The sequence below is a fragment of the Pan troglodytes genome, chromosome 15, assembly GCF_028858775.2.
Source record: "Pan troglodytes isolate AG18354 chromosome 15, NHGRI_mPanTro3-v2.0_pri, whole genome shotgun sequence".
NCBI lineage: Eukaryota > Metazoa > Chordata > Mammalia > Primates > Hominidae > Pan > Pan troglodytes.
The window spans coordinates 57,909,087-58,197,444 of NC_072413.2; the positions used below are offsets into that span (position 1 = coordinate 57,909,087).

The 288,358-nt window shown below is 37.2% G+C and overlaps 3 protein-coding genes and 3 pseudogenes across 16 annotated transcripts; 5 read left to right on the plus strand and 1 right to left on the minus strand.

Moving 5' to 3' along the window:
- The first annotated feature begins 4,686 nt into the window (after positions 1-4,686).
- LRRC9 (leucine rich repeat containing 9) lies at positions 4,687-150,038 on the plus strand. Of its 10 annotated transcripts, XM_063793484.1 has the most exons (34): positions 4,738-4,857; positions 10,275-10,371; positions 12,891-12,971; positions 13,248-13,466; positions 15,899-16,039; positions 16,599-16,662; positions 16,947-17,017; positions 23,395-23,577; positions 29,521-29,676; positions 38,709-38,905; positions 39,806-39,937; positions 45,450-45,626; positions 45,957-46,074; positions 53,504-53,636; positions 56,108-56,230; positions 56,886-57,001; positions 64,186-64,398; positions 67,434-67,553; positions 80,005-80,196; positions 81,448-81,573; positions 84,336-84,470; positions 85,994-86,171; positions 88,767-88,987; positions 90,458-90,580; positions 99,024-99,154; positions 100,736-100,844; positions 101,483-101,622; positions 105,097-105,233; positions 110,239-110,456; positions 114,351-114,419; positions 139,537-139,677; positions 144,354-144,498; positions 148,492-148,660; positions 149,803-150,038. In XM_063793484.1, exons 3-34 carry the CDS (start codon positions 12,924-12,926, stop codon positions 149,840-149,842), a joined length of 4,485 nt encoding a protein of 1,494 aa, XP_063649554.1. In that variant the 5' UTR covers positions 4,738-4,857; positions 10,275-10,371; positions 12,891-12,923; the 3' UTR covers positions 149,843-150,038. The 10 variants fall into 10 exon arrangements, 9 of the variants coding, with proteins under 9 accessions (XP_016782421.1, XP_054522592.1, XP_054522594.1 ...); XM_016926932.4 differs by lacking the exon at positions 10,275-10,371 and having other exon boundaries at positions 4,687-4,857; XM_016926931.4 differs by lacking the exons at positions 4,738-4,857; positions 10,275-10,371 and adding an exon at positions 4,996-5,247.
- A 28,250-nt stretch (positions 150,039-178,288) lies between these two features.
- PCNX4 (pecanex 4) lies at positions 178,289-221,483 on the plus strand. Of its 4 annotated transcripts, none has more exons than XM_054666621.2 (12): positions 178,403-178,881; positions 188,278-188,471; positions 194,046-194,787; positions 201,370-201,549; positions 201,643-202,130; positions 202,388-202,488; positions 202,610-202,729; positions 205,001-205,364; positions 207,869-207,972; positions 210,905-211,938; positions 212,324-212,510; positions 220,641-221,483. In XM_054666621.2, exons 3-12 carry the CDS (start codon positions 194,099-194,101, stop codon positions 220,890-220,892), a joined length of 3,519 nt encoding a protein of 1,172 aa, XP_054522596.2. In that variant the 5' UTR covers positions 178,403-178,881; positions 188,278-188,471; positions 194,046-194,098; the 3' UTR covers positions 220,893-221,483. The 4 variants fall into 4 exon arrangements, with proteins under 4 accessions (XP_009426168.5, XP_016782427.3, XP_054522596.2 ...); XM_054666622.2 differs by lacking the exon at positions 188,278-188,471 and adding an exon at positions 191,257-191,409 and having other exon boundaries at positions 178,466-178,881; XM_009427893.5 differs by lacking the exon at positions 188,278-188,471 and having other exon boundaries at positions 178,289-178,881.
- A 9,976-nt stretch (positions 221,484-231,459) lies between these two features.
- DHRS7 (dehydrogenase/reductase 7) lies at positions 231,460-252,246 on the minus strand. Of its 2 annotated transcripts, XM_009427894.5 has the most exons (7): positions 251,858-252,246; positions 242,696-242,848; positions 240,655-240,761; positions 239,639-239,878; positions 236,763-236,885; positions 236,048-236,263; positions 231,460-231,695 (listed from the first exon to the last, which is right to left on the minus strand). In XM_009427894.5, exons 1-7 carry the CDS (start codon positions 251,988-251,990, stop codon positions 231,648-231,650), a joined length of 1,020 nt encoding a protein of 339 aa, XP_009426169.1. In that variant the 5' UTR covers positions 251,991-252,246; the 3' UTR covers positions 231,460-231,647. The 2 variants fall into 2 exon arrangements, with proteins under 2 accessions (XP_009426169.1, XP_016782428.1); XM_016926939.4 differs by lacking the exon at positions 239,639-239,878 and having other exon boundaries at positions 251,858-252,097.
- On the plus strand, positions 243,090-249,051 carry LOC129137025 (short coiled-coil protein-like; annotated as a pseudogene).
- Positions 252,247-261,121: 8,875 nt separating the features above from the next.
- Positions 261,122-266,784, plus strand: LOC100610741 (proteasome subunit alpha type-3-like; annotated as a pseudogene).
- A 14,273-nt stretch (positions 266,785-281,057) lies between these two features.
- LOC453970 (lysine-rich nucleolar protein 1-like) lies at positions 281,058-282,616 on the plus strand (annotated as a pseudogene).
- Positions 282,617-288,358: the final 5,742 nt, after the last annotated feature.

Sequence of the window (288,358 nt, forward strand, 5' to 3'; positions counted from 1 at the left end):
AAGGTGATTAGGAGGTGGGGTGTTTGGGGAGGTAATTAGATCATGAGGGTAGAACCCTCCACAGGGATTAGTGCCCTCATAAAAGAGGCCCAAAGAAGCACATTTACCCTTTCTCCTAGGTGAGAACACAGTAAGAAGTCAGCAGTCTGCAACTCAGGAGAGGGCCCTCACAAGAATCTGTGACCATGCTGGCACTCTGATTTTGGACTTCCCAGCCTCCAGAAGTGTTAGAAAATGTCTGTTGTTTATAAGCTACCCACTCCATGATATTTTGTTATAGCAACTCAAATGGAATAAAACATACTCCTTCTCAACTCCCAAATGCTCCTTTAAGATGATTATTGTTTTGTTTGTTTGTTTTTTAGAAACAGGGTATTGCTTTGTTACTCAGGCTGAAGTGCAGTGGCATAATCATAGCTCACTGTAAACTCAAACTCCTGGGCTCAAGTGATCCACCCGCCTCAGCCTTCCTGAGTAGCTGGGACTACAGGCATGTGCAAACATACCTGGCTAATTTTTGTATTTCATTTTGTTAGAGGTAGGATATCACTATGTTGCCCAGGCTTAAAATGATCATTATTAATTGTATAATGCTCCTAGTCCCTTCCCAAGATGCCAATATGTTGTTAAACTGTTTGATTCCCTCACAGGATAGTGCATTTTATTACTTACACCAAACTTCATCTATCCCAATTGTTGCCTGTCTTAAAAATGTATTCTTCCTCTATAAGTTACACTTTATTTCTAATTATGGCCTTCAATTTTTTTTATTTTAAGAAGCACTTGTTCAAACCTTTCTATATTTGTAATGACCTGTTTGCTGCTCATCATCCACAGGTCAATTGTCAGACAGAATATACTAACCTGGATGCATATTTTGCTACATTTCCTAATGACAATCTACTAACCCATCTACCTCATCATAACAATTCACTAATTCCTTCCCCTAAAACAAAGCACTGCACAGAAAACAGAAAATATAGCCTCCACGTATATTGCTCCTGTGAATCAAAAGGCAAACTCTTTGCTTTGGTGTGTACAGGGAAGATCTCTGGGACAGCTTCCAATGTGTCAGGGAGCAGAGCAAAGCATTCAGTGACTGACAATGGACACTAGGGAAACACAATACAAGTTAGATGCAGAACTCCTCCAACAGGTGACTTTGGCTCAAGGGCTCCCCACCAACCTGGCAGAACATTTCTTTGAACTGTACCATAGTCTGAGGTTCTCTCTATCCAATCCTTCCTTCTTTCTCTCCTTCCTCAGGTATCAGGTCTGCACTGTGGTCTGATGACTCTTCCTACCTTCTCCTGCTCCTCTGCCCATTATATCTTTTGCCAGTCAAATCCTATCTACTTCTCAGGAGACCCTAACTAATGATTCGACAACCTGTCAACATACACACAATCCTTGCACTGCTAAAAAAACAAACAACAACAACAAAACAAAAACAAAAACACCCTGAAGATCACTTTCTAGAGCCATCTAGAGGTAATCAGTCCTGCGGCATTCTGCTTCCATTTATTCCCTCCATTTAGCTCTACCCTTCACCTCCAGCAGCAGAGACAGGGACCTAGAGTACACAATGGAAAATGTGCTATATTCCTACTGGCACCCCAGCTAGCTCTCATAGCTGACAATAGGAATCTATGAACTAGATGGACATATAAAAATGTGGATAGATCTTAAAATAGCATGGAATAAAAAAGGATCAGAATAACATTTATAGCGTGATACCACTTATGAAAATTAAAAATAGACACACAAATAACACTGCCTGTTTTTCAAAGATAAATACATAACTAAAAGTATGTAAGAAACATTAAATATGGTTGGGATAAGGGTGGGAGCTGGATAAAAAAAAACTGGAGAAAAAATAAGAGAAGGCTTTTGTATAGACCAATGATGATGATGTGCTTCAACCTGAGAAATATAATCAACGTTATAAGCCTAAGGTCTAAAGGACAGAAAATAAAAGAGGAAGAGAGGAAAGACTTCCCCGACACAAAGAACTGGTGAGCTCTCCAAGGAATTAAGACTACTACCCCCGCTTAAATTCACTATCCTCAATTTGTTGCCTTAGAGCTAAGTACAAATATATCTGAAACAGAGGAAATGTCTTCTTAAAATTCCATTCTGGCTGCCTTTTAAGAAAAGCTTGTCCATTAATTATATATCAACAAATCATGAACAAAGGCTATTTAGCATTTTTAGGTAGACCCATTAGAAATAGCGTTCTGTTGGTCTAATTAAAACTTTACTTCAGAATAATCCCTAACTTTTAAATGGATCTTAATACACATGCGTTGCTAGGCATCAATAACAAGAGAGCCTCTGTTGATGACTTTATAAGCACCACATAATTATATCTTCCAGTGACAAAGTAAACCCTAAGTAGTGATGCATTTGTGATTTTTATGATATATCAAATTTAAATGTGAAACAGTAAATTTTTACAGATAAAATCATTAGCTGGAAAGGACTCATTTACATAAGGATCAAATGTCTACACAAATATAAAAATCGAATTAGCATTTAAAACCTCCAGACTTGGTTCTCTGGAAGTAAAGGCACTATTAAAAGGGAGAATTGAAATTAGATGTCTCCACAGTTCTCTACCAATAAGGATAGGGCTGTTTTGAAAAATAAATTTAACAATCTATTTAAAAGGTTCTAATTAACAAATAACTCTGTAATTCAAGATTTTCTTATTTGGGTCTGCAAAGTCACCTCTATTTTGTTAAAATAAGTGATTCTTTAATTCAGGATATGATATAGCAAATTTGCTATAATTAGTGGTAATATCTCTTTCCAGTTGTTTTCAGATTCAAGATGCCTTTACCCATAAATAAACAGATTTAAATTAATATGGCTTGGCCTTTGTCTAGGAGTATGATCAGAGGTGAATGAAATGAAGTCTTATTTCAATTAGATGATTACTTAATTTGCTTGACTCTTCAGTAGTTTCAATTTCCAGCGTTTTTTGTTCAGACATAAAACCTTATAATAAAGCTACTTTAAAGTGAGAAAAGGAGATTAACAAAAATGATCACTCTTTTTGCATTGCTTCTATGGCTTTTAACTGTAAGCATCTTTTGCTTCAAACAACATTTCGAATATGTGAACAAAAGGCGATTCTTTTAAGACTTACCCTGTGGACAAAGGCTTTATTTTGGCAAGTCACCAATAGTTCTTAAGTCTACAGCTATGCAAGAACTCAGACTCAGTTGCTGACCGGCCAGATCCTTGAGCTTTACCTAGAATAATAACAATCTTAAAATTATTTGTTTATATCATGTAAAGAAAACTGTTAGCTCTCTCCTAGTCTTTCACTGGTCAGGAAAATCCCAATAGATTTCTAAAAATATACTTTGATAATGTTTATACTTTCATCCCAGAGCTGGACCCCTCAAATTAAGAAACTTAGTGTAGATAATTCGCTGAACTAGTTTCTGTTCAAATTTCTATGTCTAAAAGTGTAGAAATCTCAACTATTATGTTCTAATTCGTCTTTATACTCTATGAAGAAAACTTCCCCAAAGACAGGTCACCTTGTTCAACTACATTTCAGAGAAGATAATAGTAAAAGTAAAAACTATGAATCTGACTTTTCTGGCATTAGTTTGAAACCCCTAAGCCACAAATAACTTTAATTAGCTTATTTCTAATTATCTATTAATGACAGATAGAAACAATTTTCTGTGAAATAAGAATGTAGAGGGAAAACCAGTTAATTTTTCTGTTTATGTATCTTTACAAACGGTCTATATTACAGACAAAGTTAATTGAATAAAGGCAAATATGCTGAAATTGTTGACAATTGTTAAATGAGAATATTCCTAAAATCTGAACTTTTTCTTGGGAAAGCAGTTCAAAACTATAGTCTATTTAATGAGGTGGCCATCTGGTGACAGAAAGGAGCACTACAGACAATATTTTGCATTAACATCACAACTATTCTACACAAACCGACTGAACCACATAAAAGAGAGCACAGTCCAAAAGAAACATAATTCAAGTCATACATGCAATTTAAAATTTTTCTAACAGCCGCATTTTCAAAATAGAAACAATAATTTTAACAATATTTTTTATTTAACCCAATGTATCAAAAATATTATTTCAACATTTAATATGAAGATTAATAACGAAAGAGTTTATTTTTTCATACTAAGCCTTCAAAATACAATGCGTACCTTACAGCACATGTCAATTTGGACAAGCCACATTTCAAGCGATCATGGGCCCTGCGAGTCTGTGGGTAGCGGCTCACCCTGCTGGACCGCGCAGATCCAGAGAACGACACGAGACCTGCGGTTGCTTTGGTTTGCCTTTTACTAAGTTCATTTCTCAGCCTCTCTGCCCACTCTGAAAAGTCTCCCCTTTCCCCCCTTTTAATTCTACTCTATTTTGTAAATTACTGTTGTCTCCTGAACATTTTGGAATGCTTAAAAGGCACTCAAAAGCCTGTCCGAGATCGACTAGAAGACCCTCGGAAGGTCCCTCTCTTCTCTGGGCCTCACTGGGCGTTCGTTTGCCCGCGCCGTCCTTCCATTCGGCTTGCCGGGCGCGCAGCGGCTTGCGGCTGTGGTCAGCCACCTTCCCGGGAGGCGGTGGTCGCTGGCCGCGGGAAGGATGCCGCGCTGGGGGTCGGGGTTCGTCCTGGCTGTCACGCCACCTTGTGACATCACAGGGCCATGCCCTCGGGGCTCAAGGCCACAGAGGCTCCGCGCTTCCAGGACCCGAGAGCTAAAGATAATCAATGGGAGAGAGCGAGACTGGAGGAGGCAACGAATAAGTCCCCACCACCTTGCCCATAACGTGTTGCTTTCGGTCACGTTCCGCGAACTGGTGAAGGTAAGTGAAAAGATAAGCGCAGGTACAGAAAAACCTGCCAGGGAGAAGCTCCCGCCGTTTCCCAGGAGCCCCAGCGGGGGTCTTCCGGTTGGACCCCTGCTTCCGCTGATTGGTTGGAGGTCGCCACCACGTGATGCAATCCCGGGTCGGCCTCCGCTTCCCCCCCACCCTTTTATCCCCCTCCCCGCCCCTTTTCTCCCCCTCCCCACCCGGAGGTCGCCGGAGGCGGAGATCAGGTTACCTAGGCAACCGCCACAGGCAGTCTGTACACACCAGGCCTGGGGCGGGAAAGGGTTTCCTACCTGCTGCTGCAAGACAGGGATTGGGAAATCGGAGTGGACTCGGACTTGAATCGGATTGCCCCGGAATCCATCCTCTCTCTGTGATAAGGTCAGAATCCGTCACCTGGTGGCCTTCGGGCGTACATCACCGGGAGTCTTTGATCCCCTCTTTTTCCTTCCAAGCCATACCAAGGGGAAGACGCCAGTGAAGCAAAGTTGAGGTCAAGGGAACTCCGTAATGGTGCAATGGTGATGATAATGATGAAAGACAGTGAGGTGGCTTTACTGAGGCCGTCAGGGTACCAGAACAAAGTTCAAGAGAAGGAAAGGGAGGGTGGCCTACAGCCAACTATGCAGACTTTACTGCACCAATTAAGATTCTGGGCTGGAAAAACCAAGTGCTCCCTAACCAAACCTGACACTGCTCATCTAGAGAGTGTAGGGGTTTTATTTGGACCATCAGTGGTAACTGATGGATTCTGATCCTTTTATACCCAAACGAGGAAATAATTTGACCCATACAGGACTTCTACTGGGCAGAAAAAAAAAAGTTTTCTCAGAATGACATCCTAACCAACTCTCACGGCAGACAGAAACCATGGTCCTTTTTACTCTATCATTATACTCTGGTCATGGAGAACGATTATATCTTTAAATTATACCATATGCCTGTGGCATGACAATTAACCCATTAAACAGTTTTTTTAACAACTAGCATGTGCCAGACAGTGAACCTCTGATAGGTTCACAGTTTCTGCCCTCAATGAACATGTAACCTAGTAGGGAAGAAAGGCCCGTAAACATTGTTTTACAGTGTGACAAGTGCTATACAAAGAGTATGTGCAAGCCTTAACCAGAATCACAAGAAAGAGAATGCTTATAATACTACCAGAGAGAATGAAAGTCTTCAAAGAGAAGATCTTTGATTTAAATCTTTAGGGAAGTATGGAGTATGCCATACAGCCAAGGGAAAAGGACATTTTAGGGAGAGGAAACAGCCCATGCCAAAGTACAGAAACATCCCATTCAGTTCCAGAGAACTATAGTTGTGGCCTGAACCTAGGGTCCTCTGTAGAGGTTGTGGTTGATGAGCATGTGAGGTAGGCAGGAGTCAGAGCATGGAAACCATTAATACCTTCCAAAGGGGTAAAGCATGAGCAGATTTACCTTTCAGGAGGCTGTCACAGTAGTGTAGAGGATGAACTTGAGGGAAGACGGACTACAGGGAGGACATCCAGTTAAGGGGAGGTGATGAGGGCCTGAACCAACGCAGAGGCAATTGGAATGAGGAGGAGGAAAAAAAATGTGGTAAGACCTTTAAGAGGTATATGCAGAAGGATTTAATGAGTGAATGAAAATAGGGGGATAGAGTCAAAGATTGGTTGAGGATAATAGCTCAACCAATAGAAGAATGGTGGTGTTACTTTTCAAGAGAAGGCATACATTAGGAGAAGGAGGCTGGTTGGAAAATATAATGAGTTCAATTTTGAACACACTGAATTTGAGATGCCTGTGGCACATTCAGATGGAGCTTTTTCATGTGGGCAGTCGGATTTTTTTTTTTTTTTTTTTTTTTTGCACAGAAAAGAAGATAAGGATTTTTCACCATGAAGAAAACAATTGGTTTGAAAAGCACAAAGTAGGCCAGGCGCGGTGGCTCATGCCTGTAATCCCAGCATTTTGGGAAGCCGAGGCGGGTGGATCACAAGGTCAGGAGTTCGAGATTAGCCTGGCCAATATGGTGAAACCCTGTCTCTACTAAAAATACAAAAATTAGCCGGGTGTGGTGGCACGCGCCTGTAGTGCCAGCTACTTGGGAGGCTGAGGCAGAAGAATCACTTGAACCTGGGAGGCAGAGGTTGGAGTGAGCCCAGATTGTGCCACTGCAGTCCAGCCTGGGCGACATAGTGAGATTCTGTCTCAAAAATAAATAAATAAATAAATAAGAAAGAAAAAAGAAAAGAAGAAAAGCACAAAGTAAGTTTGAAATAACAAGTAGAGAGAAGCCAAGGAGAAAAGTTGAACCAAAGAAGAAAACGTGAAGAAGAGAGTTGTCAGCATTGTCAAATGCCATGTCAAGGTCAAGTTGAGAACCGAAACATGTCCGCTGTCTTTGGCCATTAGAAGGTTATTGTTGACCTTGTAGTGGCTTGAGGTGTTCTCAGTCCAGATGGCAGTGAATCCAGGACTGAATGCAGGTAGTGATGTGTTGCTAATGATTATCTAAAAGGTTTACCATAAAGGTATCTAAAAACAGCTATTTATAGAAGAATATAGGAGAGACTTTTTAAGATATGAAAGACTTAATATTTATATACAGAAATTAAAGAACCGTTGACAAGGAAATTTGGCAATAAATGAAAGAGGAAAATTTGACAGCAGTATTCTGAAAGAGACAGATAAGGATAGGATCAATACATAGGAAAAGGGATTTGTTTTGGACAAAAGGAAGAACACCTACTAAGACAGGAGTCAGAAGGGAAAGAAAAATACGTCTTTGAGAGGAGGGAAATAAGAAACATACATTTGATGGCACCACTGTTCTCTGTGAAAATGGGGTCAAGATCATCTACTGAGAGAGAGACCTTGAAAAGAGTGGTGAAAGTTTAGAACAGTAATGTCATGAATCTCGAGTCTCTAGTCCCACTCTCCTAGGAGAGGAAATTGAGGAAAATATAAAACATTTGTTGCTGAAGATCTAACTGAAGTTAGAGGCAATGCATTTGTAGTGACTTCAGCTCCATGCTGGTTAGGTGAAATTTTCCAGTAGCAATCCAAAGTGGAAAGATTAATCCAAGATATGCAGTTTGAGGTGTAAAAGCTATAGAAGTTCCTGGTGGCTTCTGGTTTTGTGGGGGAACTAGAGATGACCTTTAGCCTCTTAAATGGGCCAGCCCTGAAAGAGCTTCGAAGAGCAGGAGAGTAGTTACAAGCTGGCCAACAGGACATTCACCTCTTGATGAATTCAGTAACTTCATCTGGAACCCTTGAGTCCATTTGTAACTGGAGAAAACATACAAGACTTGTAAGTACCAGGAAGGCCTAGCATCCTTGTGATTCAGAAATAGTTATACAACTTATAGAATTTGGGGTTTTTTAATTAAATTGTATTTTTCTAATTAGCTGTTGAATTAGAATAAGATTTTCTGCTAAATAAGTGCATTTATGAAGAGAAAATAAGTTGAAGTGAGAGGTAAGATTTGTATCCCAAATAGGCATATTTTTCTTCCAAGGAAAAGTAGTCTCAAGTAAATGGAGAGCTATCCCTTGTTCTTGAGGATGACTCAAAACTGTAATATGGAAGTTCTCCCTAAATTAATCTTTACAATGCAACCTCAGTCAAAATCCCAACTGAATTTTTTTAAACTAAATACAAAATAATCATAAATTTTATTTGGAAAAATAAATATGGAAGAATATCCAGGAAACTGCCAAAAAAGAACATGAGGTGGGAATTTAAAATATAAATCACAGTAATTAAAACAGATACAGCCAGGCGAGGTGGCTCACGCCTGTAGGCTCACGCCTCCCAGCACTCTGGGAAGCCGAGGTGGGTGGATCACGAGGTCTGGAGATCAAGACCATCCTGGCTAACACGGTGAAACCCCGTCTCTACTAAAAATACAAAAAAATTAGCCGGGCATGGTGGCAGGCGCCTATAGTTCCAGCGACTCTGAAGGCTGAGGCAGGAGTATGGCGTGAACCCGGGAGGTGGAGCTTGCAGTGAGCTGAGATCGCGCCACTGCACTGTACTCCAGCCTGGGCGACAGAGCAAGACTCCGTCTTAAAACAACAATAACAACAACAAAAAACAGACACTCGTGCAGGAATAGTCAGAGCTAATGAAAAACACAGATTAGAAAGTCCAAAATTAGGCCCCAGTGTATGTGATCATTAGAATATAACAAAGAGAATGATTTAATTCCTTCTACAATAGTTATCTTGGACAAAGGCAAGATAACTTAGAACACCATTTGGTGAATTTGGAGCTTTGAAGGGAAGCGTTTGTCCTTTGTGTGGTGGTGGCCAGCTAGGCTATCCTTTGGTAATCACAGACTTTAATCCAGTATATAAGGGTTTCTCTTTCCACGAGTAGAGGTGCTGCAAAACACTTTTTAAGCTTGGTGCACTATTCAAATAAATCTGGAGAGGTAAGACTATGGCCTGCATCTATGTATGGGCCTTTGATGGAGCTTCCAAATTCTTTCAGGTTGCTTTCTTGACTGGCTTCTCTTGCAGCCTATGCTGTAATATCCTGAGGTTGTCCAAGAATGGAGTAAAGATGAAATTGCCAATGGGAAGCAGGGAAGGAATGCACGGCATTTCCTTCAATATAGACCCATCATCTAACCACTGTCACCACTGCCTCTACCACCACCCTACTCCAATCACCATCCTCTCCCACTTACATTATTACAACTGCCCATTAACTAGTCTCCCTGCTTTCGCTCCAAACCCTACAATCCATTTTAAATACAGTAACCAGAGTGATCTTTTTCAATACTTATGACAGTTCTTGTTACTCTTCAACTCAAATCCTCATATAGCTTTTCATCTTACCATAATAAAATACAAAATCCTCACAGAGTTCTACAAGATAGCACATGATTTGGCCCTGAAATACCTCTCTGACCTCACATCCTACCATTATTTATTTCTCTCAGTGTACTCCAGGCACATAATTTTCCTTGCTATTCTGCAAATATGCCAAGTATACTCTCACTGCCCCCCATCCCAGCTTTTTTTTTTTTTTTTCCATTTGCTGTTTCCTTTGCCTGTATGCATTTTCTCCAGATTCCCGCATGGCTCACACTCACACTCCCTTATATCCTTCATTTCTTTGCCCAGATTCCACCTTATCATCTGATAAGGTCCTGATCTTCTTTTTCCTCCCACCCCTGTCATTCTCTGTCTGGGGTTCTGTCTTATGCCTTCAATATGAATATTAACAATGAGTCAATGAATGAACAAAGAGTCCAATGTATTAGGATAATTTGCTGGCTGTATTTTTCTTTGTGGTGCTAGCTTGGGTCCCATCCCTCCTTCTTGACTCAGTGTCTTCGTCCATTTTGTGCTGCTATAATAAAATGCCTGAAACTGGACAATTTAAAAACAACAGAAATGTATTTCTCACAGGTCTAGAGGCTAGGAAGTCTGAGATCAAGGCATCAGCATCTGGTGTCTGCTTCCACGATGATGCCTTGAAGTCTGCCTCCTCTGGAGAGAAGGAACAGTATGTACTCACATGGCCAAGTCAGAAGGGCAAAAAAGGGATGAACTTTCTCCATCAAGCCCTTTAAATGCACAGCTAATGGGCAGCTAATGCCATTTGGAAGGGGAGGAGCCCTCATAACCAAATTACCTCTTAAAGGCCCACCTCTTAATACTATCATATTGGCAACACCTGAAGTTTGAAGGGGACACATTCAAACCATAGCATTCAGCATGGTAGGGCAATGTCCTCAATTTACAAAGCATGAGTACAAATACAGACTGTGTGCAATTTTCTGGTGCATTTCTCAAACTCCTTTGATTTGGTCCCTTATATACAATACACAGCTACCCCTTCCCAACCACTGCTTCTCTCAATTTGAAGATTTTTTAGAATTGTTTGGTGAAACTTCTTTCCCTGGTACCTTGAATTTTGGTCTGTAATATGGTTTGGCTGTGCCCCCACCCAAAATTTCATCTTGAATTGTAATAATCCCCACATTTCAAGGGCGAGACTAGGTGGACATAATTGAATCATGGGGGCAGTTTCCCCCGTGTGTTCTTGTGATAGTGAATTCTCACAAGATCTGATGATTCTACAAGGGGCTTCCCCCTTCACTCAGCTCTCATTCTGTCTCTTGCTGCCATGTGAAGAAGGTTGGTTGGCTTCCCCTTCTGCTGTAATTATAAGTTTCCTGAGGCCTTCCCAGCCATGTGAAACTGTGAGTCAATTAAACCTCTTTCCTTTATAAATTACCCAGTCTCGGGCATGTGTTTATTAGCAATGTGAGAACAGACTCTGGTTTGTGTTAATGGGCTTTTTTCTCAATCTGATGTTGTCTGTGTCATATTTAAACACTTTTCTCAATATTTCTGGCAATCATTGCTCTTTTTGTAGCACTGCTATATTCTTTTCTTGTTTTCATATTTCTGTAGTCATTCTAGTGGGATTTGGGGAGGGAAGATAGGTAAATACATGGACTCAAATCATCATCTTTTTTCTTAACATTTTAATTTATGTATATACCAGCACATGTACATAATTTTGCATAAATGAATAAAAATGAGCATATAAATGCCTTTAAAATAAAAATTTAAGTAGAATTTCATTGAAGTATAGCATACATCCAGAAATCACACACATCATAGGTATCTAATTTTATTTTCAAATTGAACATAACCAGCACCTAGATCAAAAAATACATTGTTATGAACACTCTATAAGCCCCTCTTTTTGCCTCCTCTTAGTTGCTCTTCCCTGAAAGGTAACCAATATCCTAACTTCTAATACTACAGTTTGTTTTAAAATCTTACATGAATTGAGTCATACTCATTATGAGTATTACTCATTGTGTGTCTCTTCTTTTGTTCAACATTTGTTTACGTGAAACTCACTTATGTTGCAAATAACAGTAGTTGTTTCTTTCTCATTCCACTTTTAGGTAGAAACCCCAAAGAAATTTGTAGCTATGACCTGTATGACAAAATGTTCAGAGAAGCACTATTTAACCCCCAACTGGAAACAGTCAAAATGTGTACCCATAGTAGAAATAATAAATAAATGTCTATACATTCATACTAGGCAATTCTAAACATGCTTTTTTAAAAGTATCATTTTTTCTTTTCCATTTTTGCCTAGATCTCTCCCATCCAGCTTTACATTTGTGTTCTGGCCACAAAGGCTTTCACCTGCCTCTAAGGAAACTCATATTAACAACTTAGTATATATCTTTCCATATTTTCTCCTGACAATAATTATACCTATACATGCATTTACATATATACACATGTATACACACATGCCTATGGGGGAGTTGTTATTGTAAAGAAAGGGATTATACTGTATACCATTTTCTAAATCTCGCTTTGTCAGTTCATTATATTAAAGGCAGGATTCTTATATTTTTTAGATAGTATGTATCTGGAATAATATACAGAAAATATTACAAATTATGAAAGTTGGATTAAGTTTCATCCAACTGAAGTATTAGTTGGTTCATATTCTCTAGAATGAAGGAGAAGTTGGAGTATTTATTTTAATAAACACTTATTACTATGCCAAAAATGTTGCTAAGCCCTAAGGATTCTTCTCTTTGCAGTCTAAGTATACTTAGAGAACTGTGTTCACGTTTAGACACCGCAGTGTAATACAAAGGACAACCAGAGCCTGTTCAAAGGAGAGAAACATGAGTATATAGTGAGAGAACTAACAACTTGAACTGGGAGTAAGATAAGAGTGTAGATGAGAGATGACCATTTTCTTCAAGTATTGAAGGCTCATCGTGTGGAAAAAAAGTTATACCCAGGAGGTATACTGACAACAAAAGGGAAGGAATTATGGAGAGAGAGATTTAAAATTAAAATAAAAAATAACCTCCTAACAGAAAACTCCCTCAGAGTTTATACAGATACTTGGTAATATACTATGTGAAGATTTCAAACTACAGTTGGGTGGTTCAACCTCAGTAGCTTTAAGGTCTATTTCAACTTGGAATGACAATGACTTTAATATTTATTTCATTTTTTCATTTTCCTTAACAGTTATAATATTATTATCACTGTTTTTAATGGAAGATGATTGAAAGTGAAAACCTAAACCAAGAAGAAATAATTAAAGAACTGGTGAGTCAAAGTCAAATTTCTTTTAAATAACATTTGCAGTAATATAAAATGGAAAGTTTTTATGCTCCTTTCTAGAGCTGGAAGGGTTACTTAGTCATTTCCTCTACCTAGTGACTTTTGGAAGCAGAGAATAATCATATATGTGATATAACTTTCTCTCTTGTGAGATTACAAAAATGGCATCAGTGCAGTTAACAATTTATAATTTCTAATGGTAAAAGTCATCTTTTAATTATTTAAAATAGGTAATGACCAAATTTCTTTCCTTTAAAACAGTGTTTGTGCAATGGCTTATCTTATGAGATGGTTGGACAAGAAGGATCAGATACATCAAAGTTGGAGATGTTTTTCTTAGGGTATCCTCGTATAGTTGGATTATCATTATTTCCTAATTTAACGAGTCTTACCATTGTTGCTCAAGATATAAAAGAAATTTCAGGGTTAGAGCCTTGTTTACAACTTAAAGAACTTTGGATTGCTGAGTGCTGCATAGAGGTAAGTGTAAACATAAAACCTCACATGGAGTATTTTATTCTGAATTATTTGGCTTTAGAAAAATAATTCATTGAAATATATGCATAAGGCATGGGTTAAGACAGATAAATGAACAAAGGCTAGAAATTGATTTGTACAAAGGAAAAAATAAAAATAAGGAATTAGAACATAAACATATTCTACTTTTTAGTAATCAAAGCAAATCAAATCAAAACAGCATGTTACTGTTACAAAACAGACACACAGACCAATGGAACAGAATAAAGAACCCAGAAATAAGGCCACACACCTACAACTATCTGATCTTCGACAAAGATGACAAAAACAAGCAATGGGGAAAGGACCATCTATTCAATATATGGTGCTGGGATAACTGGATAGCCATATACAGAAGATTGAAACTGTACCTCTTCCTTATACCATATACAAAATTAAACTCAAGATGAATTAAGGACTTAAATGTAAAACCCAATATAAAAACCCTGGAACACCACCTAGGCAATATCATTCTGGACATAAGAACAGGCAAAGATTTCATGACGAAGACACCAAAAGCAATTGCAACAAAAGCAAAAATGGACAAATGGGATCTAATTAAACTAAAGAGCTTCTGCAGAGCAAAAGAAACTATCAACAGGGTAAACAGACAATCTACAGAATGGGAGAAAATTTTTGCAAACTATGCTCTGACAAAGGTCTAATACCCAGCATCTATAAGGAACCTAAACAAATTTACAAGGAAAAAACAAACAACCCCATTAAAAAGTGGGCAAAGGACATGAACAGACACTTTGCAAAAGAAGACATACATGTGGCTAACAAGCATAAGAAAAAAGTTTAAAATAACTGATCATTAGAGAAATGCAAATCAAAATCACAGTGAGATACTATCTCACACTAAGACAGAATGGCTACTATTAAAAAGTCAAAAAAAAAAACAGATGCTGGCAAAGTTGTGGAGAAAAAGGAATGTTTATACACTGTTGGTGGAAGTGTGAATTAGTTCAACATTGTGGAGAACAGTGTGATGATTCCTCAAAGACCTAAAAACAGAAATACCATTCAACCCAGCAATTCCATTACTGGGTATATACCCAAAGTAATATAAACCATTCTATCATAAACACACATGCACGTGTATGTTCATTACAGCAGTATTCACTAGCAAAGACATGGAATCAACCTAAATGCCCATCAGTAGTAGACTGGATAAAGAAACTGTGGTACATATACACCATGGAATACCATGCAGCCATAAAAAAGAACAAGATAATGTCCTTTGCAGGAACATGGATGGAGCTGGAGGCCATTGTCCTTAGCAAACTAACCCAGGAACAGAAAAGCAAATACCACCTGTTCTCATTTAGAAGTGGGAGCTAAATGATGATAACACATGGACACACAGAGGGGAACGACAGACTCTGGGGCCTACTGAAGGTGGAGGGTGGGAGAAGGATCAGGAAAAATAACTAATGGGTACTATGCTTAATACGTGGGTGATAAAGTAATCTGTACAACAAACCCCCATGACAGAAATTTACCTAAATAACAAACCTGCACATGCACCCCTGAACTTAAAATAAAAGTTCAATAAATAAATAAATAAATTGATTTGTGCAAAGGAAAAACAGAAATAAGGGATTAAAACATAAACATATTCTACTTTTTAGTAATCAAATCATAACCAGTACTACGTAGTAATAAAATTGGTCCACTTAGACACTATTGGCTGTGTTGAAATTATGACATCTATTTTGAAAAGAAATATTGCAAAACATCAAGAGCCATCACAGAAATGCACAGGGCGTACGTTTTGTCTTAGAAGTCCCTACACTAAGATTTTATCCTAGAAAAGTTAACTCAATAGCAGAAAACAACCATATGCACGAAGCTACTTGTTGCAGCATTATTTATAACTAAAAATTTGAAACATAAATATGCCATACATCAGGTAATTTTTCAGAAAATTATTATAAACTTGAAATATTTCATAATTATTAAATATAATTTGAAGGATTATGAAAACATTTTAGTCTTAATTTAAAGAGTCCCACAAAATTGTGTGTGCATTAGGATTATAAAGTGCTTACATGGTTATAATCATAACCACGTGATCATAATCATTTCTATATGATTATAATCATAACCATATAGAAATATGATATGTGATATATATGATTACAATTATAACCACATATAAATAGATATAGGGTTGATCAAAATTTAAAGAGAACATGCAAAATTGAAAATAGTTGTATTTAAGTGGAAAACATGGAATATATTTTTTTCTTTTAAAACAGTTCATTTTGCTGGATATTGATTTTGCAATAAAATATGATATTTAAAAGAAAATATACTTAGAAACCTACTTCATTGGAAGGATTAATAGCAAAACGTAAACTAACATTATTCAGTCTCCTTTTCTTTTACAGAAAATTGAAGGTCTTCAAGAATGTAGAAATTTGGAAAAACTATATTTATATTTTAATAACATTTCCAAAATAGAAAATTTAGACAAATTAATCAAATTGAAGGTTCTTTGGCTGAACCACAATACAATTAAAAATATTGAGGTAAGATAATAATTTCAATTATCTATATGTAAAGCCAGTTACTACTGAGAGTTTAAACCACAATGTTCAAGATCATATTGTGGTTAAAGGCCAAACTATTCATGACTAGTACAATTATTGTTGTCAAAAAGAACTAACATGTATATAGCATTTTATAAGGTACAGAGGGCATTGTGTACATTACTTTCTTTACTCTTTACAAGGCTAAGAGGTAGGGCATTGTTATTCTTTCTTTGAAGGTTTAAAAATAAAAAGAGGTTTAGATAAGTTACATAACTTGCCTACGATTATAAATATACTCTGTGTGATGTATTCTTTTTCCTCCTACTCCTCCTTTTTTCCTCTCTACTCCGCTTCCTGTTCCCTCCTCCAATAATTCTGAGTTCCAGTATAGAGAACAAAGGTGGCTTCTTGGAGGCACTCATTTCCTTCTGTGCTTGTGGAGTACAAAGTACCCTGTGCTCAGAGCACCTGCAGAACTAACCAGATTAATCAGAGATGATTTGTAAATGTTAATTTTAATTATCTGTTCTAAATTATATGTTGTCTAAATTTTTAGGGTTTGCAAACTTTGAAGAATTTAAAAGATCTCAACCTTGCTGGAAATCTAATAAATAGCATTGGTATGTACTATTTCATTTGGAATCTGAGATAATGCTATAATCATTTTTTATCAATATAAAAAGCACATGCTTAGATTTTTTTTCTTTTAGGCTTTTTTCTGTGACATTTGCAAAGCATATTGAAACCTGTGAAAATATTACTCATTAATCAGTGGTTACTAATTATACAATGGTACCATTAGTCTATTTATATGCAAGAAACGATGGCTACATACAACTCAGAAGTATGACAGAATATGAACAGAAGGTAAAATAATTGAATTCTTTTCATCTATTTTTTAAAGGTCGATGTCTTGACTCCAATGAACAACTGGAAAGATTAAACCTTTCTGGTAACCAAATATGTTCTTTCAAGGTATGTTTAAGTGGAATAATTAATTTTTATTTATCATCCTGAATCATGAACCATTGTGTTGCAGAAACTGTACTAAAAAGTCCCCCATTAAGGAATAAGTTCATTATTTTGGACTGATGCTCCAGGAAATTTGAAAGTCATCTGACTACATTGGCCTTAATGATCTGACACTACTAAAACCAAACAAATAACTATTTACCTGGCTCTTAGGATACCATTTTCTCTTAGTTTTCTTCCAATCTTTCTGGCTACATCTCTTCAGTTTCTGTTCTTTCATCCTCTCCTAGCATCTAAGATATGGACTGCCCTTGGTCAGTACTGACATCTTTTCTCATTTCTGTCTGCATTCATTCTCTAAATAATCTCATCATGCCTTAAGACTTTAAATACCCTTTATCTACCCTTTAAACACCCTTTATCTACCCTTTAAACTAGTACCTTTACTTTCCTTAACAACTCTCCAGAACTGTACACATATCTTAATGCAAACTAATTTTTCCTCTACCAGACCTTCTCCTGCAGTCTTCCTCACCTCTCTAAATGGAGACTCCATTCTTCCAGTAACTTAAGCCAAAATCCTTACAGTCATTTGTGACTCTTCTTATTCCTTCATACCCTCATCCAATCCATCAGCAAGTACAACTGGGTGCACCTTCAGAATATGTCCAGAGTCTGATCACTTCTTACCACCTGCATCACTACCAAGCTGATTCAAGACACTATCATCTCTAACCGGCATTAATGAAAAAAATCTTCCTAACAATTTTTCCTGTGTTTGTCCTTTCCCTACTATAGATCTGTTCTCCACACAGAAGCCTGATGGAACCTTTAAAAATCTGTCAGATAAAAATCACCCTTCTGCTTAAAACCCTCCGTCGCCTTCTCATCTATTTCAGAGTAGAAGACATTTCATATAATGGGGCCATAAGACTACCTAATCTAGCCACCCCACCACCCCTACCTATCTCTTTGACTACAGTTTCTACCACTCTCTCCCTTGTCCAGTTTCAGCCAAACTGGTCTGAATATACCTAGCACACAGTAATCTTACGGCCTTTGCACTTGCTGGAATTTTCTTTCCTCATATACCTGCATGGCTCATTTCATCGTTTATTTCAAGTCTTTTTCAAAATATTGTGTTCTAAGTGACACCTTTCCCTCCAAATTTAGGTGTAATAGGAAAACCGTCACAACCTCCCCAACCTGCAGCACTCCCTATCACAGTGCCACTGTTTCATTTTTCCTTTTGGCACATCCCTTACTAGAATACCAGCTCTCTGAGTACAGGAACTTTGCCTGTTCTCTTCATTGCTGTATCCACAATCCTTAACACAGTGTTGGACATGTAGTAAATCTCAATAAACATTTTTCAAGAACATGAATGAAAGAGAAACAACCAAATAAAGGGACTTAATGTTTATCACATATAATGTTGGTTAAAAGGTGGCATTTATAATTTTGACAGTGTAAGATTGAAGGTGCATATTCAAACACATCCTCTAGAAAATACTGAAGAAAGATAGGTAAATTTACTATAGAAATAATTTTGAGTTCATAAGTATTAAAGTAGGCATTCTTTTACTCAGGCAAAAATATAAAAATACCAAAAAGCTATAGAATGAGGCAGATTAAGTCCCTTAAAAAGAAATGTAAACAAAATTGTATTAGTCAAATTCAAGAGGAAATATTTGATAAGAACTTTGAAGTGTCAACAGAATTTGAACAAGCATTGGTGGGAGGATCTTCTGGGTAGCAGGGCGTGGGCATTCTAAGAAGGGGAAAACAATATGTACAAAGGCAGGTAAGTGAGAAATCAAGGGGTATATTTGAATAACACCAGCATTGTCATTTGACTGGAGTATAGAGTATATATAGCAATATTGGAAGTTAACACTAGAAAGGTCAATTGGGTCTCGAATATAGACTGTATTTTATAGACAACAGAGAGCTGTAAAATTTTTGAGCAAGAAAGTGATATGATCAGAAATGTTCTTTAGGGATAGTGATCTGGAGTTAGTGTTTATTGATTTGGAACAGCTAGAAGAAGAAAACCCAGTCAGGAGATTCCAGGAATAATCTAAATGAGAAATTATGAGACTATGAATTGGAGTGTTAACAGAAAAAAAAAAGAAAAAAAGAAGAGGAGGAGGAGGAAAGATGAGGAAGAAATAGATGCAAGAGACATTATGGTTGTTGAATTTGCAGAATTTCACAGCTAGTAGAATGTGAAGAACTAGAGAGTCCAAAATGAATCTGTGATTACAGTTCTTAGAGCTCAAAAAATACACAAATCAGAAAAAAAATAGCTAGTTTGGTGGGGGTGAGGGGAAGATAATGTATCTGGTTCTGGATATGTTGAGTTTAGAATACCAGTGGGGCCATCCAGGTGAAGATCTGTACACACAACACTGAGAAATGGGTAAAGAGCAGTCATACCTTACAATCTTGGCATAACAAGCAAGAGTGTGAAGCGATGCTTAGGGCCATGGCAAATTGTCTCTACCAACATTGAGACCATCAGATAAGGGATCAGATTAAACATGTGGAAAAGAAGCCATGATAGAAACCAGAGACACTGAGAGGATGGTAACAGTTGTGACAGGGACAGGCAGTAAGATAGATAACAAGATTGTGTGTGTGCACGCATGCACGTGCACACATGTGTATCTTTCCCCTTCTAGTTCTGCCAGCTTAAGATACTACACTAAATCTTTAAATCATACTTACTATATGGAAATTCTAATTATCAGGCTGGTAAACACATCATAAAATTAAAACAAACCAACAAAAAACCTTTGAAATAATTCTTACTTTTAAAAGAGCTCTTTTAAATCAATTAGAAACAAATAATCTAAAATACCCAGTAGAATAAAGGATAAGTGAGCAGATAATTCATAGAATTGAACTCCACATGACTAGTAGATTCATAAAATAATTTTCAATCCTACTAAGAATGAACAAAATGAAAAATAAAACATGATATAAGGCCGGGCATGGTGGCTCACGCCTATAATCCTGTCACTTTGGGAGGCCAAGGCGGGTGGATCACTTGAGATCAGGAGTTTGAGACCAGCCTGGCCAACATGGTGAAACCTTGTTTCTACTAAAAAAAAAAAAAAAAAAAAAATAGCCAGGCATGGTGGTGGGCGCCTGTAATCCCAGCCTACTCAGGAGGCTGAAGCAGGAGAATCGCTTGAACCTGAGAGGTGGAGGTTGCAGTGAGCTGAGATTGCACCACTGCACTACAGCCTGGGTAACAGAGTGAGACTAGGTCTCAAAAAAAAAAAAAAGATATAATTGTAATTGATAATAAATTGATAATATTTTATATAGTCAACATTTTATAAACATGTTACTCTGTGCTAGAAAGATTAGGATAAGATGGGCATTTATATGACATTGGTAATCATTAAAATGATAGAACTTTTCTAGAAAGCATTTAGATAATGTGTACCAAGTCCTTTAAAAAGGCTTCTATCCTTTGACCTATCAATCCCTCTTTTAGTAATCTATTCCAAGAAAATAATGTGAAATGTGCATAAAGCTTTATACTTAAAATAGGCTAAAATTGCAAAAGAGATCAGAGAGAGCTATGAACATTAAATTCAGAGTGCTGTGGGAACATATAAAAGGGAGACCTAGCCTTGTTTGGGATGTCAGGACAAGACATCCTTGAGGAGCTAATGTTGCAGCTAATGATATCAGACGTGAGTAGGAGTTGCCCAGGCAAAGACCCTTCCAGGCAAAAGTTAGAGCATGTGTGGAGGCTCAAGGTGGTTGAAAGGGGTATGGCAGATTCTAGGAACTAGAAATACTGTGTGACTTGATCACAGCAAGGGAAGCAATTATGACATAAGGCTGAAGAAGATTAGTTCAAGATTCTGGGAAAATAAGGCATTGCCCTGCCAAGAAACTATATGGAAGTTTATCTTACTCTGGCTAGCCATGGCACCCTTATGGTGGTTATAAGCCATGGCTGCATAGACAGAAAGACCTCTCAGGTCTTGCTCTGCCTCATACTAGAGGCAGCATAATACGGTGGAACATGAAGTTTTGGTGAAATAACAATGTAAAGTACCTAAATAGTGACCAGCACATAGTAAGGACTCAACAGATCCATTGTTTTTATTATTTTATTACCATTACTTTAATTACATTGAACTGCTGTATTTCAGTATCTTCATTTTAAAAATGATGATAGCAGGATTATTATAAAAATTCATTGTGTGGCATAATATTTAAAAAGGCTTTTTATGGCATTATGACTATCATAAAAACATTGAACGTGATTCACAGGAAGTTTTACTATCTTCATATTAAAAATATTCCTGGAACACTATTATCTTAGATTTTTATCTCTAACCTTTCCTCCTACCCTAAGTAGATAACTATCTTATCATGGTGGTGATTGAATCAATTCTGTGCCCACCTTCCAACCATACCAGGCACCAGAGCACTAATTTTCAGTGAGATTTTGTGCCTTTGTAAACTCCAGTGTCACCTGAATTTGGAATGTAGTTGGGGGATTTCTGTGTAGGACTTCAGAGTTTATACCCACCATCTGCTAGCTCAGACTAACGGTCAAAGGAAACATAGCAACCCAGTAATCAAGTGGTTTACCTTCTTGCCCCTGCAGAATTTGACCAAATAATTCTCTGCACAGCTCTGTCCATAAATCTTCCTTTTAGAGCAACTCTGCTTAGTCCTCCTCCCCGCATAGGCTCAGCCCAAGCCTCAGGTCAGACCAGTGAGCCACATTCTCACTTGTCCAGAGAGAGTTTGGAAATACATTAATTGCCTCAACCTGTATTACTCTTGCTTCCAGCAACCTGACTTCACTATTCTCTTTTCCATTCCATTTTTACTATAGCTTTAGACCTAATGCTTCCTAGTTCTTCCTTTGGATTTCCCTTAACTCTGATTCTGATTTTTCTAGCTAGCATTGCATCCTTTCAAGTTTGACCCCACCACAGTACCCTCTTACCTCAGGCACCATCCTGGTAATGAGAAAGGTATGAGGATATCCTCGAAGTTGGTTGAAAGTAATAATTAATTTACTTTACATATTTATTTAGTGCCTGCTGTGTTCTAAGTGCTGAGTGTTGAGAATACAATGTTAAACAAGACACAAACCTTGTTCTTCACAAGTTTATCACAGGGTTAGCAAATGTTTTCTGTAAAAAAAAAAAAAAAAAAAAAAAGCCAAATAGAAAATATTTCAGGCTTTGTGGGCCACATGTAGCCTCTACTGCATATTCTTCTTTGTTTTTTTTTGAATACTTAAAAAATGTAAATAACATTCTTTGTTTGTAGACTGGAGACCAAAGCCCATATAGACCCTTGGCTTATAGACACAAGCATTTGGCAATAGGGTATAATAAAATCCATACCAAAACTAAGCTCAGTGGCTAAAAGAGCTCATAGGAGGAACATCTATCCTAACGCTGGGGGATGAAACAAGGCTCCCAGGGAATATGACACTGGGTTGGGCTCTGACAGATTAAAAGGTGAAATTGGGGTGAAGTTCAGGCCACTCAAAAGGAGCAGCATGAGTAAAGGTCTAAGGACAAGATAGGGCTTGGCACATTCCAAAACTTCAATTGGTTCAATATGGCTAAATCATAAAATATTAGGGTTTAAACAGGAAGAGGCAAGACTGAAGAGTTAATCAAGAGCCAGATGACAAATAAAGGAAAGTATAAACAATGACTTAAACATCAGGAAAAAATATGTTAAGGAGAAACATTGGACTGAGAGTGCATATCAATCCCTCCTCATCCATAGGTCGTGAGAAAACTGAGGCCCTCAAAAGAAAGTTAGGCTTTAGTTGACCATAATAGGTAAAACAGGTGTTTATGGAAAAAACAAAACAAACAAAAAAACCAAAAATCAGGAATTCCATGGTGACTGTAATGAACAGGGGATCCCATAGCCTTTAATGAGTAGAGCAGATCTGGAGGCAGCGAGGATGAAGAGGAGTGTTTCTAGGTGATAAGTACAGGAAATAGGGGTGAAGAAAGCAGAGACCTACAGGTATCCTGGGGGCAATTAGCAAGAGGGGCTGTGTAGGGGAAGCAACGTATTAATGAATAAATGTGCTCACATCACTGGCTTCAAGGTTCCAGCTGGAATACATGATTTAGTAAATATTTAAAAGGCATAGTGGTGTAGCATGTTGTTTAATTATTGTTGATATTTTCTTCAGGAATTTAGCTTGTTTTTCAATAGAGAGAAACATTTTAGGCATCTAAATCACTTTAATGTATTTAAGCGCATAATTAGAATGCATTAGACTATGGCTGATCTTAGGTGTTCAAATACTGCCTTTAGAAATGACAGTCACAATTAACTGAACATTATCTTTGCTGGCATTTTAGGAACTCACGAACTTAACCAGGCTGCCTTGCTTAAAGGATTTATGTCTGAATGACCCTCAATATAAAACCAATCCAGTTTGTCTTCTGTGTAATTATTCCACACATGTATTATATCATTTGCCTTGCCTTCAAAGATTTGACACATTGGATGTGTCAGCAAAGCAAATCAAGGAACTGGCAGATGTAAGTACATCCCTAATCAGGCATCTGTGATTTCAGTTTTATTAGTTAACGGCTTCTTTCTGGCCATGTCCACATACGGTAGGTAGGATTATCAGTTCAGTTCTTGTTGCCAAGTCTGCTTTTGCCCTAGTGAACTGGATATTACACTTAAAAGTATATAAATAATAATATTAATACTAGAATCTTAATTTTGATGACAGTACTGGAAGGTGAAATAATAGAATAATAATGTTTCTAATCTATACAAAACAAGAAGGAAATTGAAAAAAATCAGTGTTAAAAATAATTAGACTAGTGCCATATATATATACATATATATACATATATACATATATACACACATATATGCGTGTATATATACATATATACATATATACGTATATACATATATACACATATATACATATATACACACATATATACATATATACACACATATATATACATATATACATACATATATATATAAATTAAAGCTTAAATAACAGAAATGTAACAACCACTTCTCCTTTGGAATATTACATATCAAAATTAGAAAATATCTATGGTTTATGGTAGTCTACCAAGGATTAGGTAGATTTTAATCTAATTAAAGATGGTTTGTGATTCTCTGAAAGTTTAAGTAGCTGAGGACATCAGGGGAAGAGAAGTAACAGATGAAGACAGGAGTGGTAGAGGCCAGATTATGTGAGACTGTAGACTGTTGTAAGGACTTTGGTCTTTACTTTGAGGAAGATGGGGTCCACTGGAAAATTCTGATCAGAGGAGGCGGGACTAAGATGACTTATGTTTTAAAAGGATCCTTTTGAATAATGGATTAAGAATAGAGAGTTAGAGGGGGAAAGTTGAAAGCAGAGAGACCAGTTAGGAGATTATTCCAGTAACTTAGACGAGCAATGTGGATGGTTCGATGCATGTTCATAGAGAAAGTGGTAAGAAGTCAGATTCTGGTAGCAGTTACAAGATGGAACCTATATGGGTTTACTGATGGATTGAATATTAAGTACAGAGGAAAGAAGTAGAGAATAATTCCAAGATATTGGCAGGAGCAATTCAAAGAGTAAGTTGCTATTTGACGACATGAGGAAGAGTATGGGAGGTGTAGGTTTAGGAGGAAGAATCATGATAACTTTAGGCATGTAAAGTTTGAACAATTTTTTGAATATCCTAGGGGACATGCTCAGTAAGTAGTTGGATATATGAGTCTACTATGTAGGAGAGTTTCCTAGATTGGGGGTATAAATTAAAATATGATAATTGAAAGCAGAAAGTTGGTACTTAAAGCTGTGGACTGGATGAGTCACCGAGGGAATGGTATAGAAGAGAAAGTGTGTCACTTGGGTGTTAAATGTTGGGTAGAAGAGAAGGAGCCTGCAGAGGAGACTGAAAAGGAGAACTAAGAGAGGCAGGTTCATTCTGACTGAGATTCTCATACATTTGGTTCAGTCTTGTAAACGTCAGGAGTAGCATAAAGAACAAAAAAAGGAATTGTTAGACAGTTTCTGACATCTTAAATTAAGTCATTATATTTCATTTTCTTATCATAAAATATTTATCCTCCCTTTACCTTTTAAGGCACAAATAGGATATATACTATAGTCCAACTTTTGATTCAGACCAAAATGATTTTCAAATTCAAAGTATTTTTAATTTATGGATTGATATAGATTTATAAAATGCTTTCTTCCCTACTATGCATGAGACAAATTGTGGCAGTTCTTTGTGATAAACTCTTGAACAGAGTGCTATTGATTCTTCAGATTTTCACCTATGACTGTGAACTAGTTTGTGTAAACTACAAGTGGCAGGTAAAGTCAGAACCTACCAGGAGGACCACCAAAGAGTTAGTGCAAGACAGAGGGAAGAACATATGGATTCAAATCAGAAGACTTGGATTCAAGCCCCCAACTGAATGTGCCACTACTGAAGAGCTCAGTTTTCTGAACTGAAACAAAGATGATGAAAATAGTATCTGCTTTTCAGTACAGGGTTGTTTTGGGGAGCCAGTGAGTTAATGTACATAAAAGCCCATTTTAATTGTTAAGTAGTATAAAAATAAGTGCTATGAAACTATAGTTGAATATAATTCTGTTTATGACTTTGAATTCTTTTTTGGCCACCTAAGATGCAAAGGGATCAAATTTTGTCTTAGTACAAACATGCAACTGAATTTAGCATTATAATTAGTCTAATTTCTTTTTCTTAAAAGTTTGTTTTAACAGGTGTGGAATTCTACCAAAGTCTTTGAACGTGACTTTGACATTAGTTTTTTAAAGTCCAAATACAAAAAGCAAGTTGCATGTGGTCAGCCTACAAAGTAGATTTGCTATATAGTTACAGTTTATAAAATAGTCTTCCCTCTTTCCCCAAAATCTTACTATATACTCTCAAACAAGGACAAAAAAAAACCCTTATTGATAACTCTTATTTATTTTTATGACATAAGTGATTTTGAAAAAGTTTAGAAATAGTAAAATATCATAATTTTTGTTTCTATATGAAGATACAGGTACATTCTTAATAAATTAGAAAAAGTTGAAACTATGGTAAGATATAGTAGACACTAAAATCATTTGTTTTTTGTGGAAGATGGGGCAACTGAGAAGATGGGAAACATAAGTGGGAAGTACACTTTTCATTGTATAAATCAAATTTTTTGGTTTTTGAAATGTGAATATATTGCTTATTCAAAAAAATTAAAATAAAACTAGTATGTTTTAATCTTTTTTTTTATCCCACCTAGGGGGATTCCAAGTTAAATTTAAATTTTAGATAACCTATTAATAGATATTTAATAATAAAATATCTATTAAATTTTAGATAATAAAGATGTTTTGGGATAATTAAATAAGTATAAGTAAGTTTAGTAAGTATTATGTATATTAAAACATTATTTGTTGTTTATCTGAAATTCAAATTTAATTTGGCATCCTGTATTTTATCTGACCAAATTAACTCCATCCCAAGTTCTCTTGTTGTGTTATTTTTTCCCTTTTATTTACAGTTGATGCACAATAATTCTATGTATTCTATGGGATACCCAATGGTGTTCCAATACACATTTACAATGTATAGTGATCAAATAAGGGTAATTACCATATTCATCTCCTCAAACATTTATTCTTTCTGTCATGAACATCCAAAATCCCTTCTTCCAGATTTTTGAAAATATACACATTATAGTTAACCATATTCACCCTGCAGTGCTACAGAACACCAGAATTTATTCTTCCTATCTAGCTGTAATTTTGTACCCTTAACCAACCTTTCTCCCCATTCTTTCCTCCCCACTACCTTGCCTACAGCCTCCAATAGCTACAATTCTACTCTCTACTTCCATGAGCTCAAAAAATGTTTTTAGTTCTCATACGTGAGTGATAACATGCAGTCTTTATTTTTCTGTGCTTGACTTATTTCGCTTAACATAATGTCCTCCAGGCTCAACCATGTTGCCACAAATGACAGGATTTAATTCTTTTTTATGGTTAAACAGTATTCCATCATGTGTATACACATATGTGTGTGTGTAATGTGATATATATATATTACATTTTCTTTATCCATTCACCTGTTGATGGCATTTAGGTTAATTCTAAATCTTAGCTATTGTGAATAGTGCTGCAGTAAACGTGGGGGTCCAGGTATCCCTTTGATACACTGATTTCCTTTGTTTTGGATAAATACCCAGGAGTGAGATTGCTGAATCCTATGGAAGTTCTACTTTTAATTTTTTGAGAAAACGCCATCCTGTTTTTCATAGTGGCTGTACTAATTTACATTTCTACTACCAGCATATGAGAGTTCCGTTTTCTGGGCCCAGGTGGGCGGATCACTTGAGGTCAGCAGTTTGTAACCAGCCTGGCCAACATGGTGAAACCCCATCTCTACTAAAAATACAATAAAAATTAGCCAGGCGTGGTGGCAGGTGCCTGTAATACCAGCTACTCAGGAGGCTGAGGCAGGAGAATCACTTGAACCCAGAAGGCAGAAGTTGCAGTGAGCCGATATCACACCACTGCACTTCAGCCTGGGTGACAGAGTGAGACTCCGTCTCAAAAAAAAGAGTTCTCTTTGCTCTGCATCCTCGCCAGCATCTCTCTCTCTTTTTTTTTTCTGTCTTTTTGATAATAGCCATTCTAACTAGGTGAGATTATATTGTGATTTTTATTTGCATTTCCATGATGGTTAGTTAGTGATGTTGAGCATTTTTTCATATACCCATTGGCCATTTGTATGGTATCATTTGAGAAATGTCTATGCAGTTCCTTTGCCCACCTTTTGGTTGGATTATTTGTGTGTGTGTGTTTCATTTGTGTGTGCGTATGTGTTGGTGTTTTTGTATTTTGTTTTTTTGCTGTTGAGTTGTTTGAGTTCGTTGTATATTCTGGATATGAGACCCTTATTGGATGAGTAGTTTGCAAATATTTTCTCCCTTCCATAGGTTGTCTCTTCACTCTGTTGATTGTTTCCTTTTGCTGTGCAGAAGCTTTTCAGTTTAATATAGTCCCATTTGTCTATTTATGTTTTTGTTGCCCATGCTTTTGAAGTATTAGTCATAAAATATTTGCCTAGATCAACGTCCTGAAGCATTTTCTCTCTTTTCTTCTAGTAGTTTTATGGTTTCAAGTTTTACATTTAAGTCCATTTTTTGAGTTGATTTTTGTATATGTTGAGAGACAGGGGTCTAGTTTCATTCTTCTGTATGTGGATATCCTGTTGTTTTAGTTTTCAAAATTTATTAGAATTATTTTTAGCTGTCACTGACCCACAGAATTTTGTATTGGATTTCCTATTGTCTCCAAATAGGCAAAAAAAAAAAAAAAAAAAAATCAAGAAACACCATTTCCCATTTCTTAAGTTACGGTTTTTTCTTTTAACTCAGTTGCACTTCAGAAATTAAGCTTTTCTTTATCAGATATACTTAATCAGTTTATCATGATCCTAAAACAAATTTTTTTCTTAACTGTTCTTTGTTATAATTGTTTTATTTCTGGCAGGGGAATTTGGTGATTTCAGTTGCAGTACTTCATAATATGCATGGGGAAAGAGGATTATTTTGGCCTCTCATCATACTATGTATTTGTTCCTATTCTGTCTTTTATGCCAGATAATTATATTAGGATCTTGATTATCCACTCCATACTAAGTAAATTTCATAAGAAAAGACTGCATCTGTAGAAAATATATGTGTAAGAGTGTAAAAGCCTTCCAACTTATTCGCTTTCATTATTTCAGGTAAACAAAACCATGTCAGATTTTTTATAATGCCTCAAATTTGTTTATGGTCTCCTCCGATAGTTCTTTTTAACTAACATAACTCTCAAACACCATTTAGCTGGTGCATTTCTTAATTATGGAATTAATCAATTTATCATGATAAATTTATTAATAACTGAATGATGCATTGTTATTAAGGAACGCAAGATAAATGGATTTGATAGACATTTAGTAATTTGCTCAGCCTAACAAACATTCTTTTATACATTTGAAAAAAAATTATATTCCTTAGCCATGCTTTTAAAAAACGAATTGAGTAATGTTATATTTGCTTTTAATTCTTATTAATTTCTTTTATTCCCTGAGTTAATCAAATAGGAATAATGAGTTATATGTTTGCTCTAATTGTACTACCTCATTACCTACACTAGTTTATACGTTCAATTTTATCTGTAGTCTCTTTTTGTTGTTATCCTGGAAATAAATGTGAATACGCCTCACACTTTATGCCTCACAAAGGAAATCTTTGGAATTTTATATTTTGTATTAAGTTTAAATATAGAACTCTGTGTAGCCATTGTCACTCCAGCTATCATCATTATTAGTAACTAAGCATGCAAATCATCTAAATTGTTATATAGATCATACTGTATTTATATAATACCACTAACAATTGCCTATAATTTGTTTTAGCTAATTTTTTGTTGTTTTCTTTCTTACTTTTAGACCACAGCAATGAAAAAAATAATGTATTATAATATGCGTATAAAAACTCTTCAGAGGCATCTTAAAGAAGACCTTGAAAAACTGAATGATCGAAAATGCAAATTACAAAAGTTGCCAGAAGAACGAGTAAAATTATTCAGCTTTGTGAAGAAAACTGTAAGATTTAATAATGTAAAATTCCAGTGGCCATACCTTAAGAAAACCGTTAGATAAGATAGCAAGCAATATCTTTTAAATTATGTATATACACACATATATAATATACACACACACACACTCACACACACACACATATGTAATTACTACTGAATTTCAAGTTAAGCTTGCCCCCAAAAAAGTTTTGATTCCAGGTACTTAACTAAGCTACATTCTGTGCTTAGAAATCTGCAATTCAAAAAAGGTATAGGCTTATTAAATTATGAATTTTGTTAAAAAAACTGAGTATTTCAATATGATTTAGAGTGTTACAAAAATTATTAGACTTATTCAGCTGTGTTTTTATTAGATGCCAGTAGGCTGTGCTCAAAATTCATTTTCTTGTTTAAAGTGCTAAAAAAAAAAAAAAACCCTTTCCTAATAACATTAAGGTATACAACAAAGTGGGAACTTTAAATCAAGCTATATGTTAGTAGTATATATGCATTTTTATTTAGAATAAATTGGATTTCTTTTACTAAAAGTAGACCCTGAAAAAGTAAGCATTATTTAACTCAAAACGGAATCTTGTATATATAGTAATTCCTGCATTTTTTTCAGTATGAGGAAATAATGGATTATTCAACAAATGGTGTTACAAAAATAGTCAAACTATTTGGGAGCTGGAGAGTTGGCTCCTTCATTTGCACTTTACCAAATGTAAATACCAGTAGGAAAAAAAAGGATTAAATGTAAAAATGAAAATATGAAAAATTGAAGAATAAATATATAGATGGATATATTTATCTGATCTCAGCCTGCTAAATGAAAGAAATACTAGGAATCACAAAGGAATAAAATGTAGATTTGATTTTTTAAAAACCAGTGAAATGCTTTTGTATTTAAAATAATAAATGTAAACAACAAATGAAAATCTGAAAAAATGTCTTCAACAAACATGATGGACAAAGAGTCAATATCCTTAGTATAAAAAGGTGCTCATATGTAAAATAAAATAAAAGGTAAATGTCTAAATAGAAAAATTGAGCAAAGTACATAAACTAGAATTTTACAAGAGTAGAAATAAAAATGACTAATAAGCATTTGAAAGAACTCAATTTGATGATTAATTTCCAAATGTTAATTAAGATAACAAGAAACTGTTTCACCTATAAACTGTCAAAGTATGACACATGACAGTACTCAGGCTGGTGAAGATGGATGTGACACACTAGATACCACTTATGGAAGTGTAACTTTGGTCATATGTATAACAGCCTAAAAATGCTGAGTTTTTGACCCAGTAAATCTACTTCTAGCACTCTATTGTAAATATGTATATAAAAGGATATATATAAATATTTATATATATCATTGCACTATTAATAATTTAAAAATTGGAAACTATCTAAATGTTTAATAAGAGAAGAGTTATATACTCAAGACAGAATAGTGTGTAGCTATTAATATTAAAAACCGAGGTTTTGAAATATATTTAATGCTTTTTTAAAGTGAGCAGTTCTTATTATAATTAGAAAAATATTCTTAAAGTAAAACATTAATAAAATTTAATTAAAATTAAAATTAATAATAAAAAAGATTATTTCCATAAAAATCACAAGAGATCAATATATGGATATCATTTTATATCCGCTATTTTCATGTGCAAATGCATGTATTAAGTAAAATCTGCAAATGAGAAAAATAATGGCTATAGATATATACAAATATATATATTTTAATGAATATGCTTAATCTATTTTCTAACAGCTGGATATATCTATTATAGAGGAGTACAGATAACTAGTAAATTTCCACTTATATATATTTTCCCTTATAGAGTACAATTTATCTGTTGTTGTTGTTGTTGTTGTTGTTGTTGCTTTTATTTTCCTTTAAATTCTGGGATACATGTGCAAACATGCAGGTTTGTTACATAGGTATACATTTGACATGATGGTTTGCTGCACCTATCAACCTGTCATCTAGGTTTTAAGCCCCGCATGCATTAGGTATTTGTCCTAATGCTCTCCCTCCCCTTGCCCCCCACCTCACAACAGGACCTGGTGTGTGATGTTCCCCTCCCTGTGTCCAAGTGTTTTCATTGTTCAACTCCCACTTGTGAGTGAGAAAATGTGGTGTTTGGTTTTCTGTTCCTGTGTTAGTTTGCTGAGAATGATGGCTTCCAGCTTCATCCATGTCCCTGCAAAGGACATGAGCTCATTCTCTTTAATGGCTGCATAATACTCCATGGTGTATATGTGCCACATTTTCTTTATCCAGTCTATCACTGATGGGCATTTGTGTTGGTTCCAAGCCTTTGCTATTGTAAATAGTGCTGCAATAAACATACATGTGCATGTGTCTTTATAGGAGAATGATTTCTAATCCTTTGGGTGTATACCCAGTAATGGGATTGCTGGGTCAAATGGTATTTCTGGTTCTAGATGTTTGAGGAAATGTCACACTGTCTTCCACAATGGTTGAACTAATTTACACTCCTACCAACAGTGTAAAAGTGTTCTTATTTCTCCACATCCTCTCCAGCATCTGTTGTTTCCTGACTTTTTAATAATCACCACTCTAACAGGCATGAGATGGTATCTCATTGTGGTTTTGATTTGCATTTCTCTAATGACCAGTGATGATGAGCTTTTTTTCATATGTTTGTTGGCAGCATAAATGTCTTCTTTTGAGAAGTGTCTGTTCGTATCCTTCTGGTAAATTTGTTTGCAAATTTGTAAATTTTTTCTTGTAAATTTGTTTAAATTCCTTTAAGATTCTAGGTATTAGACCTCTGTCAGATGGGTATCTTGCAAAAATTTTCTCCCATTCTGTAGGTGGCCTGTTCAATCTGATGATAGTTCCTTTTGCTGTGCAGAAGCTCTTTAGTTTTATTAGATCCCATTTGTCAATTTTGACTTTTGTTGATGTTGCTTTTGGTGTTTTAGTCATGAAGTCTTTGCCCATGCTTATGTCCTGCATGGTATTGCCTAGGTTTTCTTCTAGGTTTTTTATGGTTTTGGGTTTTACATTTAAGTCTTTGATTCATCTTGAGTTACATTTTGTATAAGGCTTAAGGAAGGGGTCCAGTTTCTGTTTTCTGCATATGGCTAGCCAGTTTTCTCAGCACCATTTATTAAATAGGGAATCCCTTCCCCATTGCTTGTTTTTGTCAGGTTAGTCAAAGATCAGATGATTGAAGATATGTGGTGCTATTTCTGAGGTCTCTCTTCTGTTCCATTGGTCTATATATCCGTTTTGGTACCAGTACCATGCTGTTCTGGTTACTGTAGCCTTGTAGTATAGTTTGAAGTCAGGTAGCATGATGCCTTCAGCTTTATTCTTCTTCTTTAGAATTGTTTTGGCTATACAGGCTCCTTTTTGGTTCCATATGAAATTTAAAGTAGTTTGTTTCTAATTCTGTGAAGAAAGCCAATGGTAGCTTGATGGGAATAGCATTGAATCTATAAATTTCTTTCGGGAGTATGACCATTTTCACGATATTGATTCTTCCTATCCATGAGCATGGAATGTTTTTCCATTTTTTTGTGTCCTCTCTTATTTCCTTGAGCAGTGGTTTGTAGTTCTTCTTGAAGAGGTCCTTCATGTCTCTTATAAGTTGTATTCCTAGGTATTTTATTCTCTTTCTAGCAATTGTGAATGGGAGTTCACTCATGATTTGGCTCTCTGCTTATCTATTATTGGTGTATAGGAATGCTTGTGATTTTTGTACATTGATTTTATATCCTGAGACTTTGCTGAAGTTGCTTATCAGCTTAAGGAGTTTTGGGCTGAGAGTATGGGATTTTCTAAATATACAATCATGTCATCTGCAAACAGAGACAATTTGACTTCCTGTCTTCCTATTTGAATACACTTTATTTTTTTCTCTTGCCTGATTTCCCTGAACAGAACTTCCAATACTATGTTGAATAGGAGTGGTGAGAGGGGGCATCCTTGTCTTCTACAACACTTCCAGCTTTTGCCCATTCAGTATGATATTGGCTATGGGTTTGTCATAAATAGCTCTTATTATTTTGAGATATGTTCCAGCAATACCTAGTTTATTGAGAGTTTTTAACATGGAGGGCTGTTGAATTTTATCAAAGACCTTTTCTGCATCTATTGAGATAATCATGGTTTTTGTCATTGGTTGTGTTTATGTGATGGATTATGTGTATTGATTTGCTTATGTTGAACCAGCCTTGCATCCCAGGGATGAGCTGACTTGATCGTGGTGGATAAACTTTTTGATGTGCTGCTGGATTTGGTTTGCCAGTATTTTATTGAGGATTTTTGCATCAATGTTCATCAGGGTTATTGGCCTGATATTTTCTTTTTTTGTTGTGTCTCTGCCAGGTTTTGGTATCAGGATGATGCTGGCCTCATAAAATGAGTTAGGGAGGAGTCCCTCTTTTTCTATTGTTTGGAATAGTTTCAGAAGGAATGGTACCAGTTCCTCTTTGTACCTCTGATAGAATGTGGCTGTCAATCCATCAGGTCCTGGACTTCTTTTGATTGGTAGGATATTAATGACTGCCTCAATTTCAGAACTTGTTATTGGTCTTTTCATGGATTCAACTTCTTTCTGGTTTAGTCTTGGGAGGGTGTATGTGTCCAGGAATTTATCCATTTCTTCTAGATTTTCTAGTTTAGTTGTGTAAAGGTGTTTGTAGTATTCTCTGATGGTAGTTTGTATTTCTGTGGGATCAATGGTGATATCCCCTTTATCATTTTTATTGTGTCTATTTGATTCTTCTCTGTTTTCATCTTTATTAGTCTAGCTAGTGGTCCGTCTATGTTGTTGATCTTTTCAAAAAACCAGCTCTGGGATTCATTGATTTTTTTGAAGGGTTTTTCATGTCTCTACCTCCTTCAGTTCTGCTCTGATCTTAGTTATTTGCCTTCTGCTAGCTTTTGAATTTGTTTGCTCTTATTTCTATAGTTCTCTTAATTGTGATGTTAGGGTGTCGATTTTAGATCTTTCTAGCTTTCTGTTGTGAACATTTAGTGCTATAAATTTCCCTCTTAACACTGCTGTAGCTGTGTCCCAGAGATTCTGGTACGTTGTCTCTTTGTTCTCATTGGTTTCAAAGAACTTCTTTATTTCTGTCTTAATTTTGTTATTTTCCCAGTATTATTCAGGAGCAGGTTGTCAATTTCCATATTTTTGTGTGGGTTTTAAGTGAGTTACTTAATCCTGAGTTCTATTTTAATTGCACTGTGGTCTGAGGAACTGTTTGTTATGATTTCCATTCATTTGCATTTGCTCAGGAGTATTTTACTTCCAATTATGTGGTCGATTTTAGAATATGTGCTGTGTGTTGCTGACAAGAATATATATTCTTGATTTGGGGTGGAGAGTTCTGTAAATGCCTATTATGTCTGCTTGGTACAGAGCTAAGTTCAAGTCCTGAATATCCTTGTTAACTTCCTGTCTTGTTGATCTGTCTAATGTGACAGTGGGGTGTTAAGGTCTCCCACTATTATTGTGTGAGTGTCTAAGTCTCTTTGTAGATCTCTAAGATCTTATTTTATGAATCTGGGTGCTCCTGTATTGGATGCATATATATTTAGGACAGTTCGCTCTTCTTGTTGCATTGATCCCTTTACCATTATGTAATACCCTTCTTTGTCTTTTTTGATCTTTGTTGGTGTAAAGCCTCTTTTATCAGAGACTAGGATTGCAACTCCTGCTTCTTTTTCACTTTCCATTTGCTTGGTAAATATTCCTCCATCCCTTTATTTTGAGCCTATGTGTGTCTTTGCACGTGAGAGGGGTCTCCTGAATACAGCACAGCAATGGGTCTTTACTCTTTATCCAATTTGCCAGTCTGTGCCTTTTAATTGGGGCATTTAGCCCATTTACATTTAAGGTTAATATTGTTATGTGTGAATTTGATCCTGTCATCATGATGCTAGCTGGTTATTTTGCACATTAATTTATGCAGTTTCTTCATGGTGTCATTGGTCTTTATATTTTGTTATGTTTTTGCTGTGGATGGTACTGGTTTTTCCTTTCTCTATTTAGTGCTTCCTCTTGTAAGGCAGGCCTGGTGGTGACAAAATCCCTCAACGTTTGCTTGTCTGTAAAGGATTTTATTTCTCCTTCGCTTATGAAGCTTAGTTTGGCTGGATACAAAATTCTGAGTTGAAAATTATTTTCTTTAAGAATGTTGAATATTGGCCCTCACTCTCTTCTGGCTTGTAGGGTTTCTGCAGAGAGACCAGCTGTTAGTCTGATGGGCTTCCCTTTGTAGGTAACCTGACCTTTCTCTCTGGCTGCCCTTAACATTTTTTCCTTTGTTTCAACCTTGGAGAATCTCACGATGTGTCTTGGGGTTGCTCTTCTCGAGGAGTATCTTAATGGTGTTCTCTGTATTTCCTGAATGTGAATATTGGCCTGTCTTGCTAGGGTGAGGAAGTTCTCCTGGATAATATCCTGAAGTGTGTTTTCCAACTTGGTTGCATTCTCCCCATCACTTTCAGGGACCCCAATCAACCAGAGATTTGGTATTTTCACATAGTCCCATATTTCTTGGAGGCTTTGTTCATTCCTTTTCATTCTTCTTGCTCTAATCTTGTCTTCACGCCTTATTTCAGTAAGTTGATATTCAATCTCTGATATTCTTTCTTCTGCTTGATAGATTTCAGCTCTGGATACTTGTGTATGCTTCATGAAGTTCTTATGCTGTGTTTTTCAGCTCCATCAGGTCATTTATGTTCTTCTCTAAACTGGTTATTCTAGTTAGCAGTTCCTGTAACCTTTTATCAATGTTCTTAGCTTCCTTGCTTTGGGTTAGAACTTGCTCCTTTAGCTCTGAGGAGTTTGTTATTACCCACCTTCTGAAGCCTACTTCTATTAATTCATCAGTCTCATTCTCTGTTCAGTTTTGTGCCGTTGCTGGAGAGGAGTTGCGATCATTTGGAGGAGAAGAGGCATTCTGGTTTTTGGAATTTTCAGCGTTTTTGTGCTGGTTTTTCCTCATCTTCATGGATTTATTTACCTTTGATCTTTGAGGCTGATGACCTTTGGATGGGGTTTTGTGTGGGGGTCCTTTATGTTTGTCCTGATTTTGTTGCTTTCTGTTTGTTAGTTTTTCTTCTAACAGGCCCCTCTTCTGCAGGTCTGCTGCAGTTTGCTGGAGGTCAACTCCAGACCCTGTTCACTTGGGTATCAGCATTGGAGGCTGCAGAATAGCAAAGATTGCTGCCTGCTCCTTCCTCTGGAAGCTTCATCCTGAAGGAGCACTGGCCTGATGCCAACCAGAGCTCTCCTGTATGAGGTGTCTGTCGACCCCTGTTGGGGTGTGTCTCCCAGTCAGGAGGCACGGGGGTCAGGAACCCACTTGAGCAGGCAGTCTGTCCCTTAGCAGAGCTGGTGCACTGTGCTGGGCGAATCCCTCTTGTCAGGATTAGCTGCTCTCTTCAGAGCTGGCAGGCAGGAACGATTAAATCTGCTGCAGCTGTGCCCACAGCTACCCCTTCCACCGGGTGCTCTGTCCCAGGGAAGTGGGGGTTTTGTGTGTAAACCCCTTACTGGGGCTGTTACCTTTCCTTCAGAGATGCCCTGCCCAGTGAGGAGGAATCTAGAGAAGCAGTCTGACCACAGCCGCTTTGCCACCCAGCCCAGACCTCCCAACCTCCTTAGCACTGTCAGGGAAAAACCACCTACTAAAGCCTCAGTAATGGTGGACACCCCTGCCCCAACCAAGCTCAATCGACCCAGGTCGACTTCAGACTGCTGTGCTGGCAGCGAGAATTTCAAGCTGGTGGTTCTTAGCTTGCTGGGCTCTGTGGGAGTGGGACCCGCTGAGCAAGACCACTTGGCTCCCTGGCTTCAGTCCGCTTTGCAGGGGAGTGAAAGGTTCTCTCTCGCTGGGGTTCCAGGTTACCCTGGGGTACGAAAAAATACTCCTGCAGCTAGCTCAGTGTCTGCCCAAACAGCCGCCCAGTTTTGTGCTTGAAACACAGAGCCCTGGTGGTATAGGCACACAAGGGAATCTCCTGATCTGCAGATTGCAAAAACGGTGGGAAAAGCATAGTAACCCGGCTGGGTAGCACAGTCCCTCACAGCTTACCTTGGCTGGGGGAGGGAGGTCCCTGCTCCTTGCACTTCCTGGGTGATGTGACACCCCACCCTGCTTCTGCTCACCCTCTGTGGGTTGGACCCACTGTCTAACCAGTCTCACTGAGACGAACAGGGTACCTCAGTTGGAAATGCAGTAATCACCCACCTTCTGCATTGGTCTCACTGGAAGCTTAAGACCAGAGATGTTTCTATTCAGCCATCTTGGCCCCTCCTCAGTACAATTTATCTTTAAATTACGTAAGGCTGAGATTAGAGTTAGACAAAAGAGGTTCTTGCTGTGGGCCCAGAATTTAAGGGAGTACCCAAAAACCTTAAGTAATCAAGATAAATAATATTCAATGCAACATTTTTTAAATATCCAAATTAATGCAAAAAGTTCATTATGATAAATTTAAAAACCCCAAAATAACAAAATCTTAAGACCAGTGCTGTGCTGAGTCATGTAAGAGACTAAGACAAAAGGAAAAATGTGCACCCCTATATATATGCTTTTGTGTAATTTTAATAGTTATTTTTTTCCAGAACACCAAAGTGGTGAAAAATACTGAAAAATTGAAAAGTATGTGTGTTAAAAATTACATTATTTGAATTTTAAATATTTGTACTAAAATCAGTATTTATTTTAATTTTACTTTGGCTTTAATAGAGGCGAACTTATTAAAAATATTTGAAAATCTGTTGCTTTGCTTATTTTCAACTGGGAGACTGCCCTGTATGAAGTGGTTAAGGTCGGCACTTGGTCAAGAAAAACTGGCTGACTGAATTTGCACCCAGCTTGAAATCACATGTTTGGCATGTTTTTATGACATCTGGCCTGTTTATTACCTAGATTTCCACTTTGTTCATTTAAATTAGACATTTGTTTAATAGATCCCATTAAAACTTAACATCTGAATTCCGACTTTGCCTAGACCATGTTTTATTTTTATTTTGCTCTCTGACACATTGTTTTCCACAGTTGGAACGAGAACTGGCTGAACTCAAGGGCTCGGGCAAAGGGCACAGTGATGGATCCAATAACAGTAAAGTAACTGATCCTGAAACACTGAAGAGTTGTGAAACTGTCACTGAAGAACCAAGTCTTCAACAGAAGATATTGACCAAACTAAATGCCTTGAATGAAAGGGTAACATTCTGGAACAAAAAACTAGATGAGTATGTTTAATTAATTATCTAGTTGTTCTGATCTGAAACGGAGAGAATCAGAATGTTTTGGGCCATCAGTTGACCCTAGTTCCCTTCTTCAGGAGTATGAACAATTACAGTATGAAGTAAAGCATGAAATATATTCTTAGTACTAGTTCCTAGTACATATAAGCATCATGGGATAAAAGCTGGCTTACAGTTTTTTGCAGAGGCAGTTCTTAATTAGGAACAGTAAGCTTCCCCCCAGTGGCTTCCTGTCCTATCACTGCTCTAGTGTCTGCAAACTAAAAACAATGGAGCCTCTGCTGGTGGATAAACTCACCAAATAGATGAGACCTGGCAAAGCCCAAACACAGTAGAAACAAGTTCAGGCTCAGTTATCAATTAGAAATGTAAAGCAAGAAGGCTTAGCAAGGACTGTGAATTTTTTTATTTACTAAGGCACTAAGTGGATAAATTAGTGTGCCCTGTGATAATGCTAACAATAATAGTAACATATATTGGGTTTTTACTTTGTGCCAGACTCTTTGCTAAGATCTGTACATGTATTTTGTATGTAACTCTCAAAACAACCATTTTAGGAATAAGGACTATGAATATTGCCATTTTACTGAGAAAACTGAGGCATAAAAAGTCCAAGTGACATGTCTGAGATCTGAAAGCTGTAAGTGGTAGAGCAAGGATAGTCTTCTAGCCTTCACATATTCTGAGAGCAGCAAAATTAAAGGTGATTTTAATTGCCAAAAATAGAATGTCTTTGACATGGTTTAACTGTTAACACCAAGCTTTCTTTATCCATTGAAAGGAAGCCTTGTGTTTTAACATCAGTTAAAAAAAAATCTATCATAAGTTTTAATGTTGTGATTTTTAGATCATTCTAATAGCTGTATGTATTTTTCTCTCCAATAGAATTGAAGCAATTTATCATATTGAAGTAAAACAAAAGAAGAAAAGTCATGGCTTATTGATCCCACTTTTGTTAATTGAGTTAGAGACTGTGGGAAATTTCCATTTTGAAGAAGGCACTCGATCTGATGACTGGTAAATCTGTTAGAAATTTAGTATAGCTTTAAAAATAACTTAAGTACTTAGGATCATCAACCAGAATATCAACTTATAAAATCTTAAAATGTCCCATTTTTGAAACATTTCTCATGCAGAATATTCATCTATTGAAAATTGGCAGGCATCTATTGAAAACTGAAAATTACCTACTTTCCACCTATACATTTCTGTTTATGCCATTACCGTGAGCCAACCTTGAAGACATCCTAATGGTTTATCATTGCTCTTTACCCAATTTTTCTTAGCCCAAGAGCAGAATATAATTTAGAAAAAAAAGTTTATAATCAAGTTTTAATTTTTTAAATATGTTTATACTGTTTGTTTCCTGACTGGATATAGTGCATGATTCTGAATATTGGTTGAGAAACTGGAACAGAGCAAGAATGCCAAAGCAGGATTGGCAACAGCAGGTTGCCAACATGGGAGGAGACTGTCTAGCAAATCTTCTGTAGGTCTGTGGTCAGAGTGGAACCCACTGTTTAGAGATAGCTACAGTCAGGGTGCACACGAACACTACATGTTAGCATAAAGTATATGCTTATACCAGGAATTCAGGTCAAAAGCTTGTATCAACAAAAATGGAGAGACACCAGAATCAAGCAGAAAGCAGACAGCCAGGCTTTAGAACCAAGGCCTACTAGTAGATACTAGGAAGTGGTTGTGTTGCTTCAATTAGAGGGGCACAATTTCAAATTACCCTTAAAAAAAGTCTTGAAGAAAAAGATTGTTAAGTATCACTTTCACATTTCTGAGTCATTTTTTCAGAACTGAAGAGCCTGTGAAACAGAGAAAGATTGCTCTAGAGCCACACAATAGGAACTGGGTACATGGAAATACACCAGGAGACATGTCAAACTATAGAATGGACTTGGCACATAACCCTGGAGCATGATTTTACTTGAAGTCAATGTCAAAATAAATACTAATTTTTATAGTGTAGAATGTAAAACTTACACTAACTTTTTAGAAAAAAAAAACTGTTATTGTTATGGGTTACTTTAAACCAAGTCCCCTGATTTCTATTAGACATGGCTTTTTTCTCACCTCTGTGAGTAAAAGCTTCTCAAAGGTCTTGGGAGAACTCTGATGGAAAAGTGTAAGAAGCTCTTCGCAAGGGAAAAAGAGGCCTTTGAAAATACTTTCCTTTGTATTAGTACATCCATTTGCCCAGCAGTTACTACTGTTTGCTTAACCACATTTTTTGATTTTTATATACAAAGATATAAAAGGTGTTCATCCAGCTCCCATGTAAACAAGTAAAGGCCTTGATTTTTGAAGTGCAAAAACTGAATGGTGTGTCTCTACTGGGTGCACATTTATATTCACTCAACCTAAACAGGATTTTTTTTTTTTGAGATAGAGTCTCACTGTGTCCCCGAGACTGGAGTGCAGTGGCCCGATCTCAGCTCACTGCAACCTCTGCCTCCCAGGTTCAAGCGATTCTCCTGCCTCAGACTCCCGAGTAGCTGAGATTATAGGTGCATGCCACCACACCCACTAATTTTTGTATTTCTAGTGGAGACGGGGTTTTGCCATGTTGGCCAGGCTGGTCTCAAACTCCTAGCCTCAAGTGATCTTCCCACCTCGGCCTCCCAAAGTGCTGAGATCACAGGCATGAGCCACTGTGCCCAGCTCCAAACAGGATTTTTAAAAATTATTTGTTTCTTTTTAAATTATTGCAGAGGAAACTCTTTGCAACAAGTGGATTAGTGAAAAAAAAATGTAAAAGCAAAATGACCAAAAAGCCATTTAGATAACTATGTCAGCCTGATAGTAAATTAGATAGCTTTGATGGATTTTGATTAGCATTAACCTGTTTACTTGGTTTTAATAAGAGTAACCTTGATTTGTTTTAAGGAATATATCAAATATATGTTAGCAGAATTTAAAGTACTGTTTTTTAGTTTTAGCATACTGCAAGCTTGGCTACTTTTCCTCTGATCTTTTATGTATGTTAAGAAATAACTACTAAGTGCTTTAAATTGCTATGCTACATTTCTAGTTGTTTTATTTAAACACTGATTTCTCCTATTAATATTTTTAAGGCTAAGGATTCAGTATTTAAATAAAAAGTATTTCAGTAGAACTAGGACTGAAAGATTTTTGTTAAAATTATCTTTATGTCTTTAACAACAACAAAACACTGCATGTTTCTAATTGTATGTCATTATCTCTTAGCTTCATTTCTTTTATGAAATAAAATTATTATATTTTCCAGTTTAAAAAAATCTTATTTTATAGAGACATGCTAGTTGAGTGGATTGTTGCTACTATACCTTTATTATTATAGATTTGTATTATTTACCGATGTGTTGCCAATTGAGTTACCCATTGACATCATACAACATTTATCAAGTAGGGACTCCAAAGCATAAAAGATGCTGTCCTTGTGCCTGAGAAGCTGTCAACCTGGTCATAGATACAGTGTATTTACAACTAAAAAAAAAAAAACACCTTTAAGATACCACAAAACAATATATAAGTGACTCTGTAAGTTCCTTTGGGGAAGATATGATGTTTTGTGTCTTATAAGACATAACATCTAGCATGGGACTGGATTAATAGCCCAGTACATATTTACTAGTTGAAGCTTCCATATCACTTTATAGATACACAACAGTTTTGCTTTGGTGTATATAATGACTTTCAGTAATTAATCTGCCTCTTTATAAAGATTTCATGCTATACTATCTCAAGGAGCTACATAAGCAGAAACTTTCTGTTTTACAGGGCTTTGAAACTGTCGATTTAAGTCAGTAAGCCTGTAAAAGTATTTATTAAACCTTTATATAGGATTATAAAGTATATTTTAATAGATTACATTAAGCTTCAAACATTTAAAAACGTGTGTAGCCTACATTTGCTAAATGAGCACATTATTGTATATTAACAAAATGTGTAGGCATCTTTCTGTGTAACTGAATATATTAGTCATTGATATATATCATTGTGAATGTTTATACCTTCAAGTACCACTGAATGAATGAGGGTAAGGTACACAGTTCAGCTGACTCTAAAGGATTTGAACAGGAGTTATGATTAGTTTAGAGACCATACAGTGGAGAATATTGAATCCTCTACTGTAGGTGAAGAGTCTGAATGTAATTTGGAAGGTAACAAATGGCTGCAAAGGCTTTTATTTTGTTTTATTGACAAACTCTTCACCTACAGCAAAGGATCAGTGTTCTCCACTGTATAGTTTTAGACTATCATAACTTCTGTTCAACTCTTTTAAAGTCAGCTGAACTGTGTACCGCACTGCTCTTGAAGCAAACACAGTACTCCACCACATAAGTGGTTTTGTTTGTTCTGCTTCCTTCACCCAGAATGCTTTCACATACCTCACACTTACTTCATCATTGCTCAGCTGCTGAATTCCTGGGCAACATAAAATCTCCATGAAAAAATCACACTTCATAGCTCCTGCCTTCCTGGGGGACCAGCCTAGGAGCTAGGTATTGTTTATTCATTCCTTCCACCCATTCATGAGATGCCTCAAGCCCAATATCCACTATATAGCAAAAACTTTATCTAAAACGCCTACAGCCCTAGTTTTATCAGAGTGCAGAAAGCTTCCAGGACATGTTACTTAGGGGAAATTTGACAGATTTAGGCCCAGCAAATGATCCCTCTATAGGAGGGGCAGTAGCTTCCCCACCTCAGATGCTAATGTGGCTGTTTTGTAGGTACTCTAAACTGGTTAGCAGGCATCATGCTTGATTGCAACACTATTCATATCTGTCTCCTCTACCAGACTGCGAGCTCCTCTGGGATTAGTTTGGTTTAGGCAGCTCTCCTTTCAACTCTAAGGGAGAAGTAATTTATAAGATCCTGGCTGCATTGATTAAGTATTTGCTTGTGAGAAATATAGATGCCCTAAGTTAGGAGCTCAGCTATTAGGCTCAAGGAGAGACTACCCATCAGGAAGCTCACACCCATTTCAGACCCTGGTTGATTATGTAGGTGAGGACCTAGATCTTTCATTAAAGGCAAATGTATTCCTTATAAGACCATTTACTTCCTTCTCAAAATGATCCGTTTTTCAATCTCATCTTAATCTAGGTTCTGTGCTAGACAGGACCGGAATTTTACGCGTATGGCCAGGCGAGGGCCGCAGAGAGCAAACAAGCACTTCAGTGTTATTTTCACACAGCTGGCCCCTGCTCCTCCTCCTCCAATTTTCAGATCAAATATCTTAACGTCTCTGAAAGGTCGTCCCCAAGGCCCTATCTTAAGTAGGTCCCCTTTGCATTCCTTACCCCAAGCTTCTCTTCAGAGCCTTTTTCAGTTTAGAAATTTTATTTCTGGCTTTACTTGTTTAGGCTTCATTAGAGCAGACAATGCCTCTTTCACATCCGTATTCATTGTCAGGAAGTTATTTCAGTAGTCCAATGAGAGATCGTGGTGATTTGGATTAGGATGGTAACAGTGGTGATGATGAAACATGATCACATTCAGGATGGATTTTAGATGTAGAGCCAGGCGGACTTGCTAAAGAATTAGATACTGGGGCCGGGCGCGGTGGCTCACGCCTGTAATCCCAGCACTTTGGGAGGCCGAGGTGGGCGGATCACGAGGTCAGGAGATTGAGACCATCCTGGCTAACACGGTGAAACCCCGTCTGTATTAAAAACACAAAAAATTAGCCGGGCGTGATGGCGGGCGCCTGTAGTCCCAGCTACTCGGGAAGCTGAGGCAGGAGAATGGCGTGAACCCGGGAGGCGGAGGTTGCAGTGAGTGGAGATGGCGCCCCTGCACTCTAGCCTGAGCGACAGAGCGAGACTCCGTCTCAAAAAAAAAAAAAAAAAAAAAAAAAAGATACTGGTGAGGAAGAAAGGAGAGGATTATTCCTACGGTTTTGACTTAAGCTATCAGTTAAATGGTGGTGCCATATACTGAGATGGAAAATACTCAGAGGAGCAGGTTTGGGGTGCAGTGTTAGTTATGTTAGGTTGGAGTCACCTGTTTAACATGCAGATGGACATACCAAGTAGGTAGTTGGATATTCAAGTCTGGGTATAACCAGCTAAGTTGAGTAGAGATCAAGACTAGAAATAAAATGTTGTAATTTATCAGGATGTATATAAAGCCAAGGAACCACGTGAAATCATCTAGGGAGAGTGTTCATGGAAGCAAGAGGAAGGCCAAAGGCTGATCCCTGGGCAGTTCAACATCTAAAAGTCTGTCTGAGAAGACCCAGCAAAGAAAACTATGAAAGAGCAGCCAATAAGAGGAAGGCATATGAAGTTTCCCTGAAGCTAAGCAAGTGTTTCAGAAAGTGAAGATTGCTCAACCAACCTGTCTTCCAGGCAGAACAAATGTGCAATAAATGAATAAATAAACGGAGCCACTGTATGATTACTGTATCTTTAGCAAAAAACACAAAATATGAGCTATAACTTTTATCACATGTAGTTTTCTGTTCTTAAACATTTTAAGGAAAATCTATTATTTTCTTCAAGTATATTCTGTATGTATTCCCACATAGGTTTAATTTCTGCTATGAATTAATTCTGTCACGTTTTTGTGCCTGGGACTTCAGAACATACGGTATTACAGGAATAAAAGTAAAACGCATCATTAAAGTTAACAACCGTATTCTGAGACTAAAATTCGAAAAGAAATTTCAAAAGTTTTTGGAGAATGAAGATATGCATGATTCAGAGTAAGAAGCTGAATTCTTTATGGAACAACTTTACAAAAGTGTGACTGTATTTGTAAAATTTCTATTTTAAAAGTTTACAGCATTAAAAATATACATATACCTTGTTAGTAAATGTTTCCTTTTTATGCATCTCCCATGGCCAGGATGACCTCATAATTTATCCACATTGAGCCTGTTTTTGAGGTTGAAGGCAGGGGAGCTATTAATAATGACACTAGAACATTGCATGTCAATGACAAATATCCCTGGCAGGAAATATGGTTATCTTATCTATGGCTAAGCTTTTGTGAAATCAATCCTCAAACTTTTTCTGTTTCAATTATTCTTAAGGAGCTACCGAAGGATGCTGGAATGCCTTTTTTATGTTTTTGATCCTGAAGTTTCAGTGAAGAAAAAGCATCTTCTACAAATACTTGAAAAAGGATTCAAAGACAGTGAAACAAGCAAGGTAGCATAAAATGTCATTTAGAATAATGCTTTCTTCCTAGCAAGTGGAGCTCTGCCACTGGTTAAGCATGATTTCCCAATCCTTTTATCCATATTTATAGTAAACTTCTACTACTGTTTCACAAAAAGCTTAGTGTTATCATGGAAAGTATAGCATCTTTCCTCTTTGGATTATACCAAAGTAAGCCCATTAATTACTACTGCCTGACCCTACTTAATCCTTCTAGGCATCTTATTTTTATGTTGTGTTCCTTTTGTTGATGGTTTTGAAATCTGCTTTTTAAATTGGTTATAAATCTTTAATCTGTTGTAAACTCTCCAGAGTCTTCACCTTGAAGCAGTTGAGTCACTTAACTCCACTGTACTTTCTAGCTATTGCTTTCCTTTTACTGCTACCACTTCTTTATTCTCTACTTCACTATCCCCATCTTGCTGCTGATCTTGCTTTATCATTGGTCACTTCTGATGCCCCAAGTATCCAACCAATCTTTCTCAGACCTCCACCATCTTGACAAGGCAGCTGTAGCATACTGGTGTAGAGCAGCGCTTCCCAACCTTTTTCACATCATGACACATATAAAATGATAATATTCCTGCATTTGGATCCCGATTTCACTCCTCACCAGCTACGTGACTTCACCTCTCTGTTAATCTGTTTCTTCCTATCTGTAAAATGAAGATAATAATAATATCTATTTTGCAGAGTTGTTGTTAGGATTTAGTGAGATAATGCATTAAAAATTTCTTGGATATTGGTACACCAGTGTTCATGACATCACTATTCAAATAGCCAAAAAAACTAGAAACAATGCAAATATGCATCAACAGATGAATGGATAAACAAAAGTGGAATATACATACAATGGAATGCTATTCAGCCATAAAAAGAAATGAAATTCTGAAACTTCCTATAACATGGAAGAACCTTGGAAACATTATGCTAGAGAAATAATAAGCCAGACAAAAATGGAAAAATATTGTATGATTCCATGTATGTGAAGTACCTAGAATAGGAAAATTCAGAGAGAAAGTAGAATAGAGGTTACCAAAGGCTCTGGGAGAGGAGGAGGTAGGGAGTTACTGTTTAATGGGTACAGAGTTTCAGTTTGGAATAATGAAAAAGTTCTGGAAATGGATGGTGGCGATGGTTGCACAACAACGTGAATGTACCTAATGCCACTGAATTGTATGCTGGAAAATGGCTAAAATGGTACATTCTATCTTATGTATATTTTGCCACAATAAAAATATCACCTCCCCAAAAAAGCATTCCATCCACTCAATGGAGAATGGGTTGGTGGGAGTAGAAGCAGATGACAAGGCACTATGTGGGGGAGCTATTGCAGCAGCTCAGGCCATAGAGGTTGGTACTGTCACTGCAGGGTGGTGGTGAGAGTGCCCTCATTGTACTTTATGGAGAAGTAAGAAGGAGGTGAGGAATTCAGGGTTTTACAAGGCAGAGTGAATTGCTCACATTCGGCCCAGAGAACTATGAACCATTATCGGGAGAGGGTAAGGGAAGGATGAGGCTAACACTTCTGTGTTTTCCACCTACCAGCCCCTGTGCTGAGTACTTTATCTTCTGCATCTCCTAAAAGAGATGAACCATCTCCTTTAATTCTCCAACAGCTCTCTGTGCTGAGTACTTTATCTTCTGCATCTCCTAAAAGAGATGAACCATCTCCTTTAATTCTCCCACAGCTCTCTGTGCTGCTCTGTCCAAAAGAGTAGCCACCACCCACATGTAACTATTAAGCATTTGAAATGCGGCTAGTCCAAATTGAGTATGCTGAAAGTTTAAAACAAGCACCAGTTTTTAAAGACTGAGTATGGAAAAAAAACACTATAATTTTTATATTAGGTACATGTTGACATGATAGTATTTTGGACGTATTAGATTAAATAAGATATTTTATTAAGATTTGCCAAAAAAAAATCTCTTGGACCAATGCCTGGCACCAAGAAAGTTTTTGATATTTTATTTTGATATTTTGATATTTTATTTTGAAAGTTTTAAATATTTTTATTTTTGAATTTTTACAAAATTCAAAACATTTGACACTATTGATTGCCTTCTCCTTTTTGAAACTCTCCTTTGGCATCCATGATATTACCCTATTGTTATCCTCCTATTTTTCTGATTGTTATTCGCTTCCTTTTTGTTCCCCATTTTGCTTCTAAACATGAGAATACCACAGGTTAAAGCCTCCTGATCTTCCCTTTTTTCTTCACACACCATCAATTACTGTCATTGTTAAGATCCTAGAAATGGGAGAAACATCAGTGTGTAGCATGTAAAAGATCAGATGAGCTACATTTCTGTGCTATGATGTGTACATAATGGGTCAGGATAAATATTTATGTTCCGCATTGTTTAAGAGATGGACTCTGATTTAAAAGACAGCTGTGTAAACAGTTTAGAAGAGAGGTTTGGCTAAGGTTGGCAGTATCTACAGGCAGAGGGCTGGCCGTAGTGGGGAAGAAGAAACTATTTGACTAGCAAACATATCTAAGGTTAAGTCCACTTTCTAGTTGGAAGAGGAAGGATCTCTTTCTATCACTTCAGGATGAAGTGTTCAGTAGTAAGGGTGGGAGAGTATGTGAGTAAATCTGTTCACATAGCTTGAGTTCATTCCCTATCGAATATTGTTTGTAATCAAGGACTTGGTCAATAAACGCAAAGAGTATCACGTATTCACTTATGGTTTCTCCAAAATGTACATCTTCAGTTAGGCTATCTCTTCCTCTCTGCTCTGCCACCTACAGCTGCCATTCCTGCACAGTTAATATACTTTATTCTCTTATATAGTGTGTCTAAAACCAGCCTTTTAAAACTGTAAGTTCAGGGTTACATGTGTAGGTTTGTTATTAGGTAAACTTGTGTCATGGGTGTATGTTGTACAGATTATTTTGTCACCCAGGTATTAAGCCTAGTACCCATTAGTTATTTTTGCAGCTCCTCTCCTTCTTCCCACCCCCTCCCTCCAGTAGGCCCCAATATGTGTTGTTCCTCTTTATGTGTTCATGTGTTCTCATCATTTAGCTCCCACTTATTAGTGAGAAAATGTAGTATTTTGGGTTTCTGTTCCTGTGTTAGTTTGCTAAGGACAATGGCTTCCAGCTCCATCCATGTTCCTGGAAAGGCTGCATAGTATTCCATGGTGTATATGTACCACATTTTCTTTATCCAGTCTGAGCATGTAGGTTGATTCTATGTCTTTGCTGTTGTGAATAGTTTGCAATGAACCTATGTATGCACGTGTCTTTATGATAGAACGATTTATATTCCTTTAGGTATATACCCAGTAATGGGATTGCTGGGTCAAATGGTAGTTCTGTTTTTAGGTCTTTGAGGAATCATCACACTGTTCTTCACAATGGTTGAACCAATTTACACTTCCATCAACAATGTATAAGCATTCCTTTTTCTCCACAACCTTGTCAGCCTCTGTTATTTTTTGACTTTTTAATAATAGCCATTCTGACTGGTATAAGATGGTGTCTCATTGTGGTTTTGATTTGCATTTCTCTAATGATCAGTGATGATGAGCTTTTTTTCTTATGCTTATCGGCCACATGTATGTCTTCTTTTGCAAAGTGTCTGTTCATATCCTTTGCCCACTTTTTAATGGGGTGATTTTTTTTTGTAAATGTGTTTAATTTCCTTATAGATCTGGATATTAGACCTTTGTTGGATGCACAGTTTGCAGAATTTTTCTCCCATTCTGTAGATTGTCTGTTTACTCTGTTGTTTCTTTTGCTATGCAGAAGCTCTTAAATTTACTTAGATCCCATTTGTCAATTTTTGCTTTTGTTGCAATTGCTTTCAACATCTTCATCATGTAGTATTTGCCCATTCCTACGTCCAGAATGGTATTGCCTATGTTGTGTTAGGGTTTCGATAGTTTTGGGTTTTACATTTAAGTCCTTACATTTAACTCCACCTTGAGTTGATTTTTCATATATGGTATAAGAAAGGGGCCCAGTTTCAATCTTCTGCATATGGCTAGTCAGTTATCCCAGCACCATTTATTGAATAGGTGTTCCTGTCCCCATTGCTTGTTTTTGTCAGCTTTGTTGAAAATGAAATGGTTGTAGGTGTGCAACCTTATTTCCAGGCTCTCTATTCTCTGTTCCATTGGTCTATGTGTCTGTTTTTGTGCCAGTACCATGCCGTTTTCTTACTGTAGACCTGTAGTGTAGTTTGAAGTTGGATAGTTTGATGCCTCCAGCATTATTCTTTTCGCTTAGGATTGGCTTGGCTATTTGGGCTCTCTTTTGGTTCCATTTGAGTTGTAAAATAGTTTTTTCTAGTTCCGTGAAGAATGTCACTGGTAGTTTGATAGGAATAGCATTGACTTTATAAATTGCTTTGGGCAGTATGGCCATTTTAACAATATTGATTCTTCCTGTCCATGAGCATGGAATGTTTTTCCATTTGTTTGTGTCATCTCTTATTTTAAAACCAGGCTTTAATCTTTTGCTCATAAGCAGCTCTCTCCTGGTCTTCTTTCCTGATTTCCATAACAATACTGTCATTTCCTTCACTGAACATGTTCAAAGCCTTGGAATTATGTTCAACCCTCCCTTTTCCATTATCCCCACATCTAATCATTTTCCAGTGGCTCTTCATTTCTCTCCCTAATCCCATTGCCTGCCACCACTTTCAACCGTTAGAACTTTCCTTCTAATCTCTGCCATTGTTTCCCAATAGGCAACACTGCCCTTGGTCATGCCCTCTAGTTCTTCCATTTTTCACAGTACAAATTAATCTTTCTTAAAACATTATTTTCATAGTGCACATTGCACTGTGTCCATGATGAGAAACTTTCAGTAGCTTCGCATTACATATAATGATGATCCACATTCCTCTGCCTGGCATTGAAGGCCTCTGACAACCCTCACAATCTATCTTCAACCTAACTCCCTATTACCAAATATGCCAAGTGCCCCTAATGAAATATGTAGTCTACTTGTGATTCTCCTAAGTACAGCTCATACCTCCCTTTGATGAAATGCTGTTTTCCATTTTTTCCCTGTAACAGACTTACTGATCCTTTAAGTCCCAACTCAAGGGTTTCTTCCTTTGTGTGGCTTTTCCTGAATTTTCGAACAGTAGGTGCCCTTTTACCTAGTTTGCAGGTTAATCCAAAAAGTCAGTTAAAATGGAGAACTGTAAACAAATGATTTACTTAACAAATCCTTTAATATAACTTAAAATACAAATTTACATTCATGTGTCAATCTTCTGTGTAGGGCCAAAGCCTTTGACTATGAAATTGGAACTCTAAGTAGTCTTTCTTGTATCAGCCATAACCATGTTTCATATTAGTTTTGTTTTCCTTAAAGTTGAGCATGCACTTAAAGATTCTTGCAAAGTAACTCGAATGTAAAAATCCTTCTAGTTTGTCTGATTCCCCCCACCACCCCAAACTTTTGCATTTGCTTTATCTACACATGCCTTGCCAGAAGTTTTTAATGATTATCTTCTATTGAGTTTTACTAAATTTTCCAAAATTGTTCAAAGAAACAACTCCTCTTCTATTTTATAGCTTTAAATAATATGCATAATTTCATACAACTACAACTGGCATAAACAAGCTTGGGAAAAAAATTAACTGACTCTTGGTAAGCATACAACACAACTGGATACAGTAGAAGTACATCCATTTTTTAAAAGTTCCATTTTATCCCTGAACTGCCATCATAGTATGAGTTATATAGAAAACAGAAAATACTGGTTAATCCTGCAAATTGGTTAAGTGTTAGTTAAGTGGTGATCAACTGAAAATTTTTATTATAACACATTTGTTTTACTGAAATGTAACCATTTGTGTGCGTTTTTCTACTAGTTCTTAAGAGCAGGATCTGTATTTATAGAGTAGATTCTTAGTAGAAATCTAGTGAAGGAATTGATGTCAGATGGATGGATAGCAATCACACCTATTTGTATACCTTCATGTTTTCCTCCTCTTAAAATATAATTTCCTTTTAAATTTCTGATTATTTGAATTATGTCCAATCTTCAAAGCCTACCCATGATTTCATTGCCTCTATAAACTCCTTCCTAATCCCTTCAGTTAAAAAGTATATCTTATTTGACACATCTTGTGGTGCCTTGTATTTTTTAAATTATCATGTATAGTTTCTATATTTGCCTTTCTTAACTGAGGACCACGACTACACTGTAGCCTTACAATGCCCTGCACGTGGGTTATATCGAATGGATATTTAGTGATGTTCATTGAAAGTCTAAAAAGGTTACTTACTGGGGTGTGGAATTTGTGGTCAGATAAGCCCTATTAGAGTATACTCACCCATCAGTATCTCTGGGGGATTGGTTCCAGGACTCACGCAGATACCAAAATCTGTGAATACACAAGTCCATTATATAAAATGGTGCAGTATTTGCATATAACCTACACATATCCTCTTGTGTACTCTAAAACTCCTCTAGACTACTTACAATGCAATGTAAATACTATTTAAATAGTTGTTATACTGCATTGTTTGCTATTTGTATTATTTTGTATTGCATTTTTTTCCTGAATATTTTCAATCCATGGTTGGTTGAATCCTCAGATGTGGGAACTGTGGATGTGGAGGGCTGACTGTATTTATTTTTTCAGAATGTCTTTGGATTGCAGATTTCAATTAAAAAAATAAGTAATTTGGCATTTACAGATAAGACATAATTCTAAATAATTTGGCTATTAATGTTAAACAAATAGTAATTTCAAACCTTTGAGATTGTGACAAGGACAAATACACCTGAGTTCAAATCATGACTTTGCCAATTACTAGTTCTGTCCTTGGACAGATCGTATAATCTCTTTTAGCTCTAGTTTTCTTACTACTGAAATCTAAAAATAGAGATTTTTGGTTTTTAGAGCTGTTTTCACAGCAAGCAAGTAATGTGAACATTACTGATAGAATACTTTCAAGAAATAAAGTTAGTCACAATACAAACTAGGATTTCCATAGGTTAGCACATGAAAAGTGTTTTGTTTCTAGAAAACAATGTAGATTATTAGCCCCAAAAATTATAGTATAAACAAGAATCTTCACTGATATAATACCTCTTTCCATTAGATTTTCTTTTTGGAGTTAGCAAGATTACTAGTGGAGTACTCATTGAAAGCTATTGCTCCTGCTCCACATAGTTTTATCAGTCTTGACTGTGGCTGCTTTTCCAGGAACAATTTTTGTTCTGCATCACCTTTTATTAACCTATTTGCATATAAATTTAAGATAAATAAACGGTTTTGCCAAATGTAGTTGCACCTGAAGGTTAGCTACTTATTTTCAGTGAGTCTGGCCTGCAGATTTCTTTGACCAGACACATAAAAATAAAATAATAAACCCTCTGTATTGAAGTCGAAGTATTGTCAATTTTATAAAAATACTCAGACTTTGTTTTTTCTTTGCAGCTGCCTCTCAAAAAAGAAGCCATCATTCTTTCTAACAGTCTAAGTATAAGTGAGTGTCCCAGAATTGAATTTTTACAGCAAAAGCACAAAGATGAGAAGAAAAACTCTCTTAAGCATGAGCTCTTCAGACATGGTAAATACAAATATGCCATGTTTCTGAACTTTTAAGTTCTGTCTTCAAATTCATTAATTATTTTCATATCATTTCTGATACTTGGTTTTATCAACCAAGGAGATGTTCTTCAAACCATTTTATTTCATATTTACCAATGTAGTAATACATGACTTTCTCATCATTAATTTAGCCACACTTTGAACAGATACTTACTGAGTGATTATTATGTCAGCATTAAGAGGAACATTTGTTACTCAGATATTTAATTCAACTTTTCAGGGACATTTTTCACAGTCTGCTTTTGTTCATTATGTTGTGTCACATATATATATATGTGTCACAGCATATATATATATGCTGAACTAAACTATGTGTGTGTATGTTGTATATATATATATACACACATATATATGTGTGTGTGTATATATATATATATATACTACCTACACACACACCAAATTCACAGGAAATAGAAAAGAATTTGGCCCATATATGTGATAATTATATAATAATTATATAAAGTACTCCGGAAGATAGGCCTTGTTTGTCCTGAATCATCATAATTTAAGATGATAAGAAAACCTGGGTTTAAGTTAAAATTAGCTAAAGACAAATTGGAAAGTGTATGGATTGCTTTATAACTTGTCTTATATAAGATAATTTTTTGATAATTCATTCATAGTTACCAGTACTTCATTTGCAGCTTGAATATGTAGAAATATAAGTACACAAACCAATTTATAGGACACTTCTGGGAGAGACTCCCTGGTACCCATGGACTGGGGAAAAAGACTATAGCTCATCATGTCCTTCTTGCCTCACCCTCTTCCACTATACATTCTTTAGTTCCACAAGTATTTTTTGAATGCTTATGTGTGTTAGGCACTGGAAGGGGTACAGTCTATGCAAACTAGACAGTTTCATCTTTATGGTGCTTATAAATATTAATAATCACATAAATAAATATAAAATCATAGTTATCATATAGGAGCTATAAACATGAAGTATTAATGCGTAGTACCAAAGAATGTATAATATGGAGAATAGATCAGGTCAGGGAGTAAGGAACACCTATTCTTTAGTCTCAACCATCCGACCTACCAAAGCAGGGTCTCCAACCCCTGCCCACAGACTGGTTGCAGTTTGTGGCCTGTTAGGAACCTGGCCACACAGCAGGAGGTGAGCAGGGGGCAAGTGAGCAAAGCTTCATCTGTATTTGCAGCCACTCCCCATCATTTGCATTACCGCATGAGCTCCGCCTCCTGTCACATCAGTGGCAGCATTCGATTCTTATAGGGGCGCAAACCCTATTGTGAACCGCACATGCGAGGGATCTGGGTTGTGCGCTCCTTATGAGAACCTAATGCCTGATGATATGTCACTTGTCTCCCAACACCCCCAGATGGGACCATCTAGATGCAGGAAAACACGCTTAGGGCTCCCACTGATTCTACATTATGGTGAGTTATATAATAATTTCATTGTATGTTATAATGTAATAATAATAGAAATAAAGTACACAATAAATATAATACACTTGAATCATCCTGAAACCATCCTCCCATCCCCAGTCTGGGGGAAAATTGTCTTCCATGAAACCAGTCCCTGGTGCCAAAAAGGTTGGAGACTACTGTACTAAAGATTGGGTAGTCAGAAATTGGGTTAACTTAATTCTATAAGAATGACATTCTAGGTTCCAGATTGCTAAGATGAATCATTCTGAACTAAACGATACGTGTTTTGCAGTTTTTTATCCAGTTAATAATAATTATAAAATTAAGCAGGTTATTGAGTCTAGAAAGAACTCCTTAACTCCTTACTTGAAAAAAACCTTTTATTCTTTATCATTCTTCTCCATTTTCATATTAAGAAATGCCTCACAATGTTCTGCTCGATCCTTCTGGAATGTTTTCGAAAACAATTAGGTTCTCCTAATTTACATTTTATATCTCGTACACAGTAAAAACAAACAAAATTCATTTGAACATTTTATGTATTATGATTATAAATTACGTTTTTAGTTTCTTGACTTTAGGATTTAATGAATCCCAAGGATCCTTAAGAATCTAAAGGAAAATGAAATGTCTATTCATTAAGTAGACATATATTGAGTGCCTCCTACCATCTAAGCTATGTGCTAGGTGCTACTGAACTTTTACCCAGTTAACAACAACCAAAATTTATTTTTAACTACTTAAAAAACCTTGCCGAATTGATGTGTTCTTTCCTTCTCCCTCTTCTGTAAAGCTTTGCTTGATATAATCACACAACACCTCTTTTATAATTATTTCATGTATTCAACAAATATTTGTTGAGCATCTATTTTGGATTGAGCAATGTGCTATGCGCTGTACAGTAGCAAACAAGAGAGCCAGCATCTCTGCCTTTACAGAACATACAGTTTAGTCTTGGGCCAATAAAGAAGGTTATGTTGGAAAATTATTAAAGTTAATTAGTCTTAAGAATTACTTCTGTTTTTTTATATTTAGGCATCCTCCTCATTACAAAAGTTTTCCTTGGCCAGAGTGTCCAGGCCCATGAAAAAGAATCCATCAGTCAATCCAACTATCCAATGGTTAATTCAGTGTTCATTCCTCGGAAATATTTACTAAGTATGTCTGTCATAAAGATTAATGTGGTTTTATCTCTCTGAATGAAAAATGTTTGTGTTTAATACGGATACTCACAATTTTATTTCTACTTAACAAAGTGTGTAGAATTTTCTACAAAAATCTGTTACTAGCCACTAATAATTTTTATATTCCCTACCTCAAAGACATTTATATATGGGTGTGGGTAGATAATCTGGCAAATTTTAATGTAATTATGTATTTGTGTGTGTGTGTGTGTGTGTTCATTTGCAAAGAATTAAAAAACCACCCAACTTTTAACAAGAGTTTTAGAGAAATACGTTTGTCAAAATTGCATGGCCACACATTGAATAGAAAAGTGAAAAAGAATGAAAAGGAAAAGGATATGAATAAAATTAAGCACTACTAGTCTATGTAGTGAAAGGATTTATATAATTAAAAAGTATTTATATAATTAAAAAGCTGGAGTGGAAAGGATGAGAGAAAAAATCCTCAATAATATAACTGTTGCAACTTACTGAGTTTGTTATTTATTAAAAAATGAAAGAAAAAATCTTCAATAATATAACTGTTGCAACTTATCAAGTTTGTTATTTATTAAACTATGTAAGAATGAAAAAGTATGTTTCAATTTGAGGAAATGTGTTTGCTTTGCTTGTTTTTGTTTTTACTCTAGATTCTGTCATGGGACAAAGAAACTGTGATTGCAGTGTTCGGCAGTGCAAGTGGTTTGTCTTTGATCATGACCTTGTTTTGCCGGAATATGTTGTTGAATTTGAGTATATTACAATGGTATGAATTGTTACATATTCTTTTTTTTCTTTTTTTTTTTTATTATACTTTAAGTTTTAGGGTACATGTGCACATTGTGCAGGTTAGTTACATATGTATACATGTGCCATGCTGGTGCGCTGCACCCACTAACTCGTCATCTAGCATTAGGTATATCTCCCAATGCTATCCCTCCCCCCTCCCCCCTCCCCACCACAGTCCCCAGAGTATGATATTCCCCTTCCTGTGTCCATGTGATCTCATTGTTCAATTCCCACCTATGAGTGAGAATATGCGGTGTTTGGTTTTTTGTTCTTGCGATAGTTTACTGAGAATGATGGTTTCCAATTTCATCCATGTCCCTACAAAGGATATGAACTCATCATTTTTTATGGCTGCATAGTATTCCATGGTGTATATGTGCCACATTTTCTTAATCCAGTCTATCATTGTTGGACATTTGGGTTGGTTCCAAGTCTTTGCTATTGTGAATAATGCCGCAATAAACATACGTGTGCATGTGTCTTTATAGCAGCATGATTTATAGTCATTTGGGTATATACCCAGTAATGGGATGGCTGGGTCAAATGGTATTTCTAGTTCTAGATCCCTGAGGAATCGCCACACTGACTTCCACAATGGTTGAACTAGTTTACAGTCCCACCAACAGTGTAAAAGTGTTCCTATTTCTCCACATCCTCTCCAGCACCTGTTGTTTCCTGACTTTTGAATGATTGCCATTCTAACTGGTGTGAGATGATATCTCATAGTGGTTTTGATTTGCATTTCTCTGATGGCCAGTGATGATGAGCATTTTTTCATGTGTTTTTTGGCTGCATAAATGTCTTCTTTTGAGAAGTGCCTGTTCATGCCCTTCGCCCACTTTTTGATGGGGTTGTTTGTTTTTTTCTTGTAAATTTGTTTGAGTTCACTGTAGATTCTGGATATTAGCCCTTTGTCAGATGAGTAGGTTGCGAAAATTTTCTCCCATGTTGTAGGTTGCCTATTCACTCTGATGGTAGTTTCTTTTGCTGTGCAGAAGCTCTTTAGTTTAATTAGATCCCATTTGTCAATTTTGGCTTTTGTTGCCATTGCTTTTGGTGTTTTGGACATGAAGTCCTTGCCCACGCCTATGTCCTGAATGGTAATGCCTAGGTTTTCTTCTAGGGTTTTTATGGTTTTAGGTCTAATGTTTAAATCTTTAATCCATCTTGAATTGATTTTTGTATAAGGTGTAAGGAAGGGATCCAGTTTCAGCTTTCTACATATGGCTAGCCAGTTTTCCCAGCACCATTTATTAAATAGGGAATCCTTTCCCCATTGCTTGTTTTTCTCAGGTTTGTCAAAGATCAGATAGTTGTAGGTAAGCGGCGTTATTTCTGAGGGCTCTGTTCTGTTCCATTGATCTATATTTCTGTTTTGGTACCAGTACCATGCTGTTTTGGTTACTGTAGCCTTGTAGTATAGTTTGAAGTCAGGTAGTGTGATGCCTCCAGCTTTGTTCTTTTGGCTTAGGATTGACTTGGCGATGCGGGCTCTCTTTTGGTTCCATATGAACTTTAAAGTAGTTTTTTCCAATTCTGTGAAGAAAGTCATTGGTAGCTTGATGGGGATGGCATTAAATCTGTAAATTACCTTGGGCAGTATGGCCATTTTCACGATATTGATTCTTCCTACCCATGAGCAAGGAATGTCCTTCCATTTGTTTGTATCCTCTTTTATTTCCTTGAGCAGTGGTTTGTAGTTCTCCTTGAAGAGGTGCTTCACATCCCTTGTAAGTTGGATTCCTAGGTATTTTATTCTCTTTGAAGCGATTGTGAATGGGAGTTCACTCATGATTTGGCTCTCTGTTTGTCTGTTGTTGGTGTATAAGAATGCTTGTGATTTTTGTACATTGATTTTGTATCCTGAGACTTTGCTGAAGTTGCTTATCAGCTTAAGGAGATTTTGGGCTGAGACGATGGGGTTTTCTAGATAAACAATCATGTCGTCTGCAAACAGGGACAATTTGACTTCCTCTTTTCCTAATTGAATACCCTTTATTTCCTTCTCCTGCCTGATTGCCCTGGCCAGAACTTCCAACACTATGTTGAATAGGAGCGGTGAGAGAGGGCATCCCTGTCTTGTGCCAGTTTTCAAAGGGAATGCTTCCAGTTTTTGCCCATTCAGTATGATATTGGCTGTGGGTTTGTCATAGATAGCTCTTATTATTTTGAAATATGTCCCATCAATACCTAATTTATTGAGAGTTTTTAGCATGAAGGGTTGTTGAATTTTGTCAAAGGCTTTTTCTGCATCTATTGAGATAATCATGTGGTTTTTGTCTTTGGCTCTGTTTATATGCTGGATTACATTTATTGATTTGCGTATGTTGAACCAGCCTTGCATCCCAGGGATGAAGCCCACTTGATCATGGTGCATAAGCTTTTTGATGTGCTGCTGGATTCGGTTTGCCAGTATTTTATTGAGGATTTTTGCATCAATGTTCATCAAGGATATTGGTCTAAAATTCTCTTTTTTGGTTGTGTCTCTGCCAGGCTTTGGTATCAGAATGATGCTGGCCTCATAAAATGAGTTAGGGAGGATTCCCTCTTTTTCTATTGATTGGAATAGTTTCAGAAGGAATGCTACCAGTTCCTCCTTGTACCTCTGGTAGAATTCGGCTGTGAATCCATCTGGTCCTGGACTCTTTTTGGTTGGTAAACTATTGATTATTGCCACAATTTCAGCTCCTGTTATTGGTCTATTCAGAGATTCAACTTCTTCCTGGTTTAGTCTTGGGAGAGTGTATGTGTCGAGGAATGTATCCATTTCTTCTAGATTTTGTAGTTTATTTGCGTAGAGGTGTTTGTAGTATTCTCTGATGGTAGTTTGTATTTCTGTGGGATCGGTGGTGATATCCCCTTTATCATTTTTTATTGCGTCTATTTGATTCTTCTCTCTTTTTTTCTTTATTAGTCTTGCTAGCGGTCTATCAATTTTGTTGATCCTTTCAAAAAACCAGCTCCTGGATTCATTAATTTTTTGAAGGGTTTTTTGTGTCTCTATTTCCTTCAGTTCTGCTCTGATTTTAGTTATTTCTTGCCTTCTGCTAGCTTTTGAATGTGTTTGCTCTTGCTTTTCTAGTTCTTTTAATTGTGATGTTAGGGTGTCAATTTTGGATCTTTCCTGCTTTCTCTTGTGGGCATTTAGTGCTATAAATTTCCCTCTGCACACTGCTTTGAATGCGTCCCAGAGATTCTGGTATGTTGTGTCTTTGTTCTCGTTGGTTTCAAAGAACATCTTTATTTCTGCCTTCATTTCGTTATGTACCCAGCAGTCATTCAGGAGCAGGTTGTTCAGTTTCCATGTAGTTGAGCGGCTTTGAGTGAGATTCTTAATCCTGAGTTCTAGTTTGATTGCACTGTGGTCTGAGAGATAGTTTGTTATAATTTCTGTTCTTTTACATTTGCTGAGGAGAGCTTTACTTCCAAGTATGTGGTCAATTTTGGAATTGTTACATATTCTTAAAGACTAATTCTAATTCCTTAAATGGGAACAAAGTAGTAATTTGAAGTCGAATAATGCTATGTCAAGTTTATATTATGTGCATGTGTGTATAATTGTTATTTTGTGAATAACTTAATTTTCAAAACAAGTCAACTAATATGTTTTAGGCAAATAATCAAATGATTAATATATGGCTGTACTCCCACTGGAAAAGATTCAGTCTACTTTGAAGATTCAAAATATATTGAAACTACATTGAAGAATAAACATGAAAATGTGCCCTCACTTTAACCTCACTGCCATTCTCTTTCACCAGGGAATCCACTGTTAACAATTTTATGGGTTTGCTTTCAATCCTTTTTCTACGCATTTACATATATAACAGATACCATTTGACATAGTAGAAACAAGGTCTAAGTATTCTGTGATTTTTTTGCCTTTAACAATATGTTTTGAACATATTTCACTTTAGTACATATAGATGGGTATTTCATTATTTTGGTGGCTGCATATTATTCAGTAATACTAATTTATTCAACTATTCTCCTGTTGATATACTGTGTCCATATTTATTATTTAAAATAATATTTCAGTGAACATCATTGTAGATGTATCTTATACAAATATGGAAGTTTCTCTACAGGATAGATTTGTAGAAAACTTGGGAGTCAAAGGATATATGCATCTTAAATTTTGTTAGATTTTGCCAAATTCTCTCCACAAAGACTTGACTGTTTTACAAATTTCCAAGTGTGTGTGACAGTGCATGTCTCATTACATTTGCCAACACAAGATGTTATCAGTCTCTTTTGGCCACTATGGTGGGCAAAAAACAATATATTTTATTCTTTCATATGCTTAAAATTATTTAGAGTTGTATGAACCAACTGTTATATCTTTTGACCATTTTCTATTAAACTCTGTCTTTCTTGTATTAATTGGGAAAATCCTTACATACATTCTGGATTTTAGTACTTTATCTTAGCCCAGGCATGGTGGCTCATGCCTGTAATCCCAGGAGTTCAAGGTGAGAGGATTGCTTGAGCCCAGGAGTTTGAGACCAGCCTGGGCAACATAGTGAGATCTTGTCTCTACAAAAAATTTTAAAAATTAAAAAAATTAAAAATCATTTATCTTATATATGTTGCAAATATTTTCTGTCACTTGCCTTTTAATTTTAATTGTAAGAAAAACTCGGCCAGGCGCGGTGGCTCACGCCTGTAATCCCAGCACTTTGGGAGGCCAAGGCGGGCGGATCATGAGGTCAGGGGATCGAGACCATCCTGGCTAACCATCCCCGTCTCTACTAAAAATACAAAAGATTAGCCGGCCGTGGTGGCGGGCGCCTGTAGTCCCAGCTACTCGGGAGGCTGAGGCAAGAGAATGGCGTGAACCCGGGACGCAGAGCTTGCAGTGAGTAGAGATCACGCCACGGCATTCCAGCCTGGGCGACAGAGCGAGACTCCGTCTCAAAAAAAAAAAAAAGAAAAGAAAAGAAAAGAAAAACTCATCATTTTGTTCATGTCCTTTGTAGGGACATGGATGAAATTGGAAATCATCATTCTCAGTAAACTATCGCAAGGACAAAAAACCAAACACCGCATGTTCTCACTCATAGGTGGGAATTGAACAATGAGAACACATGGACACAGGAAGGGGAACATCACACTCTGGGGACTGTTGTGGGGTGGGGGGAGGGGGAAGGGATAGCATTAGGAGATATACCTAATGCTAAATGACGAGTTAATGGGTGCAGCACACCAGCATGGCACATGTATACATATGTAACTAACCTGCACATTGTGCACATGTACCCTAATACTTAAAGTATAATAATAATAAAATTAAAAAAAAGAAAAACTCATCATTTTAATTTGTAATTCACAAGTTAATTTTTAAGAGGTCAGCTCTCTCAATCTTATCCTGTATGGATTCTGAATTTTATGTCTTATGTCAAAAAGCCTGTAATAAATATTCTTTATTTTCTTACAATACTTATATAACTTGTTTTAAAGCCTTTAGCTTTTTTAATCCATCTAGAAATTGTTTTATGGTGTGTGAGGTAGAAAGGTGGTCAATTTTTTTAAATGAATAAATACTTACTTAGGCATTATCTTTTCTGCTCTATTTCAAAATACAACCTTTATTGTTAAAATTATTTGCATATATGAGGAATCTGTCTATATGAATCTATTCTGTTCCATTGAACTCTTTCATCTAATTTTGGATCACTATCATATTTGTTTTGGTTATTACAAACTTCATATATCTTGATGTGTGATAGGGCAAATCCCCTTCCTCTGTCCCCACTCATCTTTTAAACTTTTTTTTGACTATTCTTAAACAGTATCTTTTTCCAAATAAAATTTAGAATAGCTTGTCAAGCTCTATTTTAAAATCCTATTAAAATATGATTGAAATTATATTGAATTTAAAACTTAATTTGGTGTGAACTGACTACTTTGCTGTATTGAACTTCTTGTTCTAGGAACATGATAATCTGTCTACTCCATTTACTCAGGTCCTCTCTTACAGTTTTCTTTATATAGGTCTCCAACATTTCTTGTTAAGCTTAGTTCTGGACATTTATATTTCATATTGCTATAATGAATGGGATTATATTAGTCAAGTATGCCTTTAGCAAAAGATACAGAAACCCAGACAAACAGTAAACAGATAGAAGTTCATTTAACTCACATAACAACTCAAGAGATGGGCAATACCTGGCAGTTGTGACCATTCAATGATGTCAGCAAAGACCTTGGTTCCATCATCCTCCTGCTTGCTGCTTTATGAGCTCTTTTGATGTGATGATTCAATTCTTTCTTTTCTGGAAAGTTTGCTTCTCCTAGTTTCTTGGTTATTTCTTCTCTTCCATTCTCTATTAGGCCCTCTGGAATACCCCTATTAGTTAAATATTGGGTGTTCCAAATTGATCCTTCATGCCTTTTAATTTTTTCTCTTCTATTTTATACTCTATTTTTAAATTATTTGTTTTGAAATATTTTCTCAATCTTAGCTTCCACATTGCTAATTTGATCTGCTACCATATCCACTTGGTTCTCACGGTATTTACTAAATTTTTATTTTAATAATTGTTTTTATTTTAGCTTTGAACTGTGTGTCCTTTTCTTTTCCATAGCAGCTTATTCTTTTATCATAGATACTTTATTGTCCTAGATTTTTAAAAATTCTCTGATGAAGCATTCTGGTTTTTTCTAGAGCCAGTTCTGTTTGTTTATGTGGCTCTTGCTCATTCATCCACAATTCTTACCATAATTACTGAATTACCTGATAATTAAGGTAACTAATTGCTCTTTTTTCAAGTTTCTCTGGATCTGATTTTAAAAGTGTTTATCTCCTGCATATTTTTTAGCCAGAGGTTACATTTCTGATCCTATTTACCTGTCAGTTCAGTCCTTTCTGATTTATGTGTCACAATTTCTAGGCTTTTGTAGGTACCCTCTTCACTGTTATGAAATATTTTAAAATTATTTTCTGCCAGTTTTAAGAAATGTTCAGTGGGTGGGAATAGATACACCATGCATAGCCTACAATTTTAATCTGCTCTCATAGATGTCCTAATGTGATTCTGATAATCACAGATATGACTGTATAACTAAAAATGTCAACTAATCTTTTCTACATAGCTTGTTTGTTTTTCAAAATGATAAATACAGCAACTGATTTTGCAATGTTTTTAATACATTTTTTAGGTCAAGGCACCCTCTTTATTTTCTGTATTCAACAATGTTATTCTAGAAGAAAGCAAAAAAAACCCAGAAGTATCAGTATTTTCCAAGGATTTGAAATTTGATGATGAAGTTATAAAAATGGAGCCCAGAATCAAGGCCCGACCAAAACTGATTAGTTTGGATGATAAAACAATACTTTCCCTTGCAAAGACTAGCGTTTACAGTCATATTGTGGTGAGTATTGTGAGGAATACAGCTTTGAGACAGGAATCTTGAATTTGGAATCAGAATCTAGCATATGAAGTCAAAAGATACTAAACTGCCTGTCTGATGATGCCAGGTACAATGCTACCTAAAGCGTCCATTTCTCTTTTTCTACATGGATTAAATCAGTGCTCCCTAGTAGTAATATAATGTGAACCACATATGTAATTTTTACTTCTCTAGTAGCTATGTTTTTAAAAGCTTTTTTAAAAAGTAAAATTAATTTTAATAATACATTTTAACTGAAATATCTTAGTTTGTTTTCTATTTCTATAACAAAATACCACAGACTGAGTAATTTATAAAGAGAATACGTTTATTTAGCTCATCGTTCTGGAGGCTGGGACATCCAAGAGCATGGTGCCTGCATCTGGTGAGGGCCTCTTGCAGTGTCATAAAATGGCAGTGGGCATCACATGGCAAGAAGGCAAGAGCAAGAGAGCCAGAGAGAGCTGATTTTATAACAAATTTACTCCCGAGATAATAGACCCACTCCTCTGAAAGTGACATTAATCCATTCATGAAGGCAGAGGGAGTAAGTTTCCAACACATGAACTTTTGGGGGACACATTGAAACTATAGCACCTGCATATCTAAACTATTATCATGTTAACATGGAACCAGTATGAATATTCATTAATAAGGTAATTTCATCCTGACTCTTAATTCTGAAGTATATTTTACACTCTGAGGACATTAAGACTAGTCACATTTCAAGTGCTCAATAGCCATTTGAGGTGGCCTTCCAATTAGCAAGGGATTTTATTCCTGAATAACCAATCAGCTCTCTTTAATAAGATAAAGGCAGATAAGTTTTAAATAAGCTTCTAGAATTAATCAACATAGAATATGGGATCTTTACAAAATTAATCAACGGAAATCAGGTTACTTATTAAAGTGACTTACTTTATGCCGAGACAATTCTACTGTAGGCCTACTTCTATGTCTGACTTTTAGATGTGTTCATTTCAGATCTGCTGCTACCACTCTATCCAAACTACTATAGTTTCTGACCTAGACTATTACCCCAGCCTTCCAACCAGATTCTCTGTACTCTACTATTGCAATATTGCACAACTCCAGAAGGCAAAATTCACATTATATTCTCTTTAGTGTGCCCTCTGGGTGTCATTCATTATATAACTGAATAGAACTCAATACAAGATAAGGGGAGTAGGATGCCTCTAGAGTTATGCAACAGAGGCCCTGTCCTGTGTCTGTAAATGTGCAGCATAATAAGAGCAATCTTCTGGCTGACAGTACTGAGAAATTATTATTTCTGCACTATAATATCTAGATTTACTATTTTAGTAAGAAATTAGTTTACCTGAGTCAAAAGCATCAATTTAGTGGAGGAAATAGATATGTGAACACATGTAGGAAGCTCAGAGTTACTGGGAGAGATTTATAGAAAGAGGTGAGCTTTGAGTGGATTTTGAAGGACATGAGAAATTTAGTTGTTTACATCTTCCAGAGAGAGAAAATATTCTTACTGTAGAAACATGGTTTTGAAAGATCCAGATGTCTTCAGGGAACACTGAAAAATTTAGTATGCCTAGAATATAGTGTTACAATGGTGGAGGGTAAAGATGTAGGTTGGAATTCAAGAAAGACACAGGAAGCCAGGGCTGGAAGAGTATGAGGTTGTAGCCAAATTAGGATGGATTTTGGAAGCCAAAATTTAAAAGTTTATATTCTTCTGTTTAAGGAACAGACTCCCTTTAAAGACCCTAACTTTGACAGCTTGTGCATGGAATTAATTGAAATCAGACTGGTGGTATGGAAATTCAGTAGAAAACTATTGCACTATCCAAAGGAAAAATCCATTCATTTCTTCACTGGATAACCAGAAAACCAGCTGCACCGTTACATCACCACTACCACTGCCTAAGTCTGCTAAGGCACTGATAGTGGTGATATAATGGTGTGGCCTGTTTGAGAAACAGTTCTACAATCAAATGTATAAAGAAAAGAGGGAAAGCAGGTGATCAACAGTATGTTAGATAGTGAAGCTCTTTATCAGACACATAGGGAAGATGAAATCAGTTGTGGACATGTTAAATGTGAGGTTTCTGTAGAATATATCATGGATGATACCCATATGTGACTTGTAAAATCACTAGTCTGCATAAATTGGCCCTTAACAATTTTAGCTAATTTTGACAGCTATTAGAAATTTAATTGTTTCTCCCTTCTAGGAATTTTGTTATGTCCACAATATAAAGCATAAGATGGTGGTGGTGAATGAAGATAGCTGGGAGATAGATACTTGATACTGTAGTCAGTTGCATTAATACATTGTCTTGTGCCCTTGTTTATTTTGCAAGCTATACATAAATACAGTCTTTACTTGATACCACTCATAATGGTATAAAGACAGAAAAACATATAGGCATCAGGATCTCTCCTTTAGTATAAATGTGTAATAATATTTGTTTTTATATAGCCCAGAATGAAATGGACAAGAAAAGTCTGGGCCAAATTCTGATGTAGGTGTTGTCTTAAACAATCTCCCACCTCCTCCTTTGACCTTCTGTCCTCCTACTTCAGCACCCTCAGCTTTTCTTCTTTGGTTCGGTGCCCTCATACATTTTCCTGCCATCTCTCTTGTGTGAGGTACCCTACCTGATACCCCAAATCTTTAGGGTCTCCATTGTTCACTGGTTAGCCTTAGAAACAGATCTACCCTAATAAGTATCTTAACACATGTATTTATTTTCTAAAAAGAATTTCACTCCAATTGCTGACAAACTTAGACCAAGTGAGAAATCATATTAATCAAGAACCAGGTCTACTGATACTATTACAAATTATTTATCTTTTAACATCATAGATTAGATTTTTTTCTTATTGACTGTTTCTTAATGCTATTTAAAATAACTGCTTTCTTATTTTGTAGTATATTGGCTCAAATAATTGTTCTAAAAATTTTACATATCCACACTTCAGTTTGATGTAGAATGTAACCTGTATTATTTTTTAATGTATATTTTATTTTACTTCAGAGTCTGAATCTACATGGAAACAGCTTGAGTAAATTGAGAGATCTCTCCAAGTTAACAGGACTTCGAAAACTAAACATTAGCTTTAATGAATTTACCTGTTTAGATGATGTATACCACTTGGTAAGAATTGTTCCTTTGAATCTAAAAAAGTGAAACTCATAGAAGCAGAAAGTAGAATGGTGGTTATCAGGGCCTAAGGGCTAGGGGAAATGGGGAGATATTGGTCAAAGGGTATAAACTTTCAGTTATAAATTAGACAAGTTCTAGGTATCTGATGCACAGCAAGTGTGGTGATGGATGTGTTAATTTGATTGTGGTAATCATTACACAGTTATATCAAATCATTACATTGTACACCTTGAACATATTCAAATTTATTCTGCCAATTTAATATTTTTTAAAAACTGTGCTGACTCTGGGCACACTGCCCAGGAGTTAGGCCTGCTCTCAAAGGAACAGCTATAAAATAAAAAGAAAAAACTTTGGTGCAGAAAAAAGATCATGAAGTCAGAGGACAAATGATAAATTGGAATAAGCATTTGAAAAAAGAGCTGTCCTTTTGAAAACATTAATGTAAAATAAAATAATTAATGGATAAATTATTTTTGTAATTATGGCTTCATATCTACCATTTAAAAGATTATACAGCCTAAATCAGCCTAAATACATATACTGTATTATGTTACTTTCTCTAAAACAGGTCTTAGGTTGAACTTTTGTTAGCAGACCAAATCCGTACCAGTGGTCATATCTCATTTCTATCTACTTTAAAATGAATATATTAAAATAACTTCTCAAATTTGCTTTTAAAATGTACTTTGGTGTAATTTCCATTTTTTTCTACTCTTGTTTTCCCACTCTTCTTTCTCTCTTTCTCATGAATCCCTATTTCTTTTTCATTTTGTAGTTCACCACTTCACATCTTAAGATGGTCAGTTCCTCCCATCTGTTCATCCAGGTTATTATTTCTTTCTTTCTGTCTTGTCCTTTGACCTGAATATCACATGCATAGATCTTGTTGAATTTGTGTTTGCCTTCTTGTATATCATAGGACAATACAGGAATGCACATGTACACATAGGCATGGATATTGTCTGGCTTTTATTTTGTTATATATCATATAACAAAAATAATTACATATGTGGTTCCAGAACTGCAACCCAGCATCTCCTGTTTACATGGGTTCCAGGTCACTCACTTATCTCTTCAGAATATGTCATCATTTTCAGCTCTTATTCATTCTTTATTCCAGCTCCTTGCTACTATATCAAAGCCTTTACATTATTTCTTCTACCATTGTAATGGGAGCTGTTTCTTTTACTTATTGGCATTAGGTTTAGATTTAGTGTTAAACTCACTTCCTTTTTCTTTTGGTAGGCCCAAGCCCTTTTAAGTAAGTAGAATCCCTGAGAGTCTGGATTCAGTATGCAACTACGGGAAAAAGGTATTTTAAAAGAGGTCTCAGGACTGTATGTAGATTGTTGGTATTTTTATTTTTTTCTATTTATTTGCCAGCACTTCCAAAATTACGACAGTCATTATAATTTTGCTTAGGAACAGATTTAAAGAGTAAACTCATTCAAGACACTTAGATAGAGAGTGAGCTTAGCCAGCTGCCCAGCATTTATTTTGCCATGTGGTGGTGGTGTTCAACTTTAATACAAAAATTATTTTCATTATCATAGCCTCACAGTCTACTTGTTAAATGACTATTACCTTAGTCATTTTACAGATAAGGGAACTGGGTAAGTTTTATGCCAAAGTGGTATTTTCAAATTTTAGGATGAGTAAAGGTGGCTAGCTATAGACCTTTCAAATGTCAAGTCTCTAAAAATGACTCTAAGGATATTAGAGGTGGCCAGAGAGAGGAGAAACTCTACATGGATGTCTATGTGTATTTTTTCATCTTTTTATTATAAAATACAACACAGATACAGAGAATTGCATGCTATATATATGGCTTAGTACATTGTTGTAAGGTGAAAATGCTTGTAATCAGCACCCAGATCAAGAAATAAAATTTTGCCACCTAGGGCAAAAGCCTCTTCTATGTGCCCCATGCCTTCCTCTCTCCACAAGAAATCATTATCCTAACCTCTGTAGTAATCGTCTTCCTGGATTTTTTCCTGATAGTTCTGTCACCCAAATGTACATCCCTAGCACAATAGTTTGGTTTTGCCATTTTTAAAAAATGTAACTGCGTTTTTTTTGTTGCTTTTGGCAACCAGTTACATTATTTGTAACAACTTGTTATCATTACAGAGGAAGTTTATATGCATTGTATAAAAACAGAAAATGTAGGCCAACAACAAAACATTCTCACCACCCAGAGATCAACCTTAACTTCTTTGTACTCTGTCTTTTAAATCTCTTTTAATTGATAGATTTCCCTTCCATTTCTCATAGTTTATCTCTAGAAATACTTGAGCCATTCGACCCAAAGAGTTTCCAGCAGCCTGGGATTTGCTTACTTAAGATACATCGCTATATGCCTCCCATCTTCTATATTTCCTGCAAATTGGCAAGTGGATCCACAGATAGGATCAGACCCAGGTTCCATTTTTCTGGCAAAACTAATGTTTGACAAGACTGTAGGAGACACATGATATCTTATTGTCTCACTTGTGTGATGCCAAAAGCCATTATTACTTAATGCCATTGGGGATTACAAAATGGTGATATTCTTATTCTATCATTATTTCATTTATTATTTGGAATACTTTTACAAAGAGACATTTCTCATTATCTATTATTTTATTTCCCAGTGGTAGCATTCACATAGAAAGTACAGAATAGATGCTTATCCACCAGTTTTCAAGATAATGAATTTGTTCCCTATCATTTCCCAAAGTGAGCAACTCTTGTTTTAATAACAGTATGAATGCAGGGACTTAACAATATTTGATTATATTCAATCCATTGTAATTTTTATCATGGTTGAAGCTCAGATTGTCTCATCTTTAACCAGTGGGAGCTTTTCAAAGTTAACTTCTTTTGCCTTGACCCTAATGGCCTTTGATAGCTTATTTGACATTGGTATAAAAAGATGTTCCATACACATCTTATATATTTTCTGTTGCAGACACAGTATCAGCCATGTCTTCAAGAAACCTTAGTTTCTTTTAGAGAGAAGTGGTCCTTCAGAAACACAATCCAATTGGTCATAATTTCTAGGTATTAGAAATTATGACTGACTGGAAACTGGACTGAACTTGTTGGAAGGGATATGAATATATGTGTGCATGTGTGTTGCATGCGCGCACGCATGCGTGTGTATAAATAACCTTATGAATTTTTTATACTTCCAATTCAGGTTCAAGACCACAAAGCTTTCAACTTCTTCTCTATTACTTACATATATATACTTTTCTCATACCAAGAATCCTGATTCTTAAGGATACAAGATGATAGAATATTTAATAATTACTCATTGTTTTATCTACTGTCGTACACGCAACAGTGTCATAATGACAGTACTTATACTATTATTAATATCATTTACTGCAAAGATTTTCTAAAAATTTTGTGTATGTTCTTCCCATTCTTCCCTATTTTAAAAAATAATTAAAATAATTATACTATAACTATATTGTCACCGCATGTAGCCTTATGCTCTGTACACTCTCCCTTTTAATTCATTGGTAATTGTATATTTACTTCTCATCACCAGTCTTTATTTTGGTATCTTTCTAAACATTTTGATTGTCTGAAATATATCCTATTATAGATCATAGGAATAATATCCCTTCAGTTACTGAATGTTAATAACAGTTTAGCTATGTCCTTTATACTTGAAAGGTGGTTTTGCAAGATATAAAATCTTTGGCTCACAATTTATTTTTTTGGGGCATCTTAAATGATACTTCATTTTCTTCTATCACAAAGTATTGTTGTAGAAAGTCTGATGAGAATGTATGATTTTTTTACCCTTTATAAGTCACAAGCTTTTCTTCCTTCTAGATGGCCAAATAACTTTTTTAGTTTTCTTTAAAGTCTAATAAGTTTACTAGCATTTGTCTTAGTGTTGGTTGTTCTGGGTTTTTTTTTTCAGATTCACAGTATGATCTTCCAATATATAGTTTAAAATCTTTTTTTCTTTCAGGAAAGATGTTTTAAATTTGAATTTTTAAATCAATTTTTCTGTTTCCTTGCTGTTGTCTTCTTCTTCAGGGACTCCCATTATCCATATGTGAAATCTTCTTTATCATCAGTATTTGTCACTTTCTCTTGAATCCTTTTTGTCTCTTCATTCATTTCTTATCTTAAATTTTTTTCACTTTTTCATCTTGTATTTCTCTTAAAAGTGTTATCTATTTTTTATTCACTCTTGGATATGACTAATTTAGTGTTTATTTCTTAAATTATTTTATTATTTCATTTCATTGTTTCTGGGTCCTTTCACTCCACGTTTTAAAACACTTTTTTCGTTTTTGTAATTCAGATTTATATTGTTATTTTATGTCTCATATCATTCTTAACATCTTTTAGTTTGTTTTAAAACGGTAGGTTAATAGTCATGATATACTTCTTGAGCATATTTTTCTGGTGTACTTTTTTGCTACCAGCAATATTAACCTCTGTCTTCCCCCTCTCCACACTCCCACCATAGCTTTGTCTTGAATTTGACCTCAGTACTTTTCTCTGCTCATTTGTAAGTGAAATTAGTTTTTCTTAACTTTTAAAATGAGGTAGGGTTCAGGAAAGTTTTTCTAACTTCACAGATCTTCCTCTTCTGTTGTTTATATGTACTGTTTAAAATTTGTAATGCTTACTCTGAGATTTTTTTGGCTCTACTCCAATCCTCCACTTTAGTCTAGACCTTCCTTTTTTTTTTTTTTTTTTTTTTTTGAGACGGAATTTCACTTTTGTGGCCCAGGCTGGAGTGCAGTGGCGCAATCTTGGCTCACCGCAACATCCACCTCCTGGGTTCAAGTGATTCTCCTGCCTTGGCCTCCCGACTAGATGGGATTACAGGTGCACACCACCACACCCAGCTAACTTTGTATTTTTAGCAGAGATGAGGTTTCTCCATGTTGGTCAGGCTGGTCTTGAACTCCCGACTTCAGGTGATCTGCCCACCTTGACCTCCCAAAGTGCTGGGATTACAGGCATGAGCCGCTGTGCCCAGCCTACATCTTTTTTATTCACCTCTCTTGTCCTTATCCTGTTTCATTTTGAGTTTAGCCCCAGCAGTTTCTTCTATGAGAAGGATTCTGTCTTGAAGAGAGTCCTAGTGGAATAGTTTTTAGATTCATAGGGGCTCGACTGCTCCAGGGACTGCTTTCTTCAGACCTTTCTTTTTTCTTTTTCTTTTTTCATTTTTAGACAGGGTCTCACTCTGTCACCCAGGCTGGAATGCAATGGCATAATCATAGAGTACACTGCAGCCTCAACTTCCTGGGCTCAAGTGATCCCCTTGCCTCAGCCTCCTGGGTAGCTGGAACTACAGGTGCATGCCACCACACCCTGCTAATTAAAAAAAAAAAACAATTTTGTAGAGATGGGGTTTCACTATGGTGCCTAGGCTGGTCTCAAACTCCTGGTCTCAGGCAGTTCTCCTGCCTCAGCCTCCCAAAGTGCTGGGATTACAGGAGCCACTGTACCAGGCCCCTTCAGACCTTTTTACTGTGGATCCCATGAACTCATCTGGTATTGAAGAGAACAAAACTCCTCCCTATTTCAATTGCTATAAATTGGTCTCCACACATTCCAGTGAATATTTGTTGACTGTTTTGGGGCTCTCCTGTTTTCAGGTCCATCAGATGCTGCCCTGACACTTCCTTCTTCTCCCACATGAATACCATGCAGGTCTTGTGTTGATGGTGGTTTATCTCTACCAACTTCTTTTGGAGCCTATAGAGCAACCTTGTCATGTAGTTTTGTTGTAAACGTTGTCCATGAAAATTTGGTTTTATCTATTTGCTCTGTTTTTATGTGTGGATTCACAGCATTTGAAAACTTCTGTTGCCTCTGCCTCTATATTCTCTAATACTTGGTTTTATATGCATGTGTACTATTATGTTTATTCCAGTATTGTAAAAGGTTATGATCTAATTGAATCACTCACTTATAATTCCTATCTTTTAAGTTTTTAAATTTGCTTTGGGATACTCATCTTTACTGTCATTTTCCTTAAGTGTGTACTAAAATGGACAATTTCTATGCCCTTCTTGCATGCTTCTCATATAAATGAGGTAAGTTGGTTCTACTAGGTTGTAGAAAGTAAATGTATCGGGGCAGAGCCAAGATGGCCACATAGGAATATCTCCAGTCTACACTCCCAGCATGAGCGATGCAGAAGATGGGTGATTTCTGCATTTTCAGCTGAGGTACTGGGTTCATCTCACTGGGGAGTGTCGGAAAGTGGGTGCAGAACAGTGGGTGCAGCACACCGAGTGTGAGCCAAAGCATGGTAAGGCATTGCCTCACCCAGGAAGTGCAAGGGGTCAGGGAATTCCCTTTCCTAGTCAAAGAAAGGGGTGACAGATGGCACCTGGAAAATCAAGTCACTCCCACCCTAATATTGCACTTTTCCAATGGTCTTGGCAAACAGCACACCAGGAGATTATATCCCGCGCATAGCTCGGAGGGTCCTACGCCCATGGAGCCTCACTCATTGCTAGCCAAGCAGTCTGAGATCAAACTGCAAGGCAGCAGCGAGGCTGGGGGAGGGGTGCCCGCCATTGCCCAGGCTTCAGTAGGTAAACAAAGCAGCCCAGAAGCTCAAACTGCGTGGAGCCCACCACAGCTCAAGGAGGCCTGCCTGCCTCTGTAGACTCCACCTCTGGGGGCAGGGCATTGCCAAACAAAAGGCAGCAGAATCCTCTGCAGACGTAAATGTCCCTGTCTGACAGCTTTGAAGAGAGTAGTGGTTCTCCCAGCACGCAGCTGGAGATCTCAGAACGGACAGACTGCCTCCTCAAGTGGGTTCCTGACCCCTGAGGAGCCTAACTGGGAGGCACCCCCCAGTAAGGGCAGACTGACACCTCACATGGCTGGGTACTCCTCTGAGACAAAACTTCCAGAGGAATAATCAGGTAGCAACATTTGCTGTTCACCAATATCCACTGTTATGCAGCCTCCACTGCTGATACCCAGGCAAACAGGGTCTGGAGTGGACCACCAGCAAATTCCAACAGACCTGCAGCTGAGGGTCCTGACTGTTAGAAGGAAAACTAACAAACAGAAAGGACATTCACACCAAAACCCCATCTGTACGTCACCATCATCAAAGACCAAAGGTAGATAAACCCACAAAGATGGGGAAAAAACAGAGCAGAAAAACTGGGAACTCTAAAAATCAGAGTGCCTCTCCTCATCCAAAGGAACGCAGCTCCTCACCAGCAACGGAACAAAGCTGGACGGAGAATGACTTTGATGAGTTGAGAGAAGAATGGCTTCAGACAATCAAACTACTCAGAGCTAAAGAAGGAAGTTCGAACCAATGGCAAAGAAGTTAAAAATCTTGAAAAAAAATTAGACGAATGGCTAACTAGAATAACCAATGCAGAGAAGTCCTTAAAGGACCTGATGGAGCTGAAAACCAAGGCACAAGAACTACGTGACAAATACACAAGCTTCAGTAGCCAATTCGATCAACTGGAAGAAAGGGTACCAGTGATGGAAAATCAAATGAATGAAATGAAGCGAGAAGAGAATTTTGGGAAAAAAGAATAAAAAGAAATGAACAAAGCCTCCAAGAAATATGGGACTATGTGAAAAGACCAAATCTACGTCTGATTGGTGTACCCGAAAGTGACAGGGAGAATGGAACCAAGTTGGAAAACACTCTGCAGGATATTATCCAGAAGAACTTCCCCAATCTAGCAAGGCAGGCCAACATTCAAATTCAGGAAATACAGAGAACGCCACAAAGATACTCCTCAAGAAGAGCAACTCCAAGACACATAATTGTCAGATTCACCAAAGTTGAAATGAAGGAAAAAATGTTAAGGGCAGCCAGAGAGAAAGGTCGGGTTACCCACAAAGGGAAGTCCATCAGACTAACAGCTGATCTCTCGGCAGAAACTCTACAAGCCGGAAGAGGACAGTGGGGACCAATATTCAACATTCTTAAAGAAAAGAATTTTCAACCCAGAATTTCATATCCAGCCAAACTAAGCTTCATAAGTGAAGGAGAAATAAAATACCTTACAGACAAGTAAATGCTGAGAGATTCTGTCACCACCAGGCCTGCCCTACAAGAGCTCCTGAAGGAAGCACTAAACATGGAAAGGAACAACCGGTACCAGCCACTGCAAAAACATGCCAAATTGTAAAGACCATCGAGACTAGGAAGAAACTGCATCAACTAACGAGCAAAATAACCAGCTAACATCATAATGACAGGATCAAATTCACACATAACAATGTTAAACTTAAATGTAAATGGGCTAATGCTCCAATTAAAAGACACAGACTGGCAAATTGGATAAAGAGTCAAGACCCATCCGTGTGCTGTATTCAGGAAACCCATCTGACCTGCAGAGACACACATAGGCTCAAAATAAAGGGAGGGAGGAAGATCTACCAAGCAAATGGAAAACAAAAAAAGGCAGGGGTTGCAATCCTAGTCTTTGATAAAACAGACTTTAAACCAGCAAAGATCAAAAGAGACAAAGAAGGCCATTACAGAATGGTAAAGGGATCAATTCAACAAGAAGAGCTAACTATCCTAAATATATATGCACCCAATGCAGGAGCACCCAGATTCATAAAGCAAGTCCTTAGTGACCTACAAAGAGACTTAGACTCCCACACAATAATAACGGGAGACTTTAACACCCCACTGTCAACATTAGACAGATCAACAAGACAGAAAGTTAACAAGGATATCCAGGAATTGAACTCAGCTCTGCACCAAGCGGACCTAGTAGACATCTACAGAACTCTCCACCCCAAATCAACAGAATATACATTCTTCTCAGCACCACACTGCACTTATTCCACAATTGACCACATAGTTGGAAGTAAAGCACTCCTCAGCAAATGTAAAATAACAGAAATTATAACTGTCTCTCAGACCACAGTGCAATCAAACTAGAACTCAGGATTAAGAAACAAATTTACAAGAAAAAAAAAACCCCATCAAAAAGCGGGCGAAGGATATGAACAGACACTTCTCAAAAGAAGACATTTATGCAACCAAAAGACACAGGAAAAAATGCTCATCATCACTGGCCATCAGAGAAATGCAAATCAAAACTACAATGAGATACCATCTCACACCAGTTAGAATGGCGATCATTAAAAAGTCAGGAAACAACAGGTGCTGGAGAGGATATGGAGAAATAGGAACACTTTTACACTGTTGGTGGGACTGTAAACTAGTTCAACCATTGTGGAAGTCAGTGTGGTGATTCCTCAGGGATCTAGAACTAGAAATACCATTTGACCCAGCCATCCCATTACTGGGTATATACCCAAAGGATTACAAATCATGCTGCTATAAAGACACATGCACACGTATGTTTATTGCGGCACTATTCACAATAGCAAAGACTTGGAACCAACCCAAATGTCCAACAATGATAGACTGGATTAAGAAAATGTGGCAAATATACACCATGGAATACTATGTGGCCATAAAAAATGATGAGTTCATGTCCTTTGTAGGGACATGGATGAAGCTGGAAACCATCATTCTCAGCAAACTATAGCAAAGACAAAAAACCAAATACTTCATGTCCTCACTCACAAGTGGGAATTGAACAATGAAAACACATGGACACAGGAAGGGGAACATCACACACCGGGGCCTGTTGTGGGGTGGGGGGAGGGGGGAGGGATAGCATTTGGAGATATACCTAATGTTAAATGACGAGTTACTGGGTGCAGCACACCAACATGGCACATGTATACATATGTAACAAACCTGCACGTTGTGCACATGTACCCTAAAACTGAAAGTATAATAAAAAAAAAAAAAGAAAATAAATGTATTATTGTTACAGTGTTCATCATTCCTGGCCTTGCCTTGTGTTATCAGTGTACTTAAACTAAGGCTTTCTTTATGCAGTGGAAGGACTGGGATTCATAAGTCATAGAAAATAAATACACCATATAGTTGTATGGAATTTTTCAAAAATCTAAACAAGATATCCACATAAGGCAAATTGAAATGTAATAAGCCGCATGTCTGTCATTCACTATCAGGAAAAGAGAATATCTGGGAGAAGGAAATAGACAGAGATGTTTTCTCTGAAAATAGCTCCACCATAATTAGTGTTGACTAGGGAAAGACGAAGATAAATGGCTATTTGCAACCTTGATCTAGATAACAATTACAATTCTAATTTTTTATTGAAATAATACTCAATATCTTATCTTTCTGAATGAGAAATCTGTTGTTAAGTTGTTCCTGATGTCTAGAGATAGCTAAGCTACATTTAGAGAATAAACCAGTATCCCAAGAAAATTTAAGAGGTGTTTTGAGTTTTAATCTTTGTAAGTTGTACTGTACTGTACTGTAACTCGAGAGATTTTTAAACTGAATCAAAAGAAATATTAAAACAAAATGCTATTGCAAAACTGAAATACTGTTTCATGAATATTTAATGAGTTCCTGGAATCTGTTTTATATCCTGAAGATAACAGAAATAAAGATTCCCCCCCTGTTTTCAAGGGGTGGAAGAAGACAGGTGTTTTTTTTGTTATATTTTATTTTATTTTGTTTTTGAGATGGAAAGTTGCTCTATAGCCAGGCTGCAGTGCAGTGGCATGATCTTGGCTCACTGCAACCTCCGCCTCCCGGGTTCAAGCGATTCTTCTGCCTCAGTCTCCGGAGTATCTGGGACTACAGGTATGCGCCACGATGCCCAGCTAATTTTTGTATTTTTCGTACAGATGGGGTTTCACCATGTTGGCCAGATGGTCTCAATTTCTTGACCTCGTGATCCACCCGCCTCAGCCTCCCAAAGTGCTGGGATTACAGGCGTGAGCCACCGGGCCCGGGCAGAAGACAGTTATATTTTTATGATGTGTGGTTCCCAAATGCTGGTCTACAGGCAGGTGCCACAATGTGGGACAAGTTTTCACCAGCTTATGATGAAAATTGGGAACAGAAGGGCCATATAGTAAATTCTTATAAAGCCTAATTCACTTTACTTAAAGGTGTTTTTTTTTCCTAAAGTTATGGCCTTAATAGTTTTTTACTGCCAAATATCCTTTTGTTCAAGAAATGATGATAGGAAGTGATAGTTTTTGTTTTGTTTTGCTAATGCTTGCTTCTGATAATAAAAAGTCAGTAACTCTGTTCATTTTCAGAAATTTTTTAAGGTTTTGATTCAACTCTTGAAACGTGAACCACTATAAGAAGTTCTGTCCCAACAATAAGAATTATACCTTATAAAGGAATGACTAATTCCATTCTGGATTAAAAGAGTTGTTTGAATTAAGTTGTAGAGAAATCAAACATAACAAATTAAAGTCTTAGAGATTTTTTACAAACAAGTAAGATGAAGATATGAATAGATAAATAGCCAAAGACAAGAAAGGCAATAAACAAAAAAAGAATTTAAAAATGACCAGTATAAACACATAGAAAAATGTTCAACTTCACCAGTAATAATGTAAATTAAAATAAGGCAGGTGGATCAGTGAGTATTTGAGAAAATGGGTATTCTCATTGTCTACTGTTGGAAGAAAATGTTGGTACAAACTTCCTTGAAATCTACTTGGCAGTATTTATCGAGAGTCTTAACAATACAGAAAGTCTAAGAACCAGTGATCCTGTTTCCAAAAACCTGTTCTGAAAAATATTTTGGAGCTGCAATTAGAGAATAATTCTCACGGATGTTTGTTGCTGTGTTGCCAACAGTTAGAAACATAAAGATCTATAGTAAAATGTTTTTTAAAATTATGATCACATAGTCAAATATCATGCAGTCATAAAAAATCATCTTTAAGAAGATCTAATAATGTGAAAAAATGTTAAAAGGATACAAAATTATATATGTTTTACATAAGAAAAAATATGTGCATATAATAAAAAACAATGCTTTCAGTGGTTCTTTCTGAGCAATAGGATTATATATGTTTTCTATTTTTTCTTTTCATTTATTTGCTATATTTTCCAAATTTCCAACAAGGAACATGTGTTACTTTTATGATTTAAGAAAATTATTATTTAAAAGTATGCACTTTTTAAAAAGAAAATTATTAGTATTAAGTTAACAGGTTTAGTTTCTAACTCTGAAGATGAACCTTTTTAAAGCAGGCTATGGGGCTCAACAGTATAAACAAGAAGCCTATATATTAAAAAGTACATTTTGTTTGTTGGGGATAAATTATCTTGACAGTTTCTTTATGTCTTCTCTCCTATGAAAACAGACATTGCCACTCTGTGTTACAAGGGTAAAATATGAATTGAAAGAGAATTACTAAAACATAATACCTGTAGCTCTTTAGACAAATACATATGTTGATACCATCATTGCAACATAACTACTGTTTATGTGTCCTGTGAGGATTACCAGGAAGTGTGTAAAGTATGTAAAGAACCACAGAGAAACTATTTTGTAAATACAAATTATGATTCTCTTAGCATCACTTTTATTTATATGTGTTGCAGTATAACCTTGAATATTTGGATGCAAGCCATAACCATGTGATAACCCTTGAGGGATTTAGAGGTCTGATGAAACTGAAGCACTTAGACTTGAGCTGGAATCAACTGAAAAAATCTGGCGATGAAATAAATATGTTATGCAAACACATCACAAGCCTTCTCACTCTTGATATTCAACATAATCCATGGCAAAAGGTATGCCACAGACATGTTACTAAAAAGCAAACATTTTTATTTCAGAGCCATTTCCCTACTAACTTTACTATTTAGTAATAGCCAGAGATAGGCAAAGTGTCTTCGTTTTTCTAGACTTCCTTCCTTGAAGTCATTCATAAATTGGATTTAATGTACTGATCAAATGAATCAGATGTTACTATAAGAAAAGACTATAATTTCATGTCAGATTTTTTGTAACCTCTAATAGATTGAGAACATTATTGCTTTTAGGCATTGATGTCATTGCCATTTGCAAACCTCCAGATATTTTATATAGTTCAGTGTGCCAGAACTCTATTTTAATGAGTCATAGGAACCAAGAATAATATAATACAGTGAGAGGGGCATACTATTAAGGAAGAAACATAATTTGATTTATAATATATCCTAATCTGTGGTTGAACAACATGTTTTACAATTTTATTTTGCATTTTGCATTATTCACTACTTGTTTTCTTTTTTAAGTCCAGAAATCATCTCCCCTCATAAACCTGCATTATAAAGTCTTATGTTCTCTTAGAAAAAGAAAATCTGAACATTATTTTTTCTCATTACAAAAATATGCAGATTAATGCTAGGTAATTTCCATATTCCATGACTATATTTAAGTATATCTTCAAGTATTTAAAATAAGTCCCAAGATTATAAAGTCAAGAATCTTCCTTTCTCTGCCTTTAAAAGATGTATATCAGGCTGTGTTCAGCCTTTAAAAAGGAAACTAAGCACAGTAGGTTCTATTAAATTGACCATATTACTAAGTTTATATTGTTGTATTTCTTCTTTTTTGCTCAGTAAAAGTGAAGAATATTTTTCTTTTGCCAAAGCATATTTCCTGGATGATCACAGTACAGCTATCTCTCTGTTGCCAAATTGGATTGTCAAGGGCTCAAGATCCGTATTGAATCACACATGGAGATGACTATCTTACTGCTGATCTAGATAAACAGGAGTCACTACAGTTGTTCTTTTAACACTTTTCACCGCAGTCACTTTTCAATAGCTTATGGGATTTCCCTTCCTCATCAGAGTAGAATCATCAACCTTCAAACAAACAGATTAATTATTAAATATAATTTCAACTATTATTTAAATAATTAAGCTTTTTTAGGTATATGTAATGAACAAGGAAATGTATGATTTTGAATTATATGGAAAGACATGAAAACAGTCATTTTCATGCCATAAAATATTTAACAGTTTATTAAAAAATTTTTTTTTGTTTTTCCCAAGCCAGCCACATTGAGGCTGAGTGTTATTGGCAGATTAAAGACTCTTACCCACTTAAATGGAGTCTTCATTTCTGAAGAAGAAGCAACAGCAGCTATGAAATTTATTGCAGGAACAAGGATTACTCAGGTTGGATTTTACTGTTTACTATTCATTGTGCTATTTAGAACATACAGATAATATTTTGCATACTCTTTTTCTGTCATTAAGATTTTATAGTCCCTCTTAGCCTATTAATAAAAAATTAATATAGAGCAATCATACCACTTGGTATTTTTTCTGTTTAAATGTATCTCATTTAAATACCAAATCATTGTATGGATTCTCTTGACTATCCATGAACACTACACAAAAATACCTCTAGGGTAACTGCTTTTTTACCAGTCACCTGAACTCACCAGAGCCCTTTCTAGAGCCTACATGAAAATAAGCAACTGTCTGAGGATAAGGTAAGCTTAGAGGCCTTCAGAAAGCATTAGTGAATTATCTATCTACTTAATATTAACATTATATTTGTTTGGCTGAAAGGAACAAAATCCATTAACATGGAAGGAGGGGAAATACCTTTGTTATCCATATTAAGAATGCTGTACTTTAGCCAAAGTAGCTTCAACATCCTAAATATATCTACACTAGTTTTCTAGTTGTTTACTTTTTGTGGAGTATCTGAATATTAATTCCTTAGGCAATATAATGTTTAGTTTTGGATCTATTCAAAATTTTGAAAAGAAACTTTTTTATTGGTAAAAAAATAATAATAACACTCCTAAAGAAGAGCTGGGAATTTACCCTAAGAAAAGAACTAAAAATAGAACTACCATTCCACTCAGCAATCCCATTTCTGGGGCTATAACCAAAAGAAAATTAATTGTTCTACTAAAAAGACACATGCATTAATATGTTCATTGCAGCACTATTCACAATAGCGAAATCACAGAATCAACCTAGGTGCCCATCAGTGGTGGACTGGATAAAGAAAACGTGGTAAATGTACACCATGGAATGCTACACAGCCATAAAAAAGAATGAAATCATGTTCTTCGCAGCAACATGGATGCAGCTGGAGACCATTATCCTAAGTGAATTAACACAGAAACATAAAACCAAATACCACAAGTTCTTACTTATAAGCGGGAGCTAAACATTGGGTACACATGGACATAAAGATGGGGACAATACACATTGGAGAATACGACAGGGAGGAGGGAGATGGGCAGAGCTGAAAAATTACCTATTAGGTACTATGCCCACTACCTGAATGATGGGTTCAATCCTATCCCAAACCTCAACATTACGCAATGTCTCCTTGTAACAAACCTGCACATGTACCCCCTGAATCTAAAATGAAATTAAGAAAATTAGTTTTTTAAAAAGAAATCAAATCCTGCTAAAATCCTTTAAGACAATGTGGTATTGGCACAGAGCTAGACAAATAGACCAATGGAACAGAATAAAGACCTAATATAGACTGTGGAAACTTTATAAATAACAGAGCTGCCTTTGTAGATCAGGGAGATTATTCAATAAAAGGCATTAAGGACTTTATTGTAAAAGGCAAAACCAAAAATTTTTTTGAAGAAAATATGAAAGATTATCATTATGACCTTGAATTTGTGAATAATTTAGTAGGCAAGAAACAAAGAGCATAAACCATAAATAATTGGACATGTCTACATTAAAATTAATATATCTTTTTTTAAAGAAAGTGAAAAGACAAGCTACATACTGGGAAAAGAAATTTGCGACACAACTGTCAAAAGATATTCTTTATATATCCAGAATATATAAGGAAAAAGACAACCAGCCGAACAGAAATATGTGCCAAAGATCTGAACATACACTTCACTGGAGAGGAAATCAGAACAGCCAATTAACTTAGGAAAAGATACTCCACCATATTAGCATTCAAGAAAATGAACATTAAAAACACAATGACCTACGAATTTTTGCCAGTTTTATAGATGAGCAAAAACTTTAAAGTCTGACAATACCAAGTTGTTGCAAGAATATGAAGTAAAAGTGTAATTTTTCTGAAGTGGTACAACCACTCTGGAAAACAATTTGACATTATTCAGTAAAGCTGATGTATATTTGTGTGTGTGTGTGTGTGTGTGTGTGTGTGTGTGTGTATGTATTCTACAACCCAGCAATTTTACTTTACTTAGGTGCATATACTCTAAAGAAACTCTTGCATGTATGTACCAGGAAACATGCACAAGAATATTCATGACAACAGTGTTTATAATAGCAAAAACTGAATCAACCCCAATGTTCATTGACAGGAGAGTCATTAAGGGAATACTATACACAGGACATATGAATGAACTACAGCTACATAGAGAAGCTTAGATGAATCTGATGAATATGATATTGAACAAAAAAGGCAAGTCATAAAGAATACATACATATTATTCAATTTACATGAAGTTCAAATATGTGCAAAACTAAATGATATATTGTTTATGGACACAGACATAGGACTATAAAGAAAGCAAGTGAATGGTGGACAAAACATTTGAGAAAATGATCACTTCTAAAGAGAAGGAAAGAAAAGGGCTTAGGATCGGGCCCACAGGGTGCTTGTAATCTATTCATAATATTCTAGCTCTTAAACTGGTTTCATGGGTGGATTCTATGTGTGTTCATATTATAGTAATCATTTTACAGTCTTATAAATATTATCTTGTAATGGTTCCACATTTGCTAAAACAAGAAACAATGTAATTAAAATGTATCTAGATATTGAAAACAATTTAAGGCAAAGGAAATGTTACATTTTATAATTATTTATTGGGCCACTCATCTTCCCTGGAAACAATAATTTTAACTATATATCAACTAACCTCTGTATACTGTTTCCTTTTATGATTGTATTTTTTAAATTTTATTAGTTATCTCTCTTACGGCATTCTAGTACTAAAGAGGAGAGACCACGGATACTTAGTATATGGCCTTCTGCCAAAATTCTGACGCAGATTTCAAAGTTAGGACCTCATTTACATCCGAGTGGAAACTGCTACTTGAAGGTAAAGGCTAATTCTATTAAACCTAATATAAAGCTTAATTTAAATCTATTTTTAAGTCAGTGTTGGTCTGTGTATCATAAAGAGGGCACAGATAGGTAAGGGACAGAAAGCTGGAAGAGATTAATTAAAATAGGGAAGAAACACTTAAGATCTACCCTCTTGGCAAATTTCAAGTATACAATACCGTATCGTTAACTTTAGTCATTAACTTTAGTCGTTAAAGTTATCGTTAACTTTGGTGTTGTACATTAGGGTCTCTAGAAAGTATTCGTCTTGCATAACTGAAACTTTGTACCTCTTGACCAACATCTGCCCATTTCCCATTGCCCCCAGCCCCTGGCAACCACTATTCTACTCTCTCCTATGAGTTTGACTATTTTAGAGTTCATATATAATTGAGATTATGCAGTTTTTAATTTACAATGTATGCTTATATCAAGTTATACATCTTTAATATATGCAATTTTAAATTGTCAATTACACTTCAACAGAGTTGGAAAAAATAAAAATAAGAAAGACATTGTTATTATTAGTAAAAAGTAATACATTTGTCATATTCCAAAAAATAAAAAACAGGGAGGTCAAGTCATGAATGGCTATGTCAGATGGGCTGGGCCTTGACTGCGTTCACCACAGAATTGGAAATTTAAGATAAAGGTGCACTAAAACTTAAGGACAAATTTAAAGGGCCATTCTAATTCCGTATTCTGATAACATGTCAGAATAGGCAAGATTCTGATAACAGGTCAGAATAGGAAAGCAAACTTTAAAGGCTCAGAGTCAGAGATCAAACCAAAATTCAGACAGCAAGAGTCAGGTATCCTGACAAGGGAGTAGGGGAGCTGGTCAGAATTCAGCCAAGGATAAGGGAAAAGGTTATAGAACACTTGCAGCTTCTTGCTACATTAGGTGTCCTTATACCTCTTGCCAAACATAGAAACTGGGCTGAGTGAAGCTGCTCCCAGAAAATGGGAGACATTACTGGCATTACTATATATATTACAAGATATATATAGATATTGAGCTGCAAATGAAGGCCCAGTGACAGCTTTGGCTGACCCACAGGCAGTTCTGGAGTTAGTGGAGTTAGAATGGCCCTTTAAATTTGTCCTAAGTTGGGCTGAGATGGTCAGGCCTTTATAGGCCTCCATCACTGGCTGAGGGCCAACCTGGGAAGGAGAGTGACCTTGGCAGCTGTCTACAGCAAGGCAGTCCCTGCAGGGACTGACAACTGAAGACTCTGCCAGAAGCACTCCCAGCAGCTGGGACAAGTCCATTACTGCAATGGGACTCTAGCACATCGCAGTGTCCTTAATACCAAATAAGTCCTTCTTGGAGTTATAATCTCGTCAAATTTTACTTTTCTGTAAACTGACAGCTTCACAATATCTTTAGCTCCTGAAGGAATTCTTTTGATATCTACTTATCACATTTGAATTATTTCATTAGCTTTTTAAAATGTTATTAACATTGATTGAACTTATAAGATTTAGAAATAACATACAATGTAAATTATTCTACAGATAACTGCCTTAAATTTAGATGGACAACATCTTTTTGAAATCACAAATTTAGAAAAATTGGAAAATTTGAAATGGGCATCATTCAGCAATAATAATCTCACTAAAATGGAGGGTCTGGAATCCTGTATTAACTTGGAAGAGCTCACATTAGATGGAAACTGCATCTCAAAGATAGAAGGTAAGGTACTTAAGAACTTTGAAGTCTCAAAATATGGGATGTCTAAACAACAAAGCAAAAAATAACCCTGGGAACAGAGTTTCTGAAGAGGAAGATCTCTAGGAAAGTTCCAAGTTGTGTGGCAGAGTATTCTAAATACCTGTGTGAGGTAATGCAATTATTAGTTAGCTAGATTGGACCATTCTACAATGTATATATATACTTCAAAACATCATGTTGTACAAGATAAATGGATACAATATTATCTGTCAAATTAAAAAATTAAAGATAAATAAAAAATTAAAACGAGTTCATACCTATTAGTGGAATTCGTGACTATTTTATTTTATATAATGAGCCCGAGCAACCTTTCACCTCCTGTGCCTTCTCTCTCCTCTCCTCTGTGCTAGTTTATAATCTGTTACCAAACATTAGCACATACCAACTAGTTAGTCATTAATGTCTGTAAAGTTGAATAAACAAATGAATGAGGTATGCTTTTGAAAAAGATAAAGCAGACTAGTTCTGTTTTGAAAATATAAAATTGAGGTTATATTTGGAAATTTGAATACTTTAACAAAAAATGAAAATTATACTCACTAGAGGTTGAAAATAAAATATACTATATGTAACATTTTCCATGGATCCACATACAAGTCCAATTAAGCAGCTTTAGTAATATCTTAATAATAATGATACCAATATAATATATTTTATTTGACTGTTTAAAGTTCAGTATTAAAACATATTTTTCTGAACCAGAGAGAATAAAAAAGACTTTTCCTCCCTTTCCCCTTCCAAGCTTCTTAGATTCTTCACTTCATTTGGATCTATGCTTATCTACAGCTAAAAATCATGAGTTTAGAGAACATGTCCTAGAATATATACTACTAAGTCAAGTATTTTATGACTCCTCCCCAGCTTTATTTTATTCTTACCTTCATTAGAAAGAAATTGAAAGAACCTTTCCATGACTTGCTACCAACTTTCTCTTATTCTCCCTCTCCATCTACTCAAAAGAGTAACTAACTCCTAGAAATTAAAAAATATGTCCACAAGTGTGCACTATTTGATTGAAAAGAGAAATATGTATATGTGTGTATACACACACACACACACACACACTTATCTGAATAAAGAATATTTCTGTATGTGCATTTTGGTAACATGGTTGTGTTTGTCAAGGAGGGAAGGTAAGAATTAGAAATCACGGCTGGGAAACAGAATTTACATTTTATTCATTTTTGAATTGGATTATTTTTATCATGTGTATATACTGCATTTTTCATAAAATAGAAGATTTGATTTCACAAAATTATATATATAAAAGCAAGTATTAAATATATTTAAGAAAGCATACATAACATTTGTGACATATTTCATTTTAATGGCTGTTAACAATATGTTTCTAAAACTTTCTTGATCATGAGAATCACTTAGGACACTTATTGAAGATACAGATTCACAGGCCTCTCTTCTGTAGATTTCAGTAGAGTAAACCTAGGGGTAGCTCAGGCACCTGTGTCTTGAACTATCACCAGTCTCCCATTCCCATACAACTGGATATTAGTTTTGCTTTGTACATACAATTAAAAACCCTATTTCCTTTTCATTTCCTTCCATAAACCTATTAAACAGAAGAATCTTCCAATCTATATTTTTCTTACACCTATATTTTGGAGAAGATAGCTACCCCTCTAAACTTTAACAGGAATTTCTCCTTTTTCTTCAGACATGGGTAGGTTCCATATCCATTTAATGATTTTTGCTTTGATGGCTTTGATCCTATCTTGCCCTGGATTGATTCACCTTCAACATTGTACAGTCCCACAATAGGAACTGATGTGAAAGGGGAGCACAGATAATTATTTGATACTTTCCAAACATTATTCCATTTAATTTCATAACTCCTTGGAAGTAAATTTTAGTATGCCCATTTTATGGATGAGGAAATTAAGGCTCAGAGGTTACATAATTTATGTATCGCCACAAACCTAGTAGTGATATATTTGAAGCCAACTAGGAATCCGAAGTTCTTGTCTTTCAACTGCACTGTCCTGGCTATACTTATAAAGTGCTTGCAGTACATAATGTATGCAGGAGTTAGACTGGTTCCATTTTCCAAACTTCCATCTTAGAGTACTTTTAGGCATAAGCAAGTAAAAGTAGGCTAGATCGTTCATTTTAATACAAATGATGCACTTTCCAGAATGTGGTTCCTTACCCTTAATATTTAAAAATGAGGGCTGGTGATTATTTTGAGCTTTGTGTAGAGCTTTTTGTTTTCAAAATGATGAAAATCTTAATTAATTACATCATTTTAAGGTTATTTGAAAGAGAAATTCAATATTTTCATGTAATGCCTTTCCTTAACTCCTAAGAAGAAGGAATCTACTTAGAAATCCAAAATTTGAACTTAATGTTTGAGATGGGGCTTATACACAAGATTATATTCTTCCAAAACAAAGGCTTAAAGCAATGATGGTTAGTATTACAGAATCTTTAAAGCCATTTGAACCTAGCTATCTAATTACAATAAAATGACCAGCCACTTATTTTTTAAATTAAACCTTTAGTGTTATCTGAATCTTTTCTTGAATTTGCTTATTTTTCTAGGTATTTCCAAGATGACTAAATTAACTCGCCTCAGCATAAATAATAATCTTCTCACTGGTTGGGAAGAGCATACCTTTGATAACATGCTTCATCTTCACTCGCTTTCTCTTGAGAACAACAGAATCACTTCATTGAGTGGTTTACAAAAATCTTTTACTCTTGTTGAGTTATACATAAGCAATAACTATATTGCTGTCAATCAGGAGATGCACAATTTAAAGGTAATCATCTGGGTAGTAATTTTTTTGTTTTTTAAAATGTATTGTTTCTTTATATTATGAAATTAATGCATGTTTATTGCACAGAATTTGGAAAATATAAAGAAAATAAAAATAAGAATAACAAGTTTATTAAAATGTATTTGCATTCAATTTTGTATACATACAAAAATATATCTGTGTATACATAATGTCCCCATTTGTTATCCTTCTGGGGTAACTTTTTTAAAATACTCAAGTATGATAAACCAAACCTATTCCTTAGCATTCTCCTGTTCTCAGTACAATTCTTGATGATCTTTCACTGTTCTCTTACCAGTGGCTCAAACTTGGTCGCCTTTGCTCAGATTTGCTTTAGTTAATTCCCCCAAAAAACCACTAATTTAAGGCTGTTGTGTAATAGGATTTACTAAAGGTTTGAACAAAACAGAGGGTTTCTATAGCACAGAACAGGAATTTACTTCAGATGTCATGTGTGACTTCATTGTTTCTAAAGCTCAGTGGCCATTTTCTAACACTATGGGTCTTACACTGGCCTGTCCTTTTGCTGATATAATATTACTAGGACTTTATCTCCTACCAAAAACTTGTGTCCATTTCCTGTCTTTTCTTAGTTCAGACTTCTCCCCATTCCGTTCCCCCAGTATAATTACTACTTCTAGAGCTAGGGAGGCAACCTAATCAACAACACCAGCAACACAATAAGCCATTTCACATTATGATGCACAGTAGTTTTACTCCCTCTTGTTTTCAGTAGTTTTACTCCCTCTTGTTTTCACCTCTCCCTTCCATACCTGCCAAGACCCTTCCTTCACAACAAAGGCATATCAAAGTGTCTTGTCTAATAAAACAGCACATTTCCCTTAGGATGAATTCCACTACCCTCTCAGAAAGTAGAAGCACTTCAGTTTCATCACTTTTCAAATAGCAGTGTCTTTTATTCCTGTTATATCTATATAGACACATACATCCATTTATTAAGCCATTATTCCATAAACAAAGTATATTTGTCTTAAACATAGTGAAGTTCCCTCTAAGCCCTTACCATTAATAGATAATACATTTGGCACTAGTATCCTAAAAGGGATTCTGATTATATAACATAGACCATTGAAATACTGCACAAAATTATACCTAAGTGGTCTGAAAGGGTAACCCTTGCACTTAAAAGTGCACTGAGGCTGGGCATGGTGGCTTATGTCTATAATTTCAGCACTTTGGGAGGCCATGGTGGGAGAATCACTTGAGCCTAGGAGTTTGAGGCTGCAATGAGCTATGATCAGACCACTGCACTCCAGCCTGAGCAACAGCATGAGACCATGTCTTTAAAAAAAAAAAAAAAAAGTGTACTTAAAGGCACTGAAATCCCATGGAATGATAGATAATTCCAATATTAAAATTTGAGGATGGCTAACCTCTTACTAGAGTGCTTTAAATATACATATAGATGAATATATGTATTTTATTACCTAGGGTTTATGCAACTTGGTCATTCTAGACATGTGTGGGAACATCATTATATGGAATCAAGAAAACTACCGGTTGTTTGTAATATTTCATCTTCCAGAACTGAAAGCTTTGGATGGGATACCAATTGTAAGTTGTTTTATGACTCACAACATTTGGTCTAAGCTGCATAGTCACATATTTATAGGACATAGTCATTTTGAACATTGCTTTATCACTAGCATTATAGCCAAATTTACTATACTTATTAAATCTAGGTCTCCAAAGCTTATTTTAGATCTGGGTTTTTAAATTTTGTCATCTGGTCAATTCTTAATTGTCTGAATTGTGGTGGAAAGGGAGGGCTGTGCTGCTTACAATAGAACCCACAGAATTCAGTGCCTAAAAGGTAAAGAACACAATTTTATGGGACAGGATAGAAAATTATGCACTGGGGATTTACCATCCTCCTAAGCCTAAAAGCAGCTTTCTATTTTCAGTGAAAATATAGTTGCTAATATTAATAATTAAGAAAAATATATTTGAACCAACATGTGGTATGTCAACATTACTAAGTAAGCTGTAAAGAAAAATAGACACAGACCCTAGGACTGAATGTGAAAGCAACATTTGGATACTGGATTCTATAACAAGCAAATTCATAGGGCTCCTGTTTTCCACATAGCAGGGTAAATGCATGACAAATGTGTAAAGAGTAAAAGGTTTATGGGGTAATGTTGCCTAGCTCCTATCAGAAAAGAAAACACATCAAATTTTCCAGAAAATTGAAAGATAGTTCATGATCATTTAGTATTCTGAGGTACTCCGAGAAGATTACTAATCCTAGCCCTTCTGTTTTCTGGCCCATCCTCAGAATGGGTCACTAAAACTTTCTCACTCCAACACATACAAATTCTCTAGAACCTTGTATACTGGGCCTTATTTATTTGTTAGCTTTCACTGAAGAATGTTTTTTAAAATAGTCCTATGAGACCAGTACTGCATTTACTCTAAAGATGTTGTTGAGGATCTTATCTGTCCTATCTCTCTGTGCCCTCATTTGAAGGGCCACATGAGAAAGCACTTATAGAAATAAATGTAGAAAAAACATTTACCGCTAAGGAAAAGTTATGTTCTGCTCACTGACAATGAGTGTATTAGTCTGAACTCATGCTACTAATAAAGACATATCCAAGACTGGGCAATTTATAAAGGAAAGAGGTTTAATGGACTCACAGTTCCACATGGCTGGGGAGGCCTCACAATCATAGTGGAAGACAAAGGAAGCATAAAGTCATGTCTTACATGGCAGCAGGCAAGAGAGCATGTGCAAGGGAACTCCCCTTTATAAAACCATCAGATCTCATGAGACTTATTCACTATCGTGAGAACAGCGTAAGAAAATCCCACCCCCATGATTCAATTACCTGCCACTGGGTCCCTCCCATGACGTGGGGATTATTACAATTCAAGGTGAGATTTGGGTGTGGACACAGAGCCAAACCATATCATTCCAACCCTGGCCCTTCCCAAATCTCATGTCCTCACATTTCAAAACCAATCATGCCTTCCCAATGGTCCCCCAACTCATTTCAGCATTAGTTCAAAATTCCACAGCCCAAAGTGTGAGCTGAGACAAGTCAAGTCCCTTCTGCCTATGAGCCTGTAAAATCAAAAGCAAGTTAGTTACTTCCTAGAGACAATGGGGGTACAGGCATTGGGTAAATACACCCATTCCAAATGGGAGAAATTGGCCAAAACAAAGGGGCTACAGGCCCCATGCAAGTCCAAAATCCAGTGAGGCAGCCAAATCTTAAAGCTCTGAAATGATCTCCTTTGACTCCATGTCTCACATCCAGGTCATGCTAATGCAAGAGGTGGGCTCCCACAGCCTTAGGCAGCTCCACTCCTGTGGCTTTGCTGGATACAGCCTCCCTCCTGGCTGCTTTCACAGGCTGGCATTGAGTGTCTGTGGCTTTTCCAGGTGCACGGTGCAAGCTGTGGGTGGATCTACCATTCTGGGGTCTGAAAGACAGTGGTCCCCGCCTCACAGCTCCAATAGGCAGTGCCCCAGTGGGGACTCTGTGTGGGGGCTCCAACCCCACATTTCTTTTGGCACTGCCCTAGCAGAGGGCAGCAGGCTTCTGCCTGGACATCTAGGCGTTTCCATACACCCTCTGAAATCTAGGTGGAGGTTCCCAAACCTCAATTCTTGACTTCTGTGTACCCACAGGACCAACACCATGTCAAAGCTGCCAAGTCTTGGGGCTTGCACCCTCTGAAGCCACAGCTTGAGCTATACATTGGCCCCTTTTAGCCATGACTGGAGTGACTGGGACACAGGGTACCAAGTCCCTAGGCTGCATAAAGTACGGGGGCCCTGAACCACTCCAGGAAACCATTTTTCCTCCTAGGCCTCCAGGCCTGTGATGGGAGTGGCTGCTATGAAGGTCTCTGACATGCCCTGCAGACGTCTTCCCCATTCTCTTGGCGATTTGCATTTGGCACCTCGTTACTTATGCAAATTTCTGCAGCCAGCTTGAATTTCTTCCCAGAAAATGGGTTTTTCTTTTCTACTGCATCATCAGGCTGCAAATTTTTCAGACTTTTTTGCTTTGCTTCCTCTTGAACACTTTGCCACTTAGAAATTTTTCACCAGATACCCTAAATCATCTCTCTCAAGTTCAAAGTTTCACAGATCTCTAGGGCAGGGGAAAATGCCACCAATCTCTTTGCATAGCAAGAGTGACCTTTACTCCAGTTCCCAACAAGTTCCTTGTCTCCATCTGAGACCACCTCAGCCTGGACCTTATTGTCTATATCACTATCAGCATTTTGGTCAAAGCCATTCAACAAGTCTCTAGGAAGTTACAAACTTTCCCATTTTTCCTATCTTCTTCTAAGCCCTCCAAACTGTTCCAACCTCTGCCTGTTACCCAGTTCCAAAGTCACTTCCACATTTTTGGGTATCTTTACAGCAGCACATTACTCTACCAGTACCAATTTACTGTATTAGTCTGTTCTCATGCTGCCAATAAAGACATACATGAGACTGTGTAATTTATAAAGGAAAGAAGTTTAATGGACTCACAGTTCCACATGGCTGGGGAGGCCTCACAATCATGGCAGATGAAGGAAGAGCAAAGGCAGGTCTTACATGGTGGCAGGCAAGACAGCATGTGCACGGGAACTCCCCTTTATAAAACCATCAGATCTCATGAGACTTATTCACTAGCACAAGAACAGCACAGGAAAAACCCACCCCCATGATTCACTTACCTCCCACTGGGTCCCTCCCACAACACAAGTGGATTATTACAATTCAAGATGAGACTTTGGTGGGGACACAGAGCCAATCCATATCAATGAGTATTATTTAATTATATTCCTTTTCACTTTGCCTAAAAGCTCAGGACCAAATTTATGATTCAATAATATAAACCCTATAGGATCTTACAGTATTTTTGTCACTAATCCTAGTGAGCATGATTTTCACTATGTATGGTTTGCATTTTACTATTTGATTATATGTGTTTCCTGTAAGCTGCCACAAATTATTTGTGGAATGAGGCAGAATATAAATGTATGAATTAATAATTGGACATGAAGACTAGACTGAAGAATTTAGATTTTAAACGCAAGGTAATGGGAATGCATTGGATTTGAAGGGCAAAGGAAAGGAAGAATAAAGGATTTCTACAAGGTTTGAGTCTATGCCAATAAAAGACACCATAACAGAATATGAATATAGGAAGAAAAGCAATTTGGGGGTGTAAGATGATTAGTATTAGACATTAGTTTTATATGACAGAAGATCATCTGACTGGAGATGTCAAGCAGGCAGCTGAAATCACAGGATTAAATATGCATATGAAAATTTACTTTACATATGTTTGGACTTGGAAGTAATTTGAAGAGAGTTAACAGTTAAGACCAAAAGCATACGCAATATCGTCTAAGGAAAGAGAGTAGAGAAAGTAAAGAAATCAAAGTGAGGCTCTAATACTTTCATTTATTAAACATATGTAGAAAAAGAAGTCATGAAAAGTGGGTGCAGAGGTAGGTAGTACAGTAATATATAATGCTAGAGTGTCTGAGATATAAATAAACTTTGGAAATGGCATAATTCAAATCCTTTATTTTATGTATGAACACAAGGAACTCTAGAGAAGTTACATGACTTCTTTCAAGTTATGTGACTCTTTAATGGTAAATCATGGGCACCAGAGCCTCATTCTCTGTCCAACACTCTCTAGACGTATAATTACATTGTTTTCTTTGGAGTGGGAGTAGAAACCAAGGGAGGGCATAGACTAGGAAGACCCAAAGAACAATTTGGGTAGTTGTGTTTTCATTTTATCTTTTGTTCCTATGTACTTTTATTTGTAAAAGATTATTTTTGGCATTAAGGATACATATTCTCAATTTAGATATGAAGTTTTAACAGATTAGAAAAAAAGAAGGGAGTTTGAGTAAAAGTAGATCAAATGACTTACCAGTTTAATTTAGATCAAGTTCAAACCATTTGTCTGAAATAGATTGTCAAACAATAGCCATTGGGCCAAATGTGACCTGCCACCTATTTTAGTAAATAAAATTTTATTGGAACACATCCATGCCTGTTTGTTTATATATAATCTGTGACTGCTTTCACACTGCAGTGGCAAAATTAAATAGCAACAGAGAAGCTATTGTTCCCAAAGGCTAAAATATTGACTGACTCTTTACAGGAAAACTGTAGAAAACATTTGTCAACCCCTGATTTAGGAGGACATTAATCATATGTTGCTTGTATAATTATGAAAAACACAAAAGCAATGGTATTTCTAAGGCTTAATATGTTTTTATTTATTTTTATTTATTTTTTGTACAATTTTATTTATTTATTTATTTATTTTTAATTTTATTATTATTATACTTTTAAGTTTTAGGGTACATGTGCACAATGTGCAGGTTTGTTACATATGTATACATGTGCCATGTTGGTATGCTGCACCCATTAACTCGTCATTTAGCATTAGGTATATCTCCTAATGCTATCCCTCCCCCCTCCCCCAAGGCTTAATATGTTTTTAAAACTTATTTTGAGATTTTCTTATTGAGGATTCAACAACAGAAGCAGAACTAGTAAGATAGATATACATATAGAGATATCTATGTCTATATATAGAAATATAGATATCAAGGAACATTTAATAATTGAGGGGACTGCCTAAACAAGTCTGACATCCATAGGACAGGCCATCAGGAAGGGAAGATTATGGACAGGCTGGGACTCACAGGCATAGATGAAAGCTGCTGTCCATGAGTAGATTTTCTTCAGGAAAATTCTTTCTTTCAGGAAACTTACCTCTGCTTTTAAAGCCTTGCAATTGTTTGAATCAGGCCCATCCAGATTTTTCAAGATTATCTCCTTATTGCAAGTCAACTTGCTAGGAGCTTTAATTATGTCTACAAAATTCTTTCACAGCAGTACCTACATCATTGGCTAAAATAACTGGGGACTCTAGCTTCAAATATTTTGCAGCTCTGTTGTTGGTGCATACACATTTAGGACTGTTATGTCTTCTTGGTGGACTGACCGTTTTATCAGTAGGTAATGTCCTGTCTGACTCTGGTAATTTCCTTTGCTTCAAAGTTTACTTTATCTGAGATTAATGAAGCCACTCCTGCTTTCTCTTGATTAATGTTTAGGATATCTTTTCCCTTCTTTTACTTTCAACCTGCATATATTATTATATTCGAAGTGAGTTTCTTGTTGACAACATACAGTTGGATCATGTTCTTTTACGTTTTAGCTAATGTTTATCTTTTAATTGATGAACGAAGACCATTTATATTTACTATAGCCAACTGACCTGTTAGGGCTTATGTCTGCCATTTTGTTTTCTTGTTTCATATTTGTTTCCTTTGTTTATCTTTCTTCTGTTTTCTTTTTTGTGCCTTCCTGTGAGCTTCTTGAACACATTTTGAAATTCTATTTTTATTTATCCATAGTGTTTTTTAGTGTATCTCTTCATATAGTTTTTTTTAGTGGTTGTTCTATTACAATGCATATACATAACTTACTATAGTCTGTTAGTGTTGACATTTTACCAGTTTGAGTAAAGTGTAGAAATGTTACTTTCCTTCCATTCTATTTCTTCTCTCCTGTTAATATTTGACTTAAATATTTTCACCATATACATTGAGAACCAATGGGACAATATTATAGTTTTTCACATCAACTAATCAAAGATAATTTAGAAAAATCAAGAAAAGAAGGGAAGTTTATTAATACTCTTTCCATTGTACTTTCCTCTTTCCTGGCATTCCAAGATTCCTTTTTTTTTTTCTTTCCATTTCAAGAACTTTCTTTAGTCATTTCTTAGGGTAGTTCTGCTGGTAACAGTTTGCTTAGTTTTCCTTCCTATGAGAATGTCTTGCTTTCTCTTTTTATTTCTGAATGATATTTTCTCTGGATATAGAATTCTGGGTTGATGTTTCTCTTTCACCACTTGAAAATGTCGTGCCACATTCCCTGGTTTCCATGGTTTCTGATTAGAACTCTGCTGTCACATTGTTTTTCCTTTATAGGTAAGATTTAATTCCTCTGTCACTGTTTTCATGCCTTTTTTCTCTGTCATTAGTTTTTAGAAATTTGATTCTGATTATTATTATGTGTCCTTGCATGGATTTGGGTTTTTTTTCCTGTCTGAGGTTTGCTTAGCTTCTTACTTAGTTTCTTAGTTTATGTCTTTTGCCAGATTTGGAAGATTTTTGGTTATAACTTCTTCAAATACTTTTTCAGCCCCACATTATTTCTCTTCTTTTTCTATGAATCCAGTGATACTAATATTAAATCTTTTTTATGGTTCCACAAGTACAGGATATGCCCATCTTGGTAAAGTGAGGCTCATTTATTTATGGGTCTATTTTCTCTCTTTTGTTCATACTGGGTAATGTCTATTGTTCTGTCTTCAAGTTCAGTTATTCTTTTCTCTTTTCTTTCCACTCTGCTATTGAGTCCCTATCCATTGCATTTATTTGTTTACAGTATTTTTCAATTCTAAAATTTTCATTTCATTCTTCATATCTTCTATTGCTTTGCTATCACTTATTTCTTTGCTAAGGGTTTCTGTTTTTTTCATTTGTTTCAAGTATGTCCATAATTGCTTGTTGAGCATTTTTCCTTTGACTGCTTTGAAATGCAATTTAAAATATTTGTGTCATTTCAAAGTTGGCATCCGTTGATCGTCTTTTCACATTCAAGTTGAGATGTTCTTGGTTCTTGGCATGACATACTTTTTATTTTATTCTGGACATTTGGGGTATTATGTGGGTCTTATTTAAATCTATTTTAGCAAGCCTCCCTTGGCACTATACCAGTGAGAAGACGAGGAACAACTTTGTTGCTGTCAGGTGGGAGATAGAAGTTCAAATTCCTCCATTTGGCTTCTGTTGACAACCTGGAGGTGTGTTCTTCATTAACTGCTAGGCTAGAGTTGGAGTTCATGCTCCCCACCAGGCCTCCATTGATTTACTCTGGCTGGGAAGGAAGGAACTCCTTGTTACTATTTCCCAGAACCCTTCACTGATTCATCCTGGCTGGGAGAGACAAGAATACCTAATTGATGCTCCACAGATAACTCATTATTACTGGGTGGAAGTGGGAATCCAAACTCCCCATGTTATCTACAATAACACTTGCATGCAGGGAGTGGGGACATGTGTTACTGCTGAGGAGGGATGAAAATCCAGGTTCCCACTCAGCAGGTGGATGATGAAGAAGTGCCTTGTTACAGATGAGCACTGGTGAAAGTCTAAGCAGCCCATTCTGCTTTTACTTGTGGGCATGAAGTTGGGGCCACAGTTTATTCTGTAGGGTTTAGCAGGAGTAGGCTTGTTATTGTCTAAAGTTTTCTGCTGTGCTAGGCTTCCCCTTTCCCGATCCTTTGATTAGAGAGAGCAGGCTTTTTGTGGACTTTGTCTTGTTATTTCCTTACTGTCATTTCTGGGTTTCTAGCTTCTCTAGCACCCAGTAGAGATTATGAGGCAAAAAGAAAATCCAGGGTGTCATTCCTCAGGTCCTGAGGTACCTACCTGGTCTGCCTTCTTCTCCACATCTTTCAGTATTCTTATGTTTGGTTTTAATTTCTTTAATTAAAAAAATTTTTAGAGACAGGATCTCACTCTGTCACCCAGACTGGAATCCAGTGGCATGATCATAGCTCACTGCAGCCTCTGAACTGTGCTCAAGACATCCTCTGGCCTCAGCCTCCCACATAGCTACAACTAGAGGCATGTGCCACTGTGCTTGACTAATTCTTTTTTGTTTTTTGTAGAGACAGGGTCTCACTTTGTTGCCCAGCCTCATCTTGAACTCCTGGACTCAAGCAATCCTCCCACCTTGGCCTCCCAGTGTGCTGGGATTATAGGCATTAGCCACCTTGCCCTGCCTATGTTTGTTTCATATATAATGCACAGGATTTAGCTCTACTTAGTAGGAGGAATCTGGAAAAATGAGTCCACTGAATTTTTACCTAAAACCAGAGAACTATGTAATTTAGTCATCTGTAAGACAGGACATCATTTTCTAAATATCTTCATATAGGAACCACCAGAGACTGACAGTGCAAAAGATTTGTTTGGTGGTAGACTTACTTCTGACATGATTGCAGAACGACAAGGACATTCCAACTTCAAGCAAATGCAAGAACTAAATTGGACTTCATCATCCATTAGGTACAATCATTTTATTATATGCCTTTTTATATTATAATTACATTATGTAATTATTATCATTTTCTGAAGCTTACACATTTATACAACTTATCTAAATATAATCAATAATTCAGAAAATTATCTACTGTACTGAAAAGATTCATGCTAAGTAATGAGCATTTTTTGAGATGGGATCTCAAAAAATGGCTCACTGCAGCTTCAACCTTGCAGGCTCAATCGATCCTCCGACTATAGGCACGCGCCACCAAGCATGGCTAATTTTCTTTGTATTTTTTGTGGAGACAGCATTTATGCCATGTTGCCAGGCTGGTCTCCAATCATGGGCTCAAGTGGTTCACCTGCCTCAGTCTCCCAAAGTGTTGGGATTTCAGGTGTGAGCCACTGCGCCCAGCCTAAAATTAAAAATTCCTTTGTATGGCATAAAAGACTCTTTATTATCTGTCCATTATTATCTCTTGTAGTCCTTTTCTTTACTGCCCATGATACTTCATACTTCAGAAATTCTGAAATATTCTAGTTACTGAATCTCAATCATAAGATGTTCTTTCATATTTGTTTCTCCCTTTGTTTTTCCTGTTGCACTGCCTAGAACTCTTTTCTGCTAATTTGCTCGACAAATACCTATAACTCCTCCAAATATCATCTCAAGATCTTTCTCCTCCATGCTGTCATCCTTGACTCTTTAAAATAGATTTTATTTCCCCGAAATGCCATTACATTGGTATGATAGAGATGCTAACTCTATCATAGCAATTCTCCTCTTTATTTTTATTTTTCTGGCTCCCACTTCTTCGGGGCTGAAACATTTCTTTCATCTTTCTTGTAGCCTTTCCAAACACATCCGCTGCACTTAGGAAATACTAACGGAAATATGTTGACTGAATGAATGACTTATTAGTGGGTAAAAGTATGTCATAATTGTAACTTCAAGTTTAGGATTTATTTAGAGAACTGGTTAGGGAAAGGGATGTAGTTTTATGCTCTTCTCTGTCATGGCTCAAATGAAGATATAGCTATAGACTGGGAATCAAGCATTCTGTTTAATTACCAAAATGTTCACACAGGGTGGAATGCCATAAAAGTTTCCAGAAGATACCACAGAAACTCTATTTTCAAAGACCTTACCTGATTTTCCTTTCCTTTCCTATCCCTAACCACTTCCTGGTATTTCAGAAATGACCTACTTCAATATATATCATCTGAAGTTTATAACCTGAAAAGCTTATGATTTACAATATCAACTTCACTATGATTTCATAAACATATATGTGAATTTATAAAGAAAGTGGAAATGTCTCTTTTACAAGTATCTTCTATAATAGTGCTATGTTTATATGGTAATAGATGTGTTTTTTTTGAAAGCAACCAAATTCTATGTCACTTTCTTGCATATGTACCCAACAAAAATGTATATTCAGCTGATCATTTAACCAATTCATTTTACATTAAAGTAATTATTTTTATACTTGTCAGGTGAGACTTTTTAAATGTCTTTGGTGGCTGTATGTGAAGGAACTCACCTTTTCCTATATTTTCCTGTCCTATTAAAATAATAGCTGTATTTACTTTGTCTAAATTCAGAACAGTGGATTTGATTCCAGTCGACCAATTTAGAAATGTGTGTAATGTGAATCTACAGAACAATCATCTTACCTCATTCAGTGGATTAATCTATCTACCTAATGTGAAGGTAAGTCATTCACAAATTTTTCTTTCTTTCAAGGTTTCCAATGCAAATTATTCTTTACTTTGGATTAAATGGTATTTCCATGTTATAAAGTAGATAAATTATTCCTAAATTTTCTTTGGGTGTTTTTTGTTTTTTACTAAGCAAGAAAAAACTATTACCTTCCAAAGTGATTTTGGTTTGACCTCAGTTTTATGTGATTGTCACATATTTAGTAAATTTTCCTCTGTAGTCAGAGATGGGATTGAAGGCAGATATGGAAAGAAGCTTCAAGGTTCTTTAAACGGCCTTATTGCCTCCGTTATTATTTACTTGACTCAGCCATCTACTAAGGCCTTTTAAACATAGGTAAATAGCTGTCTTTTCGACTAAAAATTATTTCATCCTTGTCAGGTTTGGAGAAATCAGGAGAACAGATTGAGAAAGTTGAGGAGATTTCTAGGGTCTCCATGTGAAGTACTGTAATTTCCCAGAATGTCAGATTAAAAACACATTGAAAACTAAATCTAGATTATTTAGGATATAACATTTGTTGTTTTAGCACTAATATATTATTAAATTATGTGGTATATTCCAAGTTTTATCCATACAATTTTTAATAATTTCTAGGATTTCTGATTAATAAGATATTCTTTCTGTAGGTCTTATGCCTCAACTATAATCATATTGAATCAATCATGCCCAGACTAAAGCCTCAGACTCACTTAACCAGTAGACAACTACTGTACCAGAAAGTGCCTTCAAGTGGCTATGGACAGCAAGGAATTTCAAAAACAAACAGGTAGTATTCTTCATTTTTATGATTATAACTAATTTTGGCTGGGAATTTTAAAAGCAGTTAATCACATTAATGATAGCAGTAACACATTCCAGTACATAAAATTTAGCTTATTGTAATACCTATTTTATTTAATAGCTACATGCCAAAAATAAACTTCATAATAAAAAGGTACTCAAAATATTTCTCTCATTGTTTATTCTCTGCCTTCTCCATTTCAAACCTATATTGTGAATAAAGGGAAAAAACCAAAAAACAAACAAACAAAAGGCCTTGTACTGCATGTTTAATGACCTTGGGTTTCTTTTTTAAAAATTGAGGTACAATTCACATACCATAAAACTCACCCTGTATGTACAATTTAGCAATTTTTAGTTTCTTCATCATAAACATTTTTATCAACTCACAAAGAAACCCTATACACAGTAGCATGGACGTGGGCTTTTCTTTTTAGCATTTGTTTTGCTTTTATTTCTAAATTATTTATCTGGTCACTTAATGACTCAGCACCAATGGAATAGATACTTTATGCAAAAAATGAGGACAAACCTTCTACCTCCTTACACATTTTTGACAGAACATATATATACATCATATATAATACATATCATATATATGATATATATATTTTATAATGTGTATCTCCAAATCAGAATGCTTTCATTCCAGTTTTCCCAATAAAGAACATTCCTTGTGCTTTTTATTACCTCTATCGAAGTATAATTTCCTTGCAACAAAATTCACCAATGTAAGTGTAAAGTTTAATGAATTTTGACAAATGTATTCAATCATAAAACCTCTACCACAATCAAAATACAAAGTATTCCCATTCCAGAAACTTCCTTTGTAATCCCTCCCCAGACACCCTGGCACCTGGCAACAACCACTAATCTGCTCTCTCGCTATAATTTTGCCTTTTTCCAGAATTTCATATAATTGGAATTATGTAGTAAGTAGTTTTTGTGCCTGGCTCCTTTTACTTAGCATAATGCTTTTGAGAGTCATTCATTTTGTTCCAAGTGTCAGTAATTTATTTCATTTTATTGCCAAATAGTATTCTATTATATGTATTATATGACAAGTTATTTATGCATTTATCATTGATGAACATTTTGGTTGTTCCTAATTTTAGGCTATTACGATTAAAACTACTATGAACATTTCATTTATATACATACTTTTTTGGATCCTATTCATATTTGATTTTTCTAATAGTTTTATTGAAGTGGCAGTTAATGTATCATGTTTACTTATATTAAGTGTATAATTCAATAATTTTACTAAATTTATAGAGTTGTATAATCATGACTGCAATACAATTTTATAACATTTTCCATCTCACCAAAAAGATCCTTCATGTCCATTTACAGTCAACTTCCTTTCCCACCTCTAGTCCCAAACAACCTCTAATCTGTTTTCTAGAATTGTATTTTCTAGACATTGCATATAAATGGAACTATAAAATAGACGGTCTTTTGCCTCTGGCTTCTTACACTCAGCATGATGTTTTCAAGGTTCATTCACATTATGGCATGTGTTAGTAGTTCCCTCCTTTTTATTGCTGAATATATTGGCCATTTCACTGTATGGATATGACTGTATGGATATGTTACATAATGTTTATTCATCAGTTGATGGAAATTTGGATTGTTTCTATTTTTTGGCTGGTTTGACTAACACTGCTTTAAACATTTGTGTACAAGTATTTGCGTGCACTCATATTTTCATTATGTTTATTTTGGGTAGATACCTATGAGTGGAATGGTTGGGTCACACAGTAACTTAACATTTAGCTATTTAAGAAACCGCTAAACTGTTTTCCAAAATGGTTGCACCATTTTTCATTATCACCAGTAGCATGTGAAGATTTTAATTCCTGCACATCTTTGCCAATGCTTGTTATTGCCCATCTTTTATAGTATAGCCATTCTAATACATTTGAAGTGGTATCTCATTGTGGTTTTAATTTGCATTTTCCTAATGACGAATAGTGTTGAGCAATGTTTCATATGCTTATTAATCCTTCATATATCTTCTTTGGTAAAATCTCTATTCGAATCTGAAACCTAATAAACCTAATTGTTTAATTAGGTTGCTTGGCTTTTCATTATTAAGTGTCTTTATACTGGGGGTAAGCCCTTTATTAAAAAATGATTTACAGATATTGTCTCTCAATCTGTGGCCTCTCTTTTCATTTTCTTAAATGATGTCTTTGAAGAAATTTTAATTTTGATAAAGTCTAATTTACCATCTTTTCTCTTACAGATTGCAATTTAGATGTTATATGTAATAGTTCTTTGCCTAACCTAAGGTCACAAAGATGTTCTCTTGTTTTCTTTAAAAAGTTTTATGTTTTCACTCTTACATCGAGTCCTATGGTCTATTTTGAGTTAATGTTTGTGTATGTTGTGAGGTAGGAGTGAGGTCTAAATCTATTTTTGTATGTGGATATTCAGTTGTCTGAGCACCATTTCCTTAGAACACTCTCCTTTCCTCTATTGAATTGTTTTGGCACCTTTGCTAAAAATCAGTTAAGCATAAATGTAAGAGTTTATATATGTACTCAGTTCTGTTCCATTGATCTGTATGTCTGTCCTTTTGTGCCAGTACTAGACTGGTTTGATTACTGTGGTTTTATAAAAAATTTTAAAATCAGTGATTTAAGCTCTCCAACTTTGTTCTTTTAAAAGATTGTTTTGAATATTCTAGATTCTTTGCATTTCTTTATAAATTTTAGGATAAGATGTTTATTCGCAGTGAGTGGGGGGGATGTCTTCTGGGCTTTTGATAGAGATTGTATTAAATGAATCTATTGATCAATTTGGGAGAATTGCCATTTTAGTAATATGGAATCTTCTAATCCATACACATAGAATATTTCTCTATTTATTTAGATCTTTGTTAATTTCTCTCAGTAATGTTTTGTAGTTCTCTGTGTACAGATTTTCCACTTTTTATTAAATTTATGCTGAAGTACTTTATTCTTTTTTATACTTTGTGAAAAGAATTTTTGCTTAATTTCATTTTCAGATTATTTATTGCTGGTAGGTAGAAAATTCAGTTGATTTTTGTACATTAATCTTTTATCCTGTGACCTTGCTAAACTCCTTTATTGCTTCAAGTAGTTTTTTGGTGGATCTTTTAGGATTTTCTAAATACAGGATCATGTCATCTGAAAATAAAGACAGTTTTATTTACTCCTTTCCAATCTGGATGCATTTTTTTCTTGCCTGATTGCATTTTCTATTGCTTTTCATTGTAACACCTTATGTACTTCTTTATTCTAGACCATTCTTTTTAAAGAATAAATATTATTATATAAAATATAAACAGGCTGTATTAAGCTTAATTCTGATATATTAATAAATTTATATTTTCTTAACTTCAGTTTATAGTAAACACATACTGAACTGTCTTTTTATAATATAGCTGGTTTGAAGTTAAGTTTATGGCCTCAAACCTACCTATGTGTTTCAGAGATACAATGAGCAGTGAAAATTTGCCTCCAATAATGCACAGTTTAGAAGTTCTTCATTTGGGCTACAATGGAATTTGTAATTTGATCCAGCTACAACTTAACAGACTAAGAAATTTAAAATTCCTCTTTCTACAGGGTGAGTAGAAATACTGTATAAGTCTTTATTTTTAAAAACTGATTTTATCATCATTCTGTTTTGATAAGCAAATATAAGCATCAGTATTTACTCAAACATTCATAGACAAAAATATTTTAATAATCACAAATCGATTTTTCTTGGTTACTTACATATTTTTAGAAACCATTTTTAAAGGTCAATGCAGTATTCTGAGAATATATATAGTATTATGTCATAATTTACTTGTATATCGTATTCAACTTAAAAAACAATAAAAAAAACAGTGGATAATTCACAAGTATTTATTAAACCCAGAATTGTGGTAAGTACTATGAAAGATATGGAAGTACTATGTTATTATAATTATGTATCATTGAAATCCTTGATCTAAGTAGCTTAAGATCTATCTGTGGAGATGTACTGGGACAAAGATGAAGTTCAGACTATGTATTACTAACTTAAGTGCAATAGAAGTTCAGAGAAAAGAGAAATTAAAAGATTAGCTCGTCGGCATGTATAGAACTCTTTAAAGGAGTGATAGAATCTAGATTGAAGGTGAGCATTACTGAGTGCTTTGCAAGCAGGGGGAGGAGGAAAAGAGTCACAGAACATGACTGTGGTGTCTATGGGCCAAGACTTGAAAAGGGAACAACCTGATGAGAACAAAGAATATGCACTTTTCTAAGAGAGTTATAAATCCTCTAAACATGATTAATTTGATAAATAATCCTCATTTCAATATATGAGATCATTTTATTTAGTTTTTGTTTAAATAAGCCTCATTACTTTACAGTAATTTTTTATTATACTTCAAGTTCTGGGATACATGTGCAGAATGTGCAGGTTTGTTACATAGGTATACATGTGCCATGGTGGTTTGCTGCACCCAACAACCCATCATCTACATTAGGTATTTCTCCTAATGCTTTCCCTTCCCTTGTCCCCCTACTCCCTGACAGGCCCCAGTGTGTGATGTTCCCCTCCCTGTGTCCATGTGCTCTCACTGTTCAACTCCCACTTATGAGTGAGAACATGCAGTGTTTGGTTTTCTGTTCCTGTGTTAGTTTGCTGAGAATGATGGTTTCCAGCTTCATCCATGTCGCCACAAAGGACATGAACTCATTCTTTTTTATGGCTGCATAGTATTCCATGGTGTATATGTGCCACATTTTCTTTATCCAGTCTAACATGGATGGGCATTTAGGTTGGTTCCAAGTCTTTGCTATTGTGAATAGTGCTGCAATAAACATATGTGTGCATGTGTCTCTATGGCAGAATGATTTATAATCCTTTGGGTATATACCCAGTAATGGGGTTGCTGGGTCAAACGGTATTTCTGGTTCTAGATCCTTGAGGAATTGCCACACTGTCTTCCACAATGTTTGAACTAATTTACACTCCCACCAACAATTAGTAATTTTTAAATTTTGTGGAATAGTGAAAAATTGAGGTTGAAAATATAGAGCCAGGACCAAAGTAGGGAAAGCCAAGCAGAGAAATTTGTACAGGATGTAGTCAACAATAGATAGGAGCTTGAAACTTTTAGAAAAGTAGCATGAGAAAAACACAGGGCTTGGAATATTAGTCTAACAATAATTTTTAATGGCATAGGAGAAAGGCAGGTATATCCATCAGTGGGACATGTGGGGAGACATCGAGGTAGTTGTTCTGAGTATGGTAACTTCTCAAAGACAGGCCTTTCTAAACCATATTTTTAAAAATTTGAATGCATCTATCAAAAGCACTTGTGATTTGGATCAAGAACCTGGAGACTTGGCCTTAAAAACAAGAAATTCAGCACAATGACAGATTTTTTTTTAAAAAATAATTATTTTAGATTCAAGGGGTACATGTGTATGTTTGTTAACATGGTATTATGTACTAGTGGGAATTGGGCTGCTAGTGTACCCATTGCCCAAATAATGAATATAGTATCCAATAGGTAATTTTTCAACCCTCACCCCCCTCCCATTCTCCCCCTTTTTGCGGTGTACTTATTGTTGGAGTGTACTTACTGTGTACTTATTGCTTAGCTCCCACGTGTAGGTAAGAACATGCAGTATTTGATTTTCTGTTTCTGAGTTAGTTCACTGAGGATAATGGCCTCCAGCTCCATCCAGGCTGCAGTAGAGGGCATGATTTCATTCTTTTTTGTGGCTGTGACAGATTGATTTTTGTTTTTGTGTTTTTTCGGTTGGTTTTTTGTTTTTGGTTTTTTTTTATTTTTTATTTTATTATTTATTATTTTTTGAGAAAGGGTCTCTCTGTATCACCCAGGCTGGAGTGCATTGGCACAATCATAGCTCACTGCAGCCTCAACCTCCGGAGCCCAAGTGATCCTCCCACCTCAGCTTCCTGAGTAGCTGGGACTATAGGCTTGTGCCACCATGCCTGGCTAATTTTTTAATTTTTCTTTCTTTTTTTTTGATACGGGGTCTCAATTTGTTACCCAGGCTGGTCTCAGACTCCTGGCCTTAAGAGATCCTTTCACCTCAGCCTCCCAAAATGGTGGGATTACAGGCGTGAGCCACCACTCCCTGCCCAGATATTTTAAAAGATACACTGACATACAAAAAAGCAGACCACCTAACCCTGGAAGGTCTATTTCAATCTAATAATGTAATGGAGGAGTATGTTCTGATGCCATGGCGAGCATGGCAAATTAGAGTAGGGCAGCCTTATTCAGGAAGTGAGGCAGTTTACTCTGACAATAACAGCTGCCATTTATGGAGTCACTAGGCAAGGTGTTTGTCTACATAGATTGTCATATTTAATCTTCACAGCAACTCTACATGGTAAGGATTGTTACATATATTTTACAAAAAAAAAAAAAAAAGAAAGTGACATTCAGTGTGGTTTAATAATTTGCCAAGTTTGCACCAGTGTGTGTTATGGTACAAAGTCAAACCTAGATCTATCTACCTCCAAAGCACATGCAGTTTCTATCCAGCTTGAATGATATAATAAGGGCATAGACTAGAGTGCTGGCAGTGGGAGTGGTAAGAGGTGAATCCAAAAGGCAGTTTAAAAGGAATATATTAGGACTTAGTGGCTAATTAGATGTAAAATAAAGAGAAAAACTGTCCCAGATGTTTTTATAATTTCACTGGGAGATTGGGCAAGAGGAGGTACTAAAGCTAAAGTCATTGGGAAATGTTGCTCATTTGGGAGTAGAGAAAGATCAGCTTGTGTTGTAACAATTTTGATGCACTAAAAATAGAAACTTTTTCTAGCAATAATACTGGACCACAAGTCAGGACTAGAGATACATTATTTTAGAATGATCACAATGGAAGTGACAGGTGAAGTCATAAATGTATGTGCTTACTTAAAAGTAAGCACACAGAAAGATGAATGAAAGGCTGAAAAGAGCTTTGAAGACATTCTACCCCTTTCTCTATATCCTTGTCAGCATTTATGATTGCCTGTCTTTTGGATAAAAGCCATTTTTACTGGGGTGAGATGATATCTCATTTGTATTTCCCTTATGATTAGTAATGCTGAGCATTTTTCCATATACCTGTTGACCATTTGTATTTCTTCTTTTGAGAAATGTCTATGCAGACCTTTTTCCTGTTGAGTTGTTTGGGCTCCTTATATATTCTGGTTATTAATCCCTTGTCAGATGGGTAGTTTACAAATACTTTCTCCCATTCTGTAAGCTATCTCTTCACTTCGTTGATTGTTTCCTTTGCTGTTCAGGAGCTTTTTAGCTTGATGCAATCCCATTTGTCCATTTTTGCTTTGGTTGCCTGTGCTTTTGAGGTATTACACAAGAAATCTTTGTCAAGTCCATTTTGATTTTATTTTTGTATATGATGAGAGATAGGGGTCAAGTTTCATTTCTTCTGCATATGGATATCCAGTTTTCCACCCACCATTTATTGAAGAGACTGTCTTTTCCCCAATGTGTGTTCTTAGCACCTTTGTTAAAAATGAGTTGACTGTACATGTGTGGATTTATTTCTGAGTTCTCTATTCTGTTCCCTTGGTCTATGTGTCTGTCTTTATGCCAGTTCTTAAGAGGACACTAGCCATATTAAATTAATGCTCATCCCAATGACCTCATTTAACCTTAATTATCTTTTTAAAGACCCTGTCTCCAAATACAGTCACATTTTGAGGTACTGGAGGTTAGGATTTTCACATATGAATTGGAGGGGGACACAATTCAGCACATAATAATCAAGGAGAATGAATATTGACTGAAATGTAGTATGGCATACTAGAAAGATAATTGAGCTTAAAATGTAAAAGGTCTAAGTTAGGCCTGATATTGCCATTTTTATGTCTTTGAGAAAGCCACTTAATTTCTCTGACCCTCAATTTTCTGATTAGAAAAAAGAGATAAAATATTTCCCCTGTAGTATTTTGAGACTCTAATAGAAAATACTGTACATATAAAAGCATTTTGTAAATTGGAGAGTCTTCATATAAGTTATCATTAATATTTATATAGCTATTGATAGCTACAATAGAGAGAAATCATAGGTTTATAAATAAGGTTTAGAGTTTTGAAGAATTAAATGAACTTTGATGTGTTTAATATGATTGTAGTGCAAAAATATGAGAAAGAATAGCATAATTAATGTGTATTCTTCTAACATAATACAACAAATTAGTCTATTTTAAGAAATAATTAAATATACTATTGTAATATCTATTAGAGTACTAATATACTCAGGAAGCATATCTTCTGCAGCAGTTTTCTATATCTACTTTTGTCAATACCAACTATTTTAACACTTAATTACCAAACAGACATATTAGATCAATTCAGTACATTCTGTACATCACATCCTGATCTTTCAAATTCACAAATGAGAAATTTTAGCAAATATTATTTTATGATGATGCTACCTTCCTGTAAATTACATTCCAATTTCTCTTTGGAAATAAGTTTCTTGAATCCTTTACTTCTTTTGACAAATCATCTGATTAAAAAATATTTAAATGTAAGTAGATATCCTTTACTTCAGGAAGTTTGGGCTCACTTGATGTATCATGACTTATCTCTTTTTAGGTAATGAAATCAGCCAAGTTGAAGGGCTTGACAACTTAGTAGTCCTTCAGGAATTGGTAGTGGACCATAACCGCATCCGATCATTTAATGACAGTGCTTTTGCCAAACCAAGTTCTTTATTGGCACTTCACTTGGAGGAAAACAGACTACGAGAACTGGGCAAATTACAATCTTTGGTAAAACTAGAGAAACTCTTCCTAGGATATAATAAAATCCAGGTAACATTATTATTTTTTTATTATGGGATTTACAAGCTTTAGTTTCTCTGAGTTCTGAGCATAAAGCTTCCAAACACATCAATGAAAATGTTGCTAGTATATTATTTATCACTTATATACCATCTATATTTCAAGTCATAGAAATAGTCTGTGATGCAGAAATATCCACCCTACTTCTAGACTTCAGAACTGGACAAAGCAACATGCACAAGCTCATTAACAAAGATTAGTTCTACGTGTTCTAAGGCTCTTCTCATCAGTCCTCTCTGAGAGTTCTCATTTGTTCCTTGACTGCTCTTGGTCCAAGTTGTTTCTGAATCTCGATTCCGGACTTCCTTTGGCCCCTTAAACTTGTCATATGTACTTGTTCTACCCGGCATTTGAATCAACTCCTGATAATGGACTTTGACTTGGCTTAATATTTTATCTCTCCCCACTCAAGGCTTCCTTAGATAGGATCCTGGCTTAGTTTTACCTGCTCAGAATTTAACCTGTTACTTTTAGGTCACTGCCCCAACTGAACTGCTCAGACTCTCTCCTGAGATAGCATACAGATAAGAGTTGAAGACGTAACCTTATACAGCCCTCACATTTCTCTTAGCATTTCTGTGGTGGTCTGTTAGCTCTCCTTTTACCAACTTTTCTACTTCTGCCAATACCTCTAAGATAGCCTCAAAGACAGACTGAACTCTGGACTACCCGCCAAGGGCAGAGACCAAGTCTATCTTGTCCACATTTCTATCAGTATATAGCATAGTACCCGGTACATAATAGGTACTCCATAAATGTTTGTTTGTTGCTCTGTTTGCTATAGAGTTCAGGAAGCCTTTTCTGGGGGAGATTTTTTTAAAGCCCTGAACAAGGTTAGAAGGAAATCATGAGCCATGCTCCTTTCTACAAAGTAATTAGGGAATGTACATACAGATAAAAATAGTATACAACTAATTTATACAGATTCAAACATTCATCTGAGAAAAGCCTGCCAAAACTGGGGATGATTCTTCCTAAGATTTATCCAGAAGAAATCTAAATTAGGAAAATTGCCCTTCTATGGAGATCTTTCCAGTGACAGCAACTGAACTGCAAAAAAGACTGTCAAATCAGACTTAACAGTCATCAGAGATCTTACCTGGTATCAAGCTTTATAAATAATTTCAGTGACACACAGGGCCCAGGACATGCCTAGTGCCTTCTCAGGCCCTTCCTTCCCACATCACACACACCATCGAGCTTAGAATAAAATGTGAGGTCTTCAAGTGAGATTCCATGAGGTGATCTTATATAGTAGGGGAGTGTTTCATTTATGAAACATCTCCATTTTAAACTTGAAATTATGTGACATTTTATAGGGATCCATGCCTTATAATTCTATAGATTCTAGGTTTATTTATTATAGGCAGTCCTTAATCAAGAAGATCTGCTAAGAGAATATAATAAATGAGGACCTTCTTCCTAGCAAGTATCATTGCTTTATTTGACAGGATGTCCAGTTACCAGATTAGACCTGGTAATCTGCTTTTCCACAAGAGTGTCCCTGCCCCACCTCTCTACTCCTCTATCCCTCTTAAGCAAATGAATGGATAGAGATCAGCCAGTATAACAACCATACTTAGTCAAGCTTATTTATTTTCAAAATCTAATATAGCTAAATGACAACTTATATATCATGAGAGATTCTACATATCATTGAATGAAGAAGTGAGCATTATTGATTATTTAATGACCAGCTCTTCTTTATTTTTATCCTTGAAATGGTATTTTCCATTGAATTTAGATTGATCATTTTGCCATTAAGCTTATTCTAACCATTAATATTATAGTACCTTAATGTGACCATACATTTAGCTGAGAAAAAAATGAACTCAGAGGAATAGGAAGGTTATGTTGGAAATTCTGTTGAATTCTACTGAAAACATATTGTCTTCAAACTTCTGAACTCTCACTTCAAATTTGATTTTTGAGAGAGATTCTATCTGTAGAGTCATACCAACATGGGCAGGCTGATACCAGCATTAATTTCAACAAAGGGACAATCAGATTGCAAACTTTGGGTTGATAAAGATTGATAGAAGGGAGAAAGCCTAGAAAAATTAACAAAGGAACAATATTTCAAGTGAAGGTATATGCAGCCCCTCATTGACCTACTTTAACATCCTTCAGAAGCTATATCCTTGATAAAATATAATACATACCCTTGATTCTGGTGTGATGTTTTTTACTTAGCCATCATGTCCAATAATGTAGATTTAGCAAATTGTTGTCTATCGTCTTGCTTCTAAAGGAAGAATCACAGAAACACAATTGAAAGATTCATTATTTAATTCACCTTGATAGTCCTGTTTGATCCCTGTGTGTAAATGATTCCCCTACCTGGCATCCAGCTACTCTGTCTACTTTTAAACATATAATTAATCACCTGAAGCTGAAAATAACCCCAAGAATAGTCTATTGCTATTTCCTGTCCTCAGCGAAGGCCCCAATCCAGGCACAATTATTATTATAACTGCTTTAGGTACTTATGCTGACATTGTAACAACCATTGGTATCCTGGTTAATGCTTAACAATTGGCTCTCCAAGAGGAAAAAAATCCCTAATTAGTAACATTTGCCAATTTCTGTGGTATAATTTCTTCTGTTATAGCCAATTTCAGGCTAACACACCATCTCACAAAATTCCTAAAAATTTACCAATTGACTTTTTGTGAGCCAGTAGCAGCACACTACTGTAAAAAAAATGCTGCATATTAAAAATGGGAAGCCATCAGCCCTCTCCCCACAATTATGGACATATTAGTTTCCCTGATGTCTCTTTAGAAGTTTATGCCATCATTATCTTCTACAGATTTAATAGTCTATTTCCCATATTAACATTTTCTGTGAAAAACAGACATTCTGATTAGGAATATTTCACTAGTGACTACTGTTGTGTTCAGTTTAATTTGAGAAAATAATGTAAGACTTTTCGCATGTCCATGATTACCGATCAGGCTTTGGTTCCACAGATAGAAACTGCTTGTGGGTAAAAATGCACAATATCTCTATAGATTTACAGATTTTTCAAAGCCCTCATTTATGATACTTCCAAAGTTAAAATAGTAAAGATCAGTCATTTTAAAAATCAAATTCACTTCCACATGATCTAAAATAGGTCTAAATATTTTTACAGTTACTAGAAGAATTTGCTATATGTCCACTTGTAATTCCACAAAGGAATACAGGCATGTCAATAACTTTGTTGTGTTATATGAACTAGCAACAACCTTAGGCTGAGCTTGTTGGCTAAAGTTTGTCAGAAATAAATAGCATTTTAGAAATAATTTTGCAAAAACTAAAATGTATTTGCAAACTTTCACCAATGTTAAATGGAAGCTAATAAATAATGCTATGCAATAGAGAAGGCAAATTATTTAACATGAGAAATAGTTTTTCAGCTATATATATTCCCAGCAAGTATATCAAGATGCAATCCACTCAATATTACACATTCCTTTATGGTTAAGGTTGTGTTTAATTATGTACCTTTAAAATTTTTAGATTCGATTCACCTTTTCCATACTTTCTGGTCAATGTGCTGGAGGAATTAACCAAATATAATCTGAGTCCTAGAATAAATCATAATTCTGAGAAAAAAATTTGGTCTTTTCTTGCAAGTGCTGCTATATAGCCAATTTTCCATGTTAGGCTGTTATCTTTGCCAGTCATGTATTTGAAATCTACAGTACACAGCTCTGCCTTTATTCAAGAATACAGAATACTGTCACTCAAGCTCACTTCAGAGAATTCAATCATGAGCTAGCTGCAAACTAACACTTACATATAATTACTTCAAATTAGTCTATATTTTAAGATGTTGAGTCTAACCAAATAATAACTTACTGATTAACTTTTGAATAGGATATCACAGAACTGGAAAAACTTGACGTTATCTCTACTCTCAGGGAGCTTACAGTGTATGGCAATCCAGTGAGTATGTTACCATTCTAATTTATTAGTTAATTTACTGGTAGTTTTATAAAATTTATTTTTATATGGTATTAGAAAGGGATTTAATTTTATGTTTCTGTATGCATAGCCAGTCATCCCAGCCCAAATTTATTGACTTCTTCCAACTAATTACAGTGCAAACTGTTATTGTCATGTATAAATAAGGTCTGTTTCAGGTTTCAACATTGTATTCCTTGGCCTATTTTTCTATCCCTGTGCCAATATTATATAGTGTTAATTAATTAATGTTTTGTAGTAAGCCTTGATGTCTGGTAGAATAAGCACCTTTAATTCTTCCTCTTTCACCTCCTTCTCTTTCTCATTATTTCTTTCTCTTTCTTCACTGCCTTGGCTATTCTTGGCCCTTTACACTTTTCTATAAATTTTAGGAACTAACTCCTCAAGTTACATGAGAATCTTGTTGATATTTTAATTGGAATGACATTCAATTTATAAATTAGTTTGGGGAGACATTTGCAACCTTTCCTGTTGGAATCTTTGAGGGGACCCAATAAGTAGCACCCTTGTTCACCCAATTTCTAAACAGATTGAGAAATATGACAATGGAGAGGCAAAAATATCAGCTTAGCTTAGTGAGAAGTCAAAGGAGCATGTTATCAGATCTCAGAAATAGTCAATCATGATCACCCAGATATAGAAAATACTACACTGAGCTTTTTCCACACAGGAGGAGAGCTTCTCTTGGAGAGCAAAACACATTCTTCCAGAACACTTTCTTCCCAAGAAGGGAGTTAAATCACTCCACTTCCCCTAGTAGAGAGGAAGTGAAGGGGTTGAGAAAACCCAGGAGAGCCACATCATAGAGCTACTTCCACCAAGAAGGAAATAGCAATAAACAGTATCCCCTAATATTTATAGTATTCAACCTTCGCATTCATAAACATATATATCACTCCATTTATTTCATGTCTTTGAATAAATATTTGTAATTTTCTCCATAAAGATTTTAATCATCTTTGGTTAGATTTATTGTTGTTTTAATTGCCTTTTAAAATAGTGTCTTTTTTATATTTTCCTAATTGTTTATTGCTGGAGTGTATACATTCTGATTTTTGTATATTGCTTTTCATCTAGGAATCTTGCTGAACCTTCTTTTTAATTCTAATGGTTTGTAAATTTTTGTGGATTTTCTCTATAGACTATTATCTGCAAATTTGACTATCATTTCTTTCCAATTCTCATATTTTTAATTTCCTTTGCTTCTCTTAGTGTGCTATCTAGGACCCCTAGTACAGTGTTGAATTAGAAGTACTTATAGTAAGTTACTAATTTCAAAAGAATGCTTTAAAGTTGTCACTACTTAATATGATGTTTTCAGTAGGTTATGGGAAGATAACCTATAAAAGTTTAAGGAAATTCCTTTCTAGTTCCAGTTTCCTACCGGTTTTGTCTTGAATGGGCATTGCCTTTTCAGTAATTGGTAATATAGTTTTTCTCTTTAATCTGTTAATATGGTAAATTACATTAATAGACTAGTGTTAAACCATCTTGAAATTCCTGGGATGAATACTTCTTGGTCATGTTTTATATTTTATTGGATTCAATTTGCTAATATTTTATGTAGCATATCTGTATCCATGGAAATAAGTAAAATTATCCTATAATTTTATCTTCTTTTAGTATTCTTTTCAACTCTCTCAAAGTTTTACTTGCTTCATAAAATAATTTGGGAGCATTCCCTCTTTCTCCAATCTATGGAGTTTTGATACTCAATGTCTCATATTCTTCTGGAAGGATAATTAAACCTTATCTCTAGAACTCTGGGCTTAATATTTTTTGAGGTTATATTTTAAACTACTTAAATTCTTTAATGGCTATAAAGCTAGTCACGTTTGTATTTCTTAAAAAGTTATTCTGAGAAGTTGTATTATCTAGAAAATTGGCCTTTTTATGTAATTTTTTTCTTTCTTTTCTTTTTTTTTTTTTTTTTTGAGACAGAGTCTCTCTCTGTCACCCAAGATGGAGTGCAGTGGCACGATCTCAGCTCACTGCAGCCTCTGCCTCCTGGGTTCAAGCAATTCTTCCTCAGCCTCCCGAGTAGCTGAGACTACAGACGCGTGCCTCCATGCCTGGCTAATTTTTTGTATTTTTAGTAGAGACAGAGTTTCACCATGTTGGCCAGCATGGTCTTAATCTCCTGACCTCATGATCCACCTGCCTCGGCCTCCCAAAGTGCTGGGATTACAGGTGTGAGCCACCGTGCTCGGCCTGTAAATTTTTAATGTATTGCTGTCATAGTACTTTCATGAATTGTTTTTCATTTATTTTTAAAAATTTGTATTGATGTAAAACATACATATACAATTTACCATCTTTACATTTTTAAATGTCCAGTTTAGTGGAAATAAATATATTTATATTCTTTATTATTCCTTTCATTCCCATCTCTCATCCCCGCTCCCCGTCCCAGACTCTGGTAACCACCAATCTAGTCTTTGTCTTTATGATATCCACTTTTTTAGCTCCCACATATGAGTGAGGACATGTGATATTTGTCTTTCTGTGCCTGGCTTATTTTACTTAACATAATGGTTTCCAATTCCATCCATATTGCTGCAAATAACAGGATTTCATTCTTTTTATGGCTGAATAATGTTCCATTGTGTAGCTATACCATATTTTCTTTATCCATTCATCCGCTGATGGGCACTTAGGTTGATTCCATATTTTGGCTATTATGAATAATGCTGCAATAAACATAGGAGTGCAGGTATCTCTTTGATGTATTGATTTCCTTCCTTTTAGATACATACCCAGTAGTGGAATGGCTGGATCACATGGAAGTTCTATTGTTCGTTTTTTAAGGAACCTCCATACTGTTTACCATAATGGTAATTTACATTCCCACCAACAGTGTACACAGGTTCCCCTTTCTCCACATCCTTACCAGCATCTGTTATTGCCTGTATTTTTGATATAAGCCATTTTAACTGGGGTAAAATGATACCACATTGTGGTTTGGTTTGCATTTCTCTGATTATTAGTGACTTTGAGCATTTTTTTTTTTGTAAACCTGTTGGCCATTTGTATGTCTTCTTTTGATAAATGTCTTTTCAGATCTTTTAACAGTTTTAAAATTTGATTATTTATTTTTTGCTGTTAAGTTGTTTGAGCTCTTATGTGTTCTGATTACTAATCCCTTGTCAGATGGATTGATTGCAAATATTTTCTCCCATTCTGTGGGTTGTAGCTTTACTTTGTTGATTATTTACTTTGCTGTACGGAAGCTTTTCAGCTTGATGTAATCCCATTTATCCATTTTTGCTTTGGTTGCCTGTGCTTTTGAGGTCTTACACAATATTTGCCCAAATCAATGTCTTGGAGGATTTCACCAATGCTTTCTTCTAGTAGTTTCATAGTTTCAGGTCTTAGATTCAAGTCTTCAATCCATTTTGATTTTGTATATAGTGAGAGACAGAAGTCAATTTTCATTCTCCTATACAGAGTTATCCACTTTTCCCAGAACTATTTATTAACAAGACTGTCATTTTCTTATTGTAAGTTCTTGGTGCTTTTGTCAAAGATGAATTGACTGTAAATGCATGGATTTATATCTGGGTTATCTATGTCACATTGGTCTATGTGTCTGTTTTTAATGCCAGCTCCATGGCGTTTTGGTTACTATAGCTTTGTAATAAAATTTGAAGTCACATCGTGTGATGTCTCCAGCTTTGTTCTTTTTGCTCAGGATTGCTTTGGCTATTCGGGAACATTTTAGGATATGTTTTTTTATTTCTGTGAAGAATGTTTTAGGTATATTGATAGGGATTGCATTGAATATGTAAATTGCTCTGGGTAGTATTGTCATTTTTTTAAACAACAGATATTTATTTCTCACAGTTCTGGAGGCTGAAAGTACAAGATCAAAATGCCAACTGATTCAGTTCCTGGTGAGGACCATCTTCCTGGCTTGCAGATAGTTGTCTTACTGTATCCTAACATGGCTCTGGTGGGAAGGGTTGGATGTGAAGAGGGCACAAAAACTCCTGGTCTCTTCTATACTCCTCTATAAGGGTATTGGTCCCATCACAAGGACCCCATCCTGATGACCTCATCTAAACATAATCACCTCCCAAGACCCCAACTCCTAATAATACCATTACATTAGGGGTTAGGGCTTTAATATATGAATTTTGGGGGCACATCAGCATTCAGTCCATAGCAACATTTAATCCTTAGCCTCAACTCAGGGTTCACCTATTGTTCTCATAATGTCTGCTATAGCAAAAGGATTCAGCCAGGATCATGCATTGCTAAGAGGCATTAGTGGTCATGTCCCTTTAGCTCTTTCAGTCTAGAAGATTCCTCCTCCAGACTGAGGAATCTTCCAGACCAGAGAAGCCAAAGGGCATGATGATTCCTTCACGTTGATGACTTTGACTCTTCTGAAGATTATGGACCAGTTAATTTGTAGAATGTCCTTCAAGTTGGGTTCATCTGGTGACATCTTATGAATAGACTCAGGTTGTGCATTTTGGGGAAGTATATTGCAAAGCTGGATGTTGCATTCTCCATGTATCTGTCACACAATTTTAATTTGTCCGATTCACTGTGATCACTTGATTAAAGTGGTGTTTGCCAGATTTTTCTGTTGTAAAGTTACTCTTTGCCTCTTTTTTTTGCCTTCTGTGGCTTCATGTACTTTATTATTATTATTTTTATATATATACTTTAAGTTCTAGGGTACATGTGCACAACGTGCAAGTTTGTTACATATGTATACATGCGCCATGTTGGTGTGCTGCACCTGTTAACTTCTCATTTACATTAGGTATATCTCCTAATGCTATCCCTCCCCACTCCCCCAACCCCACGACAGGCCCTGGTGTGGGATGTTCCCTACCCTGTGTCCAAGTGTTTTCATTGCTCAATTCCCACCTATGAATAAGAACATGTGGTGTTTGGTTTTCTGTCCTTGCGATAGTTTGCTCAGAATGATGGTTTCCAGCTCCATCCATGTCCCTACAAAGGACATGAACTCATCCTTTTTTATGGCTGCATAGTATTCCATGGTGTATATGTGCCACATTTTCTTAATCCAGTCTATCAATGATGGACATTCGGGTTGGTTCCAAGTCTTTGCTATTGTGAATAGTGCCACAATAAACATATGTGTGCATGTGTCTTTATAACAGCTTGGTTTATAATCCTTTGGGTATATGTCCAGTAATGGGATGGCTGGGTCAAATGGTATTTCTAGTTCTAGATCCTTGAGGAATCGCCACACTGTCTTCCACAATGGTTGAACTAGTTTACAGTCCCACCAACAGGGTAAAAGCATTCCTATTTCTCCATATCCTCTCCAGCACCTGTTGTTTCCTGACTTTTTAATGATCGCCATTCTAATGGTGTCAGATGGTATCTCATTGTGGTTTTGATTTGCATTTCTCTGATGGCCAGTGATAATGAACATTTTTTCATGTGTCTGTTGGCTGCATAAATGTCTTCTTTTGAGAAGTGTCTGTTCATATCCTTTGCCCACTTTTTGATGGGGTTCTTTGATTTTTTCTTGTAAATTTGTTTAGGTTCTTTGTAGATTCTGGATATTAGCCCTTTGTCCGATAGGTAGATTGTAAAAATTTCCTCCCATTCTGTAGGTTGCCTGTTCACTCTGATGGTAGTTTCTTTTGCTGTGCAGAAGCTCTTTAGTTTCATTAGATCCCATTTGTCAATTTTGGCTTTTGTTGCCATTGCTGTTGGTGTTTTAGTCATGAAGTCCTTGTCCATGTCTATGTCCTGAATGGTATTGTCTAGGTTTTCTTCTGGGGTTTTTATGGTTTTAGGTCTAAATTTAAGTCTTTAATCTATCTTGAATTAATTTTTGTATAAGATGTAAGGAAGGGATCCAGTTTCAGCTTTCTCCATATGGCTAGCCAGTTTTCCCAGCACCATTTATTAAATAGGGAATCCTTTCCCCATTGCTTGTTTTTGTCTGGTTTATCAAAGATCAGATGGTTGTAGATGTGTGGTATTGTTTCCAGGGGCTCTATTCTGTTCCATTGGTCTATATCTCTGTTTTGGTACCAGTACTATGCTGTTTTGGTTACTGTAGCCTTGTAGTATAGTTTGAAGTCAAGTAGCGTGATGCCTCCAGCTTTGTTCTTTTGGCTTAGGAATGACTTGGCAATGTGGGCTCTTTTGTGGTTCCATATGAACTTTAAAGTAGTTTTTTCCAATTCTGTGAAGAAAGTCATTGGTAGCTTGATGGGGATGGCATTGAATCTATAAATTACCTTGGGCAGTATGGCCATTTTCACAATATTGATTCTTCCTATCCATGAGCATGGAATGTTCTTCCATTTGTTTGTGTCCTCTTTTATTTATTTTAGTAGTGGTTTGTAGTTCTCCTTGAAGAGGGCCTTCACATCCCTTGTAAGTTAGATTCCTAGGTATTTTATTTTCTCTGAAGCAATTGTGAATGGGAGTTCACTCACGATTTGGCTCTCTGTTTATCTGTTATTGGTGTATAGGAATGCTTGTGATTTTTGCACATTGATTTTGTATCCCGCGACTTTGCTGAAGTTGCTTATCAGCTTACGGAGATTTGGGGATGAGACAATGGGGTTTTCCAAATATACAATCATGTCATCTGCGAACCGGAACAATTTGACTTCCTCTTTTCCTAACTGAATACGCTTTATTTCTTTCTCTTGCCTGATTGCCCTGGCCAGAACTTTCAACACTATGTTGAATAGGAGTGGTGAGAGAGGGCATCCCTATCTTGTGCCAGTTTTCAAAGGGAATGCTTCCAGATTTTGCCCATTCAGTATGATATTGGCTGTGGGTCTGTCATAAATAGCTCTTATTATTTTGAGATACGTCCCATCAGTACCTAGTTTATTGACAGTTTTTAGCATGAATAGCTGTTGAATTTTGTCGAAGGCCTTCTATGCATCTATTGAGATAATCATGTAGTTTTTGTCCTTGGTTCTGTTTATATGATGGATTACATTTATTGATTTACAAATGTTGAACCAGACTTGCATCCCAGTGATGAAGCCGACTTAATCGTGGTGAATAAGCTTTTTGATGTGCTGCTGGATTCAGTTTGCCAGTATTTTATTGAGGATTTTTGCATGGATGTTCATCAGGGATATTGGTCTAAAATTCTCTTTTTTGTTGTGTCTCTGCCAGGTTTTCATATCGGGATGATGCTGGCCTCATAAAATGAGTTAGGGAGGATTCCCTCTTTTTCTATTGATTGGAATAGTTTCAGAAGGAATGGTACCAGCTCCTCTTTGTACCTCTGGTAGAATTTGGCTGCGAATCCTTCTGGTCCTGGACTTTTTTTGGTTGGTAGGCTATTAATTATTGCCTCAATTTCAGAGCCTTTTATTGGTCTATTCAGGGATTCAACTTCTTCCTGGTTTAGTCTTGGGAGGGTGTATGTGTCCAGGAATTTATCCATTTCTTCTAGATTTTCTAGTTTATTTGCATAGAGGTGTTTATAGTATTCTCTGACAGTAGTTTGTATTTCTGTGGGATCGGTGGTGATATCCCATTTATCATTTTTTATTGAGTCTATTTGATTCTTCTCTCTTTTCTTCTTTATTAGTCTTGCTAGTGGTCTATCAGTTTTGTTGATCTTTTGAAAAACCAGCACCTGGATTCATTGATTTTTTTGAAGGGTTTTTTGTGTCTCTATCTCCTTCATTTCTGCTCTTATCTTAGTTATTTCTTGCCTTCTGCTAGCTTTTGAATGTGTTTGCTCTTGCTTCTCTCATTCTTTTAATTGTGATGTTAGGGTGTCTATTTTAGATGTTTCCTGCTTTCTCCTGTGTGCATTTAGTGCTGTAAATTTCCATCTACACACTGCTTTAAATGTGTCCCAGAGATTCTGGTATGTTGTGCCTTTGTTCTCATTGGTTTCAAAGAACATCTTTATTTCTGCCTCCATTGTGTTATGTACCCAGTAGTCATTCAGGAGCAGGTTGTTCAGTTTCCATGTAGTTGAGCGGTTTTGAGTGAGTTTCTGAATCCTGAGTTCTAGTTTGATTGCACTGTGGTCTGAGAGACAGTTATAATTTCTGTTATTTTATATTTGCTGAGGAGTGCTTTACTTCCAACTATGTGGTACATTTTGGAATAAATGCGGTGTGGTGCTGAGAAGAATGTACATTTTGTTGATTTGCAGTGGAGAGTTCTGTAGATGTCTATTAGGTCCGCTTGGTGCAGAGCTGAGTTCAATTCCTGGATATCCTTGTTAACTTTCTGTCTCGTTGATCTGTCTAATGTTGACAGCAGGGTGTTAAAGTCTCCCATTATTATTGTGTGGGAGTCTAAGTCTCTTTGTACATCTCTAAGGACTTGCTTTATGAATCTGGGTGCTCCTGTATTGGGTGCATCTATATTTAGGATAGTTAGCTCTTCTTGTTGAATTGATCCCTTTACCATTATATAATGGCCTTCTTTGTCTTTTCTGATCTTTGTTGGTTTAAAGTCTTGTTTTATCAGACTAGGATTGCAACCCCTGCATTTTTTTGTTTTCCATTTCCTTGGTAGATCTTCCTCCATCCCTTTATTTTGAGCCTATGTGTGTCTCTGCCTGTGAGATGGGTCTCCTGAATACAGCACACCAATGGGTCTTGACTCTTTATCCAATTTGCCAGTCTATGTCTTTTAATTGGAGCATTTAGCCCATTTATATTTAAGGTTAATATTGTTATGTGTGAATTTGATCCTGTCATTATGATGTTAGCTGGTTATTTTGCTCGTCAGTTGATGCTGTTTCTTCCTAGTATTGATGGTCTTTACAATTTGGCATGTTTTTGCAGTGGCTGGTACTGGTTGTTCCTTTCCATGTTTAGTGCTTCCTTCAGGAGGTCTTGTAAGGCAGGCCTGGTGGTGACAAAATCTCTCAGCATTTGTTTGTCTGAAAGGATTTTATTTCTCCTTCACTTATGAAGCTTAGTTTGGCTGGATATGAAATTCTGGGTTGAAAATTGTTTTCTTTAAGAATGTTGAATATTGGTCCCCACTCTCTTCTGGCTCGTACAGTTTCTGCTGAGAGATCCACTTTTAGTCTGATGGGCTTCCCTTTGTGGGTAACCCGACCTTTCTCTCTCACTACCCTTAACATTTTTTCCTTCATTTCAACTTTGGTGAATCTGACAATTATGTGTCTTTGAGTTGCTCTTCTTGAGGAGTATCTTCGTGGCATTCTCTGTATTTCCTGAATTTTAATGTTTGCCTGTCTCGCTAGGTTGGGGAAGTTCTCCTGGATAATATCCTGAAGAGTATTTTCCAACTTGGTTCCATTCTCCCCGTCACTTTCAGGTACACCAGTCACATGTAGATATGGTCTTTTCACATAGTCCCATATTTTTTGGAGGCTTTATGCATTTCTTTTTACTCTAAACTTCTCACTTCATTTCATTCGTTTGATGTTCAATCACTGATACCCTTTCTTCCACTTGATCAAATCAGCTACTGAAGCTTGTGCATATGTCACGCAGTTCTCCTGCCATGGTTTTCAGCTCCATCAGGTCATTTAAGGACTTCTCTATACTGTTTATTCTAGTTAGCCATTCGTCTAATCCTTTTTCAAGGTTTTTAGCTTATTTGTGATGTGTTCGAACATCCTCTTTTAGCTCGGATAAGTTTATTATTACCGATCATCTGAAGCATTCTTCTCTCAACTTGTCAAAGTCATTCTCCATCCAGCTTTGTTCTGTTGCTGGCGAGGAGCTGCATTCCTTTGGAGGAGAAGAGGCACTCAGATTTTTAGAATTTTCAGCTTTTCTGCTCTGTTTTTTCCCCATCTTTGTGGTTTTATTTACCTTTGGTCTTTGATTATGGTGATGTACAGATGGGGTTTTGGTATGGATGTCCTTTCTGTTTGTTAGTTTTCTTTCTAACAGTCAGGACCCTCAGCTGCAGGTCTGTTGGAGTTTGCTGGAGGTCCACTCCAGACCCTGTTTGCCTGGGTATCACCAGTGGAGGCTGCAGAACAGCAAAGATTGCAGAACGGCAAATGTTGCTGCCTGATCCTTCCTCTGGAACCTTCGTCTCAGAGGGGCACCCAGCTGTATGAGGTGTCAGTCAGCCCCTACTGGGACGTGCCTCCCAGTTAGGCTACTTGGGGGTCAGGGACCCACTTGAGGAGGCAGTCTGTCCGTTCTCAGATCTCAAACTCCATGCTGGGAGAAGCACTACTCTCTTCAAAGCTGTCAGACAGGGACGTTTAAGTCTGCAGAAGTTTCTGCTGCCTGTTGTTCAGCTATGCCCTGCCCCCAGAGGTGGAGTCTACAGAGGCAGGCAGGCCTCCTTGAGCTGTGGTGGGCTCCACTGAGTTCGAGCTTCCCAGCTTCTTTTTTTACCTATTCAAGCCTCAGCAATGGCGGATGCCCCTCCCCTAGCCTCGCTGCTGCCTTGCAGTTCGATCTCAGACTGCTGTGCTGGCAGTGAGTGAGGCTCCGTGGGCATGGGATCCTCCAAGCCATGCGTGGGATATAATCTCCTGTTGTGCCGTTTGCTAAGACCATTGGAAAAGCACAGTATTAGGCTGAGAGTGTCCCGATTTTCCAGGTACTGCCTGTCATGGCTTCCCTTGGCTAGGAAAGGGAATTTCCCCACCCTTTGCACTTCCCGGGTGAGGCAATGCCCTGTCCTGCTTTGGCTCATGCTCTGTGGGCTGCACCTATTGTCCGACAAGCCCCAGTGAGATGAACACAGTACCTCAGTTGGAAATGCAGAAATCACCCATCTTCTGCGTCGCTCACACTGGGAGCTGTAGACTGGAGCTGTTCTTATTAGGCCATCTTGGAACCTCCCATGTATTGTCATTTTAACAATATTAATTATTCCAATCCATGAGCATAGAATAAATTTCCTTTTTTCTGTGTGTCTTTTTCTATTTCTTTCATCAGAGGTTTATAGTTTTCCTTGCATAGATCTTTCACTTCTTTGGTTAGATTGATTCCTAGGTATTTTATACTTTTTGTAGCTATTGTAACAGGATTGCCTTCTTGATTTCTTTTTCAAATTGTTTGCTGTTGACATATATAAATGCTATTGATTTTTGTATGTTGACTTTGTATTCTGCAACTTAACTGAATTCATTTATTAGCTCTTAACAGTTTTTTGGGGAAACTTTGGGTTTTTCTAAGTATAGGATCACATTGTCTGCAAACAAGGCTTATTTTGCTCCTACCTTTTCAATTTGGATGCCCTTTATTTCTTTCTCTTGTCTAATTGCTCCAGACATTACTTCCACTGCTATATTGAAAAACAGCAGTAAAAGTGGGCATTCTTGTCTTGTTCCAGTCTTTAGAGCAAAGGCCTTCAATTTTTCCCTATTCATTATGCTGCTAGTCATAGGTTTGTCACAGTTGGCCTTTATTATCTTGAGGTATGTTCCCTCTATACCCATTTTGATGAGTTTTCATTAAGGATACTGAATTTTATCAAATGCCTTTTCGGCATCTACTGAAATAATCATATGGTTTTTGTTCTTGATTCTGTTAATATTGTATAACATGTTTATTGATCTGCATATGTTGAGCCATCCTTGCATCCCTGAGATGAATCCCACTTGATAATGGTGAATGATCTTTTTAATGTGTTGTTACATTTAGTTTGTTAGTATTTTGTTGAAGATTTTTGCATCTATACTCATCAGTGAGAGTAGCCTGTAGTTTTCTTTTCCTTTTTTTTGCCTTGCTTTGTTTTGGTATCAGGGTAATAATGCTGGCCTTGTAGAATGAGTTTGGAAGAATTCCTTGCTCTTCAATTTTTTTAAAGGGTTTAAGTAGTTGGTATTAGTTCTTTTTTAATGTTTGGTAGAATTCAGCAGTGAATTCATCAGGTACTGGGCTTTTCTTTTATGGGACATGTTTTTTACACCTTCTATTTCATTACTTGTTATTGGGTTTGTTGAGGTTTTCTATTTCTTCATGATTCAATCTTTGTAGGTTGTATGCATTCGAGAAGACATTATCATGTCTTCTAGGTTTTCCAATTTATTAGAGTATAGTTCATAATAGTCTCAATAATTCTTTGTATTTCTGAGGTCTCAGTTATTACATCTTCTTTTTCATTTTTGATTTCATTTTTTAGGTCTTCTTTTTTTCTTTCTTAGTCCAGCTAAAGGTTTGTCAATTTTGTTTATATTTTGAAAAAGCAACTTTTCGTTTTGTTGATCTTCTGTTTTTTAGTCTGAATTTCATTTATTTCTGCTCTGATATTTATTATTTCTTTCCTTCTACTAATTTAGCGCTTGGCTTGTTTTTGCATTTCTTGTTGCTTTAAGGCACACCATTAGGGTGTTTATTTTGAAGACTTTCAACTTTTTTGACATAGGCATTTATTGCAATAAACTTTCCTGTTGGTACTGCTTTTGCCATAATCCCATAGATTTTGGTATGGTTTATTTCCATTTTCATTTGTTTCAATAAATTTTTTAATTCCCTTCTTCATTGACCCACTGGTCATTCAGGATCATGTTGTTTAATTTCCATATGCTTGTGTATTTTCCAAGGTTCCTCTTGTTATTGATTTCTAGTTTTATTCCATTGTGATCCAAGAAGATACTTGATATTATTTGTTTTTCAGAATTTGTACAAACATGTTTTGTAGCCTAAGATATGGTCTATTATGGAAAATGTTCCATGTGCTGTTGAAAAGAATGTGTATTCTGAAGCAGTTGGGTGAAATGTTTATAAATGTCAGTTAGGCCTGTTAGATCTAGTGTATAGTTTAACTTTACTGTTTCTTTATTAACGTTCTGTCTGGATGATCTGTTCATGACTGCGAATGGGATATTAAAGTCCACTACTATTATTGTGTTGCAGTCTGTCTCTTTCTTTAGGTCTATTAATGTTTGTTTTATATATTTTGGAGCACTAGTGTTCAGTACATAGATATTTATAATGGTTATATTGTCTTGCTGAATTGAAACCTTTGTCATTATATAATGCCTTTCCTTGTCTTTTTTTTTTTTGAAGGTCTTTGATTTGTAGACTCTTTTATCTAATATAAGTATAGTTACTGCTGCTCTTTTATTTGAAGGGGCGGGGTGCTCTAGTTGCATGGAATATCTTTTTCCACCCCTTTCAGTCCATGTGTATCTTTATAGGTGAAATGAGTTTCTTGAAGGCAGCATATAGTTGGGTCTTCTTTCTTTCTTTTAAAAAAAAAATTTCAACTTTTATTTTAAGTTCAGGAGTACATGTGCAGGATGTGCAGGTCTGTTACTTATGTAAACATATGCCATGGTAGTTTGCTGCACAGATCACCCCATCACCTAGGTATTAAGCCAAGCATCTATTAGCTATTCTTCCTGATGGCCTTCCTCTCCGACTCCCACCCCTGACTGGCCCCAGGGTGGGTTGTTCCCACTATGTGTCCATCTGTTTTTATCATTCAGCTTCTACATATAAGTGAAAACATGTGGTGTTTGGTTTTCTGTTCCTGTGTTAGTTTTCTCAGGATAATGGCTTCCGGCTCTATCCATGTCCCTGCAAAGGACATGATCTCATTCCTTTTTATGACTGAATAGTATTCCATGGTTTAAATGTACCACATTTTCTTTATCCAGTTTATCACTGATGGGCATGTGGGTTGAGTCCATGTCTTTGCTACTGTGAATAGTGCTGCAGTAAACAAACGCGTTCATGTATCTTTCTAATAGAATGATTTATATTCCTTGGGGTATACATCCAGTAATGGGATTGCTGGGTCAAATGGTATTTCTGGTTCTACGTCTTTGAAGAATTGCCACACTGTCTTCCACAATGTTTGAACAAATTTACACACCCACCAAGAGTGTAAAAGCTTTTTTTTCTCTGCAATCTCACCAGCATGTCGTTTTTTGACTTTTTAGTAATTGCCATTCTAACTGGTGTAAGTTGGTATCTCAGCGTGATTTTGATTTGCATTTCTGTAATGATCAGTGATGTTGAGCTTTTTTTCATATGTTCGTCAGCCTCATGTATGTCTGCTTTTGAGAAGTATCTGTTCATGTCCTTTGCCCATTTTTTAATAGGGTTGTTTGCTTTTTTCTTGTAAATTTGTTTAAGTTCCTTGTAGACTCTGGATATTAGACCTTGGTCAGATGGATAGATTGCAGAATTTTTCTCCCATTCTGTAGGTTGCCTGTGCACTCTGATGATAGTTTCTTTCGCCATGCAGAAGCTCCTTAATTAGATCCCATTTGCCAATTTTTGCTTTTGTTGCAATTGCTTTTGGCATATTTGTCACAAAATCATTGCCTGTGCCTATGTCCTGAATGGTATGGCCTAGATTATCTTCCAGGGTTTTTATAGTTTTGGATTTTACATTAAAGTTTTTAATCCATCTTTTGTTAACCTCTGTATAAGGTGTAAGGAAAGCATCCAGTGTCCATTTTCTGCATATGAGATAGCCAGTTCTCCAAGCACCATTTATTAAATAGGGAATCCTTTCCCCATTGCTTGTTTTTGTTGGGTTTGTCCAAGATCAGATGGTTGTAGGTGTGCGGTCTTATTTCTGAGTTCTCTATTCTATTCCATTGGTCTATGTGTCTGTTTTTGTACCACTACCGTGCTGTTTAGGTTAGTGTAGCCTTGTGGCATAGTTTGAGGTCAAGTAGCATGATGCCTCCAGCTTTGTTCTTTTTCCTTAGGATTGTCTTAACTGTTTGGGCTCTTTTTAAAAATAGTTTCCATTCTAATTCTGTGAAGAATGTCAATGGCAGTTTAATAGGAAGAACACTGCATCTATAAATTACTTTTGCTGATATGGCCATTTTCACAATATTGATTCTTCCTATCCATGAGCATGGAATGTTTTCCCATTTGTTTGTGTCCTCTCTGATTTCCCTGAGCAGTAGTTTGTAGTTCTCCTTGAAGAGGTCCTTCATATTCTTTGTTAGCTGTACTTCTAGGTACTTTATTCTTTTTGTAACAATTGTGATTGGGAGTTCCATTCATGATTTGACTCTCTGCTTGCCTGCTGTTGGTGTATAGGAATGCTAGCTTTTTTGCACATTGATTTTGTATCCTGAGACTTTGCTGAAGTTGCTTATCAACTTAAGAAGCTTTTGGGATGAGATTATCAGGTTTTCTAGATACAGGATCATGTCATCTGCAAACAAACATAGTCGGAATTCCTCTCTTCCTATCTGAATACTATTTATTTCTTTCTTTTGCCTGATTGTCCTGGCCAGAACTTCCAATACTATGTTGGATAGGTGTGGTGAGAGACTGAAGGAGGATAGAGACATGACAACTTGTCTTATGCCAGTTTTCAAGGGAAATGCTTGAAAGACCCATCAGTATGCTGTCTTTAAGAGATCCATCTCACATGCAAAGACACACATAGGCTCAAAACAAAGGGATGAAGGATAATTTACCAAGCAGATGGAAAACAGAAAAAAGCAAAGGTCACAATCCTAGCTTCTGACAAAACAGACTTTAAACCAACAAAGATTAAAAAATGACAAAGAAGAGCATTACATAATGGTAAATGTTTCAATTCAACAAGAGCTAACTATCCTAAATATATAGTCACACCATAAAGGAGCACCCAGATTCATAGCAGTTCTTAGAGACCTATAAAGAGACTTAGACTCCCACACAATAATAGTGGAAGATTTTAACACTCCACTGACAGTATTAGATCATTGAGACAGAAAATTAACAAAGATATTCAGTACCTGAACTCAGCTCTGGATCAAGTGGATCTGATAGATATCTACAGAACTCTCCACCCCCCAGCAACAAAATATACATTCTCATTGCCTCATGGCACTTACTCAAAAATTAATCACATAATCGGAAGTCAAACACTCCTCAGCAAACGCAAAAGGACTGAAATCATAACAGTCTCTCAAATCACAATACAATCAAATTAGAATTTAAGATTAAGAAATTCACTCAAAACCACACAACTACATGGAAATTGAGCAACCTGCTCCTGAATGACTGCTGGGTAAATAATAAAAGTAAGGCAGAACTCAAGAAGTTCTTTGAAACTAATGAGAACAAAGAGACAATGTATCAGAATCTCTGGGGGCAGATAAAGGCAGTGTTAAGAGGGGAATTTATAGCACTAAATGCCCACATCAAAAAGTTAGATCTCAAGTTAACAACCTAACATCACAACCAAAAGAACTAGAAACCAAGAGCAAACAGACACCAAAGCTAGCAGAAGACAAGAAATAACTGAGATCAGAACAGAACTGAAGGAGGAAAGAGACATGAAAATCCCTTCAAAAAATCAACAACTCCAGAACGTGGTTTTTTGAAAAAATTAATAAAATAGATAGACTGCTAACTAGACTAGTAAAGAAGAAAAGAGAGAAGAATCAGATAAATACAATCTAAAATTATAAGGGGAATATCACCACTGACCCCACAAAAATACAAACAACCATCAGAGAATACTATAAACACCTCTATGCACATGAACTAGAAAATCTAGAAGAAATGGATAAATTCCTGGATATGTACACCCTCCCAAGACTGAACTAGGAAGAAATTGAATCCCTGAATAGGCCAATAATGAGTCCTGAAATTCAGATAGTAATAAATAGCCTAACAACCAAAAAAAAGCCCAGGACCAGACAAATTTACAGCTTAATTCCAGAGGTACAAAGAAGAACTGGTACCATTTCTACTGAAATTATTCCAAAAAATTGAAAAGGAGCATCTCCACCCTAACTCATTTTATGAGGCCAGCATCATTTTGATACCAAAACCTGGCAGAGATACAACAAAAAATGAAAACTTCAGGCCGATATCTCTGATGACTGTTGATGCAAAAATCCTCAATGCTGGCAAACCAAATCCAGCAGCATATCAAAAGGCTTATCCACCATGATCAAGTTGGCTTCATCCCTGTGATGCAAGGTTGGTTCAACACGTGCAAATCAATAAATGTGGCTCATCACATGCAAAGAACTAAAGACAAAAATCACATAATTATTTCAATAGATGTAGAACAGGCCTTTGATAAAGTTCAACATCTCTTCATGTTAAAAATTCTCAATAAACTAGTTATTGAAGGAATATACCTCAAAATAATAAGAGCCATATATTACAATCTCCCAACCAATATCATACTGATATTGGGGTCTTGGTTCTTTATCCAGCTTGCCATTCTGTGTCTTTTAATTGGGACATCTAGACCATTTACGTTTAAGGTTAGTATTGTTATGTGTGAATTTGATTCTGTCATCATGATGCTGGCTGGTTATTTTGCAGACTTGTTTATGTAGTTACTTCATAGTGTCACTGGTCTGTGTACTTCAGTGTGTTTTTGTAGTGGCTGCTAATGGTTTTTCCTTTCCATATTTAGTGCTTTCTTCAGGACCTGTTGCAAGGCAGGCCTGGTGGTGACAAATTCCCTCTGCATTTGCTTGTCTGAAAAGGATCTCATTTCTCCTTCACTTATGAAACTTAGTTTGGCCAGATATGAAATTCTAGGTTGGAAATTCTTTTAAGAATGTTGAACATTGGCCCCCAGTCTCTTCTGGTTTGTAGGATTTCTGCTGAAAGGTATGCTGTTAGTCTGATGGGCTTCCCTTTGTAGGTGACTTGGTCTTTTTCCCTGGCTGCTCTTAACATTTTTTCTTTCATTTTGACCTTGGAGAATCTGACGATTATGTATGTGTCTTGGGGTTGATCTTTTTATGGAGTATCTTACTGGGGTTCTCTGAATTTCCTAAATTTGAATGTTAGCCTGTCTTGCTAGGTTGGGGAAGTTCTCCTAGATAATATCCTGAAGTATATTTTCTAACTTGGTGTCAGTCTCCCCATCTCTTTCAAGTACCCCAATCAGTCATAGGTTCGATCTTTTTATATAATCCCATATTTCTGGGAGGTTTTGTTCATGCCTTTTTGTTCTTTTTTCTCTAATCTTTTCTATCTGTCATTTTATTTTATTTTATTTTATTTGAGACAGAGTCTCACTCTGTCACCTAGGCTGGAGTGCAGTGGCACAATCTCGGCTCACTGCAACCTCCACCTCCTGGGTTCAAGTGATTCTCCTGCCTCAGCCTCCTGAGTAGCTAAGATTACAGGCACACACCACCATGCCCAGCTAATTTTTGTATTTTTAGTAGAGACAGGTTTCACCATGTTGGCCAGGCTGGTCTCAAACTCCTGACCTCTGGTGATCCACCCTTCTTGGCCTCCCAAAGTGCTGAGATTGCAGGCATGAGCCACCATGCCCGGCCCTGTCTTATTTCAGAAAGATAGTCTTCAACCTCTGAGATCCTTTCACTGCCTGGTCTATTCTGCTATTGATATTTATGATTGCATTGTAAAGTTCTCATGTTGTGTTTTTCAGCTGTATCAGGTCAGTTACGTTTCTCTCTAAACTGACTATTCTGATTATCAGCTCCTGTATTGTTTCATTATGTTTCTTAGCTTCTTTGCATTGGGTTACAACATGCTCCTTTAGCTCAGCGAAGTTCGTTATTACCCACCTTCTGAAGCCTACTTCTATCAATTCAGCCATCTCAGCCTCTGCCCTGTTCTGTGCCCTTGCTGGTTATTTGGTGTTGTGGTCATTTGTAGGAGAAGAGGCACTCTGGCTTTTTGTGTTTTCAATGTTTTTGCATTGATTTTTTTCTCATTTTTAGGGGCTTATCTACCTTCAATCTTTGAGATTGCTGAGCTTTGAGTGGGACTTTTGTGGGGTCATTTTTGTTGCTGTTCTTGTCTGTTTGTTTGTTCTTAACAATCAGGCCACTAATTATTAGCAACCATAGGGCTGCTGCAGTTTGCTGGGGGTCCACTGCAGACCCTAATTGCCTCCATTTTTCCCATACCTGGAGGTATATCCAGTGAAGGCTGCAAAGCAGCAAAGATGGCAGCCTGCTCCTTCCTCTGTAAGCTCCATCCCAGGGTGGTACTGACCTGTTGCTGGCCCAAATGCACCTGTAGGAGGTGTCTGGAGACCCCTGTTAGGAGTTCTCACCCAGTCAGGAGGAACAGGATCAAGGACACACTTACAGGAGTAGTCTGGCTGCTTTTGGTAGAGCCAGTGTGCTCCATTGGTGAGGGACTCTTCCTAGTCCGGACCTCCTGGACTCTGCAGAGCCAGCAGGCTGGAAAAGCTGAGTCAACCAAACAACAGAGACACTGTCTGCCTCTCCCCACAGGAGTTCCATCCCAGGGAGAGATCAGGGTTCAGTGCATATAAGCCTGGCTGGAGTGACTCCAGGCCCCCCACAAGGGGGCCCCGCCCAATGAGGAAGAATGGATCAGGGTGCCACTTAAAGAAGCAGTCTGAGCATGATCTTGCAAAGCAGGTGTGTTGCAGTTAGGGGGAACCCTCCTTGTCCAGACCACCTGGACTCTCTACAGATGGCAGGCTGGAACGCTGACTTGACTGAACCACAGAAATGGCTGCCACCCTTTCCCCCAAAAACTGCTTCTGGTTTCAGGCAGATTCATCCTTCCCCCAGGAACTGCCTCTGGTTTCAGGCAGACTCAGCCTATTGCCCTTGGCTGGCTGGAATTCTAAGCCACTGGGTCTTAACTTATGAGGTGCCATGAAACTGAGGCCTGCAGACCGACACTGCTTGGCTCCCTGGATTCAACCCCCTTCCTAGGGGAATGTACAGACAGATCTACTGCCTTGCCAGAATCCCAGTGCTGGAGTATATAAAACTTCTGGGTCTCTGTGCCTGAGCAGCTACTCTGCCAAGACTCCACACTGCTCTGTGTATCAGACCCAAAGCCCTGGAGACATGGGCTCACAAGGGGATCTCCCAATTTGTGGGTTGCAAAGATTCATGGGAGAAGCGTGGTTTCCTGGGCACGATAGCACACTCACCACTTCCCTTGGCTGGGGATGGGGGTTCATTTGGCTCTGTGCCACTCCCATGTGGGCTGTCACCCCACCCTGCTTTTCTTTGTTCCCCATGGATCCAGTTGATTGCCTAGTCAGTCCCAATGTGAGAACCTGGATATTTCAGCTGAAGGTGCTGAGTTCACTCACTGCTTTCACTCCTCTCTGTGAGTGCTGCAGACTGCAGCTGCTTCTAATCAGCCATCTTGGCCCACATTCAGGTCTTTTTTCTATATCCTTTCCACCACTGTATGCCTTTTAATTGGAACACTGAGACCATTTACATTCAGTGTTATTATTCATAATAAGAACTTACTACTGCTATTTTGTTGCTTGCTTTCAGTTGTTTTGTAACTCCTTCCTTTTTTACTGCCTTCCTTTTTGGATAAGTGATTTTCTTCCTTTTTAGTTAAGTGTTTTAATTTGTTGCTTTTATTTTTAATGAATCTGTTATAGGTTTTTGCATTGTGGTTACCATAAGCTTAAAAAATTATAGATATAACAAGTTATTTTAAAGAGATGACAACTTATCTGAGAAGGTAAATAAAAGAACAGGAATGGCCGGGGGTGGTGGCTCACACCTGTAATCCCAGCACTTTGGGAGGACGAGGCAGGTGGATCACGGGACATCAGGAGTTCAAGACCACCCTGACCCAACATGAAGAAACCCTGTCTCTACTAAAAATACAAAATTAGCCAGATGTAGTGGCACATGCCTGTAATCTCAGCTACTTGGGAGGCTGAGGCAGAAGAATCATTTGAACCCCGGGAGGCAGAGGTTGTGGTGAGCTGAGATCATACCACTGCACTCCAGCCTGGGCAACAAGGGTGAAACTCTGTCTCAAAAAAACAAAAACAAAACAAACAAACAAAAAACTAGAAAAAAAAAAAAAGAACAGAAACAAAGGAAAAAACACACGCAAAAATTCTACACAACTCTATTATCTGGCCCCCTACATTTTAACTTTCTTTCAATTTACATGTTTTCATTTTGGGATTTTTTGTTTTTTGTTTTTTTGGTGGTTTTTGTTTTGTTGTTTGTTTGTTTGTTTGTTTTGAGATGGAGTCTGGCTCTGTCACCCAGGCTGGAGTGCAGTGGCGCAATCTTGGCTTACTGCAACTTCCACCTCCCGGGTTCAAACAATTCTCCTGCCTCAGCCTCCTGAGTATCTGGGATTACAGGCACCCACCACCATGCCTGGCTAATTTTTGTATTTTTCATAGAGATGGGTTTCACCATGTTGGCCAGGCTGGTATCAAACTCCTGACCTCAGGTGATCTGCCCACCTCGACCTCCCAAAGCACTGGGATTATAGGCATGAGCCACTGCGCCTGGCCCATATTTTCAAGTTAACTAGCTGTTAATAGGTTACTGTAACCGTTATTGTTTTTGATAGGTTTTTGGAGTGCTGTACTAGAATTATGAGTGGATTGCACAACACAAATATAATAATAGAATATTCTGGGTTTGTCTATGTACTTAATTTTGCCAGTTGGCTTTATACCTTGAAAAGCTTTCTTTTGCATGTTAATAAGTTTTCTTTCAGATCGAAGAACTCCCTTTAGGATTTCTTGCAAGACAGGCCTAGTTGTAGTGAATTCTCTCAGCTTTTGTTTGTGAAAGACTTTATCTGTCCTTCAAATGTGAATGTCAATTTTGCTGGATAAAGTATTTTTAATGGCAGTTCTTTTTTTCTTTGAGCACTTTGAAAATGTCATTCCATTTGCTCCTGGCCTATATGGTTTCCATTGAGAAGTCTGTTGCCAGACAAATTGGAACTTCTTTATGTTATTTCCTTCTTATCTATACTGCTTTTCAGATCTTGACCTTTGAGAATTTGATTATTAGATGCCTTGGGGTAGTCTTATTTGGATTGAATTGGCTTGGTGTTCTAAGACATTCCTGTAACCTGGATTTATCTTTCTCAAGTTTTGGAAAGTTTTATGTTATTATTTCTTTGAATAAGCTTTCTACCCCTTGCTCTTTGCCCAGATCCCTCTTGGATACCAATCATTCTTAGATTTGGTCTTTTGAGGCAATTTTCTATATCTTGTACACGGTCTTCATTCCTTTTCATTCCTTTCCCCCCATCCCACCCCCATATATTTTCAAATAGCAAGTCTTTGAACTCATTGATTCTTTCCTCTGCTTGGTTATTCTGATGTCAAGAGCCTCTAAAGAGGTTTTCAGTTCAGCAAATTTATTTCTTAGTTCCAAGATTTCTATTTGATATTTTTTATTATTTCAATTCCTTTGTTAAATTTTTCTGATAAATTTCTAAAATGTTTTTCTGAGTTATCTTGGAGATTACTGAATTTTCTTAAAACTAATATTTTGAATTATTGGTCAGAAGCTTGCAAACCACCATCTCATTGGGGTCAGTCACTGGATTTTTGCTTTATCCTTTTGGGGAGGTCATGGGTGCCTGTCTACTATTGTTTCTTGTGAGTGTACATCTATGTCTTTGCATTGAAAGATTAGTTACTTATTCCAGTTTTCTCTGTCCAGCTTTTGTTTTTTATTAAATATATTTGTTTAGCAAATCTTCACTGTTAAGTTGCCACTTGCCTTTTGGTTCTAGCTGGGGTGGCACCTTAAGGCCAAGTTCACCTCAGCTCTAGTAACTGGTCAGAGCACTATCTCAAATGAGGGGCATCCCAAAGGGATTATCCTGGCAGTGTGGGAAGGCTTGTTGACCAGGGGACCAGGGGAATGTACCTCCTGCAGCCACTTTTATTTGGCATCTCCTTTGGCCAAGTTACAGAGCAGAGTTTCTGGGCTGGGGATGGTAGTCCTGCCCCCCTGTTTGTCTCTGCCTATTCTCAGGGATATTTCTCCCTTCAGGCAGTCATGATGCTACCCACAGGTTAACACAATGACAGGTCTCCTGCTAGGGAGCCCAAGAAGATGGAGAAGCTGGCTGATCACCTCCATTTTACTTTTTCCAGGATATAAACCATGAGTTAAGGGCAGATTTTCCACGCAGTTGGTGTCTGGCAGGATTCGGTGGAGGAGCTGGCGGGGAGGGGAAGGGGCATCATGTGTGTGGAAGGCCAGTTCTCCTGCCATCTGCTAAGAGTTTTTCCACTTCTCTGTGGCCCAGGGAACTGTCTTATCCTCATTCTTGAGCTCTGCGTTGTTGCTGGTGAAGATCTCAGCACTGTATATTTGTTTTCTGTTTTTTATTGGGGGTGAGAAGTCAGCTTGCCTCTTTGCTACCATTTTGGAACCAAAATCCTCCTGTGAATTTTTTAAATGTTCATCATATTCATGTTTTTGTCACCTTTTTTATACCTAAAATCATTTTTCTTTTTCTTTTGTATTGTTGATGAATCCTGTTACAGGCTTGTCTACTGTAATAGTTTATTTAAAGAGCCATATTTTGGCTTCATCAAGTGTGTTATTATTTTGTTTTCTATTTCATTAATTTCCACTCTTTATTATTACCTTCTTTTAGTTTATTTGAGTTTGCTTTTCAAAAAAATTATTTCCCAGCACTTTTGGATGGCGAGACAGGAGGATCTCTTGAGGGCAGGAGTTTGAGACCAGCCTAGACAACATAGCAAGATTTGTCTCCACAAAAAATTTCAAAATTAGCCAGATGTGGTGGTGTGCAGCTGTAGATCTAGCTACTTGGGAGGCTGAGGTGGGAGAATCACTGGAGCCCAGAAATTCAAGGTTACAGTGAACTATGACTGTATCACTGCACTTCAGCCTGGGCAACAGAGTTAGACCCTATCTCTTTAAAAGAAAGAAAGAAAGAAAATGAAAGGGAAGGAGGGAGGAAAGGGAGAGAGGGAGGTAGGGAAGAAGGGAAGAAGGAAGGAAGGAACTCTTAAGTAGGATACCTAGCTCATTAATTTTCAATTTCTTTTCAGAATCAGTCAATACATTTTAGGTTATAAACTGCTGCTTTAGCAACATCCTAAAAGTTTTGATATGTAATATTTTATTGCTTTTTATTTCTTAAAATCAACTTCCCAAAGGATTCTTCAACTCATGAGTTATTGAGGGAGATGTGTGTGTCTATATTAATTTCAAATCTATAGAGTATTTCTAGTTATCTTTGTCATTTATTTCTAATGTTATTATAATTTAGTCAGAGAAAACAAGCAGAGGAAAACATAAATTTCTTGGTATTTATGAATTTTGCTTTGTGGCCTAGAATGCAATCAAGTTTTTTTTTTTTACTTGATTTTATGTATTACGAGATCTTTCTCCATTACTGTATATATAATCTACTATATTCTTTTTTTAAAAAAGATAGTTTATTCATACTCTCTCAATAGTTTCTTTCTTATTCTCTTTTTGTTTGCTGCATACTATCTGTGTCAGCAATCCTCAAGATCACCCTCACATTCAGAGATTTGCTAGGAGGACTCATGGGACTCAACATATAATTGTACTATGGCTAAGACTTATTACAGTGACATAATAGGGATACACAGCCAGATGATGAGGGAAAGAGACACAGGGAGATTCTGGAGGAATCCACGGGCAGGCTTTCTTATGCTCCTTCTCTTCCACAAGGAGTCACACAGAGCACACTCTTCACACAGCAAGAAAAATGCTGCAATTTGTATGTTATGTTTTTGCCCAAGGCAGCCCATTAGAGACTCAGCATTCAATGATTTTGTTGGGGGATGGTTACATAGGCACACTCTTCCTATTATGTACCAAAATTCCAGACCCCAGAAGGAAATGAGGTGCAGCATAAATCATATTGTTCGTATTAATAGTCTAGGCACAATAAACTCCTCTTACCAATTAAGGAATGGTGGGAACACTGAAAACACCAAATACCTAAAACCAGCAATAGCTATCCTTGCAAGCAGACCCTTTTGAAGTTAACAACCTCAAACCAACTTTGTTAAATCCCTCTCAAATTTTTAGAGTAGGTTGATACTATGAAGAGATGGATCATGTAGTTCAGTAGGTGTGTGTTGAATTAATTAGATAGTGCCTGTGGGAAAATATAAGTTTCAAAATAGTTACTTTTAAGTGAACTTCCATAATATAATCCTATTCATGAGTTTGGATTGCCTGTAGTTAGTGAACAATACTGTTACTTTAAAAGGAGGCTGAACCTCTAAATGGTAGTCATAGTCTTTATTTGGCATAATAGGAAATTGAGTAATTTTTCAAAAAGGTAGCTCATTATCTGTAGCATCTATTACTATAAGTTAGCTATTATTTGTCCTCTTTGTTGCCTATGCTAAATTTCCTTCTCTATACAGGTTAATCTTTGAAATAAAAGTTTTGTAGGAATAAATTGTTATTTTTAACTTTATTCAGATTTGTAGAAAAATGTTACATCGCCACATGCTTATATTTCGACTGCCTAACTTGCAGATGTTAGATGGAAGTCCTGTGAATTCAGATGATAGGGCAAAAGCTGAATTTCACCTCGCTGAACTACAAGCAAAGAAAAATTTGGTAATAATTATATTATTTACAATTTTCCTTTTGAAGCACATTAATTGTTAGTAAATGAACATTATATTATATCTTTTGATTTAAATGTTTAAACCTATGGTGTTTTTGATGAGGATGATCTTAGTATCTATTTAGTGATTACTATCAAAGGCAGCTGGATTTGGTGAAGAGAGCATGCGTGCTCACACACACACACACACACACACACACACACACATATATATATAAGTCAGGGAACATCCTTTTCTTAATAGCATACTTCATACTCTGACATAAGGAAAGTTAATATTTGTATGCTCAATATGTCAGATGATGCTAGAACATAGGAAACTATAACATATCACTTTCATAAATAGAAACTAACAATAAAACTATTTCCCTTTAGGCACACAGAAAGGGAAGGAAGGAATTCTGAACTCAACTCTCTGGATTGTGTAGTTTATCTAAGAAAGGAGATGTGTGCCTCTATCTGTGTGTTTTGTTAGGATAATTGGGCTTTTTACTCAGGAGCCCTAAAATGTATCTGATCATGGTAGGAAAGAGATTAAAGAGAGAAGAAATAATAAAAGCATGTCATTTGAAAATTCTGTCTTTGACCACCTAGTTTCTTCATGACCATCTTCTAAAGACTAAATTTAACACAGAAAATCTATGGTTTTTGAACACAGAAGTAACATTATTAGAATGCTGTGGTTTGAGAAAAAAAGAGGCTGGAGGGAGAAGGGAAACCAGCTCAGAGGCTTTTAGAATAATCCAAGAGAGATGTTATGAAGACCTGGACCACGGTAGAGAATATAAATGAATCTTTGATGTAAGTGAAAACCAGAAACCAAGGACATTAGAGTCCATGAACAGAGGTGACTTTAAAAACATTACACTGAATAGGAAAGAGATAGGACTACCATACATACTCTCCTAACAGGCTTTCACTGAACTCACCAGATTAATTCCGGTGACACTCCCAATTGCAGAACATACTCAACTTTTGATACTTGTAGGCTCCTCTCTAGTCCACTTCTCCCTTCAGCAGTACATTCATATACTTATTAAGAGCTAACTGTATGTCAGTTCTTGTTATTTTAAATAAACACAGGGACTCTAAGTACAAATTTTAAATTATTATTTCTATTTGTCTATGAAAACCAAATGGAATACTTTGGAAAGTCTGGATAAAGGGCACTCTCTCTCTCCCCACCCCTTCCAACGCCCTCCCCCATAGGTTCAAATTAGATGTGGGAGAAAAAACTAAAATGTGAAGAAAATGATAAAAATGCAGAGAAAACATGTAAGGAAATTATTTTTAAAAGCTAGACAGATTATTGTGTTCAGATTTTTTCCACATGCCTTTAAATTCTTGCTATTTTAAAGAAACCAAAACTGGAAATTGTAGGCAAAATAAGGGTATGATATCTCCAAAAACAATCAAATAAATAATACTAATCAAGGGACCCTTGCCTACAGAAGAAGCTTTGGTCCTTCATCAAAAGATTGATGAATGCATGTACTTTTAAATATTTTATTTTTTTAAGATGAATATCAATTAGACAATGATTCCCTTACTTTTTTTTTTTTAGACAAAGTCTTGCTCTGCTGTCCAGGCTGGAGTGCAGTGGTATAATCTTGGCTCACTGTAACCTCTGCCTCCTGGGTTCAGTTGATTCTCCTGCCTCAGCCTCCCGAGTAGCTGGGACTACAGGCATGTGCCATCATACCAGGCTAATTTTTGTATTTTTAGTAGATGAGGTTTTGCCATGTTGGCCAAGCTAGTCGCGAACTCCTAACCTTAGGCAATCCACCCGCCTTGGCCTCCCAAAGTGCTGGGATTACAGGCTTGAGCCATTGCACCCGGCCCCCTTACTTTTTTATTAACTCTTTTAAAATTAATCTTGACATTTTTTGATTAACCAAAGGGCTTCTATTATAGGTCAAAGTAGCTACAAAGACTTGTGACTTTAAAAGTTTTACAATGTTTAAAAAAGATTATTTAGTTTAGGCAAAGGAAATTGATTCATTCATGGACTATATCTACAAATTTTTTTCTAAAAACTATGGTTTCCAAAAAGAAATTTAGCCATTGATCTATATGATGTAACAAAACAAGTGCATCATCTAATGTCATCTACTCAAATCTTTGTCACAGGCCCCAGTCTTTCAAAAGAGAGCAAATGGTCAAATAAAATTTAGTTCAGTGATTTAAGATGATTTCTTTCCTTTTCCCTTTTTTATATTCCCGAAGCAAGTCACTTCTTGAAAAATGTATGCCACCTGTATTAGTTTCATATTGCTGCTATAACAAATTACCACAAATTTAGTGGCTTAAAATAACATATATTGTCTTACAGTTTTGAAGGTCAGGAGTCTGAAAACCAGTATTAAAGGACTAAATCAAAAATACTGGCAGGGGCCAGGCTTGGCGGCTTATGCCTATAATCCCAGCACTCTGGGAAGCTGAGGCAGGTGGATCACTTGAGCCCACGAGTTGGAGTGCAGCCTGGGCAACATGGCAAAACCTTGTCTCTATTAAAAAACAAAAACAAAAACAAAAAAAACTAGCCAGGCATGATGGCACATGCCTGTAGTCTCAGCTACTCAGGAGGCTAAGGTGGGAGAATCTCTTGAGCCTGGGACGTGGTGGCTGCCGTGAGCCAAGATCGTGCCAATGCACTCCAGCCTGGGTGACAAAGCAAGACCCTGTCTTAGAGAAAAAAAAAAAAAGTATTGGCAGGGCTGCATTTTTTCTGGAAGCTCTAGGAAAGGATTTATTCTTTGCCATTACCAGCTTCTAGAGGCCATCCGCATTCTTTGGCTCATGGCTCTCATCCAGTAATGCCATCACTTAGACCTCTGCTTCCATGATCACTTCCCCTTCTCTCTGACCTTCTGCCTCCTTCTACCTCGAAAATCCAGGATAATTTCACCATCTCAAAATCCTTAATCACACCTGCAAAGTACTTTGCCATGTAAGGCAAGGTATTCACAGGTTTTGGGAATTAGGATGTAGATATCTTTAGGGGAGGGGCATTATTCTTCCTGCCATACCACATATGTGAGAGCTCCAGTGAAAGACCTATGAAAATTACCATATTAAAATTCATAAATTCTGTTTTAAGGTAATGCAGGCTAAATTGAAAAGACATAAAGTAACCACTTAGAACTTTGAAGATCCCAATTTTCATATAAAATTCTTTAAACATTGGTTTAATTAAGCATTTAATTTGGCATAACTCAAAATTCAACCAATAATGAATACTTTACTAAAGGGTTTGTTTGTTGGCTATTCTTTTCTATTTATCATATAGTGAACTCAGATTTTCCCCTTACAGTACTATAATGTCATCTTGAGTTATTCTAGATACATATTCTTGCCATTTAAATCAGTGTTATACATAGGAATTTAACTGTCTTTCCACTTAGTTATTCCGTATGTAAATACTTTATTAAATATTATTTTTTATCTATATATGGTTAGTAAAATAACGGGGGTATTTCAAATCTTTATTTTACAGAAATTTTCTTTTAGATTCAACATTAATTATTTTCAGGACTAGAACAAAATGAAGCCATTATTTCTTTTAACTAGCTGTTCAGGAGACTCAAGTACAGAAAACTTCCGAAGTTTACCAGTCAAATGTGTTTGTCTTTGTCTTAGTTGCTACTGGCCTTTCTTTTTACAGCAAATAAGGAGGAAATAAATGAAATCTAAAGTTCTTTTAAACCAAAACATTTTGGGGGTTTAGTTTCAGAAGGAAATTTGACAGCATTCCAGATTAGTGATGGGAAGAAACTCCCATAAAGGAATTCGTTAGGGAATTTAGGACTGACCAGCTTTAGTAAAAGGACCAATACCTTAGCATTCATTATAAAGCAGCATTCTTGGTAACACTTACTGAAGTATGAGGTTAAATAGGTAATTTTAGATAAACAGAAAAGGCCTCCATCTCTAAATAAGCTGAATCGTATGTTCAGAATTCACATGTATAAACAAGGTCAGTCTTAACAACAGCAGAGAAGGCATAAATTTCTAGGGGAAGCAAGAGTCCCCTTCCTAAAATATTTTTCTCCTCTATTTGCTGATTCCTGAAATTCTTACAAAAGCCCCTTAATCCTCAGCAGGTGTAAAATGTAAATACTATTTAGAGAGTTTTACTACATTCACTAAAATTGATTATTATAAGATGCTTTTCTTAACTCCCATTTTATTTACTGTTTGTTCTGAAAACTAATTAACTGCAAGTCATCTGATTAGGTAATGTGAAGAATACAAAGATTTCGAGAAATAACTTTTACCTCCCAGAAATTCTATTCACACACAAAAAAAGAAAAAGCATTACAATGGGGAAGTTTTAATTCTCATTTTCTTAGTTCCATACTTACCTTGTTGAGACCCTTTGGAAAGGGCGAGTTGCCATTAAGCACTAGATTCTAGTGATGGTACAATGCAGTCTGAAAAAAAAAAAAAAAAAAAAAAGAACACAAGGTTCTGAGGGAGGTTAACTCCCCAAAAAGCTCTGCTGATTTTACAGGTTTTACCTAGTACCAATTCTGAGTTTAGGCAAGCAGGTAGCTCCTGACTAAAAAGAATGTTGATTGTCTACTCAGACTTGTTATAAGGATTAAGCCTATTGATCTGAGTTTTGGAGATGAGATGTTATTAACTGTTTTATTTTATTATGTAGCTTATTCCTGTTACCCACTCTCCTATGGATGGCAGATCATTTGGCCAAGTGAAAACTCCTCCCATAAAGATAACAAATGTAATTCTGCCTAGTGGACTCAGCCATTACTTGGGATCTGACGTCACTTTAACTCCTGAAGTTGAAGGTATTTTGACAAATAATTTCAGATAGAATGTAAAAGAATCACTTCATTTGAAATAAAAATATCACTTTAATTTCTAATAGTACTTAAAATTCCTTGTTTTTAACTTACATTTCCTAAAATTGCATGTTTGCTCAAGTTTCCTATGGCCATTTTGATTTCAGAGATTATAGTTTTATTATTTTTAGTTTTATTATAGCTTTTTTTGTACTCAGCTACTAGTATGTTGTGACTAAACATTTGCTCACTTGCAATGTGAACTTTGTGATACTTGAACAATTATTTCCTGACATATCTTTTCAAAGCTTTTATTTCATTTCATGGATGTCAGAGCAAACAACTACTAAAACCAGTTCATTAGTGCATCCTGCTAAAAGTGGAAATCAGAGATGTAAAAGCATAACAGAATCCCGGGGTACAAAGGATATTCTGCAGAGAGATCTCACTTCCCCCTTGAAATCATAAGAAAATATTCATGAAGCAAATACTAGAGAAGGGCTTCAAGAGGTAGAGTTTTAAAAGAGGGAGTATATTAAAAGAACAAGCATGGAAGTGGTTTATTCTGCTATATAAATTTTAGTTCAAGTTTAGAATAAGCCTGTTCCCTAATTCCACATCTTTTCTGGTTATCATTTTGGCAAAATTGGGGGTAAGTACTCCTTCTCTGAGGGCTCACCTCTTCCAGTCCTTCTGACTTCCCATTTGTCCTCAGACCACTCTTAGACAATAAAACTGAACATCACAATAATTATAAAATGATCTAAGAGCCTCCTATAAAAAAAGTAGACTGTTCCATGTGATTAAAGTTTTTTAAAGAAACACACTGAAAAACAAACCAGCATAATTTACTCCATTAAGATGTTATATTTTCTCATTTTTCATACTTATATGTCATTATGACTTCCAGGTTTTAATAATAATGAAGATTGTCATGCTTTTTTCTACAACTGTCAGTAAAATTGGGCATACCAAATTGTTATTACCTCCTTAACAGAACAAAGTCATCTTCAGGAATATCATTATCTTTTTATATTTTTTTATTAGTTTAACCCTGGATTCATCTTCATAACTTCCTTCTCAGATACTAACTTCCTTCTCAGGTAAAAGCATACCTTTTTTTATTGCATTTCACTTTATTGCATTTCACAGATATTGAGTTTTTTACAAATTGTAGGTTTGTGACAACCCTGCATCAAGCAAGTCTATTGGTGCCATGTTTCCAACAACATGTGCTCACTTTGTGTCTTTATCACATTTTGGTAATTCTCTATTTCAAACTTTTTCATTATTATTATATTTGTTATGGTGATCTGTGATCAGTAATCTTTTTAAGTCAGTTAATAACCCTACAATGACTTCAAAGGAAGGAAGAATCTCAGATCTCTCACTTTAAATCAAAAGCTAGAAATGATTAAGCTTAGTGAGGAAGCCATGCTGAAAGCCAAGATAGGCTAAAGGTAGGCCTCTTGTATCAAATAGATAGCCAAGTTGTGAATGCAAAGGAAAAATTTTTGAAGGAAATTAAAAATGCGACTCCAAGGAACACATGGATAAGAAATTGAAACAATCTTATTGCTGATATGGATAAAGTGGTCCGGATAGGATATCAACCAGCCACAACATTCCCTTAAGCCAAAGCCTAATCCAGAGACCCTAACTCTCTTCAAGTCTATGAAGGCTGAAAGTGGTGAGAAAGCTGCAGAAGAGAAGTTTGAAGCTAGCAAAGACTGCTTTATGAGGTTTAAGGAAAGAATCATGAACTATTATATCAGGCAACATAAAAGTGTAAGGTGAAGCAGCAAGTGCTGATGTAGAAGCTGCTGCAAGTTATCCAGAAGATCTAGCTAGGATCATTGATGAAAGTCGCTACACTAAAAAAGAGATTTTCAATGTAGATGCAACAGCCTTATATCAGAAGAAGATGCCATCTAGGACCTTCATAGCTAGAGAGGAGAAGTCAATGACTGGCTTCAAAGCTTCAAAGGACAGTCTGACTCTCTTGTTAGGGGCTAGTGCAGCTGGTGACTTTAAGGTGAATGCATTGCTCAACTTAAAGAAACCATTGTTCAACCATTGTAAAACTCCTAGGGCTCTTAAGAATTATGCTAAATCTACTTTGTCTATGCTCTATCAGTCTATGCTCTATCAATGTACAAAGCTTGGATAACAGCACATCTGTTTACAGCATAGTTTACTAAGTATTTTAGCTGACTGTTGAGACCCAGTGCTGAGAAACAGATTGCTTTCCAAAGACTACTGCTCACTGACAATGCACCTAGTCACCTAATAACTCTGATGGAGAAGTACAAGGAGATGAATGTTGTTTTCATGCCTGCTAACACAACATCCATGCTGCAGCTGATGGATCAAGGAGTAACTTCAAGTATTATGATTTAAGAAATATATTTTGTAAGGCTCTAACTACCATAGACAGTGATTCCTAACCGGGCGCGATGGCTCACGCTTGTAATCCCAGCACTTTGGGAGGCTGAGGTGGGCAGATCACGAGGTCAGGAGATCGAGACCATCCTGGCTAACACGGTGAAACCCCGTCTCTACTAAAAATACAAAAAAATTAGCTGGGCATGGTGGCAGGAGCCTGTAGTCCCAGCTACTCGGGAGGCTGAGGCAAGAGAATGGCATGAACCTGGGAGGCGGTGCTTGCAGTGAACCGAGATCGCGCCACTGCACTCCAGCCTGGGTGACAGAGCAAGACTCCATCTCAAAAAATAAAATAAAATAAAATTAGATAGTGATTCCTCTGAGGGATATGGGCAAAGTAAATTGAAGACCTTCTGGAAAGGATTCACCATTCTAGATGCCACTAAAAACATTTGTAATTCATCAGAGGAGGTCAAAATAGCAACCCTAATGGGAGTTTGGATGACTTTGAGGGGTTCAGGACTTCAGTGAAGGAAGTAACTGCAGATGTGTGGAAACAGCAAGAGAACTAGAAGTGGAGCCTGAAGATGTGACTGAATTGCTGCAATCTCATGATCATACTTGAATGGATGAGGAGTTGCTTCTTATGGAGGAGCAAAGAAAGTGGTTTCTTGAGATGAAATTTACTCCTGGTGAAATGCTGTGAACACTGTTGAAATGACAACAAAGGATTTAGAATATTACAAACTTAGTTGACAGAGCAGTGGCAGAGTTTGAGAGGACTGACTCCAATTTTGAAAGAACTACTGTGGGGAAAGTGCTATCAAACATCATGTTGTACACAGAAATCTTTCATGAAAGGAAGAGTTGATCTATGCAGCAAACTTCATTGTTGTCTTATGTTAAGAAATTGCCACAGCCACCCCAGCCTTCAGCAGCCACCATCCTGACTGGTCAGCAGCCAACAACACTGAGACAAGACCCTCCAACAGCAAAAAGATTACAACTCGCTGAACATTCACATGATCATTAGCATTTTTTAGCAATAAAGTATTTTTAAATTAAAGTATGTACACTGTTTTTTTAAACATAATGCTACTGCACACTTAATAGACTACACTATAGTTGTAAACATAACTTTTATATGTCCTGGGAAACCAAAAAATGTGTGTGACTCACTTTATTGCAATGGTCTGGGACCACATCCACAATATTTCAAGGTATGCCTGTTACTTTCTTCAAGATTTGTTATGCGCTGAAAAAGTCCTACAATCTCTTTCCTATTTTTTGACTGTGCTGCCCCAATTTTTAAAAGTATAATCACTTTATCTGTACATTTATTACAGCATGCAGGTTTGGATATTTATATGTTTAAAATATTATCTAGGAAAAATCAAACTGATTCACTAGCTCACAGAAATTTAAGCCACATCAAGTGCTAAAAATACATTATAATTCTATATTTTTATTTGAAATTTTAAATTCACTTTATGAAACATGTATTGCATACATTCAGCTGAAGGACAACCAAACTATATTGCTTAATGCTTATGTTAATTAATGTTTCTCATTGTTTCCTAATTTTTTTTTCAAATTTCTAATTTCTAATTTCAGACAAAAAAAACAAGAATGCTGGGATTCTGACAAATAATCCTCGGAGCATCCATGCAGAAATAGCTTTTCGGCAACTCAGAGGGATAAGTATCTCTCCATCTCTTTTATCACATCAGAATATTGCATCTCCTACTGCACAAATATACCAGAGCAACCAAGATAAGAGAAGGTAAAGCTATTTTCTCTGTGTTTTAATATCATTTCTCATCATTAAAAAAGTACTCTCCATATTTGCTAGTCATGTATAACAGGAAATATTGTTATGTACTATTATATATTTACTCTGGGAACTAGAAAAAACTGTCAGATAGCATAAGGCTTCTTAATTCCCACATTCACCAAACCTTTCCCAAAGTCCAGTGTATTTACATAGTAATTCAGAAAGGCTGAGAAATGGCTATCAAGGTCAAATAATTCAGAGTACTAGTGCTCACTAGTGAGGGAACAATGAAATAGCTAATGGGAACTACTTTAATTGTATCCTCTACCAACTCACTCTACTCACTGAATTTGCAAAGCAGTTCACTTATACTGTAAACAGCAGATAAATTCAACTCTCTGAAATCGTGAAGGCTAAGAATTTTGTAAATTCTTCCGAATTTTCTTTAAAATTCCTACTTGCCTCCTTCTCCAGTCTGAATCTAGCCCTAGAGCCTAGCTCAAAGCCTAAGAACATTGCTAGTTCTCATTAAGAATACACTCTTCTGCTCAACACTTGACTTCTTAGATTCCCAAGTATTACCTGTCCCCCATCTTCCTGGCATCCCTGCTCCTGCTCATCTGTTAAAATGACCTACCCCAGCAGCAGATCTAGCTTAGGCTTGGCTCTTGCTGCACTGACTCCTCCTGCTTTAATCAGCCATGTCCCACTGAGTCCACAGTATTTTTTTTTTTTTTGAGACAGAGTTTCACTCTTGTTGCCCAGGTTAGAGTACCGTGGCACAATCTTGGCTCACTGCAACCTCCTCCTCTTGGGTTCAAGCAATTCTCCTGCCTCAGCCTCTCGAGTAGCTGGGATTACTACAGGCATGCACCACCATGCCCGGCCAATTTTTTTATTTTTAGTAAAGGCAGGGTTTCACCATGTTGGCCAGGCTGGTCTTGAACTCCTGACCTCAGGTGATCCACCTGCCTCAGCCTCCCAAAGTGCTCGGATTACAGGTGTGAGCCACCAATGGGATAATTTTGTCTTTTTGAAATTGCACACATCGAAAACACAGAAATTATTTATTGCAGAATTACCTTAAGTTAGCTGATCCATTACAAAATTAAGTCACCACTGTTTGACTAATTAAATCTTATTTCTTACAGAATTTCTGGGAGCAACTTTCCAAGATCAAATCGAATGTAACTGCCTAAAGAGAAATGAGCATACACCAAGAAACTCACCTGTTTAGTAGTTGTACAAAAACTAGCGGACAGTGGTCAGTTAAAAAAAAAAAAAAAGATAATCATGTTACTTAAGTTACTGAAGCACTTCAGTTCCATATGAAGATAATCTATTACCCTTCATGAACTTGATTTAATATCACCTCTCTTAAACTTTCTTTATGGTTATCTTTAGTTATTTGTTTGAATTTCTATATCATAAAAATCATCAACTATTACATCAGACTACAATTTGAAAAGACAAAAGTGACATGAAACAAAGTCCAGAGAATTGAATGCTTAGTTCTAGTATTAGAAACATTTAGTCATGAAATGTCATTATGACATGTCATAGGAAGATATTGAGAAAAGATAACTTTAGGAAATAGGCATACTTTCATTTGTAGAGTATCTATTCATTTGAGATTACATAAAACTACAGCACATTTCTTACCAAACACAACTATTACTAAAGCAAGATGAGTTTTGCTAGTTGAACTACAGATTGGTTTTTAGGACTGTATTTTTTTAAAAAATACCCTCAAACCAGATCTGCCCTCAAAATTGTTTAGAGATGCAAATTGTGGGCATCAATAGTAGTTTCTAAATGTGGCTAACTGTGGGTGCAACCAGTCCTTCATGCTCTAAGAATAAAAAAAGCGTCCGATTTCAAATACAAATCATTTAATTACACCTACAGTGATACAAGTTTACAAGTAGTTTCAGGCTGAAGAGAACACGTATTCAAACTGAGTGGACACATTTAAAAATATGACCTTCAATAATTATACTTCACTGAACTTTTCTAAACTATTACATTGCATAGTACTAGGACGTATCACAGATTAATCAAATGTGGTTATGAATTTGCTTGTTACAGTTACTAAAATTGATAACCAAATTGCCAATCATATTTTGATATAAATGAGCTCCATCATTCATGAAGTATTCTATTCAAAATTTTAAAGTTATTGGCTCAACAGTACATGTAGTTTCATAATATTTTATACTTTCCTTACACAAAAATAAATTATTTTAACTAAAATATGTAGACTTTATAATCTGTCTGGAAATAGTTTTAAAGGTACTTTGGAAATGATATAATTCCAATGTCTATGCAACAATTTTGTATTTTTCTTTTTTAAATGCTGTATGTCTTTAATTTAATCATGTAATTTTAAAAGTTCAAACCTAATTACAGATTGATTTTGCTCTTTGTAATGTGTGGTTTTTAAACAACTATTACATTTAGGTGGAAATAGGATCCTTTGTTTAAAAACAGCTATGCAGTTCTTAAGATGTCCAGAAGATGTCTTTGTTGCCCTTTAGTTTTGACAACTGCTTTCATTATAGTGTTGTGACAGTCTACTCTTCACTATTTATTACTAAATTGGCATCATCTGTTTTTTCTTTTATGATTATGTATAAATTAAATGCTGAATATATGTTACTTTTATAATAAAAAGTGTCTTAAAATAACAAAGTGGGAAAATAAATGTAATAGGTTTCACTGGAGAAAAATGTTCAGAATAGAAATATATAAAGCAGAAAAAACATAACTTACACTGTATTCACTTAGCATTTTGGCATATTTTCTTTTAGCCATTTTTCCTATGGACTTTTAATACATTTGAGATCTTCATGTGATTTTTATGTACACATTGTTAAATTTTGAGCTATTTATAATTCTTAAAAATTGTTAATTAAATGTCATCTGAGCCGGGCGCAGTGGCTCACATCTGTAATCCCAGCACTTTGGGAGGCCAAGGCAGGCAGATCACAAGGTCAGAAGTTCGAGACCAGCCTGGCCAATATGGTGAAACCCCATCTCTACTAAAAATACAAAAATTAGCCAGGCGTGGTGGTGTGCTCCTGTAGTCCCAGCTACTAGGGAGGCTGAGGCAGACAAATTGAGCAAGACTCCATCTCAAAAAAAAAATTTTTTTTTCATCTAAATTTCTGAGTAGCTGGAATTACACCACCACGCCAGGTGCAGTGGCTCACGCCTGTAATCCCAGAACTTTAGGCGGCCAAGGTGGGCAGATCACCTGAGGTCAGGAGTTCAAGACCAGCCTGGCCAACAAGGCAAAGCCCCATCCCTACTAAAAATACAAAAATTAACTGGGAATGGTGGCATACACCTGTAATCTCAGCTACTCAGGAGGCTAAGGCAGGAGAATCGCTTGAACCAGGGAGGCAGAGGTTGCAGTGAGCTGAGATGGCACCACTGCACTCCAGCCTGGGTGACAGCGTGAGACTCCCTCTCAAAAAAAAAAAACAAAACTGTAAAAGAGAGTAAACTATTTATTCATCAAGGTATTTCACTTAGATAAAATGTATAATTTATCCAGTAAAGTTATTATGTCTTTGCTCCCAGCAAATGTCTTGATTTATTTTGCAAGCAAATGTATGATTATATAACTTGTTTTCATTAAAGACAATTCCACAAACAACCTGGTAAGCTAGAAATTAAGGCACTTTATAGATTAGAAGCCTCCAAAGCTGAACCGAATACAGGCAGTGTGAAATTAGTCTGATTTCTATATATAAAATTAACTGCGATTAATTGTCCAATACAAACTTTACTATTTACTTCTATTTAAAAAAAATTTTTTTGTAGAGATGAAGTCTCACTATATTGCCCAGGCTGGTCTCAAACTCCTGGCTTCATGTAATCCTCCTGCCTCGGCTCCCGCAAAGTGCTGGGATTATAGGCATAAGCCACCATGCCCGGCCATTTACTTCTAATTTTTCTAGTCTTAGATTTTTCTGACTATTGACACAAAATTAACTGATTGTGAATATATTTTTGCCTAGAATATCTAGTGTGCAGTATGTTTGTGTGTTTGCAGGCACTCCTGACTAGTTTACAAATAACCCTTATATTTAAGTAACATGCCATTTCACTCTTCATAAGCTATCTTACATTATGAAAAGTGTTTAATGTTTTAAAACATTAGATCTCACTCTTAGTCATGCTCTAGGCTCTTGGCTTCAATTAAATATTACTTACATAAAGGGAGGTAAGATTATTATAATATTCTATTAGTAGAAGCAAGCACTTACGGCCAAATTCCTTTGGTTATTCAGTGAAGCTAACCAAATCATTTTGGTTATGGGCTAGAAACCAGCTGGTTTTTCTGATGCCTTACTATAAAACTTAGAGCTTCTGGACCACCTGCAAGTGCTAACTACGTGTTCATTTTTCTACATTTTCCTCCCTTCTCCATTATTGAAGTATTTTTGAAGAAAAACCTATGCTGAATTGCAATTTAAATTCTCAGTTGCCTTTTAGAACTAGGTCAGTAAGAAATACCACAGCTATTTTATTAGTAATATTATTTCTGCAAGTTTTTACTTTACAAATATGTAAATTATACCATTCTACTGTTACTGTTTTTCTTTCCATTGTGAATAAAATTGTTTTGTAAACTACTCAAAAGACATTTCTCAGACTTAATTTACGCATTTTTATCTTAAGATTTTTGTTTTGGTAATGATTTTTCCTTAAAATTAAGCTAAAATGAATGATTTAATAGCAAAGACATACAATGTTGTAATATAAAAATAGAATAGCATATTCAAAGAAACTTAGAAGTAGCTTTGAAGGTATTAGTTAGCTGAAGTCAAATTATTTACCTTTTATATTTTATTAAGCACTACCTTAACTATATGCTCTTTTAGGTAAATCAAAAAGTCAGTTTATCAACATTGTCATTTTCCATATAAGATTCCAAAGATTCTGAAATGCTAAATTTTAAATTAGAACAGATTTTTTCTAATATCATTAAAAATAACAGTATTTCTATATGCTCTGAATAAAAATCCATTGGGATAACATAGTTTGTTTTTTCAAAATAGTTACATTTTGATCAAACATTAAAATAGAAATGGATGCAAAGAATTTTTAACAAATAGCATTCTATATTTTCATTTGGTTTTTAATTTTATAATTGTAATTAACTTCTAAATGTTTAAAAATATTTTATACCAGCAGTTAATTTTAAACATTATAAATAGGAAAAGAATTAGTGATAATCTTACTATTTTTGTAAACCACAAAAATAACAATGACTATAGTTTAAATAGAAAAAAGATATGGTGATATGATTTTTGTTTGTTTGTTTCCAGTGGGGTTGGAGTGATTTAAAAGCTATAGATTTTAATCAAGAGCTGCACATTTTTCTTCTTGCTTATTGTAGAACATTATTTTTTCTAGAAAATGTTTTCAATAATTTTAGTGGTTTGGCTCTACTATTTGTTCCATCTTTAATTATAGCATAGCTCTTCCTCTCCCTTCCCTCTCAGAATGTTTTACAAGTGTGTCTCTCAAAGAACAACCAAAAAAGACTAATCAGTAAAATATATATATATATGTATAACATTTTAAAGTTTCTAATTATTTCTTATTCCCCTATCAATTTGGTTTAAAACAGGTATTTATAAACACTGGTAGCCTACTTTCCTAAGGCCTTTGATTTTATATGAAGTGCTCTAAAAGAGTTCAATCAACCTTAATGGTGCGTTTTTAGTTAAGGAAATAGAATGGTGGTAAGTCAATTTGAGCTCCCAGACAAACAAGTGTCTTCAGAAAGAATCAGCCATAAATGGGTTTAGAAATCAGAGTACGAGTAAAATGCAGTGAGCAGAGCACTCAGGGAAGCCAGATACAATGGAAAGAGTAAAATACTGCAGAGCTTTTTAAGGTTCATACAATTGGAACAATGGACTTGATCCAGCCATCTATGTTAAACTGTTAAAAGATAGGTGAAAAGCAAGCTGGAATTCTATAAAGAGTGTTGAGGAACAGTAGAATGAGGAGCTTTAAATCTAAAGAGAATGAATACAGTCATTCAACAGGATGGCAATGAAGTCAAAATTGGCATATTTCCCTGATTACCTTGTGAAGGACTCTGTTCTGTTTTAGGTATTAAGCCGTGATTAGCAACAAAGCAGTATTTAAACTGCCACAATTGGAGTTTTTAAACAGCATAGTATAAATATGTGAATTTTACAAACATACACATATATACATGGAAGTAGAAATACATGTAGATCTCATATAGTTGTAACAACTTAATATTCTAGTCTATAGCAATCAGTACAGTATATCAAACTTCCTGTCATTTAGGAAAAAAAAGGGCTAATTTAGGTTTAGTGGCAAAGGTGCAAATGTACAAATAGATAAAATTGTTTAATTTTTTAATTAGCTGTAATCAATCAGTCTTATTTTATACATTTTGGGGAAATTGTTCTTAAATGTATTGATGTATTTTCCTGCTTTAACAAACAGAATACATTAAACAAAATTTTATTTTCAATGATTTATAGTGCTTCAGGGTCATAGTGTGCATGATTTACCATTTTAGAGAAATGCAGCTGAGGAAATGTGTATAGAATGTGTTTTGAACTTCTGCTATAACCTTGGCAGTTGCTTAAGGCCAAATTCCCTTATATGTACTTTTTTGTGTGTTCCTTCAATTATTATGATGCTGAAATAACTTTGCTAGTTAGTTGAAGATTCCAATATTAATGGAGCCATTACTATATTGTTAAATTATGTTTTGAATGAAGATATGATTATATTTATGGAAACATGCTAAAGTCTATAAATGGAAACAATACAATAAAACTAAAGCCCAAACATGTGTTAATGCTAACACATTGAGCCGTTGTTAACTCACAAGAAGTATAACTATGAGAATGTCAGTCACATAATTGTCATCCTTTAACAGTTCAATTATGGGCCGGGCGCCATGGCTCAGGCCTGTAATCCCAGCACTTCAGGAGGCCAAGGCGGGCCGATCACTTGAGGAGTTCAAGACTAGCCTGGCCAACATGGCAAAACCCCATCTCTACTAAAAATACAAAAATTAGCCAGGTGTGGTGGTGGGCAGGCACCTGTCACCCCAGCTACTCAGGAGGCTGGGGCAGGAGAATCGCTTGAACTCAGGAGGTGGAGGTTGCAGTGAGCCGAGATCGAGCCACTGCACTCCAGCCTGGGCGAGACAGAGAAAGATTCCATCACCAAAAAAAGATAAAATAAAGAATGAAAAAGTCTTCAGGAACATGTCACATAACCTCAATGAAGGAGGCCAGACATAAGAAAAACTAGAGCCAGAAATATAATCAAGTGCACTTTTTCTGAAATACAATTTGCTAGATAGCCTCCACTTGCCCTTCCAGATCTATTCTCTACCTTTCTCCTCCTGCTCTGTGACTCTAAAGACTCACCTTTAAGGACAACATCACTTAGAGTCATTTGTCCCTCTAGCTGGCAGTTGGCTGTAGCCAATCAGGACACTAGAAGTAGATCAAAGAGTAAAAGAGTGAGATTTGGGCTTTAGTAGCAGCTGCATTCTACAAGAACTACAGCTTCTATTGGGCTTTCCTAAAGTATCTGGGTTCTGGTGAACTCTCTTTCCCTTACACCTTCAGGCCTACAGGCATTGCAAGTTCAGATGCTTCACCTGCCAGAGCACAGTGGCTCACACCTGTAATCCCAGCACTTTAGGAGGCCAAGGAAGGCAGATCACTTGAGACCAGGCGTTTGAGAACGGCCTGGCAAACATGAAACCCCATCTCAACTAAAAATACAAAAATTAGCCAGGTGACAGAATGAGACTCTCTCTCAAAAAATAAAAAATAAAATGCTTCACTAATCCTGGTCTGTTTCCTTAATTCTATCCACACTTTTGAAGTAGTCCCTTCACTAAACTCCTCAATGGCCCCATTTGACTCTGCCACTTGTTTCCTGCTGATACCCTAGTACATACAACACCTATGTGACACAAATGTATAATACTGGGGAATTATATTTTAAATTAAAATGGAAAAACTAGCAATGTAAAACTGAAATATCTAATTGTTTTCTTTTATACTCCATTAGTCTTCTGGTTTAAGCCTAGACACCTGACACCTCGTTTACAGCAAGATGTTAATGTCAGGTTAGAGTTGTGACGTGCAACATGGAAACAGACTTGAATTCTGGGAGCTATATTTTTAGTTTCATAAAAAAGCAAAGCAAAACAAAACAACTGGGATTGAGAGAGTTCTAGTTTATCGTTGCTTAGATAGCACTCCCTATACCTGGCTATGGGCCAAGAAGATTTATTCTGAACAAAGAGAAAAGTGGGATTAGAACACCGGAGGTCTTTGGTCCCATTAAGAATCATACCCCACAAATAAATAGAGATAGCTGGATCATATAACTGTGCTCTTCTCAATTGAAGTTAAAAATGCCACAAATAATTTAACATTTAAACACATTTTTTTTCCTGTAACTTTCACAGAACTTCTTGGCTGTATCTTTAACCTACTAATCAAAAGAATTTCCTCAAGTTCACATTTATAGATGTTTTTAATGAACATAATTTTCTTCTGTATTCAATAAACATGTAAAGAATATTGATGACTATGGAAAACACCAAAGTAATAATTGCTGTGGTTAAGAATCATCTATGGATACTAAAATTAGTAGATGACAGTATAAACAGGGTATTTGCATGGTCTCTAAGAATTTCCCTACAAGATACTTTTTAATTACAAATAGAAAAAATATTAACTGTGCAGTGGAAAAAACTGATAAACACCTTAACCAAGAGATCAAATTTAATATCACCAAAAATAAGATATATCAATATCCTGATATGATGCACTGATAAGGGCACAAAATCATTCTGTAGTATTCCTGCCAAAAATACCACATGATCATGAGAATGAGAATGATCTGATCATGAGAAAACATCAGACAAACCCAAACTAAGGGACATTCCACAATATAATCGGCCAATAATTCTGGCCAAAAGGAGTCTAAAAGGATCAAGGGCATTGCATGATAAGGACTGAGGAAGTCATATTGGAGGAATCTAAGAAACATGATAACTAAGTATAATATACAAGATCTTGGATTGGATCTTGAACCAGAAAAAGGGCATTAGTGGGAAAACTGTTGAAATTCAAATAAAGTCCATAGATTAGTTAACAGTATAACTGTTAATTGCTAAGTTTCAATCATTGCTATATGAAATGTTAACATTAGGAAAAGCTGGGTGAGGAAATCACCATATTTAAAACTTTTCTGCATGTTCAAAATTATTTCTTTAAAAACAAGAATTTAAATTTTGAAATATAAATTATTGACAATGATCCTGATTCAAGGGTTATTTTACTGGTGTAGAAGCAAAAGTATAAGGGAGTGAGCCCAACCACCATTTTATTTCACACATTCTTCACAAATTCTGGAAAGTCTTCAGAATCTTCCATATTTTATTTTGATATCACAATCTAAAAGTAATATAAATTAGTTTACTTTAAAAATATACATTCCTTTTATAAGTAAGAATTTAAACTCATTTCGAAGCCATCATATCTTGAAAATAACTAAGTGGGAATTTTTGTAAGAAAACCACTTTATTCAGGCAATTAGAATGAGTGTAACAATATGATAAAAACTGTATAATTATTAAATAAAATATGTATCATATTAGGACCATTTTTGTTCCAAATTTTTACTAGTTGAACTAAATTTTTATTAGTTGAACTAAAAATTTACAAATTAGTCCTAAAACACAAAATAAACTGTTTTATCTAGAAAGATGGTAAATTACTTGGAGATAGCCAAAAGAAGTAGAAATTGTGGAGAAGACAGCCAATTACCTCCCGGGCCTGTTCTGTCATTCTCCCTTAGTAAAAGAACCCTGATTATTAGCTAGGAATAGTGCTTCTCTTGCAGTCAAATGTGGCCCTTTGTTTTGGCAAATGACTTATATGTGGTAGTGTGGTATGGAAACTTACTGGAAGTCTTCTTAAAAAGGAAAGGAAGAAAAATTTCCCTTCCATTCATACTGTAGCTTGGAAAAAGATTATGATGGAGGAAGTCTGGCTGGACCAGGAGGAAAAAGACCTTTAAGATGACAGCATAATAAATGGGACTGTCCCACTAGTCCATAGAACTGCCATTCTGACCCTCGAATAATTAACTTATACGGCAAGAAATAAGTTTATATCGGGTTAAACCATTGTTATTATGGTTTCTCTGTTACAAGAAGTACAACCTAATCCTAACTGATACAGGAATGTTCCCAGAAAAGAGATGTGAAGGACTTTTGTACTAAAATTATAGCAGAAAGATACAACTTAACGAGAAATGAAAAAGCAAAGAACAAAAGTAGATTTTATGGAACAGCATAAATGGGATAATGGCAAAATGAAAGCAGCAATTGGTTCTGAATGAGTCATAAAAGAAAGTCACTGAAAGTGGTTTAATGTCAGTATAAAAAGGAGGTCATGAAAGAATAAACTCTAGAATTTGAAGCTGTTAAATACATTAAGATGAAAAAGAAATCATACTTAAATTCACCAATTATTAGCATCTTAGAGAAAATAATTGTACCTCAAAATATCTTGGCTAAAAATTATTAGCGGAGAGTATCACTCAGTGGCTTTTGTTGCAAGCAAAAGAACATTACTCTGGATATAGCTCATAGGATAGTTCACAGAACAGAAAGGCTGAAAAACCAGGCTCATAGAATGAGAACAAGCAGAGTATAGTGGTCAATACCCCAGACAGTATCATGTCACAGGATCACCTTAATTATGGTGCCAGTGCCATGCTGCTGCCACAGGCATGGGTGCCACTAGATGAATGCAATAAGGCCTTGATGTTTCTGTTGCCATCAAAATGAATTCTAAATATTCCTGCTTCTTTGCTTCCCATGTTCTACACTGAAAGGCCCAGGAAGAAGATAGCTAAACTTAGGTTGCCCGCCACAACTTTAGTTATTAAAGAAAAGCAGGGGGTGGCTGGAAAGATGGCCAAATAGGAACAGCTCCAGTCTGTAGCTCCCAGCAAGATCAACACAGAAGGTGGGTGATTACTGCATTTCCAACTGAGGTACCCAGCTCATCTCACTGGGACTGGTTAGACAGTGTGTGCAGCCCATGGAAGGCAAGCAGAAGCAGGTGGGGCACTGCCTCATCAGGGAAGCGCAGGGGTCAGGGAACTCCCTCCCCTAGCCAAGGGAAGCCTTGAGGGACCGTGCCTTGAGGAACACTGTATTCCAGCCCAGATACAGGCCTTTCTCACAGTCTTTGCAACCTTCAGACCAGGAGATTCCCTTGGGTGCCTACACCACCAGGGCCCTGGGTTTCAAGCACAAAACTGGGAGGCCGTTTGGGCAGACACCTAGCTAGCTGCAGGAGTTATTTTTTCATACCCCAGTGGTGCCTGGAATGAGAGCGACACAGAACCGTTCACTTCCCTGAAAAGGGGGCTGAAGCCAGGGAGCCAAGTGATCTAGCTCAGTGGATTCCACCCCGATGAAGCCCAGCAAGTTAAGATCCACTGGCTTGAAATTCTCGCTGCCAGCACAGCAATCTGAAATCAACCTGGGACACTCAAGCTTGGTGGGGAGAGTGGTGTACACATTACTGAGGACTGAGTAGGTGGTTTTTCCCTCACGGTGTAAACAAAACTGTCAGAAAGTCAAAACTGCCAAAGCTCGGCAAAGCCACTGTAGCCAGACTGCCTCCTCTCTGGGCAGGGCATCTCTGAAAGAAAGGCAGCAGCCCCAGTCAGAGGCTTATAGATAAAACTCCCATCTCCCTGGGACAGAGTACCTGGGGGAAGGGGCAACGGTGGGCGCAGCTTCAGCAGACTTAAACATTCCTGCCTGCTGGCTCTGAAGAGAGCAGCAGATCTCCCAGGACAGTGCTCAAGCTCTGCTAAGGGACAGACTGCCTCCTCAAGTGGGTCCCTGACCCCTGTGCTTCCTGACTGGGAGACACTTCCCAGCAGGGGTAGACAGACACCCCATATAGGAGAGCTCTGGCTGGCATCTGGCGGGTGCCCCTCTGGGATAAAGCCTCCAGAGGAAGGAACAGGCAGCAATCTTTGCTGTTCTGCAGCCTCCGCTGGTGATACCCAGGCAAACAGGGTCTGCAGTGGACCTCCAGCAAACTCCAGCAGACCTACAGCAGAGCGGTGTGGCTGTTAGAAGGAAAACAAACAAACAGGAATAGCATCATCATCAACAAAAAGAAACTCCCTCTGAAGGTAACCAATATCAAAGACCAAAGGTAGATAAAGACCAAAGGTAAATAAATTCACAAAGATGAGGAAAAACCAGCACAAAAAGGCTGAAAATTCCCAAAACCAGAACACTTTTCCTCTAAAGGATCACAACTCCTTGCCAGCAAGGGAACAAAACTGGACAGAGAATGAGTTTGAGGAATTGATAGAAGTAGGCTTCAGAAGGTGGGTAATAACAAACTCCTCTGAGCTAAAGGAGCATATTCTAACCCAATGCAGGGAAGCTAAAAACCCTGAAAAAAGGTTAGAGGAATTGCTACCTAGAATAACCGTTTAGAGAAGAACATAAATGACCTGATGGAGCTGAAAAACACAGCACAAGAACTTTGTGAAGCATACACAAGTATCAATAGCTGAATTGTTCAAGCGGGAGAAAAGATATCAGAGATTGAAGATCAACTTATGAAATCAAGCATGAAGACAAGATTAGAGGAAAAAGAATAAAAAGGAATGAACAAAGCCTCCAAGAAATATGGGACTATGTGAAAAGACTAAACCTACATTTGACTGGTGTACATGAAAGTGATGGGGAGAATGGAACCAAGTTAGAAAACACCCTTCAGGATATTATCCAGGAGAACTTCCCCAACCTAGCAAGACAGGTCAACATTCAAATTCAGGAAATACAGAGAACACCACAAAGAAAAGCAGCCCCAAGACACATAATCTTCAGATTCACCAAGGTTGAAATGAAAGAAAAAATGTTAAGGGAAGCCAGAGAGAAAGGTCAGGTCGCCCACAAAGGGAAGCCGATCAGACTAACAGCAGATCTGTCTGCAGAAACCCTACAAGGGGTTAGGGGGGCAATATTCAACATCCTAAAAGAAAAGAATTTTCAACCCAGAATTTCAGATTCAGCCACACTAAGCTTCATAAGCAAAGGAGAAATAAAATCCTTTAGAGACAAGCAAATGCTGAGAGATTTTTTTAAATTTTTTTATTTTTATTTATTATTATACTTTAACTTCTAGGGTACATGTGCACAACATGCATGTTTGTTACATATGTATACATCTGCCATGTTGGTGTGCTGCACCCGTTAACTCATCATTTACATTAGATATATCTCCTAATGTTATATCCTCCCCCTTCTCCCACCCCACAACAGGCCCCGGTGTGTGATGTTCCCCATCCTGTGTCCAAGTGTTCTCATTGTTCTTCCCACCTATGAGTCAGAACATGCGGTGTTTGGTTTTCTGTCCCTGTAATAGTTTGCTCAGAATGATGGTTTCCAGCTCCATCCATGTCCCTACAAAGGACATGAACTCGTCCTTTTTTATGGCTGCATAGTATTCCATGGTATATATATGCCACATTTTCTTAATCCAGTCTATCATTGATGGACATTTGGGTTGGTTCCAAGTCTTTGCTATTGTGAACAGTGCTGCAATAAACACATGTGTGCATGTGTCTTTATAGGAGCATGATTTATAATCCTTTGGGTATATACCTAGTAATGGGATGGCTTGGTCAAATGGTATTTCTAGTTCTAGATCCTTGAGGAATCGCCACACTGTCTTCCACAATGGTTGAACTAGTTTACAGTCCCACCAACAGTGTAAAAGTGTTCCTATTTCTCCACATTCTCTCCGGCACCTGTTGTTTCCTGACTTTTTAATGATCCCCATTCTAACTGGTGTGAGATGGCATCTCATTGTGGTTTTGATTTGCATTTCTCTGATGGCCAGTGATGATGAGCATTTTTTCATGTGTCTGTTGGCTGCATAAATGTCTTCTTTTGAGAAGTGTCTGTTCATATCCTTCGCCCACTTTTTGATGGAGTTGTTTGATTTTTTTCTTGTAAGTTTAAGTTCTTTGTAGATTCTGGATATTAGCCCTTTGTCAGATTTGTACAAATTTTCTCCCATTCTGTAGGTTGCCTGTTCACTCTGATGGTGGTTTCTCTTGCTGTGCAGAAGCTCTTCAGTTTAATTATATCCCATTTGTCAATTTTGGCTTTTGTTGCCATTGCTTTTGGTGTTTTAGACATGAAGTCCTTGCCCATGCCTATGTCCTGAATGGTATTGCCTAGGTTTTCTTCTAGGGTTTTTATGGTTTTAGGTCTAAAATTTAAGTCTTTAATCCATCTTGAATTAATTTTTGTATAAGGTGTAAGGAAGGGATCCAGTTTCAGCTTTCTACATATGGCTAGTCAGTTTTCCCAGCACCATTTATTAAATAGGGAATCCTTTCCCCATTGCTTGTTTTTGTCAGGTTTGTCAAAGATCAGGTGGTTGTAGATGTGTGATATTATTTACAGGGGCTCTGTTCTGTTCCATTGGTCTATATCTCTGTTTTGGTACCAGTACCATGCTGTTTTGGTTACTGTAGCCTTGTAGTAGAGTTTGAAGTCAGGTAGTGTGATGCCTCCAGCTTTGTTCTTTTGGCTTAGGACTGTCTTGGCAATGCAAGCTCTTTTTTGGTTCCATATGAACTTTAAAGTAGTTTTTTCCAATTCTGTGAAGAAAGTAATTGGTAGCTTGATGGGGATGGCATTGAATCTATAAATTACCTTGGGCAGTATGGCCATTTTCATGATATTGATTCTTCCTATCCATGAGCATGGCATGTTCTTCTATTTGTTTGTGTCCTCTTGTATTTCACTGAGCAGTGGTTTGTAGTTCTCCTTGAAGAGGTCCTTCACATCCCTTGTAAGTTGGATTCCTAGGTATTTTATTCCCTTTGAAGCAATTGTGAATGGGAGTTCACTCATGATTTGGCTGCTTGTCTGTTATTGGTGCATTTATCCTTTGATAAAATTCAACACCCCTTCATGCTAAAAGCTCTCAATAAACTACGTATTGATGGAACGTATCTCAAAATAATAAGAGCTATTTATGACAAACCCACAGCCAATATCATACTGAATGGGCAAGAGCTGGAAGCATTCCCTTTGAAAACCAGCACAAGACAAGGATGCCATCTCTCACCACTCCTGTTCAATATAGTATTGGAAGTTCTGGCCAGGACAATCAGGCAAGAGAAAGAAATAAAGGGTATTCAGATAGAAAGAGAGGAAGTCAAATTGTCTCTGGTTGCAGATGACATGATTGTATATTTAGAAAACCCAATCAACAGCCCAAAATGTCCTTAAGCTGATAAGCAACTTCAGCAAAGTCTCAGGATACAAAATCAATGTGCAAAAATCACAAGCATTCCTATACACCAATAATAGACAAACAGGGAGCCAAATCATGAGTGAATTCCCATTCACAATTGCTACAAAGAGAATAAAATACCTAGGAATACAACTTACAAGGGATATGAAGAACCTCTTCAAAGAGAACTACAAACCACTGCTCAAGGAAATAAGAGAGGACACAAACAAATGGAAAAACATTCCATGTTCATGGATAGGAAGAATCAATACCGTGAAAATGGCCATATTGCCCAAAATAATTTGTAGATTCAATGCTATCCCTATCAAGCTAGCATTGACTTTCCTCACAGAATTATAAAATCTACTTTAAACTTAATATGGAACCAAAAAAGAGCCTGTATAGCCAAGACAATCCTAAGCAAAAAGAAGAAAGCTGGAGGCATCATGCTATCTGACTTCAAACTATACTACAAGGCTACAGTAACCAAAACAGCATGGTACTGGTACCAAAAAGGAGATATAGACCAATGGAACAGAACAGAGTCCTCAGAAATAACATCACACATCTACAACCATCTGATCTTTGACAAACAGGACAAAAACAAGCAATGGGGAAAAGGATTCCCTATTTAATAAATAGTGTTGGGAAAACTGGCTAGCCATATGCAGGAAACTAAAAGTAGACCCCTTCCTTACACCTTATACAAAAATTAACTCAAGATGGATTAAAGATTTAAACGTAGGACCTAAAACCATAAAAATCCTAGAAGAAACCCTAGGCAATACCATTCAGGGCATAGGCATGGGCAAAGACTTCATGACTAAAAAACCAAAAGCAATGGCAGCAAAAGCCAAAATTGACTACTGGGATCTAATTAAACTAAAGAGTTTCTGCACAGCAAGAGAAACTATCATCAGCGTGAACAGGCAACCTACAGAATGGGAGAAAATTTTTGTAATCTATCCATCGGACAAAGGGCGAATATCCAGAATCTACAAGGAACTTACACAAATTTACAAAAAAAAAACAACCCCATCAGAAAGTGGGTGAAGGATATGAACAGACACTTCTCAAAAGAAGACATGTATGCAGTCAACAAACATATGAAAAAAAGTTAATCATCACTGATCATTAGAGAAATGCAAATCAAAACCACAATGAGATACCATCTCATGCCAGTTAGAATGGTGATCATTAAAAAGTCAGGAAATAACAGATGCTGGAGAGGATGTGGAGAAATAAGAATGCTTTTACACTGCTGGTGGGAGTGTAAATTAGTTCAACCATTGTGGAAGACAGTGTGGCAATTCTTCAAGGATCTAGAACCAGAAATACCATTTGACCCAGCAATCCCATTACTGGGTATATTCCCAAAGGATTATAAATAATTCTATTATAAAGACATATGCACATATTGCAGCACTGTTCACAATAGCAAAGACTTGGAACCAACCCAAATGTCCATCACTGACAGACTTGATAAAGAAAATGTGGCACAAATACACCACGGAATACTATGCAGCCTTTAAAAAGGATGAGTTCATGTCGTTTGCAGAGACACGGATGAAACTGGAAACCATCATTCTCAGCAAACTTAAACAGGAACAGAAAACCAAACACCATATTTTCTCACTCGTAAGTAGGAGCTGAAAAATAAGAACACATGGACACAGGGAGGGAAACATCACACACTGGGGCCTGTTGTGGGGTGGGGGGCAAGTGGAGGGATAGCATTAGGAGAAATATCTAATGTAGATGATGGGTTGATGGGTGCAGCAAACCACCATGGCACATGTATACCTACATTACAAACCTGCACCAGAACTACAGTATATTAAAAAATATAACAATAATAATACCTTCACAGCAAAAAAATAAATAAAAGCACATGTATTTTTTAACATCTGTGATGGGGAATGTGGCCTGCCTTCCCACTAAAGCTCTCACAGTGGAAAATTCCAGAAAGGACAGGGATTCAAATGTTGCACAGCCAAAAAGAGACAAACATGCAGTACATCAAATGATTTTAAATGGACAGAAACATTGGTTTGTAATGTACCTAGAATTTTTTAAAAAGTTGCTTCACTATAAGGTGGGGAAACATTGGTATAATAGACTATGGGAATTGTTCTTCTTTTCTGCCTAATTTTCCCACCCCCCTTTCTTCAGAATCCTTTGGGAAATATCTCCTCTATGCATTAGTGCTGGGGCTGCTAATCATAGGATTATGCACACAGAACCTGAAATTGAGATATGGACATTGGTAGAGAGTTATTTGGTTTATTTCCTACATTGCAATTGCTTAACTGGGAGATTTGAGTTTGTCTGGCAGCCATTTGTCTGCCACTAGGGGAGACTCTAAAAGAATAAAGCAATGCAAACAAAGAGCTGCAGAGAGAGTCTTCACAGCAGTATTTGAGTCTCCAGATGCACTCTTGCCATAAGATGCACTCTTGCACTTCCCAATTACATGAACCAATAAATCCTTTTTGGAGGAGTTGAATTTCTGTCACTTGCAACCAAGTATTCTGACTTTGTGCAATGCATAAGATCTAGGAGATAATAAGGTCAGTATCATTTGAGTCCCAAAATTACAAATATTTGAAGAAATACAGTTCAAGATAAGAGTGGGATAGGAAAGATATTTGAAAAACAATTCATAATGTAGATTATTTTTAAAAGCTAAGACAATGCAACCTCTCTTAGAATCAAAGGAACAATGGCTTGATAAGAGAGCTGTGGAGTTAACAATTCCTTGAGAATATAAAAAACATCAAACGCATGAGTAGAAGACATAGCTGTAAACTATACCACAGAAAATTCATGTTTAAGAATCTCCTTTACCACTAAAGAACTTATCCATGTAACAAAACTACCTTTACCCCCAAAACTATTGAAATAAATTTTTTAAATTAAAAAATATAGGAATTTCCTAATAGAGAAGAAATAATCAAATGTTTCATTATTTTTTAAAAGATTAGAATCTAGCCTGCTTAATACAAAGCCTAAATAATACTGTAATGAAAGTCAAAGGATCCATTCTAGACAGATCTTTCACTACGTATCTATATAATCAATTTATCTGAACCTGTGGTGTCTTACCTCTAAAGCAAGTGTGGTGGTTAATACTGTCAACTTAATTGGATTGAAGGATGCAAAGTACTGTTCTTGGGTGTGTCCATGAGGGTGTTGCCAAAGGATACTAACGTTTGAATCGGTGGACTGGGAGAGGCAGACTCACCCTCAATCTGGGTAGCCACCATCTAATAAGCTGCCAGCGTGGCTACACTGGTGGAGTCTTCCTGCCTTTATCTCTCTCCCATGCTGGATGCTTCCTGCCCTCAAACATCAGACTCCAAGTTCTTCAGCTTTTGGACTCTTGGACTTACACCAGTGGTTTGCCAGGGGCTCTAGGGCATTTGGCCACAGACTGAAGGCTGCACTGTTGGCTTCCCTACTTTTGAGGTTTTGGGACTTGGACTAGCTTCCTTGCTCCTCAGCTTGCAGATGGCCTACTGTGGGACTTCACCTTGTGATCTTGTGAGTCAATACTCCTTAATAAACTCCGCTTTAGATATACATCTACCCTATTAGTCCTGGCCCTCTAGAGAACTCTAATACAGCAAGCATCTCTTTCACTTCTAAAATTGTGACAATATTCAAAGTTCATTTCAGTCTAACAATTACATTTTCTGCTACTATCTATAGTCATGAGCTTAGACAAAAAAAAGCAGGAGAAATACTTGAGCAAAACATTTCAAATCACAGATTTCATTTTAACATAGAATATAATTTCGTGATACTTATCTTTGGAATTCTTTTTGAAACTGCCTTATGCATTTTGTTTTTTTTTTTTTGTACTATACTGTTACTGTATAAATTGCCCCCTTTTCAACTTCTGATACATATATAGAAATCCATCCACAGCTTCTGAACTACTTTTTAAAAATTTTTTTATTATAGCAAAATATACAAAACATATCTACCATTTTAACCTTTATTTTTTAAATTGTGGTAAAATACACATAAAATTTACCATCTTAACTATTTTTAAGTGTACAGTTTAGTGGCATTAAGTACATTCACACTGATATGCAAACATCACTATTACCCATCTCCAGGCCTCTTTTTATCATGCAAAACTGAAATTCTGTACCCATCAAACAATAACTTCCCATCCTTCCTCCCCCAAGTCCCTGGAAACCACCATTTTAATTTCTGTCTTTATGAATTTGACTACTCTAGATACATCATACATCATATAAGTGTAATCATACAATATTTGTACAATAATTTTGTGAATAGCTTATTTCACTTAGAATAATGTTCATCCAGGGCTGAGCACAGTGGTTCACGCCTATAACACCAGGACTTTGGAAAGCTGAGGTGGAAGGATTGCTTGAGCCCAGGAGGTTGAGGCTGCAGTGAGCATCCCAACACTGCACTCCAGCCTGGGCAACAGAGCAAGTCTCTGTCTCAAAAAAAAAAAAAAGGGTTTATCATCCATGGTGCAACATGTGTCAGAACTTCCTTCCTTCTTAAGGCTAAATAATATTCCATTGTATGTATATACATTTTGCATATCCATTCACCTGTTAATGAATACTTGGTTTACTTCTACCTCTTGGCTATTGTGAATGCTGCTATGAACATGGGTATACGAGTATCTGTTAGAGTCCCTGCTTTTAATTCTTTTGGGTATCTTAGAAGTGGAACTGCTGGATCATATGGTAATTCTATGTTTAACTTTTTGAGGAGCCACCATATTGTTTTCCACAGCAGCTACACCACTTTACATTCTCATCAGCAATGCATGAAGGTTGTATGCTATTCAGGACTTTTATATATTAAAATATTTTATTAACCATTGTTAAATAGTACATGATATTTCAAAAACACAATGAGATGATCATCTGGAACACCTCCATGCGAATACAACTATCATTTTGTAAAATTCTAAGTTTTCTCATTTGTATATTTTCACATAATTTTAAGTTTATATATTTTTGATTTTCTTCATATTATATATCTAAGCACTTTCCATGGCACTACAAAGCTATTATAATTATCATGCTAATGTTTATGTTATAGTCAACCAAGGGGAAATACTATAATTTTCTTAATCATTGAACATTCAAGTTGCTTCCAATTTTCCAGTATTAGAAATATGCAATAAATACATATGTACATAAATCTTTACTTCTTTTGAATCCTTTGCACAGAAAAGTATTATCAGTTAAAAGTATGCACATTTTTAGAGTTGCCAATATGATTAAATTTATTTTCAAAGTGATCATATATATTTGTATTACCTCAGCACTCTCACCAGTGGGGCCCATAACAAGAGGTACTGGTACTCTTTCATCACTAGTCCTCTAACAAATTGTCTATCATCTATAAATGTTCACTAATTGAGTTCATGAGTGAATAAATGAGAATGCCATTTTACTGAAACCTCACTATCACTTAATCTTATTTTGTTTGCTAGTTTAAGACAGCTGGTACATTTTAGGCTATTTTAAAACTGTTTAAAATAATTAAAAACTTGGCCGTTGAATCAGAAGGTCCATAAAAAATGAATCTCCTTGCCAGCATAAAGGTCTTTCTTGGTATTTAAACATTTTTCTATACATTGCCAAGTGTAATGTAATTTCATTCTATTATAATTTTTCTTTCTAAACACAAAAATATTATTATGGGAGCACTTTCCTAACTTGCCAGGTTTTGCCATATCAGGTAACTATAACCTCTATTTAGCATTTGGTATAAGAAAATGAAATTCTATCAGCCACACTCAACTCATCATAACTGAAACGCAATTGGTTCTAAATTTTTCTTATTTTGTTCATTTCTTTTTATTGTGAATTTTCTACCCATTAAGATGAAAGCTCTTTGAAGTTAAATCTTTCTTTTTCATCTCTATCTGCCAAATTGGTTAGTACAAAATTTGGCACATAGTAGGCATCAATAAATATTTCAGGCATATTTATTATGCTCTACAGTTGATTTTTGTTTGATCTAATTGAGAATAATTTTCAAGAATCATGATAAAAATAAATCATATGTGCATTAAATACATATTACAAGGATTTCTTTATGTTAAGGTAGAAGAATAAAATTAGCAGATAGAAAGGAAGGCTTAAACTATCCTGGTAGTCAATGTAGTATTCAATTCTTTACAGATTGTAAATTATAATGGTAATGGTACTAGAATTATCAAATTTTCCCCAAAGCAATCTTCAAGGCTAATCAACATAGACAATCACTCTTTTCATTTCTATAGCAATAAGAAAATTTTAAGCAATATCTTTTGATGGGAGTTGTCTTGAAAATTGCTTAGTCGGGAGGCCTTATTTTAAAATGCAACAAGCCTGAAATATTAAATGTAATTTGCCATGCAGCCTAGAGAAAGAACGAAGCATTTGGTACATTTTTCCTAATTGTTTCTGATTGCTGCCTGGGTAGCTCCAGCACTTCATGTTCAAAATCACCTTTGAGGGCTTCAACATCGTTGACTACTACTTTTAATCAAAAAGAGGCTAAGTATAAAATAATTTGACTATTACATGGCAGAAATCCTCATAATAACTGGCTTTAACATTTTTACTTAACTGACCTTAAAGGAAGAGCCCTCAGAAGGTAAACTGTTGGTACCTAATGAATACTGATTAACGTGACACATTACTGGATGCTAATATTCACAGAAATCACTGTCCCAAGAAAAGTGGTCAATACCGAAGTAAAGAGAGTTCGTTTTCTAATGATAACCATGTTTGCTTAGGTCTGCTTAGCATAAAGCTCACTCTTAAGTTTGTTATTTAAAAAATTTATGCACTTTAAAAAATGTATTTGCATAAAAAATAAAATTGTATAGACTATCTTTATTTCCATCAATAGCATGATAAAACAGAAAAATAATATAGAAGTAGAAATATACACTTATATGAAAATTTAGAGACAGCCCGATCCTTAATATTACTGAGGAGAAAACGGAAACCTAGAGATTGACTTGCCCAACATAAAATTATCAAGTTTCTTGCAGAGCTCAAACGGTAATTCAGATCTCATTATTTCTTGTTAAATATGCTTTCCATCACCTTATGAACATCATTATCTTTTTCTTTCACACTAAGAACACTGTTTTCTTAATCAGTTGTTGAGTTCATGCTTTGACGAGGAATGAGGAAAATAACTGGTCTAGTAAATGGTCTTGCAAAGAGGACAACATATTTCAGAGTGTTCTCAGGTAGGGCTGCTTTTGCTTCTGAAAGGAAGGAATCATTCCATTGTCTTTGGAAGGAGGCATCAGTGGATGCAGTATTTGGGATATAATCAAAAGGAGGGGAAATGGGCTTCAGGCCCTCCTGGTTCTTAAAGATTGTTTACTGACTCATAAAGCAAATACTATTCATTCTGTGCATCAGGAGAAATGGAATAAAAATTCTAGAAGAGTCCACACTATATTCAGGTTAGTACTTTTAAGATGTACTATATTTTTAAAGAATCTGTACATTGGGGAAAGAAGGCAAACATAAAGGAAGTCTTCTCATAACAGTAAATATAAATTTTAGGTTTTCACAGCCTACTGTTATAGCCCAGAGTACATTTGGGAATATGAATGATACAGAAACAAGTTGGCCAGGGATACTGAATTGTGCAATTCAGGGTGTATGTTTCTACACGAATTTGACCACTCAGAATAAAAAAACTGTCACTGAATTTTTGCAGTACATAGTATGAGTAAGTTTTTTGGTTTTGTTAGCTGTATTAGGCAGGGCATACATGCTCTTAAAGCTTGCCTCTAAAATTTTATTATTTTCATTATTATGATGCCAGGAGAAAAATTATCAGGGAAAAAATTTACAGGGAAAATAATGCATAGGCTAGAGTTTTATATAAAAGCCACAAATAAAAACAATCCATTGTTTCTTACTACATGGTTATCTCTACAAGCATATGCATCTCTTTTGTGCATACTGCTCTTTAAAGGTGTATGAATTTTCTACCAATTACAAAGTCTTGTAGGAGTAAAACTGCTGTGTAATAAAAACATGAATCAGATATTTGGCTTGGGATTCATAAATAACAGAATTTTAAAAATTCCGTGGGATTAATACTTATTCTAATATTTATTTCTATATATTGGTTTTAATTTAAACTAAGAGTCTAAAACACAGCTCTGGTAAAATGAAAAAGTACCAGCATAAATGTTATTAAAATCATTACACTTTAAAACTATACTGTTAAAAACAAATAACATCTAAAAATTTCCTACAGTAATACTTAGTCATTGCTGATTCGACAAAACACAGCATATTTTATTTTGCATGTTATATATAACATATACTTTACATATGTACAAATTTTTGTATACATAAATGTCTGTATATATACACTAATATACTTTTACACATATGCTAAAATTTATATTTTACATACATTTGAAAAAATCAAATAAGCCTCAGAATGTATACATAAATTCAGTAAATGTTCTCATTTACTATATAAAATGAACTAATTTTAAAGATTTCAAAAGATGACCTATTAATCTAATACTGCAGTGGTCTAGTATCCCACTGTCTGATTATCAAAGCTCAAAATTTACCAATATACCAAATAAATCACAGTAATTTTCAACTGTAATACAACTCTAAAAAATAATATGGCCCTTCTCTTCCTATGAAAGCATCAATACTTTAATTTCTTTATTCAGAAAAACAATTTTTCCAAATATATTCTGGATAAAGGTACTATTATAAAAACAAAAATCCACTACACCTCTATACTGGCTATACAGTGGCTAAATCACTTAATGGTTTGGTGAATTTTTTGGAGGGTAGGAGTATTGCAGCCAATTTAATGTTTTTGTTTTTAATTTTTTTATTATTTAAAGATTATAAAATAATATATATTATTTTAAAAATGTATTAACAGCACAAAAGAGTATAAGGTAAAAAGTGAAAGTTCCCCTTCCGGTCAAATCCCAGTTAATCTCTTGAGGTTAAGATCTGCTGTTTCTTATGTGTCTTTCAGAAATATGCATATATAAAACATGCTCATGCTTACATTCAGTTTAACATAAAATCATACCATGCAAATCATAATTTTTAATTGTTTTAATTAACGTAAGTTGGACATCTTTGCATAGATGTACATGCTGATATATCTCCTTTTTATATAATCTATTTAACCAGTCCCCTATTGAAGACTGTTTTGTGCTTTTTTGATATTACAAATTTTCTAGTACAAACACCTGTAGTAGCAAAAACACAAACAGTCTTCAATAAGGAATAGGTTCAATAAACTTAAATGAAATTCTGTGTCAAGGGGAACTCCATTTTAAATTTTGTTAAACATAGCCAAGCTAAATTTCAAAAATGTTCCTCTAATCTACCATCCCACCAAAATTGGTTTTTGTTATTTTATGCATAAACTGTATTTGCTAAATGTGGTTTCATTTCTCATAAATAATTATTTAATATGAGTAACCTCTAGTTTTTGTGTTTTTAAATATATTAACCTAAAGAGAGCATCACAGTGTAAACTGCAGGAAGTAACTGTAACAAATGTGGACTTTTCCACTCAACAGTATAATGAGGCTGGAAAGATTGCAGGGGGGTCAACAGGGTTTCCTCCAACATTAGGCAAATTACACCTAACTTTCCCCCCCTACTCTTATGTAATCACAACTATCCTACCCAGTAGAAATTCTCTCAGTTAACTTGCACATGGCACTTCCATTTATATATTCATTCTAAAGGAAAGTGAAGATAATATTCACAAAATTCTAAATGTTAGTACATTTATAAACAGAGAACTTGGCAGGCAAATGCCAGGAAAGGGGCATCTACTTGAGGTTGCTAACTTCAGTTATAGCTTTAGAAATTAATAAGGCATCATATCCTTGGTCACTGTCAGTAGGTTAACTGATGCTCCAATCTAGTGTAAAATGCTGGGAAAAAGACTATGAAATCTGCATCATCAACTATCAATAATGTTTGCAAAAATAAAGGAGAATCATTGTACTTAATTCAGATGTGTGTAATTTAATTTTTGTAGAATCAAATTGTTAAGTACGCCTGTGGTTGGTGTTTGGCAGACACACTAGACAACAAAACGTTAAGCATGTCCTGAGAATGACCCTGTATGGCAGACACACCTCAGTGTAGGTTCGGTCTTCCCAGCATGGCCAGCCCAGAGATTCATCCTTATCTATGAGAACATCTGAGGCCCATCCCATCCTATGGGACCTGGGCCATACAGGGAATTGAGGCCCTTTGTTTTGGGTTAAAGGAAGGTTGCCAGATGGAGATTGCTAGGGGGAGGGTGTTAAGTGCAAACGCTATCTAAACTGCATGCTTTCTGCACGTGGTTGCACTTTTCCTGTCCAGCCCACTGCCACTGTAGTGCTCTGTATGTAAGTTCCCTTCAATAAACCCTGTATCTCATTTGCTGGCTCTGGGTCTCTATTTGGCCTCTTGAACCTGGTGCCATCCATACTGAAGTGAATGGGGTCTGGCATGACAGATGTTTACAGTTTTGTTACTATTAAAATTTGATCTTTCAGTGAAGTTAACATTTTTACAAAATGTAACATAATTTAAAAAATTAAAGTCTAGCTTTTTAAATATTCCAATTTACTGATTTCCAGTCTACTAATAATTCTACTGTGTTCTTTCTTAAACACCTGTGTTTTTTTAAACAATTATCCAAAATAAGTTTCCAGTAGTTACAATGTTCCAAAATAATATCAACTGGAACACCTCTAAAATAAAGTCTCATCTGTGAAGTTATTGCTGTGGAATAATAGTGAAATTTAAGAGCTATACAAGAAAACTAAAAATTCTTTATCACAACCAAAATTTGAAACTATTCTTTTATCATACACTCCCCATCAGTAATTACTGTAAATTTTTCAGAACTGGAATTTAAAAGAAATATATTGTATCTTAGAGTAAAGCTTGAGACCAACCAATGGCAAAGCTATGATTACATTATATATTGTTTATTTGATGGTTCTATTTATGAATGTTTATGGGATATGAAAGTTTCTATATTAAAGAAAGTTTCAATACGAAACACTGTAATTAACTATTGGGCACGTCCTGTCTTCAATATTCTCATAACTCATAACTTGCCCAACCCAAATCTCACGAACATGCTGAGACACTCTTAAAATTTCTACTCATCACATGCCCTTTCACATGATGTTTGATGTATATCATGATCTATGATACAGTGACTTTCAATAAGCCATATAAGTCAATCTTTTTATTTTATAGTCCTTTTCTTCTTCGGTTTTCTTCTTGTCCCATTAAGATATAAACCTTGGCATTCTTTTCCAATCTTATTACTTCAACAATCTTTTAAAAAAATTATTGAATATTCTACATCTTAACTTCTCTCCCACGGTCAATATGTAATATAGGTCCAATTCTGTATTTCCAACTGGGCATAGGCACCTGAATATCCCATCAGCCCCTTACACACAGGTCTCAAAGTAGATTCATTATCTTTCTTCCCAAAGCTATTATTCCTCCTGTGTTTCTTTAAAGGCACCCGGAACTGTGAGCCTGATTTTGCCTCCTCTTTGGCCCATACCTAGTGCTGCAGCTCTGCATTATTTTCAGAGACTTCTGGCCAGTGGTCTCCGGGAACAAGGCAGAGTGAGGGTTTATGGTGTGGGTTTTGTTTTTGTTTCACTTTTTAGCAAGAGAAGTTAACTTGGGTATGAACTGAAAACGGGCATTACCATTACACAATAACACGTATGTCATGATAATGCCTGGCTAAACATCTTCTCTGGCTGAAGCAGCAGTTCCAGATTTTTCACAATTTGTTTCATTTTATGTGAATCAGCAGGGTAGGAAAAAATACATGAATCTTGAAGATATACAGATACGGACTCAACCCCAGATGTCATCACTTATTTTACTTTTCTCAAGCTCAGATTCCTTACATTTGAAATAATAATAAGCTACCTCATAAGGTTAAGATTAAATGAGGTACACAAAGTACTGATTCTATGTATGCTCTAAGTATGTGTTGAATGAATTAAAGAATAAATGTTCCCCTACCTGGAATACCTCCTCTCCCAGCTAACTCTGTTTTTGTTTTTGTTTTGTTTTGTTTTTGTTTTTTTTGAGACAAGATCTCACTCTGTTGTCCAGGCTGGAGTGCAGTGGTGCAATTTTGGCTCACTGCAACAACCTCTTACCTCAGCCTCAGAGTAGCTGGGACCACAGGCGCACACAACCACACCCGGCTAATTTTTTGTATCTTTTGTAGAGACAAGGTTTCACCATGTTGCCTCAAACTCCTAGGCTCAAGCGATCCTCCTACCTCACCCTCCCAAAGTGCTAGGATTGCAGGCAAGAGCCACTACGCCTGGCCCAGCTGTCGACTCACCCTTTAAAAATGGATTGCAACCATCCTTAATTTCCCCAGAATTATGTGTCCCACTGTTTCTGAAGCTCAGCGCATACCTGTTTATCACATACACTGTAATTACTGATGTCCTTGTTGTTCAAGTTATGTCCTTGATGTCCAAGTTATATTTTGGTAAATTCCTTAAGGATCATGTTTTATTTGACTTTATATCTGCAGCAATTAGTGTAGTTCCTGACAAATAGGAACCACTATTCCCTTCACTATTTCAATAAATGTTGAATGAATATTTTATACACAGCTAACCAAAGGGCTTGTACCATATGCCCTACTAATTTTATTCTAAGAAAGTGCGATGTTCAAATATATTTGAAAAACAGCAGATATTTCAACAATAAACTTGTTAATTCTGGTTGGGTCATATGTAATGCCCATAAGAAGAACAAGCATAAATACAGACTCTCTACATAAAGATAATAGCTCATCCTTACTAAGCACTTAAGCTGTGCCATTTACTCTGCTAAGCAATTTACAATTATTTGATTTAATCCAATGACATAACTCTCTGCGGGTTAAGTTCTATTATTTGCCTTATTTTACAAGATATGGGGAAACTGAGCACTAGAGAAATTACATAACCTCAAGATCACACAAGTAGTAAGCAGTAGTGCCAGGGTTTCAACCCAGACTTCCTGACTCTGGAGCCTCCACTCTTAATTACATGAAACTCAGACTTCTTGGCGGTAACTGACGCTTCCGAGATGCTTAATGTGGTACTCTGACCCGCAATGAGTGAGCTTCAATGAGAAAAACTATGGATGGACCAACAGCACGTTTTCCCATATTCTATCAAATCGTGAAGATACCAAACTATGAAAGGGTCTACCTGCAAATTAAGTCCTTGAAGACAAGTATATGTATATCCGGGGTTTTCCTCCACATGCTTTCAACACACTACACTTTTCCTCTGGACACAATATCTTAAAAATAAATAAATAAAGCTTTGGCTTTCTTTTAATATGAACACAGTAATTATTTTTCTATTACGACCTGAAAACCTAAATACTTAAATACAAAGTCATCATTTCCAAGACAGCCAAGAGCCAAGAATTAAAAAAAAAAAAAAATTAAGGCCGCATTTATAGTTTTGAGGAATGGAGATCCAAACAAAACAGTCCACAAGTCATCTTGGACGCTGAAGTGTGCAGAACTGCTAGGGTATCTACCCAATCACATGGGGGAATTGCGGGTACCTTGATACCGACAAGTTAGCTTCAAAGTTCCCTTACACAAGCCTCTAAATCAGCTGAGACCAATCATTGTTAACGCTCTCCGGGGCCGTCTTGAGGACGCCCAGTTGGCAATCTGGAACGCGTCCAGAACTTGGTGGGGCGGGGGGGTGGTGGATCATATTTCGTGGAGAATGAGGGAGGTGAGCCCTGGGTATAGGGATAACTTTTTAACTAGCGTTAATTGGGGTCTTTGCGGCCAGGCTGTAAAGATTCCCGCCACACTAATATGAATCAGCCATGGCCTTTTAATTGGAACGCCGGAACTCTGCCTTGTTTTATTAATATCTTAATAACACGTTTCTATGATGGACATGTTGGTTCCTTGTATTTTAAAACGCAGCCACAAACTGAGGCGATAGCGATCACGTTATGCAGTCCCCAGTCGTCCAAGCCGAACAGGCTGCATGAAGTATCACTCAAAAACATTCATTACCGTCGGTGTGTTGAGTGGTAACGCCAGTGTGCGAATTCATTAACGGAAATCGCGGGACTCCGAGCAGTTGGAGATCTGCAACACCCCTCTGCCTGCGTTAAGACAGCCTGACCCGACCTCTGGTGAATTAATGCGCAAAATGGCGGTTGCACGTCTGTTTCCCCACCCCGGCGCACAATCCTGAGGAAGGACGTCCCGTCACCAGGGCAACGACGCTCTTGCGTAAAGGCCCGGCCCAAGGGAACGTTCAGGGCGTCCCGGCTCTCCCTGCTGCTGCTTCTGCTAGGCCCAGTGCGAGACCAGAGCACGAGCGACTCCCGTCGTCCCCGGCCAGGCAGATGTTGGCCTAGTCCTGGCGCGAACGAAGCGCGCTATTTCCCTGCTTCCTCTAGGCCAAGCCTGCTTTACGGCAGGGCCCGCCTCGGGAGCGAGCACAGACCGGGGCAGCAAGGCCAGCCAGGCGCTGACGAGGTCCCCGAACGCGCACGCGCTCCGTTCAGCTCCGGGTGGCGGCCGCCGGAGTAGACGTTAGCCATGGAAACCGAGAGCTGGCCCGGGCGGGGCCGCGGTGAGCTCGTTATTCGGCCGCCGCAGCTTTTCTGCCTCCACATTCGGGCAATAACCAACCTCCCGGCGGGAGCGCCCAGCCCGGGTTTACCTGCAAAAATGCGGTCCCTGGGATGCCTTCGCGTCTTCTCTTCCCTCGGGTGACTTGAGGTACGTTCGTTGTCCGACGTCCACCTCGGGACTTCTTTGGCGTCTTAATGTCCAAGCCTGTGCGGAGAGCCAAGTTGTTCTAGGGGCTTTCATTGCCACAAGAAACACATTTTTCGTTTTTCGTTGCAAAACCTTTAAGTGCAATTACTGCGCTTAATGAACTCAGTCATTAGAGATAGTAATTCAGTGTGATTTTAACTTTCCTTTGAAAGACTACTTTAGCCTGTTGAATTGTAGCATTTTGTTTCTAAGAGACTCGTACGAAATGGAATATGGCACACCCACCCGGAGCTGTGTCCGTTAGGTAGAACTGTACTCTCTCGCAGTATCTCCAACTAAACCTCTTTTGTCCGAATTGTTCAACTCATGGCCCCCTGAACGTGAAGCGCTCTTTCCCCACTGATCTCGACCTCTGTCCCCACAACCTCTTGTCTGTCCAGGACCAGAATTTACTCCAGTGAATCGGAAGTTGTTTTCCATGCCGCTGAATTGGTTATCTGCTCTGTATCCATCATTTTTCACTTACTCATTTTTTACTATTTTTAGGTGTTTGTTTTCTTCATTAAATCATTCCTGCAGTTAGGGCAAAGACTGCCCTTCATGTTATTTGGTATCCACCGCCACTCACGCCAAATCCCCAGACCTTTAGCATAGCATCCAGTTCAGATGTTGCGTTTTCACGAATTAACTGTTTGGAGCATCTGTTGGCTACTCCTAAATTTCCTACTTAAAGAGCTGCCTTCTAATTATTAACTGCTGTGGAAAATGCCAATCAGGGAAACTTTTTCTTTTTTAAGAGCTTTATTGAGATGTAATTTACATTAAATACAATTCACCCATTTATAGAATTGTGCAACCCTTACCACAGTCAAGTTTGGAACATTTTCATCACCCCAAAAAGAAACCTTTTACCCTCAGCAGTCACCACCTCCCTCCCCCCATTATCCTTACCCCACCAGCCATAAGCAATTACTAATCTGTTTCCTGTCCCCATAAATTTGCTTATTTTGGACATTTCACATAGATAGGATAATATAATATGTGGCCTTTCGTAACGGGCTTTCACTTAGTGTGTTTTCAAGGTTCAGCCACGTTGTAGAATGTATGAGTACTTCATTCCTTTTTATAGTCTAATTGCATTGTGTGGATATATCACATTTATCCATTCATTGATGGACATTTGGGTTGTTTTCATTTTTTGGCTGTTAGTAATATTTCTTCTATGAATCTTTTGTGTACATATTTTTGTGTAGACATATATGTTTTTATTTCTGAGTGTATACCTGAGAGTAGAATTACTGGGTTATATGGTAACTCTATGTTTAGCCTTTTGAGGAACTGCTAGACTGTTTTCCAAAGGAGCTGTATCATTTTACATAACCACCAGATATGTTTGAGGGTTCTGATTTCTCCACAGTCTCATGAATACTTATTATTGTCTGCCATTTTTATTTTAGCCAGTCAAGGGGGTTTGAAATGGTACCTCATTATGGTTTCAGTTTGTGTTTTTCTAATGAGTAATGATGTTGAGTATCATTTTATATTTTCTGTGCTTATTAACCATTTGTATATCATCTTTGGAGAAATGTCTGTTCAGATCCTTTGCTCATTTTTTAAAGATTGGATTATTTGATTTCTCATTATTGAATTGTAAGAGTTCTTTATATAGTCTAGCTATAAGTCATATATATATGATTTGCACAAATTTTCTTCCATTCTGTAGGTTGTTTTCACTTTCATGATGGTGAGAACCTTGTTTTTTAAACAGTTTCTCACTTGTCTTGTGAAAGGGTACTGGATACCAACCCCCTCATGCTGGCTTAGCTATCAAAAGCGTCCCATTTTTACACTTTGTAGATTCCTCTTGGACCCACTTTTCTCCAAAGAACCCTCTTCCCCCAAGTTATCCTTCCAGTTCTCTAGCATCAAAACAAAATTCGCTTTCATTTGGCAGTTGTTAGTCCAAACTGCACCATTTTGTAAGCCCTCCAGCATTTTGCAGACCTTGGTCAAAGTTACACATTCCAGGGGAGTTTGGGCTGTGAGAAACATCCTGCCTAACCACCTGACCACAACACACAAGAACATCTTGCTGAGCAAAGGCCCAACTGAAGGAACGTCCCTATCATACCCTGCAACTGGAACAAAGGGCCAAACCACCTGATCATAGGAACATCTTAATATCCTGCCGGGCAGCAAACCAGACATCCCAGACCCCTCCTGCCCATACCTATAAGTCCCCAGGCTGTGAACGGCAGTGGGCTCTGGCATTAAGCTGCTCCCCCCACCTCTGCAGGTTTTTGCAATATACTTGTGTTGCTGTAGAGCCCCCCCCCAACCCCCATCTTTCTTTAACTCCCACCTTCCCTTTAAAAAAAACCTAACGGCAATAGCATGGTATGATTCAAAAACTCATTTTGCCACTAACTGACATTGTATCTTGGTTAAGTCACTTAATATCACTGGTTCTCAGGTTTTTTTGTAAAATAAATTAATTTATTTCTAGTAATTCATGTGAGTAGCAGACTTCATTCACCTGATACTTGATTTTTAAAGAAAAGTTTTTCAACCCAGGGAATTTATAGTGGGTGTCAGTCGAGAAAAATGATGTGACAAGTCTCAATCATTTTAGGAGATTTATTTGCCAAAGTTAAGGACGTGCCCGGGAGGCAAGTCTATGTCTTTCTTCGAAGATGATTTTGAGGTCTCCAAATTTAAAGGGGAAAGGGCAGGATGTTGAGAAGTACACAATTGTCATGTAAGAGGTGGGTAGGGGCAAATAGTTATTTATGCCTTTGGCTCAGTGAATCTGCATTTTTTACGTAAGATGACATAAAAGGGGCAGAGGAAAAAATGAGGGGAATCTGCATTTTACATAAGATAACAGACAAAATGGGGTAGGGGAACAATCAAATTTGCATTTATGTCTGGTGGGCCAGGGGTAACTGCACCTGTAAGCTGTCAATTGACATTGCTATGATGAAATTTTAGCTCACTGGGAATTGCCTTGTGGGCAAAATATAGGGGAGGTGTGTAGCTTTTCATCTTGTAGCCATCCTATTTAGAAACCAAAAGTGGGGAGACAGGTTTGCATGACCCAGTTCCCAGCTTGACTTCTTCCCTTTGGCTAAATGAGTTTGGGGTCCCAAAATTTAATTTCCTTTCACATTTCCCTTCTTTTTTCTGTAAAATCTTTTGGAGAAAGCATTTTAAAAGGAAGACGAGTTCCTGGCCTCAGGTTGGTTTTTCCTCCCTTTTTTGAGCTGCTTTCTTATTGCTAGGATGGTTTATTCCTAGAAGTTCAGGTCCCCAGTCTCTAGGAAGGCTCATTTCTAAGAGGTCATGTCCCATGAAGGTTAAAAAAAAAAAAAAATAGGAAGAGGAAAGAAGTAAAAAAGGAAAGGGAAAAAAAAGAAAAAATATATAGGGACCTAGGCCAGATTTATAGCAACAAAAGGAAATCACACCTGGAAGCTGGGTCAGGCTATATTACTGCCTTCTCAATTAGAGCAATTCTCTAGGGAATCATTACCCTAGCCCTTTCAGTTCATTGACATATTTGCAGGCATATAACCATAACAACACTAAGCAGAAACAGGACACAACACAAACTATTATTCCTAATATAAGCAATAAGCTTCTGCCACCAAGTTTCCCAGGATCCAAACCCACCACTCAACTGATTGATTAACGAAGGTTTTGGGTGTGACAGATATCTGGGTTTTCTGGGTTTTCATATCAGTCATAAGTCAGATTATGTTCTTCAATTCATCTGGAATATAAACACAACATTCCATTTTTATGATGGTGCAGGTCCTCCCTTGTGCTGCCGTGAGTCTATGTAAAGCCATACGGTTTTGCAGCACAGCTTTCCTCATAAGCATGACTTCCTTGTTTAGCAAGGAAATACTCATGCAGCTATCATTCAGGACCTTTTGGGAGTAATTCACTAAAGCCTCTATATGCCATATAACATCTTCAGTACCTATCTGTGGTACAAAGATTGAAGCTAAGTGGTCATACCATTAGAATACCAAATGTGTCCAACAAGATTGTAAATGAAAAAGGTTTGCTGGTTTTGGCAGGTCTGAATTACTCGTCCTTGTGCCCAGGCATAACATAGGGAACATTGTCCTAACCACTCTGGAGGTAACCACGGCCATAAGTTAGTGCCACATAGCCAATATGTCCCATTTGGAGCTAGCCAATAAATAACTGATCGTTGGCACCCAATGGGTGGCAAGCCATTCAGTGTCTTGTAATATGATAGTGTGGTCACAGCGTTCTCCAGGTATCCACCCCATATCTCTCGTACTGTTTGGACATAGGTCCTTGGTGTGATTTCTTTGCTCCCAACACAAAGCATTTTGGCTGAGTTGGCCAAATGAAGGGGTGAGCCAGATAAATCAATACCAATTTAAAAGGCCTGTGTAACAAATAATTATTCTTGCTGTACTGTATCCAAATAATTAAGCCAAGTATAGTAAAGCAAACCAGTCCTACCATGACTTGTCTTTTAATAAGTGGGAAACTGGAGAGAGAAGATTATGTTTCAAAAACTGTAGCACACCTGTTGTTAAATTCTAGTCTTGCCTCATGTTTTCCAATTTTTATTATTTTCTACAGTTTAAATTCTGATTTTTCTGGCTACAAGTTTCTAAAATAAGTTGTGCTTCCTTAAAGCCCTATGAACTGAAAACTAGATGTTTTATCAGGCGCTGCCTCTAAACCCCCCAACCATCACAGGAGGAAATCTCTTCACTGCTGGCATTGACGACTAATAACTGAGGGTGCCCGGAATCCTTCACCCCATGTCTAGTGAGTCTACGGAACCAGGGTAATTGAGACAATATCTGTTACAGGAATCAACTCCTGGATACATCACACTTGAGTCAAAGCCTGGAAAGCTGAGGAAGCAACCCCTGAGAGCCCAAAGGAACGTCCTAAATATAATGGAAATTATTTACTACGCCTTGTGGGAATTGCTTTACTCTACTATTTGCAGTAGGACTATATACTATAGCACCCTCAGGGTGGAATATCTGACAGGGAATCTCAATTGCTGTAGCATTTTGCTTAATTATTATCCTTAGAGCAGGAATAACTGTTACTAACAAAAGATAATATGTGGGCCTTTCCAAACATGTGCCTCTGCCTCTCATTAGGTAGGGAATGTTGTTTCTATCTCAACCAATCAGGCCTAGTAAGAGACTGCTGAAAAACTTAAAGGTCTAAAAAGCTAAGGGAATACCAAAACAACCAGACAGATTCTTGGTTTGGGAGCAGAATCATAGCATGGGTCACCCCATTCCTGGGCCCTCTCCTAATAATATGCCTAGGACTAATGTTCTTACCCTGCCTAATTAACCTTTTTCAAAGATTTTTAGCTGACAGACTCATGACCATTTCACAGACAACTACCCAAAAATCTACAGTGTTATTTCTGCAGTCAATCCAAGACCCAAAAACTGTCTGTCCCCTTGTCAGCAGGAAGTAGCCAGAAAGAACACACTGCCCCTCGTCATTTTTATAACTACAGGGTCTGGATTGACAGAGCAGGAGTATCACCCTCTTCGACTTTGACGAGGACCATCATTTTAAGTTTCACCTTGATCAAAACCCACCAAAATCCAAAGGGCATCAGCCTTATGGCTAAGGTCAGCATGAACATAAATCACACAACATCTCTGACCAGAAACATTCGAAACCCCTCCCGGACCAGAGACATGCCAGCCCCGAGATAACCTTCCCCCTGGCTGGAGAGATGTCAGCCCCAAGATAACCTCCTTTCTGACCAGAGACATTCCAACCCTACCATAAGCTTCTCACCCATGCAGAAACATTCCAAACCTGTAATAAGTTCTGTCACCAATAAATACTGTAAGTCTGTAAGAGAGAGCTTTCCTGACTGAAATCAGCCAGAAGCCTCTCTCAGGTTTATTCTCCAAAACAAACCTGTCTTTGACTGTTGAGCCACTTTGTATTTCTTTCCTCTTTAACTTACACTGTGACCTTACAAAACACTCTTATTCAAAAACCCTCCAAAAGTCTTGAATTTGAATGAATACCTTTTTATAGATCCAAAGAGATGTTAACGTGCTTGTTCCTTATCAGTCTTTCTTTTCTAGTACTTGGGTAGACTTTCCTTTGGTTGGGGAGCGGGGTGCTTACCATATAACTTGTAAACCAAAGCATGAAATATATGTTTCTGTTTAAACATCAAAAGTCTTTTGCTGGGCACGGTGGCTCACACCTGTAATCCCAGCACTTTGGGAGGATGAGGCGGGTGGATCACCTGAGGTCAGGAGTTCAAGACCAGCCTGGTCAACATGGTGAAACCCCGTCTCTGCTAAAAATACAAAATTAGCTGAGCGTGGTAGTGCATGCCTGTAATCCCAGCTACTCCGGAAGCTGAAGCAGGAGAATCGCTTGAACCCGAGAGGCGGAGGTTGCAGTGAGCCGAGATCATGCCATTGTACTCCGGCCTGGGCAACAACAGCGAAACTCCATCTCAAAAAGAAAAAAAAAAAAAGAAAGAAAAGACTCCAGAATTTAGCTGTCTATCCATGGCATGGCATTCGGTTAAGATTCCATAGAGTATTTTCCGGATTATAATGGTAGCTATCTTTGCATCTCTGGATTCCTACTGGTACCCTCAACAGATAGCACTTGGCTATCAAAAAAACTTCATGTATGCATACTTTTTAGAATTGCTCTAGTAGTAGCAAGTGATTTTTATCCAGAGCAACTGAAAATTAAGTTCTTTCATATCATGCTTTTGAGTACTTAAGTGTAGGCCAGTTTGTTTTCTTTTCCAGGTATAACATTTTCCGTTTTCCAAATTACTAAATTTGGTAATGCTTGGAAATGTAAAACTTTGGTATATTTCCTTGCAGATTTTGTAAAATACTTTTTAGGAATATGGATGAATACATTGTATTTATTACTGAAAGTTTGTCTAATCATTTTTAAACAAGCAGAAATTAGTTTTTCTTGATAAGTTTAATTTTGTTTAGGTTATTTGTAAATTAACTTTATGTTTCTTGCTTAATAATGAAAATTGAAAGAATTCCAGAATTGCTTCTACCAAAAACAGTTATTTGAAGGGAAAATGAAATTTACTGGATTGTAACCTTTGGGTTAGAGAGAGCAGTATTATTACTGAGCACATTGTAGGTACTCAGAAGTTTGTAACTAAAAGTTGAAATTGTGGGAAGTAATAATTTATCTTTTAGCTGTTTCTTCATAGAAGGAAGAGTAACACATTTGGCCTATATTTAACAACTATCAAAATTTAAATATTTAATCTTTTCTAGCATCTTCTAACAGTGCTTTAAGAAAAAGGTAATGGTCAGGTGCAGTGGCTCGTGCCTGTAATCCCTAATTCCAGCACTTTGGGAGGCTGAGGCAGGCAGATCTCTTGAGGTTAGGAGTTCGAGACCAGCCTGGCCAACATAGTGAAACACTATCTCTACTGGGGAAAAAAAAAAATTAGTCAGAGGTGGTGGCTCATACCTTTCGTCCCGGCTACTTGGTAGGCTGAGGCACAAGAATCGCTTGAACCTAGGAGGCAGAGGTTACAGTGAGCCAAGATCATGCTACTGCACTCCAGTCTGGGTGACAGACTGAGACTCTGTCTCAAAAAAGAAAAGGAAAGAAAAGGACAAAGTAACAGGAAAAAAAGAAAACCGTCATGTCAAAGAGCTAATGCCCTTCATATATGAAAAGTTCTTCCAAATTCATAAGAAAAATGTTCAAAAATGATCACTTCAATAGAAAAATAGGCAAAGGACATGAGCCAATTTACAAAAAAAAAATAGCATTTTTCTGTACACACACACGCGCCCAAACATATATACATACTTGTAATTAATTTTGTTTTTTAATTTTTGAGACGGAGTTTCACTCTTGTCGCCTAGGCTGGAGTGTAATCGCGCCATCTTGGCTCACTACAACCTCTGTCTCCCAGGTTCAAGTGATTCTCCCGCCTCAGCCTCCCAAGTAGCTGGGATTACAGGCACCCACCACCATGCTTGGCTAACTTTTGTATTTTTAGCAGAAATGGGGTTTTGCCATGTTGGCCAGGCTGGTCTTGAACTCCCGACCTCAGGTGATCTGCCCACCTCAGCCTCTCAAAGTGCTGGGATTACAGGCATGAGCCACCGTGCCCTCCGTAATTAATATTCTTAAACCATATTCATGAAACAATAATAGGATTTTGAGGACTCAGCTCTGATTTGTTAAATCTTGCCCAAATTCCTGTCTAAGGGGCCTAGAGAGTCATGCCCTACAAATCATAAATTCTCATCAGATGGGTTTTATTTAACCCTGTATATCTTGACTTTCCAATCTGACTCTGGCATAACAGGGAAGAAAATAAAAATGTTTTACCCAAAAATATATTTCCTTGCCATACCTTGAAATTGCCCTGCAAAGTCTCTTGTGGGAAAAATCCACATTCTATAATGAGTCCCCTTTCCCCTTTGTTTTCCTTCCTTCCTTTCCAGATCCAAGAGATAATCAACTAACAGTCAGGCACCCTTTTAAGTCTGATAAGAAATATTTTACCACCTGCTCTCTGAAGTCTGCTCTCTGAGAGCTTCCTCTGCACAGTGAAACTTGGTCTCCACAATCCTTTATCTTAACCTGAACATTTCTTTTCTGTTGATCCCAGGTCTTCAGATAAGCTCATCCTATTGTCAACCAGAAAATGTTTAAATTTACCTATAGTCTGGAAGCCCCTACTTTGAGTTGTCCCGCGTTTCTAAACCAGACCAATGTATTTCTTAAATGTATTCGATGTCTTATGCCTCCCTAAAATATATAAAACTAAGCTGTACCTTAGCCACCTTGGGCACATGTTCTGAGGACCTCCTGAGGGCTGTGTCATGGGCTGTGGTCACTCATATTTGGCTCAGAATAAATCTCTTAAAATATTTTACATAGTTCGGCTTTTTTCATCGACAATTTCATAAAAAGGAACACTCAGATTAAAGAAGAGCTCTCAGAAGTTAAAAAAATGAGCAAAGATTTGATAAATTTCCACAGATCTATTAAAGATAGTCTCCTGAAAGTACAACAAAAATATAGTTGAGACAAGTGCCTCAGTGCAGAAGTACTCCTTAATATCACCTCACCTGTTATGATGACTACTATCAAAAAAACAAAAGAGTGTTGGTGAGGATATGGAGGAATTGGAACCCTTGTATGCTGGGTGGGAATGCAAAATTCTGCAGCCACTATCTATGCCAAAACAGTATGGAGGTTTCTCAAAATATAAAAATAATAATTAAAAAAAGAGCTACCATATGATCTAGCAATTTTGCTTTTGGGTATTTATACAAAATAATTGAAATCAAGATAAAAGTGATAGTTGCTCTCCCATGTTTATTGCAGCATTATTCAACTTAAATGTCCATCAACAGATAAATGGTTAAAGAAAATGTGGTATAGACATACAACGGACTATTATTCAGCCTTAAAAAAAAGGAAACCATGCCATATGTAACAACAGATGAACCTTGAAGGCATTATGTTAAGTGAAGTAAGCCAGTCACAGAAGGACAACTACTACATTCCACTTATGTGAGGTATCTAAAATAGACTAACTCTAAATCAGTGAGTAGAATGGTGATTGCCAGAGAATGGGGGGAGGGAAAATAGGGAGTTGCTATTCAACAGGTATGAAGTTTTAATTATGCAAGATGAACAAGTTCTAGAGATCTGTTCTACAACATTGTGCCTGCAGCTGACAACACTGTATTGTACACTTAAATATTTAACAGTAGATCTCATGTTAGTGTTCCTACCACAATAAAAAATCAAAATCCTAACAATACAGGAAAAAAGAGGGATTCAATAAATGAAATCAACCAATCAATAAAAATAATATGATAGATTTAAAAAAAACTTAACAAAAATCAGTCACTACAACGTCTCAAAATTTTTTTGTTGAACTTAGAGAAATATATATTTAATCCAAAAATGTGGCCACTTTTTGTTGTTTTTTTGTTTAACAGATTTTTAGTATGGTGTTATATATGTCTGAGTTACATACAGTTTTGGTAACTAAGAATTCCTCTCAGTACGTTGCCAAATTGATCTGTTTCTTACTCTTGTGAGTAATGCGTAACAAATATGACTCCCAAATAAAGCAACATTTCTGTGGCTATTTTGTTGGCCCACTTTCAGAGTAGTATGTGAAGAAAGCCTATGGCTTAAATTAGTGTTGTGATGTCATCTTTATCCCTTAAGTTCTCTTTTCACAGTTTTGTTTTTTTCCTAAGTCTTCAGCCGTTTTTTATTTGAATATTGTAGAGGTGGCATCCATACCAATGCATCAGTTCTTCTGGGAATTAATAGTCTTTCAGAACTATGTGCCAAATTCTCACTTGGGGAGTACATTTTAGTTATTGTGAATTTGTTTTCTATGCTAGTAATTCAGTTTGGCATTTAGAAGATTTCTCTGTATAAATGAAACTGTTGCCTCCTACAAATAAAGTATTTTCAAATTCTTAAATATTTTTAAATGTTCCAGGATGTGTAATTTAAATGTCAAAGGGTACCAGTGAATCGTAATTGTCTTTATACTTCCTTAATGAGTTGTTAAATACTCTTTAATCCTTAAAAAGAAAATAGAAACACCCATACTTTAAATCAGTTTTTAGGTCTGATATGCTTGCTACCTGTCAAATTTCTCCGATAGTTTTTTCCTTGTGTACCTCTGTTCATGACATTCCTCCTTAACTGGCATACCCTTTCAGTTCCTGGTTTGGCTCAATCTTTAAGATCCTGATGGAAACCCAGGCCAGTGTTTCTTAAAGTAGTTTCCATAAAACATTAGTTACATGATCTGTTACTAGATATCATGGGAAAAATGGGTTCCAAGGTCAAATAAGTTTGGAAAAGTCAAATGACACATTTTAAGCAGACTTGCAGAAGTGTTTTTTAATTTCAAAGATCTCAAAGGCTTTAGTCTGCTGATATCCATTGTGACTCTTCAAGATGACAGTATAGTCTATAATTTTTCAAACTGCCCTGACCACAGACCCCTTTTCAAGATATATTCTGTGGGATATATGATCTTGGTATCTTTCAGCCTTTTAAAAATAGTTCATTAAAATAAATCACCATATCAGTGTCCTCTCCCATGCTTCTTAGGCTTCTTGAGGGAACATACATTCTCTTTGTGCTTCTTGGTCTGCTTTCACTCAATTCTTGATTTCTCCAACTTTATTTTGCTTCTTATGCCTACTGTTCTACCTCTGCCCTTCTTTCTCAGTATGAACTAGTTCCTGCTTTGCTGATGATGGAGATTAAAGCATAGTAAGGGACAGGGAGCAAATTAAAATTGGACTTCTGACATCTTAAAATTCTCCAGTCATTTCCTCCACAGGAGAAACCCAGCCATATTTCTCTTTAGGCTCATCCTGCTCCTGTGTCGCTTTGTGATATATTGATCTAGGCAGAATCTTCCCTGAGCCAGTAATACTATGAATAGATAGCATTATTCCGTAAAAAATAAGTATAGATACTTTCCAAACATTTTAAAACTGAATAAACAGTTTATGGGCTTACTGTTTTGAGTAGAGTAGGATATGCTGCAAGTTTTTGAAAATGGTAAATATGGCCTGGCGCAGTGGCTCACGCCTGTAATTCCAGCATTTTGAGAGGCCGAGACGGGCAGATCATGAGGTCAGGAGTTCAAGACCAGCCTGACCAACATGGTGAAACCCCGTCTCTACTAAAAATACAAAAATTAGTTGGGTGTGGTGGCACACACCTGTAATCCCAGCTACTCAGGAGGCTGAGGCAGGAGAATTGCTTGAACCCAGGAGGCGGAGGTTGTGGTGAGCTGAGATCACGCCACTGCACTCCAGCCTGGGTGACAGAGCAAGACTCCATCTCAAAAAAAAAAAAAAAAAAAAAAAACTAAAATGGTAAATACTCCCAGCTTCTGTTTAAGACAGCAATATGTCATATTTTCCAATTTTAATTGTCCTATTTAAGCTATGTCTTTAAAGTATTACATGCTTCTCCATGGAAAGGTATTTTGCTAAATATGGTGAATCAAGAATCTCAAGATGTGGCCTCTGTATTCATCTGTTTTCACACTGCTGATAAAGACATACCCAAGACTGGGTAATTTATAAAGAAAAAGAGGTTTAATGTACTCACAATTTCTCATGGCTGAGGAGGCCTCATGATCATGGTGGAAGGTGAAAGGCATGTTTTACATGGCAGCAGACGAGAGAAAATCAGAACCGAGTGGAAGGGGTTTCCCCTTATAAAACCATCAGGTCTCGTGAGACTTATTCACTACCACAAGAACAGTACGGGGGAAACCACCCCCATGATTCAATTATCTCCCACCAGGTCCCTCCGACAACACATGGGAATTATGGGAGCTACAATTCAAGATGAGATTTGGGTGGGGAAACAGCCAAACCGTATCAGCCCCTATGCCAAATAACATATTATTAGTAGAAGTTACTCAGAGAAATGCCGTATACTAATACGTGTTACAAGGTGAGTATAGGTTGAGTATCCTTTATTCAAAATTCTTGAGACCAGAAGTGTTTTGGATTTGGGGTTTTTTCCCCAGATTTTGGAATGTTTGCATTATACCAATTATGCATTTGAAATCCAAAAATCAGAAATGCCCTACTAAGCATCTCCTTTGGGCATCATGTTGGCACTTAAAAAGTTTCAGCTTTTGGAGAATTTTGGATATTCAGATTTGTGATGCCTAACCTGTAGTATGTAGAACAAGCAGTGGTTTTGGAATACAGAGAGAAGAGATACTCAGCTAGACCAAACTGCTCTGCAAAATTTTCAGAAATGTCTTAAAAGTTATTTAAAGTTACCAATTAGGGAAGGGAGGAGAGGACATCATCCTAGGCAAAGGAGAGAGCATGAGCTCAGTGGTACCCAGCAAGAAAAACACAGAATGTATTTACAGGGTGTGTGAGGTTGACAGTTCTGGAGGACATTTGGTAATTTGAAGAGATGTTAAATGTTACAGATAAAATACACATAGCTTAGTTAATATTCCTTCCGAAACTTTTTATACATACGCAAACCATATACAGCCATCTATATATATAGGTGTGTGTACTCTTTTTTTTGGATACAAATGGAATCAGTAGTGTGTTTATTTTTCAGTATATCATGGGCAGCTTTCCATGTTTCTACAATAATAACACTTCAGGTACTGCACTGTTTGGAATATAATCATAGATGATTTCATCAAATGAATGAAAACATTTAAACAAAACTTTACAAAAGACCCAGAAATACTAAAAGGGAAATGAATAGGGATACTAACATTCAGATAGATAATCTGGTTTATAAAGTATCTTTACTTTCCTTCCCAGCAAGCCACCCTACCTTGTTTCCAAGTTATCTCAGTAGAGCCAGAAGGGCCAACTTTTACCTAACTCCTTGGGGAAATTTCAGGCACATCCACATTCTTCAAAATCCAGTCTATCCCTCCAAGTTCATTTTCCTGTCTGATGGCATCTTCCATAGATAACTTGTGTCAGAATGCTTATCCCCTCCCACAGGAGTGTGACCTTCCTTACCCATTGGCTTCTATAAGACAATTACAGTGGAATATCGTACACTGAGCCTGACGTCAGTGCAGGAGACAAGCTCGTACGGAGGGGAAGGAGGCACTCTTTCCATTCCCTAAGATTGACCCGTAGACCACTAAGGTTCGATTTGGCCCTGTAGTTCTGTTATTTTGTGAGTATAGTCATCCCTTGGTATCTGTGAAGAAGAGATTCCAGGACCTCCCTCATATACCAAAATCCAAGGATGTTCAAGTCTCTGATATAAAATGGTATCATATATGCGTATAACCTACGCACTTCCTCCCTGTACTTTAAATCATCTCTAAATTACTTAAAATACCTAATACTATGTAAATGCTATATAAATAGCTATACTTTATTATTTAGGGAATAATAATGGGAAAAAAATCTGTACATGTTCAGTACAGATACAGTTATTTTCCTGACTATTTTCTGTCTGTGGTTGGTTGAATCCATGAATGCAGAATCCACAGACACGGAGGGCCAGCTGTACTTGCAGGGCTCTCATGTGAGTAAAAGCTGTGATTCATTCTATGCGGAACTAAGACCAATGACTGGAAGATGTAAGAAGATAGATGTTTACAATTTTAAAAACTCCATAGAGGTATAACAAAGAGGTGATCTAAGGTACTAATTCTTAAAGGTGACCCCCAAACTTTGCATGCTGCCCCAAATTTCTCTCCAGAATTGATATTGGTTAGGTAGAACTGAATAGAGGAAAGATTATTTTTAAACTGACTGGAAGAAAGGCTATTTTAAGATGGCTTTAAATTTAATTTTTCCTTTCTAGCCTAACATGATCCACAAAGTAATACTTTGCTAGCTGGTTTTGTGTAAGGTAACTGTTTTTCAGAATAAGTTGCAAGGAATAGGGAAAAGTTGAACTGAAGATAACCTATATTATTTTATACTTAGATTTATATGGCTATTGAATAAAAGTAGCCTAAATTGATTTGAGTTGAAAGTATTGGCATTTTGAACGTTCTGTTGACCTCAGAATTTAAATATGTGAGTTAAAGTCTAATTCCAAAGGTTAGATTATAAATTAATAAAGAATATGATTTTTAAAAAAATAAAAAACAAGGCTGAGCACAGTGGCTCATGCCTGTAATCCCAGCACTTTGGGAGGCAAGGCAGGAGGAACACTTGAGCCCAGATACTCAAGACCAGCCTGGATAACATGGCAAAACCCCATCTCTACAAAAAATAAAAAATTAGCCAGGCATAGGGGCATGTGCCTATAGTCCCAGCTACTCAGGAGGCTAAGGTGGGAGGATCACTTGAGCTTGGGAGGTCAAGGCTGCAGTGAGCTGTGATCAGAGTACACTCCAGCTTGGGTGACAGAGTGATACCCTCTCTCAAAAAATAAAATAACTGAGCATATTGGTTTTGTTTATAAAAACTAGCAACTTAGTGTCAAGTATGTGCCAGAAAGGGGTCTGAGAAGTACAGTTATAAATCCTACCCTTGAAGGAAGTGAGGAGATGAAATAGTAATGTGAGGTTTTTCCTCATAGGTTTTAAATATGACATTTTCAAACAGTGACTTCTTTTAATTTTTATTTTTTAGAAACTGCTGTGTTACAGAAAAGCATGTGACTTTCAGAATAATCCCGAGTGAGGATGAGTCCAGATGTGCCTCTACTGAATGATTACAAGCAGGACTTCTTTCTGAAGCGCTTTCCACAGACTGTTCTTGGAGGCCCTCGATTCAAATTAGGCTACTGTGCCCCTCCTTACATATATGTTAATCAAATTATTCTTTTTCTAATGCCATGGGTTTGGGGTGGAGTCGGAACACTTTTGTACCAGTTAGGCATCCTGAAAGACTATTATACAGCAGCACTTTCAGGTGGATTAATGCTTTTTACTGCATTTGTCATCCAGTTCACAAGTTTATACGCCAAAAACAAATCAGCAACAGTAGAAAGAATACTAACCACGGATATCTTAGCAGAGGAGGATGAGCATGAATTTACCAGTTGTACTGGTGCTGAGACTGTCAAATTTCTCATTCCTGGCAAGAAATATATAGCCAATACAGTTTTTCATTCTGTTCTTGCTGGATTAGCGTGTGGTCTTGGAACATGGTATCTGCTCCCAAATAGAATAACCTTGCTGTATGGCAGTACAGGAGGCACTGCTCTACTATTCTTCTTTGGATGGATGACATTATGTATAGCAGAATATTCTTTAATTGTAAACACAGCTACAGAGACTGCGACTTTCCAAACACAGGATACTTATGAAATTATTCCTCTTATGAGACCTCTTTATATTTTTTTCTTTGTTTCTGTGGATCTGGCACACAGGTAAAAACCTACCAAATACTTTGTAACTAACTTTGTTTTTAAGTATACAGAGTAAGAGAGCTTTCCTTTTAGTGTTACAAAAAAATGAATCCATGGATTAAAAATCATCAAACCATTGGGTGACAGGTTATTTTGATAATTATTCTTTTAGGATTAATCTCTGTAAAACATACTAAAGCAATAGTTAAAACTTATTAAAGAGTTTTTTTTAAAAACCCTTTTTGAGATAAGGAACTTTTCAATTTTGTGTTTCACTTTAAATAAGGAGCTTTGAGTTTTTAAGATAGCCTGGTTGAAACCTGTGTAAGGAGATGGAACTTTCCTGTGGGGGGAAAGAAGAAATTAAAATTTATGCATATAAATATTATATACAGATTGAATGAATTTAAGACAAATACAAAATTTATTTCTAATTTTGTGATAGCAACAATAGTAGAAGTAATATTGATTTTTTTATGTTTTTTTTTTTTTTAATTATACTTTAAGTTTTAGGGTACATGTGCACATTGTGCAGGTTAGTTACATATGTATACATGTGCCATGCTGGTGCGCTGCACCCACTAACTCGTCATCTAGCATTAGGTATATCTCCCAATGCTATCCCTCCCCCCTCCCCACCACAGTCCCCAGAGTGTGATATATATTGATTTTTTAAAAACCAACTTGTTACAGAAGAAAAGTAGAAAACAGTTTTTTTTAACAGACATAATTGTTCACAAAATTGTTTGATAACCCCTTTTACTTGCCTTTTCAAGTTTGACTTTTCTTTCTTCGTCTCCATAGATTGCAGCTTTCTTTTCTTAGGTTAGTGTCCAGGTAGAAATGTTCAGCATGTTATGGACTGAATATTTGTGTCTCTCCAGAATTCATATATTACAGTCTTAAACCCCAATGTGATGGTATTTTGAGATGAGGCCTTTGGGAGGTAATTAGGTCATGAAGGTGGGTCCTTGGTATGATGGGACTAGTCCCCTTATGAGAAGAGGTACCAGAGAGCTTGATCTGTCCCTCTCTGTGCCATCTAAGGACACAGCAAAAATGTGGCCACCTGCAAGTCAAAGAAGAGAGCTCTCATCAAAACCTGACCATACTGGCAGCCTGATCTTGGTCTTCCGGCCTTCAGAACTGTGAGAAAGTAAATTGATGTTGTTTAAGCCACTCAGCTCATGGCAATTTTTTATGGCAGCCCATGCTGATTAAGATTTTGCTACCAAGAAGTGGGATGCCTTTGTACCAAATACCTAAAAATGTGGAAATGGCTTTGTAACTGTTGGTAATGGGTAGAGGCTGAAAGAGGTTTTTTTGTTTGTTTCTTTGTTTTGTTTTGTTTGAGATGGAGTCTTCACTCTGTTGCCCAGGCTGGAGTGCAGTGGCACAATCTTGGCCCACTGCAACCTCCGCCTCCTGGCTTCAAGTGATACTCCTCCCTGAGCCTCCTGAGTAGCTGGAATTACAGACATGCGCCACCATGCCCGGCTAATTTTTATATTTTTAAATAGAGACAGGGTTTCGCCATGTTGGCCAGGCTGGTCCCAAAGTCCTGACCTCAAGTGATCCACCCGCCTCGGCCTCCCAAAGTTCTGGGATTACAGGCTTGAGCCATCACGCCCAGCCAAGGGTTTTGATGTGCATGCTAGAAATATGGACATTAAGGGTGATTCTGATGAAGTCTGAAGTCCCCTGAACCCAGAGGAAAGGCAGTCTTTGTTACAAAGTGTCAAAGAACTTAGCTGAACTGTGTCCTAGTGTTTTGTGGAGCCATGAAGTTGGATACCTATGTAAGGAGAGTTCAAAGCAGTGTTGAAAGGAGCAGTTGGCTTCTCCTGTTTCTAGTAAAATGTGAAAGGAGAGAGATGGATTGAAGAAGGGATTGTTAAGCAAGAGAAGGAACCAGAACTTGAAGATTTGGAAAATTTTCAGCCTGGATTATCCATATTGTAAAACATGAGAAAGCATATTCTGAAGAGAACACCTAAAGTGTGGGGCTGGACTGTCCCTCAGTAAAGAGCTTTTGGCATTATGTGAGTAGAAACACTGCCAGTTTGAATTGAAGTGGTTGGAGACAGGAAGTAATGAAGGCCGACAGTTGAACTTCTTGGATTTGACGGGATGTAATGATAGAACTGTTCAGCTACAAAAGTGCAGTATTCTTCAAGAAAAGGGGAAAATTATGCCAAAGGTGATTTAAGGGTCTTGAGGGCTACCACCTGTTTCATCAAGTCAGCTAGCCTCTACCCAAAGCCTCGGGAGCAGAACTGAACTTCAGAGCCACAGAAGCAGGACCCTCACCTAGAGCACTGGCGGTGACCTGCCACCCCAGTGGCCTGGTGGGCAGAGTATGGAACCAAACAGAATTATTCTCAAGCTCTAAGATCTAATGGAATTTGCCTTGCTAGGTTTTGACTTCCTTGGGATCATCACCCTTTTTTTCCTGTTTCTCCTATCGGAGTGGGGATGTCTCTTCTATACCTGCCCTACCCTTAGATTTTGGAAGCACATAACTCATCTGGTTTCACAGATTCACAGCTGGAGAGGAATTTTGCCTCAGGATGGATTGTACCTAGGTTTCATCCATATCTGATTTAGATGAGACTTTGAATTTTAGCCATCAGAGTTAATGCTAGAATGAGTGAAGACTTTGGGGGATATGGGGATGGAATGAATGTCTTTTGCATTTGAATTTGGAAAGGACATGAGTTTTGAGGGGCCAGGGATGGAATGTTATAGACTAATTGTGTTCCCTCAAAAATGTTTATGTTGAAGCCCTAACCCCCAATGTGTTGGTATTTGGAGATGGGCCTCTGGGAGGTAGTTTATGAAGGTGAGACCCTAGTCTGATAGGATTAGTGCCCTTAGGAGAGATGCCAAAGAGCTTGATGTCTCTCTTTTTGCCACATAAAGACACAGCAAAAAGGCAGCCATGTGTAAGCCAGGAAGAGAGTCCTCACCAGAACCTGACTATACTGGCAGCCTGATCTTGTACTTTTGTAGCCCCCAGAACTGTTAGAAAATAAATTTCTGTTGTTTAAGCCACTCAGTCTATGATATTTTGTTATGGCAGCCCAAGCTGATTAAGACAAGGCATTTAAAAATATTTAGTCAGTTTGGGCACTGAAAGTGACCTCTCCTTGGGTGTCTGTTTGCAGTTTCTTAACTTTTAGTCTCTTCTAGTTACACTACATTTATGAACCAGAGGACAATGTAATGCCCATGTAATTCTTCACCTAATCAAAAACGTAAGGGGAGGATTAATCAACAGGAAATCCATTTATAATTGGTTTTTAAATACCTCTACCATTTACTGACTATAAAATATATTCCAGTTAAATACTTGATTTTGAAAAGTTAGCATTTAAATTGAGTTTAAATGTGTGTATACACGTGATTGCCTTTAAAATATTTAAATTTATAAGGTGGTTATTTTCAGAATACAAATTCTTGAGTTACTGTCTCCGTATCCCATTTCTGAGATCAGAAATTGAATGCCTGATGTAATCTTTGGATTCAAAATGATGTCCTAGGTTCTTTAATTTTAAAAAAGAATCTTTTAATTTGGTTTTCCTGACATTCTGCATTATTCATTTCTAAAAGTACATAAAAGGTTTTTTACTAAAATCTTGTTGGATTTAATATATAGTTTTAATGTTTAAGATTTGATAATGTTTAAGATTACAAAGAGTTTTTTGTTTTTGTTTATCTGTAACTAAAAAGACAAAGCCAGTCCCCACATCTATTTTTAAAGAAGAAAATGACTAGTTTATCCAGAAAAATCACCTCCAGTTTCACTTTTGATTAAGGAAATAATAGAATTGAGATCATCTCTAGACAATAGGTGTGATACTGCCGCCAAATGATGTATGAAATGCATGGACTCTTCAAATTTGGACAGTTGTCAGATAAATTGTTTCTTAATTTCAGAAGATATGAAAGGGAGCAGAAGAGGCGAACCCCGCAGTGTAGTAATATTTTCCTTCCCCATTCTTTACCTAGTACAGTTGTATAATAATACTTTTAAATGACTTCTTCTGTGCATTTTAATTTTTATCAAAGGCAGACATTAAATCTACAATGCTTAGCTCAGACACTCAGGAATTGTTTGAATGAATGATACACATTTATATCGTCTTAGCCACTGTAGAAAACATCTTTTTTCTTGGCATGTGGATCTTAGTGAGTGTGCAGAATTTGAAACATTTTTATAGCTGTTAGGTTCCAAACTAAGTTTTCATCTTAAAAACTGAGATTTTTTTTTACCTTAGAAAATTTCTATTACATTATCAGAAGTATTAGAATTTAAATTATCAGAAGTATTATAATTTAAATGTTTTTCCATATTAAAGAATTAACCACAATAATGATCCATTTGGAGCTAAGTCCTATATACAGGAGAATAATCACAATGTTTGATTACTTCAATTATGTTATCCTTGTATACGAATACTTTACTTTGCCATTGCTTATTGTTAAAGGACCAAAAGAGATTTAGGGGTAGAATCTAGTTTTGATAAAAGGTTTTATGAGCATACATTATTTTTACACAAATTATCCTATCCTTGATAGAGGAGTGTTGTCTTGGGGGAAAAAAAAAGTGTACCAATCTACATGTTTTCCTTGACCTTCCTGCGGCTTACTATTTATGTGTGGTTTGATTTTCTTGATTTTTTGTTACTTGAATGGTTTCTACTCAAAATGAAATGAATTTTATTTTAACAAAGTATTGTCCTCTAATTTAGCATCACATTGTTAATGTTGTGCTCATTAATTCTCTGCTCATAAAAATTTGGTCCAGGCGCGGTGGCTCACGCCTATAATCCCAGCACTTTGGGAGGCCGAGGCGGGCGGATAACGAGGTCAAGACATCGAGACCATCCTGGCCAACATGGTGAAACCCCATCTCTACTAAAAATACAAAAATTAGCTGGGCATGGTGGCGTGTGCCTGTAGTCCCAGCTACTGGGGGGCTGAGGCAGGAGAATCACTTGAACCCGGGAGGCAGACGTTGCAGTGAGCCGAGATTGCGCCACTGCACTCCATCCTGGGGACAGAGCAAGACTCCGTCTCAAAAACAAAACAAATTTGAAGGGCATACATTATGAGGCAGAGCACATTAGTTGGCATAGTCCTGACATCTATGTGAGCAAACATAAAATGCCGTTACTATATTATATCCATAATTGCTATACATTTGCTTTGGGGCTGTCAACATATTCTTAAGTGGATAATTATTTCAGAAATTGTCTTATTATTATTACTACTACTACTATTTTGAAACGGAGTTTCGCTCTTGTTGCCCAGGCTGGAGTGCAATCGCGCAATCTCGGTTCACTGGAACCTCCGCTTCCCAGGTTCAAGCGTTTCTCCTGCCTCAGCCTCCCTGGTAGCTGGGATTACAGGCACCCACCACCACACCCAGCTAATTTTTGTATTTTTAGTAGCGATGGGGTTTCACCATGTTGGCCAGGCTGGTCTCGAACTCCTGACCTCTGGTGATCGGCCCGCCTTGGCCTCCCAAAGTGCTGGGATTACAGGTGTGAGCCACTGCGCCCGGCCCCAGAAATTGTCTTTCTCCTCAACTTGGATTTCCCGTAGTTTGGGTATTCAAGTACAATTATGCTGTAAGTTTTGGGATTTAGTTGTCTCTTTTGAATGTTATCTTTGGAACCCCAGAAGTACTCTGACCTTATTGGTCTCTGGACACAGTGTTTACTAGCATTATTTTTAAAAATTTTGTAATATATTGATAATGTTTGTACTCTGTGCTTTAAAATTAAATTATTTGAAGCAGTTTGATGATGGTACATTTAACTGTTAAGTGCTGTGCCAAGTTTGAGTTTCTCCACTTAAGGTAGAAGTAGTCACTACTTTATGAGGAGATTGTCATGTGCAAGTTTGTGTTCTCAGATTCATACCACTGCTTATACAAAATGGAAGTGTTGTAAATGCTAGTTAAGTTCTTAGGTTAAGCTGCAGAGATACAGTCATAACCTGAGTTGCTCATTTCTGATATTAACCGTTCTAATGTTAAATTCTGGGTCCTGGGAGCGGGACAGTACAAGACAAAGAGGAAGAGAAGGGCTTTCCCTCTTTCTTAGCTGCTAATGTATGAATGTGAGTAAGGCTTTGACTTTCCAAAGTTACTTGAAATTTTAAATTATAAAATTTTAAAACTCTGAAGAATCATTGGTAGAATTTCAGCCAATGTAGTAGTTTAGACATTTAGGGGAGAAATGTTTTTGCTCTGGCCTCAGTTGTTCAGTTTTACAAATTCCTGTATTCAATTTTCTTACTACTCAGTGATGGCTTTTAATTACTTCCTCCTCCTTTGCACATTTGAATTAACATATTCTCTAAATGCTAAGCTTGTACACAATTGTATAGGGGTAGTTGCTGATGTAGAAGGACACTTGTCACAATTTGTATGTATTGATCATTTGTAAGTTGGGACTAAGACTTTTCTGTGGTGTGTGTGTGTGGTTTTTTTTTTGGAAGGGAGTGTGTTGTTATTCTGTGTTGCTTTGCTTTTTCTTAAAAGATCCTCTTCTATATATTTCGTGTGATTTAAATGTTCTTTTTTTTATATAGGTTTATGGTAAATATGCCAGCTCTAGAACACATGAATCAGATTTTACACATCTTGTTTGTATTTTTACCCTTTCTGTGGGCACTTGGGACTCTGCCCCCACCCGATGCACTTTTCTTATGGGCAATGGAGCAGGTTTTAGAGTTCGGCCTTGGAGGCTCATCTGTGTCAACCCACTTACGGTATTTATTTTTAAATATTGATGTTATATGTAACATTCTTAAAGAACATTTTTCTTTTCAAGTAAATATTTTTTTCTTTTTTTTTCTGTACAGGTTATTAGTAATGTTCATCATGTCTGCTGGAACAGCTATAGCATCATATTTCATTCCAAGCACTGTTGGTGTGGTTCTTTTCATGACTGGATTTGGTTTCTTGCTGAGTCTGAACTTAAGTGATATGGGTCACAAAATTGGAACCAAATCTAAGGATTTACCCAGTGGTCCAGAAAAACATTTTTCATGGAAGGAATGCCTTTTCTACATCATTATATTAGTCTTGGCTCTTTTAGAAACTAGTTTGCTTCATCACTTTGCTGGCTTCTCACAGATTTCTAAAAGCAATTCCCAGGCTACTGTGGGCTATGGTTTGATGATATTACTTATAATACTGTGGATACTTAGAGAAATTCAGAGCGTATATATCATTGGAATTTTCCGAAATCCCTTTTATCCGAAGGATGTGCAAACTGTGACTGTATTCTTTGAGAAGCAAACTAGGCTCATGAAGATTGGTATTGTCAGACGGATTTTGCTAACTTTAGGTAGGAAGATAAAGTCTATTAACCTTGTGTTACAAATCATATCCTGGAAGTATTCAAAAATATTACTGAATTCCCATATTTGTGTGGTATTATACCATATACAAGTGTTTGTTCTTTTATGTTATGGTTTTTTGTTTATTGGCTTTTTAGTTCATTGCTTAAATGTGCTCATAAAAAATGTATATTTGCCAGAATAAAATATGGTAGAAGGAGCTATTTTGCCTTAATTAAATTTCTCTTTTTTTGTTTTGTTTTAGTATCACCTTTTGCCATGATAGCATTTCTTTCATTGGACAGTTCCTTACAAGGGCTCCACTCAGTGTCTGTCTGTATTGGATTCACAAGAGCCTTTAGAATGGTAATCCTAATATGTGTTTAATAGTATTTTCCTATTGCTAAGTTTTATTGTAATTTTGTTTAATAGTTTGCTTAGATTATCTAATTCTACCTGATAAAAATGGATAATTTGTATACTGCAGGTATGGCAGAATACAGAAAATGCTTTATTGGAGACAGTCATTGTATCAACAGTACACTTGATCTCCAGTACAGACATATGGTGGAACAGAAGCCTGGATACAGGAATCAGACTCTTACTGGTAAATGTGTCTTTTAACAGCTTTACTGAAATATATTTTACATACTATAATATTTATCCATTTAGTGGTGTATATTCAGTTTTGTAGTCATCACCACAATCTAATTTTAGAACATTTTCAACATCCCAAAAAGAAACCTTAACTGTTATTTCCCATTCCCCCTCTCCATCTCGCCTACTACCCACTGTAGTCCCAGCAGCTACTAATCTACTTTCTGTCTTTATGGATTTGCATATTTTAGATATTTCACATGAATGGAATTCTGCAGCATGTGATCTTTTGCATCTGGCTTCTTTCACTTTTATGTTTTCAAGGTTCATTCATGTTATAGCATGTATCAGTACAGTCATGCACTGCATAAGGACATTTCAGTCAATGACAGACCACATATACAACGGTGGTTTCATAAGATTATTATGGAGATGAAAAATTCCTATCAGCTAGTGGTATAGCCCTTGTAGGGTAGCTCATTACTCACGTGTTTGTGGTGATGTTGGTGTAAACAAACCTACTGGGCTGCCAGTCATATAAAAGTATAGCATATGCAATTGTGTATAGTATGCAATACTTGACAATAAGCAACTACTGGTTTGTGTATTTACTGTGCTTTTTATTATTTTAGAGTATATTCCTACATATTAAAAAAAAAAGTTGACTGTAAAACAGCCTCAGGCAGGTCCTTCAGGAGGTATTCCAGAAGAAGGCATTGTTATCATAGGAGATGACAACTCCATGTATGTTATTGCCCCTGAAGACTTTCCAGTGGAACAAGATGTGAAGGTGGAAGACAGTAATATTAATGATCTGACCTTCTGTAGGCCTAGACTGATATGTGTTTTTGTATCTTCATTTTCGACAAAAAAGTTTTAGAAGTTAAAAATTTTTAAATAGAAAAAAACTTATAGAATAGGGATATAAAGAAAAAATGTTGAGCAGCTGTACAGTGTGTTTTAAGCTAAGTGTCATTACAAAACAGTCAAAAAGTAAAAAAAGTATAAAATAAAAAAGTTATAGTAAGCTGAAGTTAATTTATTATTGAAGAATGAAAAATATTTTAAAAATAAATTTAGAGTAACCTAAGAGTACAGTGTTTTAAAAATCTACAGTAGTGTATAGTAATGTCCTAGGACTTCACATTCATTCACCACTCACTCACTCACTTAGAGCAACTTCTAGTGCTGCAAGTCCCATTCATAGTAAGTGCTCTATTCAGGTATACCATTTTTTATCTTTTATAATGTATTTTTACTGTACAATTTCAATGTTTAGATACACAAATACTTAACATTGTGTTACAGTTGCCTATGGTATTGAGTACTGTAACTCAGTACTGTAACTCAGTACAGGTTTGTAGCCTATGAGCAATAGGTTATAACATATAGCCCAGGTATGTAGTAGGCTATACCACCTAGGTTTGTGTATGTACGCTCTATAATATTCACTCAATGATGAGTCTCGTTATTTGTGAACATATGTTTTCATTTATCTTGGGTATACGTACCTAGGACCGGAATTTCTGGTTGTATATAGGAACTCCATGTTTAATACTTCAAGATACTGCAGAACACATTTCTTAGAACATATCCTTCTCTGGCCAGACACGGTGGATCACGCCTTTAATCCCAGCACTTTGGGAGGCTGAGGTGGGCGGAGGGGTGTGTTTATCTAGTTTTCTTTCCTTGTGATATCATTGCCTGATCCCCTAAAATAAGTTAGGAAGTGTTCCATACTCTTCTGTTTTCTGGTAGAAGTTGGTGAAGGATAGGTATTGATTATTCGTAAATGTTCTGTAGTATTCAATATGTATCTGAAATGTTTTGTGGTATGTAATATTTTGTAGTATTGAAGCCATCTGAGCCTCAGCTTCTCTCTGTGGGTAGTTTTTAAATTATTCAATCTCTTTATTTTTTGTAGGTTATTCAGATTTTTTATTTCTTCTTGAGCCAGTTTTAGTAATTTGTGTCTTTCTAGGAACTTGTCAATTTCTGTATTATCTAATTCGTGGCCTACAGTGGTTCAGCCTTAAAGCATAGTTAGTACACTGTCAGCTCTCTTTAGTGTTACTGTTTTTTTTTTAAGAACAAACTTTAAAATATAGTCTTGTTTATTAATTATGAGGTTGGAGAAAATTAAAAAATCAAAGAATAAGATTTATTTCTTCAAAAATACTGGGGCAATAATAAAATTACTGTATAGTCTGTCTTATATGATCTTGAAAATTCATGAAAAATCTTCTAAGGATAAATAAAAATAATTTTTACATTTCTACAGGTTGGTATCATACGTGATCGTTTGATTCAGTTCATCTCTAAATTGCAGTTTGCCGTGACTGTGCTTTTGACATCATGGACAGAGAAAAAACAACGTCGAAAAACAACTGCCACTTTATGTATACTCAACATTGTCTTTTCTCCATTCGTGTTGGTCATCATAGTTTTTTCTACACTACTCTCTTCTCCCTTACTCCCTCTTTTCACCCTTCCTGTGTTCTTGGTGGGGTTTCCCCGACCTATTCAGAGTTGGCCAGGAGCAGCAGGCACCACAGCCTGTGTGTGTGCAGATACAGTGTACTACTACCAAATGGTGCCCAGGTTGACTGCTGTACTGCAGACTGCAATGGCAGCTGGAAGTTTAGGTAAGTAAATGGGTTGTGCTCAAGAATTTCTCACTAATGTATTTAAAGTACAAAAAAATAACAAACAGGAAAACAATCTTTTTCTCTAACCATAAGATAGCATAACAACCATAACAATTTGATGTGTAGGCAGAAAGACTAAATATGAAATTAGAAGTTTATCTCCTGCTCCTTGTTTTCATCTAAATTAAGTTACAAAATAAAAATACTGAGGGAAATTTTTATTAAGGTGATTTTATAATTTTTTAAATACATTTTCTTGAATAAATTCAGATTACAATGCACCATCGAAACATGGAAACACCTTTCCCTGAAGATTTTCATGAATTTATAATGAGTTCATGTCAAGTAAATGCAGTAGCATATGTTCATAAAGTTTAGTGAAAACTAGCTTTACATAATATCAGCTTGAGGAGCAGATGGAGTTTTGTTCATACTTTATGAGTTACACAGACTTAAGCAGTCTGGACAAGATAACATAAAAACTTCAGTCAGTGATCAGTAGGTAAGGTAGCCTCCCAAAATGAAATGCTATTCAGTTATTAGCAAGATAATAGGTTTTTCATGACAGTAAACTAATGTTATGAGTTTTAATGCTTTTGTCAAACACTAACTGTAAATTTTAACTGTATTGTACTTCTCAAGGTTGGTTTTAGATAAGGTATAAGTTGATGACACTAGTGTGTCATCTCCTGCCATGTGCTTTAACCCCTGAAACTTGTTTTTAAAATGACAGATAACTTTCTGACAAACTCATTCTAGGCAGAGTAACAATTTAAGATTAGAATTTTAATAAAATGCTTACTTCAGGTTGAACTTTAATTATTATGTGAGATGATTTATGAGAAAAAAATATTTTATCTTTGTACTATAGATGTTTTATGAATAGTCATTTGTCTTATAGAAAATAGTCTATACTTACAATACTTTTATCCAGTGTTAATTAATTTTCATTATGTAATGCTGTTTTATTTTTTAAAACACCTGTGGGGTTAAACTCCCATCAGAAATAGTAATTAGATAAAAATTATACTTTATTATCAAACCAATTATACTCAACCAAGAATTGCGTTATAAAGTATTTTCTGGTGGGGAAAAAAGCAATGAAATAATATTTCACATACATCAGAGTGGCAAAAATGTAAACAATTTGACACTACCAAGTATTGGCTAGGGCATGGGGAACAAGAACTTTCAGACCTTTCTGGAAGGAAATGTAAATTTGTACAACTGCTTTGAAGAGTTAAATGGTAGTCTGTAATAAAGATGTATATATCCCGTGGCTCAGGGATTCCAATTTTAGATTCCATGATTTAGTGATTCCAGTTCTAGAGAAATTCTAGTACATGTGTTTTGGGGGGTCCTCAAGACTACCCCAGGTTTGATGGTTCACTAGGAGGACTGACAGCTAAGATTTATTACACCAAAAGGATGCAGAGCAAAATCAGCAAAGGGAAAAATCATAAGGAGTAAAAGAGACCAGGTGCAAGTCTCCAGGAGTTGCACAGAGTTGCACAGAATGTGCTTAATGCCCTGGCAACAAGTTGTGATGTGTGATATGTTGACTGCCAGAGAAACTCATTTGAGACTCAATGCCCAGGGCTTTTACTGCAGGCTGGTCATGCAGGCGCTGTCTGCCTAGCACATACCAATACTCCAGAATCCCAAAAGGAGAGCAGATGTTCTGTATGTACTGTATTGTTTGTACAGTTAGACACAATACGAGAGTCTTATCAGGTAGGGGGTTCCCAGATGCCAGGCAAGGACCAACCATATAAGCAGACCTTTTGAAGGATAGTAGTTGGTTCTGGTATGTTAACACTGTTCTGAACCACATATTGTACAAGCCGACTTGCACAAAGATAATTTCTGCAACATTATTTACAACAGTGAAAAGTTGGAAACATCTGAAAAGTTTATCAATAAGGAAATGAATACTCAAATTCAGTTAAATTGATACAATGTATTTTCGACAGCAGTTATAATAAATTTTAGCTGTTTGCCATAGATGTGGGCAAATCTCATTAATAAAAGTATTTAGAGAAAAACTAAATTTAAAAAGTATTTGTACGGTATGTAGCATTTTATGTACATTTTTAAACCACAAAACACTTTTTATATGTTTATATCCATGTATAAAAATGTCAAAAATATTTTAAGTCATGACTGTCAAGCTGACTTTTATAAACTCAATACTTTTCCTAATATAATTAACATGTATTTAAGATTGTATACAACAACTTCTAATTTGTTTTTCTGGAAAATCCTTGAGTTTTTATGTAGTATCACCTGTAGATTATCTGTTCCAACTGCTCTTGTAAAGAGTTAATTTAATGCCTCCTGATACACAGTGAATAGTTATTTCTGTTCTTGACCTAATGAGAGGGTAGGAGTCGTGAATCAGTTCTAGATGTCTTTTTAGTTTTGAAGATTCACATGGCAAAATAAAAGAAGTTTGAAAATGATTTTCTTTTTTTTTTTTTTTTTTTTCTAATTTGTTGTAGGTCTCCTCCTACCTGGATCTCATTACTTGGGCCGTTTTCAGGATCGTTTAATATGGATAATGATTCTGGAATGTGGCTATACTTACTGCTCTATTAACATTAAGGTCAGTGTGCATTTAAAACATCTGTAGTATTTTTATAGTTCATGTGTAAAATTTTACCTGTTATGTTCACATCAAACACTCAATTTGAAAGAAGAATATCTTTTCAATTACCTGTGAAAACACCTAGGGATTTTTAAAGTATATTTCAATAAGCACATGTTGATAGGTGGACTAATGTTAATTGTATAATAGAGCATGGTAGCAAAATATACCTGCTTCCTTTTCTTCCAGTCTTATTCTTGTTATCTCTGTCAAGTTGAGCATCTCAAAAGTGTGAATCAGTAATGTTTTTTTTAACTCCTATATCATTTAAGCATTCTCAACTTAATAAAAACTGTCTTCTAATCCTACTGCCCCTACCTGCTATACCCTATTTGTCTCCTTCCTTGAAGAGCAAAATGGCCTTATTAGAGCTGCTTATAATTGTATCTCCAATTTAATTTCTTTCATTCTATCTTCAACTTACTCTAGGTTTTTGACCCTACTACTCCACCCAACCTGCTCTTGTCAAGGTCTCTAGTGACTGGCACATTGCTAAGTCCAGTGATCAACTCTCAGAACCAGTCTTATTCGAACCATCAGCAGCATTTTACACAGCTATTCTCTTCTTTTCACTTGTTTCATGGGTTACTTCTCTACTTTGTGGTTCCTTCTCTTTTCTTTGACCTTTTTAACACAAGGGTGTCCCAGAGCCTAGTAGTCCTTGCTGACAACTCTGTCCTTCTGGTTGTTCAGGCCAAAAATTTTAGAGTCATGTTTAACTCCTTTTTTACTTGTATACTCCCACGCCCAGTCCGACAAGAAATCCTATGGGCTCCACCTATAAACCATATTCTGTATCCCATCTCTTTTTACCACCTTGGTCCCAGCCACCTTGATCCCTTACCTGGATAATTGAAATAGCCTCCTAATTGGTCATCCTGCTTCCACCTATGTGCCCCTACAGTATACTGTCAGCCAGAATGATCTTTAAAATCTAAGTCAAACCATGTCACTTCTGTAGTCAAAACCCTGCAGTGGATCTCTTCTTTCATTTAGAGTAAAAGCCAGGCTCTAAATGGCCAGGCTTCCTATTCCCTCTTTGGCCTTTATTGCTTTAACCGTCTCACTCTATTCCAGCCTCCTGGCTATTCCCTCTGTCTGAAACACTCTACTTTCATATAATCACCTAACTCCCTCCCTCACCACTTTCAGGTCTTTGCTCAAATGTCACCTCCTCAGTGAGATTTCCTATGGCCATCATATTTAAAATTACACTCCCACTCTTATCCCAGCACTCCTAACCCCCACTTGCCTTGCTTTACTTTTTCCTTATTTTTATAGTACTTATACCTTCTCACAAACTATGTAATTTACTTATTAGTTTTACTGGTGATTACCCATGTCCCTCACTTTATAAGTAGTGTCATAAGCACAGGGATCTCTTGTTTTTATTCGGGAATACATCCTAAGCCCCTGAAACAGTGCCTGGCACAGAATAGGCCTTTAACAAATGTTTTGTTTTGTTTTGTTTTGTTTTATATAATGAATAGTAAGTGAATTTTTTGTACTAGCACAGATTGGATAAAATCGCTAGTGACTAAAAAGCTGTCTCTTTAGTCCAGTGGTTCTCAAAATGCAGTGCCCTGACTAGTATTAGTAATATTTCCTGAGAACTTGTTAGAAGTGGAAATTCTTGGGCCCTACCCTGAACCTACTAAGTTAGAAACTCTAGGGGTGGGATCAGCAACCTGTATTTCAAACAGCGCTCCGAGTGATGCTGACTCACCTACAGATTGAGAACCTCTGCTCTAGTCTAACCCATACCAGAAGACAAAAAATATTGAGGACATTTTGATTACTTAATTTTATTCTGTTTAAAAATGATATGGTTTAATAATACCTAATAATGTTGATTGATCCTTTGTGCTCTGTGACATATGTGGTTTAAAAATATACTTTTTGGTGGTACTCTTTTTTTTCTGTCTGTCTTTTTTTGACACAAGCTGGGTTAGGCCATGCCATCTATTAACAATTATATTAATACTTTAAAATTTACAAAACATGCAACCTTCACAACCATATACACTAGGATTATTTTCCTTTGAAACAGAGGAAAAAGGAATCTCAGAGAGGGTAGGTGACCTGCTCAAGTTGTTGCCAGCACCTGGTGGAGCTGTGACTTAAAAACAAGTTCTGAAGGCACTGACAGCTTTGTAAAAATATATAAATAAGCAATATTTAAATAAGCAGTAGCAACTATAATAGTAAATAGTGACCTGATACATCCTTTTCAAGTGATTCCTTCTAAGGAGGTAATCAAAAGTTGTTTAAAATTTATGTAAGGATATATTGATGATATTCATTCACTTAGCATATATTTGTTGCATACCCACTGTGTACCAGATACTGGTTTAGGCACTACTGACATAGCAGTAACCAAAGTAATCAAAGAAGTAAATCTGCATTCTGATGTTATAAATCTGGAACAGGAGACTGATAAATTCTGGCACATCCATACACTGAATAATGCTATTAGTCTCATAAAGTGGGATGGAAAGCATATAATACTACTGTATATACTGTATAATTCTAATTTTGCTTTTTTTCTCCTCCAGGATTATAATTTAAAAGTTTTTATTGTGTGGCTCACTCTTAACTATGATTATAGTCTTTTAAAATTATATTCATACCTAATAAATTTGCTCAATTTCTAGTAGAATTTCCATAATATTTTAAAAAATAATAGTAGCATTATTTTTAATCTCTATCCAGAATCAAATGTGTTAAGTGCCATTAACTTTAAGTCAGGATGTTGCTCTTGAGTTAAATAATTTGTTTTTGTCATTTTCCATATTTTTGTGATGAGAATCTATGGGCATTTACATGACTAGTTGCTGTATATTATGTAATAAATGATTATAAACTCAAGTACTTTTTATTTCTTCTTTAGGGGTTAGAATTGCAGGAAACATCCTGTCATACTGCAGAAGCTCGCAGAGTTGATGAAGTTTTTGAAGATGCTTTTGAGCAAGAATACACAAGAGTATGTCCCCTTAATGAACACTTTGGAAATGTCTTGACACCCTGTACTGTTTTGCCTGTGAAATTGTATTCTGATGCCAGGAATGTTCTATCAGGCATAATTGATTCTCATGAAAACTTAAAAGAATTTAAAGGTGACCTCATTAAAGTACTTGTGTGGATACTTGTTCAATACTGCTCCAAAAGGCCTGGCATGAAAGAGAATGTTCACAACACTGAAAATAAAGGGAAAGCACCTCTAATGTTGCCTGCTTTGAACACTTCGCCACCTCCCAAATCCCCAGAAGACATAGACAGTTTAAATTCAGAAACTTTTAATGACTGGTCTGATGATAATATTTTTGATGATGAGCCAACTATCAAAAAAGTAATAGAAGAAAAACATCAGTTGAAAGATTTGCCAGGTACAAATTTGTTTATTCCAGGATCAGTAGAATCACAGAGGGTTGGTGATCATTCTACAGGCACTGTTCCTGAAAACGATCTTTACAAAGCAGTTCTATTAGGATACCCTGCTGTTGACAAAGGAAAACAAGAGGACATGCCATATATTCCTCTCATGGAGTTCAGTTGTTCACATTCTCACTTAGTATGCTTACCCACAGAGTGGAGGACTAGCTGTATGCCCAGTTCCAAAATGAAGGAGATGAGCTCGTTATTTCCAGAAGACTGGTACCAATTTGTTCTAAGGCAGTTGGAATGTTATCATTCAGAAGAGAAGGCCTCAAATGTACTGGAAGAAATTGCCAAGGACAAAGTTTTAAAAGACTTTTATGTTCATACAGTAATGACTTGTTATTTTAGTTTATTTGGAATAGACAATATGGCTCCTAGTCCTGGTCATATATTGAGAGTTTACAGTGGTGTTTTGCCTTGGTCTGTTGCTTTGGACTGGCTCACAGAAAAGCCAGAACTGTTTCAACTAGCACTGAAAGCATTCAGGTAATCCATTTTGATCATATGTAAGTTATAACATTGTTGGAAAAATACTGATTTTTCTAAATCACATACAAGAAGACAGTTATTCGTTTCTAGTTTTTTAAAATTTACTTTCCTCAAAATGAAAAAAATGTTTCATGTGTAGTGTGATTGTATCAAGGGTACACTTTAATTTGTGCTTCCTTTGGTTTTGTTTATATGGAAAACCTGGTTTTTTTATGGCTTTCTGATTTCTTCACCTTAACTGCATCATTTCTTCCTCCACTTTTTATCTGAAATAGATATGATTTCAGTTCAATGTCTTAAAATATTGATTTAACAAAATCTATTTGATCTTTAAAGTTGACAGCAAATATTCTAAAATTCTTCGGTTCTCCATTTTTTTTAGGTATACTCTGAAACTAATGATTGATAAAGCAAGTTTAGGTCCAATAGAAGACTTTAGAGAACTGATTAAGTACCTTGAAGAATATGAACGTGACTGGTACATTGGTTTGGTATCTGATGAAAAGTGGAAGGAAGCAATTTTACAAGAAAAGCCATACTTGTTTTCTCTGGGGTATGATTCTAATATGGTAAGGTTAAAAAATTTTTAAACTTATATATACTAACTTTAAAGAATGGATATAAGTTATAAAGTATTTGAACTAAGTGATAAATGATATAACGTTATAGCTGTGATATATTATAGTTTTAAGGCATTTGTAATCATGACTTTTTGGCTAAGCTAGATGAACTCTAGAATAGCTGATTTCTCTACTTTTGCCAACTGAAGAGGAGCCAATTAAAAATGCTGTGTAGCCATAGTGCAATGCCTGACCTATAAGAGAGCTAAGTATGTGTAGTATGCTATAACATATTTCATTAAATGGATTGTATTCCTATGTTCAAGTGTATGAATCATCACTTGGATTTGACTCCTAGAAAAATTTATCTGTAAGTGGCAAAGTATTTTGCTGACATTTATACTGTATTGAAGCAAACCTAACCTATGAAAATCCAGAGACTTAAAATAGGGGATGACTCTTTAAGATTTAGTACTTGTTCTTATTGCATTTAAAATGTTGTCAAGTGTACACAACATGAAAGATTCAATGTTATGAGCTTATCATGGTTTTGTCTGTCTGGCATTCTGGTTTGAGGAGCTCTGCAAATGCACTCCCCAGTGAAACTGATGAAAAAAATTTTTTTAAATAACCATTTAAAGTCTTAGAAAGTCTCCTAAGGGCATACAGCAAATGAACACATTTATTCAAAGAAATCTGCTAAAACCCAGTGAGAATAGCAAGAGACTGCAGTATTTGAACCAAGACCTACCCTACCTGAACCTCAGCAAGATGGAATCTCCCCTCAGACTGGTACAACCCAGAACGTAGGCTCTCTTCTCTGTCAGCTCCCAGTTGGAGGACTGTTTCCTAGGAAGGGCAGGAGTTCAACATTTTTAATCCTGTCCCAGCTACCTGTTGCTGAGGCTGGATTCCAGGCATGTGATGTCCAAGTAAAGATTCCCTTCTGGCCAACCGCACTTAGGGGATGGAGACTTTATCTTGGGTGTGATGCCACTGAAAATACTGGGGCCTTGATCACTCTTGCCCACTCATAATGTGGAGGTCCTATGCTGGGAGAGGCAAGCTAGAGAGACCTGAGGCTACTCCTTCCCTCCACCAAATGCTTATCTCCTAAAGCAGAAGTGTCGCTCAAGAGAGAAGCATGCTATCGCCCAGAACTCTGGCTCAGAGATTTTGCCCAGTGGGAGAAGCAAATTATTAACACAACAAAAGCTCTGAATCTCTTCTTCCCAGAGGAACTGATTTATCTGCAACAGAGTGTAGACACATTAAAGCCCAAAATGTTCTTGAAAACAATGGAGGACTTGCTGTTTTATGATAGTGTCAAAAAAAGAAAACAACATAAATGGTGGAGGTTGTGGTGCAAACTAATATTTAGGAGACTGGTAGGTTCATTAAGCTAAACTGTAAACTGGCTAGATTTTTTTCAGGGGAAGAAAGAGCAAAGAGCCTTCCTGGGATCAGAACAAATCTCAAACACATCAAAAGCTATTCCTTTCAAGGAGTTCACATTTAATTGGATCAGTCTGTGGAGCAATTTATGCCCCAGGTCTTTGTTGAAAACATAGAGTAACCAGCTTGCAATCGGTGGAGCTTAATAGCTGGGTATGAACACTTAACAGACAAGATAGCCCTGCCAAAACCATCCCAAGGTAACTGTGTGCATTCACAATTTGGCTGTACTCTATGAGAGGCCATATCTGAGACTTCAAACTGGGCAGGGGATGGTAGGGAGCAGACAGGGATTGACTTCACTACAATAAGCCAGCCAATCACTAAACAAACAAGTACATAATAATAACAAGCCCTGGAGTTAGGAATGAAGAGGACCAGCACCCAGAATTTCTACAGTGTTACCTGGAATATCCAATTTTCAACAAAAAGTTGAGATATGCAAAAAAATGAGAAAGTCTAACCCATATATCGGGGGTAAAAAGCAGACAACCAGGCTTGCCTGTAAGAGGGAACAGATGTCAGATTTAATAAAAGATTTCATAGTAGTCATTATAAATATGTTCATAGAACCAAAGGAAATCATGGTTGAAGAAATAAAGGACAGTATGGTGACAATCACATCAAATAGAGAATGTATGTAGAGATAGAAATTATAAAAAAGAACCAAATGAAAAATTCCACTAGAGGGGCTCAACAGTAGATTTAAACTGGCAGAAGAAAGAATTAGTGAACTTGAAGATTCTAGATCTATAGAGATTATGCAATCCAAAGAAGAGAAAAGAATGAATAAAAAGGAAGAGAGCTTCAGAGAAACGTGGGACACCATTAACTGCTCCAACATACACTTAGTATCGGAAGGAGAGGAGAGAGAGGGAAGGGAGAAAAAAAATTATTTGATGAAATAATGGCTGAAACTTCTTAAATTTATTGTAAAACATTAATCCACACATCCGGGAACTTCAGTGAACTTTAGAATAAATGCAAAGAGATCCGCAGGCAAATACATCATAGTAAAAATGTGGAAATCCAAAGACCAGGAGAAAACCTTGAAAGCACCAAGTAAAAACTACTTGTACATTTTAAGGAAAGTCATATAAAATTCTCATTTGTCATCAGAAGCAATGGAGGCCAGAAGCATGGAATGACATATTCAAAGTGCCCCCTAAAGAAAACCCCAAAATGGAAAGGTTAACCAAGGACCCTATATCTAGCAAAGTGATCTTTCAAAAATGAAAGCAAAATAAAGAAATTCCCAGATAAACAAAAACAGAATTTTTTGCTACCAGACCCACCTTACAAGAAATACTAGAGTTCTTCAGGCTGAAAGTAAGTGACCACAGACAATAATTCAAATTCACACAAAAACAGCACCAATAAATGTAACTCTGTAATTATAAAAAACAATAAAAAGGCATATTTCTTCTCTTAACTCATTTGAAAAGCAATTCTATAAAACAATATGTATTCATGTATTGTTGGGTCTATAACATATAGGAATGTAATTTGCTAAGAATTGCACGAAGGAAGCCAGTAGGGGCAAAGCTGTACTGGATAAAGGAAATTAATCCAGATAATTCATTTCTGGATTCTTGAATCTACAGGAAGAAAGAGAAATAGCATTTTTTTTTTAAGGTTAACATAAGGCTGGGCGCAGTGGTTCACACCTGTAATCCCAGCACTTTGGGAGGCCGCGGCAGGCGGATCACCTGAAGTCAGGAGTTTGAGACCAGCCTGGCCAACATGGTGAAACCTTGTCTCTACTAAAACTACAAAAAAAATTAGCTGGGTGTGGTGGTGGGTGCCTGTAATCCCAGCTACTCGGGCGCCTGTAATCCCAGCTACTTGGGAGGCTGAGGCAGGAGAATCGCTTGAACCCAGAAGGTGGAGGTTGCAGTGAGCCGAGATTGCACCACTGCACTCCAGCCTGGGCAACAAGAGCGAGACTCCATCTCAAAAAAAAAAAAAAAAAAGGGTAACATAACAAGGCTGGGCATGGTAACTTATGACTGTAATCCCAGCACTTTGGGAGGCCAAGGCAGGAGGATTGCTTTGAGACCAGGAGTTTGAGACCAGTCTGGGCAACATAGCAAGAGCCCATCTCTACAAAAAATAAAAATTAGCCAGGTGTGGTGGCGTGCATTTGTAGTCCTAGCTACCACTTGAGAGGCTGAGGTGGGAGGACTACTTGAGCCAGGTGTTCATGTTATAGTGAGCTATGATTGCACCACTGCACTCCATCCTAGGTGATGGAGCAAGACCCTGTCTCTAAAAAATAATTAATATAACAAACACAATAAATGTATACTTGCTCCCTTTTCTCTCAGCTTCTTTTAAAGGCATAAAATTATATAAAGTGATAATTATAACTATGTACTGTTGGATTTGTAACGTTTATAATGCGATATGTATAACAATACCACAGAAGGGAAGAAAAGGAACTAGAACGTTGTAAGAGTAATATTTCTGCTTCACCAAAATTAGTGTAAATCTGAGGCTGAATCTTGTAAGACAGAGATAGTAAGCTTTAGTCAACCATTGAGGAAATAACTGAGAAAAAAAGTGAAAACAATCATTAAAGAAATTTAAATGGCATATTACAAAATAGTCACTTAATACGAGAGAAAGTCACAAAAGGGATAAAAGTTAAGAAAAAGGGATAAAAAAGATACGAGACAAAGAAAACAAAGGAAAATGACAGGCAAAATTCGGCTATTTCAGTAATAAAATTAATGGGAATGGATTAAATAATCCAAATGAAAGGCAGAGATTATCAGATTGGATTTAAGAAAATGCCTGTAATCCCAGCACTTTGGGAGGCCAAGGCAGGTGAATCACTTGAGTCCAGGAGTTCAAGACTAGCCTGGGCAACATAGTACGACCTTGTCTCTAAAAAAAAATAAACAAAATTATCCATACATGGTGGTATGTTCCTGTAGTCCCAGCTACTCTGGAGGCTGAAGTGGGAAGATTGCTTGAGCACAGGAAGCGCTATGATATATAAAATTATAATTTTTATTAATATATAAATATGTCATATATAAAATAAAAGACACAAACCACATGATCATCTCGGTAGATATAAAAAAACTATTTAACAAAATCCCACACCCTTTCATAGTAAAAACAAAATAGGAAAGAAGGGAACTTCTTCAACCTGAACCTCTATGAAAAACTCACAGTGAACATCATAATTATTGGTGAAGATTGGATGCTTACCCCTAAGATCAAGAAGACAAGAATGTCTACCCTTACCACTTTTATTAAACATTGTACTAGAACTTCTAGCCAGGTGGTATGGACTGAATGTTTATGTACGCCCCGAATTTATATGTTGAAGCCTAAAACAATATGTATTCATGTATTGTTGGGCCTATAACATATAGGAATGTAATTTGCTAATAATTGCACAAAGGAAGCCAGTAGAGGCAAAGCTGTACTGGATAAAGGAAATGAATCCAGATAATTCATTTCTGGATTCTTGAATCTACAGGAAGAAAGAGAAATAGCATTTTTTTTTTAAGGTTAACATAAGGCTGGGTGCAGTGGTTCACACCTGTAATCCCAGCACTTTGGGAGGCCGAGGCAGGCGGATCACCTGAAGTCAGGAGTTTGAGACCAGCCTGATGGTAGTAGGAGGTGGGGCCTGTGGGAGGTAATTAGGCTTAGATGAGATCGTGAGCATGGAGCCCCATGATGGGATTAGTGCCCTTATAGGAAGAGGAAGAGACACCCACAGCTTCCTGTCTTTCTGCTGTAGAACAGGATAAGAAGATGGCTATCCATGAGCTAGGAGGATAGCCCTCATCAGAACCCAGCCATGAAACCACCCCGATGTTGGACTTCCCAGCCTCTAGAACTATGAGAAATAAATGTCTCTTCTTTAAGTCACCTAGTCTATGGTATTTAGTTATACCAGCCTGAGCTAAGACACCAGAGTAATTAGGCAAGAAAAAGAAATAAAAGGCATTCAGATTAGGAAGAAGTAAAATTATCTCTATTCACAGATGACATGATCTTAATGTATAGAATATCTAAGGAATCAACTAAAAAGCTTAGAACTGATTAACAAATTCAGGATGGTTGCAAGATATAAGATCAACATACAAAAATCTGGTGAATTTCTACACACTAGCAGTGAACAAACCAAAAATGAAGTTAAGGAAATCCCACTTAAAATAGCATCAAAAAGAATAAAATACTTAGGAAAAATTGAACAGTAGTAGTACAGATCTTACACTCTGAAAACTACAAAACATTGTTAAAAGAGAAAAATATATAAATAAATAAACATCCAGTGTTCATAAATCAAAATAATATTGTTAAGATGGCAATACTCTCCAAATATATCTACAGATTCAACACAGTCCTTTTCAGAATTCCAGTTGGCTTCTTTCTGGAAATTGACAAGTTGATTTTCTAAAATTTATATGGAATTTCAAGAGACCCTGAATAGCCAGAACAATCTTGAAAAAGAAAATTGGCCGACTCATACTTCCAAGTTTCAAAACTTACGTGAAACAATAATCAAAACAGTATGGTACTGGCATAATGATAGACATATAAATCAGTGGAATTGAATTGAGGATCCAGAAATAAACCCATGGGTCTTTAGCCAGCTAATTTTCAACAAGGATGCCAAGACCATTCACTGGGGAAATCATCTTCCGATAGCAACATTCAAAAGAATAATGTTGGATTACTAGTATAAGTTTCCCAGAGCTGCTGCAACAATTATTACCACAAACTGGGTGACTTTTTAAAAAATGGAAATTTATTCTCTCATAGTTCTAAAGGTTAGAAGGCTGAAGCCAAGGTGCCAGTAGAGCCACGCTTCCTCTAATGGCTCTAGGAAAGAATCTCTCCTGGCCTCTTCCAGCTTCTGGTGGCCCTTAACATTCTTTGGCTATGGCTGAGTAACTCCAGTCTCTGTCTCCATATTTACATGGCCTTATTCTCTATACTCTCATGTGTCAATTCTACCACTACTTTCTTTTATAAGGATGTCAGTCACTGGCTTTAGGACCCACCTAAATCCAGGATGATCTCATCTCTAAATCTTCAATTACATCTGCAAAGTACCCATTCCAAATAAGGTCACATTCACAGGTAACTTCAAATAGATGCTATTTAACCCACTACAGACCTTACTTTATATACGGTATTTTAAAAATAACTCAAAAATACATCAAAGACCTAAACATAAGAGCCATACAAATCTTAGAAGGAAACATAAGGGTAAATCTTCATGACCTTAAACTTGGCAATAGATTCTTAGATATGACACCAAAAGCATGAGAAACAAAAGAAAAATAGATAAATATGACTTCATCAAAAGTAAAAACTTCTGTTCCTCAAAGGACACCATCAAAAAAGTAAAAAGACAACTCACAGAATGGGAAAAATATTTGCCCATATCTGATAAGGGACTGTTACTAGAATATATAAAAAAAAACTTACAACTCTATAATAAAAAGATAAATAGATTTTAATGTGGACAAAGGATCTATATAGACATTTGTTTAAAGAGGATGTACAAGTTGCCAATAAGTACATGAGAAGTGCTCCGTGTAATTAGTCATCAGGGAAGTGCAAATCAAAACTACAATAAAATAACACTTCACACACACAGGATGGCTAAAATCAAAAGGTCTGAAAATAAGTGTTAACAAGATGTGGAGAAATTGGAACCCTCTTCTGCTCTTGGGAATGTAAAATGGTACAGCCACTTTGGAAAACATTCTGGCAGTTTCTCAAATAGTTAAGCATAGAGTTGACATATGACCTAGCAGTTCTATCCCTAAGTATGTATACCTAAGAGAAATAAAAACATAAATCCACATGAAACCTTGTACATGAATGTTTATAGCAACATTATTCTTAATTGCTATAAGGTGGAAACAAACCAACTGTACATCAATTGCTGAAAACAAATTTTATTATATCCATATGATGGAATATTATTCTGCCATAAAAAGGAATAAGGTACTGATACATGCTACAACATAGATGAACCTTGAAAATACGCTAAGTGAAAGAAATCGGTCACAAAAGACCACATATTATATGATTCATTTCAAGTGAAATTTACAGAACAGGCCAGTCTATAAAGATAGAAAGTATGTTAGTGGTTGCTTAGGGAATGGTCAGTGAGGAGATAGGATGGTGATAACTAAAGAGTACAAGGATGCTTCTTGAGGTTATGATGTTTTAAAACTTAACTGTGGTGATGGTTGCACGTATCTGTGACTATAATAAAAACCACTGAATTGCATATAGTAAGTAAATGTGAATTGTATGGAATGTGAATTATATCTCAACAAAGCTGTTTCTTTAAAAAGAGCCTATTATATCATTCACCACCAAATAGTATTTATGACTATGCATCGCTGAGGCAACAGATCAGAAAAGGCAGACAAAGAGAAATGACTAAGATTTTGCCTAATGGTGATTGAAATGGCTGCCAGGAAACTTTTATTTAAAGAACCAAGGAAGTAGAGGTAATTCTTGATTCTGAATACAGGCAACTTGTGTACATTTTTAAACACTACTTTCTGTTTTTTGAACTTGGGAAAAGTTTGCCTAATTACAATGCAATTTTTCTCTAAGTTTATGAATAAAATATAAAGACCTAAATGGAATCTCTTTTCTTTTTCTCCTCCTCCTACTCTTTTTACTTTAAAGGGAATTTACACTGGGAGAGTACTTAGCCTTCAAGAATTATTGATCCAAGTGGGAAAGTTAAATCCTGAAGCTGTTAGAGGTCAGTGGGCCAATCTTTCATGGGAATTACTTTATGCCACAAACGATGATGAAGAACGTTATAGTATACAAGCTCATCCACTACTTTTAAGAAATCTTACGGTACAAGCAGCAGAACCTCCCCTGGGATATCCGATTTATTCTTCAAAACCTCTCCATATACATTTGTATTAGAGCTCATTTTGACTGTAATGTCATCAAATGCAATGTTTTTATTTTTTCATCCTAAAAAAGTAACTGTGATTCTTGTAACTTGAGGACTTCTCCACACCCCCATTCAGATGCCTGAGAACAGCTAAGCTCCATAAAGTTGGTTCTCTTAGCCATCTTAATGGTTCTAAAAAACAGCAAAAACATCTTTATGTCTAAGATAAAAGAACTATTTGGCCAATATTTGTGCCCTCTGGACTTTAGTAGGCTTTGGTAAATATGAGAAAACTTTTGTAGAATTATTATATAATGAATTTTGTAATGCTTTCTTAAATGTGTTATAGGTGAATTGCCATACAAAGTTAACAGCTATGTAATTTTTACATACTTAAAAGATAAACATATCAGTGTTCTAAGTAGTGTTAATGGATCCTGTTGAAGGTTAACATAATGTGTATATATTTGTTTGAAATATAATTTATAGTATTTTCAAATGTGCTGATTTATTTTAACATCTAATATCTGAATGTTTTTGTATCAAGTAGTTTGTTTTCATAGACTTCAATTCATAAACTTTAAAAAACTTTTAATAAAATATTTTCCTTCCTTTTCAAATATCCTTTTAATATATGTGAAAGGAGCAGGGTTCATCCCATTCATCATGTGAATATTCACAGGAAGAGCAATGTTAGGGTAATCTGCATATGACTACTAAAGCATATATCTGACTCATTATGTATTTCTTTCAACTGAATTTACTGCTTCTGAAAAATGATTTACCCAACAGGACTACCAGTTACTAGTGTCTTCAGGTATATGAACTAAAGTCAGAAGGAGATGGAAGAAAATTTTTATAATACGATCTGAATTTTATTTTCATTCTCTTCTTGCTTAGGAACGTTTTACAGATACATGTAAGGGGGATTAACAATGAATCCACATCAGTTGAGAGATCAGTTTCCTCTAATTCTTACTTAATTTCCAATGAAATCAGTAGGAGCCCCCTAGATTTATAATAATGTATTCTCCTTAGAAATCATTCAAATTATATGAAATGTACCAGTTAAGTTGTTATTAGTATTCTATTTATTTAGTATGTGGACCAGTTCACTCTAACAATGTTAAAGGATAAACTTTTTGGACCAATTTTCAGTTAATGAATTCAAGAGATTTGTATGTTATTCTTTTTTTGGAGGTAATATAGTACAGTTACTAAGATAGGATTTTGTATTACTCTGAGTTTACATCTCAGACTTATGATTTAATTTACATGATTGAGATTTGCTAGCTGTACACCTTTATATCTTTGTCATGTAGAAATATTTTCTCATGTCATTAAAAGTACTTTGTAATTATCAGCTTTTTTTTTTCCGAGATGGAATCTCGCTCTGTCACCCAGGCTGGGGTGCAGTGGCACGATCTCAGCTCACTGCAACCTCCGCCTTCTGGGTTCAAGCGATTCTCCTGGCTCAGCCTCCTGAGTAGCTGGGATTAAAGGCACGTGCCACCACGCCGGCTAATTTTTGTATTTTTAGTAGAGACAGAGTTTCACCATGTTGGCCAGGCTGGTCTCGAATTCCTGACCTCATGCTCCGCCCGCCTCAGCCTCCCAAAGTGCTGGGATTACAGGCGTGAGCCACCGTGCCCAGCCATAATTATCACTTTTAATGACAGCATAAAATTCCATTGATAGATATTATTTATTGGACTACTGTCCCCCAAATAATGTGAATTTTAAGTTGTTTAGAGATTTTCACTGTGATAATAATGCCAAGCTATGCCTTCGCTTAACCTTGCATCCTCCTCAAAGTGCTCCCATATCTCCATTTCATTCATAGCCAGGTTTTCTCTTTCATTTACTTGTCAAATCATTCCAATCTGGATCCCATCTCCATGACTCCCCCAAATTAAAAAAAAAAAAGTTTTTATTAAGGTCACTATTGACCTTTTTATTGTCAAACCAGCTAGTAGTAATTGACACATTTGACCATTCCTTGAAGCAGCTTTTGTGTTTTCTTTTGAACTTTCCTGACACTACATTATCTTTGTTTTCTTCTTATCTTCCTAGCAACTCCTCAAACATCTTTGCTGCCTCTCCTCTTCTACCTGACCTCTAAATTTTAGAATTTCTCAACAATTGATTCTGGGCCCCCCTTTGTGTTTCTGCAATCACCATAGATAATCTCATCTACTTCAAGACTTGAAATATCATCAATAAATTGATGATGATCAAATATATGTACCTAACCCAACCTCTCTTCTTACACTCAACCTATATATATCACTTATTTGATATCTTCACTTGGTATATTAAAAACTGACTGTTAGATTTTGAAGGGAAGGTGAGAGTTAAAGAAAGACACACACAGGGCAGCTTGACAGCAAATGCAGACTTTATGTCCAGCATAAAACCTACAGAAGTGGGGGACCAGCTTAATGCCAGAGCCCACCACTGCTTACAGGCTGGGCGTACTTATAGGCATGGGTGAGAGGGGTCTGGGCAGTATGGCTTGCTGCCCGGCAGGATATTGATAAGATGCTCCCATCATGAGGTGGTTCTGGCCCTTGTTGTGGTGGGATGTCATCATAGTATTCCTTGGAACTTTGCCCAGCAAGATATGATAGGGATATTTCTTGGGTTGGGCCTTTTTCCGCCTTGTGGTCAGGTGGTTAGGCAGCATGTTTCTCACTGCCCGAACCCCTGTGAAATGTTTTACTTTGATCAAGGTCTGCAAAATAGCGGGGAGCTTACAAAATGGTGCAGTTTGGACTAACACTAACGTTACTGAATTTTCCCTAAAACCTACTTTTCTACTTCTAACTTTTAGTGGTGCATTCATACCAACTATTTCAGAGAACTAGCAATGCCAGGCAAAATAGTATTTTAAAATCTGCTTAAAGGCATTAGAGAACCAAAAGACAGTGAAGAATAACATCACTAAGATCTAAGACAGAATGAAACTTAGAGACCTGAGCTCAGCATTTGGGCTGCTTTTCTTGTAGGAGACATGCCAATTCAGGATAAGGTGGTTGAGAGTCTGAGACGCTAAGTAACACTTATAACAGCCTTGCTGCTGAGTTAGAGGGACAAAAACTGGAGACCAAGACTCTCCAAGGAAGTAGGGGAGGGGAAAGGAACCCTAGTTAACTGACCATACATTGGGTTGTGACCCCAAGGACCATATCCAAATTGTAAGGGTGAAGAAAAACCAGATGCAGTTAGGATCTTCTCACTTCCCAAAACTGGATTCAGGTGACCCTTTGCTGCAGCCGCTACCCAGAGCAAATGTAAATCCTCTCTGGACTGATCTTTTGAGTTATTTTTATAACTTTTCATGTTTGGTGTTGGAAAGTTATTTAAGGTATCTGAGGAAACAAGGCAACATGATGAAAATCCGAAAGAAGCGACAGATGATGGGACAGAGCCACAGGGGACCCAGATAATGAGCTATACAACACAGGGTCTAAAATTACTATGTTTAGTGTGTTTAAAGATCTAAAACACAAGATTGAGAATTTCAGCAGAAAATCAGAAACTATATAGAAGAATCAATCAACAAGTCCCCAACTTAAAAGTACATTAATCAAGTTTAAGAATTCAGTGAATAGGCTGGGCGCGGTGGCTCACACCTGTAATCCCAGCACTTTGGGAGTCTGAGGTGGGCGGATCATGAGGTCAGGAGATCGAGACCATCCTGGCTAACACAATGAAACTCCATCTGTACTAAAAATTAAAAAAAAAATAACCGGGTGTGGTGGTGTGTGCCTGTAGTCCCAGCTACTCAGGAGGCTGAGGCAGGAGAATCACTTGAACCCGGGAGGCAGAGGTTTCAGTGAGCCAAGATCATGCCACTGCACTCCAGCCTGGGTGACAGAGCGAGAATCCATCTCAAAAAGAAAAAAAAAAAAAAAAGGATTCAGTGAATAGATTTGATAGAAACTGGATACAGTGAAGTAAGAATTAGTGAACTAGAAGTTATGTCAGAAGTAAATACCAGATGTGAAAAACTAAGAGACAGAAGAATGGAAAATATAGTAGAGAGTATAAGAGACATAGAGTTAACTTGAGAAGATCTAACATACACGTAACTGGATTTCCAGGAGAAGAGAGAATATGGCAGAAGCAACCTGTGAGGATATAATGACTGAGAATTCTCCAAGTTTTTAAGACATGAAGACCTGCAAGATCAAAGCATGATAAATAAAAACAAAATTACACCTTAGCACATCCTAAGAAAAAATAAAACACAAAAAGAAAATCATTAAAGGAGCCAGACAATGATAAAAGACATTACTTTTAAAGGAGCCACAATTTTATTAAACTGTGACAGCTAACTTCTCAACAGAAAATATGGGAAGCAGAAATCAATGGCATGATATTTTCAGGTTACTGAAAGAAAATATCTGCAATTTTAGAATTCAATACCCAGCCTTTCCCCAAAAACAATTCTTCAAGAATGAAGGCAAAGACACTTTCAAACACAACAAATTTAATAGCAGATTTGTCATTAAAGGTGATAGTAAAGGGTATTCTTCAGACAGAAGGAAAAAGATCCCAGAAAAAGGTTAGAGATAAAGGTAGGAATGAACAGTAATTTAAAAATATATATATACAGTTTAAGTGAATATTAACTATATAAAATAGTCTTCGAGGTTAAAATAAATAATGTTAAAATGTGACAATAATATACAAATTTGGTGCAGGAATTCTAAGGTCCTTAGAATTATCAGAAAGAAGATTAAAGTATAAATAATATTAGACTGCTGTGTCATCTATAGGGTAACCACCAGAAGAACAGCAAAAAGCAAAATAAAACAATCATAGAACTACAAAGCTAATACAGGGCTAAAGTGGAATAATAAGGCAAAAAGGGAGAGAAAATATAGAACAAATAGGACAAATAGAAATCAAACAGTAGATTAGGAGGTTTAAATCTAAATATCAGTTACAACATTCATATGAATAGACAGTGTACCAATTAAATGCAAAGATCATCAAAGTGAAAAGAAAGAAAACCCACAAAGTACCTTTATGCAAGAGATGCCTTAAGTATAGGAATACAAAGGTTGGAAGTAAACAAGAATGGAAAAATTATAGTATGAAATACAAAAAACAAAAACGGTAGGGCAGGGGACTGTGGTGGCTATTGCAACATTATTCAATGTAGACCTTAAGGTGAAAAGTATTATAAAGGGAGACAATTTGTAATGATAAAAGATTTGATTCACCAGAAAGTTTCAACAGGTCTAATATTTTAATGATTTAACAATATAGCCTCAAATATATAAGCAGGAATGAACAGAACTAAAATGAGAAAAGACAAGTCTGCATTCCCAGATTTTAATATACTCAGTAACAGAACAGTAGCCATGCAAAAATACGTAAATATGTAAAGATTGGAATAATACTTTAAAACTTAACCTAATTGGCATATATGAAACAGAATACCCAACAACTGCAAAATACACATTATTTTCAAATGCAGATAGAATATTTATCAAAACTGACCATATTCCAAGTCATAGGAATGGAATATATTCTTTGGCCATGTATCATTCACTTAGAAATCAATAATAATTTCAAAAATAGAAAAATTCTATTAAGTTCATAAATTAAGAAATACACTTCTAAATAACTCATGGATCAGACAATACATTACAATGAAAATTAGAATATATTTGAACTGAGTAGTGAAAGTGCTACATGTCAAAACTTATGGTAGACGCCTAAAGCCATGCATAGAAGGAAATTTATAGTCTTAAACGCACATTTAAAAAAAAAGATTGAAAATGAACCTAGTAGTTAAAATATTCTAAGAATAGCAAATTAAACCTGAAGAAAATAAAGGAAATAATAAAGAACAAGAATTAATGGAGTAGAAAATGAAGATAAAGTGGATCAACTAAGCCAAAAGTTGATTCTTTGAAAAGATAATTGATAAGTGTCTGGTAGACTGAAAAAGGAAGAAACACAAACAACCAATATCAGGAATGAAAGGATATTACAAATCCTAGAGTCATCTGACAAAATATGTGCACAACTTCATGCCAATTAGTTGGAAATTTTAGATGAAGTGAACAAATTCTTTAAACTATGGAAGAGCCAAAATTGACAAATGAAAAAATAGAAAATTTGAGTAGTTCCCTATCTGCTAAAGAAATGGAACCTATAGTTACTTTATTTGCTTTTCCATAGTGAAACAACAAGCCTAGATGGATTGATTCGTCAATGGAAAGACAATCTTAAATTCTTATAAAGAGCAGTAGAAATGCAGGAACCCTCCCCAACTCATTTTATGATGCCAGAAAACCTAGATACCAAAACCTGGCAAAAACTTTATGAGAAAGGGACCTATTTCATTCCCCCCAACATCAATGCAAAAATCCCAAACAAAATACTAGCAAACTAAACTACACACATACACACACACACACACACACACCCCACACACACACAATAATAAATCACAATCAAGTTGGGTTTCTTTCTGAAAAAGTGAGGTTGGTGTGATAGTTGCAAATCAATCAATATGATTCAACACATTAACAGAATGAAAGGAGAAAAATAATATTTCAGTAGATCCAGAAAAAGTATTTGATAAACCAGTATCCACTCATAAAAAGTTTGCTTTTTAATATTCATCTTTATTTTTCTTGAGTATGCACATAAGATGCTCAGGGTCAGAGACAGATTTCTTATTACTCAGGGTAAACAAGTGCACCTGCCCGCCTTTGCACTAGTCCATATCCCCCAGAGCAACCTGATAAGAACTCATGGGATTTTGGCTATGTAAGTGGCCAAATACTGCATAGGCAAGGGACAGGGAAAATTAATTTTCCCTACTTATAAAGATGAAAGAGGCAGCCGTCCTCTTCCCTTCCTGAAAGAGTCTCCTTTTACTCTAGTGGTAGACAAACAAAGTCTCTCCAAAAGCCAGATAGCCAACCCCATGTGTCTCCTAGAGCTGTCTCCTACATCCCAGGGAATACCTAGGAAGATAGTATATTAGAAATGAGGAAAGGTCTAAGCACAATAACCTAAGTTCCCACCACAAGAAACAAGAAAAAGAATAGCAAAATAAGCCCGAAGCAGGCAAAAGAAAGGAAATAACAAAAAGCAGAAATCAATGAAACTGCAAATAGAAAAATACATAAACAAAAAACTGGTTCTTCAAAAAACAATCAAAATCCATAAACCTGTAGAAAGACTGACAAAAAGAAAAAACACAAATCATTATTATCAAGAATGAAATGAGTATCGCTATAAATCAGGCAGTCATTAAAAAGATAATGAGGAAATACTGTAACTTTCGGCTTATACACATGACAACTTAGAAGAAATAATCTGATTCTTGAAAACCACAAACTACTAAAACTCAACCAAGATGAAATAATCTGAATATCCTATAACCATTAAAGAATTAAATTCATAATTTAAAATCTCCTGATAAAAGAAATCTCCAGACCCAGATGCCCTGGCTTCTTTGAGGTTCTTCCATGTTGTTTTATGTATCAATCATTCATTATTTTTTATCGCTGAGTAGTGCTGCATTGTATAGAATATAACAGTTTGTTTATACCATTCACCTGTTGATGGACATTTGTTGGTTCCAGTTTTGGGCTATTATGTAAAGCTGCTATGAGCATTCATTTACAAGTCTTTATGTGGACATAAGCTTTCATTTCTTGGGCAAATACCTAGGACTGGGATGGCTAAATCATATGATAAGTGTATATTTAAATTTTCAAGGAACTGCTAAAAGTCTTTTTCAAGTTAATTGTACCTTTTGACATTCCCGCCAGCAGTTTATGTGTACAAAGTGTATAATTACATTTATGTAAAACTATAAAATGCAAACTAATCTATAATAATGCAAGCACATCATTGGTTGCCTGGAATGGGGTGGGCGAGGGGAAATGATTACAAAAGGGCAAAGGGAAACTTCTGGGGCTGATATATGTGTTTACTCTCTTGATTGTGGTTATGGTTCACAAGTGTAGCCATATGGCAAAACTTACCAAATTGTACACTTAAAATATATGCAGTTTATCATACATCAATTATACCTCAGTAAAGGTGTCAGAAATAACAGGATATTTACATTTAAATTTACCTTTGAATTACCGATTGTGACTGAGGTCTCATGTGGCTTACTGGTGAATCCAGTAGTCGAGGAAATGAAAGCCGTCACTTCTGCTAACTCTTTTACCAACTCACCTGCTGTCACCTTACACAACCCCAACTGTGTTTCAGCTTTGGAGTAATGAACACACCATTTTCTTCCTACTTAAAAAGTCCACTCAGGATAATGATTAAGAAATACATTGATGCCGAGTAATAAATACTTTTAAAAAGTTAAATGTGAACATTTGGCTTTCACAGCTCTTGACTGTCTTTGGCAAACCTTGACATAAAGCTGCCTTTTCCATCTTGGGCTGCTGACAAAAAAGCCTAAGAAAGAAAGAGGGTGTGTACAGAAAATTACATGCCATAGAAAAATACCATACACAGGCTGGGAGCGGTGGCACTTTGGGAGGCCAGGGCGGGCGGATCATTTGAGGTCAGGAGTTTGAGACCAGCCTGGCCAACATGGTGAAACCCCGTCTCTACTAAAAATACAAAACTTAGCCGGGCATGGTGGTGCACACCTGTAGTCCCAGCTACTTGGGAGGTTGAGGCAGGAGGATCGCTTGAACCCAGGAGGCAGAGATTGCGGTGAACTGAGATAGTGCCACTGTACTCTAGCCTGGGCGACACAGTAAGACTCCATCTCCAAAAAAAAAAAAAGAAAGAAAGAAAAAAATGCCATACAGATGAATCTTTAAAGATTTTAATTTATATATACCTCTTCTACCATTCATTGGCTGGAGTAGTTGAACAGACATCAGCAGGCACAATGCTAGGCAGGCACTGGAGATTCAGTGATGAATAAAACACAACTGACCTGGAACCTGGCCTCCTGAAGCTTCTCTTCATCTGTCTAAATTCCTTTCTTTCAAGGCCCAGTGCAAGTGATACCTTCATCAGGAAGGGCTTCCACATGATTCTATCTGCAAATCTCCCTTTTCTGAACTATTATGCTTATAGTCTGTACCAGGCCACATGACATATGTTATTTTGTGGCATTCTAGAATTATTCCAATCTTTTCATTCTTATAATTGGTGTGTTGTGTTCAATAAATAATGTTATTCCAGTTTTCATCACTGGTCACGCAAGAATCCTCTCTTTATTATATTTTATCCCCATAGTTCACCCCATTTCCTCCCCATCCTAAGTAACCATTACCATACCTAAATATATATCTAATTAGGTTGTATGTTTTCTTGCAAAATGAGCACTATCTTCTGTGCACATATATTTGTGTATGTGAACAGTATTGTGTTAGCGTTGCTTCTTTATTTCTTTACTTACTTATTACTATGCCTCTAGTACATATCCATGTTGTTATGTATGCATTTATTCCATTGCTTCTACCCGCTATACCTCATGGTGTACCTCTACCACATGTCATCTTCCCCCTTTCCCAAGGACAGCCACTTGGGTGGCTTCCAACTTGCCCAACAACTATTCTACAGTTATTTTATGTATGTTACTTTGGCTCCAGCTCAGTTGTGAACTGCTTGTAGATAAGGACCATGTTTTTCTTTACCTGTTACTCCTGCTGATTTCCTATTAGTGCCTGTGCATGTTTTCTGCTGTAAGGTGTTAAACGTTAAAGTAAAATTAATAATAGTAGAAGTAAGGAGTTGCCAGTGGAATCTTCCTGAGCTGAATCTAATCATGGCTTTACCCCTTACTAGCTTTGTGACCTTGACCTTGGAAAAGTAAAACCTTGTTGGTCTTTCTTCACCTATCAAGATAGGTAATACCATCTATCTTAGTGGGCTGTTATGAGGAATGAGTTAATTAACTAATACTAAGCACTCCAGTACAGTAGAAGACATACAACAGGTGCCCTAATGAATAATAGGTGCAATGAATCCTACCTACTGCTTCAAATTACAGCCATCTGTACCTGTCAACTTTTCTAAGAGTATAAGCATCTTGGAGGTAAGGTCATTTCAAATACTTCTTTATATCTGCTCATTACCCAGCACTCTGCTTTGTGTGAAATATTCTGTACATTTATGTTGCTATGGTTTGGATGTTTTTGTCCCCTCCAAAATTCATGTTGAAACTTAATCCCCAAAGCAACAGTATTAAAGGATGTGGCCTTTAAGAGGTGACTGAGTAATGAATGAGATTAAATGCTCTTTTGAAAGCATTTTGCTCCTCTTTCCCTTCTGTCCCTTCCACCATGTGAGGACATACATTCCTCCACTGTGGAGGATGCAGCAATGAGGTGCCATTTTGGAAGCAGAGATCAGCCTTCACCAGACACTAATTCTGCTGGTGCATTGGTCTTGGAATTCCCAGCCTCAAGAGCCAGGAAAAACAGATTTCTGTTGTTTATAAATTACCAAATCTGTGGTATTTTGTTATAGCAGCACAAATGGACTAAGACAAATCTGTTAACTTAGATTTTAAGCATATGTGCTAAAGTATTTTAAAAGGTTATTTTATCCAAGAATATAGTATGAGTTAATACCTTTTTTGCAAGATTCATGGCAATCTTTTATTATTTATTTTTTATTTCATTCCATGTTGGAAGCAAAGTCATATCTATTAAAAAGTAAAATCACAAATTAGTCTTTGATTATTCAGAAGCATAAGAAGATTGCTGTTTTCATGTTTTCCATTTCTCCCTCCAGTGGCTTGAAAAGTACAGGTGCTCTTTTCAGTCATGTTTTGTCTTAAAGATTTTAAAATAAGAAGAGTCTGCATCCTGTAAAAGAGGGACAGAAACATGGATCAGTACCTACTCCTATTTACTCCAGTTTTTAACATTTAAGTCCTTCTGTTTTGAGGAGCTGTATCATTATGATTCACTATTAAGAATCTTTACAAAACTTCAGAAACTGCTTAAATTAGAATTTAAAAATCATAGCCAAAATTCTAGATGTACACAAAAGTACTTCTAATGAGTTTAGCATCATCTCTGGTTTAGAGGAGGTATAAATAGCATTGGACTGCAATGCTGAATTCTCTATAATGACTTTTCTGGATCATCATATCATACCTACACTGACTTGCCCTAATAAATAAAAACAATGTCAGATTATGTAGAATTGAGATATATGGAAGATAACTCTAAAATTATTTGTGGCCGGGCAGGCACTGTGGCTCATGCCTGTAATCCCAGCACTTTGGGAGGCCAAGGTGGGCAGATCACCTGAGGTCAGGAGTTAGAGACCAGCCTGGTGAAACCCCATCTCTACTAAAAATACAAAAATTAGCTGGGTGTGGTGGTGTGCACCTGTAATCCCAGCTACTCGGGAGGCTGAGGCAAGAGAATTGCTTGAATCCAGGAGGCGGAGGTTGCCGTGAGCTGAGACTGTGCCATTGCACTCCAGCCTGGCCAACAAGAGGGAAACTCTGTCTCAAAAAAAAGAAAAAGAAAAAAAAATTATTTGTGAACTTTTTGTATATTGCTTAAGGAATAAAACAAGGCAACCTGATAATCCCCAAGATGTGATGTTTCTTTTCAGAAGATATGCATTTACCACTTTCAAAACTTTGCACTAAGAAAGACAAAATAATAATAATGATAATACAAAATTCAGTGTAGCCACTGTTCTTGATCCCTAAAAATAATAAAGATTCATAAAAACAAAGTTCCAGACATACAGACTAAAGAAGCAAATTCTAGTTAACAAGTACTATTAGCTTGAAATGAGCTATGCTAGCATTTTCTTAACTTAGATGCTTATCAATAAGAAAATTTATATATATACATATATATATAATATAAAATAATGGGAGAGAGGAAGAGTACAGACTATAAAGAATGAGGTATTATGTCCTAAAAATTGCTTTGAGAAATGACAGAATGCCCGGCTTATCATAATAAAGAGTGACAAAGTAGTAAGACTATATAATAAGCAATATTTCAAAGATGGTGGTAGGAAGAAAAAGGCTGTCATTTTTTTAGAAAAACCTAGATGTAAAAAAAATGTGAGATTTGCTAAATGATGTTTATATTTTACAGTTAGATATTCTCTAAACAAAACAAAATATCCTTCATATGGACATTTCTGGAAGTACTACTGCAGTGGGACTGAAATTCTCTAGTTCCTGGTCCCTCTTTCCCCTCTGAAAAACAAAATCACTTCTATAATATATTCTTTCTCTGCCCTATTATTTAAATTGAGAATGTGAACCAGTACAGACATTATGGAAAATATGGAAATTCCTCAAAAAATTAAAAATAGAATTACCATCTGATCCAGCAATTCCACTTATGGGTACAAATCTAAAGGAAGTGAAATCAGTACCTTGAAGTGATATCTACACTCCCATGTTCATTTTAGCATTATTCATAATAGCCAAGATATGGAAACAACCTAAGTGTCCATTAGTGAATGAATGGATAAAGAAAATGTGTGTGTGTGTGTGTGTGTATATATATATATATATATATATATGGAATATTATTCCACAATGGAATATTTTTCAGCCATAAAACAATGGAACTCCTGGCATTTGTGAAAACATGGATAATTAATGGACATTAATGCTAAGTGATATAAGCAAGATACAGAAAAACAAGTACTATGTGATTTCACTTATGCGGAATCTAAAAAGTCATACTCAAAAGCAGAGTAGAATGATGGTTGCCAGGAGCCAGAAGATGGAGGAAATGGGGAGATCTTGGTCAAAAGGTACACATTTTGGCCAGGCACAGTGGCTCACACCTATGATCCCAACACTTTGGGAGGCCAACGTAGGTGGATCACCTGAGCCCAGGAGTTTGAGACTAGCCTGGGCAACGTGGCAAAAACCCATCTCTACAAAAATTACAAAACCTAGCCAGGCATGGTGGTGTGCACCTATAGTCTCAGCTACTCAGGAGGCTGGGGTGGGAGGATTGCTTGAGCCTGGGAGGTAGAGATTGCAGTGAGCCATGATCACGCCACTGCAGACTCCAGCCTGGGTGACAGGGCGAGACCCTGTCTCAAAGAAAAAAAATGGTAGATATTTTCAGTTATAAGATAAATAACTTATGTTATTATAACTTACAAATTCTAAGGATCTAATATACAGCATGGTGACTACAGTTAATAATACTGTATAGCATATTTGAAATTTGCTAAGAAAGTAGATTTTAAGTGTTCTCACCACACACAAAAAAAGGTAACTGGGTGACATGTATTAATTAGCTTGATTGTGGTAATCATTTTACAGTGTATGTTAGATCATCACAATGTATACCTTAAATATATATAATTTTTATGTGTCAATTATAAAGAAAATCTTTGATCATTAAGGAAGCTGAATATCCTGCTATATCTAACTCAAGCTGAGAAGGGGGAAAAAGCACAATAGCTAACACTTAGAACACTCCAAGTTGTGTTTTAAGTGCTTTTCATATTTAAATTCATGTAATTCCCATAACAATCCTGTGACTGGGCACTATTATCATCATTAATCTCCATCTTATATTAATAGATGGGGAGACCGAGTGATAGAGAAGTAACTTGCTTTAAGGGCATGGGGCAGAGCTGGGATTTGAACCCAGGTAGCCTAGCACCAGGCTGCATGCTCTGCCAGGAGGCTGTGCTTCCTCTGTAGTTAGGTGGCCTGTCCCTCTCAACTCTTTCCATCACTGGGCACAAAACTACTGCATCAGCTGTCCTCCATACTTAAAACTCAGGTATACTCTTTGATGAAACTCTACCTTTAGAGCTTCTACCCACACTACCAAGTCCCAACAATACCAAAACACTCATAAGGGATCTGGCCCAAAGCAAACTGTTCCACATTACTACTTGGTAGAAAACGAAAAGCTCCTTTTTGATTTTTCACACTCTGGACATTTTAGTGTGTCATGACCCAGTCTGATAACCTTTTATGTCTCTCAAGCATTTTGTTGTGTTTGTAACTTTTTACCCCCTAATTCATTTTCACTGTCCTGCAAAGAGTTGGAATAAATTAAATGTCTAACAATTAGTGGATTGCTTAAATTTTTGCAGGTATGTATAGTATGATCTTGTTTTATAATTCTTTTTTTATCTGTCAATCCCTATTGATTAATTTCTAAAAGAAGGTGGTAACAAAGTATATCAAATGCTAACAGTAAAAACCATCCTCAGCAATAATCTTTTGCTGCATAATCATCTATAATTTTTGGTTTACTTCATTACATTTCCTATACTGTCTATAAATTAAATTCTTTTGAGGGTCACAATTTCTCAGAAATGGTTAATAGTATTCCCTGACTAATTGCTATAAAGAATGAGTGCTGAAAGGATGATAATCAGCATATTTCCTTAGACAGGGGAATAGGCACATCTTAGATGTGCTGAGTACTTCGGGAATGAGGTAAAACTGCATGCATCTGTTTTAACAACACAGTAAGTGCTTTGACAGGAAAGCATAGGGGCTGAGGTGCACTTGGTCCTGGGGAGAAGTGGGAGGGAAGGCCAGGTACCATTCCAAGGAGGTGACATGGGAGTTGAGACTGGTAGGATGGGTAGGAGTTGGTGGGGAGAAACAGTAGGGAAAGAGCATTTTGACACACACACTGGTCAAACAATATGTATAGAAGAAAAACATGGCAATCTTTGATTTGATTTTACCTTGTAAGAAACTTCTCTCTCCAAGACTAGTAATAATTTATAGTAAACCAAAAGATATGCATGGGGATAAAATATTTTTTATTTATTTTTCTTTATATCATGAGATTGGTGGACGGTTTGAAAGGTTTTTTGATTTTGAAATAGAGTCTTGCTCTATCACCCGGGCTGGAGTACAGTGGCACCATCCTGGCTCACTGCAACCTCCGCCTCCTCGGTTCAAGCAATTCTCATGCCTCAGCCTCCCGAGTAGCTGGGATTACAGGCATGCACCACCATGCCCGGCTACTTTTTGTATTTTTAGTAGAGATGGGGTTTCACTATGTTGGCCAGGTTGGTCTTGAACTCCTGGCCTCAAGTGATCTGCCTTGGCCTCCCAAAGTGCTGGGATTACAGACATGAGCCACTGCACCCAGCCAGAAAGTTTTTTAAACACTGGAAAATTCTGTACCTTCCTGCAAGATTGGTACATATTATTAAGAAACTTAGAAATTGGTCTTACCACACCACTCTTAAAGTTCTCAATCCTTTTCTTCCCCATCTTGTTGGTTATCCACCAGGCCCAGGTTGGCATGTATTGCCACAAATATGTTACTAACAAGAAAGGTTGTTCTGAGATCCAAACTTCTTTCAAATCATTGGCCATGCTGATTAACATCAGCCGCACACAACGACTGGTTGTCATCTTGTGGGACTGGTCTCCATTATTGCCTATAGTCTAAGAAAAGTTAAAAATTAAGTGAATTTATCCAAGCGATTTCACATAACTTTAAGCTAGAAAGGACTCAAATGCCGTCTAGTTGAGTGGTTCCTTTAGTGGAGCTTCATGCCCCTTAGGAGTCTCCATAGGTACTAATGTGAGTTTATAAACTATTTGTAATATTTCAAAAAGCCTAACAGAAACCATATGCTTACTAGATAATATAGTGCAGGCTAACTAAAAGATGAAGATTCTTTGCTTTTAATTAGAATTGCATCACCCTAATGTGCTTAATGACAATTATCCCTTTTGTAATAAAAATCAAACTATTAAGACAATGCATTTAGCAAATGAAATTCCATAAACAATTTTCATAATGGCAGGAGTTGTTTTGTGAATAATTCACATAAAAGCACTTCTAAGACAAAAACTCTGATATACAGTGATACAACACCAATATATAATGCCAATATATAACTAGTAAACATTCAAATTATTCCCAACTAGAAATTTTTACCTTTGTGACTTCTCCAGTTAGGGAATTTTCCACAATATTTGATTGCACAGGTCCTGGGCAAATGTTAGAAACTATTATACCTGGGTATGTGGCAAGTTCTGTTCGAAGGCCATTAAAAAAACCCTAACAGGCAAAAAAAAAAAAAAAAAAAAAAAGGAAAAAGGCAAATAAATACAGACACATATCTCATGATTTATCAAAATATGTTCTAAAATGTGTGAGTAAAGGACAGGTAGTGTAATCATGCAAGCTTATTAGGCACTTTTTAAATTATATTTTAAGTTCTAGGGTACATGTGCACAACATGCAGGTTTGTTACATATGTATACATGTGCCACGTTGGTGTGCTGCACCCATTAACTGGTCATTTACATTAGGCATATCTCCTAATGCTATCCGTCCCCACTCCCCCCACCCCATGACAGGCCCCACTGTGTGATGTTCCCCTTCCTGTGTCCAAGTGTTCTCATTGTTCAATTCCCACCTATGAGTGAGAACATGCAGTGTTTGGTTTTTTGTCCTTGCAATAGTTTGCTGAGAATGATGGTTTCCAGCTTCATCCATGCCCCTACAAAGGACATGAACTCATCCTTTTTTATGGCTGCATAGTATTCCATGGTGTATATGTGCCACATTTTCTTAATCCAGTCCATCATTGATGGACATTTGAGTTGGTTCCAAGTCTTTGCTATTGTGAATAGTGTATTAGGCAGTGTATTTTAACAGTAGACTGGAGGCAATCTAGAACAGACATTCTCAGCTCTTTCCAGGTATAAGTGGTTCACCCCCTTTGATAGTGAGGGGTCTTCCCATCAATGATTTTTATGGTAGGCATGCACTGGATAGGTAAAAAGAACTATCCCTGAAGATTCTGATATACGCTCTTCATACCAGTCCTCCTCTCCCCACTCCAAAAGGGGTGTATGTCCTCCACTGAGAATCACTGAGGTCAGGTTTCTATTTATTCCCCAAAGTAGTCTAAAGTGCAAATTTTGGGGGCAAAGGTGAGGAAGATGGGATTAGTACTTCACAGAAAGTATCAGAAAGAATGAATTCAACTTTTTCCATTTATATTACTATTTTAACAGTATTAATTCATTTTAGCAAACATTTATCTTTTTGGGTAATAAGAGGGTATGTAGCTAATTAAAAATTTAATATGATTGCCTACTGAATGACTTGTGTAAAACAGACTAGACCTTCTAGACTTAAAGATACTGACCATTTCTAAACCAATGGGGAGTAAACAGAAATCTACTGCCTCTCATCTCTTCCTAAATTAGGAAATGTTCCAAGACTACATTGTTATAAGGCTGGGTTATCTATTGAAAAGCCTAAACAGCTAACCCACAGTACATTGTATATGATCCAAAAATGTTAAACAGTTATCAGCTCTGAAATGCTGACCCCAACAAACAGAGGGGCTATGAGGGTTTATGATCAGAGACCAATACAGTGCCAGACTCAGAGATGAACCCCCCAAAAAAAAGCTTGCTAATTGAATGGAAAACTCCCATAACTTTAACCTTCTGCCTCTCTGTAGCAAAAGAGGAGAGGGGACACCAAGCAAGCCAATATATCAAACACTAAAACCTCTCCTTGTTTGAAATCACATCTAGTATTGTGTGTAAACTTTTCAATGATAAACAAGTTAATTCTGTAGCTTACTGAGAATCTGAGAAGGAAATGTGCTCTTCAAAAAGACCTTCCTGGTAACTACAGTCTCAACCTGCCACATTTTATCATAGGATCAAATCCAGTAATAAAATAATGAGTCTTGGAGGGCAGGCCAGACAGCTCATCTGTGTTTACTGAAAGCATCCGGCATATCTTATGAAACACATGGTGCCAAACAGATGGGTGGCCGCCCTCCCTCATCTGCCTGCCTGAGGCTTGCCCAACTGCTCCACAGGAAGTGACTGATGCCTGTTACTAAATATGAGGAAATCATCAGTATAGCATTCTGCTTCATCACTGTCTGCAATTGTCTGCACTTTGCAGCAGAAAAAAGATGTCCTAAAGAACCAAAGCTTCAAATTTTCATGAAATCATGATGACCATGTAGCTATTGCATCTCATTATTCCAACAGTGAAACATTCTACTTAAACTGACTTCAACAGCTTTAAATATAAATTTTGTGTCTTCCTTAATCATTCTTTTCCTATTGGCCTTTTAATTTCTTTATATCCAGTCTTAAGCCACCATTAAAAATTCATCCATTTCTAATATTTATACATCGTAAATTATGCAATCCAAATCAAGCTTCTCTCCTTGCCTCTGCCTTGACTAGATTTTCTTCTTCCAATGAAACCAGAGTGAATACAGTCAAGATTTTTCCCAGTAAGGATATGAGACCAGGACTAATCATCCTGTGGGAAGTACCTATTTCTGACATGCGTATATAATTAGACCAGGCAAAATAAACACCAACTACAAGGGGCAAGGAAAAGAAGTCACAGAAATGGGGAGGAAAAAGTATATCCTGAAGTGTATGTAGAAGAAAGGAGAAGTGGACCCCCAATTTTCCATGAAGATGTAGTAGGAATAAGGATAAGGTGAAGAGTAACATGTTAACTAGATGATACACTTTTTGAGGGCAGAGACCACATCTTATTATCTTTATATCCCCAGGGTCTGTTGTAGTACATGGCACAATGCAGTGCTTGATACATATTTATTTGTTCAACAAGTTAGAGGCATGTGTGGATCAAGTCTTTTTTAGCATCTACTGGGGGTGTCCTCTACCAAAAGTCTCCTTGGGTCTCTCTGTCTCCCCACATCACTTCCAGTTCCAAGGACCTCTCACAGTGATGGCCATATCCCCCATATACACATTTAAGTCAGTTCTATCAGAGTTGAGTTTGAGCAGCCTTACCCGGAGAGCATGCTTGCTAGCACAGTATCCAATGGAAAGAGGTACAGATATGATACCCAGGATGCTATTCACAGTAACAATCTTTCCTTGCTTCCTCTCGATCATGTGAGGCAGCACACATTTTGTCAAGGACACCGTCCCTAAGTAGTTAAGCTCTATTAGCTTTCTGTAGACATCCAAGCTGGTATCCATGCACAGAGAACGCTGGGACATTCCACCATTGTTGACCAGAATGTCGATCTAGTTAAATAAAATCAGAAAAGGGGTGTTTGGGGGATGTCCTGTGGATAGATTGATGGAATTCCTGTGGATGGTTGGTTATGTTGTTAACTTGAAGAATCAATGGAACAATGGTATATTTCCAGAAGTCAGCAATTAAAAAGATAAAATAAAACCCTGAATTTACCTGTGGAATTAAATTCCCGTTTTAGGTGACTTTTTGTGAAAGTTAATAATTGTCATTAAAATAAATAAAAGCAGCCAGCTGGGCACAGTAGCCTGTAATCCCTGCACTTTGGGAGGCCGAGGAGGGTGGACCATGAGGTCAGGAGTTCAAGACCAGCCTGACCAACATGGTGAAACCCCATCTCTACTAAAAAATACAAAAATTAGCTGGGCGTGATGGTGCACGCCTGTAATCCCAGCTACTCAGGAGGCTGAGGCAGGAGAATCCCTTAAACCCGGGAGGCGGAGATTGCAGTGAACCGATATCACACCACTGCACTCCAGCCTGGGCGACAGAGCAAGACTTTGTCTCAAAATACATAAATAAATAAAAGCAGCCGTGAATTTTTAGCTTCTTTTGTTCTACATGGAGGAATTTGTACTTGTTAAGACATGAAAAGTACTAATTCCATAACAACAAAGGCTCAGAGATTAAGGGGCCCAACTCATGGGCCTGATCTCACTGCATGGACCCCACTTGCCTAAAGCCCTTTGTATGACAGCACCACGGATGGGAATCTCTTCTGCAGTTACTTCAAAGCAAGACTATATCAATATAAGATGCTACTTACTCTACCAAACTCCTGGAGAACAGCTTTGGTAGCCGCTTCATGGGAACCAGTGTCGGTCAGGTCAAGGGGCAAAACAAGTATATCTTTTTCTTTTAAATTGCCATTCTCTAAATAAACACAAAAATTTGTGTGGAAGTCATGCCATAGTTCAGTCAAGCTCCTTGCTACTCCCACTAACACCCACCCTGCAACAGGACTTGGCAACAAACTCATTTCTGGGTGGCCCTGTGAAAGTTCCTCTCGGTGGTCAGGAAGAGGACTAGTGGTTATATCAGACAAAAAGCTGGCTGGCCTCACAGGAAGTAGAATGGCAACGTGAATATGCAGTCTAACTTTACAATTTGATTTCTGATAGAAATCAAGATTATACTACAAACTAGAAAAGAGCAAATATTTTAGAGCAATTTCTTTAGAAGTACAGAAGTACCTTTGTTTTGTGATAGGCTCACAAAGATGAGTTGCTCTTCTACACACAAAACAACTACTTGTGCTTAAAATCAGTAAGAAGCTCAGAGTCCTACAGTCAAATGACATATAGAAGCTTCTCTCCAGAGGCTAAGGATTCCTGGAGGTAAACAGGGAAAAGGACACATGCCTGAAATTCCCAACCAAGAAACATGCTGCTGCTTTGTGATTGGCTTTCTGTTCATCAAAAGAACAACTGAAACTAATTTTCCTGGACTCTAACCTTGAAATACAAGTAACATCAGTAAGAAAAACAAGCAAGTATAGAAAATAGAAGAGGTAAAAAGACTTCATGGGCAAAAGAGTTAAGCGTGAAACATCAACTGTATTAAATGAAAAAGTGGGCACTACAGATCTGCAAGATAAAAGGAAACAGCCTTGTGCCAGGTAAGAAATGCTGACCTGGTTCATCTACTCCACCAGTACAGGACTTGCAAGTCACAGCAGTAGAGGAACAACTATCAAAAGAAGTGGCCCAGTGCAAAAACACAAGAGGCCTTTGAAAGCAGTATCATGAAAGAGGCCTGTTGCCCTGCTGAGCACTACTGTGGCAACTAACTCTCATTTCTGGGTGGTTAGCTCGATCAGCAAAGTTAAAGATTTAAAAGAATGACAGGTAGAGAGATGGCCCAAAAAATGGTCTGTTGGAAAATTCAAAATTATCTCAGTTTAGGTACTCTTAATAAATGTTCCATGAAAAATATTAACTTTATACTTGAAGTTGCTTTCAATGTGAACATAATGGCTGGGTGTGGTGGCTCACACCTGTAATCCCAGCATTTTGGGAGGCCGAGGCAGGCAGATCATCTGAGGTCAGGAGGTCGAGACCAGCATGGCCAACATGGTGAAACCCTGTCTCCATTAAAAATACAAAAATTAGCTGGGTGTGGTGGTGCACATCTGTGGTCCCAGCTACTCAGGAGGCTGAGATACAAGAATCGCTTGAACCTGTGAGGCGGAAGTTGCAGTGAGCCAAGATCACACCGTTGTACTCCAGCCTGGGCAACAAAGTGAGACTCCATCTCAAAAAGAAAAAAGTAAACATAACTACACCAAAACTCAAACAAAAATATTAACACTGTTGCCCTTTATGTGAATATGAAAGTATTACCTCAAGTTGTATTTTTTAAAGCTAATTCCATTCCTGTTCTTTTATCCTATATAATAAGTCTTATCCCATATGATTTTAATATCTGATACTTTAATAAAATGAGTAAGGATTCTTCCTAATTTCTATGATCAGATACATGTATGTCGTGGATAAGAACCCAACTGTTTTTTCTCTAAGACAAAAATCTAAGTTACTTGGTCACTAAAAATCCACCAGCATTTTATATAATTGTTGGTCACTCCCTAATGCCAAGAGTCAGTGCAAAAAAAGCATAGAAAGGTGGCAGAAAAGAAGAAAAAGGCAAGGGCAGCCAATTAAGACAAAAAGGAGAGGATCTGAGATGAAGCATGTAGAACATTTGGAGCCGGGGGGAAATCTCACTCCTCTCTAAAAGTCCCAAAACTGTATTTGAGTTTGGACTGATTTATTTCTAGGAAGCACCGCTGCTATTTCAGATCTGCTTACCTAGGCATCTTCTTTTCACCCTTTCCAGCTCATGCACTCTTCTGGCTGACAGCACAAGAGAAACTCCTAGTTTAGACAACTGGTAAGCCAGCTCCTCACCAATTCCACTCGAGGCTCCAGTCACCCACACCACCATATCAGTCAGCTCCCATTCTATGGAAGGAATGGAAATGGAAGGAAGAAAATAAGCAATGAATTATGCTCATAAATCCAAGATTAGAAAAAAAAAAAAAGCCTTAAACAATACCACTAAATATGAAGGCATGATGTATAGAGCTTAAAATTTGAAATATTCTAAGAAAGCATCTCCTTCTTAACTAAAAAAAAAAAAGCATTAATACAAATCATACTAGTAACAGTTATCAACACAGTATTTGTATATTACAGAACCTTCATGACTTTTCCAGACTTAACTTCAAGGTAAGCCTTATAACCTCATGGTTTCACTCTAAGGCTCTATTTAAGACAAACAGGTAAGATAAATATGATAGATAAGATAAACAGGCTAAGTAAATAGAAAAATCACTGTCTGGACTCACTTTCCTTAGCCATTAAATGAGGCATTCAGATTAGATAATGGCTTAAGGTCACATCCAGTTTTTAATTCTATTATTCTAATATTTTGCAATGGAGGTTGATGAAGAATCTAAATATACCAAGTTCTGTGCTGTTGATGGAAACATCCTAGATTTTTAAAGTAGTATTTTCCCCATTTGCCAATAATGCCTGATGCCTATCAGCTCAAGGTCATTTTGTAAAAATGTTCCCCAGATGCCTGAGCTTTCATCTTAGGAGAATATAGTAATTCACCCAAGAACAAATGCATATTACAGAGAGATGAAATATTGTACTCTGCTTCTCCAATTATGTTCCTCTTAAAAGACTACAAATGTTACAGTACTAAAGCAATGACAAATGCTTTATTCTTTTCTCCAATGAAAAACTTATTAGCACTGCAAGAGATGATATTCACTGTCTCTCTGAACCCGTAAAGTCACTGTTATGCAAAGTTCCTGGGTGCCTTATTTACTAAAATATATGTTATTTATCAAAAATATCAAATATCGTATCACTTAACATCACATTTCCGATTTTAGATCAGAAAAGTTAAAATCAGGAAATGATTGTACTGTTTTAAACAGCTCTAAATCCTAACTGTGATGTTAACAGTACCATCCCTGGAGACTGCCAGGGTTCAAATGGCAGCTCCATCACACACAGCACTGAAATGCTCCCAGGTGAAAACTTGGTGCCTTAATTTTCCACAACTGGAAATGTGATGAATAAGAACACATCCTTCACAGGATTGTTGAGAAATGAGTTAAAACATGGAAAGCACTCAGGGCAGTATCTAGTACATACTCAGTGTTTAATAAATGTCAATTATAATTATTGCTCAAGTTTTTTAACAGATGGACTTTACTACAGCAAAACATAGAACAGTCACTTAATAACGTATGTCTCCTAACTTCTCCAGCCAGGAAAACAGAGTTACCAATTCTAATGGCTTAACGTTTTTACATTACTTCCTATGTACTTAGCACATTGTCTACTAAAAGCCTCACCAGAACTGTATGGAAAGCTATTATTATCTCAGTTTTACAGAAAAGGTAACTGAGGTTTACAGAGAATAATTTGTCCCACTAGACCATAGATTCCATTAAGGGTAGGACCCTGTCTACCTTGTTCATTGCTGTGGCCTCAGTGCTTAGCAAAGACTGGAATATTGAAAAGGCTCCATAAATAACTACTGAATAAACAAACACCCAAGAACCCTGGCAGAGCCGGGATATAAGCCCAGGCATATCTAGCTCCAAAGCCCACACTGTCCACTATTTCATGATATACACATTTACATATGATCAATATTTTAAAACCCAACTGTTTCTTAGACATTCAAGAAAATACCACTTGTCCTTAGGAAAAAGGTTCCATGTAAATATCTCAACTAAGGCCAGGTACGGTGGCTCACATCTGTAATCCCAGCACTTTGGGAGGCCAAGGCGGGCAGATCACTTGAGGCCAGGAGTTCGAGACCAGCCTGGCCAACATGATGGAACCTGTTCTCTACGAAAAATACAAAAATTAGCCAGGTGTGGTGGCACATCGTTGTAACCCCAACTACTCAGGAGGCTGAGGTGCGAGAATTGCTTGAACCTGGGAGGCAGAGGTTGCAGTGAGCCAAGATTGCTCCACTGCACTCCAGCATGGGTGACAGAGTGAGACTGTTGGAAAAAAAAAAAAAAAACTCAACTAAGGATGGAAACATCCCAAATACTATGTCTGGGCTACAATGCTTTCCTGTCATATAATGTACTTTTGTGAAAAGGCACAATTGGGCCACCTTCCTATAGGACTTTATCAAGAACAACATAACATCTATTCAGATAATCATTTATTCATTCATTGACTACTTGTTGTTCCCAAGTTCTGCAATCATCACACTCTAGAGTGAATATCATTTGTTTTAGAAACACAGGATTTACTAACTAGTGTCGAGCTAACAAAGACCTCTTGATATTTACACACATAAGCAAATATTTAAAGCTGTGGTGTAAACTTTTAATACAATCACAATTCTGGCCTCTTCCCCCCACCCTGAAGAAACTTTTTTATTTAGCACCGTTTGTTTCCCGATTCCACAGAATCTGGTATACATAATGGCCTCCCTTTAAGAGCCCCTGAAAGTAGATTCTTAGAGTTGAAAGGAAAGTGATAGTTCAACCCCCACTCCAGAGAAGAGAATTCTCTTCTCAAGCCCTTGACCCATCTCTAATTCCCTCACAGGATAAGGAAGCTAATTATCTCTGAAGGCTTCAGCTCCTTTTTTGGGAAAGTCTAATCATTCCAGGGATCTTTTTTACACTGATGTGATAAGCTTTTAAATGCTATCAACCAGTAGCAGTGGGCAGTAATCCTGCCTGGTGGTTTGACAAAGAAGAAGTCAAACTTCTGGTGTCAGTGGGTCCAAGTGTCCAGCCTGAGGCATCCTCCCCATCCCTTCCTCTCCCAGCACCTCAAACATTCATCAAGGATTTTGTATCCAAGGCCCAAAAGTTTGTTACCCAAGACGACAAATATTGACATGGATGCAGTTGATGCTGAAAATCATTTGGAAGTGGAGGGAAAAACACAGCTTATTAATCAAGTGTTGGAACCCCAACATACACTTCAAGATCTCCCTGTCAGAGGAGATGCAGTTATGGAAGAAAATCTCAAGCTAAAATCAGAAAACCAAGTTCTTAGACAATACACAGAAAATTTCATGTCAGCTTCTAGTGTTTTTCAAACAACTGACACAAAAAGCAAAAGAAAATACAGAATTGAAGCCCTTCTGTTTTATGGAATTGCTGCTGACCTTTCTTTATATGTTGGACAGATTTCAAAAGTGATAGTACCTTTGTTTGTGGTTTCATTGAATATTTATGAAGCTAATGTCAGATGTAGGCAACATTCATAGCATAACAGGAAACTTCCATAAGTTTGTGTATTATGTTAGTCTATGAGAATGTGCAAATGTATTGGAAACAATTTAGAATAGCACATATTTATGAAACTTAAGATGAATGTTTTATCAAATTTGCTCTGATTTGTGGGTTTAGCCCTGTCTTTTATTATAGGCTTAGTAAGATATACAAGAAAATAACCATCATGCTGTGAAAAAGTGACCCCAATCAGGTACTGACTGCACAGATTCATGTACCCTATCCATCTTCTTGGGCCCCTTCTCCACTGGCTTCTTCCTTCCTATCTCCCCTCCCCCAGGGAAAAACTGGTTTCATATTTGTAAAAGCAATTTTAATACTTAATCATCTCTGAGAGTAACCTGAACTTTAATTGTCAAAACTTAACCAAATGAAGACATTTTCTCAGCTAGAGCTTCTCATTTGTGATATTTAATACTAAGATAGAATTGCTGGTTTCTCTTTAATCAATTGAAAACAAAAAGAGGCTATAAAAATGAAGATTTTTCATTGAAACTGAATTGTCAATCTGGGAAGATAATTTTTTGTTGTCAAAAACTTCTTTTTGGCCAGGTACAGTGGCTCACGCCTGTAATCCCAGCACTTTGGGAGGCCGAGGCAGGAGGATCACCTGAGATCAGGAGTTCAAGCCCAGCCTGGCCAACATGGCGAAACCCCATCTCTACTAAAAATACAAAAATTAGCTGGGCATGGTGGTGGGTGCCTGGAATCCCAGCTACTTGGGAGGCTGAGGCAGGGAGAATTGCTTGAACCTCTAGGAGGTGGGGTTTGCAGTGAGCCTGCACTCCAGCCTGGGCAACAAAGTGAGACTCTATCTCAAAAAAAAAAAAACAAAAAAAAAACTTCTTTTTTTTTTTTTTTTTTAATTACCTACTTCGTATCTGAAAAGATATAAATTATGGTCGTGTGTGTTTAAAATAGAAAAGCTTAAAGGAAAATAGAAATAGGATGGAAAAGTACTTGGGAAAATACTAGTAACCAACTCCAAATATTTTCACTCCAGATTTTTGTTATCTCTGGCACAGAGTAGATCTTTTGGGAAATATATGAGAGTAGATTAAGCTCGACTAACCTGTTTTTTGGCGGGGGAACGGGGGGAGGGGACAAGGCCTGGCTCTGTCACCCAAGCTGGAGTGCAGTGGCATGATCTTGGCTCCCTGCAACCTCCACGGCTCAGGCTCAAGCCAACCTCCCACCTCAGCCTCCCAAGTAGCTGGGACTACAGGCGTGCACCATCATGCCCGGCTAATTTTTTTGTGTGTATTTTTTTGTAGATATGGGGTTTTGCCATGTTGCCCAGGCTGGTCTCGAACTTGTGAGCTCTAGTGATTTGCCCACCTCAGCCTCCCAAAGTGTTGGGATTACAGGCGTGAGCTACCGCATCTGGCCAACTTTGACTAATCTTATGTACCACATCTGGAAGAGAACAGTTACAAAGAGTTTGGTCTCAAGGTATATTTCTACTCAGCAGATTAACTTTTGCAAAATTCCTTAAGAATGTATTAGTATCAGAATTGTGAAAAATGGGAGTTTCAGATGTACACTTATTGATAATCTTGCTCAGTTTTATCCTGCTTGTTCTCCCAGAATTTTTTGTAAACTCAACTACTCTGTTTACAGAGTTTTAGTCACTTTTAACAATTTTTAAAAATTCAGTTTGTAGACTCCATTTGTTAAGGGAATCAATATCAGAAGTAATACTAAAATGTTATAATAGGAAAAGGGATCCACTAATATAGCTTATGGTTATTAGAGCTGGGCTACTTTTAATCATGGAATAATCTTATGTATAGGTGCAAGAATGACTCACTATATGAATACATACTAATCATATTACAAACATTTTGCATCCCTTTTGTGACCTAGACAGACATTTAAATTGTGTTGCAATTCTGCTTTCTTGTTTTACAAAAAGCTGTTTCAGGAAGAAAAGAAAAGAAATGAAACCTGTCTTCTAAATGACAATCCCTCACAGCTGTTAGGGAAGACAGCCATTATGTCTTCCCTAAGTCCTTTCATCTCTTACCTTCTCTTAAGGCTAAATAAACCTATCCAATTTCTGCCACCTTCCCTCACATGACATGGTATCAGGTTTCCTCACTCTTCTGCTCACACCCACCTGCACCAATTCTAGTTGGTTAATGTTCCTCTTTATTAAAGGGAGCTGGCTAGGGCAGGACACAGGATTCGGTAGAGTCTGGACAGTGCAGAGCAGGATGAGATGTCAAAAATCACTTCCCTTGTCCCCCAGAAGGTAGGGTCTATGAGGGCCTGGACTGTGGCTGATTCAGTCACTGCAGTGTCCCCAGTGCCCAGCACAGAGGCCGGCACATACAAGCAGCTAGTCAGGAGACATCTGTTGTTTGCAGTTGTTGCTTCAGACACTGAAGTCTACAAATGCAACCCAAGGTTGCCTGATCTTTTCTGGCAGCCACTTCACAGTTGACTCCTACTGAGGTTACTGTTAACAAAAACCTGAGTTTTGCTCACATGTGCTGCTGTTGAAATTTTTCCTCCTCTAGACTTGTGCCATGGATTTTTCTGGACCATTTTAATGTCTAAAATTAGTCACCCTTAAATTTCACCATGTGTGGCTGGGCTTGGCAGTTCACATCTGTTATCCTAGCACTTTGAGAGGCCAAGGTGGAAGGATCACTTGAGGCCAGGAGTTCAAGACCAGCCTGGAACATAGTGACAGCCTGTTTCTACAAAAAGTTTTAAAATATCCAGGTGTGGTGGTTTGCACCTGTAGTCCTAGCTACTGGGGAGGCTGAGGTGGGAGGATTGCCTGAGCCCAGGAGTTCGAGGCTGCAGTCAGCTATGATCATGCCACTGCACTCCAGGCTGGGTGACAAAGCAAGACCTTGTCTCTCTATTAAAAAAAAAAAAAAATCACCATGTGAGATATATGCTTGGAAATGCACAGAATTTCTCTAGACGGATACAGAGGAGGCAGGAAATGGTGGCTGCCTCGAGAGAAGCACACTAGGTAGCTAGGGCACAAGGGTCAGAGAAAGCTCTTTACTTTTTACTATATATCTTTTTGTCTTTTTACTTTTGTATTATGTGAGTGTGCTATTTTTTTAAGTGACAAAAAATAATAAACCTACAGAGAAGTCGAGAAGGATTTTTTTTTCTTTTTTCATCTTGATAGAGTCTGCCCATCTCTCTAGTCTGAGCTGTTTTGGGAATCTATTTCAATTTTCCTTTAATCTTTTCTTCTTTCTCACTCCCTACCTCCACCAGGAGTCTTTTTAGACTTTTTTTTTCCCTAAAACTCTCCTGTGCAATGTTAATTCCACAGATATACTATATATCATTTATGTACTGTACATATATCTGTGCTTTATACATAAAAGGAGTTCTATAAAGTTTACTCCTGCCAGGCGCAGTGGCTAATGCCTGTAATCCCAACACTTTGGGAGGCAGAGCGGGGTGGATCACCTGAGGTCAGGGGTTTGAGACTAGCCTGGCCAACATGGCGAAACCCCAGGTCTACTAAAAATACAAAACTTACCCTTGCGTGGTGGCACGCACCTGTAATCCCAGCTACTAGGGAGGCTGAAGCAGGAGAATCACTTGAACCCAGGAAGTAGAGGTTGCAGTGAGCCAAGATCATACCACTGCACTCCAGCCTGGCCAACAGAGCGAGACTCTGTCTCAAAAAAAAAAAAAGAAAAAGAAAAAAAGCTTACTCCTTAGTTAATAAGCATATGACTAAATAAGCATATGACTAAATTTTAAAATTAAGTTAAATGTTAAATTAAAATTTAAAAGTTATTAACTTCTAACTTTATAACTGTATTTGCTGAAAAACATTTTTATGGTTTTTGAGACAGTGTCTCACTATGCTGCCCAGGCTGGTCTTGAAATCCTGGGCTCAAATGACCCTCCTACCTTAGCCTCCAGAGTAGTTGGGATTCCAGGTACATGCCACCACGCCAGATTTTTGCTGAATAACTTTTATGTAACTTACTTAGATAAATAGCAATTTATCAAACTACATGTGCAAATTTGCAAATTATATAACTACATAATGATAACAATGTAATTAAATTTAAAATCCTTCAAACTGTTCTTTTCCGACAAAACACAACTGAAAATATTAAATGAATTTCTTAAAATTTTCAATGATCTTAACTTTTAACTTCTCCTTAATATGAGAAAATAACTTTTAACTTAGTAGCTTAGAGATATTCATTCAGATGTTGTCAATAATTTTGCTTTTTAGCACTTGACATAATTTGATGGGTTGAATATTTTTTGTAGGATTAAATAATAAAATATAATCTATTTTCGTTTAATTCTTCAAGTCCAAGTGAACACAAAAGCACTAAGGATCAAACACAAACAACGTCTGCAAGGCAGCCAATGGCAGCCAATAGGCACACATATTCCCCCGCTGAGGTGGAACAATCGATCAAGAGAAAGCCCTTGGTTAATGAAGTTGTGCAGTATTTGGGATTCCTGCTTTAAAAGGAGAAAGCCCAATCACTTGCCATAGTTTTGTAGCACTGCTGTGGCGTCCATGTTGTGTATTTTTCGTGAACTCAATGTCAGTGCTGCACATGCTATACCCAAGAAAACCCAACCAGAAAAATGAAATACTAAGGAATAATATTTTCTCGGATAGGGTTAAGCTTTGGAGGGGCACAAACCACTGTATTACCAGAATTTTTTTTTTTTTTTTTTTTTTTTTTTTTGGTCCACAAGAACCAATTCTCACCTTGGGATCAATATCACCCCCCTCAACGCCCAACCCATAACGCCCCCCCAAACATAGTCTATCTTTCGAGCTACTATCTCTTCCAAGCAAACTTTGTAACATGCTTTGAGTATTTTTATACCAGAAACTTGGTCGAGGGAAACCCCATTTCCCCAAGTCCTTAAGGATCCAAAGCCTAGCTTTCGGTAGGTCATTTAATTTCTCTGAACATCAGTTTCCCTATCTGGAAAATAAGATTAATAATGCCTACCTTGTAAGAGTTGTAAAAGTTAAATGTTATGTGTGTAAAGCGCTGAGCCAACATACAGCAAACGTACACGATGTCAAATATTAAGCAAGACACAGATAAAGTGAGATAGGCAGTATGCCAATAATGATCTCGCTCCAGCAAACTGCCATTTTTAGTTCTTTCTAGTGTTTGACTAGAATGAGTAAGTAGGTGAAGGACTTCGGATTATCTCAGATTTTATTTCAAAACTGCAGGAGTGGGAAGTGGAGGACAGACTACTTCAGGTAGTAGAACGACCGGGCTTCCGGTACTTACAAAGGAGGTTCCCTTACAAACGCAGGGGGACGCTCACTGTTTCTCAAAGTATCGTCCTCTGAGACAACACCAGAATCCCTTGAGTCCTGCGTAAGATGTCAGAGTCCTCAGGAGCACCGCCGACTCCAGTGCTCTCTTTACAGTTTGGCACTCCCTGGAGAGGTTTCCTAGCCTGAATGGCAAGTCCATGCCATCTTCCGACCAGTACAGAAGACAAAGGGGCTTTTTAGCCCTCGCCTCTTCCTCCCCAACCCGCAGCCCCTGCGTAAGGGGTAGCCAGGCCTTCGGGAAGCTCCACGCAACCCACAAAGGACCCGGGATCACTGCAGAACCCCCAGAGACCCGGACACGCCTCGGCAGCTCCGAGCCCGGCCTCCCACTCGGGAGAGGCTTTGGCCGGTCCTCACCTGGGCGTCGTCCCTGCCACTCGGCCCATAGTAGCGTCAGGTCGCCGTCAGCCCTCAGGAAGCGCAGCAGCTGCACCAAGAGCAGGAGCAGCGCGCACAGCACCAGCAGCCACAGCAGCAGCTCCCAGTTCATTGCGGCCGCGCACGCCCAGCTCGGGGGGAAGAAGACGGCCCGCACCAGAGTCGGGTCGCTGCCCTGCGGGATCGCAGCTCCACCCCTTCGGCCAGCCCAGAGCAGCACTGCCCCGGCTCCGCCCAGGGAGCAGGCCGGGAGGAGGAGCCGCTCGGGCGCGCCGGGCTCAGCACTCGCGGCCCCACTCGCGGTCCTTGGGCGGCCCGCGCCCTCATGCGCCACACCCGGCGGGGCCGGCAGATTGCTTGAATTCAAGTGTCCGAGACCAGCCTGGGCAACATGAGGAAACCCTGTGTCTACCAAAAATAAATAAATAAAATTCCAGTATTTTTAAAGAAGCTGATTCAAACGTAAGCTACATATTATACTACGTTATTTCCTCTCTGTACAGGGACACTATCAACGGCCAGGAGACAGATAGAATCATTCTTGCTTGGCCCCTCTTCTCCATTCCTATTCAGAAAGAACATCCCCTTTTCAAGCTTCAGTATCTTTTCATGAGGTTGAGAAAGTGCTGAAGAAAGAGTGTGGCTATCACTCAAGACCCCACAAGCCAAGGCAATGGTCCCTCCATGGGGACAAGGTCCTTTTACAATTAGAGAAAAAAAGACTGAAGCCATGTGCTGTGTTGGCACCTTACAACCTGATTCTGACCACACACAAATTTACTCTGGTGTCTGTTTGGCAACCAAAGCCTAGGTTGGTACCAAATCCTCCCCTTACCCAAGCCATTATTCACATCCTAATGTAAACAGCAAATAAAAACAGAGAATGTAATGAAAACACCGAGGTCTTGCCTACTCTAATACACAAAAGAGTAAAATACTGTTTTTGATTAATTTCCGTTTGAAATGACCTTCAAAACATTTAATTGCTTCCCACTAAATACCTACATGTGTTTGAGGCATCAACAGTAGCATCTTTCTTGTTTTCAAGCATTTGAAAGCAAGAGGGTTTTCCATTCACAAGCCTCAGAGGGACCCAGTTAGAGTGCATAGAAACTAGGCCATGTATGAGAACGACCTGTGGCCAAATGGAGAAAGTTCTGGGCGTTGATGCAGTAGAACTTTCATCCTCTTCATTTCCTAGAGTACTTTGTGTGCTCTGATGTCAAAGGCTCTTCCTTGGCTGAAACTAAATATGACTTTAAAACAGTCATGGAAATAAAAGAAGCAGTGACTTCCCTCCCCAGTGTTGTTTTCTTTTTCCAGTCTTGCCTGCCAAACTTTTGTTTTTCTTTAAATGTTTTGAAGAATGTTACTTGCAGTAATCAAATTTCCTTAAATAGCTCTTCCTTCTCTTTTTTAAATCCTATTATAAACCCCCTACCTGCCTCCCCACCCTCATCCTTCTCTAAAAAGCTTTTTGGGGTTATCTGGACTCAGAGTCATCTTTCCCTAATCTCACCTCTTTTCACAATTACTTCTGAACTATATCTGAAATTGTTTTTTAATTATTTTCAGGGTTAATATAGTATTGTTCCAATGGAACTTTAGAATCCTTGAAATAAAGTAGCAAATCTGATGCTTCTTTTGAAGAGTCTGGAATACATAGCTTAGTGTTGACATGAGAAACAATAAGCCCACGTTGATTGAATTCTCCTTTCCTTGAAATTTAAACCTCCTTGATAGAGAGTAGAAGGATAGTTACCAGAGGCTGAGAAGAGTAGTGGGAGGGTTGGGGGGACGTGGAGATGGTTAATGGATACAAAAAATAGAAAGAATGGAGAAGACCTAGTATTTGATAGTGCAATGGGGTGCCTATAGTCAATAATAATTTAGTTGTATGTTTTAAAACAACCAGAAGAGTATAATTGGATTGTTTGTAACATAAAGGATAAATGCTTGAGGGGGTGGATACCCCATTTACCATGATGTGATTATTATACATTGTATGCCTGTATCAAAGTATCTCATGTACTCCATAAATATATACACCTACTGTGTACCCACAAAAATTAAAATTCAATTTTTTAAAACCTCCTTGAAGTTCGGAAGTTAATGTTAAAATGAGAGTTGCTAGCATTTAATAAATCAATCTTCTCTAAGTATTATTAAAATGCTTTGAATAAAGTCCCAAAGTCTTTTCTATAACTGGTAACCTTCATTTTTAATTCCAGATGTAATAGAATGGTACCCTGCCTTCCCTCCTTTTAGTAATGGTCACTTTTGATGGTCTGGGGTCAGGCCCATTCATGGCAGCTAAGGCCCATTCATGGCAGCTAAGGCCCATTCATGGTAGCTAAGGCCCATTCAGGTCAGCTAAGATGAAGGCAGTTGTGCGTAAGCAATTGCCATCTTCTATAACAAAAGCATTATACAAAAATAACTTTAAAAATCCAGATCCTCCAAGATCGGCAGTCCCTAGGCGGGGGGAAAAAAGAGTGAGTGGAAACTGTGAGTGGAAACAGGGACTGAGGAATCTAGGGAGGGAATATTCTTCCTCAAGAACAATAAGGGGTTTGTGGTTTTTGATTGAGGATGTTTTCACATCCCTTAGATGCTTTTGGAAATGTGTTGGATGAACAGTGGCCATAGTGCCAGCTAGCCAGGGTATCATCAGAGTGCTAAAGATCTGGGCACTATGTAAAGACATACCCAACAAGGAATTGCCCTGCCCCAAAAGCTCACAGCACCCTTACTCAGAAATCCTGCAACCTGGCCACGGTGGAGAAGAGCTCTGCAATCTATTAGCTGCCTCCCTCCACAAGCTCTGGCTTATACCTGCCTGGCTGTACCCCAGCTACAAGCGTTCAGGTCATGGTCTAGTTTTCTGATATTCTTCAGGCAGACAAGGTCTTACCTAGAGTCTTATTTATAAGAAAATATAACTTATTTTCTTACCTTTAGTAATCTCATGGGATCCCTCAATAGGAATATCTCACTCCACTGTTCACCACATGCAGTTCCCCATATCAGTGCATTGATTGTTTGTTTAGATTAGCCAATTTCCACAGTATCTTGGGTCTCTTAAACATAAGCAGTTTATAGCTCTCATTCTCTCTCCCTTAAATGCTCTGTTTCAAACTTCCCTTTATATATCTTGTCCATGATTTAGTAGTGGTGGTTGTTATTCTAATCTAGAACTTCAAACACTCATGCACACATGAGTACATGCAAAGCTGGTGAAATTTGAACGAGGTCTGTGGATTTTGCCAATACCAATTCCCTGGTTCTGTTATTGTTCTAAAATTATGTAAAATTTACTAGTGGGGAGAACGGGGTACAGAGTACACGTCTGTTCCATCTTTGCAACTTCCTGTGAATCTATAATCATTTTAAAGTAAAAAGTTAAAAAAATTAGGTTAAATTTCTTAAAATATGCAAATATTTTCTTAAAATTCTAAAACTGATCAATGCTTTTTCCTCTCCTTCTCTTTTTTCTCCCCTCTCCAGCCAGGACCAGCCTTGGAGATAAGCAGAGTGAACAGAAATTTATGGTCTCAGATTTCAGAAAAACAAAATTCTTTCTTGCTTCTTAAATCATACTCCATCCCATTGGCTTGCAAACATGATGACACTCCTCATAATTTCACTCTTCATAAACCAAAGCATAAGGTCAGAGGAGAACTTGACATATTAGAACACTTAGGCATTGAAAGTGGTTAGTCTAACTAACCCATTGAAGTTTTGGAGAACCTGGGACTCAAATTTTGGAAGATGTGACAGATGATATGTTAACATACATTGCACCGAGGCTGAAGTGGGAGGATTGCTTGAGACTGCCTGGAAGGCAGAGGTTGCAGTGAGCCGAGACTGATGGTGTCACTGCACTCCAGCCTGGGCAACAGAGCAAGACCCTGTCTTAAAAAAACAAAACAAACAAACAAAAGAAACAAAAAAAAAAAAACACAAAAAAACCATTGCACCAAGTAACAGTCAACTTTTCAGCAGAGGTGAGTAGAGTTAATCAGTTAAGGCTTTCTGGAATACCAGCCCACCTCAAGGCCTTGTACATACTGTTCTCTCCACATAGAGGGATGGCCAGAAATCCCCCAGATGGATCCAACAATGCTCACCTCCTGTGTGCAAACCACCATGTATTTCCCTCCCAGGTTGTATCAGGGTTGGTCACTGTAACCAGCAGAATGCTGCAGAAATGATGAGTGTGTGACTCCCAAGGATAGGTCACAGAAGCTATTGCAGCTTCTACCTCTTGCTCTCTCTTGTTTATACCTTTACTAAAGTATAATTCGAGTACAAGAAAGTGCACATATTTAAGGTATACAACTTGATGAGTTTGTCAAATATATACACCTGTGAAACCATCACCACAATCAAGGTAAACATTTCAATCACCCCCAAAAGGGGTGACCCTTTGAAATCCACCCATCCTCCACCCCTTCCCTAGGCAGCCACTGATCTATTCTCTGTCACTGTATGGAAACACCTTACCTGTTTCCTCTGTGGGATGTAAAGTCCCATTTCTGGATCCATTCAGGTCCCTGTCTAATGTCTATTCTCTTTGCCTTGCCCTTACTTTTGTTCAGATCAACTTTAGCCTTAGCAGGGAATTTGGTTTTGTAATTCCGAACCCTAAGCAGTCTTGGATTGCTGTCTGCTGAGATGGGGCATGAGAGCAGTGAGGAGCGTGATCTCTTTTAACAAAGCCGTATGCTGTTCCCAGCTATCTAAGACCAAGGCTTATCTCTTTCTAGTAGGATCTTGACAGGAGCCACAAGAAGTAACCAAGACAACAAGAGTTAACCTGTCCATATGCTTTCTAATTGCCAGGCCTATTCTAAGTGCTTTATATATATTAAATCCCTTAATCTTCACAATAATCCAGTTAATTAGGTACTATTTTAATTCCCATTTCCCTGATGAGGAAGCTTAATTGTGATTAAGTAACTTGCCCTAGGTCACACAGCTAGGAGACAGGGTCTTTGAACCTAGGTAGTCTAATTTCAGTCTTTGCTCTTGAACCACCATATAATACTGCCTCTCACACCAGAGCAGCCTAATTTTGTTCTGCTGGATTCCCTGAAGCTTCCACCTTAGTATGTACAGGTCTGAATCCCAAAGAAACTACAATAATATCTTAATGAGCTGCTTCATTACCATATCATAAAGACTGCCCACTTCCCACCCAGGGATGGAGGGAGATGGAGAGAGCCTCACTGCCTCCTACCCCACCTTGACACAGTAGTTCACATTTTAGGATATTTCATTTCTAGCACTCTACTTCTGGGTACCAATGTCTCAATCAGTCGGTACTCTCAATCGCAAATGGCAGAGACCCACTAAAATTAACTTACGAGAAATGTTAAGGAATGTATTGGTGCCCCCATAGGTAAATCCCCTACCCTAAGGATGTGGCCTGCCTCTGCAACCAACCTGAGGTCCAGGTGAAAACCACTAACCTGTGGGCCAGGAGCCCAAGCACAGCACTGAGGCCTGTTACTTGGAGACAGAAGTGCTCAGGCAGAGTCCAGGGTCATTACCTTCATTTGGTAAGAATTTTGATGTTGATTTCTAGTGTCTAGAGACCTCAATATCCGAAATAAACATTAATGTATTAATTTTCTAGGGCCGCCATAACAAAATATCACAGACTGGATGGCTTAAACAACAGAAATTTATTTTCTCACAGTGCTGGAGTCTAGAAGTTCAAGGTCAAGGTGCTGACAGGGCTGGTTTCCTCTGAGGTCCCCCTCCTTGACTTGAAGACCGCCCCCTCTCCTTGTCTCATACCTCAGAAAAAGAAAGAGAATTCAAAAGGTACAGAAAGGCAAAAATAAGATCAATAGTCAGACAGCCCACTGCAGCACCTCCAGCCTGGTAGTTAAAAATCAACCCCTGACCTAACTGCTTGTATTATCCATAGATTCCAGGCATTGTGTGAAGAAGCATTGTGAAATTTTCTGTTCTGTTCTGTTCTGCTCTGTCTTGATTACCGGTGCATGCAGCCCAAGTCCCATACCCCATGCTTGCTCAATCGATCACGACCCTTTCACGTAGACCACCTTAGAGTTGTAAGCCCTTAAAGGGGGCAGGAATTTCTCTCCCGGGGAGCTCGGCTTTTGAGATGCAAGTCTGCAGAAGCTCCCAGCTGAATAAAGCTCCTTCCTTCTTTAACCCGGTATCTAAGGAGTTTTGTCTATGGCTCGTCCTGCTATAGCAGATGGTCATCTTCTTCCTGTCTTCACATAGTCTTTTCTCTGTGTGCATCTGTGTCCTAATCTCCTCTTCTTATAAGGACATCATCAATCATATTGGATCAGGGCCCACTGACATGACCTCGTTTTACCTTAACCACCTCTTTAACAAGCTCATCCCCAAATACAGTCTCATTCTGAGGTACTAGGAGTTAAAACTTCAACATATTAATTTCAGGAGAACACAATTCAGACCATCACAATAAACAAAAAATAAAGCTGAATTTATTGCTTAGGTATATAAGGGAGAGCTATGCTGACCAGGCCCAGTCTCTCTAAGCAGATCAGGGAACTGATCTTAATACAGCTCTGCAGAAGCATGGAGTTTGGTGACTGGCAGAGTAGGTTGATGTCAGCTGAAGAACTGTAGTTACTTGAGTGAGACTTTAGTAGATTCGTTGGCACTCAGTGGTGTGTTCATTGAAGCAGTCCATTCCCAGGTGGTTTGCTTTCACAAGCAAGGGGTTTTCGCTGCTGGGTTGGCTTCCAGAATCATGCTTGGAGAGGTGAATTGTTGACGGATTAAGTAGATTTAAAATCATTTCTGGTGGTTGATCTTGTATCCTGGCTGTAAATTTTTCCTAGGAGTGTGGGAACTTTTTAAAGTTTTCACTAGTGTCAAAATAATACTTAAGTTGGGCATGGTGGCTCACACCTCTAATCCCAGCACTTTGGGAAGCAGAGGTGGGAGGATCGCTTGAGCTCATAAGTTTGAGACCAGCCTGGACAACATAGCAAGATCTCATTTTTATTAAAAAATCAAAAAAATTAGCCAGGCATGGTAGCACACACCTGTAGTCCCAGCTACTCTGGAGGCTGAGGCAGGAGGATCACATGAGCCCAGGAGGTTGAGGCTGTGGTGAGCCATGATTGTGCCACTGCACTCCAGCCTGGGAAACAGAGCAAGAGCCTGTCTCAAAAAATAATACTTCAGAAAGAGTTAGTTATTGCAAGTAGATAGCTTACTTATATACATGAAAGAGAAGATTCAAGGAACAAAGGCAAAGCATTATTTAAAAGGGTGAAGAGAGAAACAAAAGTACAAGCAGCCAGGGAACAATACGTCTTATTTGCACAATTTGTGGATAAATTCATTACCTGGCATGTAGCAAAGAGGACGCCCTGGACAGTTGCCCTTGGGCAGGTGGATTGAGGGAATAAAAAAAAAAAAAAGTTTGTTTTTTTTTAACGGAGTTTTGCTGAAAAGCACTCATGACAGGCTGTTCCCTCTGTGTAATGTCTCCCCCTGTGTCTCCAGGAAACACCCCCTTAGCTAGGCCAGGTCTGCACCCTTTCCCTCATCAGGATTCCTCACCAATCACAGGGTTCCCAGGAAACAGAGTGGACTGCCTGGTAAGGGAGTTGTGTTGTCAGAGAACTTTGGGCCTAAATGGCACAATCTCTGAGGCAGTTCTCATACCCCTCACTGGCTCCAATAACAGTGCAGGGAAGGGAAGACAAATCCTTACCTTTGTTCCTTCTGGTGTGCAGAGCTTACCATAACCAGACTGACAATTTTCTCTCAAGGAGTGAGGCCTTCCTGTCCCTGCAGCGCAGGACATGACTATGCCATGGATCAGTGGGAGGTCTCATTGTAGTTGTCTTTCCCTCTAACATTGGATATTGTGTGTGTTGGAGGTTTTTACATGTATTATTTAATATATTTAAATATATTTGGACCACACCTGCACCAAAGGAATATACATCAACAGGTACCAGACTTGAAGGTGAATGCCAGTGACTTTGGGTTGTCTTTCTTTGGGAAGCAATGCATGGATTATATACAGAAGAGTTGCATTTTGTCAGTAAGGGGCACTTTAAAAAATATAAGGGAAGAAAAGTGTGTAAGCACTAGTCAGCCAGTGGCTGCATATGTGACCAACACCTGGCCAAAGAATGCTCATTTCCCCAGTCTAACTGATGAGTTCTGGGATGGACACATGAGCCCAGCCAACCACTCAGCATCCCTCCAAGGACTCACTGGCTAGTGCTGTTGGGGGAGATTTTCTGTTGCTTCGGGAAAATGTCACCAAACTCACTGACCAGGTGGAAGAGGCACATTTGAACTATGATAGAATGAGAACAACATGCAAAGAAAAGCAGAAACAGACATGAAAGATGAATGAGGAGAGCTTGGTCACTGTTAAATCCCTAGTTTTTGAGGCTTCTCCCCTAGTTCTATTTCTGTTTTCTTCCCATTGATATTTGTGTCAACAACTTCTTTCCTTTTTTTAACTCAAGTAGTTTTTTTTCAACTAGTTTGAATTGAATTTCTGTCACTTGCAACCAAGAGTCCTACACAATATAGTGCTTTTTACTTTTATTTTATAAAGATCATCATAATTATGACTTTATTATAATTTTGACCTTAATTATAATTGCAATTTTACTCATGTTATTTTCTCTCCTCCATCATAAATTTTTTCCTCTGTAAATTTGCATCAGCATAAAACATGCACAATATGTTCCATCTTAAAGAAAAAACATTTCTTTGATCCCCCACATTCTTCTCCAGTTATTGTTTCATTTTCCTCTGCACCCCTTTATATCAAAATTCAATAGTTATCTATGTGCAGTGTTTCCACTTCATCATCTTCATTCTCTCTTCAACTTATGCCGGTCAGGCTTTTGTCCCTACTATTCCACTGAAACCACTCTTCTTATTGTCACCAGTGATCCCCATCTTGATATATTAAATGATCAGTGGTCAGTCTTCATCTTACTCAACCTCTCAACAGCATTCAACACAGCTGGTCATTTCCTTATTTTTCAAACCCTTTTTTTTTTTTTACTTGGTTTCCAGTGATTTCCCTCTTACTGATATAGAAGTTAAAAAGAAATTATTTAGGCAGATAGGGTAAGGTTTTCCTTTTAATGAAAAGCAGTCCCCAAATCATTTTCTTTTCTAACACAGAGCAGCCTGTAAAATCAAGCTGCAGACAGAGACAAGCAAGCTGGAAGCCTGCATGGGTGAATGCCAGCAGTTGGGTCAATAGGAAAAGGCGACTTGGGACTAGGCATGATCAGCATGATGGCCCCATCTTCCCTTCTTTTTGACAAACCACGTGTACAGTAAGGAGGAGAAAACATGACACTGGCCAGGTGAAGACCCCATTTGCATAGTAAGATTAGGGTGGGGCAGCCAGCTTCCCCACGTGTTATGTAAATGTCACATCTGGTCCAACCAATCTGTGGGCCCTATGTAAATCAGACACTGCCTCCTCAAGCCTGTCTATAAAATCTGGTGCACTCAGCTGTGGACTGGAAGTCTGATTTGGGTGCCCCTCTCTCTTGCAAGAGGCAGAGCTGTTCTTTCTCCTTCTTTTGCCTGTTAAACCTCCGCTCCTAAACTGACTTCTTGTGTTGGTGTCCTTGATTTCCTTGGCGTGAGACAACGAACCCCAGGTGTGTACCCCAGACAGTGATGCTACTTCATTAGCTCATAGGTGCTGGTTCCTTCTCAGTCTCCATTGCTGGGTTCTCCTTTTCCTTTTCCTAGCCTTTGAATTTGGAGTACCCCAGGACAGTCTTTGACCTTCCTTTTCTCCTCTGTCTATTCATATATGCTGGTGTTCTCTGTACTCTCATGAGTTGCAAAAGTGTGTTTCTGGCACTGACCTCTCCTGTCAGGTCCAAACTCACATCCTCACTAGTTGCCTAATCCTCATCTCAATCTTAAAATATCTAAAACAGAACTCATGATTCCCACCTCTAAACTGTTCCTACCTGCAGTGTTCTCCCATCTTAGTAAATGATACTCTATTTGTGCAGCCCCCAAACCTCAGAATCATCCCTAATAGGATGTTGAGTGGAAATTTTCTTGTGGCCTTAGAATTGGCCACTAGAATCCAGCTCTGAGAAAAAAGATACATCTTGCACAATCCATATTCTAAAAAGAGCCAGACATCTCCTTGGGCTTATTCATAGGAAAAGAACCTGTCATGCCACTCCTGAACATGACCCCAATGATTCCCTCTCCCATTTTTAACCTGTCCTGGAAGGAGATGTCAGAGAGAGTTGTGGGAAATGAGACAGTGAGTCAACAGCCTCAGGGAAGGCCCATGGCTTTTTCCTCCTTCCTCATGCAAAGGGAAAGTGAGTGCTCCCTCCTCTAAGACAAGCGCAGGGAAGCTCACAGGAATTGGGACACCTGAAAGAAGGGAGACTGGCGAGAAGGGAGACAGCTGTTAGCTTTTGCTCAGGCAGCAGACTTAATTAAGCAGGGAAAAGAGAAGTGAGAAGTGAGATGGCAAAGCAGACAGAGGGACCACAGTGGGGCTGCCTATAAGACCATTACTGGGTGTGGCAAGGACTCTAGAATTTCCTGAGGCCCAAGTGATGGGAGGTAACAAGACTTATGTCACCACATCAGAGGACTGGCAGCATGTCAAAGGGAACCCAACAGTAAGACCATGGGGATGGAGCTGAGAGATTAGAAGAGATTGGATTGGAATCCGATCTCCCCTGGCAGAAAACTAGGCAGAGGGAAGTCTCCTTGGAATTGTTCTGAGAGCCTCCATATGACCACTCAAAATACCCAAGAACTTGAATGTCCGCTGCACAGAAGACATCAACAAAGTGGAGAGGTTTGCAATTGCACAACCACTTAAATGAAAGTGAAGGCCGGGTGCGGCGGTTCACGCTTGCAATCCCAGCACTTTGGGAAGCCAAGGTGGGAGGATTGCTTCAGCCCAGGAGTTTGAGACCAGCCTGGGCAACATGGCAAGTCCCCGTCTCTACAAAAAAAATTAAAAATTAGCCCAGTGAGGTGGTGTGTGCCTGTAGTTCCAGACACTGGGGAGGCATGAGGTTGGCTTCAGCCCAGGAGATAGAGGCTGCAGGGAATTATGATCATGCCACTACACTCCAGCCTGGGTGACAAAGTGAGACTTTGTCTCAAAAAGAAAAAAAAAGTGACTTGTCCCTTTTCGTCTCCCCTCTGCCATTCCAAAATTGGCCTGCATGTGTAGCAATGGGAGATAGGGAGTGAGCATGTGTGGACAGGGGGTAGAGAAGAGATGAACATGAAATTAAAATTGAGATAAAGTTTTAAATTGGAATAGGCTAGATCAGGCATTATAATGCTTGAACATGATCAGATAACTGTGCCACCTGTCAGAAATACTGTAAAGGGACAAGAAAGGAAGATTTAATAGTAATTAGAATAAAATGAAACTGTTTCAAATGTATACCCCTGTAGATTGAAATAGTCAAATAAGCCAGTTACTATTTCTAGCTCTAAATGTGCTTCTCTTCTAGTTGACTACATCCCAAATCCTGCCATTTCTTACCCCATTCATTCTTATTATCCTGGTCCAAGCTAACACCACCTCTCCGCTTAATCACTGCCATGGCCTCCTCACTGGGCCCACGACTGTCACTCTCTGCTCCTCCTCCCCCATGTCTATTTTCTACTCAATATCTAGAGTTCTCTTTTAAAAGCCTAAGTCAGTTACCTACTCAAAATATTTGGAATGAAACCTAAACTTTCACCGAACATAGTGGTCCACACCTGTAATCCCAACACTTTGGGAGGCCAAGGTGGGAGTATCACTTGAACCCAGGAGTTAGAGACCAGCCTGGGCAACATGGTGAGAGACTGTCTCTACAAAACAGTAAAAAATTAGGCAGGTGTGATGACATGCAACTGTAGTCCCAGCTACTCAGAAGGCTGAGGCAGGAGGATCACTTGAGCCCAGGAGATCAAGGTTGCAGTGAGCCTTGATGGGGCCACTGCACTCCAGCCTGAGTGACAGAGCAACATCCTGTCCCCAACAAACAAAACCCCTGAACTTTGCCAAAGGGAGCAGCCATTGGTGTGTTGTATTTCTTTAGAGTATCAGTAACCTATTATATTAATCAGCAGTGATGAGTAATTAAAGAGAAATCTAATTCAAATAGGAAAAGAAAAATATTGTTGCCTTTTGCTGATTAGGTACAGAAAATTTGGTACCATATTCTAAAAGTACCAATTTCCTTATCTCACCCAAGTTGATACAAAACCATCATTACCATTGTCTGCCATCTCACAGAATCACACAAACTACTGGAGAATTTTCATCTTCCTTTTCACTCCCTACCAAAGCATTCATTTATTCATTTAAAAACAATTGCACTCACTATGTACCAGCTTATGAGCTGTAAATACAACAATGGATAGAACAGACAAAAATTCCTTCCCTCATGGAACTTACATTCTGGTGAATGGGCCTTTTACTTTAATGATTAGATTAAAATAATGCTGTGAAGTATGCATGTGTGGGGGGGGGAGGTATCAAAATGCTATCACTCATTTATTCATTTAGTTATCCATTAGGCATTAAATTAGGAAGTGCATGTTACATTCTGAAACTTACCTTTTCAGAAGTCAGTTGCCAGTATAATGAAACACTTGCTTTGAAATGATGAAAATAAGATTTCAAATAAAAAACTTTTTCATTTTTATAAATTAACACTAATAGATTTTTTTTAATTTCAAAAATAGCAAAAGTTTATTGCAATCCATGTAAATAAATGATGCAGGAAGGCATAAGGAAAAGTAGATGACCTTCCCTGTGTGAACTCTCACCTACCACAGTAGGCTAACCATAGCTCAGAGCCTGGGATGAGCCTTCCTACAACATTCCCTTTCTCATATAAACATTCCCAAATATTATAATTAATTTTATGAAATTTCCATTTTCATTTCATTTAAAAATTATCAAATATCAGCAATATCCCTATGGTTCTTTGGTTGAACTTATAAAAAGAGTATTGTATTATACACCTCACACTGAGACTTGCTTTTCCAGTTTACCAATATCATGAACATCCCTCCAGATAGATTTAGTAGATTTAACACTTTCTTTTTAATCACTGTCTACTATTCCATTGAATAGATATACCACAATTATTCAATCATATCCATTACTGATGGGCATTAAAACTGTTTCCTTTTTGTATTAAATAACTACAACCAATGGTTTATATCCATGTGTATCTGTGTTCCTTATATACTGATGCTGTTATTTCTATGAGATGAATTCCTAAGAGTAAAATTGCCAAATTAAGAGTATATTTAGGTATGTTTAGATATGCAAATACTTACCATTGTGTTTTAATTGCCTACAGTATTCAGTACGGTAACATGCTATACAGGTTTGTAGCCTAGGCTATAGTATCTATCCTAGGTGTGTAGTAAGCTATACCATCTAGGTTTGTTTAAGTACACTCTATGATGTTGATATAATGACAGAATCGCCTAACAACCCATTTCTCAGAAAGTATTCCCATCATTAAGCAACACATGGCTGTATTTGTTCCTTTGTACTCCGTATTACTTCATGCTATTTCAAATTTTGTGTTCTTTTAAATTGTGTTTTCTAGTTACTTGCTGCTGGTATATGAATATGAAATTAACTATTATAAATTGCTTCTATAACAAGGCACTGTGCTAAATTATCCTATTTTAAAATTCTACATGTTTTCTATATAATTAAACCTATTATTTATAATATAATGATAGTCTAATTTCTTTTTCCAATTCTTATGTCTTCATTTCTTTTTTTTTTTTTTGCACTGTCGGGAATTTCTAATACAGTATTGACTTGAAGTGATAAAATGGGTAACATTGCCTAGTCCCTAACTTTATTAGGAAAGCTTAAAATTTTTCTGATTTAGGATTATGTTTGCTGAAGTTTTTTATAGATAGATAGGTAGGCAGAATCTTTAGGTGAAGAATATTCTGTTTCTTTTACCCTCCATTTTTTATTACAAAACTTTCCAAATATACAAAAGTTAAAAGAATAGTACATGATCATCCATATACCCACTAACTATTAGCAATTTGTCATATTTGTTTCATCTATAAGAAATATAAATGGGGCTATAAAGGCTGTGGGAAATCGTACAGTGATTGAAATCATATATAAACATAGCATTGTCTTTGGGGTCTAAAAAATTAGTGCTTTCTAAACTTTATGAAGGAGTTTCCAACAAATGACTTATTAATGTTGATCAGCACATTGGATCAGAATGTTGGAATGCTGGCAGCAGGTTTGTAGGCAGATGCTTGTTCTTTAGCAGACATAGCAAGAGAAGAAGTTTCCAACTTTAAATCTGATTTTGGTTATAACGCTCCACTAAAACATCTTGCAAACAGAGTGGACATGTATGTACGTGCATATACACTCTACAGTGCTGTTAGATCTTTTGCCTTCAGTTTCATGTTAGGGTCTTACAGTATGAATGACAGTGCACAATTTTCCATGATTGACTCATCAGGTGTTTTATATGGTTATTGGGTCTGTGCCACTGGCAAAGCCAGGCAAGCTGTAAAACAGAAATAGAAAAGCTTCAGATGAAAGAAATGACCTGCTATGATACTGTTACAGAAGTTGCTCAAGTAATTTACATAGAACATGATGACGCTAAGGATAAAGCTTATGAACTCAGCTGGGTTAGTGGTTTAACTAAAGGAAGACATGAAATTGTTTCAAAAGATATAAGGGAATAAGCAGATAAATATGCTAAAGAATCCTTGAGTGAAGAAGACAGGTCAGATGATGATAATATGTAACATTTACTCCAGTATCTATTCTATGTTAAATTCCTATTACAATCCCGCGTAACTATATAGCCCTGTGGATTACACATATCCACTGACCAATTTTTTATTAAATTTTCATCTTGTAAAAGACAAAACAGAAACAACAACAAGATAATTTTAAAAATTAAAAATATTACCCCACTACTTTCTGGCCTCCATGATTTCTAATGAGGAACCCGCCATCAGTCTTATTAAAGATCACTTGTACATGATGAGTTGCTTCTCCATCTTTGTCTTTTGATAATTTGATTATGTGTCCTGGCATGATTCCTTTTGCATTTATCCTTCTTGGAGTTAATTGAGCTCCTTAAATGCTTAAATTCATGTTTTAATTTTTAAAAATCAAATTCAGGAAATTTTAAGCCATTATTTGTTCAAATATTTTTTTCTGACCACTTTGTCCTCTCCTCTCCTACTGGGATTCCCAATATGTGTATTTGGTTTGCTTAATGGCAACCCATAGGTCTCTCAGGCACTGTTTGTTTTTCTGCATTCCTTGACTGAATAATTTCAAAGGACCTATCTTTATGTTTGCTAATTCTTTCTATCATCCTGCTCAAATATGCTATTAAAATTCTCTAAAGAAATTTTTATTTCAGTTACTCTACTTTTCAGGTCGAGAATTTCTGTCTGGTTTCTTTTTATAATTTCTATTTTTTATTGATATTTTCTATTCATTTATCATTTTCCTGATTTTCTCTCACACTATCCCCATGGTTTCCTTTAGCTCTTTGAGCATATTTAAGACAGTTTGACTAGGTAGTCCAATGTCTGTGCTTCCTCAGAGATAGTTTTTGTTCATTTCTTTTGTGAATGGACCATACTTTCTTGTTTCTTTGCATGCTTTATAATTTTTTGTCAAAAATGGAAACTTAAAAGCAAGATAAAGAACAGTATTATAATATTTATTTAATAAACTCTTATATAGCCAGGTATTTTTCTGAATGTTTTACAAATATGAAATCGTTTAGTCTTCTGAACAATCCTGTGAGATATTGTTATTATATTCATTTTACAAGTGAGAAAACTGAGGGATAGAGAAGTTAATGTCATTGCAGCTAGTAAATGGCAGGGCTGGGATTTGTAGGAGGTGGAACTCTAGAATCTGTGCTTTTTCTCACTATGCTATATTTCATCTCTGTAGCTAGAGATTACTCTTTTTTTCCATTTATTCTTTATCATGGTAAAATATACATAACAAAATTTACCATTTTAACTATTTTTAAATATATAATTCAATGGCCTTAAGTATAATCAAATTGTTGTGCAAATGTGATCCAAATTTGCAAATATTTTTTCATTATCTCAAACTGAAACTCTGTACCCATTAAACAATAACTCCCTATCATCTTCCCCTGGCCCTGGTAATCACTATTCTACTTTCTTTCTCTATGAATGTGAGTATTCCAGGTACCTCACATATATGAAATCATATAATATTTGTCCTTTGATGTCTAGCTTATTTCATTTAGCATAATATCCTCGAGGTTCATTCATGTCATAGCATGTTTTGGAATTTCATTGCTTTTTTAAGGCTGAATAATATTCCTATATATGTATATTCTACATTTTGTTTATCCATTCATCTGTCAATAGAGATTTCAGTTGTTTCCGCCTTTTAATGAATAATACTATGAATATTGGTGAATATTTGTGTGACAGAAAGATAAATATTGTATACTCTTAGTCATATGTGGCAGCCAGAAAAGTAAGCTCATAAAAGTAGAGAGTAGAATTATGGTTCTTAGAGGCTGGGGAGAGTAGGGGCAAGAGAAGGACAGAGAGAGGTTGGTTAACAGACACAAAATTACAGCTAGATAGGAGGAATAAATTATCGTGCTCTATAGTACTATAAGAACTATATTCTGAATATGGTTAATAATAATGTGTTAATTATTCAAAAAGCTAGAAGAGAAGATTTTGAATATTCCCCACACAAAAAATGATAAATGTTTGAGGTGTTGGATATATTAATTACCCTGATTTGATTATTGCACATTGCATACATGTATTGAAATATTACTCTGTATCCCATAAATATGTACAATTACTACATGTCAACTAAAAAGGAAAAATATTTGTGTAAGTTCCTGCTTTCAGTTCTTTTGGGTATAGACCCAGAATTGTAATTACTGGATTATATTATAATTCTATGCTTAACTTTTTAGAGAACTGCTATGTCGTATTTCACAGTGGCTGTGTCATTTTACATCCCCATGAGCAACACATAAGGGTTTCAATTTCTCTACATTACTAGCCACACTTGTTATTTTCTAGTTTTTGATAGTAACCATCCTAATGGATGTAAGATGGTATCTCATTATGGTTTTGATTTGCATTTTCCTAATAATTAGTGATGTTGAGCATCTTTTCATGTGTTTATTGCCCATTTCTACATCTGCTTTGAAGAAATGCTGTATCAAGTCCTTTGCCCATATTTGAGCTGTTTTATGTGTGTGCTGTTGTTGTTGTTGTTTTGCTATTGTGAAGTTATAAGAATTCTTTATGTATTTTGAATATTAATCCATTATCAGATATATGATTTGCAAATATTTTCTTCCATTTGCTGGTTACATTTTTACTCTGTTTGATAACTTACCACTTTAGTTCCCTTTTTCTTCATTCAGTATTCACTTTTGGAGCTGTAAATTTTTTTGTCTGTTTTACAGAATTCTCACAAAGTTGATTCTGAGAGTTTTTGCTTCAGTTTTTGATTTTTCTGTGGAGAGACATGCTCTGGGAGCTACCTACTCTACCATTTTTTCTGACATTACTCTATCTGCCTTTTTCTATAAATAAAGTTTTATAGGAACACATTTTTGCCCACTCATTGTTATACTGTCCATGGCTGCTGTGTTAGGTATCTCCTGACATGGATCCCTCTCCCTTAGTATTCACATCCTTATGCAATTCTGCTGTTTCAATGGGGGCTGGATCTAGTCACTTGCTTCTAACAAATACAATAGAGCAAAAGTGATGGGAAACTGGATATGGTTGCATGCATCTGTAGTCCCAGCTACTGAGGAGGCTGAGGTGGGAGGATTTCTTGAGCCAGGTAGTTCAAGGCTATAGTGCACCACTGAATAGCCACTACACTTCAGCCTGGGAAACATAACAAGACCCCATCTTGGGAAAAAAAATGATGGGGTGTCATTTCTGTGGTTCAATTTGAAAAGACTGTGACCTCCTCTTGCTATTATTCTCTCACTCTCGCCTTCTCAGCTTGCAAGCATGGATGCAGCAAGCTGCCATGTGTGCAAGGCCCACAGGCAAGGAACTGAAAGTGGCCTCTGCCAACAAGGAATCGAGGCTCTCACTCAAACACTCTATGAATCCAATCAACAACCACATAAGTGAGCTTCAAATCAGATCTTTTCCCAGTTGAGCCTTCATAAGAGACCATACGGCTGGCCTACACCTTGATTATAGCCTTGTGAGAGACCATGAAGCAGAGAACCCTGCTAGTTTATGCCAGGATTTTGAACCACAGAAACTGAGATAATAAATGTGTGCTGTTTTATGCCACCAAACTTTGAGTAAATTGTTACAAGGTATAGACAACTGATACAGCTGTTTTTGCATGACGACACTAGAGTTGATTATTGTGACGGGGACCATATGATTCATAAAGAATAATATATTTACTATCTGGCTTTTTACAGAAAAAGTTCTGTGTGAGAATGCAAGCAAGGAGGCTGGCAGGTATAGTCTTCCATGACTCAGAAAGGAGGGAAGAACCAGCTCCATGAGCACTAGTTACTAGATGAGCTACATGAGCACTAGGCAATTACTGCCCTCTGATGTCCTGATGTACATCAAATGTCTATTTTGAACTCAAACTGCTTTCTTGGTATGACATCAGAACTTCTTCTTAAGTGTATAAAAGTTGAAGGCTCAGGAGAGCCAGTGATATGTGTGTTCTCCCACACCACTCACAATCTGGTCCCCTTTATTTCCTGGAAAGTCCTGCAAAGGCTTTGGAATGAGACTACTTCAGTGATTCTGATGGGGAGTAAGGCTTGGAAATTACCACTTTAAACTTCCCCAGAAAATCTCTTTTACAGAATTAATGTACTTAACATACTGGTTCACAGAATAAGTGCTTCTTAAAGCAAAAGGGAATTTACCCTCTATCTGGGCCAAATGTGTCATTTTCTAGGTGAGAAAAATGAGGCTAGGAGAGCTTAAAAGGCTATCTAAAGGCCACGGAGCCCCAGGTTTAAAGGAAAAGTGAAAGCAGATTCATTAATTCTCTGCCCAGGGCTTTTAAAAACTATTATTTAATTGTCTTTGAGCAAATTATCACAAGATCTGATTCAATTAAATGTGAATTTATATGCTTTTACTGCATTAAGAATCATCTGATCTGCATGTTGGTTGAACAATTTACGTCAAGAAAAGTCTTTTATTACTTAATTTGCATTTTCTACTGAAGGCACCCATAAATAAGTCAGCATCGCCCTCTACTGGATGATTTGTATTTATTACTCATTCGTTGCATCCAACATGATTTACGTAGAATTTTGGATATTTTTTCTTAATTTCAATGAAAGGTACATGAAAACCAGGACATTCCAGCTGTTTGGATATTCCCCTATGCCTATTAATCCAGTCGGGTAACATTTTCCTCTTCCAAAAGAGACCTTGATTTTCTAGTCTTGAGAATTATAAGTTTAAACAATGAATTCCAACGTGTTAACAAAGAAGGAAAAGACAGAGTCAGAGAAACCAAGAGATGGAGATAGAGATGAGGAAAAGCTAGAGAGAGAGAGATTAGAAGAGAGGGTCAATTCTGGTCAGAGTGAAAGTAGACTGTTTTTCTACTTTGGCAGCTTCAAAAATAAACTCAAATAAATGCTTTCTTTGTGGCATCACTAGCTGCAGTTTTTACAATGCATATGCTAGTTCTAGCTCATGGGATAAACTTTTTATCTTCTTGAGACCACATTTAAGCTGTGAGCTGGGTTGACTACAATGATCGTTTCTTCTGCCTGTGAAAATGGTATGCTCCTATCAAAGCAGATTAAATTGTGGTTGGTTGGGAGTCAGCCAGCAAACTGTTAATAGCACTAAAACTGACTGAACTGTGGCTTACATTTTGACATATAAGGTAAGAAAAAATAAACAGTAATAAAAAAGATACCACTGCACAATTAGCTCTTACATTACAAAAAAAGAAGAAAGAATAACTAGTATAAATTAAATTATGTGATGTAAATTACTATAACAAGAATATCTAGATGCAGTTGTAACAAGGCAAATGCAAATGCAGAGTGAGTCATCATTTCTGGGTTAAGTATCTGCAACCCAGACTCTTCAGCCCTGACCTCTATCATCTAGCCCAGAAACAGCTTCAGATCCCGGAAAGAATATGGGCTTTGGCATAGACACACCTGCATTCAAATTGCAGCTCTGCCACTGTGTGGCCTTGAGAAAAGCCTTGCTTTCCTTATCTGTAAGGTGGAGGTAATTGTATATAATTCATACAGTTTGGGAGAAATTAAATGAAATAAAGCATAGAAATCACTTAATACAGTATCTGCCATATACGGCTACTACACAACTCCAGGTGACACACACAGGCCATCATTTCCAAGCAACACATCCAAAACTCTCTCTCTCTCTACCTCTTCGTCCCTAATTACTATCCCCACTATTCACATGGTTGTCCAAGCCATAAGTTTGAGCACCACCCCAGATTCCATGTTCCTGCTTACCTCCATATATGCTTGCAAAACTTCTACTCTGTCTTCAAGACAGTTCAGGTGTCACCTATCCTGGGAAGAATCTGGATTTCTTTGCCCCTCACAGACTAAGTTCTTGTTCTACTCCCATGTTCCCAAGCGCCCCATATATATGTCTATTAGACAGCTAGTTATACCATATCGTTGTGACTTGTTTCTCTTTCCCACTGGGCTGTAAGTACTTTTAGAGCAGAGAATTATATATGATTCAAAGTTTTATCCCTAAGTTATATCAATGTACCTGCCACATGAAAATGCTGGAAAACATTTGTAGTATAAATGAATCAATGACCACATAAACGTGTTGGAGTTTCTTTTGTCTTATTTTAGCTATATGTATGTATTTGTTATTTATTTTTTAGAGACAGGGTCTTGCTGTGTCACTGGGCTGGAGTGCAGTGGCCTCATCATAATTCACTGCAGCCTGGAACTCCTAGGCTCAAGCCATTCTCCCAGGTCAGCCTTCCCAGCAGCTGGGAAGTATGTTACTACCCCCTGCTAATTATGTAAATTATATTTTTTGTAGCAACAGGATCTCATTACATTGCCCAGGCTGGTCTCAAACTCCTGGCCTCCAATCCTCCTACTTCGGCTTCCCAAAGCACTGGCATTACAGGCGTGCGTCATGGTGCCTGGCTTGGAGTTTCTTAAATGTTCATCTCACCCCTTTCCTCTATAGATTCTGAACCAATTGAACAACAGTCAGGAGTGATGTGAAGAATGCTACATGGGCCAGGCGAGATGGCTCACACCTGTAATCCCAGCACTTTGGGAGGTTGAGGCGGGAGGATCACTTGAGGTCAGGAGTTCGAGACCAGCCTGGCCAACATGGTGAAACCCTGTCTCTACTAAAAATACAAAAATTAGCTGGGCGTGGTGGCAGGCACCTGTAATCCCAACTACTCGGGAGGCTGAGGCACAAGAATCACTTGAATCTAGGAGGAGGAGGTTGCAGTCAGCTGGGAGCACACCACTGCACTCCAGCCTGGGTGATAGAGCAAGATTCCATCTCAAAAAAAAAAAAAAAAGAATGCTATGTGGACCAGACCTTCAGGCAAGACCAGGCTTCCTATTCCTTCCCCCAGGTTTAGATTTCTTGACCCTGTAAATCAACTAAGATTTGCTCAGCAGCCGCATTCCCACTGGGGAAACAGCTACCTGCCTCATACCTACAAGCATGGAGTGAAAAACAAGCCTGCCTCTGGAAGCTTGTCATTGGACCTTGATCCAGGTGTGATTACCCCATAGAATCAGGAACAGAGGAAAAAATATGCCCTTTGCAGGCAGGGCAGTTCTGAAAATGAGAATGCTTACATCAGTGCGGGTTGCTCCCTGCACAGGGTGCCAGCCAAGGAGCAGGTGGGGATTGAAATCCAGTCCACATTTCACTAGCCAAGCTACACTCACTGGTTTGAATCTATGTTACATAAAGATACCATCTGTCCATCAAGCCTTGTGGACAGAGGGCTGTGTCCACCCAGAGGGAGCACTTTTGTGTCATCTGTACAAAAGCTCCATGTGAACTCATGGGCTTCTTTTCCCCAAATCTCACCAATCAAATGAGTCTTTTCTACTCCCTTGTAGAGGAACATCATAGATGGAAGTAAGACCAGAACTTCCCTTCCGAATACTTGCAAAAGAATCTAAGTTTTATTTTTATGAGCTAGGAAAGGAAGGGAAGAGTTCTACCTAAGACAGATAAGCAGGGAGAAGAGAATTGGCATTAATTGAACATATACTGTATGCCGGGCATTGGAGAGCATGTGATATGGATAAGCCATTTCATATTATTTGACCAAGTGTGTTAAGATTGATATCTTCAGATGAGCGTCTTGAAGATTACATTAAAGAAGACCACACATCCAAAAGTGATGACACTTGAATCCAAAGTCCATCATCTACTACCACTCTGTGGTACTTTGTACTCTTTCAACAAAAAGTCCTACTGGCAGTGACTATTCTTTAAGACTTCCAGGAGCTGAGGAGCATGGCGCTGAACAATACAGACGCAACTGTTATCCCATGATCTGCAATGAGAAACACAAGCCAGGCAGGACCAAGTTTTTAGACGGGTGTGTTCCAAAAGTTCACTCCAAGACTAATGCTTAGCAAATATTTTTTCTAAGTTATAAATAAAGATTACTTTCCTGAGTTAGCTCCAAAAATTGTTTTTAGTGTGGTTTGGACCCTTAACCCCTGAGATAGAGCTTCCCTGATTCTCTCTGACCATCGAGTCCCACTGGGTACCTCTGTGAGCCAGTAAACTCCCAGGTGGACTAGCTGTGTAAATGTGGGTTGGGGGGGGGGGTGGCTTGTAAAGCAAGCAACATAAAACGAAGGGTCTATGTAAAAAGTCCTACAAATATGGCTTTGAAAATCTCTATTGCAGGGTTTCTCAAACTCAGCACTGTTAACATTTTGAGCCAGATAATTCTTGGTTGTAGGGGGCTGTCTAGTACATTATAAGATGTTTAGCAGCATCCCTGGACTTAACCCACTAGATGTCAGTAACAACCTCCCACCATCACAAATTATGATAATCAAAAATGTCTCCAGACATTGCCAAATGTCCTGTGTGGGACCAAAATAGCTCTCCATTGAGACTTCGGAGTGCAATGGCTTCTGAACAATGGCCTATAAGCATTTCGGTATTCCGTAACTCTCAAAGGCCTAAAACCCAGGTTCTGTGAATAAACTCACTAATGTGTAAAAAAGCATAACATCTTAAAAAGTAAAACACAATTTTTGATGGTTGTGAAGGGCTATTTAAAAATTTTTAAAGATTTAATACCTCTAAATACCTAGATTTTTTAATACCTAGAAAGATTTAATACTTTTTCTCATATAAAGGATGATTGAAGATTGTTTTTCAATCTCAAATAAAATATACTGTTCCCCAGACAGTGTAAGACATTTTAGGTTAAGAATTAATTAAGAATTATGATACTCTTGTTTTCAGGTTGTAATTTAGTATCAACAACAGGCCTTTTCTTTGGCTATAAACAGAAAAATGTGGGTGTGGACATAATGAAGCAATTGTACAGTTTGAAATAGTGAATAACTCACATCCCTCAAAGAGAAAGGGTCATGCTACCTTCACAACGCAGGCCAAGAAAATTCCCATGATCTAAGCCACATAGAAGAGTTTCAGATTCCACAAAATACTTTGAGCCCCCTCCTTTATTCTCCCATCCCACTATTCTCTGTTTTTGAATGATCAAAAAGTGAAGTTTCCTTCACTTTTGGGCTAATGCCCAAATGCCCCTTGGGAAAGTTCAACTTCTCTTTTATTTGAAAATTAAAATTCTTATCTGATGAACTTCAAAATCTCCATCCAAAGATGAACACAGAGGTTATGAGTTGCTCTAGCTCTCTAAGTGCTACATAAAACAGACGAAGGAATAGAATTCCAGGACTCGGCCTTCCCAGTCCGCTATAGACATTATTATAATTCTCCAACTGAAAGCCAAATTCTGGCTATAAGTTCTGGCTATGTTACCATTAAGCTGACTTCTCATCCACATTTTCTAATACCACACTTTCAAAAAGAATTGAAAACGTATATGGTTTGTATATAAGCAGAGTATAGCGGCTGAGAGCTGGGATGCTGGCACCCAATGACTTCGATGCAGAATCTCGGCTCTGCCACTTACTAGCTTGTGACCTTGAGACCCTCCACCTCAACCTCTTTGTGCCTGTTTCCTCAACTACCCAGTGGAGATAATAAAAGTGTTCATGCCTTAAGGTAGTTATAAGGAATTAATGAGTTAATATTTATAAAGTGCATAGATTGGTGTCTAACACATAGTAAGTGCTAAAAAGGTATCTGTTAAACAAAATTATACAATAAATAGAGCAACACAAGGCCTTTGTCCCATTATTACAATCACGAAATGCTCTAGGGGAAAAATGAGAAAACAGGCTTTTTGTTTTTGCTACTGGCACTTCCTTCTTCCAGTCCCGTCTTCCTTTTTCTGTGTCTATTTCATGTCTTCTTTCTAGGTTCCTACCAGGGTGTTAGCAGAGAACAACTGGTGATGCTTAACGTGCCAGTCTAAGCTTCCTTCGCAGAGGGGCCTTTGAATTTCCCCTGGAGACTCTGAAAAGCTAAAAAGCCCGCAGAACTTAAAGAAGTGAATCTCTAGCCCTGCAGCATAAGTGAGGAGTTGTATTTTCAGAGAGGGGGACCCTCCAGGCCTGGTCTGCACACTCCTCAGGCTGGCCCTGGGGAGAACAGTAATGCAAATTCATACCTTTGAGCTAAAAAATTAAATTTAAAAAATAAGCAGCCTCAAGTTTCTGCAGTCTAGCATATGGCAACTGTGGCACTGTCTTGAAATGAGTCATCTGAAGCCCAAGTTAGAAGCAGACATAATTTCCAGATGTCAAAAAAAATATTTTTCCCTAAACAGAAAAGCAAGCAAGATGGAGTGCAATTTTCAAAACTGCTTATTTTACTAGCTGTTAATGTTTACTCACTTCTGATTTTCCCAAGATTATCCCCTTGTAAGCTGTGGCCTAAATGCATTTAAATTGCCTTTGAATATCCCAAGCAATGCTTACTACCATGGAAACAGAACCAAGGATATGCAAGATGACTCCTCTGGGGCATAATTTGGTGCTCTAGATACTTTTGATTGGTTGCTCCCTGCTCTGTCACCTCTTCTCTGAAATGTAATCATGTTGGTTGGATTTATTTTTATTATCCACAGGAGCACACAATTCACCAAGTAGTGGAAAATGCCATTCATTCATCAAAGTCCTTCCAGAGAGACATGGGCGGCATTAGCGAGCAAATCCTTATGTGTCAGAAAACACGGGCAGATAGCTCCAGAAGGATTTGGGCCTTTGCCCAACAGTCTAAGAGATAACCTGCACCTTTAAAAATGTTATTGGTGTAGGAGAAAGGACTACAGACTGGTGCCCCAAAGAATGCTGCCTAATGCCCTGGTTCTGGAGAATGTAAGTGGGTAGTAGTTGTACACTTCTGTATAAATGGTATATGAAATAATAGTAATAAGGGATGAAAACAGAAATATCCAATTCCTGGCTTTGTTGTTAAGGTATTTATAAACTCAATAAAATTACTTAGCTCTGTTTTTTTAATGTAAAATGGCCATTTGTAGAGTGGAGTGGAGAATAGGGCTTGGGTTCAGTTTGAGGTCAATGTTTGTAAACTAATGAATCCTTTGGATGAAGGATCTAGGCATAAAGAACAAATAGTATTTCCCTTGCCTGTCTCATCAATCCACAATGAAGATGAGAGAAAAATGTCAAGGTCAAGTCTGTTGTTTTTGTTTAAAAAATACCATCTGAGCCGAGAGCATCTATCTTAGCCACTTGAAGGGATAATGTCCTTATGCTTCCTACAAAACTTGATTCATGTAATGTGCACAAACACAAAACAAACAAATACTGCGATTTTTGGATTCATATTTCCTTCTCTTTCTGGAGTGCCTTGAAATTCTTTGGGCATATGTCAATGCATGGGAACAGAGACCAGCTGCTTCTTGGAATAAACAATATCACAGCAATGAAAAGATGCAAAGGCCAGAGTTGGACAAGCTGAGGCTACCTGACCTTCACTCTGCACAGAAATGATTGTGGCATTTAGATGTTGATAGATGTTGAAAGATTAAAACATTGACAACTAAGTTTAAGCTCTATAGTACAGAAAAGTTCCTGTATATCCCTAAGAAATATATTAATAAATATATTTACAGATATTTCTAACAGAAAAATTGGCAAGGAAGGTGGACTGATCATTTATGTAAATGAATATAAAATTAGTTCATAAAAACTTGAGGGGAAATTTAATTAATAATCAGAAAAATTAAAAAACACTATTTTATAACTGATTCGCAAAAACAATTTAATCATTTAATGCTGGAAGAGTTATGGAAAGTGAGGCAGACATATGTCATGTTTGTGGCCAACGGCATCTTTTGAACAATGTTCTTATATTTGGAGAAGTTCTTATGAGTTCTGCCTTTTAAGGAAAAATAAATAACTTATTTTCCCAACCTCCTTTGCAACAGAGACGTAGACATGTAACCTAGGCTCCACCAATCACATATAGCCAATTGAGATTTTGTTAGAGAAGAAGGAAAAGGGAGGGTGCAGATGCTGCACAGAGTTTATTTTCTGATGGAAGTGACAGCAGAGTTCCTGGCACCAGCCAGTGCCCAGACTCAGCAAATGAGCTGTGGTGGTATCTCCTGATGGCAGCACCATGGTTTTCTCCAAAGCAGTCCTGGAGGGTGATGTGAGCATCCTTCATGGCTGTGTAGTCTTCCAAGACTTACTCTCTGGACTTCCAGAAGGACCAATTAATTCCTAAGGACACTGGTTAAATACAGTATGTTCATTTGTATATCCTGGGTGCAAACATAAATAGGAATGCCACTTTAATATTGTATATCAAGTTCCAGAAAAAAATTATCTTGCATTTATTAAGCCTTCTTATAAAAATATATGTCAAGGAAATAGCCCAAAAGAAGAAAAATGGCAATATGAATGGACAATTTAAAATTTCAAAGGATTGGAAACAACCTGCAGGCTCACCAACAGGGTAGGAGTAAAGTCAGTCATGGCATACTCTTGGTAGTCAGTAGAATGCCAGCATTTCTATGTGGTAGGGGCTTGGGATACACTCTTTTGTAAGAGGGAGGACCAGGGACTTAGATCTGCATTTAGATAGAGTGTATGCTCTTTTTACTTAGATGGAATATTTATTTGGGGTTGTTTGTAGGTAATGAAGAATGGGACTGGAGGGCATTAAAACCTGCCCCAACCATCTCTCTATTGGCAAACTATTACACAGTGAACAAAATAACTACTAGGAATTGTTTGGGTTTTTTAAAGTTTTTAATTTTGGGGGGTACATTGTAGGTGTATGTATTTATAGGTTACTTGAGATATTTTGATACAGGCATGCAATGCTTAATAATCATATCAGGGTAAATGGGGTATCAATCACTTCAAGCATTTATCCTTTGTGTCACAGACAATCCAATTATACGCTTTAGGTATTTTTAAGTTTATAATTAATTTTTATTGACTATAGTCACCCTGTTTTGATAGCAAATACTAGGTCTTATTCATTCATTCTATTTTTTGTACCCCTTAACCATTTCCACTTTCCCCTTCTGACCCCCCAGTACCCTTCCCAGCCTCTGGTAACCATCCTTTTACTGTCTATCTCCGTAAGTTCAATTGTTTTCATTTTTAGCTCCTGCAAATAAGTGAGAACATGTGAAGTTTGTCTTTCTGTGCCTGGCTTATTTCACTTAACATAATGACCTCTAGTTTCATCCATGTTATTGCAAATGACAGAATCTCATTCTTTTTTATGACTGAATAGTACTCCACTGTGTGTATGTACCACATTTTCTTTATTCATTCAACTGTTGATGGCCACTTAGGTCCAAATGTTGGCTATTGTGAATAGTGCTGCAATAAACGTGGGAGGGCAGATATCTCTAATATACTGATTTCCTTTCTTTTGGGTGTATACCTGTCATTGAGATTGCTGGATCATATCGGTAGTTCTATTTTTAGTTTTTTTAGGAATGTCCAAACTTTTCTCCATAGTGGTTGTATTAATTTACATTCCCACCAACAATGTACAAGTGTTCTATTTTCCCTACATCCTCACTGACATTCATTATTGCCTGATATAATGAATAAAAGGCTTTTGGCTTAAAGCCATTTTAATTGGGGTGAGATGATATATCATTGTGTTTTGATCTGCAAGGAAGTTTTTGTAGCAATATAGAAAAATATTCATATGTTGTTAAAGGAGTAGAACAAAACCCAAAATTATATCTATGATGTGACTACTAGTGTTATGTAAAAAATTGAAATAGTGTTCTGCCAAGGTTTTTCAATGCAATGAATATTTTTGTGCTTTGCAAAATTATCGTAAGTGTTCATATTATATCTTCTCTTTGGCAATGTCTCACTGATGTTATGGTGATATCGCTACCTGCTCAGTGAGGATGACTTTGACACCTACTGTCTTTCGGCAGAGTTAGACTCAATCTGAGCCTTAGGTGGTATGGCTCCTTTGGGTATTCATGGATCCACAGGGCCAAAGGGAAGAGAAATCACTATGTAAAATCTCCAGCCACATAGGCCTTTCCACCAGAATTGTAAACATGCACCTGCTCGCATGGGGAATGGGGGAGTGCTGGAGGGACAATAAATTGGCAAACCTCTTTGGCATTCTCTAATAAAGTCGGAGCTATCCATACCTTATGACCCAGAAATGCCACTCCTAGAGAATTATCCTGGGGAAACTAGAGGCACATATGCATCAGTAAATATGCCCAAGAATGTTTATAATAGCACTATTCCTATTCAACAAAAACTAAAACAACTTAAATGTTCGTCACTAGTAGGATGGATAAAAATGGGTAAATATATAGTGTAATCATGTAATGCTATACAAAAATGAGTGTATATATAAACTACATTTAGACTCAACAAAATGGACGAGGCTCAGAAACATAACGATGAATGAAGGCAGCAAGATATATGGTATGATTCCATTTGTAAAAAGTTTAAAAACAGTGGACTTCCGGGTCACGGCGGAGCGGGCTCTCACGTGGAGGCGGGGAAATTTCGCCCACCGGAATGATCACCAAGACACACAAAGTAGACCCTGGGCTCCCAGAGAAGAAAAAGAAGAAGAAAGTGGTCAAAGAACCAGAGACTCGATACTCAGTTTTAAACAATGATGGTTACTTCGCTGATGTTTCTCCTTTAAGAGCTACATCCCCCTCTAAGAGTGTGGCCCATGGGCAGGCACCTGAGATGCCCCTAGTGAAGAAAAAGAAGAAGAAAAAGAAGGGTGTCAGCACCCTTTGCGAGGAGCATGTAGAACCTGAGACCACGCTGCCTGCCAGACGGACAGAGAAGTCACCCAGCCTCAGGAAGCAGGTGCTTGGCCACTTGGAGTTCCTCAGTGGGGAAAAGAAAAATAAGAAGTCACCTCTAGCCATGTCCCATGCCTCTGGGGTGAAAACCTCCCCAGACCCTAGACAGGGTGAGGAGGAAACCAGAGTTGGCAAGAAGCTCAAAAAGCACAAGAAGGAAAAAAGGGGGCCCAGGACCCCACAGCCTTCTCAGTCCAGGACCCTTGGTTCTCTGAGGCCAGGGAGGCCAGGGATGTTGGGGACACTTGCTCAGTGGGGAAGAAGGATGAGGAACAAGCAGCCTTGGGGCAGAAACGGAAGCGGAAGAGCCCCAGAGAACACAATGGGAAGGTGAAGAAGAAAAAAAAAAAAAATCCACCAGGAGGGAGACGCCCTCCCAGGCCACTCCAAGCCCTCCAGGTCCATGGAGAGCAGCCCTAGGAAAGGAAGTAAAAAGAAGCCAGTCAAAGTTGAGGCTCCGGAATACATCCCCATAAGTGATGACCCTAAGGCCTCCGCAAAGAAAAAGATGAAGTCCAAAAAGAAGGTAGAGCAGCCAGTCATCGAGGAGCCAGCTCTGAAAAGGAAGAAAAAGAAGAAGAGGAAAGAGAGTGGCGTAGCAGGAGACCCTTGGAAGGAGGAAACAGACACAGACTTAGAGGTGGTGTTGGAAAAAAAAGGCAACACGGATGAGGCGCACATAGACCAGGTGAGGCGAAAGGCCTTGCAAGAAGAGATCGATCGCGAGTCAGGCAGAACGGAAGCTTCTGAAACCAGGAAGTGGACGGGAACCCAGTTTGGCCAGTGGGATACTGCTGGTTTTGAGAACGAGGACCAGAAACTGAAATTTCTGACTTATGGGTGGCTTCAAAAACCTGTCCCCTTCGTTCAGCCGCCCCGCCAGCACGATTGCAAGGCCCAACATGGCCCTCGACAAGAAGGCGGCTGACAGCCTGCAGCAGAATCTGCAGCGGGACTACGACCGGGCCATGAGCTGGAAGTACAGCCGGGAGGCCGGCCTCGGCTTCTCCACCGCCCCCAACAAGATCTTTTACATTGACAGGAACGCTTCCAAGTCAGTCAAGCTGGAAGATTAAACTCTAGAGTTTTGTCCCCCCAAAACTGCCACAATTGCTTTGATTATTCCATTTATGCTGGAGATTACAAATTTTTTTTGTGAAAAAATCAGATCTTGGTGATAACCTCGAGCAGTAAGATATTTTAAATAACTCCCATAAGCTTAGCGTTCCAGTAATGGAACACTAGGCATAAATGGTTTATTCAGTTGTGCACATGAAAGCCATCTGACAGTTGGCTCACATTGAACACCTGTGGAGATTAAGGACGAGGACAACTATATTGATGGGCTTGGATGAACTGGGGCGGGGCAGCTCATCTTTCGGGAGCCAGGAGAACGAGTGAGTGCTAAAACCTCCTATTTTCTGTGTTAAACATTCCGTCCCTGTTTGAGACATCAGTATGTACAGTTAACCTTTGTTGAGTGTTTAGCAGGTGCTAGGGACATACTAGTGTTTTCCTTAATGTATTTAATCTTCATAATTATGAAATGGGTGCTATTATTAGCCCCATCTTATAGATGAGGCAACTGAGGTTCAGGAATAAAGTAATAAAATTGCCTGGGGTCACCCAGCAAAAAAAAAAAAAAAAAGTTTAAAAACAGTCAAAATTAAGCTATGCTATTAAGGTATGAATATAAAATTGGTAAAACTATAAGGTAGGAAAATGATTATCACAAATGTCAAAATAGTGGGTACCTCTGAGGAGGGAAGGAAAGAGGGAACTGTGTTTGGAAAGGGGAACATTGGGGCTTCTGGCCTGGCAATGTTCTTTCTTGATTAGGCAAGGTTTTTTTTTTTTTTTTTCACGTTCGTCATTTTGCATTAAACAGTGGGACATTTGTATTTTATGCTTTTTTATGTATATATTATAGTTTTGTTGTTGTTGTTGAGACAGAGTCTCACTCTGTCGCCCAGGCTGGAGTGCAATGGCATGATCTCAGCTCACCGCAACCTCCACCTCCTGGGTTCAAGCAATTCTCCTGCTTCAGCCTCCTGAGTAGCTGGGATTACAGGCACACGTCACCATGCCCAGCTAATTTTTATATTTTTAGCTGAGACGGGGTTTCACCATGTTGGCCAGGCTGGTCCCAAACTCCTGACCTCAGGTGATCCGCCCACATCGGCTTCCCAAAGTGATGGGATTACAGGTGTGAGCCACTGCGCCCAGTCTATAGTTTATTTTTAAAAAATAAAAAGAGGAGACTCTAACAAAAAGGTCTGTATGTCAGGAGTTAGGCAGTGGAGAAATCACATTTCTAGAAACAAAAACCTTCTTCAAGTCACTGAAGTGGGAGTTGAAGAAGTTAGTTTAAGATCTTGATTAATAAAACAGAGCCACCTCAGGGATTTGGTTATCAGTGAGGAGCAGGGTTCAGAAGCATTGCTTAATGAATACATATGATCTTTTGAATTCCTCCATGGGAAGTCTAGATCACCAGGAATTGTGTCTTTGAAAGACTCCAGGGCAGTGGAAAGGAGAGCTCTGTAGGTTGTAGAGGCTGGTGCATGGGAAGGAGTCCTCGCTTAGTTTATGCCTGTATCCTCTCCTGCTTCTGCCTCTTCATCTCATGCAGTATTGACTGAGAAACTCAAGAGGGAGGCATGGACCTGCCAATAGAGAAGTCAAGGTTACAGTTTTTAGATCCAAATTAGGGTTATCCATCACTGTCATAAAGTCATGAACACAGGGGTGTTTATTAACTGGTCAATCCACGTTGTGCATGGTGGCCCATGAGAGGGCTCTGAAATGAAGGGGAAAAGCATTTCAGGAACTGTTAGACTGAAAGCAGGACTCCAACAATCTTAAACGGAACCCAGAATAGCAGAGTCGTGAAGAGTGGACAGTACTTACTACCTTGTACTATGGCCAGTGAGGTTACCTGACTCACTCTCCTGCTTATAAACTGTTGCCCAGGAAAGTTTCAAGCTCAGTCTTATCGAGCCCTCTTCAAACTGACATGGATAGCAAAATACCTAGCAATTTTTCAGTTGATTGATCAACCTGGGCGGTCTGCCCCATACTAAACATTTTACCAAGAACCAAAAGATTGTATTGATTACTTGTGAATTTGAAATCTGTCATTTAAAGCTCAAGACCTGAAGATTCTCGCTGGCTTAAGTTTAGTGTTGTGTTCCTTCCATACTATTAAACTAGAAACTTGGAAAGAAACAAAAGAGATTACTTGGTGCTCTTGCAATGTAGTGCTGAGCTTAACTTTCTATTGACTCAGTTATTTTACAACTCTGTGGGGGTAGAAGTGAACTTAAAAGTTCTCATCTGGTAGAGACGCAGATCATTTCTTTCTGATAGAAGAGATAACCACAAAAGTTATAGTTATGGCCCTATTGGACATTAACCAGTTTTGTATATAAGCCAGCAATCTTATGCCAGCACTGTCAAAGACACCTAGTTTCTTAAATGCTCTTTGGACAGATTTGAAACTCAACTTGACATCCATAGGCTAAAAAAAAGGCGTTTCCACTGTGAAAGACCATGTGAATAACAAAGACTGTGAAGAAGATAAACAGACAAGCTACAGACTGGGAGAAAAATATTTGCAAACTACATATCCAACAAATTAAAACTCAAAACCTAATACTAAAAAAAAAAAATAAACAATTCAGTTAGGACATGGACCAAAAGCATGAACAGACATTTCACTGAAGATGGTAGATAAGCCCATGAAAAGATGTTCACTAGCTATCAGGGAAGTTAAAATTAAAACCACAATGAGTAATCACTCTATACCTACCAGAAGGGGAAAATAAAAAAAAATAGTAACAGCACCAAACGGTGGTGAGGAATGAAGAGAAACTGAATCACTCATACATTGTTGATGGGAATATAAAATGGTACAGCCACTTTGGAAAATACTTTGGTAGTTTCTCTAAAAGCTAAACACACAAATATTCATATGACCCAGCATCTGTACTCTTGGGCATTTATCCCAGAGAAATGAACTTATACCCACACCACATGTTGTACACAAATGTTCATATCAGCTTTATTCATAATGGCCAAAACTGGAAACAGTCCAGAGGCCTTTCAATGGATGAATGGTTAAATAAACTGTGACATATCTATACCATGAAATACTATTTAGCAATAAAAAGAAACAAACTATTGATACGTACAATAATGTGGATGAATCTCCAGGGAATTATGATGAGTGGGGGAAAAAGTCAATCCTAAAGGGTTACATACTATATGATTCTACTGTATTTCTTTAACAACAGTTCAATGTTAACATTTAACATATTTTAATATTTTGAACATTTAATATTCGTTTATTTAACATTCAATATTTAAAATTATTTAACAAATTTAAGCACATATTTAACATAAAATTTCAGAAATGAAGAACAGACTAGTGGTTTCCAGAGTTAAGAACCAGAGTTGGAAAGTGGGGCAAGAGAGAGGAGAGAGGCAGAGTAAGATGGTCAGAGAGAACATTCCAGTAATCATCCCCCCAGCAGGAACACCAAATTGAATATCTATCCACAGAAGAAAGCACCTTCATAAGAACCAAAAATCAGGTCAATAATCACAGTACCTACTTTTAACACCATATCAAGGAAAGAGGCACTGAAGAGGGCATGAAAGACAGTCTTGAATTATCAATACCACCCCTCCCCAATCCTCAGCAGCGGCTACATAGTGCTGAGAGAGAATCTGTGCATTTGGGGGAGGGAGGACAAAGTGACTGTGGGATTTTGCATTGGAACCCAGTGCTGCTCTGTCACAGAGGAAAGCAACACGAGGCAGAATTCACCTGGAGCCCATGTAGAAAGCATTCAGACCAGCCTTAGCCAGAGGAGAATTGCCCATCCCAACAGTTGGAATCTGAGTTCCAGCAAGCTCTGCCACCATGGATTAAAGTGCTCTGAGGTCCTAAATCAACTTGAAAGGCCATCTGTGTCACAAGGGCTACAATTTCTGGGCAAGTCCTGTTGCTGTGCTGGGCTTGAAGTCAGTGGTCTGGGGGTGCATATAACCTAGTGAGACAGCAGCCAGGGTGGCCAAGGGAGTGCTCACACCACCCTTCCCCCAACCCCAGGCACTGCAGCTTGCAAATCCAGGAAGGACTACTTCCTTCTGTGTGAGGAGAAGAAGGAGTAAAGAGGACTTTGTCTTGCAACTTGGATACCAGCTCAGCCACAGAAGAATAGGGCACCAGAAAGAGTCCTGATGCCTCCACTGCAGGCTCTAGCTCTTGGATGACAATTCTAGACACATTCTGGGCCAAAAGGGAACCTGCTATTTTGAAGGGAAGGACCCAGTTCTGGCAGGGTGAGTCACCTGCTAACTAAAGAGCCCTTGGGCCCTGAATAATAAGCAGTGGCACCCAGGCAGTTCTCACCATAGGCCTTGGGTGGGACTCAGAGCTGTGCTGGCTTCGAGTGTGACCCATCACATTCCCATGTGTGGTGGTCACAGGGACAGACCCATTCTGCCTGAGAAAAGGAGAGGAAATAACAAAGGGCACTTTGTCTAGCAGCTTGGGTACCAGCTTGACCACACTGGACTAGAGCACCAGGCAGGCTCCTGGGGTCCCAGATTCTAGGCCTTGGCTCCTGGACAGCATTTCCGCACCTGCCTTGGGCCAGAGGGTAGCCCAATGCCCTGAAGTAAGAGACCCAGGCTGGCAGCATTCATCACAAGCTGACCAAAGAGCCCTTGGACCTTGAGTGAATATTGATGGTAGCCAGGCAGTACTCACCAGAGGCGCCTTCTGGTTGAAGAAAGGAGAGGAAGGCGTGTGAAAGACTTTGTCTTATGGCTTAGATGCCAGTTTGGCTGCAGTAGGATAAAGCACCAAGTAAATTCCAAGGTTCCTGGCTCCATGCTGTGGCTCCTAAATGACATTTCTGGGCCCACCCTAGGCTAGAGGGTGGGAGCTCACTGACCTGAAAGCAAGGACACATACCTGGCTGGACTCACCACCTGCTGATTGAAGAGCTCGTAAGCCCTGAGTGAACATCGGCAGCAGCCAGGCAGTGGATGCTGCAGGTGTTGGGTAAGACCTAGTGCTGTGCTGGCTTCAGATCTGACCCAATATGGTCCCAGTGGCAGTGGTCACAGGGGGGCTTGTGTCACCCCTCTCCTAGCTCCAGGAAGCTCAGCACAGACACAGAGAGAGACTCCATTTGTTTGGGGGAAAGTAAGGGAAAAGAGCAAGAGTCTCTGCCTAGTAATCTGGGGAATTCTCTCAGATCTAACCCAAGACCACCAAGGCAGTACCTCTATAACACTGCAAGAGTCACAACTTTACTGGGCTTGGTGGGGGCCCCTAATGCAGATACAGTTGCAGTGACCAAAGACTTACATCACAGTAGTCAATTCCCTTTGAATACTTGGAGAGCCTTTCCAAGATCAGGTATGAACAAGCCCAGACTGTGAAGACTATAATAAATGCCTAACTTCTCAATGCCCAAACATTGACAAACATCAAGAAGCATAAAGACCATCCAGGAAGACATGACCTCACCAGATGAACTAAATAAGGCACCAATGACCAATCCTAGAGTGACAGAGATATGTGATCTTTCAGATAGAGAATTCAAAATAGCTGTTTTGAGGGAGCTCAAAAAATTCAAAATAACACAGAGAAGGAATTCAGAATCCTATCACATACATTTAACAAAGACATTGAAATGAAATTTAAAGGTCAAGCAGAAATTCTGGAGCTAAAAAATGCAATTGACATATTGAAGAATACATCAGAGTCTCTCAACAGAACTGATCAAACTGAAGAAATAATTAGTGAACTGGAAGATGGGGTACTTGAAAATGTACAGTCAGGGCAGGCACAGTGGCTCATGCCTGTAATCCCAATTCTTTGGGAGGCCAAGGCAAGAGTATTGCTTGAGGCCAGAAGTTTG

Excerpts from the sequence above, each read along its gene's own strand:
- LRRC9 (XM_016926932.4), top strand. The coding sequence starts at position 12,924 with ATGATTGAAAGTGAAAACCTAAACCAAGAAGAAATAATTAAAGAACTG. Across the intron at positions 86,172-88,766 it reads CTGCATCTCAAAGATAGAAG|GTATTTCCAAGATGACTAAA; the intron begins GTAAGGTACTTA and ends TTATTTTTCTAG. Across the intron at positions 105,234-110,238 it reads AAAATTCCTCTTTCTACAGG|GTAATGAAATCAGCCAAGTT; the intron begins GTGAGTAGAAAT and ends ATCTCTTTTTAG.
- PCNX4 (XM_009427893.5), top strand. The coding sequence starts at position 194,099 with ATGAGTCCAGATGTGCCTCTACTGAATGATTACAAGCAGGACTTCTTT. Across the intron at positions 194,788-201,369 it reads TCTGTGGATCTGGCACACAG|GTTTATGGTAAATATGCCAG; the intron begins GTAAAAACCTAC and ends TTTTTTATATAG. Across the intron at positions 207,973-210,904 it reads ACTGCTCTATTAACATTAAG|GGGTTAGAATTGCAGGAAAC; the intron begins GTCAGTGTGCAT and ends TTTCTTCTTTAG.
- DHRS7 (XM_009427894.5), bottom strand. The coding sequence starts at position 251,990 with ATGAACTGGGAGCTGCTGCTGTGGCTGCTGGTGCTGTGCGCGCTGCTC. Across the intron at positions 236,264-236,762 it reads TAACTGGAGAAGTCACAAAG|ACTATAGGCAATAATGGAGA; the intron begins GTAAAAATTTCT and ends AACTTTTCTTAG. Across the intron at positions 231,696-236,047 it reads AGAACTTTAAGAGTGGTGTG|GATGCAGACTCTTCTTATTT; the intron begins GTAAGACCAATT and ends CCTCTTTTACAG.